The sequence below is a fragment of the Motacilla alba genome, chromosome 2, assembly GCF_015832195.1.
Source record: "Motacilla alba alba isolate MOTALB_02 chromosome 2, Motacilla_alba_V1.0_pri, whole genome shotgun sequence".
In the NCBI taxonomy this organism is placed as follows: Eukaryota; Metazoa; Chordata; class Aves; order Passeriformes; family Motacillidae; genus Motacilla; species Motacilla alba.
In genome coordinates, this window is record NC_052017.1 from 41101033 (window position 1) to 41350532 (window position 249500).

Consider the following 249500-nt stretch of genomic DNA (forward strand, 5'->3'; position numbering starts at 1 on the left):
GTCCACATCTCCTGAAAGGAGAGGATGTAACCTCGAGATCACCATAACAAGCTAAGCAGATCCTGTACAGTCAGCCCAGACCCACGAATCACTTCTGCGGCCATCCTTGCTGTCTTAGACAAGCACCTCAGTTATGTTACAATGTGTATCTTCCCAGCACACCAGAGATGTAACTGTTCTTCTTGTCATTGTATAATTCTAGACCTGAAACTAGAGGAGACTCGAGAGTCCTTGAAAAGTATAAACTGAGCCTTAGCTTTTGTGATTTAACCCTGTGAAAAGTTTTAACAATCCTTTGTACTAGAGATATTTCGAGCGTAGAGTATCACATGTGCCTTCTGTTCTGCACCTCAGAAGATACTCAAACTATCCAAATTCACACACAGTTAGATACGTACATTCCCCATGTAAATCAGCACAGAGAGGAGGGATCCTAACTTAAATTCTCCCAGTTTTCTCTCTGGAAAATCCTACCATATGTGTTGTGGTTGGGTAGCTGAAATGTTGGGCAACCTGATCCTGAATTTTGGGTGGTGAAACTTCTCATGTTGTAGTTAAATACTAAGGCACTGCAGTCTGGAAACTTGAATTTTAATATTTCATGGGTTGGACATATAACACTCAACTCTTGCGGAACAGACAAAGATTAAGAACTTAATTATTTTTACATAAAAGATAAAATATTTTAGAGTAACTATTTTTTCATGTCTGTTAGTTGAGATGTTCATGTAAAATTCCCAAATCCTTGTTCACTATGGAAAGAAACTCCATTACCACAACATGAAAATCCTCATTCTTAGGCTGAACTCTACTTTTGATGACCACAGTTTTCAGGAAACATTTAAATGAACAAGGAATGCTCCTTTGGGAAGTTCAGATCCTGCTTGGTGGAGATAAAAATGAGTCCCCTTCACTTGTCTTCATAATGTTACAATGACAGGCCAAAACTGTGGAACAATATGTTTTAATGGACTGTGTCACCACATCAGCCACTTCAACACATTTCATGTGTATGTTCTACATTATATGTAATGAATGTAATCTTTTCTGCCTTCCACGGAATTCATTGGAAGATAATTCTTCCGAAATTCGTCAGGAAAAGAAAGTGACCTTACACAAGAATAGAGAAGCCTCTCCGTACATTTCTGTACAATAAAACTCAAGTAGCTATGGTGCACTTATTAGGAAGTTTCTGAAATAAAAGGGGTAACAGGCTGTAAGTTTATTATGCCCCCAGAGGGTTCTGCCAAATCATAAAAGATGCTTCACTGCTGCTGGAAGGATTGCTGGGATATGGCAACATAAGAAGTCCCCTTGTAGGTTATAAACTAGTTAGTAGATGGGAAATGAAGCACAGGAATAAATGGGCAATTCTCAAATAGAGGGAAACCACTACGAGTTGGGTTCTGTGTTGTTCAGTATCTTCTTAAATCAGAATCTCTTCATTTGCTTATAGTTAAAACTAGAATCAAATGTGAAAAAATAGCAGAAGGATATCACAGTAGTGACTAAATCACTGATAAAATGGCACCTGAAATTTAATCTTGCTAAAAGCCAAAGCAAAGCACATGGGGAGAAAATAGCTTTTACTATGCAGGCATGATGACCTATAAATTAGCTTAGACTCTCAGGCAAGAGATGTTGGAGACATTTTAAATAGTCCTCTGAAAATTCCATCTCAGTCAGTGTTCAAGGGTAATCAAACAAACAGCTGTGATAAGCTCATTAGGAAAAACAGAAATAACAGCTTGCTGCTATATAAATCCATAGTACAGCCAGTATCTATACAACCTGCATTTATAATATTACTTCAAAAAGGACAGAGTAGACAGAAAAAAGTGTAAATCCCAGCTTTTATATGAAGAGAGCTCACTGAGCGGTGTTTTCAGTTGAAAAAGAAACAACTAATACACAAAATGATATTCAGGTTAATAGGAGTTATTCTTCACTGTTTCTTATGAAACAAGAACTATGGGGCAACTGGTTTAAAACAAGCACAAGAAAATACTTTCTCACATGATTTACACTCATAAAACTCATTCTTATGGAGATGGGTTTGGATGCTAAATATCTAGAAGGATTAAAAAAAGCAATTGTTCTTGAAGAACTTTTAAACAAGGTTGAGCAAAGTATTTTGGGTGTATTTGAAGTTCAGAAAGGCTCTAAACTTCTGACTCATCAAAGACTGTTTTTACTTTATTGATTAATTAATCCCTCCCCTGTTCTTAGTCTTTCTCTAAATACCTACTTGTGGAAGGAATTAAGTGCTGGACTAGAAAGACCTTTGTCTTAACCTATTGTATAGCTTTTCATACAGCAAGGATTCCTCCTTCTTGGTCAACCAGTGTGGTTGAGTCAAACATTGACACAGTTTGCTACTTTAATATTGTATTGAAGCAAAAGAATGTGTCATTCTTCTCAACCCCTTTCCCTTCCTAATTTGTACATATTGCAGCCTAGCAGAGCTGGACAACCTTTCCTAGCAATCTTGATATGAGTGAGCTCCTAACCTCATTTGCTTTGAGTTACTAATGGTATTTAAAATTACTGAACCTATATTTATTTTACTAGCGAATGGTTTGTCCCAGTAGAGCTAGAGTTCGGGGTAATACACACGGACTTCGTCTGATGCAATACCACATGATGTGTGCCTTGTTACAAGTATTCTTAATTACCTATTTATTAATGCAACCTGCAGAATGAAGGTTCACACTGTTTCCAAGGTAACACAGCTGCTATGTTACCGTCCTCCTTTAGAACATTACTTTCACTCTCTGACCAAACCAAAATTTTGCTTCTTCTATTAAGAATACAAAAGAATCAAAATAACTCATTATTTATCCCACCTTTAGAAAGCAAAACACCCAGTAAGATAACAAATTCAGTACTCTTCACTCTTATCAGGAAACAGAGAGCTTTCTCTGTCCTCTACTAAACTACACAGTTTTAGCTTCTAGAACAAGGTCAGCTCATAATCCATTTGCTAACTTATGTTTCCTGGACACATTGGTTTGGGTTTCTCTACCATTTTAACACTCTCCTAGAAAACAGTTTTCTCAAATTACTTTCCAATTTCTTTTTATCTCCTTCCACCACCAGATTTCCACACAACTTGCTACCATCACAATTGTATGGAGGAATTTAGCTATATGGTCCACAAAAACAATTCCTGCCCAGCCTACATTCAAGTATTGAACATATTCCATGGAAACGCCCCAAGGCTTTCTCAGCTTTAGCATCTCTTCTTTCTTGCCCTACAGAGTCCTTCTGAGACACTGCTTCATTTCGCTTGAGCTTTGGAGGCTAAGTCCATCTGTCACTAAACTGTAGACAATACTTATGGCAAAAAACATACCACTGTGCACTTCTTTCCCCACTGTCTAGAGGTGTCAGCACCAGAATGACTGGGACATTATCTCTCAAGTTCATCTCATGCCATGGTAACACCTGCACCAAGACTACTGCCACTAAGGCTTCCCAATTGTCCACAGCAATTAGAAGGGAGTGAATGTAGCAGGTGGAACAGTGTGCACCAGCATGTCTTTCAGTTCTTCCTTAGATTCAGTGTCACAGGTTCCTGGGTTTGAAGGTTTAAAAGAAGCAGTGACTCTCTAATCAGACCTCTTAAATAACACAGTAGAACAATTGTAATATTCTCACTTATATAATTGTTTTGCTTAGAATTAACCAGCACATCATCCACGAGTAGCAGGCATCTCAAGTGACGATTTCAAGAACACACAGAAACAGCCACTAACTCTGCAGTCTGCCAACTTAGGTTTAGCTTTGCTGAGCCAGTATCCATCTTATCCTCCCTCCGTGATGCATGTAAGCCTGCAATGTATGCCAAACTTTCTGCTTTGCTATACTTCATCCTGTTGTCAGCAGCTTCTCATCCACCACCATAACCACTCGTCTAAACCTCACTCAGCTCAAAGCTGGTGACGAGGGAAACAGCCAAGAGAGACACGGCATATGGCAAAGAGCACCCAAACTACCTTTACTGCCAGGGACATTGAGCCTAGGAGACAGGCGCTTGCCTGCAGGTTAATATACTCAACCACAAGGCATTGCATGTGGGCTGAGGCTTCTGCTGTCACAGCTAGCCTCTCACATCTTGTTTACACAGCTACAGTGCACTGCTCTGTAATTTGCAGGCTAGACCAGTTGAAACAAAACTTAGTCAAAATGGCTGATCCTCTGGAATACAAACTTTGGGATAGTTAGCTGGAGAAAATGCTAGTTTATATTACGTATGTTATGTATATATTCGCATTGGATGTCATTAAATGTGCATGAGGAAGTGATGCATATGACAACCATGACGAGAGGCATTTTCTGCATGGTTAGAATCAACCCTTTGAACTGCAATGGGAAACAAATAGGAAGCCAGTACATAAAGATACTAAGTGAGCATAAAAAACTAAGTGAGCACAAAGATCACTTACACTATATATTGTGTATTTTAGCTAGTGAGAACAGCTTTATTCTGTGCCAGCTCATCTTCGAACAGTTTTTATAGGCAGTCATAAATACAGTTCTTCAAAATAAATTAATTCATACACTGAGGCCAGAAGAAAACACTGCAATTATCCAGCATAACCAGCTGGATAACAGAAACCCTTTTTGGTTTGATGTTGGATTACAGATGAATGTTGATATGCCAAATCTTAACAGTCTGCAGGCATTTTTACTGCCTGTTTTTCTAGCTCTGTGGTTAAACATTTAGGGATTTGGAAAGTATACTAGCCCACTAAAGGTCACATTCAGATCCAAGTCCAAACTGAGGGTACTCAGTGTTGCCCTCATATCTCAAACCAGTTCTAAAGCTGTCTTTTATCTCACTTTTTTTGAGAGCTGAGTGGTTCCAATGGAATCTGTCATATTTCAAATTTATTATCCATAAGGCATGAGGCCATATATCAGTGTGCACCTGTAATCTCATGCCTAAACTGCAAAACCATTTGCACATCCAAAAAGTATTGCTATAGAGCATTTATGCTTCAGAGTGTGTATTTATTGATAAAATAATGCTATTTTATGACACTTGGGTTCTGGTCTCACACTCCACCAACAGCAATTTTTGTAGTTGTTTGATATCAGGAGGCAATATCTTACAGATTAAAAACAAGCCTCATTCAAATTGGACTGGTCTCTAAGCCCGTTACTTACCTACAGCAGAGCTCAATTTCACTCGCATCATCTTTAAAACCACTCTTTAGGTAATGTAAGAATCCAGCACATAATGGGATGACAGTTAAAAAAAAATAAAGGGAAAGAACTATGCACTAGAAATCAAAAGCAAAACACAAACATTTAAGGTTTTTTGGCACTGAGAAAAGGAGGAAAAGTTCAGTCAATAAAATTTTCCAACTACTTATGCAGAAACTACTTTTGATTACTAATTTCAGTCTCCATTCTGCAAGCAGATTAATCTACGGAAGCCTAATTAAAACAAATACAAGTTTTTAATGCAACATAACTTCCTCTTTTTTTACTCACAAATCTGCATTAAGAACACTCATTTATTTCAATATGTGGGATTAAAATATATAGACATGACAAATGACAGAGTCTGTTTGAAACACTTCCTGAAGCTGCAGAACCTCATATTAAAACATGCATAATGTTCACTCCATTTTTCAGGCAATATTTTGGAAGCTGTGCAGACTTATATAGATTTCCTTGTTCTTTATGAGTACTGTAAATACGCAAAAAAAATAAGACCTTTAGAGCAAGTCTTGACACCTATATTTTAACTGCTCTTTACTATCAAAATAAATCTCATGTAAATTCAATAAACTACTGAAATGTATTTTACCGCTCGGTTCTAAATTTTAGCTCCTACCAATAAAAATTAGTCAATAAGCACATAAAAGGAGTAAAAGGCAGTAAAGCTTGGGGTTTTGTTACAGTTTGGGGGTTCGTAGTTTTGGGGGTAATACTTTAATTAACTGTAGAATATGTGAGGTGTGTAATTATCCCAAGCTGTGGATGACATCTGTTTTTGCCAGGGTTCACCACAGAGTGATTTTCAGTTTGGCTGTTAACAGACAAATTATAATAGCTTGTGAAAGACATTTGAACCAAAATTTTCTTACATATTACAATAACTAAGATTAGCTTTAAAAAACCCAAACAAAACAAAACAAAAAAGGGATGTGCTACATATTGCCCACCTCATGCAAATGTGGTCTGAAGGTTTAAAGTTGATATAACAGATAGGCAACATAATGTTCAACAGGAATCCACAGCACACACTGTTATCTTCCCTGATTCTGATGAACAATATAAACTGGGGTTTATAAAAGCCTGACAAGATCATTTATCCAATCATCTTCTGGTTGCTGGACAGAAAAAGACAGGCATGTTTTTTTCTCCCTCTTCTCTGGTGAATTTGTTTGTAATGCTTACTCTCTCATATCATACTCAGCCTTGACAGAAGTATCCAGTGGAGATAACCTCAAATATGCAAAGAGCTGATTTATGATTCTGTCCCTCTGGTTTCTAAAACTCAGCTGTCAGCTTTGATCTTTGACTTTTGAAAGCCTGTTCTGCAAAACAGAATGTGCATTCATACATGGCTTGATATGAGTATTTGCCATTATTTCAAAGGCAGAAACAAATGCTAAATTTTTAGAATAAGCACAGTATAAGTTCAGGAAGCAGCCATTTTTCTGTTTAGCTTTTCCTGACCTTGGCCTGTTCCATAGAGGATGCCTGGAACAGGCACTCCTTAGCTGCAGTTCCACAAATCCAGACATTCTAAACTCTGAGCTCTGCCACTTTCAGTCATAAATTTCTCCCTACAATACTGTGTTACAGCCAAAAAATAGGGCTATACTTTCAGAAAATGAGGTAGCATTAAAGCTATGAAAGTTGATAAAAGAGATTACAGATGCTAGCAACCTGAAATGACAATGAGAGGAAAAATCTAAGTGTTTGCATATGCAGACAATTTTCTTCCTACTTTATAAGCTACACAGGAGGCTGGAGAAATTTGTTTTATTTTTCTGACATCCCATTTGTATGAAATGAAGGAGAAATATTCAATCTTACTATACTATTGGGGGAAAATAGAAAACAATTCTGGGGGACCTTGAAATCCTGATCAAGAGAGGTCAATCCCTGACTGCGAAGACAGGCATTGGATCTCTAAGTTCATCTCAAAAATATTTGAAACTGTCATCAGAAATGAAAATTTAAACAAACACTATAACAAAGCTTTGAATGGTCTCAATAAAAACTTTCCCTGTCCAAATATGTTCTCCATAGACTTTTAAATTTGAAATGCTTAATGAAAAACAAGTAGAAAGGATCTGAGGTTTTAGTATAAATATCAAAGGGAACAGGAAAGGTCTTCAAAAGATCATGCACTGATTTCTTTTTTTTCCACAAAACTCCTTGATCAAAATCATCATCTAAAAGCTATAAATAAGCTCATACACAGCATGTGCTTCATAAACTAGAATAGGATCTTATTATGGGAAAACACAGTCCATACTAATTTAATCTGTTCCCAGATTTCATGTCAGAAATAAAATTTGTACTGCTTTTTGTAGAGAATGGCTTAGAATTGTATTTCTGACTGGGAAAATGGGGTTTCTGGGCAGAAACAAAGGCAAGAGTCAATCAGTTGGAAAAAGGTTTAGACATTCATGTATTTTTGCTAACAACACTGAGGTCTGCCACACTACATTCAGAGCACCAGCAATATCTTTGGCAGTTGCTATGGCCTTATTTTTGCCAGCAAGTTCTGTTCTAACCAAGTTTAGACAACACTTCTGATAGCAACAAAAGCAGCCGGTCTGCTTTAGAAATCCCAGTGGAGATGGAGCTGCTCCAGTGTCAGCCTAAGAGTGTAATGGGGAGTTTGCCAAAAAAGGCTAGGTTAGATGAAGTCTTCAGAGGCTACACACAAACCAAACGTGTCAAAATCCTGGCAGTTAACTGCCAGAAAGTTTATAACCCAGGGAGAAAAAGAAGACAAGTGTCCTGACATAACCACAGCATTTTCTCACTTTCATAGAGTTTCAGAAGGAAAACTGATGTTGTTTGATGATGCAGTGCATCAGAAATAAGTCAGAGGCCATCACCCCAAGGCAAGTGTTTCAGGGTAATTTGAATCTTGGGAAAATATTACAAAGGGAAACATACGTAAGCAAGCCAACCCAAGACATCGCACAAGAAAGAGAAGGTTTTAAGAAAAAAAAGAGTATTCTCTGCATGAAAGTAAACTGATGAGCTGATGCCACAGGTTCTAAGATTATTTTTCTTTAGTTTAGTAGTTTTGAAGGAAAATACCACTCTGATTTTTTTGCACAAACACAAATTTTATGCATAACAGTTCTGACACATTCCTTGTACTCAAGTAAATTTTCTTCACAGAGGATAGAAAGAGTGTTTGTGCATTCACAGGTACTATGGCCTTATTAATTAATACATATAGGAAAAAAAATCTATGAAATAATTTCTTTCCACTTTGTTTTTTCCTAACATGTCCCTAACTTAAAACAAGCATAACTCTATGAAGTTGATTAAACACAGTACGTGTCCTTCAGGCTTAAGTCTTGATAAAAGAAAAAAATAAAAGTGAAGGAAAGGTAGAAAGATACTCTTGTATCAGCCTCTTTCTCAGGAAAATTCTCCACTTTAGTTCAAGTCAAAGGTTACCAACTTCTTATTTGGCCAAGAGCAGTTTGCTTCAACCAAGACTGGGATGATAGAAATAAAGAGTGTAAGTTCACAGAAAAGGGATGAATCTCCATTTGTAACACAGAACCAAGACAGTACATTTTTCATTTACAATCTGTAACATGATGCAGTTAATCTTTCTCCCTAGAAATAAATAGAATAATGTTCTATTTTTCTCTGCCCTTTGCTGTCCAGGAATACTCTCATGGAAGGACTGACCAGGAAGCACACAGCTTCCTGTTTCACTAGTTACTGAATTTCCTGTGCATTCCCTTTACTGTTAGTGGCACCCTTTGGGAAGAACTAAGCCTCTGAAAAAATTGTGCTACATAATGTAGAAGATAAAGAAATTCAAACCCAACTAGAATCAAAGTACTTAATGTAGTTGATCTCTGCTATGCATCCTGTTTGCCAGAGTCCACCTAATGTCACATAGCGTCAGAAATAAAATCAAAATACATATTTTAAAGGTTTAATCACAGCTCTTACTCTTCAGAAATCCAGCAGAGAATGGCAGGAAGTTCAAACACTTTTGTACAGTTTACACAAAAGCAATAGGTATCTTTGAAAGTAAAAATGACATTGAGAAGGTCACCTTTTTACAGCGGCTGGTGCTGAAATACGTGGTACATTTAGGCACCTCTTGTTAATACAGATCAAAGGAGGCAGTGAAACTGCAGCATAGCAGTATAAGAGGTAAAATTGTGGTTTTATCTATGGTACAAGGTGCATTATCTGTGGCTGAATGAAAATTGGAGAGTCAAATTTGCTTTCTCCTGAAGGAAAAGAATATTGAAATGCAGGGCACAACTAAAAAGCTTCAGAAAGGGCTTAAAAGACTGGCAGATTTAGAATTAAATCTGGACACATTATTTAGACCTAGCTCAAGATCTACTTAGTCCAGAGCAAGGCTTCTAGCAGATGGATGGCAATCTAACTCAGCAGACATGACTGAAAATTCAAAATGTCAGTAAAAAGGATGACTCGGGTATGATGCCCAACTCCGCAGGGTACTAAGGAATATGCTTACAAAGCTCAAAATCAAAGTCAAGCGAAATACCACATGAAGCCTTGCATTCTGTGATAGCCAGCACAATCTAGGAAAACATGTCATAAAATGCATGTAGGAAGAAGAAAAACATCTAATACATTTTGTCATCTTGCAAGGGTGTACCAGCAGAGCGCATAACATCAAAAAGGAGACAATGAGGGCCTCATTAAATCTAATTAATTCCTCACAGGAGTTCTACCAGGAGATGAATGGACTGCCAGCTAGAAAGCAAATGGGAAATGTATTGCTTTGCGCACCAGTGTCCAGCTTAAAACCAATGTATTGCCAGAACTGCAAAGATTATAATAAAAAGCCACTAATCATAGAAGTTAAGCAATAGGACCTAGACTTCACAATGGTTAACTCTCCCCACAGACATAATATATTAATTAGGTTATATTTTTATAAATTATAACAGCATCAAAGGAAAGAAAAGCCCAAATCAAAAAGCTCCTTTTGAATTTAAAGTAATTTATTTCCTTGGTCTTACAAAGGCGGCTGCGCTCAGATGCAAAAGAGAAAGCAAAATAATTCAGGTTATTATGAAAACATCTTCCTGGATAAGTATAAAAGTCTTCACAGAGTATTAAAAAGAGCTGAAAAAGGTCAAGAACTTCAGATTTCATGCCTCCAGAAAAGTTCCCCTTGACCTACCATAGCATGAGAAGAGAACCCGATTGCATTATTTTGGGAGCCACAGAGCAACCAGAAGAACCAAAAAAGCAAAAACATTTCAGCATAATTGAAAACAATATTCCACTTAGGCATGGATTCCAAAGAATTCAGCAAATATTTAAAAAAGAAACATGCTCCGTTTCCTCAAAAGGGAAGAACGTTCAGGGAATGTGGCTGATGCCAAGGATTTTTCTTCACTGAACGCATTCTCAAAATTGCCTGTATACATCTGCAACAGCCCATCCTACAAAGCTTATATATTTCACTCTTTCCTGTGAGTAAAGGCTAAATAATATTTTTCTTTAATCCAATATTCTAATTAAATTTCCAAGGTTTAAAGGTGCAAGAAAGTGCCCAGTTAATGTGGTAATTAATGACTAGAAAGCCAACTTTCCATTACATTATAATTTGGACAGCTCACACACTTCAGAAGACTTCTAATTGTGCTACTGATGATAAATGTAGAATGGTCAAAGCTTGTGTGTGTTGTGCACATTTTACTGCCCTCAAGGCCAACACACTAAACAGTTTAAAACATTCAGATACTCTTGCAAACTTGAAAGTTAAGCCATAAACTACTCGTTCACTGTTATTACAGCAGATTAATTAGTCATGCCATGGAGTTTATGGGTGCACAGACAAAAAACTGATGATGCATCATCTCTACTAGCAGCAAAGAGGAGGATCTAAATGTCCAAGAAAACTGATAACATTTCTTCTGAAAGATGCAGCAAGTTATATAGCAGTTAAGAAAATAAATACAAATAACAAGAGGTTTCATTATCTCCTGAGTTAATTTTTTTAATACAAATATTTTCTATACCATTTTGTTATCCGTTCTTATGTATTAGGTATATACTGGAATATCAAAGCAGAGGAGACAAGTTTGCAGAGATGAGGATAATCATAGAGGGGATAATCACTTTGTGCTAATAATTGAAAAGAAATTTCTTTTTTAAACTAATGGATACAAATCAGGCTGTCAAACAGTGGTAAAGCCTGTCCTCTACATAAAACCATAGCTATATTCTTTTGAGACATTACTTTGTGACACGCTATTGATACACATAGTGGATTTATGTAAATGAAAGTGGATTTATCCCATATCTTCTACTGAAGATATCCACTGGTATTTACAGTTATCTGGTGTTATCTATTGATACCTGTCTACTGATACTGGGTTTATTTCTTATCAGTGGTGCCAAAACTCAGCCCTTCCTCAGCCTATTTATTAATCAACATGATTGCATCTTATAAGCCCATCCTTTATGCCTGCACAACCCTATCTGCAACAAAGAAGTTGCAAGAGCCTTGGAGATGAGTAGTTTGAGTTCTAGAACATTAAGTCTGAAAATCCCATTAGTATACATAAACATTACTAAAAATGAAGTTTTTCTTCATAGCAAATATATAGATAGTAGATTTCTATCCAAAATTAAAGAACAAACTGCCCAGGTGAGTGGCTGAGTCACCTTCCCTGGAGTTACATAAAAGGCATATAGATGTGGTGCTTAGGGATATGGTTTACTGATGGTCTTAGCAGTACTGAGTTAATGGCTGCGCTCAGTGATTGCAGAGGCCTTTTCCAGCCTAAATGATTCTATGCTTCTATTAAAATCAAAACTAATGATGAAATTGTTAACATCAACCTAGTTCATTTTTCCAAGCACTTGTGGGTATTTTTTTTATGTTGCTTCTCCTGCACCCAAGTAGCCAACTAAGGCATCACTCAGGAATTTGGAGTTCAGAGCTCTTTTGGAAATACCTCTTTTGAACAGGGGCCTAAGTTGGCTGCTAAAACCTGTGAATCTATCCATGAACTACAGCTTTTTAGATTTTAGATTTTCCTAACAAAGGATGTCTCAGTCTTTCTTAAACATAAAAGCTGGAGCCTCAAATTAAGTCCAAAGTGGGATATTAATTCAACTCACTCATTAACTTTAAGAACCACAATAAAAGGTGACATATTCACTGGCTGTAAACTTCACTTTGTACCGCATCTTGTTTAGAAACATTTGGTCTAATGCTTCTTTTGTCTCTATCTTGTCTTTTGCTCTGTCAGTTTGCATACAAACTCTGTAATCCAATAAAGTCCCCATATGTTTGAACTTCAGCTGCATGGGACAAGTTTATCGCCAGAAAACAGCAACTCCCTCTAGTGCCAAAGGTGCTTCCTCCCTTACAGCACACTAAATTAATCTCCTGTGAAAGTCATTCATTGCTAATTAATGTTGTGATCTTGTTAAAAAAGTAGCATTCAAAAGTCTTTTTCCTGTTAGTGTGTTTTGTTGTATCTGCTGACACAAGTGTTAACAGGAAGTAAAATTTAATAGAAACAAAAATAACTTCTGTGTTTGCAAATTAGGACACACTTGGACGCTGATGATTTTTTTCTCGAAACACAGGACGTTAAGCACACTGCAAAGCTTTGGTTTACATACTCAAGCCCTATCAGACTGATGCGAAAAGCTGGCTCTCTGCCATCTTTGAAAACAGTTTCAGAACCCTGTGGCTTTTACAATTTATGGCAAGTGTGTGATCTCCAAGCGAACAACCACATTGAAATCAGTCACAGTTACTCTGGATGCTAAATTTGTCCTAGGTGTTGATACTCAGCAGGTTAATACGCATGGCATCTACCACAGAATAACAAAGCAGAAAGTTGCAAGCCTTATGGGAGTTTGCATCCTCTGAAGATAAGATAAATAAAACTCCTGTGCCCTTGAGTTACAAACTAGCTGCTGCAGATGAGTTCCACTCGGGGCATTCCATGCTGGCTTGGTGTGCTGATAAGCAGGTTTGCACACTGCTGGTACTGTTAGACCGCACATACTGGATACCAGGGTTACTAGAGTTGTCACACTCAATGCAGAGAAGCTTTGTGTACACTAGGATTGCACAGCTTGCTTTGTTTTCTGAGGCACAGCAATGGAACAGCACGAAACTAAGTGGTAAAGGCAGAAAACCAGCACAATGCTGGGAAGAAATAAGGTTACACCTCGTTAAAGGTGTCCTGCAGGGAAGCTGTCCTGCCTTCATCACAGAGGGGGACTAGCCTGCAATGCTAAATCTGCCCTCTATCCTTTGCTAAGTTGCATGGGTGGAAAAGAATAGGAGATGGGGCTTATAGGAAACATCTCACTAGAAACCCCCATTACAATAATCCAAAATTAGATCATGACCTGATGTCAAAAAATATGTGGTTTTAGACCTTTACAGGGGTACTTACCATGACCTACTATACAGAAAAAGATTAACACAGGAAACAAGCAGCTGCCCAGCTGTCTTTGGGTCAGAAGCTGAGGTACAAGCTGTCCCTCCTGTAGTATATGTGGTGGCCACTTACAAAGCAGACAAGCACAGGGCAATATCCTGTACAGATCAAGAGCAGCAACATCTGTATCTGTATGCTGCAGTGTGGCAGAGTTCTGTACGGTGAATCAGCTAAAATAGCACAAAGTCTGCATTCAGAGCATTAGGATCTCTACAGAGCAAATAGAAGGGATGCAGACAGTGGGGCCACAAAATGACATGTCTGTCCCAGTGCAAGTCCTAAGTGAAATTTGGCTTTCTTACTCCTGCAGCCTATATTTTTTTTTTTACCCTGGGATCACTGACACTCTGTGAGTCCCACATAGTAGAACTACTGCTGACTCTTTGGCTTTACACAAGTGATAGTCCACAACCTGCTGTTCATCAACCATCCTGGCTTGGTAGTCAGCTCAAAGGCTCACAAACTTCTTTCCTGCCTTAAAAAAAACCACCCACTATGAAAGGTTAACTGAGATTTAACCAAGTAACCAGCCTGACTGCCCAGGTGGAGCCATGGGATAAGGTGATCCTCTTAAGTCTCCCAAGAATCTCTTAAGGCTATTGAAAATAGATTTCAATATCTATTAGGTATTTTTGTGGCTAACAAAACACTGGCTGGTGTAGTTGCTGGAGTTTTTACATTTTATATGAATAGTTAGTAAGCTGCTTTTTACTAAATACTATAAACAACAGTGTAGATATAGATTTTGTTTATCCTACCTGATTTATTTTCAATTTAATCTCACATAATCATAATACAAGGGAATAAGGTATTTTCACTTCCAGCCTTAAAAAGTTTTGTGATCAGGAATAATTTGCACTTTTTACATACCTTCCTTGCATGAATGATTCAGTACTCATTGTAACTTCATATGGCCCTAATCCTAATCCTGCATAATTTTACTCAAATAAACTGTCTCTGTGGTTGCTTAAACAAATAGAGTCAGTTAGAAATACAAATAAACTGCCTTTCTGTGCAGCTGGTCATTGTCCTGCTGTTAGTCTCACTCCTCCTCTCAGAGATGCAGAATCAGCATAGGTGCATCCCCATAACGGCAAGGACTGAGCTGAAATGCAGCTCCTGAGACAACGGGTGGCGTGTGCATGGATGGAAATGTGCATCCTAATCCCATCTGAGGCTTCTCACAGCTGTCTCCTGACCTAGCTGTTTACAGAACAGCCTGATCCAACATACACAGCTGTGCCACACCGTAGTTACCTGCCAACAGAGACAGCCAAAGCCTGGGAGATGGGGAAGATGTTCCAGAGAAGGTTCATGGAAAATGATGGTTACAGATTGGTCAAGATAACTAAAATCTGTGTGCCCACTGAGGGCCCTGACAGCAGCTGAGTTAAAATGTTCTGTAAAGACTTTTCTAGCAACTCATTTCCATTTAAAAATGGAGTACCCTTTTAATATTTTTTTCTCCTTGCTATATCAAATATTCACCAGTCCATCCACACCAAGGCTGTCATTTTACTTAAATTAACCAAGTTACTTTCCGATTTTAGTACTTTACATTGACTGTTTCATCGCGAATTCCTATTTTTTATTGTTGTACTGTGTTTACATGATGAAAAACACATTCCATGGTTCTCAATTCAGTCTCTTTTAATAGATATGACAGTTCACTAATTTGCTCCAAAAAATTACAGTGGTGTGTAACCAAATTTGAATGCAACAAAAAAAAAAAAAAAAAAATCAATTTTGGAACTGCATACAATTTCACATAGTCTATGTCAATAAAAGCTATTAAGCAATAACAAACTAACTTTCAGAGAGGGCTATTGAGAGCATCAGCTAAGCATACTATTGACTAGCAGGGACTGCTGGGCACAATTACTTCTAAAAAAATCAGTCAATACATCTTCCCACAATAACTTTATCTTAATGCTCTCTTCAGGCTGCATAGGCTGAATATCTGATAAATGAAGACAAATAAGGTCATACATATATAACTCAACATTCCCTATGTTAATGGAAATGCCTTTACTGTCTCAATCCTTATTTTGGAAGTTCCAATGTTCACATCTTATGTTACAAAAAACTTGGGGAGAACTGGTACTGTCTTTTCAGAAACCTGGAGGTCTAGTTGCATGCCAGTTAAAATTCATTCTAAATGTACTAATAGTCACTGGAGCATGGTAGAGAGAGATTCTAAGTGATCTGTCCTGATTCCAGATCACTGGACAGCACATCAGATTCCATTACGGCTAAGAGAACCGTGCACTTAGCTGTGCCTCCCATCTTGTGTCACTGACATCCATGAACTTATGATTCCATGATTCAACAGACCAGTCAGACACTTTACATCTTGACCAGCTGGCAGCAGTTTTCACTTCGAGTCTAGATACTTATTTACTCTCAGATCCTTCACTGTAACAACGTGCTGGTGCCAAGTGCCCCTCCAGAGCTGCCCAGAGTCAGCATGATGATAGGGCACAGCACAGTACTTAGCAATCCAAGAAACCAGTAGTAGTTAATCCTGACTACTGCTTGTTAGGAGCTTGCAAGCCCACTTAGAACTCTCATTAAAAAGTGGAGGAAATGATGCCAGTGAATGTGCAGCAGATCTGCAGTCATCTGTGGCGTCACAGTCATAAACAAAGTAAAAAACTTCCACTCAAAGCAGAGCTTTCCTATGTGCAGCATTCTATGGTTAATGATACACAAAGACAGATGAGAACAATTATACTACATGGGCATTAGCCAGTGCAGTTTACCTAAAGAACCAGATTCTAATTAATTTGGCTTTTTTCCTCCCTCAATAATCCCTTTGCAGACAACAGGGAAAAAAATGCCTATGATTAAAACCTTTTTGACTAATAAAAGTGATAAACAGTAAATTAATATCAATTTACTTACCTTAAACCTCATTTATGCACTATACATGCCTGATAATAGCTCTGTGCAGCTACAGGAACACAGTTCCATGGATTGAGGCTGCACAGTAGTGGGAGGCTCATTTTAGAGTTTTGTAAGAGATCCTCTCACTGCACTATCTGGAAGACAGAGAAACTACTGAGCAAGAGTTATCCATGAAGCAGAACCCAATGAGGAGAGCAAGAGATAGCTGGAATAAGCACCAGAGTAGAGGCACTAGTTAATCTCTAGCAGCTGTAAGGGTCACATCAGAGATGCTGATCCATGCATTGCAAATTTAAGGCTTTATTAAAACTGACTGTTAAACAGCAGGGAACTAGACCTACATTCCTACATCATCATTTCTACACCATTTTCCTAGCTTCCAAAGACAAAGCTTGTTATTGTGTGCTTTGATGAGGAAAGGTTAGAAAGAAAGCATTCTCTGCATGCCATCGGGTGGTTCAGTTCGAAAGGTGAGATGGCTAGTTCAATTTCAAGAGGAATGGAAGGCAGAAAATAAGAGAAAGGAATGATTTGGGGTAATCTGCACTTCAAAGAACAAGGGAAAAATCCACATCTCTAGAGCAAAACTTGCCTTTATCTTTTGTTTTGTAAGGAATAGACTTTATTGCTGTTTATATATAGTACAGAGCAATGACAAGTAAATCCTCTAAAAATAGTTCTCCACTGCCTAATGATTGTCGGCAAGAAACACTTTCCTGGCAGACACCCGTATTTGCAAAGATCATTTTTGTGTATTGCCCTCAGCCCACATAATTCTGTCTCCGTTTTATATTTAGATTCTGTATTCCAGAATACAACTCTAATAGCACTAAGTTGCTTAGTAAGATATTTGACTTCTTCCTATGGGCTGAGACAGTCGTTCAACAGTTTAAGTTCGAAAAACAGATAAACACAGCTGATTCTCCTTTCTGATTTTCTGCATGGAAAGCAGAAATGACAACTTTTGTATCAGCACAAGGTGGGGGAAGAAAGCGCAGAAAGGGGAATGGACAATTGAGGGAGGCTGACAATTGTCAGCCTTTTTATTGACACAAAATGTTTATCATGCTATGACCCTAATTAATAGAGATGTTACACAGAAATTTAATGGAGTTACCAGCAACAAACTACCTGAAAGAAGTCGTGCAGGAAAAAACAATACCAGTATAACATGTAAGACACAGACAGGTCTTTATGAAGCTGAAACCAGATATTTCTTTTCCATATTTCTTCTTATTTTTTAAGCTTTATAATCTGTGCTTGACCTAGGTTCACAGCTAGATTAAAATTGTATTTAACTTGTAAGGTCTGCCAAAATGCAATATGATAGAGCTGGAAACATTCTTTCTGCTTTGAGCACAGAGGTGTAATCTGTTTAGAAGACTGACTTATTTGAAGGTGCTTGCATGAGGTGGGTAGTTCTCTAAACATAAAGCAATGTAAGGAAAAGCAAAATGGCTTTTTAACCCACAAATCACCTTTCTTTCGTCATTAACTTTTTATCCCCAAAAATGCAGATTTGGCAGTCAAAATAGAACAGGACTGGAAAGAGAAACCTTTTAATAAAGTTGAGGAGACCTGACAAAATAAGCACAGATAAGAAGTTGGAAAACAGGTTATGTGAAGAAAGGATGAATAGGGAGTGGATGTGAAGGGGAGGGAAGGTAAAATGTTTGAGCTTCTTAGCATTTCCTGGCCTTCATCTACACTTCTTTTTGCAGGACTTCAAAGTTAGCCAACAGTCACTGGGAATAAAATCCCAAAAGCTAAAAGTCAAGCCTAACTCCTTCTCATCCTGTACACCTTCAAGAGTCAAAGACTGGGGCTTTCCTAATTAAATTATTCAGTTACATCTATGTTTGTTTTATTTAGGCAGGCCCTCATCCTCAGGTCTGTATTTGAGATGCTTTAGAAACTGAGGTTCCTTAAGAAAGTATTAATTATTATATCTTAATCTGCTTCCCCTTGAGGTCACCTACTCAGAGGCTAAACTATGCTGCTTAATCCATATCCATAGACAGAGATTACACTACTAAAGGAGTCACAGAATTTTATAAGTCCCACACTCTCACAACAGCATGTACATAAAAGAAATTCCTAGGATATCACCAGAATTTAGAATGACCCAAAATGTGTTTCAAGATGTTAACATGTTCTGGTGAAATGATTATCTAATTACATATAACTCAGATTCTTATATTTTGTGCAGAATACTAAGAATAAACTACAAGAAAACTGCTATTTAATGCATTTAATTATATCCTAAGAAAACTTTTCTTTCTAATACATTCAACAACAAAATCAGCCTATTAAAGAGAAAATTTCCAAGTACGTAATCAACTCTTTTTCAGAAACTTGAAATTGAAGCTGAATATTTTATATTACTGTAGCTCTTCTGTATTTTGCACTTGCCAGATGTTTCTGCTTTGTACAGGACTCTGCAGTTGTAGATTAGCACTGACATATCTTATTATCTCTGGGTACTGAGTTTTGAAAGGAGCTTGTCTGGTTGTGATAAATGCTTGGATTGTGAAATAAATAGAGAACTCCCAAGAAAAAGAGGAACAGGTGTCGGGTCTCACCCCCGGATTGGGGCGACCCCCAAAGATGGAAAAGTCTCTCCTCCAACCCGTGCCTTCGAAGAAAGACTCAGTAGTCCTCTGTTGTCTGGTCTCAAGGTAGTTTATTGTTGGTTATCTAAAAGATTCTTCTCCTGAACTGCTGTGGCCCGTTCAGCAGCTCAGACAAAGGCACACTGCCCTCCCAGGGGGCTGGTGCCATCTTTTATAGCATATATTACATATTACATGTTTATACTTTTCCCCCAATGCCTATCATCTATATTGAATGGTGACTTTCTACACTAATCCAATCTGTGAGTGCCAACATCACCAAAGACATGGAGGTTAGGAAGGAGAAAGAAAGAGGACAGGGAACACCCAAATCCCTCCATCTTAGAACTCCTGACCCCCATGTAAAAAACTTGCACCCCTGCGTACAAGGCTTAAAACCCCCCTGTACAGCACTCAGAAATCCTACCCTTCACTTCGTGACTACTTCTACTACAATATCTAAACTTTTGTGACTTTTTGTTCTTCCTGCAATGTTGGTAAACTGTTCCATGGGTCAGATTCAAAGCCACAGGGGTTTCCGGCTGCATGCCAGGGTCTCAGATGCTTCTGACCCAGGTCTGGAACATCCAAGAATGTCTGAGGGACATTCTGAGTTCCGACAAACAGGCATCCCAGCAATATCTAGAATAGTTAAAATAGATCAATACATTAAGGTGTAAGCACAGTGACTTTGCCTATAAGTAGTCTAGAACATGCAACTGGACAGTATCAGAGCTTATGCTGCCCTTACATGAGTTGCTTTTTTTTCTTCTTAATGATTGCTCAATCCATGCTGTCTTTTTCATCACCATGTGTGAAGTCGAATGAAGCACTGAAGAAAAGTAATAGATTTATGTCTATTGGCACTGGAGCTACAACCACTCAGATGCAGAGGAAAACTGAAAAACAGGAACAGTGATTGTATATTACATTGTATATTACTTTCTCCCCCAAACAAAATGTATTTTTTATGTTAACAAACTTCCTCTTTTTTTTCCTTTTTTTTTTTTTCTGTAATGGAATTATGGGTACCACACTAGCTGCTTTCTGATATGCACTAAATAAAGTTAATATTGACTTAGTATTTTGGGATGTTGACAGATCCTGGTTTAGCAAACCCAGGTGCCTGCTTCACCTGTCAGAGGAGCTCCTACTGTTGCCATAGCAAGGCTGGCATAAGGGAACATGTGCTCCTGCTGCAGCTGCTTCCATACAAAGCCCAGAATCCGAAGGCCTTAAAACCCATAATTCAGGCAAGCAGTTGTTTGACTTATCTATTAGAACCCAGTTGTCTGTCACTTCCCTTTGGCTGGTTGCTCTATAAGGCTTAGCAGAATGGAATATGGATGTGAGTATCTGTGACTTCAATTAATTGATTATACCTGGACTGTCACAGCTACACCATCAGGATGCAGTTTTTTATGAAAGATGCTGCAAGTCTGATTTCCCTGAGATTACCTCTCAGATTGCCTTTGCTCCTGACTCTTCTCATTAGCAATTTACAGTGAGATGTCAGACTCTGAACTCAAGCCACTGACATGTAATTTCTTCTGCCAGCCTTGAGAAGAAGATTAAAATCTCCATCTGCGGTCAGTTTGGCCTACTAGGATAGGAGGACAGTACCTTCTGTTAGTATAACTAGATTGCCTGAACACAGCTGTCTGAGTCTGCAGACAAGGCACAAAAGAAAATCTTGTATTCTTGCTAACATTAATGATCTGGTAGCACTTAACATCAGAAAAATTCTTTCTTGTCCTTTCTTCTCCATTGTATGCAATGTTTTTATTTAAATTATTGGCCATTTCTTACTTCAGAAGTGGTTTGAATTAATCAGCCCTAAATTCATCAGGCAGTTGGACTAGATGGTTGTTTTAGTTCCCTTCCAACTGAAAACTATTTTACTTTATTCTATTCTGTAAAATTTAAAGTGGCACGGTAGACCTGCACAATGTACTTCCGCAATATGTTTGAGGATTCTTCAAGATGAATATGTGTTTATATTCTGGCTTTTTTTCAAGTTTGTGTAAACTTGATCTGTCTAAGTAGAGTTTAGTTCATGGTGTAAATGTATGTTAAATTTCAGGTTGCAGGCTGCCAGTGAGAGAGTTGAAATTCTATTTCTATTGATACAGAAGTACCATTTCTATTAATACAGAAGTACACACACAGCCTCACAATATGTTGCAGACTGATGGACCATAGCCTTCTAGACTGTTGAAGAACTGTCAGCTTTTTGAGAAATCTATAGAAATTACAATTTATCTGTATTTTTTTTATATTTTACATTAAGCCTAATAAAGACTTTAACCTTTCTGTCTAGACTCTCAAAATTATCCTGAAGTGCTCATATTCAGGATGTACATTTTGCATAATATTCAGGTCCCTATTTCATTAAGCATTTACATTCCAGTCACTCACTACTCAATTTTATAGAACTATCCCCTCCTCAATCCCTCAAAACTTAGGCCAGATATTATCAACCCTGGTCTCTGAATGCCTAAAGCAAGCATAAGAAAAACAATTTCTCACAGGGCTCAAACAATGAGATGAGGGCTTTCTCCACATTAGGAAGTGCTAGCAGTGGAAATGAAGATACTAATGTGAGCAGATTGGATTTTAGGCATGTTGGTTTTGGTGTTGTGGTTTTTTTCCCCCTTCTGTTATGATTTAATTTGATAGCAAACTGGCAGTGGAGTAAATGGAGTAAATGAAAACCGTGCTTTTAAACTAAAAGGAAAACAGCAGGTAGCAATTCACACTGCTTCAGCAATGATAGCTCAAAAGGCAACAGAGCTGATCCAACTTTTCGTCTTAGATAGCCTCTAATTGAAACAGCATTTCATTGACAGCCAACTCCTAGCAAGCGATTTGGAAGAGGTACAAATGAAGAAATGTGTTGTAATGAAAAGCTCAAAAGGTCTTGATACATGGTTGATTTTAATAAAGAGAGGGGGACACTGTTCTGGTACAGGGTCAAGAGCACTGCCATAGAATCATAGAATACTACGTGTTTATATAAATAGAATCATAGAGTTGGAAGAGACCCACTAAGCCCAACTCCTGGCCCTGCACAGGACAGCCCCAAAAATCACACCATGTGCTTTGTCCAAATGCTTCTTAAACTCTGGTAGGCTTGGTGCTGTGACCACTTCCCTAGGAAGCCTGTACCAATGCCCAAGAACTCTCTGGGTGAAGTACCTCTTCCTAATACCCAACCTCAACCTCCACCCCAGCTTCCCACTGTTTCCGTAGGTCCTATCACCGGTCATCAGAGAAAAGAGACCAATACCTGCCCCTCTACTTGCCCTCCTTAGAAGTTGCAGACCATGACAAGATCAGTCCTCAGTCTTTCCTTGATAATTTATTATTAAATAAAGCTAAAAGAGTCAGAAGAAACACACATATGATGGAAAAGTTTCCCACAGATGACCCGTACCCATCTATCAGACCAACAACTCATCCACTTTTTTTTTCCCCTGGAGAAGCATGTGAGACAGAGAACAATATGACTTTGGCTGAAGGTTGAGGGCAAAGGAGTATTTGGAAACACTCATATTTCTGTTTCTAAGATCCCTCCAGGCCTACCATGCTTTATTACCTGATACATCGGTTCCTCCTCAGCTGGGAACCTTCACAGACTTACTCCAGCACTATATAGCACTAGGAGAGAGCAGAAGTTTTGCTGTTACATATATGGCTGAAATGTATATTAGTTCAGCAGATAATGGTGACAATAACGATTCTTCTTCTGCACTTGGCAGTGGCTAGACCACAATTCAAGTGCTGTGTCCAGTTCTGGACCCCTCAATTCAGGAAGGACATTGAGGTCCTGGAACAAGTCCAAAGAAGGGCAACAGAGCTGGTGAAGGGTCTGGAGCATGAGTCCTGTGAGGAGCAGCTGAGGGAGCTGGGGTTGTTTAGCCTGGGAAAAGAAGGCTCAGAGGAGACTTTACTGATGTCTAGAATTACCTGAAAGGAGATTGTAGCCAGGTGGGAGCCAGCCTCTTCTCCCAAGTAACAAGTGACACTACCAGAGGACACAGTCTTAAGCTGTGCCAGGTAAAGTTCAGGTTGGACCTTAAGAGGAATTTCTTCATAGAAAGGGTGATTAGATATTGCAATGGACTGTCCAGAGAGGTGGTGGAGTCACTGTCGCTGGAGGTGTTTAAGGAAAGACTGGACGTGGCCACTCAGTGCTACAGTCGAGTTGTAGTGTTCGGCCATAGGTTGGATTCGATGCTCTCAGAAGTCTTTTCGAATCTAAATGATTCCGTGGTTCTGTGATATGCCACAGTGCCCGCGGGACTGACTGCTTTGTTCGAGGGCCCCACTTACCCTCAGCCGTCGCGGACCCGGCGGCCGGGGGACGGAACTACAGTTCCCGTCGCGCCGCAGGGGCGGAGGGAGAGCGGGCGGTGCTGACGGCGGAGGCGGGAGCGGGGGGGGCGGGCGCCTCTCGGAGCTCTCGGCCGCGGCCGCTGTGGCGGGGCGCGGGCGGCGCTGCCATGGCGCTCTCCGCCGGCCCCCTCAAGGTCTGCATCGTGGGCTCGGGCAACTGGTGAGTGCGGCAGCCCCTGGCAAGGCGGGCACCTCGGTGTCGCCGCGGCCCGGCTTTCCCGGAGGCGGTGACCTCCCGGGCCTTGCTGTCGGTTCCCGCCCGGCGCCGCGGGCGCGCTCCCCTCGGGGGGCGGCCGTGAGGCCACCGGGTGCCGGCGGTGGAACGCGGTGTCGCCGGACCGTGGCGGGCTCTGGGTCGCGCTTGTTCCATGCGGGAGGGCTCGTCCTGCCCTGCCCGGGGGCTCGTCGTGCCCCCGGCTCCCTCGGAGCGGAGGTGCTGCCGTGACGTACCCGGAGGAAGAAGCGGCAGAATCCAGCACGCAGTTTTAGTGCTTGTAAACAGCCGCGTGTCCTGCGAAGAAGTTGTTCTAGAATATTTTTAACCTGGTATTTGTTGTGCGCTTTGTCCGATATCAGATGACGTAGACATTAAAGATGCTGTACATTTAAATTTTTTTTTTCCAACTACGCCCTGCCTGTAGAGCTTCACTAACAACCTCACTTGTCTGCAGAAGTGTTCAGGATTTTCTGTGTTCCTGTGTGCCTATTGTCAAAGACAGTTCAAAAAAGAATTGTGAGACACTAGGTTATTCGAAATACCTTCTTTTTCTTTTTCCTCCTAATTGATTATGCTGAGGCACCCTGAGAGCTTGAGACAAGGTTTTATTGCTGTCTCTATCTCTAGTTTATAATTAGACTTAAATAAACTTGCTTCTTCATCTGCTGAAAGCAGTAGACTTACTTGACATCATTCTTCCAGAGGAGTATTGTGTTAATAACCTTTTGTCTTCTTTAGTAATTTCTTTTTCTCACACCAGATCCCTCTTTACAGTTAATAAATTAAGTACAATGTGTTATAGAAATAGGTCTTCACAGTTTGTCACTTCCAATTACTAATGCTAAGCACACGTTACTAGGGTAGCATTGGCTTTTAAGGCATTAAACTCAGAGGAATTCCATATGGAGCAATGCACTGTGTTTAATTAAACCAAATTTGCCAGTCTTTTGTCAGGATGATCTTAGACTTGTTGCTCACCCCCTGCCCACTCCATGCAGTTGTCTTTTGCTGCTGTTAAAAATACTGGCAGCTGCCAAGTTTTATTTTTCTTTGTGATCCCCTTGTTGAGGGAATGGCTGGCATTTAAGTGCAGCATCTCTTGCTTTCCTTGCACCAGCTTGTAAAGTGTGTGCATTGCACTATATATCACAAGGAAATTATGCAGTTAGACCTTGTCTTTTGTTCTATAGTTGAAGTCTAGAAAAAGTTTCACTGGAAGTTTGACTCCATTTGTATTTGATTCACTGTGAAACACTTGCAGGAGCAAAAGCATTTGTAGATATTGCCCACTAGCAATAACCAAATGTATTTTGTTTTCACCTCACTGGATCAGTTTAATAAGTAAGAAGAGTTCCTGCCTAATAGGATGAGTTGGTGGCAAAATGCCCATATCTCCTGTGCTGAGAGAAAGAGAAAAGCTGTTGCCTGGTAGTAGCATCTTTCTTTCTTTTGGGGATAAATGTATTTAAATAACTTACAGCTTCTTTCATATGTAATGGCAGGGTTTTTCGTGTGGGTAAAGCAGAAACCAAGGTTATCAAAAATTGAAAATAGTAATTTTTGGAGAGGTAGGTGGTTGTTTCTTCCTCAAAGTCCATGGGATGACAGACACCAAACCCTGACTGCAAAGAGCATTGTGATTCTATCTATGAGCACTGTGTATGTGCAACCATTGCACTAAATTGGACTACATTTGTATACCTTGTAAGTGCCTTTTGAACTGGGGCCTGTGATCCTAAAATATTTAATTAAAGTATTAGTATTTAATGCATTAAAGGATGTAACTAGAAAGAAATTGAAGCATTTGTAAACATCTGATCATTGATATTTGGGGTTTATATCCTTTTGAAGCCTGAGTTATGAGAGTGTGTGATTGGTGGTGCCTAAATTGCAGGCATGTAAGTAGTTGATCTGAGTGGGGTTTGGCATCTTGATCAGTTTGGAGACAGTGGGTTTTGGAGTTCTGTGTGAGGTGATTCCGTCAGACAACTCTTCTCGTAGCCCTTTAACCTATATCTGGGATGAAAAAGCCCTAAAGGAGCTTGGCAGGACAGTAGCTTTAGAAGGGTTAAGCCAGTCACCTTGGTCGATTGACTACTTCCAGTCAGACTTGTTTGGTTGGTTTGCTACAGAGAAGGTCACCTTAACAATGAAGTTGACTTGGCAGGGGTCACTTGACACCTGATGGAAGATCATGGGACAGGACAGATGGCTCAGCATGGGAGAGCAGGAGCTGTGCTGTCTGCTGGCCTTGCCCTTTTAGGGTTGCTCTGCTGGTGGATTAGTGATTGTGTTAGGATCTTTTAGTAAGGTGTCTGGAGTGTTGAGAGAGTACACCTTGGATATGCCTTGGAGCCCTGAGATTCCAGGACAGTGCCCAGAGTCATTTAAAGCACTGCAAGCGCTGCCTTGATCATGTACTGTAGCCTGTTCTGATAACACTTCCAGGGCAAGTTAATGAGGTGTGCACAGCCACAATTTATCCCTCTTCATTTTCTTGGAACCAGTCTTTAAGTAACCTGATTGCCAAAGTTGAACAGAAACTGTAAAAGTTGGGAAGAGATGGGAAGTTATTGGACAGAGGGGTTTATGCAGCTAGGAGTTTGTAGAAAACTGGGAGGAACTGTGGCTTAACTGAGGTGATTTTACAGGGACAGTGGTAGAGCTAGATAATTATATCATTTGCACTTGCATGTTGTGACCTCCGCTGCTGCTGTTATCAGGGCAAGTTAAGGAGCTTTTTGACTTTGTGCTTTAGTTAAAAAGTGGTGAGGGGAAAGCAGGCCAACTGTGAAATGGTCCTGAAAGAGTGTTGCAACATCATGGGAAATGATGAACCAGAGAAGCCAGTCAGGAGAATCTTCTTGAATTCAGAGACTAAGACTAGGGAAATCTCCACTTTTCCTAATACTGCATTCAAAGGGTGGGGAAAAAAAAAAAAAAAAAAAAAGGCAGCTCAGGCATTTAAGTGTTAAATAGTAATAGAATTAATGTCTCACATAAGTAGTACACACTGCCAGACTTTCTGCTGGCAGACTGAAAATCCCAGTCAGAGAGTTGCTGAATCAGTTATTTCTGTCTTACTCTGTCACCAGCAAGCACAGAGAATATTTAGTGAACTTGAAAACAGAAGGTAGTAGGTTTGCCAGGATCCCAACTTTGTATATAAATCTGTAGGAGTAAGTGTGCTTTCATTCAAGGAACTCAAAGCACTGTCTGAGGAGTACATACCTGTGCTGTGCTGAATGTGAGGTGTGCTGTCTGTATGGATCTGACATTTGGAGGCTGAGCAGAAACCATGCTGGTCAAGCTTGATAAGAGATGCCTTGCATTTGTCTTCTGTATCACCTCCTGAACCTAGGGGTATTTTTACTGTGTGAAGTGCTTAAATTAGAGAAGCGAATTCCAGTCTTTTAAGACACACAGTTTTATGGTTTCACTATAAAAGGTCTACTTAGGGTACTACATTTTTTTCTGTTGCTGCTTAGAAAGTGACTTTAGTCGTGTGCTGGCACACATCTTTAATACAGCCCAGTGAGTTGTGCCATATCATAAACTCTTGAAGCAGGATGAACCCACTTTGTTCAGTTGCCTGCTATGGGTTTATTACAAGCAATGTGCGATGTAAATTTAGGGGATTGTGTGAGTATAACTAGATTGGAAAAGTTAGTGTTCTTACCTCCTAATACAGTGTGCAGTTTACACATGCACACACACACACACACGCACATGCACACGTAAGCCTCAGATCATGACTCTGTATTTTTATCACATCTCTTAAAAATTTTTGTGTCTCCTAAGTAGGTTATCAGTAATTATGAAATTACCTCCTATCCCAGGAAAGGAACCTAGGTTAACAGGTTTAATAGAAGGATGAAAGGGAAGATTGTGTTTGTTCCTCCTCTTGTAATTGTGTTTAATTTTGTTATTGCTTAGAGATTTGAGAAGTAAAATTGTTCACTGTAATACAGATCTCCCTGTATGCTGTTCTTGGGGAGAATATGAGTGTAACAGTAATGGAGTTGTCTGCCTGCAGCTTCAGAGGATGCTCTTACAGTAGTTAAATTCTGTGAGGTTGGCTGGACAGCCATGAAGCTCATAACTTCTGCAACATATAAATGATTCTTGGCTTTCAATGCCTATCAGTATTGTACAACAACTTAGGAGTCAGTCATCTTAGCAAAGAAGCTTCTCATCTCTTAATGGTGAAAATTACACATTTAATAAAATGTAGTATGGCACTCTTACCTCAGCTTTGAAGATACAATTAATTTGATTTGGGGAAATACAGTAACCTAAACTCTCAGTGGATAGCCAATAAGAAAACAAAATAAGTAAGGATGTTTCAGTAAATGCTTCAGTCCAACCTACTCTAGATGTAGTTGAAAGAAAGCAGCAGGTGTGAATGACTAGTGTATTTTCCCACTTATTAATCTAGATCAAAATGTTTTATGGTAGCTGGTCAAATAATCTGTGAATTTGTGATTGTTTTAAAAAAAAACAAAGTATTTCTTTTTCCTACAGTGAAATCATAATTTTTAAGACTTTTTTTGTTTTCTTTTGCGCAGGGGTTCTGCAATTGCCAAAATAATAGGTAATAATGTACAAAAATTGCAGAAGTTTGCTTCCACAGTGAACATGTGGGTCTTCGAGGAGAATATTAATGGGAGAAAACTGACAGATATCATAAATAAGGACCATGAAAATGTAAAGTATCTCCCTGGATGCAAGCTGCCAGATAATGTGGTAAGGCTCAAAAGCTAAATTATAGTTATGGAGCAGAGGGAATATTGCTTGTGCTGTAAATGGAGTTAGAAATTTGTTTTGTTAACACCTCTAGGGTCTATAATATTTCAGACTATGCTATTTTACTGATGACATCAAAAATTTGAACAAGTAAAATTATGTAATTATGCAGTTAAGTAAATCCAATGCACCCTTTCTTCCTATCACTATTGCTCTTTATGTTACTTCAGTTTCTGTACAAGAAAGCAAATGTGAAAACAAGAGCAAGATTAACAGTTTTGACTATACCCATTAAAAAAAAAAGTGGCCTCAACCTTGGATTGGAGCTGTTGGTCTGGGAAGTCTATGCTACTGTTTATTTTCAGTGACAAAATGCAATAGTTTGTAGCATTCAGCATGAGACCAAACTGCTCGGGTTCAAGTTCAAGATCAAACTGGGGAGATTCAGTTTGGGCATTCAGAGGGATTTCTTCACAGAAAGAGTGATTAAACATTAGAATGGGGTTCCCAGGGAAGTGGTGGAGTCACCATCCCTGGAGGTGTTTGAGGAAGAACTAGATGTGGCACTCAGTGCTGCGGTCCAGTGGACTGGGTGGTGTTTGTTCCAAGGTTGGACTCAATAATCTCAGAGGTCTTTTCCAAACTAATTGATTCTGTGATTCTGCTTTTATCAGATACCACTTGTGTGTAGTGTTAATTTTGAAAAATTATGCAGCCTTTCTCTCCCATAACTACACAGGTTGCTATCCCAAACCTTTGTGAAGCGGTACAGGATGCAGACTTGCTGGTTTTTGTCATTCCTCATCAGTACATCCATAAAGTCTGCGATGAAATCACAGGACGGGTAGCCAGGAAAGCCCTCGGCATAACTCTCATAAAGGTACAATAAATACCCTGCATTAATAACTGAGAATGTGTCATGGAATCTTCTAAGACAAGGTGACTTGATATTTTGATACGCAAAGTCTCCGTGCATTATTCACTTGATTGGTCCATTAAACCTTGCTAGGTGTAAGATTAGAATTTGTCTTGGTCATTAGTGGATTGTTACACAATGCTTGCAGGGAGAGGAAAGTGAGGCTCTTCACAAGACTTTTAGAAAGAAAGAGGGAGTCGATATGCTTTGCAGCACTAAGCTTTCCAGTCTTTTATTTGTTGTTTCCAAAAGCATCATTAGATGAAGAGCAGAGCACAAGCATAAAGCTCTGATTGTTAATGCACATCCCACATGCTGAGTTGATCGTTTCAAGAACTGCTGAGATAATTTCATGTGATTGAGAGGATAGTGCTCTTGTTCATGTCAAATATTATGTTGCAACAAGAGAGTCTGTTCAGCATAGCCCAAAGACAGTTTGAGCATAGGAAATAGCAAAGGGCAGAGGTGTGGAGGCATTTCACTAGTATGTTTGTAGTTTTGCTGGCAGAAAAATTTAAACATGTGGATTAGCTTATCTTCAGGATTGTTTTTGAGTGGGTGGGCTTTTTTTCTCTGTATGATTAGCTGGAAATAATAAGCTATTCCCACGAGGTTTGGAAAATTGTGGTTTGTTGTTGCTTTGTAGGCCATTTTCTCGGCACACATTCCCTTGTTTCCTGTCATCTCTGGAAAATCATACATTTATGGATCTGTGCTCAAGAAAGAACAAAAAACCCCTATCACTGCATACTGCAAGCTTATCTCTAGTTTAGCTAACAAAGCCCACAAAATCTATTGTTTTGTCAGTGCTGACAGGTGTATTTCTGAGAGATATGAAAAAGTAATGCTTCCAAAGCGTTCTTGCTCCAAATTGTAGAAAAGCTCTTCATATCATAGAAGGGTAAAATAAGGCACTGTTAAAAGTGCTCAAAATAAACTTTTTTCTCCTTTAATTTCCTAAATGTGATTTATGTTTTTCTAGTGATAGGAGTAACTAATGAAATTGCTTGACTAAACGAGGATGTATGTCAGCATATGTGAAGTCAGGGTCCTGGGCCTGTATTCCCTTGGAATTCCTGTTGTGGGTAGTAATTACCAGTTCTCCAATGGATTATTGATTAATGGCTATATTTGACAAAACAAAAAATGGCTATTTTTGACAAAACAAACAAACAAAAAAAAAAAAGCAGGGGGGAGGTGGAAGGGGAAGAAATACTTATATTAAAAAAAAACCAAAACAAACTCCAAACAGACAGAAACCCCCAGCAAAACAAATCCATGCTTAGTGTAGTGGCAGAAGTGAAATTGTGGCATTTGCCATGCAGTGCAGGGTTGGTTATTGGACAGCTTCCCACTGTCACATTGCAGCACTACATAGGCAGCTTTTGCAAAGAAATGCTGTGAGGCCCCTTAATATTTTGCAGGAGAATGCAAAGTACATGTCAGTTTTTATGAAAAGGCATAACATAACATCATTAAAAGTATCATTTCAGAAGAAGGGGTAGAGATTTAACACAACATTCTTTCCTCTACTTTTGCATATTCTTTAGGCGTGCTGTTTTCATCAGTGTCATAGTTTTTGAGTCTCATGCTTAATGCTAATGCTGTTAAAGTGGCTTGTGTTAACTTTGATAGTTAAAGTGCAGTTCTGCTCTGAAAAATATTATTCGTGGAACATCTCATTTCTGTGCTTTCTAAATTGGCTGTCAAGTTAGCAGTGTGTCATCTTTTAGTCTTTTTCCTGTTTTTTTTTCTTTCTGACAGTCAAATCTTCATGCAGAGTCTAATGTCTGACAATAAAACTGAGTCTTTGGGAAATAAAGACATTTATCTGCTGGTTTATAGTCATTTCCATTGAAACATTTGCATCTGTGTTGTTTTACATTCGCTCTTTGTCTATGAAAATCTTACAAGTGACTGTGTGGCTGTGGGGAGAAGAACCATACAAAGCTTAGAGTGCAGTACAGAAGTGAGCATAGGATGCAGGCTAGCTGAAAGTCATTCAAAATACTCTTCAGGCAACCTCAACACCAGCCTCATTTTTATTTCCCTCCTACAGGCTCCAGGGATTGCTCTGACAGGCATGTTAGGATGCAAGCAGTAAGGTCACTTGCATTGCCTGCAGACCATTGCTGCCCAGTGAAAATGCCCATGGTGGAGCCTTGGTTTTGCAGGGAGGAAGGGGTGTTTGGTTTTTATTCTGTCGTTCAGTATTGGATTTAACTCTACAAGAAACTGCTCACCTTGACTTTGTCAGGAGTTGCGTCTGTTTCTCAATGGAGCAAAATCTGGCACCTAAGCCTTTCTGGTCTCCTTTCACTTGCATGAATAATTGTTGTGTAGGTATTTACATTTTTGGAGTTGTTCCCAAGGTGTGCATGCTTTTCTGTTTATTATTTGCCTTCTTAGGAAGAGGGGCCTTACAGTTATTTTGTGGGGGACATTTTTGGCACTGTGAGGCAAAAATGCAACATGTATTGTGTGCTTGCTTTCAGGTTGTTTCTGTATGGCTCATTAAAGATGAGAAAGCAGAGCTGTGCATTAAGCAATACAGATTGAAAAATAACGCAGAAATGCAAGCATTGCATTAATTGGCAGGTTTTATAGAGGCATTTCTGCATGTCTCTTCATTGCACCATGTTACTTAAGGAGCAGCACCTTTAACCTGTGGAAGTGCAAATTACTGCCTGCCTGAAATGTCACTACTGGCAGCATACAAATGTGTATGTATATGTATATATGGAAGTAATGCAGAATCACACTTTTTGCCTATAAATCATAATTCAAAATTACTAATTCCCAAAAGTATCAAATCCTTGGCATTAAAAAAAAGTATTGTATAAAAGGTGGTATATTGTGGGAAAGAATGGCTATTTCAATAGCTGGTCTGCATACCCCTGTAATAAAAGCTGAAAAGGATTCTGCATTTAGCAGGCTGGGAGGAAAGAGTTTTATGGGAAGAAGGTGGTCCCATTTGGAGTTCTAGTTCAGGCAGCTCAAGGTACCAGACTCTCTTCTTCCCTGCAGCATTAATATGTGGGGTCATCTTTTCTAAGGCCCTGTTTCTGCCCTTTTTTCACACTTTGTAATGAGTGCATTATGAGTTAAAATATCCTTATAAGTTAAATTATTCTCAGTTGTTCAGCTTTCTGCATATCTGTGAATGGCTGTTCCATTTGTATTTCTATTCCCAAACTGTTCTTGGTTATACACTGGGGAACCTGCCTCTGATATTTCATTTCAGGTATCTCTTCGCAAAAAAATTATTCAGATGCCATTTTGTGAGTTTCAGGACAAATTTCAAATCCAAGTTCAGGTCTGGTTCATAAGTCATGGATTGGTTATGCTTCACTTATTAAGGATATACTGATAATAAGCCCCTGATTTCTGAACTAACAAAATAGAATGTTCAGCACTTCTTAGAATCAGATCTTTGAGGATGGAATAAAAACTGGTGTCATCATTAGAGTTTAGTCCTAATTTTTAAGGTGCTACATCCTACAATTCTAAGACATCTTGGAGACGTCAAAATAGCAGAAGTGCCTGTGGTAGTACACCTGTCATCTTTAGTCTCTGTGTGAATAGTCCTTGTTTCACTTCTCACCTGTGGACAAGGCTAATTGTGTTCTGCTTGCATCTCTACTGTGCCTAATGAATGACTTTTTAGTAATTCCGTTTAATGTTGGCTGCAGGGAATAGATCAAGGCCCGGAGGGACTCAAACTGATCTCTGACATTATTCGAGAGAAGATGGGAATAGACATCAGTGTGCTGATGGGAGCTAACATTGCCAATGAGGTGGCAGCAGACAAATTCTGTGAAACCACAATAGGTACTGTTCCAAGCTGTAAGAATATTTAAAACATGCACCTGTCCTCACAGGCGGACACCAAATAGCTCAAATTTCACTGTTTTCGACATTAGCTGACTGTTGCCAGAAGCTGTTGGTTGAATTTCCTAGAATGTTTGTACTTCCAAAAGTACTAGGACAATACTGGGAATAGAGGGAGAGAGAGAGAAGACCACAATTTTACCTATTCTTACTAGGGTTATAACCTTAGCATGTGAAATACAAGCATGTTTTTTATCAGCCTTCATATAACAAACTGCTTCATTTTATTCCTATGTTTAAGATTTTTCTTGGGTCTGAATGGATTTACATGAATAAACAATTATAAATTCTGTACTCCCACTCAGATGCTATTGTCAAAGATAGTACCTTCATGCATGTTTGTTTTGGTTTGACTTTTTTGTTTTTTTTTTTTTTAGGGTATCTTGTTTTAATTTCTCAAAATACTTAGTTCCCACAAAAACTAGAAATTGTTTTAGTTCTGTGTTGGTGTCTGCACACCTTTGCAGCATGAGGATGTGCCTAGTCTTGGATTTTACAGTTTCTAGAAAGGCATGTGTGTGTGTATATGCATACAGGTACTCATACATACTCATACTTTATAGCACAGAGTTCATATTATGGTTTTTTCAGTGTTATTTTTTAGGGGTTTGTGCACTGCTAGCTTTGTAACATCTCATTCACAGCTTTTGCATTGAACTTAATTTTGAATGGTTGAACAGTATCTTAGTGATTAGAAACAATTGTCAGGGCAGCATGCTTGATTAATAAAGCAGCTTTGACATGCCTTTATCAGTACGTATTTTTCTGGAGTGCTGACTTTGAACTAATTGGTAGAATTGCTCCTACCATGTTCTTAATTCATCTCTGTTTTATTATTTGCTGTTCTTTTTAAAGACAGTGATCAGAAAATGGACAGTGAATTAATGAAATTGTTATTTAGAACCTGTTGCTGAGCAGACAATAAATTGTGAAAAAGTCCTGAATAACTCAGTGCAGAGCTTTTAAGTGCAATGTCGACGTGATTGGTCCCGTAGAACAGGGATTCTGTTTAGGAGTGAAATAGAACAACCTTATCTCTGTTTTTAGGCATTTTGGCTTGCACAGGAAAGGCTAAATAACATCCAAATAAATTATTCCTTTTTTTTTAGCTTTCCTTTCTCTCTCTCAATAGGCTGCAGAGTCTTGGAAAATGGCCTTCTATTCAAAGAACTCCTGCAGACTCCAAACTTCCGAATAACTGTAGTAGACGATGCAGATGCAGTTGAGCTGTGTGGTGCTCTGAAGGTAAGATTAACAGGCTGCAGGTGATACACAGATGAAATAGTGATCCTTGTAGAAAGAAAAAAAAAAAAAAGAGGTTATTTCCATTTAAAAAATAAAGTAATAAAGTTCATTGTATTTTATATAATATGTAAAACTGCGACATAACAATTCCAGAAGACCCAGAGGGGAAATGAGGGAGCAGCATTTTCTGAGAGCTGGCTTTTAGATCTGTGTCTCACCATCTGCCAGGTTCTCTTTCTACATCTTCCACTTAACTTACACACAGTCATGAAGCAAGTATTGACTTCATCTAACTGGCTGATATAATTCTAAATCTATTTTAGTTCCCTTTTTCCTTTTGCAACAGTGTGTTCACCAAAAGAAAGGGAGAAAGAAGTTGGCATTAATGCTTCGTATCTGTTGGCAAAACTATCCCCCTCTTCATTGACTGAAGCAATGTGAGCACTTGTGTGTCCATATTTTATGGACATATACTACATAAGGTTTGTATGGATAGCCACATGCAGAAATGACCTGAATAGGAAAAAAGTTATTTTGGAGAGTTACTCATCCAGACTTTTTTTCACAACAAAGTTGATGCTGACAGGAAGCAAAGGCTAGCTTAACCGTTGTTTAATTGCCTGTTTTTTCAGGTTAATTTACAGGCCATTTGTGAAGGGGAGGCATTAGTTGTTTGGCACCCTAGCAAACAGTACAGTAGCTCACATCATCTGTTACTGATCCTGAATAATTTCTGATGGGTGTAGTGGTAATAATTATAATAATAAATATTACTATATCAATAATAAGTAATTATATTATTCTATAGAATTATTATTATTATTATTATTATTATTATTATTATTATTATTATTATTATTATTATTATTATTATTATTAAATTAATTGGCTTGCAAAGCTACCACAGCAAGCAATGATGTCTTAAGATAAGGAACTCTGATTCCTGCTTAGTGAAAGTAGCTGGATAGATATAATAGCGTTCTTTCTGCATATTAATTTCCTTAATTTTGTCTTGACAGCTGTCATACTGGAAGGCCTGAGAAAGAGGAGGTTATGGGTCTGTGCACTGATGGGATTAGGTGTTTTGAGGCAACATGCTTTGGAGTTACTGTATAGATAGAAATTTCTTGAGATTATGTGGCTTGTAATTCAGCTCCACAGCCATTGCTTTAAAATGATGTGGGTGATGTGGGAGGTTACCAGAAAAGAAATCCCTGTGCATAGACCCTTGAAAAAGTTTTGCAGATTTATTTTTCTTTGAAATCTGCTCAGCAGGATGCTTTCTGACTAGCTTAAATTCTTGTCTGATAGAGGAGTTCTGTCTGAGGAAATTTTCATTCAGACAAATCTTGTGAAAGGGCATTAGAGATGAGCACACTCATCAATCTGGGCAGGTAGTCAGCAGACACTCAAAACTCCACTGTAAAGGTCTAAGTCAGGCAAGATACCAATATTCCTTTGGAACTGCAGTAGAATTTAAATAGATTGTTATTCTTGACCTGGAAAGATACTTAAGTGAGACTTTTGGGGATTTTTGTAACCTTGCTTTATTGCTCTCTTCTGCTTCATTATTCATCATTCATCCTGCAGACTGAACTGTCTAGTTCTTTTCTGAAAAGGTGTTTATATTCTGTGTGCTCTAGTCATTTCATATTGATTGCAGTATATTTTATTAATTGAGTTGAGATTTAAAAAAAATGAGTGGTATAAGGTCTGAACAAAAAGTGAATTAAGGATAGATTAACTGGTTTAAAAGTACTGTGGATTTCTTGCATAATTAAAAGGCAAAACTGGTATAAAGTGGCACTGACCCATCATTCTAGTATAGGTGATGTCCTTAAACATACAAGTCTGTCTTAATCAAAAAGAAAATATTAATAAAATTATATTATATATTATATATATATATTATAGTATTTTAAAGTAATTTTTCATTTAAAATCCTTTCTAGTTTATCCTAAATCTTGTGGTGGCAGTATGTAAATAATTTCCTGAGCTGTTTTACTCTCAAAGATTGAAAAATTTTATTAATGCATTGGGAGCATATCTGGCTCTGTAAGAAAATAAAGAAGCTAAAATTAAAGCTGTGGATAAGGTTTTATTGCCATAGTGCAAAGCAAAATGCAAAACTCAGATATGAATAGTGTGTTTTCTTAGAAGCTGTACATATTTTCTGTTAGGAGAATTGTTTGCTAAGGATATCAACCAGAGCTTTGCTTTTTTATCATTCATCTGATAGTCTTCGTAATAAAAATTTGAAAAGTAGACTTTTTTTTAAGAGTAAAATCTAATGTGTAGCTTCAGTCAGCTGACAATTTGTTGAACTTGAGAAGTTACTTCAGTAAAAAATAGTAAAAATTAGCTTTGCTTAACTTCCTGGAAGGAGGAAGTTCCAATTTCAGAAGGTGACAGGGTCACGTTGCATGGAGACATTGGCATGAAAAGAGAGGCTCTGCTCTCTTTCTATAGCAGTGCCAATTCCATATGTCAGTAGTGTCACTGCAAACTACAGCAAGGAGGACAGGGATAAACAGGCAAACACATCACTCCAAACTGTCTTTTTGGATGTGGAAATAGTAAAAACAATTCCTGTGTTGGTATTCAAAGGATGAGAAACAGTACACTATGGAAAACAGTATATTCTTCCAGCTTCTGCACTTTTCTGCAAATACCAGCTTAGGAAAAGGAGACCTTCCTGTTATTACTGGCATAATGGACTAGCTGTTAAAAGCCTGTACTCTACCTCACTTTTTATTTCTGCAAGCCTTTCTAAACAGGGAAGATTTTCAGCGTGGGAGGTTGCCTAAAGCTTGGGAAAAGATACAGCAGGGTAACAAAGAATGCTCTGAACACAGCTTTCCCTTACAATGATAATTACAGGTTTGAAATTTGGTTTTGGAAGCCTATTTGAGTTCCGACTGTAATATTAGGTAGTACAGCTGGGTGATTATAGGAGAACATGTGCTTGATTGCTATTTATATATGGATATGTATGTGGATATGTATAGAATATCCGCTTCATTCACTGTATTTAGATTTGTGACAATAGGCTGGTAGAGATAAAGTGAAGTGCAGAAATCAGTGCCATGAAAAAGCAGTCTTGTGCCAGCTTGGAGACTGTCTGAATAGACAGTGGCAGTGACTTTACAAAATCTGGTGGTACTGAGGAGGAACAGCTTTCTACTGTAACCTGGCTGTTGGAACAAAAGTGCTTGGCATGTTCTTTGTGAGGATATTTTTTTTCTTTTGAGGATTGATGAACATTTCACATTTGTCTGTTGACCTTTTCTAAGGGTTGAGGACAGAAATTGACAAAGTTGAAATTTGGATAGTTGTTTCAAGGTGCCCAGTTGGCTTTACAGGCAGCTTGACTCAAGGCCACCTACAAGTACACCTGCCATTTGCCAGACGATGTATGGGCCTTCCTGGGAAATGCTTAAAGGTTATGTCACCTAAAAATAGTATGTGCAGCTGTGCTTATATATGGAGGTGCTGTTGGATACTGATGGATGTGATACTGCAGAGCAGCATGGACCCAAGCTTGTCACCTCAGAGCCTCAGAGGTGTCCTTAGAGTCCTTACCCCCTGTGCCAGTGTGGTGTTAGAAGCAGCATAGATGTGAGGCCAGACTGAGCTGGCGTACGAACCTGGCCACATCCTTGAGAGGCCATGTAAACACTGGTAGCTGCAATCTTGGGGGTAAACCATACCCCAGTTTACCTCACTTACCCAGTGCAGCAATGCAAGGGGTGGCTGAGAGGAGGAGGATTGAGAATCTAACCTCTAGATATGGAAAAACAGCCATACTCCAGCTGCCTGATGATCAGGGATCCAGCGAGTTAAAAGTCCTCAAGTGGCAGCAGCCAAGGACCAAGACAAATATGAGTTACTGTAGGAAGGAGAAGCAGCAGCAGCTGGGGCTGCCTTTCAGATTGCTTCAGGCTCATCTAAACCTTCCAGCTTCAGCTAAGCCTTAAGTAAAGAAGTATAGTGAGGATTTATTGTTCACCAGGTTATGTAACTCAGCATTGTTACTTGCAAAGTGTGTTTAGGGCAGTCACTGTTGAATAGTCAGTGTAGGTACTCTAGAAGTTGATTGTGAGAGTTTTTTCCTTTTTCCTGAGACTAAGTGGAAATGAAATTCAAGTTCACCAGGACCAAGCAAACAGTTTATACTTAACCTCTCTGACAGTCCTGCTGATACTGTCTTTGTTTTTTTGAGTCTTTTCATTTGACCTCTTCTCAGCCACCAGGGGAAGCAATGAGCTTCTCCAAGTTCATGTGTAAACAGAGGGAAAGCAGGCTATGCTGAGCTGTGACACTGCCTCAAGGAAGGTGAAATAAAATTTCTGCTTAGTTCTCTTATTGATCCATTTAATTATGGAGAAGTAATGGTTGCCTCAGAAATGGCTGCTGAAGCTGTCTTCATGAGCACTCCACAAACATGCTGTACACTGGGTATTGGATACTTCTGAGGACTGACTCTGTGTAGGAGAACAGTCTGTCAGCAAAGTCTGCAGACTTGTCCTTGTTTTCCTGGTCATCTGTTGACCTTGCATTTGTGGCCTCTTGCATGTTTGCAGCAGGTCGTGTGCAAGTAAAGGACACATTCTCTCATTTGTTCTGATACATACTGTGAGCACTGCCTGGCATCAGCATTTCTTTTCTGGAGCATAGCTTCACTATCCCAGTGAAAAAATAACTAAATCCATTCCTTGTTCATATTCTAGAATAACCAGGACTAACACCAGCTTCAGGATACCAGAAGAGCTCGCCTGGTAGGGCAGAGTATTTTAGTAGCTTAAAACCAAATGCAATATAAAACCACACTGTAAATCATGGTTATAGGATGTGTGCTTTCATGCAAAAAGCTGTTAATGCCAAGATAGGGGAAGTGTGTTTGCTTAAGCATGTAGTGATTTTGAGAGCTCTGAATGCCTCAGGCCATGAGGAACATTGTGTTGCAGTCCTTTTGGAGTTATTGTGATAGTATCTTTGAACCTGTGGAACATGTTTGTCAGTAGGCACTTGCTTATAGGGCTCTCAGACTCCCATGTGTGCATGCAAATACGGTCAGTTCCTAGTCTCATGGAAATGTGGACTCTCTCCTCTTGCACAAATAGTTACCCACTTGCATTTGCAGGAATTCCTGTAATTTCATGCTGTGATTTAATCCCAGTTGGCAACTGCGTATTGTGCAGCTGTTGACTTACTAACCCCCTGCCCCGTGTCAAGGATGGGAAGGAGAATAAGTGGAAAAAAAGTACAACTCAAGGGTTGAAATACAAACAGTTTAATAATTGACATAAAGAAAAATATAATAACTAGATCAGCAGTAGTAATTGTAATTGTAATGAAGGACAGAGTGAAAACCCAAGAAGAACAAGTGATGCACACTTCAGTTGCTCAGCACCCATTGACCAGTGCCCGGCCTGTCTCCAGGCAGCAACTGATGGCTCCCACCCATCAGGGCCTGGCATTCTGTGGTATGGAGTATCCCTTTGGCCAGTTCATATCAGCTGTCCTGGCTATGTTGCCCCTTCCCCAGACTCTTGTTCACCTCCTCACTGGCAGAGCATGAGACACTAAAAAGTTCGTTTCTTAAAGTAAGCACTGCTTAGCAAACGACCAAAACACCAGTGTGTTATCAACATTATTCTCATACTGAACTCAAACCACAGCACTCTACCAGCTACTAAGAAGGAAGTTAACTGAAACCAGGACACTTCAGGTGTAGTCTTTGACAGTGGCAGCATTCAAAGTCAACCATATGAAATACAGAGAGATGTTTTTGCCAAGTCAGTCACCCTTCCTGCCTCATATACTTCTCAGGTCACAACAGTGATAGTGCCACTAGACTCTTGTGTGTCAATTTGTGTTCTTCTATGCATCTTCCTGAAACGAGCTCAGCTTAGTGCCTACAGCCAGAGATTTCAAGTAACAAACTATCTGGTTTGGGACAGCAAACAGTCCTCTTGTTTGGGACTGAAGGGTAACTGAGTTGTGAGTTTTAGGAGATTTTTTATCATTGTTGTTTTTAAAGGGGTGGCTCATCTTTGAGTAAGGTATAATTTTCAATGTGGTGTAATTAGTTCTCTACAGTGTATTAGGCACAAGACAGTTGTCAGATTCTTCAAGGATTTAAATAAAACCAGATGGTAGACCTTATAAATTAATAGTTGTGGCTTGAGGGATATGTATGCCAGGATATAACAGTCTCCTAGGTATGGGGGTGTGTTCTAGAGCATAATCCGTTGTCTTATTTCCTCATTATTTGCAAACTGTGTAAGAACGTACAATGGGAACATTGTACAAACAAGGAGCTCAGTGTTTTAGAGTTGGACTCACAACTCCCCTTGTTCCCTAGCCCATTTCCTCAGATGTAACTAGTCTTGGTACGACTTAACTTTAAAGAGTATTTCTGTTGCTCCAAAGACAAACACTGCAAAAGGTACAAAAAGACAACGAAATATCATAGGCCAAATAGTATTGTAAATTATGATCAAGTAGACTGCTTCAAAGTGGAAAGTCCAGCAGACAAAGCTGGAGGGAAGGGGAAGCTTTAGTATGGGAGTGTTCAGGAAGTATATGGAAAAAAGCCCGAAGGTTGTTTGGTCATGTTTGTGTTTTTAGCTGAGGGATAAATACTTACAGATTTCATATACATGTAAAATCCATTTGAACGGGTTATCCCATCTGAAAACTTCTTAAATATCTGTTTGACTTCCTCTTGCTTTGGCATCAAATAAAAAAATATTAGAGGTTGCTCTGCTAGAGGTGCCCAATGAAAATGTACCTTGACTGGATCACCACAGCTGAGATCTAAGCCAAGATGATTTAAACAACCAAATTGTAAAGTTGACTGTCTTGGGCTGCTTCAGGTCTAATGTTGGGATATATGTCTGCAATTTTTAGGATCACCTTCAGACCTCAGCTAGCTGCTCAAAAAGCAATGACTGATCCTCTAGCCTCATGTGATTCAGAGTCACCTGGCCATGACTGGCCACACAGTTCTGCAGCTGCCTGGCATTTATGGTTCTTACAGTCCAAAACCAAACCAGCTGTTAATCAGCTGGTTGTTTTCAGTAATATCTTCTGATTATTGTTCTTTCTTCATCAACAGTTAAAGTTGATTTTTTAATTTTATTTTTTCCCTGCATTGGGTGCTACATTAGGAGTCATAATGTTGGTTCTCCTGTGCATTCTGTTGAGATGACTGCTGCTGCTGTTGCATACAGGAAGATATTAACATTCATTACTTCCTTGTTTTCTTTATCTATATGTCAGAATGCCATCTTTTTTTGGAGGGTTTTGGTAGGGTTTGTTGTGTTATATGGATTTTTTTAGTGGAGATAGTGGAACCATGGCTAGTGTCTGCTCTAACTCCTAAGCCAGAAAATAGTTTTTATAGTCGCTTCACTCAAATGTATCTCATCAAATGTCTATGTTCTGTAACCAAAGCAGGGACCATGTAGCTGAATGTTAACAGCACATTCTTTGTAGAAGGCTGTCACCAAGTCTAAGGAAAAAGCAAACATTTTTTTGCTAAGGGAGGCCTTCCTGTGTCATGAACCTTTTGGGAATCCTTTACTAACTATTATGGTTATAGAAACTCTGCATGCTTAAAAGGGCTGGGTACTATTGGCTTGGCTGAATTTGGTCCCGTAGCATGTCATCAAAGAAGTCATTAAATGCTTTTTAGCTGTACTATTGCTTTGATCATTAAGAAAATGTGGATAAAGGGACTGTAGGATGTCAGTCTAACTTCACCCCTACCTCAGGGCAGGAGTAGCTTAATCTAGCTAAAACCTTTTTTTGGGTGTAGTGCAACCTGTTTGTTCTTAAAGATGGTCAATAATAATAGCTCCACAGCCTCAGGGGCAACTTGTGTCAGAGCTTTAACTATGATTTTATCTTTGGATATGTTTTTATCCTTAGAAATGTTTTGCCTTTTTTTTAATTTTTTTTTTTTAGGTTATCCCATAAGCAACAAAGTCCACAAACCAAAATAACCCAAACTAACAACCTAGTCTTTCAGTAGTAACGTGTTTGCTGTTCTTAAGGACATCTGTAAGCAGTAATTGAGTCATTTCCCATTTCTCTTCCTATTAGAATGTAGTAGCAGTAGGAGCTGGTTTCTGTGATGGCCTTTGCTACGGTGACAATACCAAAGCTGCTGTTATTCGCCTTGGCCTAATGGAGATGATCGCCTTTGCCAAACTTTTTTGCAAAGGACAGGTTTCTACTGCCACTTTCCTGGAGAGCTGTGGCATTGCTGATCTCATCACAACGTGTTACGGTGGCCGGAATCGACGTGTAGCAGAAGCATTCGTTAAAACTGGAAAGGTACCTTATTCACTGGGTGAAATCTGTTCCTATAGATACTGCCACTCCTCATTTGCTGGAGTAATAGTAGAGTTATCTAAGTCATGGTAGCTCACTGCGTGGGCACCCTTCTCTTTCCTCTTGTTTCCTGAGTCTGTTGGCTAGAATGAGTGTAAAGGTATTAAAAGGTGGGAGGGTGGTGATTTAAAAAAAAAGCTTGAGAGATAAGAGAATACTTACAAACAAGAACATAGCAGAATATTCTATATGCTCACTCAAGATTACTTTTAAAAAAGAAAAAAACTCTCAATAACTTTTATTTTTTTTCATCCAGATTATGTTGTCAGGCTTCTGAAAAGTTTAGCATACCTCTCCTTTGCTTTCTTTTTTTTCCCTCTGCTGCTTAGTCTCTTGAAGAATTGGAGAAAGAAATGTTGAATGGTCAGAAACTCCAAGGACCACAGACTTCTGCAGAAGTGCATGAGCTCCTGAAGCAGAAAGGACTGCTGGACAAGTGAGTAAGAACAGATAAAACAATTTCCACATACCCTTTCTAATCTCCATAATTCTTTCTGCATATTTGGTTTTGATATCTTCATAAAAGTAATAGCCAAAAAGAAAATCACTGTAATAACAGTAGATTCGAAGTTAAAATCAAAGAGAAGGGAATAGAACCTGAAAATAATATTGGTGTAGATATAGCTATTAGTGTGATGTTAAATTTGTGAATGCTGTCTGCAGAGTGTATTGTTGCCTTCTGCTACTACAGAAAAGCACAGCAAGTGTGTTTTAATATGTGAAAAGAAAAAAAATGCATGAAAGTAGAAGTAGAGCTTCCTAAAGAGACTGTCAAAAGTTGCTACATCTCATTTCATTGTAGGAAATTCATTACTTACCTCCAAGGAGTGGAGCTTGTTGATCATCTGTATAGATGTGCCTCCACCACATGGATTCCAGCTTAGATACTACAGTTCTCCTTCTTAATGTTGACTGCCTCCACCACATGGATTCTAGCTTAGATACTACAGTTCTCCTTCTTAATGTGGCTTCCAGTTTGCTGTAGGTTAAAACTTCCCGTCTGCCTCTGTAGGTCCGGGTGGGTTTTTTGTAGTATGATATTAAGCAGATTGTCCTAGCTTGGTTCAATTGTGTTTGAGTCAGAACATGAGTGATTCCTATAGCCTCGCGCACAATTGTCTCCTTATGAGATTAAGGGATACATTTATATGTTCCTGTTTGTAAAAGAGGAAAAATCAGAAATTTAAAAACTGCTAGTTGAAAGACCAACCCTTATTACTTTTTTCTTTTCAAAAGCATTTTTTAAAGTCTCGTTTTAATGGATCAGCTGCATTAAATGATTAATGTTTTAATATTATCTTTGCATGTAAGGTACCTAAGTCTATCTCCTCAGCGTACAGTAATTAAGCTAACTGCAGAAAAAATTAATTAAAATGTTGGCTTCATTCTTTACTGTTTATGATTCCCTAAATGAAACAGGATGCTGTGTTTTAGGGTTGTTTGTATCCTGTTCTATCTTACAACAAATTAAGTACATTACAGATGATTTTGGGTTGTGTTTTTAATAAAAGACATGAAAACATGTTGCTAATTTCCTCTTGGTTTGCCAACATATATATGTCAGTTCTTCATAAAAGGTCTCATTCAACAAGACTTTTGAAGGCAACTTTCAAAGTGTTTTTCAAAAACTACTGTTTTAAAATGCAGTGGAGCAGCCATGGTTTCAAAGTGAAGAGGAAAGAGTCTCATAAGGATAGAATTTCATACTCTGATCTTTAAATTATATTTCCAAGGCTACGTAGAAGTGTGCAAAAGTCGAAGTTCAGAAAAGCCTTGGTAGCAGGTTGATGCCTGTTGATACTCAGGGTGCAATTACTTTTTTTCAACAGCTGTAGTCCTTGCTCTCTTGATGTGCTCAGGCCTAAGATTCATTTGGAGTTTGCAGGCCTTGAGCCTGCAGTCAGCCTTGGTACAGGTTTCTCCATGTGAAGTGTGGCAGACCTGTGCACAGTAATGTTCTCTGGGATAAGCAGCAGGACTTAGGTATCAGGTTGTGGTTTGTAGTAGTGGTGCTTCTTCACTGAGAAGTAACTGCCAGTACTGTACCTAAACCTGTGGGAAACCTGTTTTTTATTTGGAACGTTCACCTGTTATGTGGCCACCTCTCACATAGTTATAACAAATTTTTTTAGTGCCTATACGTGAGCTTTTATGGCAACAGCAAATGTAACCCCCCTTCAGCCCCGTGCATCATACAAAGTGAGTGATAAGGGAGGCTTGTTAAGAAATGCAGAAGTCATTAAATTTTTTCTGCACATTTCCTAGTAAGGGTTTTGCAATCTGAGCAGTTTAGCATTGGATTTGAGAGAGCAGCTATGTGGCTGTGTGATAATTTTTTTCCACCAATGAAGTAGAAACAAAACTCAGGTTGGTCTAGTTCGGAGTGATGTGCTGATAGCAGCGTTACTGCAATGTAACAGTGACAACAGAATGTATGGGCCATCATACATGGTGCTCAGTACTGCTCAACACTGAAATGGGCATCACAGATAAAGCTTTAGAGTGACTGGTGGGACACATTTCCTAAGGAGAAAGTCCTAATTCAGATGTGTTCTGAATCACTCAGAAATTAACTACTTCACCATCTCCAGTGACCTTTATTTTTTATTTCCATTGGTTAAAATTCATCGGTATAAAAAGCGATGCTGAAATGGTATATGTACTTGATGAACAAATCAACCTCCAAAATTTATCAGGCTTTGTGTGAAAATTGAACTTGTCTGGCTATTACTGTCTGGGATGGACAGAAAGCAAGGACAAATGTCTGTAAAGTATCTTGGCTGTAACAAACCTTCAGATTATCAGAGAAGCCTGAAAAATTTGAAGGTTTTTGGAGATGTGGCCAATCTAAAAAAGAAAAAAAGTAGATGTGGAATTTTGTATTTCAAAATCCAGGTTTAATTTTCAATTCTTATTAAAAAACTTGACCTTCAATGTCTTCCTGGGTCTTTTTTTGTCATATTCTGTATTATCAAGTTATTGCTGAGAAGTACTGCATAACAGATGTGCCAGTCATCCTTTTTAACCACAGATGGGTACTGCTGTGAGAACAGCCAGGAAAAATGTTTCAAATTTATTTTTTAGATCACTTTATGGTTTTGCCATACATAATTAATGTCTCAGGCTCCATTATAGCTAGCTAGGCTTCTGAGAGTCACTCTATTTCAGAGATGCATGTAGGTTCTGTAGTTATGCCCTTCTTTTCAGCCCAGCATTTGCACCTGGCAAATAGAAAAAAGAAATAATTTTTTCCACCTCTCCCTTCTCCCCCTCCCTCTCCTCACCCCTTTATATTTCTTTCATTTAATAAAATGTTACAGAATAAATTTACACTGTGTTCACTTTCCCCACCCTCTTTCCTCAGGTTTCCACTCTTCACAGCTGTGTATCAAATCTGCTATGAAGGGAGACCTGTTAAAGAGATAATATCCTGCCTTCAAAATCATCCAGAGCACATGTAAAATCCATCAGGCGTTGTACTAATGCAGCTTTCTGCCTTTCGAATTTGTGTCTTGGTTCAAGTGGATGTAGCTGTCATTAAGCTTTGTTCAGAGCTGCTCTTAGGCAACAGGAACAACATGAATGTCTGTGAGCAGGGATTGGTGTTTGTTCCCCAGCCTGGTTTGACACGGCACGCGGTGTTGGCTTGGTGATTGTCCTTTTACTGGCTAACATGCAACTCTTCTAAGATACGCAATACAAAAGTTGCACTACATGCCTGGTATGTATTATACACAAGTGTACTTTGAGTTTGCTCCTACACCATAAAACACAATGCTTTTTTGTCTCCTATTAAAGCCTGGTCCAAAATCTGCTGGCACTCTGGGAAGAATCTCAGTGGTTTTGATCAGAGGCTGAATCAAGCGTGTAACCTTGAAATATTAGGAATCTGTTAGAACTTTGTTTTTTTTCTGTATGCACAATTAAATGTTAACATTTTGCATGCTTATGACTATATTAATTTAAGCAATATTAATGCAAAACAAGTTGTAGCAGTTATTCAGGGGGTTACAGGGATATTTCAATGAACTTTAGTGAAGAATATTTTGATTTTTGAAAGTTGTTGAAATTGTCAAGCTACTTTGAAACCAATTTCTAAGTGAATTTCAAGTTTTTAATTACACTGTTTTAAAGGGAATATTCTAGAGGGGGATCATGCCTCCCCTTCTGTTTTTTAATCCTTGCATTTTTGTATTTCTCCATTTCTCCCTTACTATTCCTCTGTGTTAGGCTCTTCTAGAATCCCATTCCCCAAAGCAAGCCAGAGGTGTTGACCTGGGGGTTCTGAACCCTAGAGCCTACAGTTCATTTTATTGTTTTACCTGTGGTTGTTCTTCACTGCTGGTGTTGGTTGGGTGATGAAGAATAGCCTTGGGTATCCACTGCTCCAAGTTGTTCTGCTGTGGTTTTAGCTTAGCTGCAAAGTGTTGGGCTCCGCACAACACTCCAAGGAATGTCAGGGGAATTCCCTGGTACAAGACGCGCTTGTGTCATCAGAAGGGTTATGTGCCAGTACGATGACTGCGTTCATTTCAGTGCCTGCCAGTCACTGGCTCGTCCACTGGGCTGTAGTCCTGATCCAGCGTTCCAAGCTCTGGAGTTACTCTCTCACTGGACAAAACTTTTATGGGTGCTGAACCAAATCCTTTACAACTAATCTCCCAGAAAGCTTCTCAAAGGCATCCATCTCTTTTATTCCCCAGAGATCTCAACTAGGTTTTTTTCAGGAACCATTGTTTTATCAGGGAGGTTAATTTTATTTTTTATTGGAAAATTTGTGGTTTTATGAAGTTTAGAGGGGGGGTTGGTTTGGTTGGTCTTTTTAGATTTTTTTTTTTAAAGATTGATGCAAGAGAAGATAGATAAGTAAAATCTATTTTGTTTTTCTTGTATACTTAAGTGTGGGGTTTTTTTTGTGAAATATATGCTAGGCACATTAAGAGTGGACTCCTTCTTCCAACTGGGAGACAAGGGTTGGCATTAGAATTTATAGAACAAGACTGCTCGTCTGCTCTGAATATCCACACCTAACATCTGAGCATTATCAGAACTGTTGTTCACTGCTCTCAGTGGTGGTTTTAGACAAGGAATCATGAGCACACACCCATCCTGAAACTTCATGTTGTCATTCAAAATTTGCTAAAGAGGATGCCTGGGAATAATTGTCATGCTTACATAACCTGGATTACTCTGAAATAGGGAAGCTTTGGGGCCACTGTGTAGACAGGAAGACCCTTCCACTTAGGGGTATAATTTTTTTGTGCTCCGGTATTGTTTTGAATTAATATTTGGAAGATCTCATGAATGTCCTCAGATATTCAGGGATGTTATTTTGCCTTACTTCTGATTTAGTGCTAAACACAAGAGATGGCCAGAAGTTAAGTGACATCAGACATTTGTGGCAGTTGGGAACATCATTGGTAGAGCTGACTTGGAGCGAGCACTCTGCTTAGGCGTTTGAGAGGATGTTTTGAGGTTGGAAGCACTGTCATGCTAACGCACACATGGAGCATACACTCCTCATTACTGCATAACTTTCAGTGTGTTTGCTTATGCTTTGTTTTGTTCTTTTTTTTTAATACCAAATTGGTGGCTTTTGCTTTGTATGTGTACATATACATTATATATATAAACTTTTTTTTTTACATGCAGTATGTAGGACAGTAGCATTTTGTAAGATACATAAAGGGCTATATGAGCTAAATGTGGTAAATTAATATATATTTTTAAATTATTTCTTTATTATTCCAATACTGCTTCTACCACTGAAAGTCTCAAATCTTAATTGTTCTTGTTTTGTAGAGAAGCTTCTATTCTAAGGCAAATCCAGAGAAAAGGTTTTTATGGAATTCTTTCCTCCGGTCTGTTACAATATTCTTTTTTTCAAAAAAAAATTGAGGTTTCAGTAACTAAAATAGTTTATTTAAATTTCTATCGATAGTTCACTATTTGCATTTGCTTTTCAGTGCCGGAGAGCACTCAGTTTGGCACTATACTGTATTTTTTTCCCCACTAATATTTACTGCTCATTAAAAGACTGTGACATGGTACTGGAACTGAATGAGCCTGCTCTGTAAACATTCTGTTTTGCCTAGTACTGGGATAGTCTTACTGATATCATTAACCCCTGTGTAAGGGGGTCATAAATGTGTAACTAATTCTTGGGTTATGAACTTTAATTGCTAAGGAAGGCATTACATTCTAATGATACTTACTCAACTTGCCCTCATCATATGTACTGATTTTATTTAGAGATGTTGAATGTATACCTGTTTGAAGAGTTAGTACAAATAAACATTTTTGTCTGGGGAATCACTTTGGTTTCTGTTGTCTCATTTTACAAGGCTTGCAATTAATATTTTATTCACTTGATGGAATGTAGGTTTTTCTGGTTGTGGTATGTAATGATAGCAGATATGAGGTTGCCATGCAAGAACATAAATTTTAAAAAAAGCTATTTGACTTCCAGATGTCAGCATTTTCTTTCTTTCTATTAGTGATAGAATTGTATTGTCTTTGACCTCTGAAAACAGGTTCTTGTCTTCAGTTCCTTCAGTTGCTCTGGGAGCCACTGGAGGGCACTGGTCGGTAAGTGGCTGATTCCATCCACTCTGGAGTTACTCTTCTGACCATTTCTGAATTTCCCGAGGTTCGTGTACGACTGCACCTGTCTTACAGTGTGTTCCTTGTATTTAGGAGATGGGTATAGTTCAGCACCAGATACATGTGTTTACCACTGGAATTGAAGGAAGAAGCTTGGTATAAAATGCCCAACATATTATAACTTTCATCCAAGGCACTGCCTTGCCTGTCATCGGAGACCCTCCCAAGTACAGGGCAACAGACACTACCTCAGCTGCTGGACAACGTGGTCAGTGAGATCTTTCAGTATCACTGGGGTTCCTGTACTGTGTACCCAACAATGTTTGTTTCTGTTGGGTGTTGAAGTTGAAAGACTTTGGGAAGTAACAAGAGCGCATTGTGCTCAGTTTTGTCAGTTTGTACGTCAGCCAAAGGGGTGGGAGGTGTCACAAGTGTTTATCCAGAGAAAGAAAGGTCTGCTATTTAGTGTGGGACATCATACTGTAAAACAAGTATGGTTTTCTTGGTGACCAGAATAATGCTTTTCTTCTGAAAACCTTAGAGCAGTTAATAAAATGAGAGCAATTTCTTAATCCATTGTTTACACATAGGGATACTGAGAGGACTAAAGATGGTTGCCCAGCAAATCTGTACCTAGTTGCATTATATTCCTAATTTTAAGACGGAATTTTAGCCATTAGGTCATTTCTTGGGGTACTTTTATCTCAAAATTATATTTATTTTAAGAGTGCATGAAATCAACCAATAGAATAAATATATAAGTATCTCAAACATACCATCCAAAAGGGCTTAAATTCTAATTAGCCTGAGTCTACAGCAAAGTAAAAAGCCATCACAAGAGAATTAGGATGGACACCCTTGTTTTATGTATCTTCTTAAGGGGGTGGTGCTTTCTCACTAAATCAGTGCGAACAGGCTGGGTGTCTCTCATTGTCTGACTGCAAATAACAGCCAGGCTGTACAAGAAACACGGCAGACAAGAAGTCAGTCTGTGCTGGTAGTTCTTCATAATGCGCCCAACCTGGACTTCCTTGTAAGCCTGGAGTCATATGAATGAATTGCATAGATTTCACAGCAGTGAAATTGCATAAAGCTGACATAAAATGTCCTGGAACACATGGCACGTCATACTATTAGAAAGCGTAAAACTGTTTCGTTTCTGCCTGTCTCCTGGCTGCATGGATTTTTCTCCTGTGATTTGCCATGAGCTGATAGAAATCTGAGCACTAAAAGGTAACACTTCCATTTTGAATAATGGATGAGAAGAGCATCTGCCTCCAATCCCAACATGTGCAAAGGAGAGGTGTTTGGCATTCAGCTTAAATGAAATATGGTTCTCTCTCAGTCTGTTCTAACTTGATTTTAGATCCCTGCTTTGGGTAAGGACTTTTAGATACTCATGCTCTGTCAGTCTAATTCTGCTCTTATTGAAAACAATTGCAGAACTTGATTTTAAGAGAAGAACAATAGGGTGGCACCCAGCATGATGGTATCTCTGTCAAGAGTTCCCCATGTCTAAATTGAATTTACCTATTTGTTATATTTACCTGTTACTTACAGTATCTGTTTTAGGTTTAGTGAAGGGTAGTTATAGGGACATTGGGAAGCATTTGTTGATTATTTCTGTAAGTTACTGTGTGAATTTCTGATTTTCTGTGTGAACTACTGATTTTAAAAGTATGCTCTTCCTGTAAGTTATGCTGAAGGCATCAGTGAATGATAAATAAAGTACCGCTCTGACCTGTGTGAGCAGTCCTCATTGTTTATATGGAGGTAGCTGCCAGAGTCTGCTCAGTCTAATCCACATTGCCCTCTGATGTTAGCGTTGCTGTTTGTTGCTACAGTGCACATTTCCTTTTCTCACCTGGATGAGAGTCATGTAGTGTCCTTCACCCTACAGCTTTTCTTCATGCCTGTTCCAGCTTCCTTCCTTCTCATCTTTGTGTAGCTGCACCTGTGTGTGCTGTTTTGTAGTGAGAACCCTTAAGAAGAGTTCTTCATATCAGAAGGTGGATGTGTGTACATGGTCACACATGCTCATCTACACAGGTAAACGCCTACTTACCTTGCTTTTGAATGTCTGTATGCACAAATAAGCCTTGTAAGGTGCTGGGAATTTTGCACAGGATTTTAGCAAGGCTACCAAGAGGATTAATGTTCAGCTGCCTTTGCACTAGCTAATGTCTATCCATTTAAAGCTGTCTGGCTGTGAAGCTAGCGCATAGATTTCTTCCAGCCTGTCCTCGGTGCCTGTGATGGCAATAAGTCAGGTTGGGGTAATTGAAAACATTGCTACTGTTTCAGGGGAGCAGTGTCACATCCATGCTTCCAGTCCCTGAAGCTCTGAAATGCCATGTTTGTAGAGAACAGTGTGTATTTCATGTTCAGGTGAAAGTAATAGTGACATTAATTGAACTAGTTTGCCCTTTCTTTCTCCAAGTCCGCGTTTATTATAAACCGAATTCTTGTCATAGGACCATACTTCAGCTCTCAGCGTGATAGATGTTTTCTGTATGATTTGTGTTTTTGAGGACTTGGTGAGTATCTTTCAGTTTGATGATTACTGAGCACAGGCATGTGGTAGGCTCAGAAAGTATGGCCTTGGGGATTTTCAGTTTGCTCTTTTGCTATTTAAAGGCTGGAGAGAGCTGGAAATCAAGCCAAATCTGTTAGCAAGCACTGGCTGGGTTCCTGATCTACATCATTTTAAATACTAGCATTTGAAATGCAAAGTCAAACACAAGCACTTGCATCACAGCTGCTCAGGATTGTGAGGCTTTCTTTTTTTCTTTTTTTTTTTTTTTTAACATGCTGTTCTTTTTTTATGTACCCACTTTCTGTATTGTTTCATCAAGAAATAAACCTACCTGTATTGTGATCCATGCTTTAGGAAGCTCTAAATACTTGAAAGCAAAGTGAGCACAAAGCAAGCTGCTCTGTACTGTGATTGCTGAGCAGAGCCAGCCTTGGCTGTGCTTGTGCATTGGATTAAAGCCCAGGTTTTATAGAAGTATTTTTAGTGGTATTTTTATACCAAATTTATATTTTTTTCTAATTCCCACTTACTGTGCAGATTTGCAATGGAATGTGACAGAGATGCTTTGGGTATTTTGTTGTTTCTGGGTTTTTGTAAAATTTAAAGTATGTGTCATCAACATAACATCATTTTCTTCAAGCTTCAAGCTAGGTAGTAATTGCAGCAGCGCTTGGTCGTGCCACTCTTCCCTCGCCTTTGTTTAGTCTTACCCTCCTGTTTTCTTTATCTGCATTTTTTCAGGCTGTAGGCTACTACAGATAAGGAATACCTTTCATTACTCACAGAGCTGTAGCCAGCATGAAAAAAAAGGATCAGCATGCTGCCATGTGCATTTAGCCTTGTCTTATGTTTGATGCCCAGCAGGGAGGTTAAATGGAATAAGGTCTTCCAAGCTTTCATACTCTTGGGTTTAATCCTTATGCCACTCCCATCTTTATTCATATATTGACTGTTTTAAAATAGCAGAAGCTGAAGTTGTTTCTTAGTGGTGTTTCCTGGTGCAGTTGCTCAGTCTGCTTTAAGTCTCTAGAGTAGGTGATCACACCAAGATCTTGGTAGCTAGCAATAATCTTTAATCCATCACTGCTTAAGCTTTGTAACAAAAGCTGCTTGTGTTGACTCTAATATATTCCTGCTCTGGAGCCAGAGAATCCTACACTTAGGTATAGTCTACCTAGTTCTATACTCTCATAATTTTTCCCCCTCAGAAATTTTATCTCCATTATGAATGACATTATATGAATGAATTATATGAATTCTCCATTATGAATACATTATTCACAGAAGCATTAAAAAACTGGTAATTCAGCTCCTTGAAACCATTTGACAGAGGAATGTGCAGTTTCCAGGTATGACAATTTCCAGGTGTGGCTTTTCTTCCAAAATACAACGTGGTTGCCTTGACAAGGCTGGGCAAGGCTAGAGCAGCAGAGGTGTTTGCTAGGAGGCACAATTAGCTTTCTAAAAGCAATCAGATTAGAATGGAATGGGGTTGCACTGCAAACCCTACAGGTAAATTATTTTAAGTGTTAACTTGTACATACTATGTATGGAGAAGAGAGGGAACAGAATGCAAAATACTGCATTTGTTGGAACATAAGGAATGAGCCTAAGTCAGTTTTAACCACTGCAAGAGATGGTAATACAAGAACATGCCCTGCAATACGGAAAGAGTGAAGACAAAGCTGTTGAGAGTTGATTGAAGCCCCTTTTGGCCTGTCAGTCTGTACCAGGCATAGCTTTGTGGTAATAGCTTAGTGCAGGAGCATTCCTTTCAAAACTAAAACCTGGAAAATGTCTCAGAGGACTTAGCATTTGCTGAAGTAGAAGATAGATTTCACAAGCACACTTGGTGTTATCAAAATGCATAGAGATAAAACCATTGCTGTTGAAGTTTGCTTCCCATTCCATGTATTGCTTCTACAAGCAAGAAATGGAAAACTAAGATGAGAAAAATATGCTGTTCATGCGTTATAGACAACTTATGCAGAGGAAATATGCACTTCACTCACTTGGCTGTGGGATCATGAGAGTTCATGAAAATGTGATGATGGTCATGAGAAGGGCTGGCAAGAGAAATAGCTGCAACTTCCTCAGGGTTGCACATACTGTATTTAACAAGTGAGAAGTAATCAGAAGTGTTGGTTACCTCCTCATCAGTTTGTGATATTTCTCAGAGCTAAGCTAAGCAGGATTAGGTCTGACTAAGTAGTTAGAGATAAGCCCTCAAAGCAAAGCTCCTCAAAATGCTCTTCCTGAACTTCTGAGGGAATTATCTTCCTTCTCTTCTGCAATTGCAGATTCAGAGCTAGAAGCGGGAGCCCTAGGTAACAGGCAAGGTAGCCATAACCTTGTCTATTAACATTTTGATGTAATCCTCAGACTAAATAAGTATAATGCTGCCAGCAGCTCTGCCCTGTTGTCATCAGAGGCTGAGGTTAAATGAAAATAACTGATGGTTAAATGAAAATAATTTACTCCAGGGACACTCCTGATTTCAGATGTGATTTTATTCATCTAATATGGCTGGGCTAGAAATCTTCCTGGTTGCTTCCATCTGAGAAATTGCGTATTGTACCCAAGCTCACTTCCCTAGCACAAAGCCGGCATCACTGTTTTGGGCTTTTTTTTTTTTTTTTTTTTTAATTGCTACTGTAACCAATCCTAAAGTGAAGTGTAGTGGATGTGGTTACATGACTTTTGAAGAGGCATTAGTACCATGTTTAGCTAGAACCTGTCATGTCACCATGTGGGCTGGATCAGGAGAGCATCCAAGGAGCAGTGGGCAAATATTGGGAGGCTTGAACATCTCTGTTCTTGTAATGTTGCGACAGTAATTAGGCTCAGAGTGCCTGGACAGGCAGATTTTAGGAAACAGAATGGGAACACTTGAGAAGCTCAGCTCAAGGTACCTTGTGTTAATTACTGAGTTAGACTAGACTGATTTAAAAGTCATTATGTTATAATGACTGGGAACTCTGCACCAGGCAACCAGGCTTCACACGAGTCCTCCTTGAAGCATCACTAGAAATGAGAATGTGGTTTATTACTACAGAAGTTATATGGTGAATATAACTGGTTAGGGAACCTAAGCTATTCTAGGCTGCCTGCTTGAGTCAGGATAAAAGCATTTCAACTGGACTGTTAGAAGGCAGTGCCTTGGATTGCTGACCTTGCTGGACATACCTTAAGGAACCAGTGACATCATTCCCTGGGACTGCCTGCTGTCTCCCTGCTTCTGTGTGTTAAATTCACATTTTAAAAAAGGAAGTGTATGCACAGACAACACTTGAACAGGAAAAATGTTTAATTTTCAAGTCTGCTTTCAGCTCTGAAGTATTAGTCTTATCATATGATTTATCTCTATTCAATGCAGTTTTCTTGGGCATACCTATTTCCAAGTATTTGTGTAGCTAGACAGAGCTTTGGAAAGATTATTTTGCTTTCAAAGGAATTATCTGTTTTGAGATGATTAGTAAAATATCTTGAAATCCAGTAGGCAAATCTCAAGAAATAGCTGATCTTCAGTTTAATACGGATTCAGAGTGTTTGGGGTTGAGGGTGATTTGGCTTGGCAATTTTTTTTTCTGTGCTGCCTTTGAATGAACACAATTTACTGCATCTGCTTTTGTCCAGTATTCTTGACTGATTATAATGAATTGGTGGCTTTTTTTGGAACAACTTAAGTCAGGGGATTCACTTCGACACACAGGGTAAGGGTAGTTTCTCTGTGTAGTGATAATGGAGAGTCTATGCCTATCTTTGTCACTCATCTTTAAAAAAATATTTTTAATCACCTTAATGAAGAACTGGAAATTAATGGTTTCTTTTTAAGGCAGGGGTTCACAGAGAGCAAGTAAGGAGAGTATCCTTCAAGTCCTGCCTCTTCTTCACTTCCCCAAATTCAGAGGTGGACTTGAGCTGTATCACTCACACTCAGATGAGGGAGACTGAGGATCTGCAAACTCTCCTTTCCCCTCTCCTAGAGAGGCTCCCCTTTCATGGCTCCCCTTCTGTGCTCTTATAAAAACACTGTGGAATACTTGTCCTTGTAGTACGGGTGTCTTCATCAGCATTTTTTTTTCCTTTTCCATGTGTATTTTTTTCTTATCACTGGTTGCCTTACCCTGGGTTGCTTTATATATTGGAATATTTTTGCAGGCTGGAGGATGTCACCTATAAATCAGCTGCTGATTAGATAGATACCTTGAAATACCCATTGAGGTATCCCAGTGTTGTTCTTTGCTGTTGATGAAGATAATTTGTTACATCCTGCATTTCAGCACTGATGAACTGATGTAATCCACTTAACTCATATTTCCCTTACTTGTGAATTACATGAAGAAAGCCTTCACCAGTAATTTCAGACAGCTCATAAAAGAAGTATTCTGGCACAAGAAGGATGCTTGCATGCAAGAAATCATAGAATCATTTAATTTGGACAAGACCTCTAAGATCATTGAGTCCACCTGTTAACCCAGCACTGCCATTTTCACGATGAAATTGTGCCCCCAAGTGCCATAGCCACATGTTTTTTGGAACACTTCCAAGGATGATGATTCCACCATTTCCCTGGGCAGCTTGTTCCAATGCTTGACCACCCTTTCAGTGAAGAAATTTTTTCTAATATCAAATCTAGACTTCCCTTGGAGCAAATGAGATTTCATCAAAGTAATACCTGGTTTAAATATATCACTGCTAACTTCAATATTTTTCATTGCATTGCCTGCTGGAACAATGAATCATGAAATGATGACCTCTCTGATGCTGAAATAGCAATCACAGCATCACTTAAAAAGAAAGCCCAGCAGTTTTGATGCATGACCTTCATTTGCACACATTGATACAGCTTGTTTCCTGGGCCTCTGATTAAATCCTTGTGAGGATGGCAAGTGAGTATTTATTTGATTGGTATATTCAGAGAATCACACTGCTTTTGTAACATCATAGATTTGATATATTTAGTGACCACTGTTGGTTTTTTCTAATAATTGTCTGGATCCATGAGACATGCTTATGTATGCCTCCGTGTGTATATATATATATATATATTTATAAAAAATCAGGTTTCTGATGTGCTGAGGAGATGAAGCTGTCACATCCTCATCTTCATAGTCTCAACTGATCAGTCAATTCCAGGTGAACATGACAAAGAGGAAGGTCACCAGAAGATATCAAATTCTTGTAAATGCCAAGAACGTGCTAAGTGAGGGTATGCTCTGTAGAAAAATCTGCATAGAATGGATTGCTCTTACAAATACCCTCACTGCAGCCAGCACAACCAATGGAGTCTGTACTTTTCTTGAGGTGAGCCAACCTCAAAGTTTATAGGAAAATAAGCTTTTTCATTGTAGAGATGTATGGGGGCATCTGTATAATTAAAAATCTCACATCATAATTGTCTCATAGTTAGCATTAAGCCAGACATTTGCAAATATATGATGGACTTCATTCACCTCAATATCAGTAATTAGAGCCATATCCATTGCAGAGCATCCTCTACTTACTCCAAATCTAGTACTGCAAACCACAGGGCTGTGCCAGTTCACATAGTTTAAATACCAGGGATGCCCTCTGCAGAAAGACAATTTTAGCTGCGCTATGAGCTGTTAGAAAAATCATTCTTGGTATGTTTTTCTCATTGTTCAAAGAGCTTAGATATCCTAACTCCTATCGGCTCTTCTCCCAATCTCCTAAAATCCCCAAATGAAAACCTTCCTTTCTTCTAAAATTCTCTTTTCCCTCACTGATCTAGGGAAGAAGCATTATCCATGCTCAGTAGCTAGTTAGCAGGGTGATAAATTACTTGACAGGATAAGCCTTCTCAAGACATGGCATAAATGGAATAAGCCTTTGTTCTGAGGAAATCCCAATCCCTCCAAAAGACAGCCTATCATCCACCCCCTGAGTCCTATAGTCTCACACCATGCACTGTTCTCACATAGCCCAAAGGCTGCAATTTTCTTAGAAAACAAAGTGAATTGAGAAATTTAAGTAAATTTGTCTTTCTGATTCATTTAAAAATCCCTGCGGGTTTTACTAGGCCAGCAGCAGAAAACACACTCTCTTCCCTATAAATACATGCAGTCATAACAGAAACATTTTTCTCTCTCCCCTGTTTCTTCAAACTCCCACTTCTCCTGCAAAAGATGTTTTTGGGAAGCTAGAACTGGAGGATTCATTAAGTGCCTTGCATCACTGCAGGTGTTTTTTCATGCACTGACACATGACCTACCAGGTATCAGGAGCTTTGCATGCTGGTTCTTTGCATATCTGTAACACTAATGCTCTGAAAGCGTCCAATGATTTACAGTCATGAGCAGTATCCTGTATATCCTAAAACACTGGTTCCTGCACCTCTGTGTCCTGCTTTGAATTGAACTTGACTGTGTTTTGTACTAGGGAGAATTGTTTATTTGCTTTTGTTTTGTTCAGGGCTAAGACTGCTCTGTGAATACAAACATCAGGGTCATTTTGTTCTTTGCTGCACAGAAGTCTTTCGGCACTTGTCTAAATGCAGAGATAAAGTGCTGATTTGAAAATACCAATGCTATATTGCTCATCTTTCAGATTGCTATATTGCTTGCAGATTTCAGGCCACTATGTGGTGTACTGTGTCCTCTGTTAACATTTTCCTCTCCTGTTAATGGATAGATGTCAAATGTCTGTACTCCATACTAACAGAAAGGCTGTGTCAACCAGTCCCTTGGTTGAAGAGCAGTAAAACATCTGCCTGCACTTCTCTGCCTTTGCCTTGTGTTCCCCAAGATTTAGGTCAGTGCCCTGCCAGGCTCAGTTCTCTTCTCCTGCACTTCAGCCCCCTATGACAGAGCGCTCTGGCGACTCGCCCCAGTCAGCTGGCCCCTTTCTCTGCAGGTCCTGCAGTCAGCCCTCTGGCTTTTTAACTTTCTCTGCATGAGAATTTTTCCACCCTTAAACCTTGCAGTCCACCTGCATAAAATTGATTCTCCCTGTACAGCAGTTTCATCACCAGTTTTCATAGTCCAAACACAGCAAGATTCATGAGATCCTTTATTCTGCTGCCACTCCAGGAGATGTGTCAGGCATTGGTACTGCATGTGTACTGTACAGCTGGGTGACTAGAGTGTTAAAAAGACTGACATTTTATGGAAATAATTGGAATTAATTTCTGTGCTTTCTCAAATCATTTGGGTCATCTCTTGTTGTCTTCTGTATAATAAAGACCACCAAATTTGTCAATGTAAGTCTGGTAAAGAGTACATTTCAAATAAACCTATAGCTTGGAATTATAGATTTAAAATTATGGAGAGTTTCATGTTTTATTTAATAAATCCTTCAAATAGCTAATCATGCTATGTGAAAAAAAATTCATTCAAAAAGCCCTAACAACAAAACCAATTTCTTTTCAGTCTGAATTTTTCTAGTTTCAGCTTTTAGCCATAGTAGTTAGGTTTAGTTTAGTTAGGTTTTTTACCTGCCATCCATGTCTTCTCTCAGTGTATATACAGCAAGCTCAAGTGGCCTCCTCATTATTTGGAATAAGGGACACTTTAAGTCTCAGGCCTGTGTCATGGTGTTGTACCAACCACAGCAGAGCAGCATAGCTCACTGTTTATTATTTTATTTAAGCCTGCAAGCAAACTGAGTTGGCTGTGAACTCTCTCCTTAAACTTGGATGGTGCTGTGATGAAACCATAGTAGAATTATACAGTCTTTCATTAATTATCTAAACACAAATACGGCATTGACAATTGTTGGAGGTGGTATTTTCCTCCAGCTGTTTTGCACTGGGCTTGGGTGCTGTATAAACATTACCTGCTGTGATTTACATAAACACTTAGGCAAGCACCACCTTTAGCAAGTAGAAAATGCACATGTCTTCAGTGGAAGTGTTTATATTCTCAGTGATGTAATCACTAGTATGCGTTTGCTCCATAATAATATTTAAAGGTCTGTGGTGGACTGCTGACCCTAATGAAAGTATTTATGAGTGTGCCTCGGGGACAGCCTGCCTGGACATGCTCACGGGCAGAATCAGCTCCTTCCTCACATAACATGACACCAGACACTCTTGAGTATTGGGGTGGCCTCTGATTTGCAGGTGTGAGAAGGCACAGCCAGCAGCTGTGCTTGGAGCTGTGCTTGGAGGCTCACTGGAGAGCAAGACGGCCGAGAGCAGCTGGGAAGCAGCCTGGGAAATAAAATGCAGACATCTCTTGCAGGTGCACTACAGAGCTGAGGCTCCTAAATATGAAAACCACAACTCTTGTTCTGAGAAGATTTGTACTTCTCGCTACAAACTCTTTTTAATTTGAGTAGATGTGCTCTCTGCCCTGAAGTTAAGCACTTAAAAAAACTAAGTGTTTAGGGACAGTTTTTTCTAAGTACAATTCAGCTCTGAAAGAAGTAGGTAATTTTTCCTCAGCACAGTATCTGTGACATAGTTGTGTTGCAGGGCTGGGAAGGATCTTTAGATTCCCAGAGCAGATAAAACAGCTGGTGAAAGCCTAATGCAAAGAAAATACACAGCTTATGTACTCAGTGCTTTCTTTCCTTAGCACAGTCTCTATCACCACACAGTTTACTTAGTGTCGTGGGTTTCAAAACTGAAAAATAAAATCTAAAAGTCAGTATGTTACTGTTCCCAGCACAGAGTTAATTATCTGGACAGGAAAAATATGTTGTAAGACGGCGTTCTGGCAGGTAAAATGACTGTGTGTCTACAGTCAGGACTTTGTGCATATAATTCAAGTAAACTTCATGTAAAGAAAGAAATATTTGTGATAAGAGGCGTACAGAACATATACAGGTCCATCCTGCCTTTTCCAGTATTAGGGTAGTAACAAATACCTGCTGATAAAATCCCATGCACTGTCATTACTTTGATTGTTGTTTCAATTGGTATTGATTTTATATTCATTAATTTTAGGTGCCCAAGCTGCGAAACAAAACAAGCCTCGTGTTCAGTAACCCCATGTACAAACAAGGATTCTCTATGGATTTACCAAATAATGGCCATTTTGAAAATATGGGCATCTCATCCGTTCTCTCTCTGTTGCAGCAACATTGGAAGATCCAGGTATCTCAGTCATGAGAATCATCTTTTCTTTGTGAAATATGGATTCCTACACAGAGACATTTGCCTTGATTGATCATGTGCCTACGGCACATGTTACTACCAAAGTACAAATCAAGTATTTCTGGTTTGGGTTAGTATAAATCAGCTTTTCCATACGGTTGTAAGCTGCCGAAGGGTAAAATATGTTATAAATTATTTACTTGAATACTTTTGTAGCTCAAAGCCTACACTTTGCTAATTCTGAAAAGCCACTAGGAAATTTCCAATCATTTCTTGATTTAATGCTAGCTAGAAATACCTCATCCTCAGATTATTAGCACAGTAGAATGTCAAGGGTGAAAATATTTGTCCTGGACATCCGACATAAATCCCCATTCCTTGTGTGAGACCTGGGTTTCACGGAAAGTACAGCTCCTTTCTTGCTCTCTTCAGATTAAGTTTCCTTAGCTTTCTTAGTTCACTTAGGTGGTTTAAATACTGTAATTTTTTTGTTTGGACTGAAACCTGCTGATAACCACTGAAAAATCTCACTTGTCTTTTATATGTTAATGCATTTTACTTACCTAAAAAATAGCCTGAATGAGTTGGACGTTTGAAAATTCTAGGATTTGGGAAGGGGGAAGGGAAGCTCTATTTCAAAACCAGAAAAACAGTTCAGGAAATTCCAGTCAGCTCCACTCCTTGGGCCTGTGAGTCTACTTTAATTAGCACTTCCAGCTGGCCAGATTGTTGCTAAGAAAGTAGTTCTAGAGAGCTCGATCAGTAATGTTAAAAATGTTGATACCTCAGGATTTGAGAACAAAACCAGCTTAAATGGAAGACTCTGTTAATTAGATAATGAGACATTCAGGAGTAATCCCTTTACTGAGAAACCTGATAATACCTTTATCCACTATTCTGCTTTTACTAAAACATTTGCATTCACCAAATTGCATATTTTTTCCGAATCAGAGTTTACTTCCTTCTAGCAGTTGACAAATAAGAGGTTACAATCTTGACTGGTGTTTAAAAGCCTTGCTGATCCTTCCCTTGAAAGGTTAATTTAAAATAAAGAAAATGGGCCACCTTTTTCTCTCTTGGTAGTTCTGTAATAAAAGGTTGATTGTTCCAGCAGCAGCATTCAATTATTCTGTTTCTGATGCTATCTACATGTAAAAAAATCTAGCTAGGCTTAGCTGGTCCCTGAAGGCTTTCCAGTTCTAGCCCTCAGTGCAAGGATGCAAAACAAAAAAATTAGAGCTTCGCAATTAACATTCAAAATGTCAAGTATTATGTTGTCAAGTTAAAGAATGAAATTTGCTTCCAGGAATATCAGATACAGAAAAGCTTCTGGAGTGTTTACCCATTTTTTAGTGAAACTCATTCTTTGAATATGTTTGCTGGAGAAAAATAAGCTAACCAGGGAAGTCAGAGTGGCAGCCAGTGTTCGGAGAAATTGCCCACAAGTGTAGCCCTCCAGTTGCTCTTGAATTAATCATGATACTAGACCTCTACAACAGACATTGAAAGTGTAGAGTATATTAATATAGCTGAAGCAGAAAACAATTGATTCCCTATCTGTGTTTTTATTTTACTTTTTTTTCTTCCCTACAGGAGCTGGGATGCTCAGACAATAGATGTGCAGACCAAAAGCAATGAAATTTATTGCTCTGATTCTGATGGCTGAAAGAAAACCAACTCTGACCCTCAAGAGTTTAGGGTATAAATAAAGAGTTTTAGAATTATGCATGAACACTGAGACCAGTGAATAACATCCTGGAAACATGGTGAGAATATACATCCAATGTAAAATAAACCAGCTCTCTAAGGGAAAGTGATGTGAATGGCTCAAACAACTTTGAAATTAGTGTTAATTTTGATAGCAGCATGAATTTTAGCCCCACATTTCCTCACTTTTACTTACTGATCTTCTAGGTGGAAAACTTGAAAAGACGGGAGATTTTCTCTCAGAGAGGAAAATCGATGCTGTTACAATGGGTCCTCACAAACAGCAACAGGGGCATGGCAAAGCAGCTCTGGCATTGGAAGGAACCTTGGCAGTGCTGAACAATGAGATAAAGCATTTTTTACCTGCAAGCCAGTTGAAGCAGGCCTCCAGACAGACCAGTGCACAGGTGTGTTCTGTTCCTTTAAAATATCAACTCTTATATGAAAGAAAGAGATAAAATAGGAACACAAAACCCGGATAATCCTGTTAATGTCACAAAAAAAAAAAAAAAAAAAGGTTTTGCCAAAAAGTAAAAAATTCCTTGTTTCATGATTAAGGAGTTGTCTTCAGTGGTTTGAGTGTGTATTAATCGGTATTAATGGTCCCTTTTTTCCTAAAAAAAAAAAAAGAAAAAAAAAGAAAAATAAAAGATGCTATCTGTATATCTTATCGTGTCAAGTGACAGGCATCATGTTCTGATGACATGCAGTTAATGTTTGCAAAACTCTGCCACATTTCTTCTGCCATCTTAAATAAAAAAGTCACCAGTGTCTAAAACATTTGCATTGAAAGGCTTTACCAAATTGCATATTTTGACCTAATCAGAGTTTACTTATTTTCCTAGTTCAGAGTGTAGAGAGCGTGAAGGCTCCACAGAGCCTGAGCCAAGACACGTGTTCCAAGAAGCCCATGGAGCCTGTACTGTGACACACACACACACTGGGAGCAGAGGCACAATAATGTACAAGAACAGTTCCTTTGGGTAATTCATGTTTCCTGTATTTCTGGGAGAAACTCTCCCATACTCCTCCTCTTCCCTCCCCAGCTGCTTCAATCCCTTGCTGAAAGGTAATACCACAAAATCCAGCCTTTGTTATCCAGTAGGAGAGCAGCAGTAAACAATTCAAGGACAATAGCCACCAGACATGTGGGAAACACTTCATTTTTACTGAATAGCCACCAAATCCTTTGCTAATTAGAGTTCCTGAACGTTGAAAATAACTATAACCTGCTTGCTTATTGTTGAAACCCCATGTTTTTTGGGGAATGGAAGATCTCTTTAGAAGCTTTTAAAAGATCCAGAAGTGTTTGGATTTGGTTTTTTTTAAGACGACACCTCAGACTGGAAGACTGAAAAGTACAGGTTAAGGAACAGCTCAGCACTGCCATGTAGTATAGGTCAATAATGACTTCATACTTTACATTTCCAGTGACTTTTATGGCAGATTTTACTTTTCCTAGTAAGAGCGCAGAGGGCACGAAGGCTCCACAGAGCCTGAGCCAAGATACACGTTCCAAGAAGCCCACGGAGCCTGCACTCTGACACACACTGTGAGCAGAGGCACAATAATGCACAAGTCTTTTGCGTTGTTCAGTCTCTTGGTTATTTGGCAGACCCCTGCAAAACCCTCATTTCCAGCTCTGGGAGGGCTGTGTTAGCTCCTAGACTCTTGTTCCCCGCCCGCGGCACTTCACGGCGGTTCCTCCCCCAGGGATGGCAGCCAGTGGGGACAGCCACCTGCAGCACCAGCACGGCTCCAGCCTTCGCTGCCCGTGGAGCCAGGGGTGAGAGCCTGGAGCGACGATGGCGGCCGGCGCATGAGGCTGGACCCTCCAAGCCGTGCTCGCCCATGGGGCTCTGGCACAGACAGCAGCGCCTCAGCTTGGCTCCTCGGCCGCACTGGAAGCAGACGGGATCCCAAGTGTATAAAAGTCCGCGAGGTCAGGAGATGGTTTTAAGAGGGGACGCGCTTTGACCCTCATTCGCTACCGCTGGGGATGCCTCGCAGCGGCAGCGCCGGGTCCCGCCCCGGGGGCAGCGGCGGGAGGGCTGGGCGGTCTCCGGGGCGGGCGGCCCCGCTCCGGACCCGCCTCTCTGCCCGGGGCTGGGCGCCGAGCACCCTCCTCCTCCCCCGCGCCCGGGCGGGGGCTGCCCGCGGCGCCGGGGCCACACAAAGCGGCGAGCGGCGGTGCCTCCGCGCCGCCCGTCCGGCGACAGCCGCGCCGCGCCGGCCATGGAGCCGCCCGTGCCGCCCCAGGAGCAGCCGCCGCGCCCGCGCTCGCACACGGTCACCACCACCAGCAGCTCCTTCACCGCCAACCTGTCGGCCAGCTCCAGCACCCTCGCCTACGACAGGGAGTTCCTGCGCACCGTGCCCGGGCTCCTCATGGTGACCGAGATTGTGAGTGCCCCGGGGGCGCGGAGGGGCGGGGGAGCCTCGGGCAGCGCTGGGGTGAGGGATTGGGGTGTCCCTCAGCGCACCACCCCGTGCGGCTGCCCAGGGTCCGTGCCCGCGGGTGAAGCGCGGGGCAAGGACGAGCCCACGGGAGCAAGAGAGGCTCTACGGCGGGGCACAAATGTCCCGCCTGGAAACTGGAAAAGTAGCGCAGGGCACACGCGGTCTGTTCAGCCTCCCGTGGTATCTGCGGTGTCATCTCGTCCCGTAGCGGAAAGACGAGTTTTGGCAGACTGGGAGTTTTGGAGACTTTTCTGTAACCACATTGGTTGTGTATGCTTTGCACTTGATAGCACACGAATAGTCATGAAGTGAGAGTTAAACAATTTATCTTTGTTTCCTAGTCAATAAAAACCATTTCCATACGTTCTTACTGCTTAGGTACACTTGTGCAGAGTGGGAAATGAGCTGATGCCTTTTGGGGTTGGTAGTGGATTTGTTTTTTGCAGGTAGTCGATAAGGTGTAAGTGAACATACAGAGGGCCAGGCAGTGCTAAATTTGGTCACTTGCCTTAGTGGTAGGCACTGAATAGCACGACGCCAGGAATCCCTCTGCAGGCCCGTGTGCCCTCGGTGTGTTGAGCAAGATACTCAGCATCTCCTCTTAAAAATGATCTGTTTAATTCCACTCATCTACACTATTCATAATTAAGGGTGTTAAACAGCTGGCTGCCCCAACTAACTTTTTGAGTTTCCTGTGTGAAGTTTTTGTTGTGCTCAAGCTTCAAGGATTAACTTATCAGACCACATTCGTTTTCAAGGCTTGAAAACATTGTGCTTCACCAGAGCAGTGGAATTGCTGTTGGTTTTGCTGACTTCAAAGTTAAAATAACCAGGCGAAGCTTCAGGCTGATGTGTGATATGGGACCTCTGGCAGGAACAGTGCCGCTGGAGAGAGGTGCACACTGAGATGCCAGATTGCTGTGCAGGCCAATAGTGATGAGGCTGTGAAGTCAGAGTCCGCTCCCAGCTGGTACCCTGTGTGCCAGTGTCCTTGGGAATTCTGTTGATCTCTAGTAGATAGATGATTGTAGGCTTCTTTTGGCTGTTAAATACAGGAGATGCTTCACTGTCAAAGCTGTGGTAGACCTGTGAATAAACAAGTTTTTTAAATAATAGCTGCTTTCTTTTCCACCCTTTTTCAGTTAGTGGTTACAACAGAGTTATGTACCTTTCTGGTACTTTATCTGAAGAGTGATCCCATTGTAGATTGTAACAGAGGTGCCCAAGGCTTTTCCCGAACCCTGCTGGAATGTCATATATTCATCCTGGCTGTGAATACTGGATCAGCTGCACTCACATTGAGCTACATGGCCACAGGGCATGGACAGGCTCTAGCTTACTCTTTGTTGGAAGTGTGCCTTCTACTTCGTGTTGAAGGTTGGTGTTGTGCAGCTTACCTTTCTAAACAGTGATGATGCTTTTTAGAGGGATTTTGTTTCCTCTCAGCCATTCCTAACTCTTGGGGATCATTGTAAAATGTGAAATGAGCAGTTCCTGGCTAACTCAAAGGAGCTAATAGAAGTCTCTAATGTAGATTAACTTTTATTGGTTTCCAATGATATATCTGAGAGAACAGAGTACAGTTCTGGTATTAAGTTGAAAGGTATAAGGTAGGTCCTATGGAAGTAGAGTACTGATGGATAATGCCTTTAAGGAAATACTTCTAATTCTTAACTCCACTTAATTTAAAGCAGCTAGAGTAGCTGTTCTTCCCTGAAATTAAAGAAAAATATATTAGTCAAGACCTTTATATGGAATTAGCTGAAAAACTCCAGTTACTAAAATCAAATAGTGAGTTTATATATGTGTGTGTGTATACATATATATATATTTGGCATTGGGTTTTGGTTAAGCATTTTCCACCAGTTTGGTATGTTCTTTTTTTCTTTTCTTAGAGAAAATATGCTTTAACAGAGCATGACTAGAGATCCCAAGATCTCTACTTCAAAACTTGCTGTGCATATTCAGCAGTATTGGAGGCTAAATCAGCCTGTTCTGATTGTTGTGCCTTGCGTGTACTGATTTACCCTTCAGGATATTTCTGACCCTCAGTACTGATGCCCCAGCTTATACCAAGATCCTTTTGCTAAGGATTTTCAAACCTGTAAATAAGACCAGCATGTAATTCAGTCTCAGGAGTTTGCAGCCTGGTAGATATTTTCCAGTCTAAGCTCTGAGCTCTAAAGGACATCTGCTGTGGTAGGAGCATCCCTTTGCTTCTGGAGCCCCTTCTCTGGGACACCTGTGACATGGACAGGGAACAGGACTGTTTTTAGTAATATCTGCTATCAGTGCAGCTACTCATCTGCCAGATCCCATGTCCATGTTAAAGCTGAGCTAGGGGCATTAAACAATGGTGCTAAGTGCTCTGAGAGTTTGCACTGTGGGGCTGCATAAATATTTGATCATTGCTGCTGTCAGTCAGCAATGTGCATGCAGCAAAAGGGGTGCAGTCTGTGTCTCCTGGCTCTAAAACTGGAGCTCTCTTCTCTGTGTAGGCAAAGGGTAAATCTGTGTTATTCTTTGACCAAAGAGAATGGAAAAGCAGAAAGTTACCACATAAATGAAATATTCCAGCCCCTTAAATGAAGGATCTTGATCAGGTTTTGCTCCCACATCCCTAATTTGCGTACTGTGAAGATGAATTAACTGCTGTGTGGAGTTCCATGTGTGCTGGTAACCAGCCTACATCTGCACTGAGACTGTGGTTTAATGGCACAGTAAATTCAGCTTAACAGTTCCTACTAAGAGATTCTTTGTAGTCGTGCAAAGCACTGGTCTGCTATTAACTCAGTCTGCTGTTTCAAATTTGTTCAAAATGAGTTAGCTTTATAAAGACAGGTTTTATGATGGATCAGGTATTATCCATCCTTCATGTAGCTGCTTTAGAGCCTGTGTAAATGTGGGATGAGGCTGACTGTGCCTATTCAGCAGTAATAGAATTATGTACCCAAACCTGGTTCATCTTAATTCTGTAATGCCTTTTGGTCTAGCACTGCATACATCTAGCATGAATGAGCTCAGAAATGCAGCCTGAAGTGTAGGCTAAATTACCTGGTGCTGACAGATTTCCATTGCCTTTGATGTCTGCCTCCATGACCAGAGCAGGTGCAAGGTTTCCTGCCACGCACTTGGAAAGAACTGGGGTCAGTTCATTTCAGTGGAAAAAAGCAAAATGGAAAATACCACTGGGTTTCTGAGAGCCCTTTGGAAACTGGCATAAAACATTACTTTGGTGCATGGAAGGCTGTGCAAAGCACTTACATAAAGAAGTGCTTGCAGGACAGGGCAGGGGCATCTGACTCTGGAAACTTGCATTTACTGGCCTTAGTTGGCTATTGACTCTGCAAGTTAATTTATCTGCACGTCTCTAACTTCTCAGAATGTCTCACCCATTCTTGGAATATGTGAACTAATCTTTGTAAGGAGCACTGAGATCCATTGGTGAAAAGTAGTATAGAAGATGTAAGTGGTGTTACAACAAAGTCTTTAAATGAGAAAATGAGATGTCAATTGCCTGGGTTGACACTGAAGTAAAAATACATCATATAAAGTAATTGATACTGATTCCTACAGTGTAGCACCACCAGCCCCCCTGGAGGATTTACAGTTTCAAAATGAGCAAGTATAGCGATTTCTAGAGATATCTTTTGAGTGTTTCTTTTCTGTAAAATGATGCCCCAGAAAAGCTACGTTTATCTTCCTGGGACTTTTATGGCCAAGAAAAATGATGGCAAGTGGTACCTTCTCAGAGCTTTAAATCAGCTTCTCAACTTAAGCATTATGGATCACTTTGGGGAGGTGGAGGGTTTTGTGGTTGCTATGGATGTAGTTATAAAAATATTTACTTTCTAGCAGGATGGCATTGATCTCTTCAGATTGTTGCTTCATACCAGTGTGTTGCTAGATGGAGTCTCTTGTAAAACTTGCACTACTGATTTTAAGGCTTGTGATGGCTATTTGACCTTGACAAAAACAAATACTTATATAGCTTGGAAAGGTTTAGAAGGTTGTTACTCTGCTGCTGCCGCATATGAGATGGCAAAAGTTTTAGTTAATTGTACTTACAGTTGCATTTCTTTATGCTGTTCTATGCACATTATTCTTTGAAATGCCCAGAATAAAATAGGTACTTGAAATAGAAGCCTGATAGGAATTAATTTACTTTATTAGCACCACATCAAATTGCAGTTCAAATTTATGTTTCTTGACAATAAAAATAATTTTGATCACTGGTTCACTATTCTTCAAATGTTAGACCTTTGAAGGTTTAATTCATAGAGAAGTTGACTTTGTTTATTCTAGTAGGCTGGTGACCCTCAGAATATTAAATAGATATTGAAAGTTAGGTCAGATCTAAGATATTGAGGTTGCCAAAACCAGAACAACTGGAAATGTGCAAGTGTTTGTTCAACAGACTTTTCACCTTTGTCTTTTTCCTGAGAGATGCATCAAACTCATCTGCAGATATTCAAGTGTTAAATTAACTCAGCAATAAAGTCATATAAATGTTAAGAAAAACAGAATAATAGAGAGGGGATGATCTACTGTGAGAAAGCTAAAATACAAAAATTGTACTTCAAGCTCTCCTTGCATTTAGCTTTTTCTTTTAGTCTTAGGGCCTCTCTGACTGCTGTTCAAAGTTTTAGGTACATATACCATTCTCCTCCTGCCCTCCCATTTCTTGGAAAAGCTCAGAAGCCTGGAGGGAGTTCCAAAGAGCCTCTTTCCTCACCTGAGTGGCAGCAAGACTTTCTCTTCTCTCAGGAATAGTAGTGATTTGTTTCTTTTTTCTTATAATGCGATTTTTACTCCAATCATAGCATGTCTGCTTGCAAGTAGTTGACAACACTGAGCCACCTCCTGACATGTTGAACAAGTGCTTTGCCTAGAGGAGATGTACACAAGCACCATCTTAATATTATTCACTTTGAATTACTGAATGGAAAAAAACCAAATCCTGTAGTGACTAGTCAGTCACTTCATCCAGCAGCTTCATGCTCCTATACATGAATAAGAAAACACACAATATAAAGTCTCAGCTCTCTCCTTTGGTCTTGATCAGACAAAACTCTTGCTGAAGTCAGGTTTCAGTTCTGCCTTTCTCAGGTGCTGTTGTTCCACTGCTAACCCTTAGCAGTCTTTAGTGTACTGAATAGACACATCTATATGATTTCCATCTTCCTTTAGGATCATATAGTTATTTCAAGTTTTGTTTCCTGTAAGGTCTTTGGTTTCCTGGACAAGATCAGGGTGTTTCCTTGGGAAGAGAGAACTGTTTGGGGGACACAAGAAAACGGAACCTTTTGAACCTGCTCCAAGTGATGATAGAAACAGTGTTAGGGCTAAAATGGTAGGAGGGTGAAAATGCCTCTTAAACTGACTGAAGATATTTTACCAAAGGTTAAAAATGCAAAATATTCTCAATACGTCAGAGTTAAGGTACAATATGTATGAAATGTCTTTATCTCTTCATGAGAAGAATGCTTTAAAGTCATACTTAAACATCTACGTTGCTGGGTGGATAGTGATTATAATATAAATCCTCCCCCCACCCCCCAAACTCTAGAAATTATTTTTCTTTTCTGCCTGCAAAAATTCTTATGTGCACAAACCTAATTTTAAATAAATAAATAAATAGATCTTTTGGGGCTTCAGTGGCCTGTGTCTGTGTGATAGTGAAAAGTGCAGTCCTCCCATTATTCCTAATGGAATAGGCAGAGCTTCCCAGGTGCTTAGCTTTAGCATGATGCTGTGGCTGGGTGTGAGTCTGATATAGTCAGTCATCATGATGATATAGTTGCAAAGAGACTGTGACTGCATTCCTGATAATTGCCTTTTTCCAGATATGCACAGGAGTCCCAAATCCCTGGGTAATCGTGCTATGGGAAGACAGTGGTAATGCCAGATGGAGATAACTGATAAAGATGGAGACACCTGATAGTGCATTTTATCCTAAAATGAAATGAGATCCTGGACTTCTCTGTATCTTTTTTTCTTTGTGGTCGATCATTTGTTGTTCAGCTGGGATTGTTGGGAATTTTTTTTCTCCCATTGTGTTATATTCTCTTTTTTCTCTTTCTGTACTGTCATTCCTGCCTTCTGTTTGTGATTATTTATTATACACTGTTAAGACCGCAGATTAGGGGATCTTGAAGTAGTGTATGCCTATCTAAAAAACCCTGTTTTCCATGCAGTGTATGATGAAGAGGTGTATTTTTTGGCAGCATAGAAAGAATGTGAGCAGGAAAAGGACACAGAAAGAAGTTGTCTATAGGTCACACTGGATTCTTGCAAAATTGTTAATGGCCCCCAGGTTTCTGAGTCCATTAACAAAGTGCTGCTTCTAGAGCAAAAGCAGATGCCTTTCACTCCCTGCCCTTTGGATGGGAGTACTCCTGTGTACCTGGGGAGCCCACTGATGTGTCTGCTCTGTTCTGTGCTCTGAACCTCCTGTGTAGCATCAACAGGCAGAGTTGGAGCAGTGGTGCCTGAAAGATTCTTCTTAAAAAGAAGAATCTTAAAACCACAGAAAAATTCTCTTGGGGACTCTGAACCCTTCAGAATGGGAAGTGTGGAGGGAATGATGATGTTTTGTTCTTGTTAGTTGATTGCCTTCTCATTCAGCCTACTGTTCTCTTCTGGGAATAACAGTGCCATATATTTAGTTTATAATGGTCATGTAGACAAATATGCATATATATATATATATATATATATATATATATACACATACATGCATATACACACATACATTTATATATGTATAAATAGGTTTTAGCTTCATTTTATTTTGGACAAAGTACATATTGTATTGTGTGATATTTCTGTGCTTTTCCCCCTTTGAATTCCAGAAAAACAGCAGAATGTGTGTCCTTGCAGAGAGGACCTAGCTCTTTTTTTTTTTTTTAATGTCAAACAGCAAATAGCTTTTAGTGTCCATCAGGCCTTTGGCAAGGTAGTTCTGTTCCTGTGGCCTGAGCCAGTTCCCCATGGAAGCTGCTGGCACTAACTCACCTGCCTCTGAAAGGAGCAGATCGGGTATAAGGCTCTTAAAACTCCAGTGGAGGAGGGACTGAGTAAGGAAAGAGTCTAGTCACTGCTTTCAGTGGCACCTGGGACCGGTCCAAGGAAAGTTTGGTGTTATGCTTATGTTAATGAACTTGAAGAGGCTGAGCTCTTGGTTCTACACGCATTAATACAGTATCCAGGCTCTGCCAGACCTTTTCACTGGCTTGGATCAGTCCCGGGCGTGACTGCATTTTTGCCAAGCTAGAGCACAATATTGAGTGTTTACACTGACCATTTTTGCAAGCTGTGGGTGTGCAGATGACACTGATGCAAGCACAGGTTTGCTGAGAGAAAAATCTTCAGAGCAAAGCAAAACCAGTTTCAACAAATTGGTATTGTTAGAGGTATGCAGTCTGTGCAGTTTGTTCTGGGCAGCCACAATGTTTCTGGTCTGATTTAAGATGTGCTAAAATCAGATTTTGTAGAACTGAGGCAAAGTAGGTGTGGTAATAATCAGTAAGGTGTCAGTCTCTGGATAGATCATAATCTAGTTATGAAGAATAAATAAATTAAAAACATCCCAAGCAGGACCCTGGAAAGAGGCCATGTGGGAAAAGCAACCTCTCTGATCATACTCTGGTAATCACTTCTTGTCTTTAACTGGTAGCCTAATATGCACAACTTGAAAGGAAATCTGTCAAGAACCTCTGCTTTATACCGGAAAATAAGAACAGTCTGTATAATCAGCTTCAAATGTGGCTGCTGTGTCCAGGCCTGAATTTAAATAAATTCAAGGTGACACTGTCTTTGCATAGATCATTTGTTTAGCCTCAAAGTTGTGCAGCTGCTAACAGGCTCCCTTTGTTTTTTATCTTTCTTGGCTTTTTTTTCTTTTTGTTTCCTTTTTTTTCCCTGTCTGTTCCTTTAATATATATTTTAGCATATGTTCTCTGCATTCAACAATAATGGTATTCCAAAGGCTTCAGCTCCTATGGCAGGTAATCGCTGAATGGGGCAGCATGGTTTTGACACAACTGTAGGTGAAATTTAAAAACTGAGACAGAACGTTGCAGGCAGGAATTCAGCTCTGAGGGACAGGAGAAGAGGTTAAAAAAATAAAATCCTCTATCAAAAGGAAAACATCTGCAATGTGTCTTTAAAATGACACTTCAGCTGATAACATCAGCTTTGGTTGTACCCAGCCAGAGACAGCCACTGTAGGGCAGACTGACAAGGATCAAGTGAGGAAAAGGTGAGTCTGTGGTGATTGCCTGTTACTACTGCTGTAGGTTGGAAAGCATAAACAAATGCACAATTGTCCTTTACAGGCTCATGACACAACTGTGATTCATGCTGGGGAGAGTGGTGCTATAATTCAGTCCTTAGTGGGGAAAAAAAAGACCAAAAAATGACAGCATTTGTGCTGATTTGGTTGTAGTTTAATTTGTAAATGGTGGTGTACCTTGCTATCAGGAACCCCATGTGCTGTTTCAAAGAGCTTGCATGTGTATAGGCACTTAATAATTAACAATTTTAAAACATTATTATGTTATTAAGGTCTTGGAAATTAAGAAGCACCAAAATTAGTTTCACCCTGGCAGTGTTGGTTTTGTATTGAATTGTGTGTAGGTACTGGAATCCAGTCAAAACCTGCTTGATTGTGTTTTTTTTATCAAGAAACTTCTGTCATGGTCATTGCACAGAAGAGCTTTTCTAGGCGTGACTGGGATATTATGCACACAGCATTGGAGGAAGTCATGTTGTGAGTAAGGAAAGGGATTATTCAAAGGGAGAGGATGGTCTCCTGGCTAATTGCTTCCTTGGAAAATTTGATTTTTATCTTCTTGAACCATAATGTTCCTATGGGATGCTAAACAAGGCTAGTAAGCCCTACGTTTCACTGTGTTCACTCAACTCCTTGTTTTCTGAATCCCCATCTTTGGGTCTGAGTTGCAGAAAGAACAGTTATTCTCAGATGTGTCTGAAAGTCAGTAGGAGCTCTGTGTTCTAAAGATGCAAAATGCAGTGCCATAATAAACGCTGTGGGAAAAGAGTTCCAGAAATTCGGCAAGAATTGGCTTTTGACCCTAATTTTAGTGCACTGTCTAAAATTGGGATAGCATAGTACTCTATCTCACATAGATGTGTTTAATAGTTTATTAATCAACTTGTGGGGCAATACAGATAACACAGTGTTTTTCAAGAGCCCAAGCAGATGCAAAGCTCTGAGTTGCAGTTCTGCAGGCCACGCAAGTAAACAGGCAGAAAGCAAAATAGGGGAAGGCATAGGGGAAGCCTGAAGGAGGCTTTCCCTTCTGTTGCTGCATGCCGGTGGTGGTGTGGAGAAGGGGAAAGCATGTGGTCATAAAATTATAGGCTATACCATAATGTGTACTTAACCAAGGATAGAATTAAGATGTGTGAAGAACTTGTTTCTGGAAGTGTTGCATACTTAGCTGCAAGTATTTCAACATGTTTCTCCCTCTCTCTCGTCCACCCCTCTGCCTCTGTCCCAAGTCCTAATTTTCCATCTCTCTTCTGTGGTGGGTTTGGCTTTTGTTGTCTCCCTGCCTCATTTCTTCAAGTCCTCTTGTCCAGCAGTTCAGGGCAACTTGCCAAAGGCCTGCTTTGCATGATTTTCATCTGCTTTTCTTCAGGCTTAACAGAGAAAATCAATGTAGAAAATGCAGCTCCTACACCAAAAGTTTGGGAAAGTGTCGTTTTAAGAGAGGAGGTGTTGGGCAACTGAAAGAACAGGCTCTGCTCGGTATGAGACATCCATCTTTAATGGTTTCATAAAGCTGTGGGTGGACAAAGCTATGAAAAATACCGTAGTATTTTAGAACAGTATTAGAAATACTGATAGTGATACAGTGATTTAGGAGGTTGTTGGTGAATATTGTGATATGTTTAGTTCTTGCATTCATCCAGAATGCAATTTTTCTAAAACAAAAGGCATAAAACAGGCTGGACAGAGCTGGATTTTTTGAGACAACAATCTTGAGATCTCAGTGAAAGATGAAAAAGGCTGAAAAGCTCTTCAATGTAAGAGATTCAGGCTGCATGGAAAAACAAAATCCCTGCTGGAATTTCTGATGGATGCTTCAAGGCCTCTCTATGTGCATAAGCCATGTTCATTGGACTGTGCAATACAGCCATAACAGTTACTGTCAACAGTCATTGCCAGTTGACCTCCAAGCTGAAAATATTTTCCCATCCCCATGCTGTTACTAAGATATAGCACAGTATAAATCAATACATTAATTAGTGTTCTTTTTATTTGTCCTAAAGCATGGGAAGGAGTTTGGATGCCAAATAAAATTCATACTTGACAGGAAGACAGTTGTCATTGGGAAACTACTGTTTTTAGTTTTGGAAAACCACAATCCTTATTTTACTCTTTTGAGTACATTCTTACATTGCTGGGAGTTAACTTTAAAAGGCAGTGTGCAAGAGGAAAGTAATGACCTACTTGAAGAGATGGCTCCTCTTGTAGTGTGTTTTATGTTTGAAGCATGAGCATACATGTAAAGATGTATAAAACTAATCTTGAACATACAACACAGGCCTGTGGAACTGTAATTTAATGATGAAACTTGCCAAGAGTGAAACAGTGATGAACAGCTTATATGTTACTAGGTACAATTTCATCGTTCCATTTGGTATATCAAAAGGATTTTCTGTTTAACTTCCCAGCAAAAATGGTAGGAATCTTACCCAAGAGAATAACGTTCCCAAGCAGTTTTTTCAAACTGGGGATTTCTTCCTAGGCTTTGGCAATCATGAAACGTGACCAGACGCTTGTACAAAGAACTTGACATTCTCTTTACGCAGTAACAGACAACTATCTAGCAAATGTTTGCCTGAAGTAAGCAAGTCAAGATAATGTGTTAAAGGTGAGATGGGGTCTCTTGTAAAGTGTTTCACCAGCTCAAGTTAAAATTAAACTGAGTACACAGTGATAAATGAAAAGGAATTCTCTAAGCTTGGTTACATCTAATTTTCACTTTCTTATTAAGCTGTACAGTGTAATGCTAGTCTTTGGGGGGAAAAAAGAAAAAACACAAACCAAAAGAAAAATCCCTCTCCCCCCAAAAAACCTCCAAAAAAAAAAACCAAAACCAACCCACCCTATACTATGCCTGAAGTAATTTTCACTCTAAAAACTGAGCTTAATTTCAAAATGCCTCTTCAATTTATGTCTTGGTTTAAAAAAAATGGCAGAGAAGTGAACTTTAAAAAGGACGCTTCATTTTGACTTGTGTTGGTTGGTGTTTCTGTAGATTACATATTACATGGACAATGCACACACGCAAGAAGATGACCCTGAGAACCAGTGCAAATACAGTCCAGATGAGTTGATGGGAACAAAATCAGATTAAGATCTAATGTACACAAACAATATTGTTACAAAGAGAAGGTTATGATGAATCAGTTCATGATGCTTTTAAAACCTGTTAGGAATTTCCCATTGACTTCAGTCATCCCGACATATCTGCACACGAAATGAAGAGAACATGAAAGCCAACCCACCGTGAAGTCTGTGTGCTCTAATCAGCGCTGGCATTGTTTGTCAGACTCCGCAGGACAGCAGCTCCTTTCCGAGAGTCGTTTCCTATCCTCTTGTTAGCGTTTGGTGAAGGGCGGCTCTGCTGTTGCTTCCGTTCAGTGCTGAAGAAAACGGTATGCCCAGAAACTTTCCCCACTGGTTTCTTCTCCCGAGGCCATGGATTAGTCTGATAAAAGAGATCACATCCCTTAAGACCTTTCCTCTCCAATCCCCCTGCGTGGAGCATTTGCTGTCAAATTAGACTCAGATTAGGAGGAGCCTAATTAACAGCTTTTACCATTTTCGTGTTGACCTGTTGAGCTAAAATTGACTCTGGGAGAGTAACAGGCATGGTTAACCCACCTGGTACTAAGATTACCCCAAAAATTCCCTGCCGTACTACCTGTTTCTCGTGCACAGTTTCTTTGGCTTGAATGTCTAGCTGATAGATGATGACAGGGGAAGCTGTTCAGATCCATTGCTTGGACATGCTCTTTTATAACCCAGCTGCCTAATTTATGTATTTCTTCAAAGCTCCCTAGAGTCATGTATCCCACAGTCCCAGGACGTACCTTATTTTGTAATGAAACGCTGATCATTTTTTTTTACATCCACATCATGATTCTATGAAATCCTATGTATCAAAACAGCTCAGCATCACAACCATCAATCTAAATTTGTTTATTCAATACAACAGATGGGTTTGTCCCACAGCTGTCCTGCCTTATCACTGGATTATCAAACGATATATGCCTTTTCCTGTATCAAAGACAAATTGTTGTGCATGCTGTGCTCTTCCTTTTCTCTTTGTGTGAGCTAGCAAAGCTCCCAGCTTGTGATGTCTTTCAGTGCCCTAATTCCTTCTTGGTTTTATGTGCTAAGACCTGTAATATTGTTGGCAGTAGGAGATTACACTACATGCCTCTTTGTTTGTGCACATTTCATCATAGTGGGCTGAGTTTTCAGTGTATGTGGATGTGGGCATTTTGATACAGCAATAATTCATAGCTTGAAGAAAGGGATATCTGAAAAGTACTACTTTTTTAGTACTACTTATATATATATATGTATGTATAATTTTAAAAGATATTTTAAGATTTTTTCCCTTTTTGATTTGCAACTAGTAATATCAGGCTTTGCAGGGGAAATGTGCTAAGTATCTCTGACTGCACACAGATTTTTTTGAACAAAAAGCTGCCATGTCATTGTACAGGTTTTCCCTTCCCCCACTCAGTGGGAAAACAGGAACTTCTGAGGGGGCAGTAAATAGCTAAAATACTCAACAAAGCACTTGAACAAAAGGCTGGTAACACCTCTTTATTGTATCCGCGCCGTTGTCATTCTAGAGAAGAAAATATTGAGCAGAAGAAAGCCGTGATCCAAATCTGAGGAAATAGAAAGGGGAAAAGGTGTGGAAGTTAGCTAAGTAAATATGATTTAGTTGATTGTGTATCTTGGGATGCTATAATATAAACAGCACTACAGGAAAAGGCTTGGGTTTTTCAGAAAGAGCTGTTTGGGTGGGAAGGGCAAGCTGTAAGCTTGCACAGTGATGTAGAGGCTTTTTATTCAAAAACCTTGTGTGCAGTCAAAGATATTTTCAAAGTGTTTTTCCCCCAAAACAAGTGCAGAGCACACCCTCACTGTGCCTGTAATGCCTCAGCAACTTGGCTGTTGCTACCTTACCTAGAGCTCTCCTCCCCATAACCTTGGCATATGTGCTGCATCACTTGCTGCTCACGAATCTCAGCTCCGATGCAGACAGCCTTTGACAAAGCCAGTGGCTGCATTTTTGGATATTGGTACTTTCAGCTGCCTGCACCGCCCCAGCAGCTGACCCAGTCACAGTTCCACTCAGGCTGAGCCGTGACAAGCTGTGTGTGACCTGAGCGCAGCAGTGGTGGTTCACTTGTAAACTGTTTGGTGGTGGAGTCTGACAAGGTGACTGCCCTCCGTTTATCCGCCTTTCTCATCACCAAGCGGTCGATGCTGTGGGAGCCTTGTCCTCCCTTCTCACAGCTCAGTCTGTGCGTGAAACTGTGTCCTGGTCTGCTCACTGGGCTTCAGTAGTGCAGGGGATGGGTGGAGGTTGGATGGGATGGAGAGCAAGCAGTGCTCTCTCAGTCCAACAGTTTGATGTTGTGCTGAGGAGATTTCCCTGAAATTTAGGACAAAGTTCTAGCCTGGGCTAGGACTGTGGGCACACTTTGCTAGATCAGTTTGGGGGTTGTTCCAGCTTTCGGTCTATCAACATGCTTGTCTCCCAGAGCACACTGCCCTGCTGACAGAGGAGCTGGAAGGAGAATGTGTGGGAAATACCTTACCACTAAGAGGTGTAATTGCTCTAAACACTTTCAGGCATGTGGGATCATTAATCCATAGTAATCCCTGTAGTTTGTAGGCATTCTGACATCTGAGAGCTGCATTGGGAAATCAGATTTGGAGGAGAAGTGGAATCAAAAATTTTTGAAAACCCCAAATATATTAGCTGTATTGTGGGGACAGTGAAGCATGAGGGAATGCAGTGAGAGCAGCAGCTCTTGGCATTTCTGTGTTCTGCATTATGGTAGGCAAATACAGAATTTCTGGTTTCAGACTGATGGCTCAAAAATGCAGACAGCTGACAAGGTCTCCATGCCTTGCTGTTCATTGCAGTTCACATTCTAGCCTCTGGTGATACCACAAACCAGTGATTTGTTTACCTCAAATACACTGAGCATTAGAGTGCAGTAGCTGAGGAGCAGCTTTGTCTGCAGTCACCCTTGCAAGGCATTAACCTCTGTCAGAAAAGCAGAGCAAATATCTGAGGGACATTAAATCATTTCTGCTCACATATTTAAAACTGGATAAGCCGATGGGTTGAGGGGTTTTTTTTTCCCCTTGATTGGAGACTTTTTTTGTTGCACTAGAGAGCTGGCATTTGTCACCAGTTGTTCTGTTCTTTGTTTACATAAGGCCCATTGAAGCAGTTGGAGAACATTATACCCTGCCCCACAAAGAGGCATGTATACTTAATTTATGACTTTGGTAGTTTGAATTTCGAGTGTCAGGTATCCCGCAGACCTTTTTACTTTGTTCTTTTATGCTGCGTGCACTGCTTGAGTATTTATTATGGAGAGAAGACAAGCTGTGGGAAGTCCTTCAGGCTTGTGGACTTTTTTCTACAGAATCTTGAAAATAATTTATGGAGCTCGAGAAAAAGTTCTCTAAAAGCATGGCTGATGTGTAGAGTTGTTTTACTTGTTTGGCCAATTAATTTTTTTTTTCATTTGGCATTAATATTTTCACTTGCATATAATACTTCATCCTGAAGTTTCTTTAGTACCCTAAACATCTCTGCAAAGCATTAAATGTGGAACAGTGGTAACAAGCCTTATATAAGTCTTATATAGGCCTCCGTTGAAAACTTAATTCTGGATTTGTTATTGATTCCTTCAAAGTCAACTCTTTCTACTACTACCACAAAAATAATAAAGAGAAAGATAAAGCAGAATTAAAAAACCCAGTGTAGCTTGTTGCCAGAAGGAATGCTAGTGTTTGTGGTTATCTCTTGTTCCACTGTGTCTTGTCAACAATTTTGAATATGGCCCTTAGTTCAAAGTTACCTTTGATGCACTGGTGACAGATGGACATTTTGGAAAAGGACATGACTTGAAACTGACTTCAGAAAAATTCAGATGAGACATGGGGCTGGGGTTTTTCACCAATGGAAGCAGTAGACATTACAGCAGCTTTTTTTAGAGACAAGATGTATTTTATCGTTGCAACGTCTGTGCCAAGGTGTCATCTCTTTCCAAAAAGCATGTTGTAAGTTGAAATCTTCATGCCATTGTCAACATGGCCAAAATGGTCCTTTCTGACAGGGAAGTCTTTGAACATAAATGCCTCAAGAACAGCATATGCAAGTGTTAAATATTTATAGGCATGCAGTTCTTCTGTGTTATTGCAAAGAGTGCTCAGGAAAGAAAGCAATTTTGCTGGAGAAGGAAAAGGATTTTTCATTGAGGTGCTTCTACAGCATGTGGATCAGTCATTGTAAAATCCTTAATCTTTACCCAAAAGTGTGAATCATAGTCCTAGGGTTGGATACTTGGGACTCAATATAGTAGTCAAGAGATACAACAAGCTTCTAAATAGGCAGACAACAACAGATCTGAATGCAGATTTCTTATCTCTTTATCATCTTATTTTCTCCTCTGTTTGTTAGGGAAGGGGAATTGTTTCAACTTTTGATGACTAGAAGATTCTGTCTCACAGCAAGAAAAAATTCGGTATTCTACAAAATCAATTTTTGTGGTTTTCAGCCGTGGAAATTAAAAGATACTTTCAGTCTAAAGGTTTTTTGAATGAGCAGTTAAGGATTTCCTCCTGTTTAAATGGATGAAGAATGCAGCAATAGATTTTCTTAGCAGGTACTCCCTTTGAATTTTCCATTGCATCATATCTGGCTTTATGACTTTGTATCTTAGCTATAGGGCAAAATAAAAGTTATTCCCAAAGAAGTAATAAGCTTCCTATTTTAATGTAGCAGCTAAGACTTGTGAAACAATGCTGCATGCCCGCTAATTTTAGGTATCTCTATTTACATGGCCTAACAGGAAGATGGAGATGTAAAAATAGCAACAAAGAGCCAGTGACATTATTAATAAAGCAGCTGTATACAGCATTGTTCTCTTGTAGACAGCATTTAAACAAAGTGAACTACATAAATAATCATTTATAATTCATAAGGTAGCCATTGTTAGGAGTTCTCCTTTAAAAATAATTCATCTTATTAATGTAAAAACGATGGCAAAATGAATTTTTTTTTGTGGATGTCTACTTCACATGCCCACATGCACCAAATGTTAAAAGTAGCTTACAAAATCATTGCCATTTATTGAGAAGCTGGTATTTTTCTACCCTCAGGAACTATATCTCTTCAGGGGAGATGGGAAGAAGGATGATAGAGTCCTGCAAAACTTCTTTCAAAGGAGGAGTTTGTATGTCTGTGGAAGAGGCAATATCAAGGTTAAGGAAGACTTTTCATGTATGTGATTTTATTAGATCAGAAGAACAAATCCTTCCTGCCATCGTGCTCCATTAAGAAATAGTAGCAGTTGTAGTAATAAAAAAAATAGTAAATAGCTACATTGAGGAAGACACGTTCTGACAGACACAAATGTCCCTGTATCTTTTGAACTCAGAATCTGCTTCTGCCCTTTTCCAGTTTAAATAATAAAAGAAAAAGTAAATGAGATTACAGACAGTTACTGCATTTTTTCCCAGGTTTTCTGTACAAGGACAATCATTTCCTCACAATGCACTTCCCAAAAGCAAGAAACAGCCATTGTATTCAGTGAACACAGCAGGTTAAGCCTGCACATTTAATTTGTATAAGTGCTTTATAAAGGAGAAATAGTATTCAGAACTCAAGGGCTATACTGTGGTCTTCACCTCCATAAATATGCCTCTACTGCTTGGCTTGAAGTAGTCCTTCTCAGGAAGGACTTCTCAGGAAAACTCTCATATGTTTGTGAACCAGTCACTGTGTTTGTGTAAAGGAAAAGGAATATGTTAAGCTTTTTGTCTGCTCCACCCAAGCTCCTGAGGTGGAAGGGGGCAACCCTATCCCAGAGTTGAACTGCAGCTGCACTCTGGAAGTCCTTTCTGTCTTGAGAAGAGATGTGAAATTCATCATCAGCTGACATTCTTGGTGAATGTGAGGAAGCTTCTTCCTTTGTCCAAATCTTAGCTTCATGTCTCAAAACAAGAATTCAAAAAGCTTGCCAATGTGGTTTTCCTTTCTTTTTTTTTTTATTTATTTAGCCTCAAAGAAGCACTGCAAGCTCTTTTAAGTCCTTCCACCAAGTAGCTGATGTTCCTGACTGATGTGAGCTCTCAAATTGACACACATACTTTTTATAGTATGAAGATCTAAAATTTGAATCAATTAAATCATATGGCATGGTATGAGTGTGATGATAGGTCTCCTCACAAATCAACTCAGTAAATTGCCCCTGGATCTCCTGTGGGTCACATAGGATTTATTTTTACTTCTCTACTGCCTGTATGGGGACAGGACTGTTTAGAGGACTAAACTGAGTGTTAGTTCTCAAAGAAATCAGTTACAGCTTCTACCCAGAACTCCAAAATATATTAATATTTAAATGTTAAATAAAAAATCATTCAGCCTTGTAGTTACACCAATCTTGATTTATAAGCAGGCTTTTGAAAAGGAAAAATTATTGGAATATGGAATTTAATCACTACTTTTATATCTGAAGGTGTTTGTACTTAATCTTCAAGTTTTTCCTTAAAAAAGCCATCACTTCTAGAGGCTGCACAAAAGCAGCCTCTAGGAAACAAAAAAATACATATCCTGTGCCTTCTGTGTCTCTATGTGACTTCTGCTTTGTAATTGATTGCTTTAAAATTCGTACTTGAAGGTGTGGTTGAATGAAAATTTGCTCAGAAAGTAACTGAAAAGGCAGATTATTTTTTATTTGATTCTAATGTGCTATTACTTTACATTCTCCTTTCTCTGCTGCTCAAGGGCAAAATGTAGCAGCAATTCCAGTGAGTAATTCCCTGCTCCATGATACTGCAGTGTTTGCTGTAGCAGTACCACTTCACGGTTTCCTGACAGGGTAGGGAGGAGGCAGTGAATTTGGAATCAACAAGCATTTCTGCACAATATCACAGTGTTTCTCTCTAGGAAATTCTAGGTGGTGGGAGAAACCCCTGCCACGGCCAGGCCTTGCTGAAGTGGAAGGAAAAGGGAGTGGCAGCAGCATTCCTTTCAGTAGCATCCCTCGGGATTGTACGATAAGAGGCCAGGCAGTCTCCTCTCCTTGGTGTTTAGATGCTCTTGTCGACCTCTAGAGATTGAGCACTGTGCAGGTCATTGCCTTGCACTGTCACCCTTGCAGAGAGGTGAGTAAGTGCTGCTGAGGTCAGGCTGCTTGTCTCCAGTAGCGTTTTGTACAGACCCTTCTTTATTTTTACATGACACTGTGGCCCTGATGGAGCCTCTGATAGCAGTAACCAGTGTGGTCCCAGCCAGCTGCAGCAGCTCTGAGCTTGCAGGTCTTTCTCCTGGCTGCCTATCTCACTGTAGTCTGAATCAAGACACTTCTTTCAGACTGGAGGACATGATGATGGGCACAGACAAGGCTGTCTTCTGCTGCTTCCTTGTAGATGAAATGATGGGTAGCACTGTGATACCAAGTTAATGTATGCAAAGTGTACAGTAACCTATATAAATTACTCCATGTGTGCAGATCCCCAGGCAAAACACAAGGTTGAGTTAGAATTTACAGGCATGGATAAGCAGTACTGTGCTCCTGAATGCACACCTCAAACTCCAGAGCATTTAATGTGGAAAGTGCCCTGGGACAAGGACCAATCTTTATGCTTTGTACACATTTTAATGGCCTGTTAATGATCAACCTTCACTCTACTGAGAAGATAAATTTCATGATGATAAAATTCAAGCCAGATTCTTCACAGTTGCTTGAGATTATTTGTTGTAATTCTTCTTTAGAAACAAATGATATATTGATGTGGCATGTAATCATCTCATCCTATTCTATTAACACTTCTACATCTTCCAGTCCTTGGTTGCCAGGGTTGCAGGAAAGGAAGGCAAGTTAAAACCAGAAGTAATGGATCTGGTCAGTGGTTTGTTTAGCTCAGTCTCTAATAGTCACTGATACTGAAAACTTAGGGAGAAATGTAAGAAGGAGCACGTACTGCAAGCTTTTCTTCTCTGTTATGGTTTTCTAACTTCTAGCAAACTGCACATTTAGGAATTTCCAGTGCTGAAGATTGCTGACTATCCTGACTGTCATGTATGTATATAATATATACAGACAGGGCTGACCCAGATTGTGTATGATGTTTCCTATGGCATTCTGTGATTTGGTTATGTACTGTGGGGTTTTTTTCCTTCTTTTTGATTTTGTTTTGTTTTTAGAGACTATTTCATTCTGTTTGCTTTCATCTTTTTGTGTGATAATTTTAGCAGGATGCTTCTTGTGTTGCAAGTCCTAATCTACTCCTCGCTCCGCTCTTTGTGCCACCTGACATTCTACAGACTTCTGTCATATCCTCCTTCAGTCTTCAACAGAAAATTGGATCTTTTTTTCCAGCTTTAACTTTCTTTTCTTGTAGGAGCTGTTCTCTGTGCCTTGAATAATCCAACTGAATCATTTTGTAAGTGCAAGGGAGGAATGAGCAGAACATACTCAATGTGTGGGTACACCATTGATTTATAAAGCACTCTGGAATTTTCTCTTTGGTAGAGGTTTTTATTACTTTTATTTTTTTTTTTCCTAAGAGTTTCTAATCTTCCATTGTAACATTTTGATGACATGAACAAAATTTACAACCTGAACAAGCTCTTGTTTCTTATTTACCTTCTGAATATCCACTACTCTGCCTCTAGTTATTAACAGAGCTTCTTGAGAAACTGTAAGAAATCTGTTGTAGTGATTTCATAATATTGATGTGGTATGTCTGTGTTTTCCAGAAAACGTCTCTTGCTTTTTTAATATAAACTACCTCCTTAAATTTACTGTGTTACTGGTGTTAGCTCTGGTCTCACACATTCCATGCATATTTCTCAGGTGAAGCAGCCTGTAATGTGCTGCTGGCATGGACAGCATGATTTCCTTACTGACCCCCACCCCGGGTTATTTTTCTGGGGTGCCAGATGCAGTGAGCTGGAGCATCGTATCACAGCAGACTCCTCATGCATGGACTGCAGTAGAGAAGGAGTACCTTTGTGATTTACACCTTTTTAGTAGGTGGTAGATTAATAAGGTGACATGAAATTGAGTGTGCTGCTGCATTTTGCCCATGTGCTGTTGTCTTTATCCCTGGGCTGTGCCCATTCTGATAAGAAAAAAACGTTTCTCACTTGCACGGTTCCCTCTCTCCTCTCTTCCCAATGAGACTTTATGGTTTCTTGGGCACTCCTGAGTGCTGGCTGAACACCAGGACTGGACTTTCTTTACTGGCTCACACCTGAGGAGGTCTGGTTCCCAGTTTTTTAGGCAGAGGTGCTCCTACACTCTTTCTGGGGGCTTTGGGGTGGGTGTGGGAGGACTTCCCTGCTTTGTGGAGCTGTGGGAAAGGCAGCAGAGGTCTGTCAGCCCTTGAAGGGCTTTGTCTGAAGTCTCATTCCGGAATAGGTGTGTTCCCTATTGAATGAAGTGTCTGCCAGAAGGCTTTGACCCATTTCAATCTTGGGTCAGGAGGTTTTCTGACATGTCATAGGATTTGGACTAAACTCTAGGGTAAGAGAGTTCAGTCTTTGATGAAGACATACTTCCGCGACATACTTTGGCACGTGCTGCTTCCAGCAGTTTTCTTCCTTAGGAAATCTATCCTAAACAACAACTCTGGAGGGGGGGTGATTCTCTGAAGCAATGGTCAGTATTGCCACTATTTCAAGCCCATTTAGCCCATTAGCAGTGAGGGGTGTGTGCTGGTGCTGCCACAGAGCCAAGAGCATGACAGACACCTTGAAGACTAGCGGGAAGAGTCAACACTGAAACTGGTCACTTGAAAGTAATTAAACAGGTATTCAGAAAATGTTTAGAAATTCTGGGTAAGTAGAAGAGACTGAATTTTGCGCTTTTATTAGGCGGAAGTGTTTTCAAAGCTGGGAGAGACTTGAGACCCATAGCTGCTGCTTAAGTTTGATGCTAAGAGTTGTACTGTGCAAATTATAAAATTGGTAAGTCCACTATGACCACTGGCATGCTTCTGCGAGCACTGTGGATTTAAAAAAATTTTTTCTAGCAAGGCTGTGGAAATTTTTTCTTGCTAGAAAATTTTTTTCTAGCACAGCCATGAAAATTCTAGTGAGGAGGGGACACTAATGAGTAGCTGATATCAGTTGTAATGTTTGGTGTTTGAAAAAAAATGTTTGAGACAAAAAGAGAAGAAGTAGGGTAAGGCAGTGATTTGATTAGATTGTTCCAGAGTACAGTCACCTGGCCCTTGAACTTTCAAAGACACTTATCTCTAAAAACCATCGCTGAAAAACATTTTTTAATTTCTTCATCTTTGCACCTTTACTCATTGTTAATAGAAATATTAGAAGTTTGAATCTTTCCATTTAAAAACATTCTCATCACATTTTCTCTGGCTGCAGCAGAAATAAGGTTTTTATATTTGGTATTTTAGTCTGGATTGATGTTTGATTTATCCAGCAATTACAGGCTTTCACCTTATTTTTTCTTATACTTTTTTTTTTTTGTTAAGTTGAACATATCAAGTGGTCTTCTTTTGACTAGTTCATGAATAAACCTACAGTTGATGTTGCTGATTGTACCTGGTATGGAAGTGAACCTGTTAAAGTTGCTTTGGAAAGACACTCAAATTTGGATTGCTTATTTTGAGTGGTCCTTTTCGATTTGCAGGGGTTGCATTGAATGGAAATTGCCCTGATGTTACTGCTGGGCAAAGTGCCCCTTTCCTAAAGAAAAAAGCAATGATTGTGCTCGCTCTAGTGGCAGAAGGCAGAATTGTTGTGTCACTCCAGGGATGATGTATGAGAGCACAAAAATTCTGATTTAAAGACACTTTTAAAGTGCAGTGCAAACACTTACTCCATTTAGCCTGGAAAAAAACATTTTTTTAAAAAAGAGTAATTCTGTATCTGTAAATAATCTGCAAATAAATCAATAAATCTGTAAAATAAAACCAGCTGGAAATGATACCATTAAATCTGTTCCTATGACTGACTGTCCTGGACATGTTTTGCAGGAACAGTAGAGGTAGAATTCTCCTTTTCTCACTCTTTTTTTTCTCCTTAAAAACCACACCAGTACCACCATCCTGGTATGTAGCCAAGGGAGAAAAGGATGGAGGTTGAGGCATTGACAGGCTGCTTGTGATTTAGTAATGAAATAATGATGTGCAATAATTTAAAATGGTCTCTCTGTCTTCTAGTCATAAATCTCCTTTGCTAGGAAGAGGAGGCAAGATGTCTTGCTTTCTCCTTGCTGGATGCTGTCCATGTTTAGGTGGCTTTGCATACAGGAGGCAATTCGTGCTGCAAATGCACAACTCTTCTAGTAGCCATCTGCCATCCTTTTCATCTGTGCCAGTAGCAACTCCGTATAAATCCTGCAGTGCTTATGGTCGCAGGAAGCATCTCTTGAATAAAGGATAGAAAAAGCTGCTGGCAAAGGTGCCTTTTTTTTTTATTTTTATTTAATACGTGAGCCTCGGGTTTTTCTTCCCGTCAGTTCTGCTACAATGAGACTTTTTTTATTGTGGAAAGGATGTATACACATTTTTAACTGTGTTGCTGAGTTAACCACTCAAAAGAAATGCTGGGCAATTCCAAACCCTGGTATCATTGGAGAGGAGTTATTACATCATAGCCTTTTGAAATGCAGGTTGCAAGTACAAATTTTCTTTTGCAGTTTTTAAGCTGCTTTGAAAATCAAAACTGGATACACAAATTCAAACTCGCACCTGCTTTTTATACCTGCTGAATTGTGACATGAGACAAGAAGTGTCTCATGTACTAACAACAAAGCCCTCTTTTTTTTAAGTGACTAAATAATCCAATACTTTTGAAGTTCTCAACACTGCAGAAGAATTACGGCATTTATTTAAGGGTTTGAATATGCAATTAAGCATCTAATTTTAAACCTGCACACTCAATAATGTTGGATTTTGCTACCAAGTTACTTCCTTTTTATGGTGTCTGCCAACTGCTGAAGTAGGCATTAGTGCATTGACATATTAATGCATTTTAGTAATGGAGGTACCTGATCAAGCAGCAGCCAAATGACCACAAAATAAATGTCTGAGTTGAAATCAGAACCTGCCATAAACAACAGAAAACTGCTTGCCTTTATCTTGCACTGACATCCCTACTCCCATCTGATTCGAAAAACTGGACCCATTGGTGGAGCTCTTATAGTCTTAGGACCCAGCCTCCCCTCTCATCCATTGCCACATTAATGGTAAAATGCATTCTTTTCTTGGGCCTTCTTCATGCCTTTTCCTCCACCTTTCTTGGGCTCATTTTTTCCCTGAATATGTTCCTGTAATTCTAATTAAGCATATTCTGACTTGCTCATAAATTAAAATGAAATACTTAGCTATTACTGATACACTCTAGCCTACGTGGCCATAATGAGATTAGAGGCTTTCCCCAGTTCCTGGGTGGAGCTTTCTGCCTTGTCTTAGAGCTGACCTGGAGCAGTGAAGGTGGCTGTGCACCATCTGTGCTCGCTGAATTACTGCAGGCACTCCCCAGCTGTTGCTGATGTTGGCTTTCCAGTATTGCTTGCCTTTCCCTCACTTGCCAGATTCTGTACGCTGGATGCTCATTGAGATGACATTTGAATACAGTCCACTTTTTCCCAGTGGGGAGGTGTGATACCAAACTAGTAGGAGAAGTGGCATTCTGAGCTCCAGCAGATACAGCGGTGTCACCCAGTTTGTACTGATCCTGCTGAACAGCAAACCTGTCATGTAAGGGACAGTCAGAAAATTACGAGGCAGGCGTTTAACACTGCAGAAACAATCTTGGTATTTAGCATGCTGAGAATACCAGCTAATCACGGAAGGCTTGTCTAGATGTCTGGATTCCTTTGGCTCCTGAGGTATTTTGTAGATGCTGACGGCCAATGTGAACTTTAAATCAATTTATTGCATATGTTTACATATGCAGTGAAACCATTTGCCATATCATTTAACTACACAGAGTGAATTGTTGACCATGAGCTGATCTGACCTTTTCAGGTCCAATCAAGAAGTCTGAAATATTATTTTAGCCTGTCAGCTCCAGTAATATGCTGTAAGAGTATCTGGATCTAACTGAAAATGTCAAATGTGCTCTAATATGCAACCCATCAAAGTTACGATGCAGGAACCAGTTAAGAATATAAATCTGTAACATCTGTGGTGCATCTCAATTGCCTGGGTGAGTTGTTCTGCCACTGATACAAGCCAGCTAAAAACGTGGATTAAAAGCAATTTTTCAGAATACACGTGAACTGTACAGCCATCTAAATAGTAAAATGATCTTGGAAGAGGGGTGATAACTCCAGGTTAGAATACTACTGGAAAAAACAGGGCCCAGCATGAATACTCGTGCTCTAGGGAATGTCTTGCTAGCTTTAGTGTGTGTTTACGTAAGATTAGTGGTCTCGTGTAACCTCAGATTTTTCTTTTTTAATTTTAATAATTTACAACATTTACAGGATTTTGCTCTTTCAAATAATAATCCATTATATAAGCTGAGGTATCCTTATCAATCCTATTGCTTTTAGTAGTAAAAATTTTTCATAGTCCTGTGCATTTCATGAAAAATCTACTTCTATATTTAAAAGTGTTATAAAAATCAACACTTATAAGCAGAGTATTTAATGATTACATTTTAAATTTTTTTCCCTCACCTTCAAATTTTCTGTTCTTGGTATTTTATAAGATATTCAGATCTAGGATAAATCTGCCTTCAATAATTATTTATCAAGCACAAGGTCAATTGTTTATCAGTATAATTTCTGGATGATGAATTCAAATTTAGATTAAAGTGTATGGGTGTAATGAAAAACAACTTTGTATCCTATGAAAGTGGTATATTTTTTTAGCTAAACAGTCTATCAAAATTGTTTAGCCTTAAAACACTTGTTACACTAAAATTGAGTTGCTTTTTATCTGATTGTGGGTAGTTCTTGCAATTTGAGGTGCTATTAACTGAATTGCTACTGTTAGTAAAACGTTGTTGGAAGTAGAATTAAAATGAACTATGGGAAGCATTGCTGAACCGGTAACTTTGCATTGAAAATAGTGTGTTTTAAAGGGCTCCACTTAACGCTGTTAGAACTGTTCTTACTAGGCAATGCTGCCCTCCCCTGGTATGCTGCGAAAAGCAGGACTTTTTATTCCGGTTCTAGAGCTTCCTGTTGAAGAGAGATTCGTGTATTGGTGAAAACGGTGGGGGGAAAATGCTCTTAAACAGACCATTATATGCTCTCTCTCTTAAGAGAGAAAGCAGACTCCAAACAAACCATAAAACAGACACTTGTGCAGTGCTTTTATGTATGCATGATGCATATGTAGACAAATGCACAAATAATATACATCTAATCTACTGTCAATACATGGTAGAGGGCTGAATTAAGTTTGTGTGGCAATTTGGAGGATGAATTGAAGACAAAATAAACAGATACAAGGTGGTAGGAGGACCAATTACAAGAAACTTTTCTCTAACAGTACAGTTTTGTCTTGTAAGCATGAATGATAAATCTCTAAACATTATATATATGTTCAGTTCTGCCATAGAGGAGTCAATGTGACCATGGCCAGCAGCTTGCATGGGAACAGGATTGGCTCTTGTGCAAATGAAGCTGTAGCAAAACCATCATCTGCTGTCAGGGTCTGTTGATTACAAAGATCACCACCAGCTCAGGAAGTCCCTTCACTGCACAGTCCTGAGAGCTGAGGAAGATAGTCCAAGGAAACATTACTGTTGGATGATCTGTTCTTTAATGTATTTCCTCAGGTGTCTGGTACTAACTGCTGCTGGTGATAGCATATCGGGGTAGAAGGTTCTTTAGGCTGTCCAACTGTGGCTCTTATGTGTTTAATGTGTTGCTATTTGCTTTAATTTTGTAATCCTTCCATTTCTCACTGCTAGGCAATTTCACCATACCCCAGACAGCAGAAAGAGCTAAGCCTTGTCGCAAATACAGGAATTTTAGTCCCTACATCTGAGTCTAATAAAGTGTGTGGAGTGAGCTTTTCTTTTTATACCTTAAAACAAACAAACAAACAAAATGTCACCTTTTTTTTATGGTTAAGATTTTTCTAATTGCTGGGCAACTTGAAAAACACACAACTTTTTTTTTTTTTTTTTTTTTTTTTCCTGTGGCATATGACTTAATTTTGCTTGCTCCTCATTCCTTTTAATGCATTGGAGAAAACTGGACAGAGTATGTCAAAACCTCTGGTTCACGTATCTCTTCATGTCTTAGATCTGAACAGATTGCCATGTCAGGAGGGAGGTTTTTCTCCCAGAGTGGTTTGCATGAGGACTTTGCTTGAGTGTGAGTCCTTGTCTACTACTTAGGGTCAAGTCTCTTGGGAGATGTTTTAAGAGCTGTGGAAAATAATGACACTCCCAATCTGACTTGCTCTTTGCCAGTTGCACTTTTATGTTGCAGTGGTGTTGGTATTTTACTACAACCTTTTACAGTAGGGTCTAGGAGTTGTTCTGTGACTGTGGTGCCTGCCAATCCACAGAGCAAGTGTGGGCCACTCTGAGCTCAACTCCAATGAGTAAGTGACCCGTGACTGTGGCAGACGGAACCTGAAGATCCCAGTGGTCTTTCACAGGCTGTTGTTTCTAAAGTGACATTGCTGGCAGGAAAACAGCAGCATTTGCCTTCATGCACATCAGCAAGTAAGCTACAATAATCAATCCTTTTGGGAGCTAGCCGTAAAACCACTGCAAGTGTGGTTCCAAAGTAGTTAAAGGTTGGGCTAAATCAACAGATAAGATGCCTTTCCCTTTGTGACATCCTGCCACAGTAATACAAGTTTTATATGTTCTTTTTTGTTAGATCAGTGTTTTGTCAGTGCAGCATCCCCATTCAGCTCATCGAATGGTTCATGGGAATGGCAGTGGTGTTGCCCCTCGACCTCGAAGGAATGTGTGAGGTCTAGAACTGTGTAACAGTTTTCTTTCTTCTCCATAACTTTTTCAGGTGTTGGGGCTGCTGGTGTGGACCCTGATCGCTGGAACAGAATACTTTCTCTATCCAGCCTTCGGCTGGGTGATGTTTGTAGCTGTGTTTTACTGGGTTCTCACCGTCTTCTTTCTGATCATCTACATGACAATGACCTACACCAGGATCCCTCAGGTGCCATGGACCATGGTGGTAAATATACCCATTCTTTGTTATTCCAGGTTTGCTGGGTTTTGAAGAGAATAAAATATTGGTGCATTCTTCATGTATATTTAATCAACTCTACTTGTACTCTAAATATTGGTGCATTCTATATGTATGTTTTACCAGCTCTACTTGTATTCTTTGCAGATTTTTCCCTGATTACTGTGTGGCTGCATACCTGCATTGTTTAACTTTCATACTATCCAGACACTTTCAAAGCACTTTTTCTATGATGTTTCACCATTTCATTCAGCCATTGATATAGTGACTTGATTTTTAATGTGCGTGAGACTGATACTTATGCACGGTGACCTCTTTTTCTCTCTGTAGTGGTTATATCCCATGAAGAATGAGTCTGTTGCTACCTCTGAGGTAACAGACTTGGCCATATGGCTTAAACAGCAGAAATCCCTACTGGAATCAACACCATGCATTAGAAGCAGGACTTCGGCTCTTAAAACATGAGTCTTCCTCTGCTAAAGTTAAAGCAAGGATAGTTCAGAGATAGCAACACTCTGACAATCCATATGCAGTCTACTGTGAAAATGGTGCTGAAATTTATTTATATGTAAAATATGTAAAGGATGTACCATGTAATCCTTTGCTTTGAGCTCAAGAGTTAAAGTAAATCAGATAAACAGCTACTGTAATTACAGAAAAATTTTACAGGCACTTAAAATGCAGATCCAGTTTTTATGGTTTGAGCAAACCTGGCCAGCTCCAACTCTCAACAGTATATTTTTACCCCATTTGCATAACAGCCTGGTCTTCAGGGTAGTAGATCCTAAAAGTCATTGTCATTTCAGCCAACTGGCTATTTGTGACACATCTAAGAATCACTACAAATTTTATCTTTGCATTTGTTGGATACAGTGGGATACTGGTTTGGTTGTTTGGGGTTTTTTTTAACAGCTAAATATTATTGACTAGAATTCTGTTATTTCTATGATGAAATGTATTTGACTTCTGTGTTGCTAACAGCTTGTTATCAGCTATATTTTGTATGTGACTAAAATTGAATACTAGAATACTCTTCTCTTTTAGTGTTCCCATTTGCTGCTGCAATAAATAGCCAGCTATAGCAATTACTAATAAGAACAACCAGGATTATGTTCAGATAGCTTCTCTATTTTTGAGTTTCATAACCAGCAATTACCATTAAGGCTTTAACACTGCTATAGAAATGTTGGATTATTTCAATTACAGCAGTAATGTGTCTGGGTATGTTTAAAGGTGTGGGTTTTTTTTTTTTTTTTTCCCTATTGCATTACATGTAAGTAAAGGACATTCAAAGGGAAAGCATCTTGATATCCATTTGAATAAAGCTTTGATCATTACCCTTCTTTCATCAGTTGAATGCTATTATGAGGCAACTGCACATAAATGAGTTGCCCCTGATCTATGTGGTAGACAAACTGGAATATTTGATTTGTTTCTATTTCATATCGAGTATATTTCTTGCTCTGAGTTCCAAATAAATGTAAGTCCAAAAGGTAGTCTCCTTTTGTATAAAAGGGTCATTTAAAGAGAAAATAAATAAAAAATAAATAAAAGATGCTTGTGTTCCAGCTTGTTTTGCCCTAAGGCATTAAAAGAGCTTTTGGGAACAGCCCTTGAAGTGGTCCTCTGCTGCTCCTGTATGGCCAAGAGGAACATTGAGTCTCTTTTCAGAGAGGTGCTTTTAAAGACTTTGTTGGAAAGAGCATGACACACACCTTTTTGAGTGAGTTCACACCCACCTTTACCCTGTTCTCTGAAGAATCCTGAATTTCACTATCTGCCAGTTATTGCTCTGCTTCCTTAGGTAACAGTTAGCTCAAACCATTCCTATTGTACTCAGTATCCAAAATTACATCTGGCCATCTCTGTCATAAATTTATTTTTTGCAGGTTAAGCACATTACCAAATTGCTTAAGATGCAGTTACTTTTACTGCAAATTAACCCAAAAGATGTGCTTCAAAACTGACTCTCCTTCATAGTGCAAGTTTTTTGCTAAAACAATCAATGGAAGCTTTTAAAATCTGGTGAATTTGAATTTAAGAAGCAGATGGTAATTTAGCATGAACCATTTGGTTTGAGTAATATATTGGCAGCAAAGGCCCAATCAGCTTGTGCTGCATTCCATCTTCCCCAACAGTGTTATTTCCCAGAGCAGCACTTTGCAGAAATTATGTGCTTTTCTCTTTTTTCTACATGACAAGATATTGCAGGGATTTGTAGCTTTCCAGGGTAATTGAGTCTTTTTGTAATGGGAAATCTGAAAATAACAACAAATACTCTAGGTAATCAAATTTGGGGTTTCTAAATCAGTGCTTTACAGAAATTCACCAGAACCAGCCAGTTGTTGGTATCTCATCCTAAAAAATTGACAGTTTGATATTTTATTGCTGTGGTGCCCAGATAAAACGAGGAGAGAGATCTGTGGATAGACATAGTACCTTTTATTAGACAAGCTGATATAGGTGAGATGAACCCCCACTTATTTGTAAGTGTGTGAATCAAATCTCAAGTGCCAGTCCTTGGACTCCATCTGAGTGCTGCAGCACTGCCCAGCCCAGTTCCCTGTGGAAGGATAAGTGGCTATTTTCCACTCTTCCTTCTTAACTTCTCTTCTTGAGCTGCAGGTTTTTTTAGATTTTGCCAAAGCTGGTGAAAAGTGAATTAAATTGTGGGTAATTGGCATAAATTCCTAGCATCCACTGGGTCACACAGTGGGAATTAATAAGTTGGAGCTGCACCAGCTTGGCAACATTTAGGCAACTAGAACAACAGAATTAGAGGTTATATTTGTGTGACACTCTGGAGTGCAAAACTGGGGTCAGAAGCTGAAGGGAGCTGATTATGTACATGAGGAGACCAGGTCTATATTGAGTTACTCATTCCTGCAATTGTAACTAGATGCAAAGCATATCAGAGGCATTCCACTTAAATATGGCACCAAATTTGTATGCCTTAGACAAGTAGCAGAGGGGAGTTTAAAAGGATTTACCTTTTCTTTTTTAAGAAGAAACTTCCATGACAAAGTAGTAAAAAAGTAAAGGACAAAGTTTCATACATACATTTTTCTCTTTCATCTTCTTAGACATCTGTTCTCTCTTCCTTTCCTGTTCTCTCTCACATGCAAAAACCAAACAAACTTTATGTTTTCTCTGTGTAGGGTTATGTGAGGTCATTGTTATCTGCTTTGCTTCTTTCTTAGTAATGAATATAAGTACCCTGAGACATTAACTTTGCCTCTTGAAAGAGAAAATGCAGCATCTGCCATGGGTCTTGATGACCCGTGTAGTCCAGTCAGACTGTTCTCCTCCTTGGATTTACCTGTTTCTTTCTCCACTTAAAAACAGACAGAAGGGAAAGGTACTGAGAGATGGAAGAATACAACTGAGAAAAAAAGTCACTCTCTTTATGTCTTTCAGTAGTGTAGAAAACAAAGTTTTGGAAATTTTATAAATACTCTCCATATGCCAGGAGTTATTGGTTCCTATCTTTGTGTAGATTAGAAATGTAATCAAAGTGCAGTTTGGCCTTGTTCCTTTGTTTTGTTTTTTTTTCATGTAGAGTCATATTCTTACTTCCTAACCCTTAGATTGTGGTAACCAAACTCAGTCCTTATTTTCACTTTGGGAAAATCACAGCACACCAACTTCAAGACTTTTCTGGATTTAGTGTGATGGAGAGAACAGTTTGTCCAAAATATGGTTCAATGTTTATGGATCTTCAAAGCAGTTGAATTTTAATATTACAGATAGAAATATGGAAGAAGGCAAAACCAGTAAAGAATGACGTTTCTGATGTACACTGCATGTGTTCAGTCTATTTCAGAAGAGAGTTTTGTAATGTTGGAAAACAAATGCCTGTGTGTATTAATGACGTGTGTTTGTCTTTTCAACAGGGTCTGTGTTTTAATGGAAGTGCCTTTGTTTTGTATCTCATTGCTGCCATTGTAGATGCATCTTCAGTTACCAAAGATCTGGACAATCACAATTACAACAGCTGGGCAGCTTCTTCAGTGAGTTCATTTTTTGTTTAAATCAGTTCTGCATCCAGTGAAGTTATAGCAAATGAAGGCTCATTGGAAGTGTGGGTTGAAGTTGGAGGTGTTCTGCATTTTGAAAAGCTGCAGAGTGATAGAGGTCACAGGCAAAACCTATAAGTAGCTGCAATTTAGTTCATAGTTTTTAGAGGTGACTAGAAATTCCACCAGGAGATGACAATCACATCAGAAAAGGCAGTAATGTTTTTAAGATGACACTGATTTCCTCCTCCCTTGCCCCCATTTATTACCAGCTCTCTGGCTGAGGTCAGGGCTTGCACATCGGAACAGACAAAAAAGATTGTGTGAGCATCGAGTCACCCCGATGCACCTGGACAATTTCAAAAGCAGTTTAAACTACCTCAGCTAACTTTGCATACTTATGTATAAGATGCATTCAGCTTTCTGTGGGCTGAGCTATTGTCCACACTCTCCACGCAGCACCTGGGGGAAAGCCCTGGAATGGTATTGCTGTTGCCACAGTGATCTTCCTGTTACAGCTTCAACTTTTGATAATCTTTCCTTTGAGTTGCCAGGGCAACGTGTGAAAAATCATGTAATGTGATGAAATCACAAATTAGTCTGACATTACTACCTTAGTGCTTAGATTTAAAAATCCAAAACAGTCAAAGTGGATAAAAATAACTTAAAAACAAAATAAAAAAGGAACAGAAAAGAGCCTTGTCACTTTTTGAGTTAGGTGAACACATTCCCTAGCAAAGTTAAGGGAGTTGTAAAAGAACTTACTTGTTGTGGCAGCAGGAGCCAAATTCAATTGTATACAGGAATTCCAAATTCCTGAGTGTTCATGCTTCTGCAGTTGTCCTCCTGACTATTCACAATTCCTGTTAGAGGCTTATTTTGTATGGCCATGAACACAGGAACTTGAATACCTGCTCTGTTTTTGTCCTGGGAATTGGATCATTAAATTCCTGTCATTTCAGTGGTGTTCAGGGTCTTCTCCTCTTGGCAGTTTGCAGCTGCAGATCTGATACTCAGCCACTGCAGCTGACAGGAACTTGCTTGCTGCTGGATAAGCTTCCATGCTGATTCAGGTTTTATGCAAAATGCATGACTGTTCAGTGTCTCATGGGAGGTTTGGATTCTCTTCTAATACTTCCTAATAATGTTTATCTAACACACTGTCTAAACAAACTATTAAATGTGGATTCTTGCTTTCAAAATCCATTAAGGGTTTCATGGGTAGAGGATTTAGCAAATCATCTATCCCCAATAGTCATTCTGTTAGAAAGATTTTAGATGGAGCTTTTATTTAATAAGAAACAAAATCATTGGAAAAAGAAGAATGCTACAGTATTTTATTGTAACAAGATTTTACATCAGCATCTACAGCTTTCTGGCGTTAGAGATTAAATTTGCATTAAACAATGCTCACCCAGAGCCCTCTGTTGAAAGGCTCAGATTGCCTGGATGAAAGCTCAGCAGTGCCTACCCATGCCAGTGATGGCATATAAGCCAGGAACAACTGTGGAATCATAAAATATTTTTAGGCTGGGAGGGACTTCTTGGAAGTCTTCTGGCCCAACTCTCTCAACTCCTGCAGCAGGGCTAACTCATATCAGGCTACCAGGGCCTTGTTCACTTGAATTTGAGTATTTCCAAATATGGCCATTCCACAATGCCTGTGTTTGATTGCTCACACTGTGAGTTGGGATTTTTTTCCCTAATATCTAATTGAAATTTCCTGTCCTGTAACTTGTGTTGGTTCCTTCTTGTCCTGTCGTTGCCCAACTCTTAGAAAAGTGGTGTTAATCTTATTTGCAGTGACAGCTTTACTTGATTCAGTTACTAGCACAAAATGTTCTGGTATTTTTGTTAAGACCATGTTGAATATTGTCTGTTTTGAACAACATGCAGTGATTAACAGGAACTTAAGCACTAGTGCTGAACTGGACTTTATCAGTACAACTGAAATAAATCTAGCCTGTTATTGAAGGCTTATAATGTTATCAATTTCTGACAATGTAGTAATATGACAGCGTGGTTGCTGTCACTGAGGAATATCCTAATTCATCAATAGAGGACCTCTGGAATTGGTAACCTAATCAGCAGTGCTGTTTGAGAACACGTCTGGGCCTGCCTTTGAATCCAAGCTTTCTCTGTAAGCAAACAGATGCACTGTGAGCCACGCTGAGGTACAGGTGGGCTGTAGGCAATATCTGGAACACAGCAGCAGGGCAGGAGTCTTACTTGAGCTCACATTGTCCCACAGACAATTCCTCAGCCTCTAAAAGTGGCAGGGATTTAGATTGGTGGCAGTCCAATCTGTAAGATCTGTACTGAGGCCGTTTAATGAGGAATTTATTTAAAAAGTTGAAATATGTCGTGTTTGGTCTGCTCCAAGCCCATATTTCTGTGCATAGTGTAAGCTTACTTTTACACAGCGTTGGCTGTGATGGCCACAAAAGCACGAGGTGAGAGTGTGCCATTTTTGTCAGCTTGCTATTTTCTTTTTTCCCAAGTTCCATAACTAATTTTTTTCCTTAGAAATTACAGTGCTCTCAAAAATATTTATTTCCTAATCAATTTTCTCTCTCTCTCTCAACAGTTCTTTGCCTTCGTGGTTACCTCCTGCTATGCTGGAAATACATATTTTAGCTTTATATCCTGGCAGTCACGAACTTTGCAGTAAATACTTTGTTAAAGTGAATTCTGTTGTCTAAAGTACCTTGAGGATTATTGACTTTTGATAAAAGCTTGGAAGAAGGGTGAGGTATTTTTGAACATTTATCCTAGAATTGGCAGAATATAAACCGAGATCAATTGATTATGTATAATAATGCCATCTTTAGAGACATTTTTAACCTGACTTTGTACTATATAATAAAATTTCATACTGCCTCTTTAAAAATTAACATGGTATTTTTCTAGACATTGTATAGTTGTTACTATTAGACCTTTAAAAAAATCTTTCTCAATGTGCCACATATGTAAATGTAACTTTTTAACTGTTACAGTTATACTTTTGATACTGAATGCTATCAAAACTAAGATTGATACTGTATCATTATTGTGTATGAAAAGTGACATTGTGCAGAAAAAAAAAAACCCTGAAAGTTTGAAAAATAAATAAATAAATGATCCAACTGTACATGTTTTGTAAACTGAGAGTAGAAGCTTGCTTTTTAAATTTCTTTTTCAGAGTACAATATATACTACCAAGAATTCTGATGATCCTGTCAGTATGCATAATCTAACAGTTTCTCACATCACGAGGTTGCTTTTGGTTACTATAGGTCTGAAGCTGAAGAAATGTTGTGTGTTGCCTGGAACACATTATCTTAACAGGTTTCTCAGATCCAACAGGCTCCAAAGCAGGAGCCCAGACAACACCCCCTTAGTGCTCAGTGCTTAACCTACTGAGGACATCACAAATCTCTGGCTAAAGGTAACAAACACTTCTTGTTTCTCAGCAGACTGTGGTTGTTTGGGTTTTCTTCTCCTCAGTTTAGGCCATTACTCTCTTTCTTATTAAAATCTGGGCTTCTGAATCCTATTAAATGATACGGAGATTAAATCCACAGAAGAATTGTCAAGACACCAGTGCTACAAGCAAGGAATTTCCTACCTCCTTTCCCGTCTACTGGCATCATCTGCAACTTGTTAGTTTAACAAATGAAGTTGGTACACCTATTTAAATAACTTTGAATCAAGCAGAAGAATGACAGAATATGACTTTCAAAACAGATACCTTTGAAAATTACTTTCAAATACAAATTACCTAAGGATTTTTTTTCCCAGAAATTACACGGTGAGTGGAAGGTTGTGATTATTTTATGATGTTATTTAAAGCTTTCCTCATTTAAAACTACTGGTGAACCTTTTATTCTTGGATTAAGAAGATTTGGATTCCCTTCTAGTCTTCAAAAGCTTATTTGGTTGATAATATATGGTAGCACAGAAACCTTACTGCTTAAAAAAACCTTCTTTATTTCTCCTTGTAAATAAATGGTGTGTGGTTACTTACATATCTGCCTTGCAGAAGATTTATCAGCAGACAGCTAATTCCCTTCTCGATCACATGGTTTTCTTCTTGATTATCTGTCAGTCATAAGATTTCAGTGTAAGGGAAGCCAAGATATTATTTAAAAACCTATACTTGTCTGCAAATTGCACTTGGCCTACACAACATAGGTCAGGCTGTCTGCTGCTTGCTAAATTTATCCAGTTGTGAGAAGGAAGGATGGCTACCAACTCTGCATTTTATCTACACAGATAAAATGTGTCATTAAAATCCTGTATGCTCTTTTCCATTGCTGGGAATAAAAAGAATCAAAGGCATTGAAATGATCCAAGTGCCAGCTGATAAAGTGTGACTAGAAATATAGCCAGAATTAAAATTTCATCAGTGATTTCTCATGAGTTAAAAAGTTTCAGTAGTAATAGAAATTCTTTCTTACTTGATATTTGATGTATCTATTTCAGCTCTGAAGGATGTGACTATGTTTGCACAAACATTTCAAGATTTTGTAAGAACTGCAATGGTTTGGTCTGAATTCATAACCCAGACCTCATCTGTGGACAGAGGCAGTAAGAGGGAGTAGAGCTAAGAGGAAGTTCTGTTTTGTCCAGTTTACCTAAAACTGTCATGGCAACTGTGTGTTACATGTCAGAGTAAGCCCTTTAATGTAAGATAAAACCAGATAAGCAGTGATTCTGGCAGAATACCTACGTGCTCTTTGAGACTTCAAGTGCTGATCCTCAAGGGAAGATCTGCAGAATGACTTCCAAAGACAAATCTATGAGTTGAATCCTTAATTCTAAATTTTAAAAAATACGTACTGGGCAAAAGTTTGCTTTGTACTTGGCCTTGCTTTTTTCCCATTTTTCTTCACAAACCATAACTTACCGGCCTTGCTCTGTCCTTTCACAAAGAAAATTATCTTACTTCCCATGCTCTTTCTCATCTGTTGCCCAGGTACCAACTGTCTTGTTTTTCAAATGCTCTGAATATCTAGTTAAAATTGGAGGAGTCAGCACAAGATGAGCATTCCTTTTGGAATTTGCTCCTCCAATTTCAGGCCTGAAGAAAGGCATAAGCACCCGAAAGATTATCTTCCAATTCACTGGTCTTAAATATTGATTTGGAAAGTATGAGTTAATGCATTTGTATATTCTAATATTGATGAAGAAGATAAGCTAGATGTGGTTTATCATATAACAATTAAAACATGGTTTGTATCTGCTGTAGGTTAGAACTTGTAGGATTGAAAGAAGCCTTAAAAGAACAATTAGCAAGTGAAGTCATTAGAGAAATTCTTAATGCAGATATTTAGAAGAATAAACAAACTGCTAATAAACTTGCAAAATGAAGGTGTTTGACTTATAACTAACTTGTTTCAGAGAAACAGTCTCTGAAAAATCTAAGTCACATACATAAGGGTACTTGATGTCAACTTATTGCCATCAATTTTCATTTATTAAGGAGTTGTCGGTACCTTTTTTTCATCATCATACACAATGCCCCTAACGAGACAAAGTAAATAGCATGAGAACTGTAATAAAAACTTCAAATGCAGAAGAGTTAGGCTGACTTGTCCCAGTGCTTCACAGAAGATGCCTGTATTGCTGGATAAAAAATATGTCTGTTATTCTACTTATAATAATTTAAAGTTATTTCTGTTTCACTGTCCTGAACTCAGACCAGCAGGGCCCCAGTCACACACACACTTTCAAAAGAAATAAAGAGCTAAAGAAGCTGAACCAGCAGGTAAAACTTCATATTTCTAAATAGGAAGAGGAGAAGTTACTGGAACCTTCCTCCACAGGGCTTATAGAAACCTGTAGCCATGCAAAAAAAAGAAAAAAAAAAAAAACCAAAAAAGAACCAAAAAAAAAAAAAAAACCAAACAGTTGTTTAAAAGTGCAACAAATTTTTCTTTTTCTTCTCAGCAGCTAGCATTTTACTCTGGTGGCAGTAGCCAGTGTTGTAGCTTTGATATCTAATGACATGAGATAAAATGATAAAATGTGGTGGGACAGGTAATACCTTTTACTGCAGCCACACGATGGCTCAACAGAAGTCTGGAACTATGTACTGCTTCGTCTAGTGAGGACCATTGCCCACATTGGCAAACCCATTTTGCTCCAAGTAAATTGCTTATGCTGGGGCCTTATGTGTGTTTGGGGTCATCTGGGCTTACACGTCTTCCTTCTAAGGACAATTTTAGTTGCTGAAGGAACTTATTAAATATTAAATCTGAACAGAATCTGCGTCGTAACTGCAGAATGAAGCAGCAGCAGAGGGGGTCACTACTGCAGTGAGTACAAAAGCGGCGTACGGCCCAGCTCAGGGGCCTGCTGCTACCTCACATGTCAGAAAGCAGAACAAGTTATTTTTAAATGTGAAGAAATACATAGCTTCCTTTGCTGCCTTTCGTTAGTATTGCTGTATGACTTAATTCAAACACTGGGCCTGAGACGTCTGGACAGTCCTTACAGTTTGACCTGTTGCTGCCCATTTAATGCAAATGGTTTTTTATCTTTTATGAGATCGAGAATCAGAGGATTGGCAAGAGCGGGTGCTGTGTGAGAAGACGCTGTTTGCAGCTGTGCCTCCACAGCAAAGCACCGGAGTGGGTCCGCTCCCAGCGCCCCGCCAACAAACTCCGACGCTCGGCGGGGTTTGTCACCGTCCCCGCCGAGCTGCTCCGTGCGGAGCTCCCTGCCGGCAGGCGTCCCGCTCCGTGCCTGGGCAGCCTCCCTTGGCCTGTTTCCATGTCGCCCAGCCGCGCAGGGCGGGCGGCACGGCGCGGGGGGAGCCTCCCTGCGCGGCTCCCGCTCCCGGCTGTCCCGGCCCCCGCTGTCCCGGCTGGGTGCGGCGGCGTCTCCCCCGCGGCAGGGAAACCCCCGCGGCTCCCCCTCGGCCTCCCCGCCCCAAGGCCGCCGGGGCCGGGCGGGGAAGCGCCGCGCTCCGCCCGGCCCCGCCAGCCCCGCGGCGCCGCTCCCGCCCCGCCCCGTCCCATCCCATCCCATCCCGCCCCGTCCCATCCCGTCCCGTTCCCCGTGCCGGGCAGCGGCGAGGGCAGCGCGGACGCAGCCATGTCGCACGGGGCGCGAGTGATCCGCACCGGGGTCAGCAGCGGGGGGCCCGCGGCCCCGCCGCCCGTCACCGTCGCCTCCTCCTCGGCGGGCTCGGACGCGGAGCTCATGGACGGCGGCTATTTCCGCTCCTGCGCCGGCATGCTGAAGGTGGCCCAGATGGTAAGGGGCGAGCGGGGCGGGGGCCGCTGCCGGGGCTCCTCTGGGGCCCTCGCAGCCCGCGGGAATCGCGCTCATCCCTGCCGGGCGGCTCCTGTGGCGGAGCGGCCGGAGAGCGCCGTCGGGCAGCGCCGGGGCCGCGGCTCCGGGCGGGTTTGGCCCCTCAGCCCTCGCGGCTTCCAGCAGGACGAAAAACCCGCGTTCCTCTGGCAGAGCGAAGCTTTGCCGTCTGTCGGAAGCTGCCTTTGCCCCTTCCTAATGCAACAATGAGCACTTCTGAGCAGACGGACGCGTGCGAGCCCAAAGGAGCAGTGTGAACTTTTTGTCATGAACAGCGGTAGCACGCCGCGATGGCACATCGTGCAGTGCCGCCCCTCATTCCGTAGCGTGGGGAAGCTTTTAGGAGACAGCGGGGCCAAGTGGCAGTGCCCACAGGGATCTGCTAGAGGTGGGCATCACAGCTGAGGCTGCAGCTCCAGCTGGCTCCGTGCCCTGTCTGTCAGAGACCTCCAGCAGTGACCCAAAGACACGGGGAGGGATGTGGGAGATGTATGGCTGAAATTCAAAAGCAGTCGATGGTGGAACGCTGCCAGGATTTGAGCTGATGCCTTAAGTCAGTGCATGAAGTTCAGCTCCATGCAGATGTGGAGAAGATTAACAGATGGGTAAGCTCTTTCTCATTTTTATGGCCCGTAATTATCTGTGGGGTGATTTGTCAGCTTAATTACAGAAGTGATAGTGATAATGCCCAGGAAAGAGCATGAAAGACATCATGTACAGATACCTCCACACGTACGTTTTCAGCCTGCAAGAAGTTGTGCCTTGACAGAGTTTTATCCTGGAGTTATTGCCTTTATCTTTTGTAAGCTCCCAATGCCTTCTTTTCCCATGCCTGTATTTGTCCAGTAATTTTTTTAAAGTTGTGTAGATTATTAGCACCCAAATTTCTAAACTGACATTTGAAGTTAAGATTCATTATGTTCTAAGTTACGGAGTACTAATACCCAATCCTCAGGTTTCCCTTTAAAAGCTGCCCAGTTTCTTCCAGTTTGTTATTAGCTGTCAGCTGCCCTTACAAATGACCCCCAGTAGCAGAAGATGAAGTTGACCATGACTGATCATGGCTGCCTCTACCTGCTGAGCATCTGCCCTGCACTCGTGAGACCTCGGAGCTGTTCCTCGCTATGAATTCTGTGCAGTAGGAACACAAAGAGTTGTCTGCTGTCTTCTTCTGTCCTGGGTTCTTCCCAAACCACTGGGTGGATCTGGGGAATCTTTGCAGGAGACAAGTGAGCACGTGTCTACATTGCAACTGAGCCTGTAGCCCTAAAACAGTGGACTTGTGCTCTGCTGATAAGCTGAAAGTCTCTTTGCTTTTACCACTGTGGAAAGAACAGTTCCTTTTATGGACTAGAAATAAGTCATCCTCTCTGCCCTCCATGCTGCTCTGGTGTCTCTACAGCTCTGAGGTGTGACTCCTGAAGCTGCCACAGCATGGTTATTGGTGCTGTAATGTCAGTTTCTGGTGTATTAAGTGCATGCATTCTTTACATGCTTTACATATTTTCATGTGCTGGATGTAAATCTATCTAATTTTATGTAATGCTTCACATACTTTGCATAAAGTCATATTTTATCAATGCCGTTCAATCTAAAATTCATCCAAATTTAAGCAAGTGGCTTTCTGCAGTGACTTTAACAGAAGTTAAAATAATCTAAATTATTTTTCCTTTGCACTCTTTCAGTTTCACCTTCTTATATTTTTATGCTTTTTATCTTGCCTGTAAACATCAGTAGGAGTTACCTCAGGTATTCAAGGAACTTTGGGCAAATGAACTTCTTGCAATATCACATATCACAATAGCACCTTCTCAAATAATTCCATAAGAAAACCAAATGCTTGTGCTGTAGAAAGCCTGTAGAAATACCATGTAGAAATAACCTGTAGAAATAACCATGACACATTAGTTCTAGATATACTCCTGCACCCAATAAAATAGGGAGAGATAAATGTTTTTGCAATTCTCTTTTATCTCTTCTCAGACAGTATTTATACCCACAGCTCCATTTGTATGAGCATTCAGTTCTCCTAGTACAAAATGCTGGCAGTAACTTTTTCTGGTAAAGATTTCTTCATGCTAAATCTGTAAACATTCCTGTGCTAGTGTAGGTGTGGCTGGTGGCTGTAGTCTTACTGAGAAGCAGAACTCTTATGCTGGTAAAGGGAAAAGGTAAGGTCATTTGGGTTAGATATATATCACATTAAATTGTGTGCTGGGCCTCTGAGTGGTTGTGGTTATGAAGAGGAAATGTTACAAGTTTTGTTTTCTCTTTCTTCCTCAGTCCCCTTTACCAAGAAGTAGAGGATGTGATAGAGAGCAGGAAAGAAACATTTCATAATTGACTGTAATGTTAAGGGCTGTTTGCTGTGCTTGCAAGCCAAAAAAACCCCAATGATTGTATGTGTATGTGAGTGACATGAATCTAATATATGACAACTACATGCTATGGAAATCATAGGAAGAAAATAGAAGATAATGTTACAGCTGTTCTCCCGTAAGACAGAAGGACTAAAACTCAGGATTATTGAAGAGATTGTGCAGCCTGAATTGTTGCTAATTTTGAGTGTTACCAGTGCTTTCTCTTGAAATTCTGGGTGCTGTGGTGTCCAGCATAGAATGAAATTAAGAAGAAAAAAGTGTTTCTTGCCTGTAAGCCTACACAAGTTCCTTTGCTTTTTTTGCTAGAGAATTTCTTTAACCTTGCAGAATGATTATAGCTTTGGAAAGACAGTGTATTTTATGCGTTGACTTCATGGCCTGGGAAATAGTCTATAAATATGTTGAAAATAAAATGGAGGAGAAAACATAGTTATGCAGACTTGTGTATTTTGTGTGGCAGTAAGACAATTTGAAAGCTGCTTTTCAATATGTGACTCTTACTAACCTTAGTTGGGGTCTTTTAAAAATCCAGTCTGAACTGACATTCTGATTTTAACAGGAAATTGCTAAGTATTTCAACATCTAACTTGCTCCAGCTCATTTAACTTGATGTTGTTAATACAGATTATGCTTTTCCTTTCCTTTCCTTCTTTTTTTTTTTTTTTTGTATTTGCTGTTGTGCCAAGGCCTTTTAAGGATACGTGCAGGATCCCGCTGTGGCCACCTTGGTTCTGTAGCAGCCGTGTACTAAGCAAGCGTGTGAGTGGGTGTGTATCAGTGTGCACAATACACTTAGACAAGAGAAACTGACTTGAGTGATCTGAATTTTTGCCAGCTTGCCAAAATTGACACAGGTGGCACTCTCCAGCATTCTGCATGAGCTGTGCTGGTTTGGTTGAGGTGCATTTGCTTTGTGTTTGTGCTACTGCTGGCTTGTTTTATTATAAGCCTTTGTAGGAACCTCTGTTGCTCAGCTTGGCAGGTTCTCAGTAGGTGGGTTCTTGGGAGTTCTTTGAGGTATCCTGTGCCATTAGGGTCAGTGGTATCAATGTGCATTTGTGTTGTCACCAGGGTGGCTCAGTGCCAGCGTTGATAGATTCAAACAAGTCTGGTCCCACCAAATTTGTCCTGGAGCCTCATGTGCTTTTTATATTTTTACAGCCGCAGTCTGGAGGATGCCACTGACGCTGTAGTGGACAAGGTCCTGCTTCCAGCACAGCCCATGTTAGACAGGGGAGCCTGTGGTGGTGTCCCCCTCTCTTAGGCACTTGGTAGGAGTGACTGTATCACCTGTGCAAAGTGTCTGGTGCAGAGATTTGCAGGAGTGTGATCATACAGAGCTGAGAGCTCACATGTAGGAGAGCCATCATGGCACAGCACATGCTTGTGTCGGTTTTTCAGGCTTTTCAAACTGTTGTTGGACTACTCCTTTTTCCTGAGAGTTGCAGAGTGACCCATGGCTGCCTTTGGTTCTCTTTCACTTCCCCCAGGTTGGGCCAAGCTAACTCTGCTCACAGTTCAGACTGAAGGCCATTGTTCCCATAATAACACCACTGTTACAGCTCTGTCAGAGTAAGCACAGCCTCAGAACACAGGGTGTTTTAAGCTAAAACCAGTGCTGATTCTGTCAGCTCAATGTGAGCAATCAGTTTCACAAGACAGAAAACAAGAAAATCAAAATTACCTTCTCAAGGCTGAAGAAGAGATTTACAAGCAATTGAAATGTGAAAAAAGGATAAACTCAATAAAAGTTGACTTAACAATGTCGTTTAAACTTGTTAAAAATGCTAAAGCAATAGCTACAGCTTTTCTGCAGAGTATCTATTCAATTTCCAAAGTATGCCTTGACAAAAGCAATGACATACTTGACAAGTGAATGGCCAACAAGACAGTCTGTAATTCTGAGCAACTTTGAAGTGTGCTGAAACCTCTCTGGGTTATTTGTATACTAACATATAGTTGCATAATAGCATTCAAGAGAATATTCATTCATCTAACACTGAAGGCTGGAGAATGCTGGTAGTTAGGTTGCTGTAGCCAAGTTCCATTTCTGAATGTGTTTCCAAATTTACTGGGGAGCTATATTCAGAAGAATTTAAAATATGAAAAGAAAGCAAAATCTGTTCATGCAAGAAAACGATTCCTGATCAAAATCATTGATGCAACAAAAAGAAATTCACAAAAGCAAGCGCTGCTTGGAATTACTTGAGAGCTATTCAGTCTTTTAACTTGATCTTGAGACTGCAACATCTTTCTGTGCAAGGAGGTGATTGAAGTAAAACATCTAATTCTGTGCAGCAGTGTGTCAGTGACATGATTTTGCCTTTATTCTAATAAAGCTGTTCAGTCAGAAGAGAGGCATTCTGGTAATATGCAGAGGTGCTGAAATTGTAAGCCTGTCTGTGAGTTCTGTATAGACTGTGCTTTCTGGGGGAATGTGGAAAATCGCCCCAAAAATGTGCAAGATAAACTACTGGCTAAGCAATGAGACACATTTTCTGAGGCCAAGGTCAGAGCTGTTGTTCTGCTTGTTATTTTTGTTGTTCTGCTGGAAACTGCAGTAAAAGGACCTTGCTGGGCATGCTGAACAAAGAGAAAGAAAAAAATTATCTGAGTCTTAGATGGCTCCAAAGTAAGCTGGAGCACTCGAGTAAGGAATGTCCAAGCTTAGTAATTAAGCCCAGTAGGACTGGGAGGTCCTGTTATTTCCCCTCTGAGGACACCAAAGACAGCTGCCTCAGCCACTGGTGTTTTTTCCATGCTGCTGCTCTGGGTGGCCATCTTTTCTCTCCAGGTGTTTGCGTAAGAGCTGGAAGCAAACACTGTGTTCTCTGCATGTTAACCAAGGAGCGCTTGCTGGTAGGCTGACACACTTTTGTTTGATGATGTGAAATTCCACAAGCAACACCATTTTAAGGAATTTTCCCCTTCTGTCTTGTCTCCATGCAGCTGTTCTCAGCTGCAGTGATGCAGGTGTCCACCAGGTTACACAGTACCAGGGAACTAATGGAGCTCTACTTCAGCTCTCTGGTTTTCTTTTTCCGTGTTTTTAGGGAACAGTGCAGCCATAGAGGTTGCTGTGGGCAAGAACAAGTGTCTGGCATGGAAGGGCAGGAAATACATAAGCTTGAAGTGGTTCCATGTGTTTCAAACCACAAGCTGAGAATGTAGTCCTTTGCTTTTCCTCTTGGGCAGGGGAAGGTTTTGTACCATCTGTTTTAATTTCTGTCTGCCTCTTTCAGGAAAAAAAAAAGAAACTTGTAATTCTTCTGATGTCAAAACTGCTCTAGAAGGCTAAAAAATCAACTCCAAGGCAATTATAGTCATTATTAAACACTAGGATATCTCTGCTCTGAATGTGTCAGTAAATGCTTGATTTTTTACTTATGAAATGAGGCTTTCTAAAAGCTCAAAGTTGGAGCCATCTTTCATTGCTTATTTGGTGCATCCATTAGGATTTGTTGCAATACATCCATTAGAAATCTCTGTGCACGTAGAGGTGATTCTTTCTGTAGAGGTGATCGAACAGGTGTCAACAAATAACATTTTCTGAAATAACAAAAAAAAAGGAAATGAAGCATAGAAATTTGCTACATCACCTGAGACACGTTTAGTATGCCTGAAAGAGCAGAGTGAAGTGTTGGCAGTGGTTTCTTAGCACATTTGTTTTATGGGAAGTTAAATTTTAAGGTGGTGTTTAAAAATCTTAGGTCACATGGTGTCTGTGGATAATAAGATGCGGTGAAAAACGTGGATTCTTACTGCTCTGCAACTGCCTTTTAAGATGTGCAAGAGCAGTGTGTTTGTTCCCTGTCCTCACTTTGCTTGGAGATGGTGTCCCTTTGAACATCCTCCTCTCCTGTCACAGAGTGACAGACACCAGTGGATCCCTTGTTTACAAGTTCAGTCTCCATCTACTCAGAGCCTGTACATGACAAAGAGCGCCTTGCCAAGCATCCTTCACCAGGACTGCAGGGGCTGGGACAATTTGTTATGTCTCACTGAGATCCAGTAGAAGCCATCAGTGAGAGAAGCACACCTGACCCCGAGGCTCTGGTACCTGCTCTGCATTACTGGGGTATTGTTCCCCAAAGCCAGACAGTGTTTCCTTCTATGAGTAAGTGTTTCCTCCACTGCCCTCCCTGGGGAGTCCCTGTGAGGTGCTCACTCAGTCCTGTGGCTGAGCTGTCTCCTTTGTGCCATTGTCTAATCGCATATGCTGTGGCTTTGTCCTCCTATTTTGTGGTCATATGTAAAGTATACAGCAGCCAGAAATTGCTATTTTCTGTACACAGACTTCAGCCTCTGAAGTTGCTGTGATTTCCCCTCACCCACCCGTAAGCTTCCTCTCCTTTGTGTAACTGAGATTCTTAAAGGGGTCATTGTGGCTGAAACAACTCCCTGGCCTGTGATGATGATCATTTGACAAATGTGATGGCAAGGACAGATGTGCCTGACTGGTCAAGGCTAGGTGTCTGCAGCTTTCATGGCCAAAACAAACCTGGCTGCTGTTCCTGCAACAATAGCAGCAGCTGCAATGCTTAGGGCTTCCTCTTGTGCTCACAGCTTCCCTTAAGGAAAATGGAAGTGTGATGATGACAAAATTGAGGAGCTGCTTCAGGGGGAATTTTCTTATAATATTTTTGGCAGTTTGTTGTTTTGTTTCTGTTTTTTAGGAGTTCCGCTAATGAGTTCAAGACGCAAGTGCTGACAGCTGGGCAAAAAGTATGCTGTTAACGTGAGATGACCACCAGCAGCTGCAGAACTGCAGACTGACTTGGCCTATTTTCCTCGAGTCTGTAATCATGCTCTGCAAGAGCTCTTTTCTTTGTTTGGGAAAAGCACAGTCCCCACTTGCTGCTTCTCACCTGCTGGCTTGTTGAGCCTTTTGGCAATTGCTAGAGTATCCGACTTCCTAGCAGACACAGGAGTGCTGTCCCAGCCTGTTGGAGAGGCCCGTCAGTCTCCAGGTGCTCACTGAAAGCTGTCAGCTGCAGCAGTGCCACGGGGGAATCTCATCTAGTCTCATTTTTCCCCCTCTTTCATCGCCCTTCACTTCTCTGGCACCTTGCTAAGCATCCAGTATTCACACTAAGAAAAGATTGTTCCCTGGTGTGCAAAGACCCACCCTAATCCAGGCTGTGATGATGCCAGTTCATCTAGGCATCATCTTGGTGTTTTCTGGAACTCTCACCTGTGCTTTCCTGATGAAAATCATGATATGCCAGCACTGCTAACAACGTGGACTTGGTGATGTAAATGAGTCCTCCTCTTATTCAAGGAGACCTCGCTCAAGGCTCCGTTCCCATGGCATAGCAAAGCCCTTGCTGGAGATGATAGATAAGAACTTTTTAACTGCTGTCTGTGCTGTCTGTGACTGCCAGTTGTCAGTGTGGTGATCTCTGAGGCAGGGAGAGATATGGCAGGTGTCAACTGAAGATCTGAATCAGTCAAGCACTAAATGCCTCAGACAGTGAGAAGGGGCTGTGTTGTGAGCAGCATCTGTGAGGGGGAGTGATGAGCAGATTGCTCATCGAAGGTTGGCAGGCGGAGGCATGAGACATCACTGAGCCGTTCACAAGGTATCCCTTGATCTCAGCAACAACTTCCAGGAAGATGAGATTGCTGTTTGTTTTTTCATGCATCTAATTTGATAGCTTAACTAGAATGATTGGTGCCCTGGGGTACTGGTTTTTGTGTTGCATGTTCCTATCTTAGTTTTGACTGGCTCTGTGCTGCTAGGTAAGTATTGGCTATCCGGAACATGGTGGAAACTTTGCTGCCTGTAAATATACACAATGTTCCCTGGGCTTCTAGCAGCCAGCCAGTCTGATCCAGGCTTGGTTGGCCAGCCATCGCGGGCTCCTTCTCTGTACGTGGCATTGCCATGCACAATTGGTGGATCCATTTTTAGACAGCCATGAAATTTATCTACAAGAGCTTTATAGCTCACAAGTGTGGAATAAGCTCTTTCTATATTGTACATCACTGGCAACATGGGACTTCACTTTGGGGCTTTTTAATGGGCAAGCAATACAAACAGGCCAAACAATGTATCTGAGAATGGTTCAGAGTGGGGGTCTCAGAGGTGCCTGGTTCCTGCAAGCAGTTTATCTTCCCGTGCAGAAGAAGGAAGTAATGGCAGGTGAGGTGGGCAGTCTTGTGCAGTCCTTCTCCACTTACACAAACCTACTCACACTGTGGACTGTCTTCTCCTGTCCTTCTGTCTGACTTTCACGTTTACCAGATGGAGAGAACAGCTGACGTGGCTCTCCAGGGGGATCTAGATGTTAGAAGTGCTCGACTTGCAGATGACTGAAGTATCAATCACAGCTTGCTGTGCAATTTTTGAATCTGGAGAGATTTGGTTATACTAATTCCCCTCATTTTTGGCTGCTATCACCAGATATTCCAGTTTCTCCTAGGGGAGTCTGGAGATTCAAGTCTCTTACAATGTTTTTTACTTCCTGTAGTCTTTTGAGATGATTTAGGGATTCTCCCTACTATGCAAGATAGATGATCTACAGTGGAGTGAACTACAGCAGCAGCCACATGCATATATGGTTTTTTGCAGCAATAAGGTAGTATTCTGTTGCCTGCACAGAGAATTAATTCCTTATTAACAAATAAACAAGTTACAAAGTACAGGGTTCTCCTGGCTTTGTCCGCTAGTACTTTTTCAGTTGTTGCAGGTGGCACTTCTTTGAAAGTTAGAGGGAAAGCAGCTGTTTTTCCCAGAGCTGGAACCTTGCTAGGGCATTTGCTGCATTAAAATTTCTGTTCCTATCCTTTGCAGACATGCTAGCAGTCAGCTGTGCCATTAATAGTGTTTTGCAGTGAATTTTATGTGTTTGGGGACTTGTTTGTAACTTGCATTGTGCCACTTGTGCAGTGTTACTCCGTTGCTGCAATACTTCGAGGGTCACGTGTGCAGCTTTTACCTAGGCTGGAAAAATTTACTGATAGTGCTTTCACAGTTGGAATGTTTTAAATTTAAGTTGATTTTTAAACGAGTTGCAGAGAAGAAGAAATAAAATTATGAGGTTGTTGTGGGTAACAAGCTTTTCTTTTTTTCACCAATTCACTGCCTGATGGGAATGCAGCATATTGTTTGCCATGTAACTATGAAGTCCTCAGCTTTCAGTAAATAACATGCAGGACTGTGTGGTGCCTTTCAGTGTGTGCAGGCAGCTGTGGGATTGAGGCACGGAGCTAGTTCAGCTGGCAGGGGTGGGACTGAAGTCCTGCATGCCCTGTGATCAGCGGCAGGCAGGACTTAATTGCAGCTAGTCATTACAAAGAATTGCCTTTTTAATGATCATGGCTAACGCCCTGCATCGAGGGCTCTTTAATAATGTCCTTCACATGCTGGTTCTGGGATTACCCCACATCCTTTTCTACCACTGAGGCCTGGGCCTGAGCAGATAGATAACTTCTTATTAATAGATATGGAACACCACTTGCTCGTACTTAGGAGTGTCCTCTTATCTCTATTGTAGAGGGTCTGAATAAGATTATTTTGCCTTTTCTCACCTTCCCACCATTTTTATCTTCAATAAATAGCCTGTGGATGGTGGTGCACAAGAGAAGTGACTTATCAGAGGCCAGGCAGCCTCCTTATTTTAGCAAAGCAGCCAGACAAGAAGGAAATCTGCCCAGACGCAGGGGCTGAGAGATGATTGTGCAACCAAAGACTGACTGCTTCACAGAACCATGCACTTGCAGGCAGCTGATTTCATCTGCCATTAATGAAGTTTCAAATGGACTGTGCCTTTTATCTACTTTTTCTAGTAGGGGTTTACAGCTCACATTTCCAACACTGCCCTGGAAGACAGAAATCTAGATTACAGCAGCAGTCAACATTGCTGCTTAAATTAGCTGAACCAGTCTTGCCTGAGCTGCAGTTGTAACCTTGGTCTGTGCTTTGTCCATCTTTCTGATTTGGGAAGCTGTTAAAAAATTATTTTACTCCATCCAGAAGTATGTACTTAATAATATGTGGGTGTTGCTTCACTGTGTTGAGGTGTAACATTTGAAAATGTACAGCTGTAATCAGTGACATTTCTCCAGGGCACAGTTATCCTGATTGGCTCTCATAGGGATGGAAAATTCCATTTACTATCTTGGCTGGTGTCACAAGCTGGAAACTTTGACTTTTTTTCGTTCAAATACAAAAAGCATTTAGCTCTTATATTAAAAAAAAGACTGTGATGAAACTGCATGAGTCAGTGCTGTCCCTTGCTCCAAATTTGCAAACACGGTTTCTGTACAACTGCTTGCATTAAAACTTGGGTAAGTTTTAAGACAGTGGAAATCAAACAGGTTTTATCAATTTTATGAATAGTTCTCAGGGTCCTCCTCATTTCAGATTCAGGAGGAAGGACATTGAAGCAGGACAAAGGTTCATCAGTCCTTCATCAAGGACAATGGATGAAAAAGAAAAGTACTTTCAGGTATTACCAGCAGGAAACTGGTGAGCCAGAGCTGCTGCCTGCAGTGTTTGTGCAGGTGTAGCACTATGCTGAATCCTGTCCCCTGACTTTTTTCCCCTGAATGGTGCTAATTTTTGGTTAGGTAATTTCAGTACATGCCCTGATGCAAGAGAGTGGGCAAGATAGTTATGAAACATTAAAAGAGGAAATTGGGGTGCATTGTCATGTATAGAGGGAAATTTGGATGGGAAAGAATGAGAGATAGAAAAGGAGAAGTAATATGGAGTGTAATGGTGGGAAAGAAGAGGAAAGGGGAATATGGAGCAGAAAAAAAAAAGGAAAGAAAACACCAGAGACAAAAAGTTGTCTCTTCTTATGGGAGGATATAGTAGAAGGGAAAAGTCAAGAAAAAAAATACTCTGAGAAACACGAAAATGTGGTTATACATTGCATGGCAAAGTAATTAAATGAAAAGATAACTCAAAGCTGGGTGGATTATACATGAGGAAGTGTATGTCCTGGTAGTATGGTAGAACTTTGAGATAAGAGTTATAGGGTTCCTCTGTAACTGGGCACCTTGAGGAAATTTTGCTTCTTATTAATGTTATCTTTCCTCCTGCAGTTAGGTTGGCATTTCACATTTTATTTCTATATAGAGAAGGTTATTATCCAGAGCTTAAAGTTACATGGTCAGATAGCAGTTTCAACCTGGCAATTCAGTACATCATCTTGGGGTTTGTAAAAACCATTGTCTGTGTCTTTCTGCAATGAAGTTTTTTAATATTGTTCTTTGTACTACCACAGCAACTAGAAATCCAGATAAGGGGAAGGCCACATGCAGTAAGTTAACATCAGCCAGCAGCCAAATACCCAGCCAGCCTCTCACTCACTGCCCTCCCCTGCAGGATGGGGAGAAAATAGAAGGAAAGGCCCATGGATCCAGATAATGGCAGTTTTATAAGGAAAGTAAAAGCTGCACACACAAGCAAAGCTGTAAATTCTTCCATTACTCTGTTAAAGGCCAGGCTGGATAGGTGGTCTAGTTGAAGGTGCCTCTGCCCATGGCAGGAGGCTGGGAATAGATGGTCTTTAAGGTCCCTTCCAGCCCAAAACATCCTGTGAGTCTATGATTCTATACATAATGGTTGCTTGGGAAGAGAAATGCCATAACCTAAAATATTCCCCCTGAAACCTCCTTGTCTTGAGCTTTTATCACTGAACACAACATCAAATGGGCTGGAAAATCCCATTGCTCAGCTGGAGCCAGCTGGCATTGCCAATGTCTTGCCCACTTGTGAGCGTGCTTTGGATGAGGGAAGGGAGAAGAGAGCTTGTTGCTGTGTGAGCCCAGTTCAGCAGGAAGCACTGATAGGTTATCAGCACGTTTTAACCACAGAAAGCCCAGCCCCTGTGAGCTGCTGTGAAGGCAGCTTGTGACACACCCACACCAGGACATCACCACTGTGATGCAGGGGCTTGCACAGCCACAGTGGGGAAGGGTAACCTGTGCTCCACTGGTAGAGCAGTGAAACAACTGCTGCACAGGGGTGACTGAGAATGTGCAGCACTGAACAGTGGGGATGGTCAAGAGGATGAGCAGTAAAGTAGTCCTGGCATTAAAGATTAGAAAAGAGGTTATTTGCAATGTCTTGTGCATGGTGTGCTTCCTGAAACACTGCTCACAGTTGGTTTTAAGTTAGTAAGTGACAGAGAGGAAATAAATACTGATTTCCATTTTATAGTGAGCTAGAACTCTCATTTTTGTTTATCTTGTGTGCTGAGCTAGCAACTCAAAGCGACTCTCAGAAAGTGAACCTTTTCCTCCTTTTGCTTGTTGTGTGGCTTCCTCCTTGGATGATTTTCACACCTGCTTGTCTGTTACAGCTGGGATCTGTTGATTGTCCATTTGGGCTTTTTGGAGAGGAGAGCAGGGAGGAAAAGGATATCGGTATTTTGGTGTGGTTTTTGGGGATTTTGTCTTGTCTTTTTTTTTGTTTCTTTGCTTGCTGGGGTATTTTTAGTGAACATCTATTTTCATTCACTCTCTAAAGGAAAATAGCCGTCTTGCCCTAGACATTTTTAGCAGTTCTCAAAATTTTCGCCTTTATTTTATATGTCTGAAGTGTTTTGAAGGTACAAAACTTTAGCACAATGCATGTGAAGTCTTTGAGTCCTCATTTGGTGACTGGAGGAGTTGAAGTGGGGAAATACATGATTTACTGAAGTTCAGACGGAAACAGGGTTACAAAACTGAAACAGGGTTACAAAACTGGGGTCAGGATTCAAGAGTCAGTAACTTACAATTTCTCCCTTGTTGTGTCAGTGCTTGCCTGTGGAAATGGGCCTCTCGTCCTCAGAACATGAGGCTTTCCTTTAAGAGTAGGTTCTTGTCAGTTTTGGAGATCATGTGCAATTTATGTTTGTGCAGGTAGCTGTGTCTGTGGAAAATTTAGTTCTCTCCAAATGTTACAGAAGAATTAGTTATTGGCAATAAAGCCAGAGCTTTATTTATGACATCCATTATAGCAGGACAGTAGAAAAAGCTCATACAAAGCACTTGTCCAGATTGATTCCTGGGTTATAAAATTGTTCTGTGGTCAGATAAACTACAATCTTCTACCACACAAGCAGAAAATGCTTCGTGGTGCCAGCTGGCTTGTAGCTACATGTAGAGCAAAACAAATCCTTTCCTTTGTTACCCTCAGGGCACTAGTGAAGAAAATTGTAGGTGTAATCTCTGGACTGGTGGGCATGCACTCCTGCCTGCCCCTTCCCTGGAGCAGGTGGTTGGTTCTCTGTTAAGCTTCTTTGAACTTGCTGGCTTGCCCCGGGCTTTTCCCTCTGTGCTGGTGCACTCCAACGCCGAGTGCTGGTGCGGGAGAGCCCAGCCCATTCGGTCCTGAGGGGCAAGCAGCTCTTGGGCAGTGTTACTGGTGGCCTCTGTGACCACTGACAGGACTGGGAGCCACAGGAGGTTCCAGCCAGCAGAGAGGCTGAGGGCTGTGTGGCTGGCTTGCTCTGGGTCTCAGCATCATGCCCAGCCCACTCCCATGTGGACAGGGTGTTTGGAGCCAAGCTTTCTCTGTAACCTAATTGCATTTGCAGGACTGCAACCACCCAAGAGTGAGCATGGGGAGTTAGAGGTGGAATTCAAATCATCTAAAATCAGGAGTACAACAGCATCTGGGCCTAATGCCATGGGGCTTTTCTCCAGTATGCATTTGCCTTAGGAGTAATTGGAAGTTGGATCTTCCTTCTATATATAATTTCTTCTTAATGTGAAGGCATGTCATTAAGGTGTTGAATTTTCCTGCAGTGGAAGATTCCTTTCCTTCAAGTCTTGATACACATTTTCTTTGTTTTTTACTGAGTGTAATAAAGACCAGTGGACTCCAGATGCTCATTCTTTGTCAGGGACAAGAAGAAACAAGGAGGAAACCAGCTGATTTTTAAAAAGAAACAGCATTTCCAGGGAACACTTCCAGAAGCGTTTTTATAGCACAGGGGAGGAGAATGTATGCTTCTTGTCCAGTCTTTCCCTATCTTCTCTAGCCTGAGAGATACAAAAGGAAAGTGTGCCATTCTGAACAGATTGATGTAATATCTGTGGGCAGGAAGGAAGATCCAGGGAATTACAGGTTTTTCAGCTTCACCTCAGTCCCTTGGGAGATGATGAAGAAAATCCTCTTAGAAAACATTTCCAAACACATGAAAGACAAGAAGGTGATCAGGATAGGTCAACATGGATTTACAAAGGGGAAATGATGCTTTACCAGCCTTATTGCTTTTTGTAATGAGGTGACTAGCTTGGTGGACAGGGGAACAGTGATGGATGTGGTTTACCTTGATCTTGGTAAGGTTCTGCTCTCCCATAACATCCTCACAGACAAGCCGACAAACTGGGTATGGATTAAATAAGTGGGCAGTGAGAAGGATTTAAAACTGAACAACCCAGCCCAGAGGGTTGTAATCAGTGGTACAAGGTCCATTTGGAGGCCAGTCACTAGTGGTGTACCTCAGGGGTCGATACTAGGACCGGCGCTGTTCCACATCTTCATTAATGACCTGGATGATGATGCAGAGTGCACTCCTGGAAAGTTTGTAGGTGGAGAAAAACCTGGGAGGAGTGGCTGCTGAGCCAGGGGGTTGTGTCCTGACATAGAGAGGGATCTTGGCAGTCTGGAGAGAGAGGAGTCTCATCAAGTTCCACAGAGAAATGCCAAGTTTTGTATCTGGAGATATTTGAGGGTAAGCCCCTGCACCAGTACGGGCTGGAGGTTGGAAAGCAATTCTCCAGAGAAGACCTTGGGATCTTGGGGGACAACATGATGACCATGAGCCAACCATGTGCTTTTGTAGTGATGGTGGTGCCAACAGCTTCCTGGGCTGCTTTAGGAAGAAGACCACATCAGAAAAGAAAGAATTATGTTTCATTTTTTTGGTAGATCTGAGTGAATTTCCAATCAGAGTGCGGTTTAGGCTTGTAAGGTATGTCAGTGCCATTCAAGAGGCAGATTGTGAGGATGTGGTTACCTCATCTTCAGCTCCAAGCAGGGAAGAGAATGCAGGTTCTTCTGTAAAAGTCTTGCAGGCTCTGCTATGTCTTTTCTGTCTGCTAAGTGCTGACTGCCTTTAGCTCACATTGCCTTGACTGCAAGATAGTTCCTGATCTATACCAGTGTGCCCAAATGTGCTTCATTACTCATTTCAAATATCTGGTCCAAAGGAGAGTCAAGAAGTGGGTTCCTTTAAGCTGATCGACTTCTATGAAACAGAGTAAATGTGGAACTTTGTTTAAATCCACAAATCCCTCCTCATGGTTGATTAATGCGTATGGTCTTTATTTTGTTCTCAGAAACCAGAAAGCACTTAAATAATAGTACCCTGCAATCTGTCCCTCACCCCTTTTGCAATGCAGGTCTGGAGCCCGGGTGTATATTGTGGAGCACACAGAAGTCTCATGAGACTGACCATCACTTGACCTCTACTTGTGGTTACACTGGCTTGCTGGCTATGGGTTACATCTGTGTTGCTGTCGTGACCTGTTAAGTGTTATATTGAAATGGAAATAGCAGTGCCCTGGATTTTTTGTTTTGTTTGGTTTGGTTTGGTTTTTGTTTGTTTGGGGTTTTTTGTGCCTCCAGTTTTTATTTTCAGGGTGTATAAACCTGCTCCCCTGAGCACAGATGCATAAAGTACACTCATAACATTTGATCACTTCAGTGCTTTGCCATTCATTTCTCTCTCTCTGTGCCACCGACTGGCTTCTGCGATAGATGTTCAACTGTATCCCAGATAGTTACATATTTATCACTTTATCACTCAGTTCTCTGGAAACCAGAATCCCAGGGGGGAAAAGGTACAGTCATCACCTGGTATATCATGATAAACCAGTATCTGGTGAAGGAACTTCAATATTTGTCAGTTTCAAAGAACAAGTGATATTGTGTAGCTCTATTACTTGTATTTGTTAGCATTCTTTTTTCAACAGGTGAGTTTTAAACTCTGACTGTATCTGCAGGCAATGTAGTGGGTCAGATAGGGTGCAGCTTTATATAAAGTTGTTGAGAGGGTCCCCTTTGCACCTGTCCTGTGAAATAGAATCATGTGCCTGAGAAGGGAGGACACTCTTTAGAAATGTCATGTTGCAAGATTTATGCTAAGAAAGTAAATCTTTGAAAGAAATATCTCTTGCCATGCAGTGGTTTCTTCCTGTCTGTGTGCTGAGGCACATCTAAATTCAAAGAAAGAAGAATCTTTACTAATTGGATTTGGAGTTATTTTAGTCATGAAGAACTGTTGAAATGGAAAGCATGTTTGTTCAAATCTGTGGTTCTACCCTGTCAGGAGTTGAGCAGATTCTTCATTGGTACCATGTATCTTCTTATTTCTGAGGATTGTGACACCGCAGGTGTACTTTCTGTCCTTGGATGACTCACATTCTTCTTTATGCTTCTCAATTTTTATACTTTCTAACTGAAAAGAAAAATACTGCTATGCTTCCATGAAATTGAAAGAACTGGGTCTAACTTTAACTAAGGTTTTTTTCCAGTGCTTTTTATTATTTGGATGGTGGTTGCACTTCAAGAGTCCAGTCCTCCTCCTGATTCTTTGTACACTGTAAAAAACCTGCTAAAGTTAATTGCTCATGCATGAAATGAGCCAGTGGGCAGATTTAATATTTCTGTGAATTAATGTTTCCTTCTTGATTTTTGCAGTGTAATTGAAACTGGGAACGGATTATTGTGAAGACACGTAAATAAGGAAAACTTATTATAGCCTTTGGTAGTTAGAGAATGTTTTCCTCATCCCCCTATTTATCCAAGCGCAAGGCTCAGTGCTTGCTGTGACTTGTTGAGTCTTCCTATAGAATAAAATTTCATTAAATTTAGTTTTAGATTATGGAAATAATAGCTGCATCTTGCATCACTTAGAGTGTGCTCCTAGCTCATAGGGTAAATTATCTCCTTCTGATTGTTCAGGTCAAGTAATTTTTGTTATTATTTAAGTTATTATTATTCAGTGACTAAGTCAGATGACTCTGCTTAACTGACATTAAGATTCAGAGAGCAGGGCTCACTTACAGGGCTAATACCAGCTCCTTGGACTGCCACAGTACAAATAATGGAGCTGGACCAGGTCTGACAACAGCTTAGCCATTTGTGTGGGAAAGAATCTGGAGCACTGACTTTTTTCTCTGAAGCTACCATTTTGAGGTGGCTCACTGTCAAGACATTGATGTGCCTGTTTGGATGGAGTTTGGTGAAGGTGGCAGGTCCTTGTGAAGTTTGTACATACAGACCTTTTGGTTTCCCTTGTACACGCATATATTTAGCCTGTCCACTCTGAACTGAGCAGGTGAAACTCAGCTAACAATTAGGGACAATCTAAGCTATGTTGTTTGGGCGTTGGGGTTGGGTTTTTTCCTCTTTTAATCTTTAGGAAATTATTCTGATAATGAATGCAGTTGCTTAGGAGTTTGGAAGATGAGTGTGCAGGAAAGGATGGTGCAGTCTTGAAGTGCTGGCTTCCTCAGATAGTTTTTTAATGTCTAGGAGAAACACTTAAAATGTGAATCATTACAGCTTCTAGCTGACTTTGGATGAACTAAAAATGACAGTGGCTGAAAGCATGCATTGACTGAGTCTGTAATAAAAAATATTTTAGTAAATTGTTGGTAGATTTATTTTGATCACCCAGGTTAGCCAGGCTGGTGGAAGCAGCCAGATTAGTAAAATAAACAAGTAGCTTTAGATTAAAAAAAAAACGAAATAGCTTTTGTCCTTAGCAAGCCTACAGCTGAAAGAAGTTATACAGCAATGCTTTATAATTTTATGTGGCCATGTTAACTTATAAAAGTTTTGGGGGTGAGGTGAATTAAATCAGTTCCTCCAGATGTTTATATTATTTACTCTGATACTGCCTTACAGTCCACTAATACTTCTGCTCTGTAGGTGGCAGAAAAGGAAGAGTAAAACTGTTAGCTCAGGTCCTCTGATTGTGCAAGTGAGAAATGTCACTAAATGAAAGTGAAGGACATGTGTTCATGGACACCTCTATTTTCACAGCTTTGAGTGGACTCCTTCTGAACGTCTCTGGGGTTCAGGTGCTTCAGTCACTGGTGCAACTCCAGGCATCCAGTTCCATTTCTCTATTTGAGACCTCTTCTGTTGTACATAGAGACATCTTCAAGTTGAGTTCTTCAGGCTGAAACTGCTGCTTTCCTTCTGGCCATTGCCCCTTTCACCAGGGGGTTGCTTCAGCTCATTTATCAGCTAATTATAAACTTACTATCATGCTTGTTACTTTGTCCTCCATTTTGCTGGGACCATCCCATTTACATTAGATATTTGTCTTTTGTTTCTAAGTGTCATTTTGTTATGCTTAAAATCATCTCCACGACCCTCCGGAGCACCATAGTGAACACCTTGAATGTGCCTTTTGTCTTCCAGATCTCACTGCTGATTGGATTCATCAGTGTAAATAATTCTCCATGGACAGATTACAGTGCATACAGCTTCTTTCAGATTGTCACCATGTGCGACTTGGTTATGATTTTGTTCTTCTACATCATGCACATTTTCAGAGTCTACAGGAAGCTGACTTGTGTTAGCTGGCCGCTCGCGGTAAGCCTGGGTTCCTCTCCTCTCTTGGGGGTTCATGGGACTTTCTCAGTCCATTCCCTTGTGCTGTCTCACAAAGATAGGCTGTCTTTCACTCAATTCTTTTTTGCCTCATATGCAAATCCTTTTTTTGCTTGCGTTCAGTTCAGCAGATTGTGTAACTATAAGATTTTCAGCTGATTTGGATTTGATTCTGCCCTCCTTTACACAGACATAAATCTAGATTTACTATATGAAAGGCAATAATTTTATTAAGAGACAATTGAAAGGAAGCTACTGATCGTCAAGCCTTCAGCAGGTGGGTCCTAGCTCAGGCCATTTATAGCAGCTCAGGGATTGCTAAAGTACCAAATCATAGCTTTAGAATTCAGGTACTACATCCTGTCCCAAAATAAAGCCTGTGAGTGCTATTTAAATCAAATGTGCCTCTTTTTGGTGTGGTTTTAGATAACTTAAACAACAGCAAAAAATAGTAGCCTCAGCCTGATTGCCGCAGCCTGGGCATTCCTGGGATATCCTGCAGGACTTTCCTGCCTCATTCCCGCATTTCCCATACACATCCATCTCTCATATCCTAGCAGAGAGCCCACAGGCAGCACCAAAAATGTGAGACCTGAACTTCCTCACTAACTCTGCTCAGGTCAGCTAACAGAAGAGTTCCGCATCCTAGTGTGGGATGATAATTTTAACAACCTCTTAGAACATGCCTCACTTACAGATGTTAGTTCCACTGAAGAAGGGCCAAAGGAGTGGGGAAAGCCAACTGGAGAGGAATTTTTAAACCCAGGAAGTGGTTGGGTGGTGGTTAATGGAAGCTATGTAAGTAATTTACAGATCTAAGCTAACAGTTTGTCCATCCATCCACTTATAACCAGAGAGAAAATATTATTTTTTTTTCCTTTTTGGCTGAAGAATATTGTTAGATTTTTTTTTTCAAATGTGTGCCACCACTGTTTCTAAAGGTACTTCTTTATCTAGAGATAGTACAGATGCAGGGATTCAAATAAAGGAGTGAAGTAAGCTAATAAATGACAGTTTTGCAGAGCAGCATTTAATGTGTGCATTGCTGTAACAGGACTATGCTATATGCTACTTTTGCCTCTGCATGGGCTGCTTCTGGGTTTGTTTTTTTTTTTTTGTTCTGTGTTTAATTATTCCTAAATGTTCCAGAGTTTAAGGCGTGAAGTTTGTGGCTGCTCAGCTTCAGAAAGCTTTATAGGATGTGATGCATGAACATTGCTGCTCTGTTGCAAAACAAACAACCTCATTTTCAGTCACATTTAAGTATCTTTAGAACAGAAGAGGAAGACGTGAGAGAGTCTGGGAAACTACAGCTAGCATTTGGATGAGTTTCCTGGCAGGATCTTTACATTGCAATCAGGGGTGTGATTTGCAGCCAGTAAAGCTGAAGTGGTTCAAGAGTTGTTCATTGCTGACACCTTTTAAAGCTTGGAAGTATTTCTCCAGAGGGGCACTCTTCCGGCCCTGCCGGGGGTTGGTTCTCCACCTAATATGGCCTTTGATGACTCTGTTGCAGCTTTGCCCATCCCTTGGATTCCTCTAAAGTAATAGCCTGTGTACACTGCTTTATTTGATGTCTCTAAGGAGGCAGTGGCATGTCCCATTTGCCTGCTGCGTCATGGGCTAGTCAGAGAAGCCTCCTTATGTATATAATTTATTCTGGCAAATGCACGGGTTGAGATTTTGATTACCCGAAACAGGTTTACAAATTAGGAAAGTAACTTGTGGTCTCAGAGCCTGCTTTACAGGAAAAATCCTCCTCAGCTCTTTTTAACACCTGAGAAGAGTGAAACTGGTATGGTAGACTGTTCATCTTCTGGGCTTTCCTTGGAAAATTTCCTTTTGGGACTATATTCTATCTTCTGGTTTGAGACAGAATCCCTCTCCTCTCCTCTCCTCTCCTCTCCTCTCCTCTCCTCTCCTCTCCTCTCCTCTCCTCTCCTCTCCTCTCCTCTCCTCTCCTCTCCTCTCCTCTCCTCTCCTCTCCTCTCCTCTCCTCTCCTCTCCTCTCCTCTCCTCTCCTCTCCTCTCCTCTCCTCTCCTCTCCTCTCCTCTCCTCTCCTTTGCTTGGCTCATGCTGGTAGTGCAATGCAGATAAAGGAAGCAGATATCCACCTGCCTCATCCCACTATGCACAAGAAACAACCCATGTTCAGTGTCCAAACACCTGTACTGATTGTCATAAGCTTTGTGGGGATTCAAAATCTAAATCCACAGATAGCCCGTGCTTGTAACAAGGTAAAATTGACTCCTGGACTGATACTTATCATATCAGAAAAGAATTTAAATGTGGTGCTTTGGTCCTCTCTCAGAAAACCCCATGGCATCATGTTTTACTGCAGCTGTGCATTTCATGCCTTCCCTTACCCCCCTTCCCTGTGGTTCCCAGTCTCAGCTGATGTAAGTTTTTAGTAAATGCAGCAGTAGATCCAGTGCTTGCTTCCTAAGATTATCAAAAGTAGGAGCTTTTGGTTTTTCACTTATGCCATTTCATATAGGCTAGAGAAATATGTCCTTAAGGCTCCTTCCTTCCTCCAGAACCAACTCTTAGGGTAAGGTGCGTACTTGAAGTAATGTACTGTGCTGAATTAAAAGGATTGCATCCATACCCAGTAAGTGAATCCTATTCCAGTAACATTAGTAGACCTAAACTGTTCTTTTTTGAACAGACACTGAGGTTTGGTATAAAATCCACTCACAAGGTGAGTTGCTGGGTTTTGGGTTTTTTTGCCTTGTTTTGCTGCCTTTTTTTTTTTTTTTTCCCTTTTTTCATTTTTGACTATGTTTTGTCCTCTGGGTTTGAGGGTTTGAGTCATCTCTGCCAACTTTCTTTCTGAGACATATCAAAATGCTTTGCAGATATGTTTCCCTTCTGATGCATGCTGTTCTTGTCTTTTCAGGAGTTTCTTCATTACTTAATTGGTACAATTCTGCTTCTCATTGGATCGATTGTAGCAGCATCCAAGAGTTACAATATAACTGGACTTGTGGCTGGAGCGGTAAGACTGTGTTTATTAGGCTTGACACTTTTAAAATTGCAATATATATTAAGTAGGCCATTGGAAATCTATCACTTGCACCTCTGTTCTCTTACAGACTTGCCTTACTTGTGTCTTGGTTGGGTGAACAACCTTCTAGCTCATTTCAGTGTTCTGAATGTTCTGTAACACAGTGCCAACAAAAATATTTTGTTGTCAGATGCTGGACTCATCACTAATGTCGGTATTTGTCCTGCCAGAGTGTTGAAAACAAAGGCTTCTGCTTTAACTCACAGAAGCTAATGTGTTTAGGTGAAGAATTAAGACAATTAACTTTTGACAAAAGACTGTTGTAGCAGCTGGAAATTACCTTAAGGATTTCACCCCCTTTTTCGGCTTTCAACGCTTCGTGCTCCTGAACAGAGCCCTCTTTAAGATAATTTCTCCTGAGCTAAAACCCACTGAGGCTCTGAGCTGACTTCTGGCAGGTGCTCTCTGCTTCTCTTGGCTGCAAGGCTTTACAGAGAGAGGCATGACTTCCAAGTGTGGGTGACAGTATTTTCACAGCAGCAGGACCTGAAATGCAACTCCTCCAGAATAAAGAATTACTTTCAGAAACTTAGTCCTGACGGTGCAAACAGACTAGGAGACCTACCTGACTTGTTTATTTGGCAGACAACAGGGAAAGACTTGTTTGAATGGGGCAGTAAAAGAGCAGTAATCAGAGGTGCTAGAAACAGTCTTTTCTTTGTTGCAGAATGCTAGTGAGAAGTTTAGAACTTGACATTCCATGCTGCTGTCCAGCTTTTTCTCCCTCCTTGTGCATGGCTCTCAGCCTGTCTTTCAGTTTTGACAAGACATAAGCTGCTATTATACTACAGAAACTTCTGGGTTTTTTAGTCTTTTGTCAGAATGGAGTAAAAAAAAAACCCTATTTTTTGGGTCTGTTAATCCCGTAAAATGTGTAGCTGAATATACAAAAGTGTCCATACATGCATGGAATATGTGTCATCTAATGCTCCATAAGTATTTGTGGTTTGTTTGTTTTCTCATCCAGACTTTCGGGTTCCTGGCTACAATACTTTGTGTTATAAGCATGTGGTCATCCTACAAGGTTTCGTGCATCACACAGTCAACAAGTAAGTATCGTGCTTAGTAACTGCCAGAATGCTTCCCAAAATGAATATTTATATTTTCTGGCACAGGGCTGTGTCTACCTGAAAGAATCTATTAATGCCCTGGTTGTTGTGACTCAGAATTACTCAAAAAGCAGTAATTCCAAATTTTCTGTCATCACAAACGTTGTCACAGCTACTGACAGCTGCTAACAAATAACTACAAGAGCAAAATAACTTGCTTCTAGCAAATAGTGAACATAGCAATGCTTTCTTTTCTCCCTTCCCCACCCCTTACCAAAAAGTTTCCAGTCTGTTGCTTAATAAATTGGATGAATTTGTTTGTGGCAACACAAGTGACACTTGTCTTCCTTTTCAAAGATGCATCTGTGTGACTCTATCACCTGTGCAAGACGTCTGCCTTACAAAACAGGATACCAAAGAGGAGTGTCCACTACTGAGGAGAGAGACATGGGTATTTTGTTACTAGCCTGGACAAGCTGGTAGCTTTGGAAGATCTACTTGAATTCCTATGCAAAACAATGTTGTGAACCAAAGTTTTTTTGCTCCCCGCACTCAAAGAAGTTTATAATGGAGAATCTGCTTGTTTCAGAGAAAGACAACTTCTAACTCTCAAGCTGGGCTGTGGCCGTTTCCAGCTATTTGCAATAAGTGTTATTTAAAACTCATTTGGACAGTCATTTGGTTCTCCTTTCAGAGAGGTGGAAAAATTCCTTCTGATTTCTTTCATCTGTTTACACAAGGGAAATCCTGCAAATTCCTACCTGATTCTTAACTTCCAAGGATTATATGTTTAACAAATGAACAGTTACAAACTAATTTGTGCCTGGATAAGCTGACCCAAGCCTTTGTTACCTCTTTCTATCAGAACTGTGGACTTTTTCTAACATCAGCTCAGCCAGCATCAAAAATTATGAACTGCAACTTGAAAACTTGCAAGCACTTCCTCCTAACCTAAACAGTACACAATGAAATCAGGGATTTTCTCCATGAATTTTTAGCAAAGATTATTCTTTTAAAATTCCCTTGCCAAATACAGGAAAATATGCACCCAAGAACATACATTCAATATTTTATGGGGTCTTTTTTTCTCTCCTTTTCATAGTAAGACCACATCTTTAGAAAATTTCTATGCATTTGCTATAAATTATTTGCTTTGTAATCTAACAGTGTTTATGGAAAGCCCATTGTGAATGGAGCAATGTGCTTCTTTCTCTCTCTTACATGTGGTATTGTCACTTCCTCTGCCTCAGCTGGAATCTGTGCTCCTGGGAACTCTGCCCAGAGCCTGGACAGACAGAACACTTCGGCTTTGTCCAACCTGGTATCATAATGAAATTCTATGTAACTTCAGTGCTGAGACAATGCCTTCTTGGCACCTTTGTCTTTCCTTTTGCAATCCATCTCTGGTGAGCTGGGAATTCTTTGCAGGAAAAAAGGACGCATGGGCCTCTCTTCCTCTTTGGTGCTTCTCTTATCATGTCTAGCTGTGAAGTAGAATGGGGTTTATTCTGTCAGCATAACTGCATGATGGTGCAGCAGAAGTTGGGTTTATACAGTTTACCAGGGACAGTCTGAAGAAAAAAGCATTTTCTGGTCTCCTATATATTTTTCTATTTGTCTGAAATTCTGCATCAATAATGCTAAGTAATTTAATGGTTGTGTCAGAAAATTCTTTTTGTGCCTCATGGCAGGTAAACATATGTTGCCACCTTTTTTTTTCCATCCTAGTATATGTATCTTTACTGAAAATTTATTTTTAATTCTGACAACAGAAAATTGGCTAGCTGCTAAAATGTCAAAAATTTTGAGTGAGTAAATTAAAATAGATAACTTGAAGAGGTAAGAATTCCCCTCCTCATGGTGCACAGTTTTTGTGATTCTTTTTGCTATTCCTTTTCAGAACTGTCCGGTTTAAAGCAACACAGAGCAGGAAATAATTTGAAAGCACAAAATTCTGTTTTTAGTGGATGAAGGTACATACATTCACTCCAAGATAAAGTGCTTCAATATTAATACAGAGGATTATTCAAATAAACCATGTAACAGGCAGGTATATTGTTACTAATTTCATATTGGCTATTATTTTTCTACAATGTTCAACTTCTGCCCCCTACCTTCAGATGATGTGTTTTATGTTTAGTCAGGAGTGAGCCATTTTTTTCTTTTTGACAACCAGAATTGAGCACAGCTCAAAGGCTCTCTGGCTTAAGAGAACAAACATCCTTCTCAGCTGGGAATCCATTGTCAGCAGTGGCAATGATAGCTCAGCCTTCCATGTGCTGCCAGCACAGGACCAGTCGGATGGCCTTATGTGACAAGAGACTTCATTCTGGGCACTTTGAGTGAAAATACCTGCAAAAGGAGGTACTCTTACACACACACACATGCATATGTGTGTGTCTAATTTTTTGAAACAGGGGTGCTTGATCACCAATTCTCCTGCCAAGACTGATTTAAGAGTTTTTGGAAAGCAGCACTCTGACTTTAATGTGGACTGATACAACAGATGTTTAAGGATACAACCTCTCCTGTTCCCCTAGAAGAAAAAGACTGTGTTATTTCTCCCTCACCTCCTGAGGTATCACCTCAGATTGACAGTAGGAACCTTCCCACAAGCATTAAACCCACGTGGCAATCCTGTGGCAAGTAGCGTTCTGCTGCAGACAGCGTGGAATGCAGCTGAGACCTCAGCGCTGCTGTGGCAGTGGGGAGAAGCACCTGCTAAGGATTGGGGCTGGAGCCTGAGCTTGCTCTGCAGAAAAGGCTGTTTCCACTTTCTCCTGGAACCATGCCCCCTCTCCTGGCACTATACTGCCTTTTTTTTTCCTGCCTCTCACATCACTCTTGTCAGTTGTCACCATATGGAGAAAAAAAAAAAAAAAAAAGTCAAGGGGAGTTTCATGCAGTCTAACAACCAAAGAATTTCTCAACTATGTTCTGTGATCATCCAAAGAATATGTTTTGCTGTAAGTGCACTTGCTTATACTGGATCAAGAGATGTAAGTTACCAGTTCCCTTTTGGTTTTTGTGCCTACTGACAGGGCTAAAATATTCCTGCAGCTTTGGCTGTTGTGACAGTGCTGGGTCCATAGACCCACCAGATGCTCCTAATCAGGATGCTTTCAGGCTGGAAGACTGACATCTCTGCTGCCAAAGTTTCCTTGCTTTCCCCAAATCCTCCTTGTGAAGCACGTCTACCAAGAAAAGCACAGATTTTCTGTTATCACCAGCTCCACCGGGGGTTGTTGAATGACAGCTCCGTCTGGCAGGGAATTCAACACCTCTCTGCTGTACCTCTGCCAGCAAAAGTGTTTTAAGTCTCCTTCAGTGTCAACCTGGTTCTGAAAGCTCCATCTGTCTGCAACTTTGTCAAATATGGGATTCCAGCTGTTTTAGAAATAAACTCTGTTAGCTATTTGGGTGATGTGGAGAATCAGACTGTTGTCCTGGTCATTTCTTTCCTTCCTCTACCACAGCAGTGGCTTTCTCTCAGGGGAGTATCAGAATGCATCCTGTAACTGGAGGAAAATAGGTAAGAACCACAGAAAAACCTGCTGTTGTGTTTGGATGTGCTCCAATGATCCTACCCAAAAGTTGTTCATCCTCTTCAGCTCCAAGATGAGTTTATTTTATCCTTTGAGCTAACACAGACGTTGAGATTCAGTTTTTACTGAAAAATTAAAATGTAAATACTGGGAGAAGAAAATTGGTAGTACAAACTGTTTCATACTGTGAAAAAACTGAAACCTCATGTTTGAGCTCTGGGGACTTGAAATAAGCCAGATAGTGAATGGTGCTTTTCTCAGGTAGAAACCGGGAAAATGAGAAGGGGAAATGAAACTTTTAAAAAAGAGGAAGAGTGGCTTTGAAAAGCTTGAGGACCACAGTGCTGGATGAAGACACTATAGGTTATGTGACCTGCATAACTTGCACACTTTTTCTGTTGCTGAGAGTTGGTTGCACTATTTGGAAACAGTTCACTGTGTGGGGTTTGAAGGGGGTAGCAGGACACCAGGATAATGATAACTTGTAAGGAAGTGTGTGTGTGCTGGTGGGGTGTCAAATGATGCTCCATGGAAGAGGACTAGGAACTTTCTAGGACAAAAAGGAGCAGGAGAGAAGGAAGATCAGGTGCAAACATCCATAGAAAGCTTATGAGGGGAAACTAATGTGAGTGCCTTGTGCACTAACAGAGGTGGGGGCAGATATTAACAGTTTCTGTGCTGTTTATTAAAGGGCAGATCTGCCTGTAGTGACAGAGAAGTCTCTTTGCTGCTTGCCTGCACTTTATAGCCTGTCTGTTCTGCTAAAGCTGTGGGGGGATGCACGAGACCTGACCACAGGCTGTGGAACATGGCATCAAGTTGCCATATGCTCTGCCCTGTTTAACTTAAAATTGCTGTGGGCTCCACTGTGCTTAGAGACAGCATGGAGCCACATGGTGCTGCTGAGGCTGTGTGCTGGCCAGGGGCCTTGGCCATCCCTGCAGCTTGGGCAAAGTATGGACCTACTTTTAGACTGAGTGCCATCAGAAAGCCAAGGAAAGCTGGATTTACGAATCTCTGGGCCCTGCTGGGCATCCTGGAGGTGCTGCTAGTTGTGTGAGCCCGGGAGAAGTGGGAACCAGAGAAAGGGAGGCCCACATCCTGTTCTTTCTGCCTGCAGAGATTTACACCCCAGTGGCAGGAGAGAGCCCTCACCACAAAGCTCTAGGGTGCTCTTAAGCAACCCACCTGTTTGGGCTTGTTTCAGGTTTCACTCTGGAGCAAGTGCAAGTGCCATACCCTTGGCTTACCTTTCACTCCTCTGCAGACACACGGGGCTGCAGACTTGGGAGGCCATCCTGTTGGGAACAGGTGGCTCTTGATTCCAGTCCCTGGTCCCAGAGCTTTTTTAACCCTGCTAAACCCTGCTAACCCTAGCAGGTCAGAAAGTGGCACTAGTGCTTGTTATCTCCCTCTCCTGGAGAAGAACAATTACTTTTTTCCAGCACAGCAGCAGCTGGAAAACAGGAAAAGAATGATGTCCTTTCTAGAGGTCACTAATTACCCACAGCAGGCTACTCCAGAGTTTATTTCTGTTCTGCCTGTCCCTGAGCCCAGTCCATCAGCCTCAGTTGGTCCCCTGGGTCAGCACACTGGTTTCTCACAGCCAATATGGCAAGTATGCATCAGTGTTTGTTACTAGGGACTAATCAACATCAACAGCGGGTTCCCACCATCCCAGGGCTTGCACAAAAAAAAACCCACCCCTACTATATTTCTAATTAACTGATGATTCATCCTCTTGTTATCTCATATCTGCACTGTTCTACTGTCTAAATGACTTGCCAATTTATTAAGGATCAAACAAACCCTCATCACATGCCTGAACCAATCCCTCTGCCTTGGGGCAGTTGGCAAAAAAAAAAAAAAATCTGTCTGCTTTTTGCCCTTTACCAAACCTCTGCCTGAGCCATACTAATAGTGAAAGTGGAGCTGTCTGGCCATGCCCAGAAGCAGCACTTCACAGGCAGGAAGATTGAAAGTTAGGGGAAAAAAAAAAAAAAACAACAAAACAACAAGAAAAAAAACAAGGGAAGAAGAAAACAATAATTAGAAGAGTTGCAGCATCACAGAAGTCACCTGCCTCAGGGATGAGGTGGCTGCCAAGACGAGCTTTCAGTTTTACAGGGAAGCAGAATTTAGATACCAAAGTCCTTGGCATTGTTCTGGCTTAGTGCTGTGAAAGCTTGGCTTTAAGATTCCAGCATTGAATAGTCAAAGGCCTGATTTGACTGTGACTGCTTGTAATGTGCTGCAGGGGACAGCAGTATGATAGAGAGGGCTCATGAAAGAAGGCTGCGAGGGACCTTGGCTTTTTGTGTGGTGATGGTGAGGAATGAGGGCACAGCTAAAAAAGAAAGTGCAGATGAAGGAGCTAAAATCCAGGGGTCACTGAAGAGTACCAGCACTACCCAACCTTTCCTTAGGGAACAGCTCAGAACAGTGCTGTTCCTTGGATTAATATTTTTATATCACTTCCTGAGCATAACACCGCCTCCAGCAGCACCTGGTTTTTCCATATTGCTGAACTACAGCCTTACAGAAAGGCACAACAGTATTTTCAGAAGCAGCTTTGTCACTGGGTAAACACTGGCTCTCAGGTGAGACGTGTGTTTGGGTGAAGTATGTCCTTCAGAGCACTAGCCAGCCACAAAGACCTGAACTTATGAAGCAGAAAAAAGGATTAGGTTATAGATAAATTTGCTTCATTTAAAATTAATTTTTGATAATCCTGGCTTGGACTGATTTGAATTCAGAGTGCCCAAGATTGTGTAAATTTAATTTACTGCTCTTTAGCTGTCTGCAGACTTAGAATAGTAGCAAGACACAAAACAACCACTTGAAAGGAATAAACTGCAACTCTAAAGCCCAAGCCAAGGAACTCAAGTCCTGCCCTCCTCACGGTGACAAGTCCTGCCTGCAGTGCGATGTAACCCAGGATGCCCAGGTGTCCTGGTGCCAACACTTGGTGCTGCAAAGCCCCCAGGTTACTCTGCCTGGCCCTGCAATGGTTTCAGCCCTGCCTGGTGCACAGAGGCACTGTCACATCTGTCACTTCAGAGCAGTTCTCCCAGGGGACTCCAGACAGCTAGGGCCATGCAAAGCCGGGCAGGCAACTGTGCAGCAAGCCAAGCACCTGGGAAGGAGGGAAAAGCACAGAAGAAAAGGAGCAGGCTGAGTGTTCTGTGCTTGCATGTGTGGGTATGTGTAGAAAAACAGTGCTGTGGGGGGGTGAAGGAAGCACCTGTGTGTTTCTGTGGGCGCTGAAGGGGCTCCCAGAAAGACAAGGAGAACACACCAGCTCTTGAGGCAGAGCTGGCGTGTGTGTGAATGACGTGGCAGCTACGCAGGGTGGTGGGGCATTCCTCCCTGCAGAGGGGAATATCCCCAGGCCACTAATGGAGAGTCATTGCTAAATTAAGTATGTCTGAGCCTCTTGCTCTTTTCTTACATGTTTGCACTTGTGTAGGAAGAACAACACAAACAGACAGCCCTCTTAGCACAGGAGGAATTGTCATAAGAAGGAACTGGAATGTGGGAAGAAGACTCCCTAAGTGTAGACTTCAGGCATACAACTCTTTGGCATATGAGGTTAGACTAGGAAATTAGAGACAGCACTCCTTCTGCACTACTTTTACAGCTCCAAGAGAGTAAGTATCATTGTCCCAGGAAAAAGCACACTGTATCTTGGAGACCATTTGCATGGGACTAGCCTTTATGCCATTCTCCCCTGCACATCTGATGAAGGAAGAGAAGGGTAAGAGTGAATCATAGCAGCGAGTCAGAGTGCAGGAGTTACTCTTCCCCTCTGATTCACCCTCCAGATGCGCCTCTTCCTCCATCAGCTACCAGGGCAGCTTGGCCTCTCAGCTGGAACATCTCAGGGTGGAGCTGAGGAGACACTGCTTTTACCTTCCCATATGCAGCTGAGGCAACACTCCTCTTTTACTTCTAGCACATGTATCTCAGCATGTAACAGAGCTGGTGCTGTAGCTGAGTGGATGGAAAGGGACCAGGCTAGGGGCTTGATACCACCTCAAAGACTGTAGCTAGCCAAAAGCACCCATTTGCAGCTTCCTTCTATTACATCTGCAAGCCAGCTGTGATGGTAGAGTATGACTCCCCTCCTCCCCCTGCCAGCACGCACACACAATTACACTAACACAACTTTCCTTTATTGTGATTATTGGGGGTTATACGAGGTGGACCAGTGCTGGGGGCTTTGTACTACCCCTAGTATGAATTACAGCTCTGCTGGTGTAACAGCTCCTTTTACAGCAGAAGTGCTTTGTCTGTCTAGCACAGTCTACTGTTATTGCTACATCTGTAAATCACTCTTAACATAAAGCTTAATGATCTGCATCCCCCTTTTCCATGAACCCCTGCCAAACAAGAGCACAATGCTGCAGCTGTAGCTATTAAACTATGGTGGCAGCAAAGCACTCCATTAATACCTCATGCTCAGCAGTTTGTGATGCATGAGAGCTGAATAATTATGCCCTTGTTACCCTCAAATGAGATGCACAATTGCCAGAAACAAGCGTTTACAATTAAAAAAACCCAAAAACTGTATCAAGTCAAGGACAACATTGGTTCATTCATAAAACAAGCCTTTCTGAGCAAAAGGACGATGAGGCAGAAAACAGGCTTACATTAATGAGCCAGTTGTTTCTAGAGCTGTATTGTACCCTCTCATAAAGGCCTCCACAGCCTCTTTATCCCAGCTGTTTTGAGAAACTAGCAGGCAGAGATTTAGCCAAAGCTCATGTTGCTATGAGTTGCACTGATAGGGAGGTTTAGTTTAGGTTTGAGGTACAGGAATGGGAAGTATGGCTTTAGCAATGTGAATGTCAAAACCCAGTGCTCTGAAAGCATTTGAAACTGAGCAGGCAGGCAAAGGAGACTGAAAATGGGTGTTAATGGAAATAGGAGTGATGAGTCTGTACTCCTTGCTGAGGATGCCTTGCTGCTCTCATCAGGATTGCAGCTCCACACCTTTGGTTAGTGGAGCGCAGAGACCACATAACAATTAAGTAACTGTCCTTTCCTCACCTAGACCTCAACATGAGCAGGGATTTCAGAATCTTGTCTGCACTGATATTTCTGGGAGAGGAACAGCTGGTGCAAAGGAAGTAGTTAAAAGGAAGGCTGCAGTGCAGACAGACTTGCATTATTTTGAGCAACATTGCACCGTTCTCTAAGCAAGGGTAGAGCATATGGTAACAGAAAAGTTGTCATCCATTTCATCTTACCATATTATGCTTCCTGTAAGTCCAAATGAGACTAAAAAGAGAGCTCTGACATACAGCCCAAGCTTAGCACTGCAGAATAGTGCCTGCCTCTGTGCAGCACATCTAGCAGTGCATACCTGACTGGGGATTTGCTGTCCCCATCTGGCTGTGCATGCATCATGCTGCAGAAGAATGTGTTTGTGCTGTCACCTCCTCATGAAGCCTGACTCTCACCTCAGGACTTGCTAACTTCAAAACAGCCAAGTCTGGTTTATTTTCCCACCAATAATTCAGCCAAGAGATAACAAGTCATAAGAAACAAACTGAGTAAGTGATCAGGGCACGTGGGCTGGTCAAAGCAAGTTTCACTGGGATGCCTGGAGAGGACTGGAACTGCAAGAAGTCCCGTCTGGCACGCTTAACAGCTATGGTTGCCAATGATTCTGTTTGTGGGCCCTGATTTTTTTCCAGCATGCATAATTTGCATTTTTGGATAATAAGCTTCCCTCATTTAACTTTTTAAGAGTCCAGGAAATGCACAGGTATGCCCCACTCCATTCCTCTCCCACCTGTGATCCACAGACCTTTCAGTGAAAACCACAGCACAGTACAGACCACAAAGTTCTCCAAGACTGCAGTGCAGTGTTTTAAGTGCAGGTGCTGTCATGCAGCTGAAGCTCGACTTGAATTTTTAAAAACATTTATGGGCAGGTTACAAAACACAATTAATGCAAGTAAAACCCTTTCAAACTGCTCAGGCAAAGTATCTCCCTGAGACAATACTGACGAGATTATATTGCTAAAAATACTTCAAGCTACATATTGAGAAATAAGAAAATTAATGGAAAGAGTATCCCTAAAATACACAGTTCAATTTATAGCCACATTGACTGTAGAGGGGCATGGGGGCTTCAATCCCACTGGAAATACAGGTGGGAAGAGGACGGAGTCCTTCAGACCAAGTAATTTCAATCCTAGGATCATCTTTGCCCTCTTGTGGACAATCTTCCCTCCTGCAGCTTCTCGGCAGGTTCCTGTGCAGACGGCAGGAACAAGGCAAAATACATTTCTGCCCTTCCCTGTGCTTCCTTCCGCGGGCTAAGAATAGCCATTCCCAATCCAGGGGGCAGCCACACCCAAAGCCCAGCCAAGCAGTGAACCTCGCTTGGCTCCTGCATGACCGGAGCTATGTGGGAGAGCAGATGGCTGGTCCTGCTCCTCCCTGTAAGGAGAAAAGCCATCCCAAAGCAAGGAAACACAACTGTGCCTTGACGAGGGATGCACAGAGTGGCCAGGTGCGCCTGTGCACTCACAAAGGAAAGCTGCCCATTTTCTGCCCTGCTGCACTACATTCTGGTCATTTACAGCGAACCAACTTGGATTAGGCACTTGAGAAGGGGGTTGTCGTGACTCTTAGCAATAACACGACTTAAACTGTGTGGTCAAGCTTCAGATTATTAAATGTAGTATTTCTGAGTCATTTTCTCATGGTGTAAAATCCACCACTGACATACCTTTCTAATACAACATTTTGCCTTGATTGTTTTCTTGCATCTAGGTAATTAAAAGCCTTTGAGACCTTTTCCCTTTTGAGTCCTTACAATTACACTCATCTCTGGCAACTTCATCAGACAATTTCATCTTTAAAATTATTTCATTTTTCATGTTACAAGATAAAGAAAAGCATACTGTGGCATTCCAGTTTCTGTGCCAACAATGAAGGAAGTGTCATTCTCCTCCTGTGTACAAGATGACCACCAGGTAATAAGTAATCTGTAAGATTATGAAACAAAAAAGTGCTCCCCTGAAAAAGCAAAACATGCAGGTTTGCTTCCTCTTCCTCACCCCCTACCACTGACAATCAGCCAAACAATTTTTTAAAGATCAAGCGGCTCTCCCTCAACCAAGGAAGTCAGTGACCTGTGTTTTTCTATACCAGAATAAATTATTTGCTCTCAACCCCTTTTGCTAGGTTGTGCTCCTTCCTTTAGCAAGTCTGCCCCTTTATTTTTTCAATTCCATGTAATCAAGACAACAGAAAGCAGCACCTGATTATGCTTCTCACAGTAACTTATAGACCACATGTAACAGCTACTGCAAACTACTTAGTCTGGACCCTGTGGTCAGGGGCAATACTGACCTTATCAGATCTTTTTTCCTGGGAACTTCTAGTGGGAATATCCAGCCAGTTGGACCCTCTTCCCCAGGAACAGGCAAACACAATGCAAGCTCTTTCCTCCAAACCAGGAACAAAAGAATGACGTTATTTCCTATGGCTGGTTTTGGGAGAAGTACATAGCAACACCAAATCATAGCAGCAAAAACAAGAAACACTTATTTACTAAACCTTTATTTTAAAAAATGATTACAAAATATTTTATAAAGTTCCTTAGATCAAGAAAACATAACGTATTAAAAAGGGTCACAGGTTTAGAATGATAAAAAAATATTTAAGCATTTAAAAATTATTTAGATGGAAATTCAAGGCAACACTGGAAGCTATAAAATTCTTGCTTTATATATATAAAATTAAAGTATTATCATCCTGCTTTAATAATAATTAAAAATCACTTAAATTCTTAATGGATTAAAAGTGACATATAGTTCTGTTCAGCATAAAATTTAATATCCAGAGAGCTGCTTATGTTTACAGCAATAGACTAAGAAAAAAAGATGAATTTCCATCCTACAGGCACTATCAGCATCTTTATTTGCTACAATTTTATAGAACCTTTGAAAATTTTCACTAAGAATTTCCCTTCCGTGTAGAAAGCTTGGTATTTTATTGCACAAATCTGAACAAGGATCACCACAACAGCCATTATGCAAAAACATCTTGTGCTGAGCTCTGAGAATTGCGTGAGATCGTCCACTGCTCTTTCAGGTTGGAAGGTGCAAAGGTAGAACTCACCTGTAACAGACCACTACCTTTCCCTGCTCTTTTCAAGCACAGGGTACAGGCAGTAAGGCACAATTCCTTCCTATACTCAGAACCAAAGCAGCACTGTGATTTTAATGTGAGCTAAACATCAAATACAAAAATTAACATTCACAATCTATGCAATGCCCAGTACAGATCTTCAGAGCAGAAGTTCACAGTCCAGCCACTGGACAAGTTCTCATATATCCTGAAAAATCCTCTCCACTGATTCTCAAGGTGCTGCAAAAAAGCCTTGAAAGTGGCTGCAGAGCCTTAACCCTGACAGGTTCAGCTGGAAAACAGCAAAGCTGAGTGTCCAAGCAGGCTCCAACACCACTGCCAAGCACTGTGGTGAAGAATGGAGAAGACAATCCCCAGATAGATGTACTGGGCCTGCAGCTTCTTTCCAACAGGCTTTACTACCAGTTATGATGAACAGAGATTCACTTTGCCAACGGAAGAAATTTGAAGGCAATTGTATCTAACAGCACTTCTGCCAGAGCTCCTATCACTCTCCGGAACAATCCCTAATCTGCTTAAGTCAAAATCAACCGCCTTAATGGAAGCAATTTAAATAGGTGGTTTAAATAAGGTTGGCTGATTTCATCAGAAGCAGGTTGGGAAACAAGCAAAGGGCTTTGCTGACAGAGCACGAGGGGTAAAAGGCATCCAGCCATACACACAGAGCTCCTGCAGAACCAGACATTTAATCCAGCTCCAACAGCATTCTCTAGGATCAGTCTAATTAAGAGACAGACGTTTAAAGCCAGCACCTGACACCATCAAAGAGGCATCAAAGGGGCATGTCAAGACTGCAGGCAAGTCTGCTCAGTCACTGCAGCAAGGAAGCCTCTCCCCCACCTAGACTGGGAAGGAAGAGGACCTAGGAATGATAAGGAAAGCTAGCATATAAGAAGCTGATAAAGCAGTTAAAAAAATAACCTCACAGAACCAGAAAACAGAACACACACACCCAATCTGCTTCTCAACTATTTTAAAACAGAGGAAAAACACCTCACGAGGTGCAAGAATTAACAGGACAATCATGCATATTAACCAACAACTGGGTTGGAAGCAACATTTTAGGCAACTGCCTTAAACCTATAACAGTTCTGTGACTCGCTCCTAGTATTTAACTTCTACATGACAGACTATGGCCAGGTAAACTGCCAAGGCCAGGAGATGACTGCACAGATCCCTTTCTGTGTCTCCAGGAATGGACATCAGTAACACATCACTTAGCTGGGGAAAAGCCTATAGAAAAAAACCAAGCAAAATCCAGACTTCCATTAACATATCTTCAGGGTGAGAAAAAATAACAGGAAAAATTACCTCAAGATAAAAGTCCATTCACGGTGCTGCATTGCTTAATAAATACTTAGCAGCACAGTGTTGCTCTTACACTATATTTACAGCTACCAATTACAGGTGAAGATAGAAAGACTATAGACATCTTGGTGTGGAAAAAAATCAGCAGGACTCTAGGCAATAAACCAAAACAAGACTGTTGCAATGTTACTTATTTGGGCATGGTCCCTAGAGTAAGACATTGCAGATCATAGAGGAGATATTTTTCATTATGGATATTTTGTATCACCAGTAACACTGCTTGTAAACCAAACATCTTGAATATACCCAGTTATCAGAGACAGCTACAGCAAGCACTGACTGAAGTCAGATTTTAGTGCAAACAGACACTAATAAATAGAACAAAAATTTTTTTAAAAAGCCAGTCCAAAGAGCATTTCTTCTCTACAACACAAAAAATTCTATGAAGGAAAGTATCTCTTCTATGCATAGTTCTAAAACCAAGCTGTGGCTTTAACTTGGTGCTTCACACCACCCGGCAAAATTTTGCATCCGCCAAGCCAAGTGTAGTGTTAGGCTTAAGTCTCAGGCCATAGAGAGAGAGAGAACATCACAAAAATCACAATCAGAAAGTGGCAGCAATACGAAAAAAAACCAACTTTGACTTGCTATTACAATCCTTTGTCTTAAAACAGCTTCCTCTTCCTTTCCTAAATACAGCTCAGCCAGTTTCTGGGGGGCTTGGTCTCAATGCTGCCACAATAGGTTACAGGACTGGGAACACGCCGGGTTGGGATATCAGTGAAATACAGTTAACGCCTGGGAGACACAGCAAATGTCTCAAGCACTCAATCAGGTTTTTCTCATTAGCTTTGATATTTTGGAACATCTCCTGGCTTACAGTAATTTGCTCTGCTTTTGAAACTTTCCTCTTAAGAGAGGCATAGCAGTCTTGCTTTTACCTCAGACATCAGAAAAATGCTCTTTCAGCACTTCATTTCTTTTACAGCCTTCAACATCTGGTCTGACACATCCATCACTTGTCCGATACATGTCCCATCAGAAGTGTTCCTTGCAGTCCTACAGACTGTTGCTTGCAAAACAAATCAAGGGGACAAGTGCTTATTTACCTGTTTACCAACTGAGCTAGTCAGCAGCAAGGAGTCTCAAGCTACTGCCATATCTATAAACACAGAAAATGGTGAGGTTTAAAACCATTCTGGCAAAATTTAGCATTATCTGTACATAAATAAGCTGCATATGGCACTAACCTTGCAAGTAATATTCACCAGGGTAGAACCAACATGCTCTAAGGTTTTTTTCCATTGATATTCAGATTGCTGCATCTGGGGTTCCTTCATGCAAAATACTTATTCTTTATCTTATTCCTCTCACTGCTGGCTTTTCAAGTTTCTTCCTGCAAATGTTACAGTTTTTTAAACCATCTGAAAGAAGATTCTGGCATACAAGTCCAAACTTTGATAATTATGGGCTGCAAAACTGTCTCTTCAATATACCATTTACATTACTTTCCCCATAAACCCCCTACAGTCACTATACCGTTAAACTGATCTCCACAGACAGAACTGAGACACAGGAGTAATGAAAAACAACCCCGAACCCCTTACTTAAGGATAAACATTCCTGTAAATTCCAGTTAGGTATCCCTTTTGCATCCAGTTTCACCAGGAAGTACAAAAATGAATTCTGCGGTGCTAATTTTTAACTCGCAACAGAAACATCTGGTCCATTTAACCAGGAAATATCTTTAGGTTATAGCTCATAATGTATGCCTCAGACATTAACCTTTATTAGTCATCTCTGTCAAAATCAAATCAGCACACTACTGTCCTGAAGTTATTCTGTTTAGACCCAAGGTTTTTTAGTGCCTGTCATCCCAGCAGGTGGCAGGACCAGGTACCTTAGAACATGATGCTAATGCCATTACCTGACCAAGAATCCATAAAAATTTGTGATGAGCAATGCGTACAAAATTGACTAGAACAAAGAAACAGAAGTTGTTACCTACGGTGCACTGAAAGTTCATTTTAGTTTGCACCAATAAAAAAAAAAAAAAAAAAAAAAAAAAAAAAAAAAAAAAAAAAAAAAAAAAAAAAAAAAAAAAGAAACAATTTCAGGAAGTTATCTTTGTTTATTCAATGGCTGATTTTCTGTGGAACTTGGAGTGTTACGAGGATTTTCAGGGCGTCCATCGGTGTTTTTTGGTTTTCGCCTATGAGAGAGCTCTACACCAAATTCAGCTGCAAATGCCAAAGTTGCAAGAAATCCAAATACCTATGAAAAGGACAGAAATATGTGATTTCAAAATGCATAAACAGTAATAGTATTTATTCTAACACTGTTTGGAAAGATTCACTGTACCATTTTATATACATTAATAACATTTATAATAGTTCCATTTAAATTAGACACAGATCAGAAATCATAATTCTAGCACATTCATTGTGAAAGTTTTTACAGTTCTCATTCTTTTAATAAAGTGTGAACCTTATACTGCATTCTAATCAACCTTTAATAGCAAAAGTATATTAGCTGCATTGCCAAAATCAGTTATTAAAGTAATATATAGCATATAGCAGACTATTTATCCAAGAGAAAGCTGCTGATTGATGAGAGTAAATGAAGAAGAATAACACATGGAAGGTGAAGGAAGAGAAGATCTGCAGAGGCTGGGTCAGCAAGGGAGAACGAAATGACATTTTATGAATGACATTTTGTTACCAGTCATGGCAAGATGAGAAGTAGTAAAGAGAAGGCAGCTTTTTTCAAACAAGGAAAGAAACATATGCATTATTCTAACTCTACCTAAATTTTACACAACTGGTTTGGACCAAAGTAATTTGACATTAATAAGTATTAAATCACAGTAGTTTTTATTTTTTCTGCACCAGAAAAAAAAAAAAAAAGCAAAGCTGACACCTGATTTATGCTCAAACTATTAGGTCTAAATAGATCTACATCACATAAGATGACTTTATAAAAGTGTGTATCTCTAATAGCTGATGCTGCCATGGAACAGAATTATCTTGCTTTCTTTTCCAAATCATTTTTTCTCATTCAAGAATTTGATCTTTTTAAAGTCACATGTTCACAATTCCAAGGTTACTCAAAAGAAGTCTCAAATGACTAGGGAATTACGACATCTACAGCATCCCAAAAGCCCCTTTAGTGCCCTGCCCTGAGCCTCCTGAGTGTCCCCTAGGAGATGAATGCCCTGTTGCTCTACTATTTCTGTCACTGAGGAATCTGCTGCTCTTATTGCAATTGTGCAAGTCAGTGTTGCCCACATGTGCTCTGTAAAAGGAAAAGACAGGACTTCTTGATGACTTTGTGAGGGGGTGACATTATGAAAGGACAGTTGAGGAAAACCAGAAATTTCAGAAGTAGTGTATCAGAGAACTGGGTAAGCTTCAAGAGATGACAACGTTGAACAGCAAGAGATGACAGGAAATAATACAAATCCAAGGCAGCAGGCAAAAGGTGGGGAGCTGCAAGTGCACACAGAACTTTCCAGCAGCCCTGAGGAATGCCAGCTCTTTGGATTTCCTATGGCAAGTTTCTGGAAGGTCTGAAATAGCTAATTCTTCCTGAAACAGCACAATGCACTGAGCTCTATTCCCTGCCCAGTTTCTTCCTCTGCAAATTGAGTGTTTAGAGGGCAGAGAAAATAATATACCAGATAAATACAAAGTAAATTTTGCCATTTTAAGACTTACACATGCAGCATTTTCAGGAGCAGAGTCAGAGGTTGTAGAAAACACTATTGATGCTACTAGAAACCAGGCACCTATGACCAGCACGGCCCAAAAATTCTGCAAATGTATTAAAAAAATATATATATATATATATAATTTAACTGTAGATAGGTTACCTAAAAAGAACAAACATCATAACAACAGCTGAGTTAACCTGCCTGTGAATTTATGTTTTGATAATTTGATGCTAGTGGAAGCTTCAGAAAATACATTTTACAACTAAATTCCAAATGACATTCAACATTATCAGCTATTTAAACAGCATTACCAGCTATTTAAAGGAGTGTGCCCTTTCTTTGTATTTTTCAAGTGTTTAATTAATTTCATCTGACCTTTTTTCACCATCAAATTCAAGCTCAGGACAACCATGGTAGCTTTTTTCCTTATGTAAAACATTTAAGAAATCAGAAAACTGTAAGTAAATGTGCTCATTCAAACCTTTTACTACACTCCCTTATCTGTACCCTCACATAAAGACACTACTGTTTGCTCTGAAGGCACTTACGAAGGGACACTTGTGAGATGGAATAATGTTCCTACTGACTTTACAGAGCAACTTTCTCCCACTGCTGGATCTTCTGAAGTATGAAGCCATAAACTCTAACAAGCTATGATTATCCCCAAAAAGGAGGTAGTCTACACCCAGTAGAAAAATAGATAGAGTAAACTTTTTAATTTTTTTTTTAATTGCAAGCATCATGTTGGTGGTAAACTGTATTCCATATGCGTACAGATCTGCAATGGCTATGCTGTAGTATTAGTAGCATTAACATGGAAAGACTTTTCCACACAAGTCCTAAAATCCTGCAGGTAGCCAGCTTTGACAAATACGTCACTATAAACTCTCAAAGTTGGCTCATTTTTAAACTATAAGATACTTTAATCTACCCTTTACATGGAAAAGAAAAGGAGATTCATTTTGCATAGGCTTTTTACTCCACAGCAGACTTTATGCACTTAGAAGAAATGGTTTGTTTTTCAAAAAAAAAAAAAAAAAAAGTTTTCTTACCAGTTTCTGCACTTTGTCTTCCCCCAGTGATTCATACAAATCAGTGCAATACACATACAGAATCAGGAGGCTCAAAAGAAAGGCACTGCAGCTTACGAATTCAAAGAAGTAAAGTCCACTACAAGTGATGCAATCGTATACAACTTCTTCACAAACAACAGCCACAAAAGAGAAAATCTGCAAACGAATAACATGCTTGAGTTGGATCAAGTCTCTAACATCTTCAACAAACAGACATCTCTGATACAAAGATTAATAAAGCTAGCTGTGACAAAAATTCTCCATCTACAAAGAGTTTGGTGAAGTTCTGCACTATTTTCTTACAGAAATAATTATACAATGGCATGGTTTACACTTGGTTGTTAAAGGTGGTCCATAAAGTACACTCAGGTAAGCTGAGCACACAGCCAAACAGAGGCTTCTTGATTAGACAGACAACATTCCTGTTTTCTGTTTTTTGTGCAACTGCCAGTTTGAAGCAGACGAGGCAGCACGGCGAACACACATCCTGCAAAACGCTGCTGCTTGCTGCATACAGCTGCACTCAGTTCTGAATGTATTTGGGGTCAGGGCAGGTGGGGAAACTGGACAGCCCTGACACACTCAGCTACCTCCCTAAAAGTTCACAGCTGATGTTACCTCACTTGATAAAACTTCAGAGAAAGTCCATGAACGCAACACTCACATGCTTGTGACCCAGTAATGACGGAAGCTCAACTGCTCTTGTAGGAACTGAAACCTTACACTATGATGTTCGAGCTATGTTGGACAATGTTAATCTATGCAGAAGTTTATCTTCACCTTCCTGCCAGTGTGTTTTGAGAAAAGAACAGGACTGACTTCCTGTGCAGTCACCAAAACCCTGCTGCTGGATTTTCTACTATTTTATTGTACAAGAAAGAATATTGCTTTATTTAACCGTTCGCTTATTTTGGCCACTTCTTGCTAGTTCCTTCATCCCATAAATAGCATCATTTCCTTCATCCCATAAACTTGGCATAGCTTTACAGATCTTCATAGTAAGGAGTTGACCAAATTAAAATGAAACCATGAGAAGGAATCAGACTGGGTCATAAAACTGAGACTGATATGAGAATGACAATCATATTTTTAATAAGAGTATGTGGGCAATAAAGAGGTTGACAGTTCTATGTTAAAAAAAAAAAAATCTACATTTAAGATTCAGAATTGTTCTTGGAAAATAACCACCAGTCTTTGGTTTCAGTTTTCTCACAGTAAAAACAAGAACAACGATTTAGCAGCAGGAAGTGTAAATTCCCCTTACTAAGCCAGGTCTCAAAAGAGCAGTTCAGAGAACCATGTTTTGGAAATGCAACAATATAAAGTAAACAGGAGCTCAGAGAGGGAAAGAATGGGAGCTGGGAAACATCAATATTACTATCAGGCCTCCTCATGCTTCCTTTCTCTCCCACAGTGGTTGGCAACATAAACTTCTCAGCAGCCCTAGCACCTAAAACAGTGAACTACAATGTCAGTCCAGGAATGTTTTAAACTCTGACTTTCCAGTTTTTATGGTTTGGGTTTGTTTTGGGTTTTGTTTTTTTTTTTTGTGTTTCTAAACATGGGCTTATAGCTGCATCCAATGACTCTCAATTTTCACAAGGTCAGCTGTGAGATAGCACTGTACATGAAAACTTATCTCTTTTTATAAGCACTGGAAATGGAAAGTCATCACTTTCACTTGGGCTGAAACAGAACAGAAAGAAAATAAACCTGTCTTTAAAAGAAAGTATATGTCCAGATAGCCATAATATGATCTAAATAGCTGAAAAAAGCTTCTCCAGTGGGTGTACAAGTTGAAAAAAATCCCACTCAAAGAGCAGTTATAAAGGGTTCAGTGTCAAATAACTGAGATTTACCAAGTACAATCCTGTGTGGGACTTGTCCAAGTCGATATTCAATTTTTTTATTAATAAGCTGAGTAATAGAATAGAGTACATAAATTTAAAAAAAAGTTGGCTTGAAGAACTTTAAATAAATGCTTTGATTAAGTTAATGTATCAGCAGCACATTTATAAGATGCCAGAGAGCTCTGCTTGGATTTCTTAACTTGCTCTTTGATATCACTTTCAGGAAAAAAAGGTATTCCTCTGTTGTCCTACTACCACCAAAAAATAAAAGTTTTCAACACCAAAAGCATTGTTGGAGACGCAGTTGTTTTGGATTTTTAAAATGCTGTTATTAGTCCTGTCTGTATATACACCAGAAATTAAACATCTTCGTCTGTCTCTTGACAGCAAAAAATTATTCATTAATACTGACATTACTGTTGGAAGTTTCTAAACAAATGTCAATTTTATAAAGAAGATATAACAAGTGAATTGCTACAAAAGAATTTAACAAATTAATTGCTACAAAAATAGAGCAGATCAATGAACTTGCCAACAATTCTGTGAAGATGCTTGGCATCTGGGAGGTACTGGGATTCCCCATACAAAATCTTCTAGTTCAGGTGGGTGCACATATCAATTCTCTATTAAGTTTGCACAATTCAGGCTACTACAGGACATTAACAGCTCAAAAAGGAGCTAATTTTTAAGCCTGAATTACAATTTTGCTTTCCAGCTAGGGCATTTTGACTCAAGTTAAACAATAGTTGATGACAATTTGTCCTGCTTTAGATAAGAATTAGTTTCTACCTCAATCTTGGCACAATACACATTGTGCCATTTACCTCTGTGCTGAATTTGAACCAGTCATGGACTAACAAAAACATTCCACCTATTAAAAAAACAAACAAACCACCAATAAAACAACAACATCTTAAAAACCTGTGCAATGACATGCCTCCCAGCATCCTTTTGGCACTCACATTTATGACTTTTAGCAGTGACATTTTCCTTGTTTCATTTGCTCAAAAGAACTGGCTACGGTTACAGTGTATGCTATTACTCATCTGAAGAAAAGTATTTCTTAGGTCTAGAAGCCAGTTTTCTGCAATTTCAGAGTGTTTTATAAAACCCTTGATCACCTCTACAATGAACAGAGCCCACTTTCTGATTGCAACACCCTGTATAGCAGCCCACACAAGCAATGATCAGGGCATACTCCCAGTAACAACCACTGCTGTAACACAAAACCAAAAGTTAATGACTGACATTTCCAAAAATCAACCCTTTCCCAGAAGAGAAACCTTTTACTCTAAAGATGGAGGCTTCCACCTTCAGGACTTTCCGGGGCTTGTTTAAAGTGTTTTCACCCAGTCCTCAAGATCTCTGCATTTTGATAATGGTACAAAAAAAGGAGGGGAAAATGTTGGAAATTAGGAGGGTGAACAACTGTAACTCCATTTTCTTTTTCCTCTCACTGACTAATGAGTTCAGGCCATAAACTGTTACTTATTTAGGAACATGTCAAGCCGCTGTTTATCCTGTTTATGATAATGATTTTTTTGCTTTTTTTTTTTGTATTTAGAAAGCATTTTAAATAATTAAAGAGTTTAAGGCTTTGGTACATCAGTAAATTTGCCTACATAATCCCTTATTTTATTTTACTCCATGAACCTATTTATATAGACATTCTGCTTATGAGGGAGCAGAACCCAGCAGATCTTGCTTTAATAATCTCCCGCAGATGAATTAAGTTTATGTTCCATTATATTTATTTAAAGCATTCTTGGGTGTGATTTTTTTTTAAACACTCTTAGAAAACTTTCTTTTTGGCAGTGTTACCACTTTACAAACACTAAAGAATATTACATTTCGGGTTGAGGGGTTTGACTGTGTGTGAGATGAAGCTTAAAACCCAAACGTCCTCTTTTCTGCAATGGTGAAGTAACGAGAAAGGGTTGGAAATCACCTACAATTCCTGTGAGCATGACACATCTGACTAAAAAGCCACTGTGTTGGCTGCAAAATGCAGGCTGACACACATTTGCAGTCAGCTGCCCTTTACCATCACGGGTTTCACTCATTCCCTGCTAGTACATAAGAGTGATGCTCCTCACATCCTTATCAGCAGTCACACCGATACATTTTGGAAGAGCCCGTCACCAAACACTGAACAAGACTTTGCACCAGGAGCCCAACCGCTTGATTCAGGAACAATCTGTATAGAAGGCAGAAAATAAGCCTTTTATTTCCTGGTGAGCCCAGGGCTGCCTGACATGAAGTGATGTCTCATGCAATGGGCCACCATTACGGGTTTCTGGTGCAATTTTCTACCACAAATCATGGGGGAAATAGGCTCCTTAATTTTTAGCATGGACAGCACAGACTGACAGCCTTAGAATGGGCTACAGGAGCAGCAAGAAAGGTCTGGAGCTCATGACCCAGCAATGCCCTTCCCAGTTCCACTGCCCTATGGTGAGGTTCAACCAAAGGCTTCTTCTTCCTGTTTTCATCCAATCCGGCCCTCAAAAAAAGCACTACATTTCCTGCGAGGCTTCCCTCTGATTTTGAGCCAGGGCGGGCGGTGTTTAAGGCCGGCAGGCAGCGGGAGCACGGCGGCTGCAGCACCGAGCCTCGGGCGCACGACGCCGGCACCATCCGGCGTCTGCACCTACTCCTGAAGCTGGGACATGAGGAAAGAGCACTTCCACCACTTCTGCACCATAAACCACTCGGAGCCAGCATTGTAAGGCACCACGCCAGCTTTCCACCTGAGTTACAGGTCTGCACAACTTTAGTGACTCCATGCCACTTCCCAAGTCAGGACACCTTCCCGGCGGAGCCAGCCCTTTCCGACCGGCAGAATCCATTCCCTCGAAGCCTGTGTACGGCCATCTCCTCGGCCAGCCCTGGTTCACCGAGGAGTTTAATTTTTAAGCGGCTGGGGACCGTCCTAAAGCCGAAGGTCACCACAACACGCTCGTTTCCATGCCAGACTGGGGCACCCCCGCCCCGCCGGACTCAGCCCCGGGAGGCTGTAAGTCTCTTCCCGGCCCGGGGCAGCCATCCTTCCAGGGGTGCTCCCTCCGCGCCAGGCCCGGCACGTCCCGCACGGTGAGGAGAGGAGGCACTCACCGTCTGGACCACCTTGACTGGCAGCCGCCATCCCCTCAGGTGCTGCAGGGTGCAGCCCAAGGGGCGGCGGCGGGGCGCCTTCGCCTCCGGTTCCGTGGTCTCGTTGTAGACGGCGCCGTTCTCCATGGCCGGGCCGGGGCGCCGGCTCCCAGCTGGAAAAAAACGAAAGCAAAAGGGAAGCGGGCGGGGCGTCTTCGCCTCCGGTTCCGCGGTCTGCTTGTAGGCGGAGCCGTGCTCCCTAGCCGGGCTGGGCTGCCGGCTCCCAGCTGAAAAACACCGCAACAAAAAGGACGGAAGGTATCGGGACGCCTGAGGTTCCCTGGTCTGGTTCTTGGGGCCGGGTCGCCGGCTCCCAACTGGAAAACACCGCAGCAAAAAGGACGGCAGGTAGCGGGACGCCTGCGGTTCCGCGGTCTGATTGTAGGTGGAGCCGTGCTCCCTGGCCGGGCCGGGTCGCCGGCTCCCAGCTGGAAAAAACCGCAACAAAAAGGACGGCAGGCGGCGGGACGCCTGAGGTTCTGTGGTCTGATTGTAGGTGGAGCCGTGCTCCCTGGCCGGGCCGGGTCGCCGGCTCCCAGCTGGAAAAAACCGCAACAAAGAGGACGGCAGGCGGCGGGACGCCTCCGGTTCTGTGTTCTGGTTGTAGACAGTGCGGTTCTCCATGGCCGGGCAGCCGGCTGTCAGCTGGGAAAAACCGAAAACAACAGGGCGGCGGGCGGGACGGGAGCGGGAAGGGCGAGAGGCCCCGGGGAGCCCCGGGGGCCCCGGGGGGCGGCGGTTGCCCCGGCCGTTGCTCCCGGTGGGACAAAGGCGCTGCCGGCGGCGCGCGCCAGCGCTCCCCCTGGCGGCCGCGGGCGGGAGCGTGAGGGACGGCCCGGACCGCGGGGCCGCCTCAGGCCCGGTCTGGGTTCAGTTCGCCAACCGGGGCTTGCTAAGTAAAGTTTACGCGAGTATTCACTTGTCACACGAGATTACGGTATCAAAAGAGGGGTTTAAGCCAAAGCTTTGCCTGGTTACATTCACGTAATCAATTAGGTTGGAAAAACCTTCTGAGATCGTCCAGCCTATGACCGAACACCAGCACTGTGTCAACCAGACCATGGCACTGGGTGCCACAGGCAACTCCAGTCTTACCTTAAACACTTCCACCGACAGTGACTCCGCCACCTCCTTGGGCAGCCCATTCCAGTGTCTAATCACTCCTTCTGTGAAGAAATTCCTCCTAATGTCCAATCTAAACCTCCCCTGGGTGCTGCTTGAGGCTATGTCCTCTTGTCCTGTCATGAGTTGTCTGAGAGAAGATCCCGACACCCATCTTGCTACAACCTCCTTTCAGGCAGTTCCAGATATCAGTAAGGTCACCCCTGAACCTCCTTTTCTCCAGGCTAAACAACCCCAGCTCCCTCAGCTGCTCCTCACAGGACTTGTGCTCCAGAACTTTCACCAGCTCAGCTGCCCTTCTTTGGACTTGTTCCAGGACCTCAATGTCCTTCCTGAATTGAGAGGCCCAGAACTGGACAGAGCACTCGAGGTGTGGCCTCACCAGTGCTGAGTACAGGAGAAGAATCATTGTCTTTGAAGACATTCCTTGTTGTCAATGATAGAAAACACTCATATCACCAAGCCTCTTCTACAAAACTCCCATACCTTTGCCCAGGTCAGCTTTTAAAAGTAATTATAGTTTTTGTTGCCTATTAAGAGTAGATTGAACCTTTTATGTGTAAGCAAAGGTGTGTTATGTTTGCTTCTATATTACTGATGTATTACCCACAGAGCTATTATGGTCCTTTGTAGTCAAGTTCAATTATACTAGTTTAAATTCAAAGAAATGGAAGATTGCTATAGGTTGAAAAAGAGGAGATTTGCTTGCTTAACATTAGCTGTATAGGAACAGATTCCCTGCTTAGGGAACAGGTCAGGCTGTTCAGATACTGCTTCTCTTTGGGAACCACACAGTGTAGTGGGAACATGCTACAGAGCCCTGTGAGCCTGGGGCTACTTTTAACTCTTCCAGGACACCCCCTTAACTGGGCAGATGCAGAAGTATGGGCCAGACCAAAGCAGCTGGGCCACGCTCCCTGCTGAGTGTGTACCAGCAGGCTGTGCGCTTCTCCCAGTAAGAAAACACAATCCAGGCGAATACACAATGTCCCTAGGCAGGATCATACAGCCCTGTCACTGTCAAAACCAACGTTTGGCTGCAGGAATTGGCTTGGGAGGCAAGTGAGTAGGGCAAGTCCTGTGATTCCCAAGGCGTGGGCGTTTCCGCTAAAGCAAATGAGGTATCACCATGGGTGTGGCCCAGCTTCTGCCTGGGATTGGGGTGAGTCTAACGCGGCTCTGTTGGCAGCATCCCAGACTGCAGGACTGAGCAGGTAGGTGTAGTCAGGAACATTTGCTGTTACTGCTTATAAGTTCCAGTGCCTTCACTACTTTTTTTCACACTAGTACATTATAAATTAGATTACATTACAGAAGCTGGCATCTCTCTTCTGAAGGAAATTTCCTTCTTGTTTTCTTTTCTTCCTTGATAATATTTCACAACTGGCTGACTAACTCCAAAGCCACAAAGCATGTGTCTAGGCTATACTGTGGTCTGACAGAACAGGACTTAACCAAGACTGAAGCAGCTGTCTGGTCTTTTAAGATGTTCAGTAGCATCTAAGGCTATTTTGTAGCCCTTCTCTTGTGAGTTTTTAGAATGCCTTCATGCAGCATTGCTAGATTATGAATACAGATGTTAGTACGGAAGACAACTGTCCTGAGGACAGACTAGTTTCAAGGAGCCACAGGAACATAAAACAAGACTACAAAAGATAAAATAGATGGCGACCTCTCTCTAGTTTCTACTGTCTTGAAGCTGGTTTTCCCGTTCAGGCTCTCTCCAGGAAATACATATCAATGATGCGTGAATGATAAAGGTTAGCTTGCCATTTAAAGCCTAACTTATTGAGGGCAATTTATTTATTTTTTCATAAGAGGTTAAGGAAATCAAAACTACAGCAAAGCTAAGCTAGGGAACTGTAAGGTCATGTGACAGAGAAGGAATGAAAACTGGACAACAGCATAGCAGTTGATATCTTGAAAATATTTAAAGCATCGCATTACGCTGCTCTTCACAGAGGTACAGCAGGTGTTCTTCACTCTTTTTATCACACTAACCTTCCAATACAGTATTTTTCCTTTAAAGAGGGAATTAAAACAACAGTTCCTGTAAGTAACAACAGGGTTTAATGCAAATAACAGTAACTGGCTGACTGTGATGTGATGGAAATCCCATTCCAGGTATACAGCTATTAATTTTCTTTTGGTTATGTAATACACCTGACAGTTTTCCAGAAAAAGATGTTTCTCTTACGTTGCATCTGCTGGACTGGCAGGAGCAGAGCTAAAGGCAGGACATGGTGGCAGAGAAGCAACCCCACGGTTAGATGCTGAGCTGTGGTAACATCTCCAGTGAGCCAGGCACAGAGAGGGACATCAGTGGAAGCAGATTAGTGATGAGTGACCTAGTTTTCTCCCTCATTACATCTCCTCCAAGACACCCTCCATAGTGACCAAAAGGCAATACCAATGAAGAAAGCCCCCTCACTAGAGGAGATGGCATTGTACACAGTACAGCTGTATGACAGTTGCCACTTCTTGCCCCCATGTTGAAATAATTTCCAAAACTGTGACTGGAGTTCCTTGAAGCAGTTGAGTAAATGCCAGCTCCTGCAATAAGGGGGCTTCAGGCCACAGCTGCATTGCTGTTTTCATCAAGTGAGCCCCAGTGGCTCTGTGGCACGCTCCATGTGCTGTGCTACAATGCAACACTAAAGCCCGAGTCTCTCACATTCAGAATTGGCAGCACTGGCCTCACGAATTCATGTTCTTTTCTCACTTTCATAAATGCAGTTACGGGGTTTTTTGCTTTTCTTGCCAGAAGGCAAGGAAGAAGGAAGTAGAAAAATGGGAAAGCAGCTTGGAAGCCCAAACCACTGAAAGAGATAGACTTAGTTGCATTGGAAGAGTGATGAGGAAGAAGTGTGTGTTACTGCACAATTTAGGGAGCTCCACTGAAGACAGCCTGTCTGAGGCACATCTCCCTCCTTCATTTTGATGTTTTCACATGGGCATCTCGACATATTCCGTTCAAGACTATCCCCATGTATTACATGAAGTAAATACAGGATGATTAGCTAGCAAATGGAATATTCCAAGTACTGCAACAATGAGCTCAGAGAAGACTTTAATGTGTTGCATCTGCTGGACTTTCTTTAGCTCTTGAGGCTCTATTTTTGTGCTCAGCATTGCAACTGAACTTCACAAGCTGTGACACCATACTAAACAGGCTCGAATGTGTGATTTTTAAACAGCTGAAGAAGAATTAGCATTTTTAACAGCTATTACTAAGTATCCCTTATGGCACCAGAGATGAAATTCCCACACTTTCCAAATGCAAGCTTAGGCTAACTCTTCTCAGTGGTTTTCTGCATGGCACAGAGAAGCATTAGGCCATGAGGTGTTCGACAGGCAACAGTTCTGCCGCTGCAGCTGTCCCACTGCAAACTGTTTGCTCCCCAAGAAGAGACTGCAGACCAACAGGCAGCAATTCTTGCATTTCAGAAGTATGACTAGAAATTTAAGGTTAATATAGTAGCTAGTCCATAAAACCTAAAAGCCACATGCACGTTCCAGAGATTGGAATTTTCAGCTGAAAAATATGACCTGCCTGGAAATAAAGTGGACATTTACTCAAAAATTTCAAGCTTAAAATTTGCAGAGCAGCTTTATTAGAACCAGTATACTCAAAAGAACTGACGTGGGAACAGGGTGGAGAAGGAGGAAGAGAAGATTTACAAAATTCCCCTGAAACAGTTTAGTTTCAGTCTAATCAGCAACTTGTCTACATTGAACTAGCCCTGAAAGTCTAAAGAAATTTAGTTGATTTATATCGTAGCATTTTTTCAGTGTTCGTACTGAAAGGAATTTTATAAATATTGTTATTAAAAATTGTGCCCTGTAGTTCCTGTATCACCTCTTTGCTTTCTGCATCTTATGTGCTAGACTGAAACTTTGTACCCAACAGCACTAAAGGCACAGAAGAATGATTCAGAGCAAAATTAATTTAATTTGTGATGTTACTCTTTCAAAAATTGGGGTAATCCCAAACCTAACCCCTCCCCAGCCTAGAGCAAGAAAGTATTCTTGCCAAATTAGCTGCAGTGTTTTACCAAATTTGTTTACTTTGGTGCTTGACTTCATGGTGAAAGGAGAACAGGGAGCAGGATTTACTGGCACTACCTTTTGTGAAAAGGGTCGAAGAGCCTGTTTTGCGTGATAGTTGTGGTAAATTCTATCTTAATTGTCTACTCTCACCAAAACTGTAGCTGGGGGAACTGCAGCTCAAGAGGACACAGCAACCAGCCCAGGAGCCTTGGTCTCATCAGAGTGAAACAAGAAGCCAAAACATCAGGTTACACAGAAATATCCTCAGGTATTTTCATTTTGTGGTAAATTTTCCCCCCCCAGCCAGCATGAGCAGGCTGCAGATAGGAAGTGACTGTAGCATTAAGAGAATTTGAAGGAGGAGAGCAGGCTACTTTAGTCTTTTAGAATGAAAAGGCACGGTAGAGGACAGTATTTGTGTAAATAAGCATTTGTAAGTAATAATTTAAAAATCAAAACAATCTCAAAACTCCAAACCCATGAGGGCTTAGGGAAAAATACATTTAGAAGCTTCAAATACAGAGAAGTGACATCTGCTTTAAGAAGTGAAATTAAAATGAGTCATTTGTAAGGTTTTCCCCTGTCCCAGCCTCCCCAAATAAGGGCATTATATTAATTAATTATATTAATTAATGCATTATATGGCAAATTTCCCAGCTTCATAAAGGGTTTTGTGCTTTGACAGATGCTCAAATGAACTAACCTGGAGACTGCAGGAATTGTCTTTCAAAAATACGGACAGTATCCACTAGTTTAAAATGTTGCCCTTAAAATCCAGTTCCACCCTAATGACACATACCACGGCAGCTGTGTTAGAATGGGTCTTGCTTTCATCAGCAGAGGATCCTTTCTCTCAAGCACGCTCCAAATTCAGTTTCAAGTTTACATACTGAACCTAGACAACTGTGCCAATGCATCCATAATTAGAAGCCTAATTTTTTTCTTCCAGACAACTTCTTCTATACAGCTGTTCATCAGCAGGTCATGCATTTCCCCATGTGTTCCTCCCCAACTTTGACTGAACTGTTGACATAAGCAAAATTTTCAGGACTGCAGTTAAAGACATAGTTAAGAATATCCACTGAAACTTCTCAGTCCATAATTCAATCTTCTATTTTAACAAGTGTGATTAACTTGAGGGAGTTACAAATATACACACAAATATATATTCTTAAATAAATTTAGGTATGTTGAAAATACGGCGATAACTCAGGTCAAGGGAGGTGATCCTGCCCCTCTCCTCAGCCCTAGTGAGGCCACACCTGGAGTGCCGTCTAGTTTTGGGCTCCTCAGGACAAGAGAGGTGGAGCTCCTGGATCAGGTCCCATGAAGGAGAACAAAGATGATTAAAGGGAGCATCTCTCTCACAAGGAAAAGCTGAGGGAGCTGGACCTGTTCAGCCTCCAGAAGACATGGCTGAGAGGGGACCTCATCAATGTCTGCCAGCATCTAAAAGGGTGGGTGCCAAGAGGATGGAGCCAAGCTCTTCTTGGTGGTGCCCAGCAATAAGACAAGAGGCAACAGCCAGAATTTGATGCACAGGAAGCTCTGCTGGAATGTGAGGAAGAACATCTTTACTTTTCAGGTGACTATGCACTGGAACAGGTTGCCCTGAGAGATTGTGGAGTCTCCCTCACTAGAGATATTCAAGAACTGCCTGGACATGATCCTGTGCTATGTGCTCTGGGATGGCCCTGCTTTTGCAGGGAGGTTGGACCAGGTGAACCCCACTGTGGACCCTTCCAACCTGACCCATTCTGAGAATTTGCCAGAACCACTACAGAATGCAGGAACTAGGGAAGAAGAGTACCACCATGTTCAAAATAGAGAGATTTCTAACTAATCAGAGAAATAAAGACTGATTAAAAAAAAAAAAAAAAAAAACAAAAAAAAAAACCCAACCAAACTAGAAAACCTGAACTCACTAAAGTGTCTTCAAAATCATTTGATCAGGGTATACCTTTTACATTTCCTAGTCTGAGGCTGTAAATGGAAAGTAACCACAAATTTCGCAGAGGAAAAAGTGATGTTCAACATTTGTGTACTGAAAGCTTAAATCAAGTCCTACCCTTGGTCAACTACTACTTTGACAACACACTGCAGCCAGCAGCAGGATCCTTAGTCTAATGAGTGTGCTCTGAAAACACTGCAGCACAAACCACCCAAGTCAGATAAGCTGGTTTCACTCCCAGGAACAAACACTGCAGATTTATCCCCTTCCTTCCAGAAACAATGTTTTAAGGAAGTTTAAATATCGGCCACTGATGTTATTCACTAAGAGGTAAAAATATAAAAGCATGTTTTAAGATGTTTTACACCACATCCTTAGATGTAACTGTAAACAAACAAGAACACCATGGCTTCAATGAAAGTTATTTAAATTTGAATGCAGAGAATACTTTATTAACTGATTACAGTTTTTATGACCAATTTTAAACCATAAGTAGTGTGGGAAACATAGTGGGGGACATTAAGGCTGAGCCATATATATATAGACAAATCTGGATACTGATATTCTGTACATTTAACCTCTGCTTTTTCTTTATACATCTTTTATTCAGTGTCTGCAATTAATCAAAGAGGAAAAAACAAAAACAAAAAAAAAAAACCCCGGCCATTAATTTAGTCTTATACCCGAAATGAATTTTTGCATGGGTTTTTGAATGCAGTGTAAATTTCAGTGGAGATGAAACAGATTTTTTTAACCATATTCCCCAACGACATGTTTAAGTATAACTGGAGTTTGTTGCTATTACAGATTTGTGCAATTGTTTTTCTCTTTCAAAAACTAGCAGTAGTTCTCTTGTGTAGAGGTTAAATCTATTTAAGATAGTATTAAACTTACCTAACAGACTGGGAAATCAATATAAATTAAGTGCCTGTGGTGTGTATCAGTTTTCCTGCTCTAAGCAACCCCTATCACTTAAGTGGACATACTTGCAATTTTACAGAATTACACTGACTTTTCAACAAAACCCAGGAAAAAAAAAAAGTAATTTACTGGTTTTGCACTGTGAGCAGTGCTTCTACACAATGTGATAACCATTTTCCATCTGTACAGCTCCCTTTTGTAAAGCTGGGCAACACATATAAAAGAAAGACAGACATCAATGGTTTGTGTTCTGAAAGATATTTCAGTTCTTTAGTTCCAGTCACTGAAGGAAGAGGCAGAGGCAAGTTTGAATTATCCCAGAAAACTGAACAATTGGTTTTATTTGGTGTCTTCAAGATGCTTCACCTTCTGTGGGAGATGTAGATGATGTAGGAGAGACCATTTCAGGTTTTCGTGAAATTCTGTCCAATTCTGCCTGAACATCTGTTAAAACTGGCTTCTGACCTACAAAATAAATGTGTATCATTCAGTCATGTTTATGAAAAGCCTATGGTATCTTCGATTCTTAAATCAGACAAATCCTAGTAATTGTTACTGCATGCTTTAGGTGCACAATTAAGGCATAAGGCCAAAACCCAAAATAAACAGAAAGGAAACAGTAGAGAGAAAGTCATATCCTTTCATATTTCTGAAGGGTTAAAGTATAAAATAAAGAAGACTGTTAAGACTAGCAGTTTATGACTGCTTCTACACAATTTTCTGTATAATTTGTATTTGAAATAATGCTTAATGTAAAAATCAGGAGTTTCACCAAGCCCAGCAAAGCCAGTTTTGTGTACTTGATCAGCATAAACCTTACACCATTGCTCACAGGTGCACACAGACCTGCAGATGGCAAATCCCTTTCTCTCCTCACCCACTTATCTCCTCCCTAACTTGAACTGGCACAAACATTTGTGCAGCCACACTCTTACCTAATTTAAGCTCAAAACACACAATTTCCCCCCACCCGTTTTAATTCCTACTCTTCAGTATAGGTTTCTATCCCACTATGTTCTATAGCAAGAATGGAGGAGACAACATGGGAAAAAGCAGTGCAGGATTAGGACTCCAATGCTATGGCAAGTGTGCACAGCATCTGTAAAAGAATGTTCTGACACATGTACAGTTGTAGCAGTGTCCCAGCATCCTTTCTGAAGATGCAAATTAACAGGAACTATCCATAAAGGTAATTTTGGCCAGATGTACTTTGCTGCTCTTCAAATCATTTAACAAAAGATAATAATGTATTAGAATCCCAAACTATTGTCTTAACAGACAGTTTTCAGATTTGAAGAGTGAGTGATGCAGTTATATCACTAAATACAGACAGCAAACACTGAGGAAGGTGAAGAGGCCACATCTAAGCCAAATTTGTTCGTATTGATGGTAATTCCTTGAAAACATAGTCCTTTCTAATGTTAAACTGGCTATAACCCTAACCCTTCATTTGTTGCATAGTAGAAAATATCTGAGAACTGTTTTGCTCCTTAATAATTAAATTCTGTCCTTGAAGTTTCTGCCACAGCCCCAGACAGAACACTTTTCTGGAGTGCTGCCTCTGTTTGCTTGGCATCATCCAAACCTGCTGCCGACACTCCCCACAGGATTTTTCAGTGGGTGCTCTCTGTGCCTCACATTGCGTCAGCTGCATTTGTTTGAACAATCTCCATATGTTTTTCAAACTGGCACTGCTGACTTTGCCGACAGCACAGTAGGAAGCACTCAAACTTTGCTTAGCCCACTGAGTTTTGCACTTAGAGAAGGAAGTGGGCACAGGCGAAAAAAAATTCAGGGTTAATCTACACAAAGTATTAGTGAGAAGTGTGAACTATCGAAGAAAGACCAGCATTCTCCCCTAAGTGCAGCATTATTAACCTTTGGGGAAGCAGGGAAGGAAGGTGTATGTGTACACATGAACTTAAGTAATACAGAAACATTTTAAATTGGAATAGCAAGAAATGCCAATATAGTCCTGCATCTAGCTTTAGCAAAGTCACTATTAAACTTTCTAGATTAATAGTAATTATTAATTGCCTCATATATAAACAGCTGTCAAAAGAAAACACGTAAGTATTTTTACAGGCTGCCACCAAACTCAAAGTGCTCATCACATCAGAGCTAGAACTCTGGTGAAAGAAAATTTAAAGCTATTTTAGTACTGACAGTATTGTCAAAAAGAATCAGCTTGAAATACAGTCATCACCTATTTAATTAAGACTAGAAGAGGCTTATGGCATAAGCCATTTCATTGGAATGGTGGAAACAAAGGGATAAAACAAGGAACTCATGTAGACACAATTCATGCTTAAACAACTACATGAAGATTTTTTCTTTGCTCCTCTGAAAGCCACAAAAAGGCAATACTAAAGTGCTGTGAAAACACAAGCAAAAGGCCCTGTAGAATAGAAAAGCATATATATATATATGTATATATAAAACATTCCGTTAAATATAGTAGTACTCATACTTTTGATAAACTATACTAACAGGAACAATCCATCACTCAATTTAGATTGAGTTGATCTTTAATGTCATTAATCATACCTGACTTTTTTGCTGATGGTGGTAAGTTGCTGCCAGCACCTCCAGTGCCACCTCCCCCTGGACTGCCACCAACACCACCAGGGCCACCAGGAGAACCAGTTTTCTTGCTCAGGAGACTATTGAAGAAGTTAGCCAGGACTCCTTCAGATGTAGCTCCAGCTACAAGGAGAAGAAGGAAAGAAAAACCACAACACAAAACCAACACAGATTTTCTAAGTAAATACTGATTTAGTGTGTTAATAAATCTAAATAAGCACATTAAAGCAAGCAGACTAAGCAATTATTTTGCTTCTCCAGCTGCATTTGTGCCCTCACAAGAAAAAGTACCTTTCATATTGGGATCAATCTTTTTTGACCCAGTGGGGATAGGTGTAACACTGGCAACATTTGATGTTACAGATCTATTTGGTGTCCTAGGAGATCCACCAGGAACTCTTGGTGAGGCATCCTATTAAAAAAAAAAAACAACAAAAAAAACCAAAAAAATAACAGAACAACAAACCTGAAGTGTAAGAATAGATTAAATGAAGCATTTTGTTATTTCTCACACCTCTTAAGCTTTTGTATTTTAAATGTAGTATCTCATGCAACTGAAATGACACAGGATTAGTTTTTGCTGATTGTGTACAAGTTTTTTTCACACTCGTAGAATATTGTTAAAATTATTATCTTTGGTGTAACTAAAGCACAAGAGAAGATTTTTATTTCAACCCCATGAGAAACCTGAAAATCCACGTGCCTCTGGCCATAAATGCATTCTAACATACAAAAAGAAAAGCCAGGACCTTCAGCCCTTGTTGTCAATACAAGTTGTCACAACTCACTGTGGAGTGTCATAATTTTAGAGCACTATGAGTCTTTAAATGCTATGTAGTTAAAACCAAATATATCAAACAATATTTGACAGTAAAAATAAAAGCCACCCTCTAAATATACAAAAGTTAATGATTTTCATGTGATGATATTTAAAATTTTTGTTACTAACCACTGGCCTTCCTGCAGCAGTAGGTGGTTGTTTAGCCAACTGTGACTGCAAAAAACCAAACATACACATGAAGTGTTAGATATTGCAGTGACTAAGAATACAACCCCAAATTTGACTAAGAATACAACCCCAAATTTGTACTGGGGATGTTGTTAAATGAAACTCTTGTTGCTTCTTTTATAGACAGAAAATTACCTGCTGCTTCATAAGAAACACTTGGTCATCCTCTGCTACAATTTCTTTTTCATGAACAAACTGCAATACAGAAACATGACCATAAATTTGACTGAAAGAAAGAAAGGCTTTTTTTTATCTGCTGGTGAATATGACCAAAACATTCAGTAATTAAGTACATGTCTAAAATACTATCATTGCTGCATATCACATTTTTCATATTTAAGACCGCTGCTTCATGATTCCATTTAGGCCAAGTTAATTAGAAGCGAAATAGAATTATCATTAACTCCTTTGACCTGTTAGGCATAAAGCTGTAGATACATTTATAGAAAGACCCACTAAAAAGTTCATTTAATTGCTCAGTAAAGAGGAATTAAGTAAATGGTTACAAGGCTCATTCAGGGGTCTCAGGATCAGTAAGAAACATTCATGGATGCACACACTCTTCATCATGCCCATTGTCTCTGGTAATTTATTGAGGCCTCACCTCAGTATTACTTTATAGGTAACTATGGCACACATGACTCTTCACCTGTGTTGCATCACACTGGTGTAGGAACTGGACACAGACATCTCAGTTCCTAGTTCTATGCATCAAACTGCAAGCACTCCCCTTCCAAATAAGCTCCTCAAAAATTTTGCCCAAGCAAGCATGGCAAATATCAGTATCAAAGTTTATAATCCAGGCCTGAAGTTTATAACGGTGCAAAAGGAAATATTGTCAGTTATACTTTCCTTGGATACCTATTTAAAATGTCATTATTATTTTCCCTAATGATTTCAGAAAGGACTTAGTACTAGTTTTCTCCATTAAACAATTCCCACTCGAAAATAAGATCAGTCACAAAATCTTGGCTTTGTTAGAAAAAAGCTACAGAAATATTTGCCTTCAATAACCTCTGAGTGCATGGGAGTGCACTGCTGCAGGCCTTTTGTTCAACAACCTCACATATGTTTATAGGTCGTTCTGTCAAGTCCTTTGGTTAGACAGTACAATGGAAGATACACTGAATATATGTAGAAGCTGTTTGCACATGTTTATTTTTGATTTTACACTGTCTCAAGCTTTCTTATTTTAAATACTCCAAAAGAAACAGAAAGTATTATGAAGTTATAAACAACTCAGAGCAAAATCAAATGTTCTTAAAAAAAAAAAAAAAACAAACAAAAAGCAACTCAACCTGAGAAACCGGTAAGTTATGTTTATACCAAATACCAAATATGCCTTGAAAGTAAAACAAGTGTATTTATAATCTTGAATAATGTAACAGTGGAAGAACAAAAGGTGTATGCTGAAGAGGAGCTATACAGAACATGACCACATAATGATCTTTTTTGTTAACTAGAGAGCAACTTTAAGAAGAAAATAAGAACACCACCCCCCACCACCCCCCCCAATGGTACATCACACTTTTGATAAACTGGAAGCATAGTCTCAATGAAACAAAAAAACTGCAGGCAAATAAATAGCAAGGCAGTTAAATGCAAAGACATCTCAGTGTACCTTTCTGACTGGTGGTTTTGTTATGATATCTTCAAAATTGTCATCTGCTTTTAGTGTCTGGAAGTTCTCATGCAATATTCCTATCTTCTTGTCATTATCCCAACCTGCAGGACTAGAGAAAGGATTATTTGGCTTAAAATTCTGTTGCTGCTTCAGGCTATTCTTGCAGGCACTCCTGAACTGCACCCAACTGAGAGCCAGGAAAGCTGTCACAGTGGCCATTCTCCTACACAAGCTGGTTATTGATCAGTACAAACAATCTCTGGGCTTAACATTTCCCTTTGGAGCAGTGAGTGTTTCTAATCTTCATCCACTGGCCCTCACCAAATTCCAACTCATGAGAATGTGACATGGAACTTTAAAAAGCATAAAGCCATAAAAAAGGCTCTAAATGCTGCTTTCAAGAATTGCACAGATACATTTTGTAGTCACACACAAATAATAGTGGAGGTAACTTACATAAATACCGCATCTTTTTCCACAACAACAGCTGGAACATTGAAAGGAAATCCATACAACTTCTGGACTATATATTTATACACTAAATCAATGTTTTTGTTTTCTTTTACTGAAGTGTAAATAAGTGCTGCTCCATCTGAATAAACACGTTAAAGAAAACTCAGTTTAGTGGCTAGTAAAAGAAAATGAAGCAGCCTTTAAACTATCAATAAAGAGTCAGCTACTTTGTAGAATTTTGAAAGGGAATACAAAACCAAAGCAAAACAGGTCAAGTAACTTCCAACACTTCATTCAGAAATAAGCTAATAAGTAATTTAAATCAATCTTTCTTTTTTCCTGCATTTGTTTTAGACCAGCTCAGCCATTGATTTTCATGTAAAATAAAGGCTCTTCTCACTTTCAAAGTGAGAAAGAAGTACCAATGGTTTCACTACAATGCCTTTAAAACAGTCTTCTGCTTTTAGTGAACAAAAATTCTCATGCCATATCCTTATATGTTCTCATTATCCTACCCTGCAATCACTGCAGCACTAACACTAGCAGCTTCAAAAATGCCAAAGATCTTCCACTTTCCCATCTGGGTTTTTTTAATTAGGAGAACAAACTCTTACATTATACAGTGATCTGCTTTTAAAGGAAATGAAGGCAAATGAGTTTACTATGTATGAGTTACTAAGAGATCAAGAGAGTGCTTAATATTCTAGCACAGTTCAGAATCAAATTAACACATTATATGCACAGGATTAATAAAAGAGAAATTTTTACTTTAGGATTATAAAAATACCAAATTGCCTAATTTATTTCTACATTTCTGCAATTCAAATCCTAGAAGAAACTTACGTAATGGGGTCTGATTCCTATTCTGTGAAATTTAGAATGGAATTTCAAGTTGTACATGGCATATGCAATCATGGAAGCTAATCCCTACTACTTTATATTCTTCTGTCACACACAATGTAGAGTTACTACATAATTCCATCTTAAAAAAATCAGGTCTTGGAAGCCCTCTGAAGGAAGTGCCATTTCAACTGAAGTCTCTGGCTTTTGAACCAATTTTTCCATTCGTCATCTGCTGTCCCTCCAACAGCATTTAAACTTCCTTTCACCACAGCACAAATGATGACACAAGGTAGGCATGTTACTGGCATCTAAAATTTAGATCTCAGCATGTCTATCTGACTAAACAACACTAGACAGTATTTTATACACTTCTTCTAAAAAAATGAAGTTAAAAAATAATAATAGCACTGCAACAGCTCCTGTGCAGTGTCTCTGTACCAGTATCAGGAAAGTCAATGGACCTTGCCTACAGCAATTCACACTTCTTTCCTTCCATCCTAACCTCATCCTGTAGAATTACTGAACATGGAGGAGACTGCATATGTGGGACAAAATTAATAACATGCCTTATGTGCATCTGGAGCAAGATCATACTTAAATGAATTATCTTGTTAATGTTTTAGGGAGCTTGTCAGCTAAGATATGCTGTTCTGAGAACTGATTTCCTAAATATGGAAGTAGAGGCAATAAGGAAATTCATGGTAAGGGGACATACTAGAAACTCTAGTAGCTCTGTAAAAAAAAAGATACAACAGAAAAATTTAATTCAGTGCTGCCCACAGGGGTAGCTGAAGCAGAGTGCAAGCTACAGTAAAACAGTTGCATTCTACTTTGGTACAGACACAAATATTCTTTTAAGCTTGTCATAATTAATATAAACATTGACTTGAGTAATTATATCATCTTTGTGATGTGTTAAAGGATACATTGTAAGCAAAACCGTCTGATATGTGACTGAATGAAGTCAAAGTGTTCATCTCTGTAGTCATGCTCTTTTTCCAGAACACTGATGGCATCACACTGTCAAAATAAACACAAAATTAATATACTGCTTTCAGTCATCTGCTAAAATAGCAGTGCTGCTACACATCCAGTTCACAAGGGGAAAGGGAGATGGAGTGGGGTGGGGTAGTGCAGAGGAAAACAAAAACCTGCTAATATAGTTTAGAAGCACAATTGAACCGTTTTGGTTTTAATAATATATAACTGGATGTATATGGAATCAGCATAACTTGAGAGTTCAAGTGGCTGGAACTTTTCATTCACTCTCCCTCCCCACTCCAATGCACTCCCCACTCAAAATCTCTGTTGAAAACTTACCACTAAATTATATCACAATTTTTTACCCAATTATATCACGATATCACAATTTTTTACCCAATGTTTTTTATACACTGTGGCATTAAAAGACAGTGTTCTTAATCTAGTTACTAACTAGCTCTTTGCAAAGGGAGGCAAAAGCAAGGAACATGGAAGCAGAAAAAGAAAAAAAGTGTAGAGGTGGAGAAAAAAATAAAAGGAAACTAGCAGGTGGGAAAAAAATGCTGCTCAAATGAGAGGGTTAGCCTTCCAGAGAAGGAACAGCATATGCATCAAAAGGTTTATGCCTTCCCTGGGGGCCAGGAGAGGCTGCAGAAGCAGTATGCTTAAAGCCAATGAGAACTGAGGAGCTGGGGGGAAAAAAACCAACAAAACCAGATAAAAAATAGCCACAGGAGAACCACACCATTGTTTTCTTTAATATGGTTACATATCTAACAGAAACCAAAACAGATCACATAAACACCCTAAGAACTGAGAAAAGTTAAAAGTCCAGTGCTTCACTAACTACAACTCTCAAAGAAATTTATCTTCAGAAAATTTTCAGATATATTAAGAAAACCCACTATTTTCAGAATATGGAGGACTGTGGAAATCAAGGGGAATTCTAGTTGCTTATTGACTAGCTCATTTCTGTGAGCAAAACCAGGTCTGAGGTATTTCTCAATTCCTTAAAAACTGGTAGTACTAAAGGAAAAGCTAATTCCAAAGTAACATTTAATAATGGGTTCCAGAAGATAACCAACCTTCAGTATTAAACACTTTTAAGGAGTTCTTAAGTGAGATATTCAGAATAACTTTAAACCATGTGCTGCCCACCCCAATCCACAATCGACAGAATTACTTCAATAAAATATGCAAAAACCTAAAACGTGAAACAAACCTTTGTACAAACTACTACTACTGGAATGCCTAAGTTACATGTTAGTGTATCTGCACCCAGGGGTAAAATCACACTGTCATCTTTGTCTTCCTGTAATGAAGTATTTCTTCTCTGTGGAGAAGCTGGAAAATCCTCGCCTGGTTCTATATACTCCTGGAAGTCTCTTACCACTGAAAGTAAAAAAAGTTACATTAAAACATCAGCTGCTTTATTATTTCAACAATGATTTCCACTGCCATTGATCTCTAGCACTGTTGATTGTATAGTACTTCTGCATCTTGGTGTTGAAAAAACAGAGCATGCACCTAGTCCTGGCTAGCTGTTGGCTCTGTGCAGCACAAGGGAGAACTAGCAAGTCTGAGATCTGCTGGATCAGCAGCCAGAAGAACATGAGCAGACAAAACTGCCCATAAGGACAACATCAAATCATGGGGTTTTTTTGTCACTGTGAAACCACTAGGCAGTTGCTACTAAGGATTACTGTTTCATCTGCTTCCTAAAGGACATAAGTTTCCTTCCATTCTTCCTGGCAAAGTTAATGGAACAGTTTGTCAGAATAAACAGAATTAAGCCTCACAACAACTGCTCAGCTGCTACTAGGTTTTACCTACAGACCCTTTATCCACACTTCACTCTCTGTACAGTGACTCAAAAGTAGTATAAACAAAAAATAACAGAATATATAAACACTAGTTTTAACTAGCTTTATAATTACTTAATAGCATATTAAACATTTGGTACGCTTTAAAATTACCAGACATTACTTTAAAATGTAGCAAGCAGGGTAAATTACACTCTAACTTTCCTTTGTCCTAATTCTTGTTGCAAGTCCTTGTCATGTTCTGCTGCACACGCCCAAGCCTCTAATTACACAGTCACTTACTATTCCTACAGTCAGGGATGCCATGTGAGGCATAAAATGTCTGTATTTTTCACATCACATGTCCTGTTCCACACAGCAGAAACAAGGCTCTACCAAACCAAACCAAAGCACTGCCTACTATCCCACAAGTAGCACATCCTGATTCAGCACAAGAAGTCAGGCTGCAAGGCAGCTCAGCTGCATCGTGCGCAGGGGCAGTGAACTACAGCAGAACATCCTCATTTCTGTGCTAATCCACTTCTACTGTCACTAAAACCGTGACTGTGACTGAAACCCTCTGAGTTCATACCTAGAAAAGCATCTGTGCAATTATCAGAGTAAAACTTACTTCAGCACCCCAGAGGAAAAATTATATTAGGTGAAGATTATTCAATTTTTCTGCATATCTTGGAGCTCACAATAACAAAAAGCACATGCACAGGTTATCATCTCAAACTGTCAACCCAGGCTCTAATTTAGGGAATGCTGCTAGTTCAAGTCTGCTCCAAAGAGCTTCTTAGACTAACTGAATGTATCTGAAACTCAGAGTTCTCACCACAATATGCCAGTCACTCTACAGTGTCTTTCCTGTATAATATCCTGTCCTGGGATAATTGCATAAATCCTCCAGTGGATCCTAAAATTCCCAATGTGTGATCACACTAATCTTTATGTAAGTAGGGAAAGCAGTAAAAAGGAGATTAATTTAGTATATCACAGCTCCAAAACTGTGGAATACTATCTCAGGTCTTCCTTAGAAACATAATTTCATTTAAACACATATTACTTTAGTGAAGAGGAACAGCTATTTCAACCCTTCACACACCGCTGCTACGTATCCCCAAATGTCTTTCTGTACCAGTTCTAGTCCTCGCAGGGTCTGTCTTTGAGTGATGTTAAGCTGCTAGAAATGAAGACAAACACAGGAGCATACCTCCGGAAAACTACACACACAAACCCTCAGTAGATTTCAGTCCTGGTAGCAAGTTAAATCAGCTCTCAGGAGCACTGAGCCTGACACAAGAATCTAGTGGGTTCACCATAGCCAAAAGCCAGGCAAGCAATGTTTCCTCCCTCCTTTTTGGCAGTGTCATGCTCCTGCCCACCTAGCAATACATGAAGTCACTTCACAACAGGATCAAAACAAAAACCAACTTCCAGTCACATCTGGATTGTGTCCAGGGCCTCTGTTATACCCAATGTTCAGATTACTTATATCTGTAAGAATTAGACCAGATGATAGAAAACCAAAACAGACAAAACTAAATGGAGTAGCATTTTTTCTTGACTCATTTCATTGCTTATATTTTCTGGACTTTGTAGAGTTTCTCTATTCTGTTCACTCAGTCTGTAAAGAAGCAAAACTATCAGCTATATACCTTTGATAATATAGATACTGTATCCATACTTTCATCCAGCAAAATCCTATCCTGAAAGTGTCTGAGGGGATGTTTAATACATATGCACTAACATCCAAAACCAAAACAAAAAATACATCCAAGAGAGCTCAGCTCCTCTAAACAACTTCTTGTGGAAGATACAATTCTCAGGGATGATACTTCCCGCAGAAGAATCTCTCTCTTAAAGGGACAAACAGAACAACTAATATTCCCCATACCTGAATCCAGAGTATCTACAACTGTCACCTTACATTCCACTTCATCACAGAACGGTTACAACCTGCATTTCTAAATTAGCATAAGCACTCACTGCTTAAGAATGTACCAGTTGGAGTGCAACTTCAGACTTAAAAAGAAAGTTTAATCATGCTATTTGATCTCAACACACAGCTTTCTCAAATCTCTTCCTTGTAGTAATTCACCAAGAGATGAATGGGAAATACTCAAATTCTACTACCCAAAGAGAAATGCAAAGGGCTGCTCAAAAGTAATATGGAGCTATAATGTGAGTTCAGTCAGCCAGTGTAAGAAACACTGCAAGATCTTTGTGCTCTGCGTGTTTAAATCTAAGAAGACAAGACACTGACAGAGCAACAAACACATAGCTCTGTTAACATCAATAAAAATTCTCTAACTGGCTAACTACAGGAACAGTTGAGAAGCTGATGTAGTGATCTGCCTTTAAACAAATAAATGAAAAATTGAATGCTTAGAATTTTTTTTTGCTTGGTGAATCTTACCTAGAAAAACACATAAAAAGCAAGACTGTAATTTCAGCTGTGTTCATTCTGAATTTTTTTCCCCCTACATTGTTATTTTGTTAGAAAGAAGTACTAGTATTGTTCACATAGCTACTTGAGACTTATCTGAAGCTAGACTTGCTTGGTAAATTCTAATTTTAAATAACACTTCCAAAGAATGAAAAGGACTGCAATGGAGAGATTAAATGGTGCAGAAAGCATTAAGCATATTTAAATGGATTCCCATGTATTTGCAGAATACTCACATTTTTGCTCCATTTCTTTCATTTCTTCGGGAGGAATTTTTAACTTGTCAATATGTTCTCTTACAACACTTGCCCATTTTTGTAAAGAATCCAGTGCAGTCCAAGGTCTAGACATGTCTACTACCAGCATAACTAGAGTGTCCTTTAGAGAGCTTGCCTCCATTGCAAATTTAAGAAGACCTTTGTGATACAGGTCACCATCCAAAATCCATACATTACATCTTGTTTGGTCTACAAAAAAAAGGGAAAAACATTTATTGAGATTTACTTGAAACACACTACTACATAATGGCCATTGAATATTCTTTGCACAAGTAAAATACAAGGAAGAAGGCAGATGATGTTTTATCAGTCCACTGAACACACATAATGACACAGCAATCTGCAGCTTGTGGGGAGACAAGCTCGTTGCCTTGCAAACCCTGATGTTTAATGGCTGATAACTGAAGATCTTAAATACATTATCTGAAAGGGAGGATCCAGAGAAAGCAGTCAACATTTTCAAAACAGTTGTTCAACATTTTTGAGAAGAAAAATGTTTTCTTCAATATACAACTTCGAAGAGAAAAAGTGGGTGAACTGTCATCTTTTTGCAGCCGTTGGCCTGCTCAGCTCTCAAGGATTGCTATCTCCCCTTCAAAACTCCATCTGACATGCTTGGCTAACTCTTAGAGTATGTACCTCAACCCCTCAAAAAACCTGAAAAACTGTAAGTTTTTAATGATTGAGTTTGACTTAATAGACAGTTTACTCTTCCAATTTGCAAAAGGATAATCACCATACAAATAGATCATCCCACTGTTTTTTTCCCCAAAAAATACCACAATACTACAAATTCACAAACACTTGTGCAGGAAAAGAAGAGATGTTGATTCAAAATTAGTTGGCTTCATGTAATTACATTTCCTTTCAGGTAAATTTTTATTACCTGTTCCAGAATTCTGAGGAAGACATTTAAAGCAAACTCCCAACCTTCTTAAATCTGGTTCCAAGCCATCTCTGAGACCGATACCCAGACATGAATGTCAGTAAAGCAGGTGATTTCAGAAAAAAAAAAAAAAGGGCCAGCTTCTTCTAGCTCTCCTTCAACATGTTTGGGATTTTTTTATAGTATACACAAGAGTTCCCATTTTTCTCCAAAGCTTCCAGTATATCCTTATTCACATCCTATAACTCCAGGTACTGGGATATTAAACAGGATCATGAACATATGTTTTCCTTTCTAACCATACCTTCACCCAAGTTTTTGGGTTTTCTTGTTTGTTTTTTAAATCTCCTTTAGCATTGTGCACAATTTCCTACCCATCAGTTGATGACAGTAGTCTTGCAGATTGTGTGCCAGCAAGACAAAGGTTTCTCTGTAGGTTCAGGATACCTACTTGCCACAGCAATTGAAATGGAAGATAGAAGCCTGGGCACCTCCTCCTCTAGGCCTGAGAAACACACATCTATTCAGAATGCTGCAGCTAAGTCTGCTTCCCTGGTCTTTTCTTTTTATCTTTTTCTTTTGACAGGTTCCTCTCCTCCTCTACCACTTAAGTGGTCATTCCTGGTATCTACCGAAGAAATTACACAGACAAAATTCCTTATGATACAAATCACTTCTGGCACAGGCTGGATTCCTGTATACTATAAGGACATAAAAACATCCCACTGTCATTTGAAATATCACACTGCTGAACCATTGCTTTCAAACTGGTTTAAGATACTGTTACAAATACAGACTCACCATCTCGGTCTTCATCATGCACATTTAAATACAAATACTCCATTCCTCTTCCTTTTTTGTACTCCTCTATTCCTTGAATTTTTCCTATTAAGCTAGTTTTACCTGCTCCATCTTCACCTGGAGAGACAGAAGTAAGATACCACTCAGTCTTTAATCACAGTTACATATTAAAAACCACCTGGGGCAAGAAGAAAACCATATCCTAACAGGGTGACTGAGATCATTGGAGTTTTGAAACACAGCAGGTTTTTCCCAAATCAACCACCTGTTCTAAGTGCATGTTTCAGCTTCAAATATTATTTCTAATTATTGATAAATGCAATTATGCCACAACTATGCTACCTGAAACAGGCTCTTACACCCATCCTTTAAAAGGATATGCTAAGGAGTAGTTAAACACCTCAACAATTTCAGTCTTTCAACTACAACCAAATTAGTAATAAAGTTTTTTTAAATTAGAGTTTAATTCACAGTAAGCTCCTCCTACAGTTCAGAACTCTCTCACTACAAACAGCACACTGAATAAGGCAAGTCTCTTACCTCAGCTTTTATGAAATCGTTTATTTGAATATTTTCTCTGTTACAGGTCTCAAGACACCTTAAAAAGAACTGACAAATAGTAAGCCCACTGCCTTACAATACATGTGTGTTTGTTGGGATAGCACAGAGACAAGCCTGCAATCCAGATCCATTCACTCCAGTTCTCTCCTCTCCAAAGGGAGCTTGGATAACTACTGAACCTTACAGCATATGCACAATGTAAACACCACAACTAATGCCAGAGACCCTTTCTTGAAAAACTTCATTTGTAGTCACAGGTCTCCGAGTTAGAAAACTTCATGTGCATTTTTTCCAGTTCAAAAGAGTAATCAAGGTGAATTAGGACACAAAGTAGGGGTTTGCCAGTTTGTTTTTTTCTCTAATTTGCAGAATGATGAGTATGTAACAGACATTACAAAATTCTTGAAACTCACATGCAGCTTATAAAACTAAAGTTAATCCCAGGTCCCTAAGAAGCACGTTATTAATTCTGCATCTAACAACTTTTTTCCCAAGTCTCTCCTATAGAGGGAGAGTCTAAACACATGCTTTTAATCACGTAACAAAGACAAAAGTTCAAGGGCAGTAAGTTTCACTGTTAAACATAATGACATTTTCCCTTTAAAGAGAACTGACCATGCTCTTATAGATGTCACTACGGCTACATTAAAAACACTATAGCTACAACCACTGTAAAGAACAGAGATATCATACTTCAATGGACTGATTTTGAATTTGCTTAATATAACAGCCCCAAGATTGCCACACTAAGTCTTCAATTTAGAGGATAGCTTTATTTTCATATTTCACTAATACTGGAAAACATAAGACTTAGTCTGAAGTGCTGTAGGGGTTTTACTCAATGGAATGGACATATTTTAAATGAAATATATTTTTAGAGAGAGAGAGAGAGAGAAATAAGATCAGAACTGAAGTTTGAAGTCTAGTCAAGTATAGACAAGTTAAATGAAACATTAAGTTGTATCCCTTTAACTTTTCCACAATTTAAGGGTTCATTTGTGAGCTCCTGTATTAAATCAAGCTGTACCTGAGCAAACAATTACAGCTAGTTTTAAAAAACCATTAAAAAGCAGTGCTACTTTGTAGTCCTACAACAAGCTTTTCCTCTTGTAAAAATATCCTTTAAATAATTCTGATGAAAAAGTGAAGAGTTCAAGCTTCATCACTATAGATGAATTACAATTCCTCCTCTGCCCTCACCTCTGTACTTATCCAAGCTTCTTAAAATTGTCATCTACAAATTACTGAGAAGACTTTATTCGCTGCTGCTCTGACAAGTTATGAAGCTGCTTTAACTCTGCCAACAATGTCTGTATGATTCATTGAGCTATTTTACCTGTGTGAATTGATAGCTTCAATTAATGCGTGCCAGCAGAAGGCTCAACAGGTAAGACAAATCAAAATTTGTCATTCCTTTTAATGAGGGGTTGCACTTAAGAGCATTCTGAGTTTCTCAGAACAGATCACTTCCAGCTAAGTTCTTTTCCATTCTTTTGCGGTTTGATTCACACAAGTGACAATAAAGATTTTAACTTGCTTGAATTTGGGAAACTTTACTATCTCCTGTGTGTATCTACCTGTTCTTAAAGTAGCTGCAACATGTCTAAGAAACTGTTGTGGTTGAAAAAAATTCTGCACATGATAAAATATACACTTAAACAGTCTGAACTAAACCATACTTACACAGATGCTATTATCTAGACAACTATTGTTACAAAGTGCTCAAGCTAAGCAATACAGGCAAACTTGAAATATACTTCCCACAAGCCCCTTACTTGTCATGGCTCTGTGTTATGTAATTTCCTCTCCAACCCCATATTTCCCAATGCCTAAAATAAATTGGAGTTCAATACTGTTAAATTAATACCTTATGGCAAAGTAAGAAATGGAATTTTATTTTCCCCTCTACACTGAAAGAAATTTTACCAGTACAGCACAAGACAAATTGATTTGATGTAAAATTAGTACCTCTGGACACATATGCACACACAGCAGTTATTTCAGCCTTCCATCAGTTCCTTCCAAGAACAACTTGAATTTAATCTGTTCCATGAGGAAGCCTGTCTATTCCTTTGTCCTTGGCAAATACTCACACATCTCAAAACATCAAGACCAGGCAGGTGGATCACTGACATACATAACAGTGCTGTACAAGTTACTGCATGAAGAGAGCAGCACTCATCTTTCACGAGGGAAAGCTGGAATGATGCATCAGTGAAGTCTGAAGTTAGTAATACACAAACCAACTAGTTTACAAACAGGATGACCCACTTGCAAAGGTACAAAATAGCTGCCTAGTCAAATGTGCCATACCCCATAGGAGATCCAGAGTTCTTGACACATTTAAGCTAAATTAGACACAATTAGACACATTTAACACAAATTAGAGTCACTATTATTTAAAAAGCTGTGAGGAAGTAAAAACAGGACCATCATTTACGACACAAGGACTTCATCCTTTTTGTCCAAACAATTGATCATAAAGGTGAGGTAAAGATAGATAACTGTCTGGGCCAAGAGAACACAGAATCATAACAGAATAGTTTGGGTTGGAAGGGACCTCCAAAGGCCAGCTAGTCCAACCCCACATTAGTAAAACCAACATGCTAAGATCTGAGGTTTCATCTGCTTCTACTTTCTATGTGTAGTATGTTGCATACAGCTTTTGAAATCATAACAACTGCAAATGTATTTGTATCCTTGTTATTATTTTTTCCCAACCTAGTCTTCAATAAAAAAACACACTTAATATACTGAGTTATGGTAGGAAAGAGCAGCAGCAGATTTTTGCTTTCTAGCTACTTTTCAGCAACAGTATCAAAACAGAAAATCTTAAATCAGTGTTTATCTAAAACTCCTAGGTAGTTTTTAGAAATCTTGAGATCAAATTAATTCTAAGTGCTAACTTTTAAGACTTCTCAAAACTCAAACATTTTATTGTAATGCCTTTACTATGTACAGAATCTTCTCTTCCTCTCAAAGGAGAGGGTAATATATGTGAGGAAATTAAAGTCTATTAGCTGTTGGAGGTTTGATTGAGAATGTACAACATTTAGCATTAACTGCTACCTGGGACATATACAACAGTATATACGTTTAGAAAAAATATCAATCACATATGGCTTTTCAAATTACTAACCTCAACACATTTAACATATTTACCTTTTTTTTGTTTGTCTCTGGATACCTCTAAAGTATATGAAAAAGTAATGCTGCTTGTATCAAACAAAAGGAAAATTTCGTATTCCCTAGGCGCAAACATCACTGCCTATCAATATTATGAAACAATTGTTTTTCCAAGTGCTACTGGAGCAATAGAGAAAACAGAGCCTTATGCACCTTCAAGAATAATTACTGTCATCTTCCATTTCAGAATTTTGGGAAATCTTGTAGCTTCTTTATTTTAAACTGTAGGATGATTAAATTAACAACTGACTTCCATGCATAAACTCATAGAGCAAAAGATTTCTGACATAGCATTTCAAGGCAGGAAAAAAATCAGGTAGACTTTGCATCCTTCTTTTGCAAATAACATAAAAAGGCTTCCTTTTGCAGAGTGCATAGTAAAGAACAAGAATTCTCCATTATACCAAACTGCACTCACAAATTAATACAACAGCGAGGAAACAGAAGTGATGTTTCTAGCAAGCGGTGCTATGCAAAGCTGAATACAAGTAAAAGAAAAACAACAGATTTAATTTTGCACAGAAGTCAGGCTAGGAAGCAGTTGAAACAAAGCCAAACCAATCTGCTTACACACAGTATTTCACTGTCTCGTTAACAAAATGGAAAGTCTTATACTCAACTAAACAAACGCTGTCGCATTTTTATCTGCACACTGCTACTACTTCATTCCTCTGATGAGCTCCAGTTTGGGGTTGTGAAAACTCCTCTGTCCAAGGTGCTACTCTGTTCACAAAAGAGGTTTTGAAAACATCCTTCTTGCTGCTACCCCCAAACTATAGGAAACTGTAATAATAGAAGCCCATCCCAGCCTCCTCCCTTCTCACTACTCCAGGCAAAAAATCATGTTTGCTGAGCAGAAAATCAAGTATCACTAAATGTTCTGCCACAATATAGAATTTAGAGAATGGTCCCCCCAGACAGGAAGGGTGGGCAATGAGGTGAATTAATCTCCTTCTGTAAGTGCAGGCAAACAGGCATTTATCTATGTCCTGCCACACCAACTGTTCAGCCACAAGCTATTACATTAGAGAGGACTTAGGCTCTCCATTAGAGAACTTCTTCAAACTTTCAATTAAAATTTTCAAATTCAAAAATATTTACTACTCATGCTATTTCCACACTTCTTTCAGTTTAGCAAATGAAAACAGAAGTAGAATTTCACTGGTCCTACAACAAGACATTTCTTACAGAAAGAGCAATCAATGTGTTATCTCCAAGACAGACATGAGCTTTGACTGTCTGTTTAAATTTTTTCTCCATTGTAAAGTGTCCAGTGTGTTTAAAATATGTCAAGGCAAAGAAGCAAGAAGTGAATACTTCTTTTGTGTCATCAGTATTGGTAGCATGTCCCTCTTCAATCCAGGACTGTGATTTTTTTTCAACAGCTCTTTGAAAAACCCTGGATACCTTACTTGTTTGTAGTCTATAATCCTAGTGGCTCCTTGAAGGAAGTTTTTTGTTTGCATTTTAAATCCATCAATTAAAATTCAGCTTGATATGGGAATTCTACAACTCATCTCTAAAAACATCACGTTCAAACAACGCCAATAAAAATAGAAGTAAGGGTCCCAGTTAACATCTTCTGCACACCCCATACCCCCAAGCATACTTTTGTGAATCAGCTTTATACTTTTTACAATGCAAAAGACAACTTCTGGGTAAAAAAATTCAGAACATCCAATATCTGTAGCATAAAATATTGAGTATTTTTATTAATAGGAAAAAAAATCTATCTTGCTTAAGTATGATAGAACAAAGCCATCAAGTCTAAACATGAGTTATTGAACGGGGCTAAGATGCCTTCCCAGAATCCCACTGCAATCTCTGTTCCGTACCATGTGGAACGCCTGCATCCCGACACAGTGGCGTAGAGACAAAGTTATCTTCTTCCTACTAGAACCAAGCACATGTGCACTGTAGCTATTTTCAAGATAAAATACTTGTCACAAGCTAATAACTGCCCTTTCTACAGCTGCATATTAGTGAAAGAGGCTTGTTTACACATTCTATACTAATTGTAGAAAGTGTTTTACAGAACAAGACCAAAATAATCAGAGTAAGCCAAATTTAGTTTGCTTTCAGAGAATTAAAGAACAAAATTCATTAAGCTGATGAGAGCATACAATCTCTCAAACCAACATGGAAGTTCACAATAAGTAGGCCACAACAAGTTTACAAATAGCTTGTCACTAAATTTTCATTTGCTCATTGAATAAAAATTGTCTCCTCCTCCAAGTTTATTTTACTATGCCAGATGAGTCTTTCCCCTCACACACGATTCACTCGGTATATTTAATTTTTCAGTGTCACAAATAACTTTTCTGAGGAGCACCTTAATTGCACTTCAGCCTTTCAACATGACAGAAAGCAGACTGCAGACAACTTTTCCAGCAAGTCTTTTGCTATGTCCTGCACCACAAGAATACATGGCCTGACTGTGGAAACAGGTACAGCAGTAATGGTGTTATCTGTGCTCAGAGAGACACACAGTCAGAGAAAAGCAAATATTGCAGAGAATTCTACAGTGACTATGAACAGCATCCATTTCTAACTCAGTCGTTCTCCTTTAACATAGCAGGAAGTTGTCTAGTGTATTTTATCCAGGTTCACTACCAAAATAGAATAATCCCATGTTACTATCCACGGGACACCTTTATTGGTACTCTTGCCATTAACCTGCCTGGAGAACAGAGAAGCACAATTCCTTTCACTGTTCTTCACCTTTGGAGCTATTTCTGAGACAGATCCAGTAACCAGCAGCACCTCTGACACTAAGGAGGCAAACTAAAATAAATGCAATTCAAGAATTTCAGAACTTTCCATGCTGTTCTAAGTGACGTCTACCACACAACACTCTTGTAATTCTGAATATTTGAAAGGGTATTATAGCAGAAGGACACAACAAAGAAGTACTACTTAATTGTAAAAAAATGTAGCTACAAAACAAGCAATTAGAATTTTATCTAGGTCAATGCCCCATCAAAACAATTGACACTTTAGAAGCATAACTCTGCTGACCTAAACACAATTTGACTACATTTGCAAGGCTTTCATTGCCTGCAGAAGGTGAATTAGTTGCAAGAAGAGGACAAAAAGAAACCCTGAGTTCACTTCTGCAGCACTAGGGAATTTAAAATACTTGAGATTAATAATATGGACAGTATGAACAAGTAGTATTTTATCAGTTTCAATGATTAAATGAAAACAATGAAGCTGCCAGCTTTTTGAAAAGGAAAAAATAAAATAAAAACTAATTTTTAAAGTGTTGACTACAAATTTAACAATCAGATTTTATAACCTCACAAAAATTTGCAGTATTAAACTTAATTTTCAAGTTCTTTGTATTCCATAGGTCCATTAGAAGAAAGCAGCAAGCTAAACCTGCTTTTGAAGATATATTGGGAATGGCTGTTACTGCAGAAAATGGTACATGTACACACAGGAAAGTGTACCTGTAAATTAGCCGTGGATTGTGCTTCTTTCCAAGCATCCTTACAGCCACTGGACAGGAGCAGAGCTCCAAGAGTCACACAAACAGGCCTAGCCCTGGGAAGTGAGATGTCTGGGGTAGAGAAAATGTGGACATGAGGCAGCTGAACTCTCTCTGCCCATTAACTCAAAGCTTTTATCACCCAGTCGAGTAAAATGCATAAAAAACCCAAGCTCACTCGTGATTCAGTAGAAGCATTGTGCAATACAGACACACAGAGTCAGGCATACGAGTGTCACTGGAAGGCTTGACATTGTGAAAACTTCAGGCAGAGAATATACTGTGCTTCAGAGACAGAGGAATGTATGAAACACAAAGCCAGATAGAAAACAGCTATCCAATTCACTTGCCAGCTGGAAACCTGTGTTCTGATGCACCCTGGAATGACTTTGAACATTACTGCTTGAATGCATGCAGCAGTTTATTGGATAAATTATTAGTTCAGGTCTCTGAATCCAAGCCTTCACACATTCTACAGCACTATGGATTCCATTCAATCTGCAATGGTGAGTTGTCAGCTGCTCTCCTCTACTCCACTCGCTGATATATCAGAGAGGGAATGAACATGAGAGCTCACAGCTATAAGCGTCTGTTTTCTCATCACAAAAACCATCTCCTGCGATCAACCTCTATTACACAAGTGAGCAAAAGACAGTCCAGGAGAGGAAGAAAAAAGAGAAAATAAATGAAGCGAGAGCAAAAAAACCACTGCTTCAGCCATCTCCAAAAAGTAGCTAGAAATGACAATGAGAGCACTCAATTTCCTTAAGAAAGCATGGACATTTTACATTTTCTGCTGGTATAGTTTGCTAAACAAGGTAGCTATGGCCACTATGACAAAACTACCTAGGAATCAGAGCATAAGGGACTTACAATTAAGTTTAGAAAAGCTTGCACTTTTATTATTTGTTCACACAAGAACAGAAAGATGAGAAGCTTTCTCTTATGCCACATGTGGTGCCAATCAGAGTTTAAGATTTAAAGAAAGATAGTTATTGAAAAAAATGTCTGCAAGTGAAACAACTTTGGAGAAGTAAAACTGTAAGTCAACTAATTCTGAGCTGATTTTGAGCACATGATTACCAACATTATTTGTTAACCTTCACTTCACAAAACTATGTGCCACATCTAGAGATTAACATTTGGCATTCCAGTCTCTTTTAGTTAGATAACTCCAACTGTTTTCCAGGTTCTTAAAAATGAGACGTTAACATAACTAAAAATAAATACTGAAATAGCAGAATTAGCATGCCAGACACAGACAGGTTCCCAGAACAACCAGGCATACAACTATATGCACTGTTTGAAAAATAAAAACGCTGTAGGCAAATTAGAAAACCTGTCCTAGCAAACAAAAGAACACTACATGGTGAGTTTTTCCAGTTGGTTTTTGAGGGTGGGGCCATGAGATGATGGAGGTTTAAGGAATTTTTTAATGCAGTTTGTATTTAAAATAAGCACTCATTTGTTACTATAAATAATATTTCATCTGAAAGGTTTTTGACCAATATGACTGTTTATACAGTAAGTATTCGCCTGCCACAAACTGACTGAAAACCATCAAGATGCTGCTCAGCTTTACACCTTTTCCTCAAAAGTACTGAAAGTATAAAGAAACTGAAAATAAACATGCCAGGAAGTGCTCTGTATTAACAACAAAAGTTAGTACAAAACTATCTAAAGGAACAAAGCTTGAACATAGAGGAAATGTTTGATAACACAGAAACTGTAAACACAGTTTAAGAATCCAAACAGACAGAACTTCACATACTGAATCTGTCCAATACAGAATACATAAGACCTCTCCTTTTCCTGCGATGGTGTGCTTCAGGAGAAGCACCATGACTTGCAAGTGAACAACAAAGATCAGGCATTCTCGTGAAAAACATGGCCATGGTCTTCTCTGGCCAGCCCTCAGATCTGATACTCTTTTTCCTAAATACATGCCAAATTTGGGGTTTTTTAACCCCTTCTTGGATCATGGCCTTCCCAGAAAACACAATTTCTAAGCAAGAATTAGAATTTCTTCTATAAATCTGTACATCTTCCAAAAAAACACATCAGTCAAATAAAGGAAAAAATGTATTAATTACATTAAGCCATTCTATAAGTTCTACATAAATGGTAAGAAAGAAAATTTATATACAACAGGTTGTATAGCACAAACTAGATGAGCATTTGGAAACAATCTATGATATCCTTTCTAGGTCTGAAGGAAGAAGTCTCCAGTTACTGAGCACTAAGGATTACCTGACTACGAAGAGAGAGGAAAAACAAACAGCGTAATCTTCTTGACAAGGATCACAGCTTGAAGAAGAATCTTCCAACTTCAGCAAGGACAATCATCCAATTTAGGTTCAAAGTGTCACATAAAAAGCTGTCAATCGTTATGAAGTATTTCCTTTGTTTAATATCCCTGCAACTTCCAATCTCAATATCCTACTTAATTACATAACATACCAAGCAACAAATTAAAGGGTAGTTAGTCTTGTAAGAGCTTCAGAAGACCATGCTATCATCCTTGCACGGTCTTCTCCTTCTGTCTCCTTCTCAGTTTTAAGTAACCACTCAGCTTATCAAAACAGGAAGAAAAGGATCAAAGTGATTGCTTTAGGATTACAGAGGGAAAAAAAAAAAAGAAAAGCCTAACTCAAAGAACCCCAAGAGAGTATAAGCCACAAGGCTACGCAGAATCATAGTGTGCACAGAGTTTGCAAGAATATCTTTACTGAGTTTTAACCCTGTTTCCAAATATTAACACGGTTCTCTCTGGGGACAGGGAGGTTGGCAAAATGAGTGGAAGAAGCAGCTAGTTATAAATCCATACACCTGGACTCATTATGTTGTTTACCAGTAATAGTATTTAATAGTCTTTCAGAAAAAAAAACCAAAACAAAATAACAAAAAACACACCACACTAATAATAGTACTAATAATTATTCATACACATACACTCTCTCCTCCTTTTAATTTTGACGTATCATTTTCCTTCATGAATTGCAGCTGGGTGTCTCATTACCGCCCTATCAAAGTCCCCTTCCGTACCTCTCACCTTGCCGAGGGCCAGGCTGGACTAAGGCCCTGGGTGGAGATCCCGGGGCGGCAGCGCTGCCGCCGGTTCCTCCACGCTGGGTGCGAGTGGGCAGGGCAGAGCCCGCACGGCCCTCCCCGCCCTCCGGCCCGCAGGCAGCACCGTCATTGATGCCGCTAGGGCCACGGAAGCGGTTTTTGTGTCCGCATGACACACCGCAAGCGCCGGCAAGCGGCACCGCCGGCTCCGGCCAGGGCGGGTTCGGGAGCCGCACGCCCCCCGAAGCCAGCGCTGACGGGGGAGAGACAATAACAGCTCCCCATGCGAGCCATCCCCGCCTGTGGAGCCGGGGTGGGGGAAGGACAGCGAGGGTATTATGGCGAGGTAACCACGATGAGGGGCGTATCTAAAGCATCTGTGGACAATTTCCAAAATGAAGCAGAGCCATGCAAGGGAGGAAGCAGGAGGGTTAAGACAGCGCCTTGCTACCCATCACTCCCCCCCTTCCCTTGGGGCGCTGAACAAGGGAAGCTCCAGGCACCCAAGAGAAGGCTCAGGAGCCAGCCTGTGTGCGGCGGGGATGGGAGAAGGATCGGGATGCTTTCCTCAGTCACTGTGAGGAGGGGAAGGCAGAGGGATCAGGATGCTTTCCTCACCCAGCAGGAGGACGTTCTTCCCCGAAGGCAGCTTAGAGCGGGAGCGCGTGGACACCTCGCTGAGGATGCAGGACCTGGCACGGAAAGACGACAGCGCTCAGGAAGGGTCTCCCGCTTCCCCCCGGTCCCCACCCTCGCCATCTCCTGGGGATGGGGGGAGCTACGGCATGAGGGGCGGGGGGCAGGGCAGGAGCTGCCACTGCCAAGGGGAGGTGCCCCCCCAAGCTCAGTGACTGAGAGGCACTGAGCCTCAGCGGGGCGGGGGGATTATCCAGCCCCCTTCCCCTCGCCCCCCGCGGGGCACCGAGGCGCCCCGAGGGCGGCGGCCAGCGTGCCCGGGTCCGCGGGGCGGGGCGGGCACTCACCAGAGGTTCTGCCCATCGTCCTCATCGCCCGCCCGCAGCTCGGCGTTGTTGTTGTTGGCCGTGGCCGTAGAAGCGGCGGAGGAAGCGGAGGAAAAGCTGGCAGCCGAGCCGAGCCCGGAAGAAGAAGAGGAGCCGAATGAGCCAGCCCTCCCCACCGCCGCCGCCATCTTCGCTGCTGCCTCCTCCTCCCTCCCCTGCCCCGCCACCTCCCCGGGACGCGGAGCGGGCGGCGGCGCCGCGGCGCCGGCGGGGACCCGGATGTTGGGGAGGGCGGGGCCGGGGCGGGGGCAGCGGCGCTCGGGCCGCTCCCCGGGGCCGCCCCCCTCAGCCGCTCCCCGCCGCCGCGTCCCGCCGCCGCCCGGCGCAGCAGCGAGCGGCTCTCGGCCCGGCTGCCTGCAGCCCTGCTCCCCCGTGCGAGGTGTTGCCGTGGGCAGGGGCCCGCGCCGTGCCGCTGGCTCCCCGGGCAGCCCCGGCCCCGCAGGAAGCACCTCGCATCCAAGAGAAGTAAGTGCGGCTCAGGGGCAAGATGTGCCTTTTGGGGAGGACAGGGTGGTCATCCTCTCCAAGAGGCCTCCTTAATTGGTCTTCACTCACGCTTGAGAATTCGGAAAAGATGGGTCACATCACCATCGTTTTAACAGCTCGGCTTTGGATAGAAGTTCCAGAAGAAGCAAGCAAATGTGCCAACTCTCAATATGTTTCCTAGGGTAACGCAAGAATGGTGGTAAATTCTGTAAAAACTAAATGGGTGAGTTTTGTCCCTTAAGGGGAATTCAGGGAAAACCTAAGGCAGGGGATGTTTCCTCGTGTCTCCCCTTTTAAACGAAGGATGCACGTTCCCAGAGACTCTGGGTATACGGAAAGTTATTGGCTGTATTAGCCACTTATGTGTGCAAGCAGTTTGTACTTCTGTTTTTCTTGCTGCTGTGTAGATTTTTTTTCTTCCTGGAAAACACTGATTTTAAGTAGTATTTTGAAACAGGGGTGGAAAATCTCTTTTTCTTAGCCATGTGTTTCTCTCAATGGCTCTCTGTTGCTTTGCAACCCAAAATACAGACGTTTCTTTCACGTGATTGTTGTTTTGGTAGGGATCAGCTGTTGTAACGTATAGGTCGCCATTCATGAAAGTGTATTTCTTTCAGGTACTTAATGTACAAAATGAGTGAAACGATGGTAGCCATGTGCTGAATTGGAGGTATCTCTCACAGTAGACAGAGTTATTTTGAAGAGTAGATCAGAAGTATTTTGTAATGGACAGAATGTAGGTGCAGAAGGCTCACAAAGTTTTGATGTTGATACATCATCCTGTAAACACTGACTAGAGGAATGCTGCTGAAAAGCTGCCAAGGAAAAAACCTGTCTGCGTGACCCTGCAAGGCCTCCTTATGGCCTGCTGTAAACTGCCTTCACCTGTTATCTCTGGTTTTCATCACGGTTGGGTCAACTGACTTAAATCACAGGAATACAGAAAAATAGATGACTGAAATGGCTGAATAATGCTGCTAATTTAATGAGCTGATTCAGCTTGTGGGAAGCATTTGACAAGCAGCAGAGCCAATACAAAGGGTGGGGAACAGAAAAGACCAGAAACTAAGGGGAAAAAAATGGTAAAGTTTGAATTTGGAAAGAGTGCAATGGGAATGCTTTTTCAGTGACAGTAAACAGATCAGCTCAGCTCAATAGGTTGAGTTCCTATTCTAAGAGAAAGGGGGAAACACACAAAGAGCTCCAACAGATTCTGGAATACATTTCCTAACAGAAACAACTTCATAGAGTACGAACTTCAGCCACCTACTTCAAACCGAAGGGATCACTTTGCTTTTAATATAATATGAGAAACGGGTTGCTGTTTATCTGGGTGTGTGGATTTTAGATTTTTTTGTGAAACTTAATTAAAAAGGGGAAAATCAGTGAAATTTGATGAATTGGCTTTGAATACCTCACTTAGAGGAACTGAAAGTAAGAGTTTTAAACTACTTCATGTTGCTTGTTATTTTAAATTATGTTCCTTATCATATTGTTCATATGTGAACTATATTCAATTGAGGTATGTAAATAATACAACCCTAGGACTTTTTTGAAATTAGAATGTAGATGACAGAAGTAATATCTAAGTATGTGAAAGTAGTAGAAAATAAAAGGCTACAAGGAAGAATGATAATAAAATCTTGCTGCTTTGTGCTGAGTTAGGAACATACTGATGTTGAGAAAGGTGGTGCAATTTTCATGATTTTTTTACTGTTATAGAGGCTAATATTGCCATCTGAGGGGGAAAAAACAAACAAACAAAACAAATTCCAAAACCAAACCACCCTGGTAATTATAAAGCTACCAAGGATTAGTCACCTTGAAAGAGAGACCGCCTCTTTTCTTTCTCCCTTCCTCCTTCCCCTGACATTCATTCATTCTGGAGTCTTTTTAAGGTGGCTTTCACTGCCTCATGCTCTTGTCATGGAGGATTTTGCTGTGTACCTGTGAAGGGATGTGTATAGTTAAAATTCCCTGAGGATTCACTTACCAGATTGTCACACATGAAGTTTTGATGATGGTTGTGTGATGTGTTTTCTGCCTTTAGCAGAAGGCATCCCACCCCCTCCCATTCTGCCCCCTCTCCATTTTATTTCTGTCTCGGGAACTGCAGAGGAGAAAGTGAAAATGGAAATGCTTGGTCATCATGCTCTCAGGTTAGGTTACAAAAAAATCAGGATGGAAGCAAAAATGTTGAGAGAATCAAGCCTTCATCAACTGCAGTGTGCTGATAGAGTATCCCAATTAAATTATTCATAGTGTTAGCTGTACAGCATGATAGGAAGAGGAAATTTAGGAAAGCTATAATGAAGCAACCGTAGAAACGCAGGGGGAGCATCAGTAATTTTTCCTTTCCTACCCTGTGAAATAACTTTCTGTCTGGCAAATTGATTTTTGTGAATGTATAGTAAAAACCACTCCACATAGCGTTTTCCAAAATGTAGCTGTGAACAGGAATGGATGTTAATGTGGCCTAGCAAACATTAAAGCCTCATTTTCCCCCTACCTCACCCATCCTGTGGCTATTTAGCCAGGGATGCTAAATATAAAGTCTTCCCTACTATCAAATTGTAAGTTTTGAAGTTAACTTGAATTTTATTTGATACTATGTTATACTCAGTGGCTGTTACACTTGCAAAGATAAGTATGCCTATACAGTACAAAGGTAACATCGAGACAGGTCCCTCAACTATGATGAGAAATAATATTTTTTCAGCTGATGATTGTTACAACCATTCTAACTGGAAACAACACTGCCAACGGCCTAACTACTCACATGAACAAGAGTAAACTGCAGCAACACCTCACTGGAGAAATAATGTCATTTCCTTATACAGGCAAGCTCTCCATCCCTCTGTGAGCTGCCCTGGGGTGATGCTGAAGAGCAGACTCTGGGAGGGAGCAGCTGTGTCAGCTGTGCTGTGCTGACCAAGGAGGCACCAACAGGGACACACCTCCTGTGCACAGCTGGCTGGTGATCCCAGGAGTGAAGTCTCAGTTTCTCTCACTTTCTGTGCCTTTTCACTTTCTCATATCTTTTGACTATGCTGTGCTTGTTCTCAACAGGGGACTCCTTGTTGCCTGTCTCTCTTCACTTAAAAACTTCAGAGTTAGCAGTGTATGAAATTCAAGAAGTGATGGTCCAGCTTCCCTGTCTGCATCTATTGTCAGTGGCCAAATACTATAAAATTGGTTGCAAATTTAGAAGGCTTTTTTTTCATAAGCCTGTGGAAATGAATTGTTATAGTTCAATTACATTTAAAAGATCCAGTTTGGGTTCTCAGAGAGACTTTTGCCTTTAAGGCAAAACTGGCTTCTTAGTGATGTTGACCTTGCTGTTGAAATCAAAATTATAGAGGTCACTGTGCTCAATACATGCTTGTAGTTTGCTCTGCAAAAAGCTTCCCTTTGAAAAGGCAGCAACGAAGAAGCAGTATACATAAAATTTCCAAAAAAATGTTTTGTTGCCTTTGGCTGCAATGTATTCAAAAATATAAAACTAAGTCTTTAAAAGAGAAAGACAGGGTGATTTGTCATTATTTGCTGATCGGAATTTGTGTGCAGTTAGTATTCAGAAAGCATTCATGGAGTTGGTAATGATTTTTGGAAGTGGCTTTTGTGTAGTATTAACAGCCAGTCATCTGAAACTTAATCTTGAAAGTGAATTACTGATCTTGTTTACAACATTCAAGTTATTCTGTCAAGAAATGAAAAAAAATACTGTATGACTTACCTGAATAGTTGCAATAGCACTATTTGCAAATGGATTACTTCAGCACAGAATTAATATTTCAATCTGTATGCTGAAAATTAGTAATATAAATTGTATAGGCAATACTTACGAATAACAAACATGTCTCAGAAGCCTTACTGGGATTAATCCTAAGGAATACTAGACTCTGACCAGTTTTGTGTATCACATTTCTATTTTTCATTTGACCAAGTATAAATCTTGTTATTCATTCGGTTATGGTTTGTGCTAGTTGGTAACATAAGCTCTGCAGACCGTGCAGCTATAGACCACTTAGTTCTAAATTTATTTTCTACATACCGCACTGTAAATTTTTAAGAATGGTCAGGACTAGCTAACTGTGAAGCCGTATATTATGGTCTGCTGAAAAGGAGACAAAAACTGTTTTATTCCACATAGATTCAAGAAATGTTTGATTTCTTGAATCTAAATTTGTTACCAGAGCATCTTAAACATATGTTTAAGTGCACTCTTAAATTTACTTGCAATCAATTGGATTTAAAATGTGCTTTGCATGTCTCATTGATGATTAAAAATATGTGTTTACTATGAATATATAGAAGATAAATAACTGTGAAGGGTCTGATCAGCCGAGATCTGAGAGTCCTTATTTTCCATTGGGAGACCAGGTACATTCCCTCGCAAGGCACATTCAGCTCTTTCAGGGCCACGTGGTGCAAGTACAATTGTTCCATTGGTTTGAGCGGATTAATTTCTTCCAAGAGAGAAATGGCTCAGGTTGTTTGGTTTGTTTGGTTGGTTGGTTTTTACTGTTTATTCAGAAAAAATATATATGGATGAATAATTTTTTTCAGATTAATGGAGAGGCAGTCAGCAGCAGGCACTTCTTTGTGTTTTATTTACAATTCTGCTTTTTCAGTGAGTTCTTTACCTCAGAGAGCTGAATGTTTCTCAAGTAGCTGGTTTTCTTTATAGTGGCTTTTTGGTTGCCAGATGGCGTGGCTACTTGGATAGGCTAACATAAAATAAGGAAGGATCTGTGTTTGTGGCGTGGCAGCTACTTTGTGCATGTTGTGTCAAGGTATCTGTGAAGATTTTTGGGTTTGCTCTGTCTTCAGTAGGAATAAGGTATGATATCTTCCATTTACTGCAAAATGAGAATGGTACATGTGATTTCCTCATTTTTTCCTTTCCTTTCACAGTCTAGTCTTTGAAGCCCTACAGGGCTCAAATATCTATATATCTATATCTATCTATCTATATATCTATGTATCTATATATCTGTACTTCCTTAAGCTACTGGATTAGAAATCACAATTTTGATTAAGTGGTATGTTGTTTCATATGCTGGAGGAGGATATTCTTTTCCATATTACTCTTGCTGCGAAAATCTTCAGTGAGGATGATGTCTTTTTCAATAAAATTGCCTGGTAAAATCATCCTCCTCCTCAGAACTGTATAAGTGGATGACTTTGGTTAGTATAATCAAGTTACGAATGTATTACTAACCTGTACTGTGCTCACTGTGAATTGATAGAAAAACATAGCCCAAACAGAAAATAAAAAATTGAGGAATATGAGGAACTTCCTTAGAATAGCCTTAAAATGTCTTAGGATGTCCAACAGAAAACAAAAAAAGAGTTATGAATATGATAAGAAGCGGAATACTGGCAATGAGAGTTGAGAGTTCTCACTTGAAAGCAAACCTAAAAGAAATAATACATCCAGTAAACAGAATTATGAAAGTTCTTTTGCATGGAAGGGAGGCCTGATTGTTTTGGGGTTTTTTTTGGCTTGTGTTTAAGTCCTGGCAAGATCTGTCCTTATGTTGTATTAAGAGATGTGATGCACAAAAACAACAAGCAGAACTGCCTGCAGAGTGCCAAGAATATGTGTTGTTGAGACACATTTTAACACATAAGGCAACATTTGAAGAATAGGCAGGGAGATACCATGGCATGAGGGGAGAGCCTCAGATCTCAGCACAAGGCATTTGTAGCTGTCCTTGAGATAGACAGAGCAATGGGACAGAGCCATCATGGCCCTTTGCCTGACTGGTTAAAAATAAGCATTGTACACACTTCATATGCATCTTTCCCTTGAATGTGTGGGAGGAGAGAAGAAGCCACACAGGAACAGATGCTCTGTTCTTGTCCTGTTCATGGCACCCTCCCAGGTTCTTATCCCTGCCCTTCACTCAGTGATGCCACACTCAAGGGAAAGGCCTGCTTGATTCTTAATCCCTGTGGGATGAGAGCACATCTATGGATGGAGTTGAGGATTGACTGAATTTTTATAAATTTATTGACTTATAATAAAGGAATAAATATTTTATCTCGTGAACCATAAAGACAATTTCTCATTACTTTCGTAAGAATCTTGACAGGATAAAGAAAAAGGATCAAATCCTAATTTGGGGAAGTACTGTTCTATGAAACTGTTTCACAGCAAGTATACCAGAGTGAGTAAAAGTACCAAAGAAAAGTAAGGAAAGAAAAGCTCTTGATTTATTCAACATTACATGTTTTCTAAGAAAATCAGAGTGTTGTTTGTTTGTTTTTTTTTCCCAATAAAACTTTATGGTTGTCCAGCATTCTGTTTGTCACTGGGGCTTCCTGTGTTTGGTTAAATTTTTTTCTCTAAATTCTTTGCAAACCGTCAATGCAGTATCTATCTTTAAGATGAAAATTTGCTAACACTTTGACTGCAATTAAAGTATTTCAGCTAAGTACTCTGAAGGTTTTGAAATGAATATTGATATTTATTAATGCAGTGTTCCATGTTTTGGAAAGAGATCAAGGTCAGTTGAAGCATTTGTCTGGCTCACATCATATTTAGATTGCATGTGAAATCTCCAGTTGCTTTGTTTTGCCTTTGAACAAGCTTTCAGAAGGTTTGTCAGGAATGTTAGGGCCACGTTGGACAGGTGTATGGGCACATTGTGGGGCTGATTCTTCCCTTGACTTGAACTAAATCAAGTGAAAGCCCTATTAAGCCAGAGGTATTGCCACAAAGCAAAATGGGCATGAAAGCATAGTTGAACACAGACTGTTTCCTGCAGGCTTTTTCCTCATATTCATTCATTTCTTCACTGTGTGAGGGGCACAGCAGCCAGGTACAGTGGCAATAGGACATTAGGATAGCAGAAAGGTAGTGAGGAAGTACTGTCCTGCTTCTTCTGCTAAGCAAACAGATCTTTCTAATTACATAGTTTGATTTGAGATATGTATTACAGATTTTCAAAATATATGTTAAAGTATAAATTACTGTAAGGTAAGCATTGTATGGTTTCATATTGGGGTAAATACATATGGGCTGTATATTCAACTTCAGTAGTATTTTGCTTGCTTTCATGAGACTAAATATGCATACGCAGCTATTATATTCAATAACTAAATCTAAATTTCTGCAGAAGGCCACACTTAAAAAAAAAATCTTCATTTTAAATGTTTTTCTGTGTGTCCTTTCTCTTAAGCTACTTTGTTTTTCACAGCCCCTTTCTTACTCATCCATAAAACTTGAATGCCCCTCATCCTCCCACCCACCAAGTCACTCTGGATCATTAAGGTCCTGGAGCTTCTGATATTGTGGCACTTGGGGACATGATTTACATGATTTAGTGTTTTCCGTGTTAGGTAAATGGTTGTACTCAATGATCTTGGAGGTCTTTTCCCACCCAAGTGATTCCATGATACTGTGTTTCATTCCCTCTGTGATAAAGCTCTTCTTATGGTATCTCCGTGTTTTGGAGCCTTTTTATGTCCTCAAATCCTTTTTTTGAGGTTTATGTTGATCTTTGTGCTGGCCTTTTCTTCATGCTTGTGTCAGGATAGGATCCACTGCCTAAGCAATTTCTCATTCCCATTCCTAGACCCCTCCCTTCCTGAATTCAGGAAAAGTGCTGATGTGACACTGAAGCACTCAGTGAGATAAGTGGTAGACTTCCTGAAACCGTGTTCTCTGTGCAGTGTCTGTCAGTAGGAATGACTTGCAGCAACAAATCTGCAGGATGGAAAAGAGCCAGAGAAACCATGAGGAGAGAAAGGTGTCCAGTTTACCTAAGCAAATTGGATTGTAAAGGGGAAAGATTGGAATGCGTGAGAAATTAAGATAGACTGCTCCTAAAAAGTGCAGAACCATTGTCAAGTGTTCTGTCAATCCTGATTTCCTACTGTTTTAACTGCATTTCTTCCCTTCTCAGGCATCTCTTAGGAATTTGGTGATGTCAGTTATCTGCCACTGCTATATTAAGATGCTTCTTCCAAAACAATAAGTGATGCTATTCTCATAATAGAATTGTCACTGAGCTTCAGAGTCATTGTAGTGACTTGCAGGGCTCAGCATTCCAGCAAAGCCCTTAGTGCAAATGTTGAAAATCTTTTCAGTTTGCGTGTCAAAGGTTATCATAGACTTCGAGATGTATGGAAAAACTGGAGTCTGTTCTATGGAAATTCAGCATTCCAGAAAGGCAAATCAGTACAGAGTCGGTGAGGAGAAGGAGCTTGGTGATCCATGGGATTGGAAGTGTACAGTGGGAAACTAGGAGTGTAATTACACTGCACAGTGAAGTATAAGTATATAAATAATTGATATAACCACTACTAAACTGTTTCCAGAAGTGAACTAGTGCAGCCACCTTAGTTTGGTTCTGAATACGTGCTGAGGAAGACTGGCTGTCTCAGTGGCAGGGCACATTGGCCTGAAAGGAATGTGCTAACCTATCTGCACAGCTCTTGGGACCAGGGCCATGTGGGTGTGGAATGTCTGCTGTGTCTCTGCTCTGACAGGCCTGGTGTCACAGCCAGCTGGGACCTCTTCACATTGCATACCATGATAGGAGAGATGTGCTGTGAAAGGGCTTGCCTCAATGAGCCGAGCTAAACGAGTGTTAACAGATGATATAATTTCCTTCTCTTGAATGTACCATCACAGAGGTAAAGCTCTCTTGAAGCCAAGGAACTGTGTTAGTAGAAGAGCATAAGTCATCAACTGACTAGGAATACACTCACTCTAAAAATCAAAACAGAATTTTCACATTGAGACTGGCATCTGATAGAGTAGTTACTAAAGGGACTTTGGTCAGTTTCTGAAATAAATTAAGTGATACAACTGCAAGTGTAAGAGTTGAGTACTTGCAGTGATTTAGGAGTTCCCTTCTAGTCCTATGTTTGTATGTCTCACAATTCTGTTCAAGCATCAGAGTCAACAATACATCCCATTATTGACTCATGTGGGAAGAGCAGGGTCCTAATTATAACCTTGTGGAGTAATATCCTGCTCTTATCTTTCATGTATCTCTTATCTACATATATTTCAACTATATTTCAGTTAACACAGTTGAGGTGTGAAAGCAGTGGTTTGTCTGGTAGCCAGAATATGTAACCTTAAATATGTGTAGGGAATTAGTTGCTAATCCAAATACATGCATTAGTTGCAAATGCTTCAGTTGGACAGTTAATAAAGCAATTTTGTTTTATCATGATTCTTTTTAAGTAGCAGTTATAGAAACAGAGAGCTCTTGGCCAAATTTCTTGTAACAAATATGCCAAACAATATACATAATGATTTCAGTCATTCTAGTCATGAGGAGGACCTGAGAACTGCTGAATTCAGCCAGATGAAAAGTCTACCTAACCTAGTAAGTAGATACTTATGGAAAAAATGTCCCGAGGCAGTCATGCTTGCAGTGATTTTTCCATCATGCTCTTCAGGCCTTCAGTGGCTAGGAGACTCTTTTGTTTAATAGTTACTGCTGACCTACTGAATAGAACTGCTGAATCAATGAAGTCATGATTTTTCTGGTCCATGTACAGTTTATGCCTCACAATATGTAATGAAAGTAAGATGAGTTTATTATTGGAAAAAAAAAAAAGCATGCCTTCCAATATTTATGTTGGGAAAACTAGTGAATTACTATTACCAGGTCACTTTTGAATAAAGTTCATTACTTGATACATTGCTCTTGTATTCTTCTCTAGATGTTTTTCTAATTCTATCATAAGGTTTTTGATAATGGAATGACTAAAGCTCCAAAGTATTCATAAAGTGTTTGTGGCTCGAGTGTTTACAGGGCAGATTTTTAATGTTTTTCTGTTAACTTTTAAATAAATCCCAGGTATATTTGTTCCTTTAAGCACCAGATATTTTCAAATTTCTTTCCTGGTGATACTAACACCCCTATATGTATACATATGTGTGTATTTTCTCTTCCCTTCTTGATGTGCATTGCACTTAATGACACTGAATAGCCTCTGGCATTTTATCACTCATTCAGTATTGAACCACCTCCAAAGCTTTTCATAGCTAGTCCTAGATTTCCTCAGCCTAATAGTTTCGTGTCATCTGATTTTTTTTCCTTTGTCTAATTATGTGCCTTCTTTTTCACAGTGTTTATGAATATATTGAAGGCCCACATCTGTCAGCTGAGTCTAAGTCAGTGAATCCTGAAAAAGAATACAAGCAATACAAAATATAACCTATAGAAATAATTCAGCCTTTCTTCTTACTAAAATGAATTGTACCATTTTAGTTTTATTTATTTATTTATTACACAAGTAGATGTATTTTTAATTTGTTTTTACAATACAGTTCTGCTTTTCAAAGCACTTATAGGATAATGGAAATAGAAGACAAGAGAAATTCACTGCTTTCTGATTAATATCAGGCATGTTGACATTAATGACTAACATTTTTGTTTCATATTTCACTGTATGGGATTTTGGCACATACTGACAATTTAGGGTGATTGTCAGGAAAGAACTATACAAAAGAAACTGTTCTTTTTATTTCTTTAATGTTAGCATGTAAAGATTGTCTTTGACTGTCTACAATCTCCTATTGGCTTAATCCACTATACTTACTTATTAAGCTATGAATACCTGCAAATCCTTTAAAGGATTAACTGTATCTGCCTGCTAAGCTTTCTGAGGCAGTTAAAAATAACTGCAGGCTGATTCTACTGACACACTAAAAATTGGACCTGCTCTACATTTTGTGTTGTATTTGCTGCTGCTTTGACAGATGTGATACAGTCTGGAGGTACTTAAACCTTCTGTGAAGTTGGGCTGACCAAGTGCTCTCAAAACCCCAGTTCTGACTAGCAGCTGTTTTCCCTTACAGCTCAAAGAGGATCAGCATTTGCTTTGTCTCATGAAAAATGCCAGTGACCAAGAACATACAAGGTGGACAAAGAAATTCAGCTTAATATAAATTCATGAAATAAAGGTATCCTTCTCTGAAGAAAAGGCTTTGCTTTATAAGAGTGGTTTGCAGTGCAGTCCTTCCTGTTTGGTATGGGTTTTTTTTCTAGCTGTACTCATTGACTTCAGAAAATGTGTCTCTTTTCCACATTTACAAAATTGTTATATTCTAATACAGTATAAGCATGTGTGCTGGATGCTGCTAGGTATTGTTAGGAAGGCAGCCAAATATATTATATTCATCATTATATCCATAAGTGGAAGCCTTACAGAGAATGCACAGTTTCTCTCAATGGTCTGGAGAGTGCAGGAGACAGCAGCATATTAAAACGTGTGCTGACTACTTCTATTCCTGCTGGCTGTCAAGGAAGAAGAGTTGGACTTCACCACCTTCCTTGATAAAGGAAGTTAAATACTGCAATATATAAAATGGAAACTTTGAGACAAGACTTAGCACTTTCTGTTGTCTTTTGCCAGGTATTTTCTCTTGTACTTCTCTCAAGACTGGAAGTCTTGTACTGGTACAACAGAAATTTGTGGCTGCAAAAGGATACCATAAATGCTGCTGTTTTCTTGCTGTAAAAGGACAGAATGGGACAGTGATTCTCTGCTGCAGTGATTTCTATCTTCATTAACAGATTGTTTAGGTTCCTGCACCAAAAAAAGCAGAAGTTCAAGTGCATATAACAGCTGAAACTGATTCTCACAATTTTATAAGAGCTGAAGGAGTGTAACATGGCAGAAAGATATTTTCCCCACAAGTGATAGGCATCAGGCTAATTAATACTTAGCTGAGTGCATGAAACCTGCATTTGTTTAAAACTGAAGGGGGAACATTGAAAACCAAATTCGGTCAGATGTAGGTATTTACAAGGGACAACTCTGTCAGCATTCCTTATAGTGAACTCCTGACTGTAAAACAATATATGAATATAGAATAATATGAACTGGGGTTGGGGCTTGCCAGCCACCCTGTCAGAGTGTAAAGCACTGACACCAGCGCAGAAGGAATATTGGATGCATCAGTATGGATTCAGCCTTCAATACCCAAAAATATAGCTGCTAGAATCTTTAGCTTAGCTAGTTGAAGAGCTAAGTAGTTGCTGATTAATTATTTAATTATTATGCTATTTGGCAGTAGGAAGACTGCAGATTTTCCTGCTCTTCTAAATACGTAAGCAAACTGCACAACCCAAGCTGAAGGTTCTAGCTCAGACACAATAAGCACTGTAACTCCATTAACATTAATATGTGCTGATTTATGGCTAAAATACGTATTAAAAATTGTGCTGATGCGACTTCATACTGAGCTGTATCACACAATCACGTAATGCTTTTACTATTTCCAGCTAAGGGAAGTCAACAAAACCTTGGGAGAGTTACATTTTAACCCTTTGTTCCAGTCAGTGTCTGCCTGCCTGTGGCCCTGGTCTGCCTCAGGAAGCGGCATGGGTAAGCAGATACATAGCTTGTGATACTTCAGTGTTTCTTAGAACTAATTGCAGAATTTCTACGGAGCCCTATATTGTACTACTCAAGCAACAGATGACACACACATACCAGATAGATTGTGTGGTTCTGTTTATTTCAATACTAGTTTTTCTCATTAGGCATATATTCCTTCATGTTTGGTTTTATCTGAACTTCACTACAAATTGTCAAGTTAAATTTTACTCAACGTGTATTTCTGGAGGGAGAAAATGGACTTGTACAAAATGCACTTCCTAACAAACTATTTAGTATTTTATTGTGAAGAGAAGGTAGCATTCTTATGTTTTAAAAGAGAAATCTTGTGGAACCCAAGCTTGTCAAATTTTTGGCAGAAACTTGCTGGTTGCCTGCCAGCTCTCTAGCCATCCACTTGGCAGGTGGCCCAGCCTTCCAAGAGCTGCAGCTGCCTCTGCGGCAGGGCTGGCAGCACTTGCAGGGCTGCAGGTCCCTGAGCAGGTGTCCAGATGGACTCCCTCCCAAAGGGTCCCTGTCACCCTGGGGTGAGGGGCTGTGCCTCCTGCCTCCTGCCAGGGCTGGAAGCTAAGGAACTTCCAGGCCTGGAAATGTTTTTATCTTGTGCCAGCTTTTAGTAACCCACATTCATTACTTTAAGAAATTGTTTTATAAGTGGACATCCTGTCACTAAGGAAGTCCTTGTACTTGAAAGCAGGGATGGGTGCCTTTAACACATCACTTTGTAGCAGTCCTGCTTCTGAGGAAGGTTCATGAAGAAATGACACAAAATGCAGCACCATGTCTAGAGGAATGTTGCTTTTTAAGTTGAAATTTGGCTTCTGACATTAACATTAGGTTTTGTTGAAGTTTTGTGCTTTCCTTTTATCTTAACAGACATTCTTCCCCCCACTGCCCGCCAATAATATCTAATCTTAATTTAGATTCAATCAGACATCAGCAATATCTTGTGGACTAATGTGCAATTTTTAAATCAGTTAAATATTCATGGTAGTTGATACAACATTGGTATTAATAATCTATTGTGAAAGAACTGAGGGAATAAATAGAAGCTCATAAGCTTTTTGCTGATGTGTACATGGTTGTTGACCTTAGTATTTTTTATCCCATCTTTTTAGGGCTGAGAAAAGTACAATTGAAGAGCATGGAGAATTCTGACACGTGTAACTCTTTGTATCAAAGTAAGTGCCAACTCAGGTTAATGAATAATAAAAGTACACAAAACAATTTTTCTTCCTTTTCCTGATTATTCTTTAATATTTTGCTGCATTTTGAATAGCTTGCTAGAAAACTTATCTTTCCTAATGGAGCTCTATTCCAAAAATAAATCAATTCCACAATAATAGGCAGGGTTGGAGAAGAACTATTTTTTCTGTTCCAGCTATTGTTTGTAGATTGCTGCTAGATGTCATGTAAATAAATCAGTCAATCTCAACTTTATTGAAGCTAAATAATGATATTGAAAGACACATGTGAATGTAATGAAGGAACTGTGGTACACCAAATATTTTATAGACTGTTGTCTGGAGATTATACCTTTTGTATGACTGCCCCCAAGGAAATGTAATGAAGAATTTTTAATTAACATAATACAGTAGAGCATAAGAAAGTCTTGTAATTAATTTGGCAAATAGAAACAGTGATACAATAGACGATATTCTGATAAAATTTCTCCAGCTTTGTAACTTTTCCAGCAAAATTGCTTAGTGATTTTACTTCAAACCTTGCCCCACTAAAGGCAGTAAGTCTATTCCTGAAGTTCCTAATGGAGTAGAGTAACAGTTTCAGAGTCTAGGTGGACATTATTTTGGCTTATACAATGTTACCTCACAGTGCAAGAGATTAAGGACTAAACACTGCCTTATTTAAGGAACCAATGGTCTGTCAAAATCAGCACAAAACGTGGCAGCACTATAATTAAAAAAAAAATAAATTTCTCTCCTGTTTCTCAGCTAGTACAATATGTTGGAGTGGAGGTTATCCTTGTTGTGCATTTTTCAGATGCTTCCAAATAGCTGCCCAAAATGACACCAAGCTCAATTGATTTGCCCCTGTGCTGCTGCAGCTTTTTATTGAAAGCACTGGGGGTCTGTTAATAATAAAATTAGAATGAAATAGAAATAAATCATACACTCTGTTTCTTGCTGACATGATGACATGTAGTTTCTCTTTGATTTTATTACTCTCTTGCACTAGCCAATATAAAAATTTTGCCAACATGTTTTTCACAACGCTTACAGATTACCAATAACTGCCTAACTCAATTTCTGCTTACAAACTTAGCAACAACATGCCTACATAAAGTAGACTCTGATGGTCACATCTTCAGCTGCATGCTGGCATAGCTCCAACTGCATAGCTGTTGACTTCATGAGGATTTGGATACAAACTTAAAGTTAAGCCCGTGCTTAACTGCTTTGTCAATCTGTCTCTCTCTCCCCCTCTCCTCCTGCTCTTACTATCATATAACATCTATGAAATTTAGCTCATGCTGACATTTAAATGAATGTTCAGGTATTTCTATACACTCCTTGTACACAAAGCTGTGGTTGATTTATTCTTGTTTCAAGCCTGAAGAAAAGACTGCATCCACTGTGACTTCCAGAGTGCTGTAAGTGTGTGTGTGTGTGTGTGTGTGTGTTTATCTGTTCTCTAAGGTCACGTGTGGGCCTCTCATCCAACCAAAACTTCTGTAAGAAGGGAGACTGCATTTCAGAATAAAACCTTCTTGGGATTCTGTGCCAAAATTCATGCTTTTTGTAGCAGTTATAAATTAAGTCATTTTTTGGTTTTTTTATTTGAGTCATTTAAGGGGATCAAGAACTTCATAAACATTTTTTCATTGTATTTAAAAACATTTACAGCAAAATACTACATCAGTAATAGTAGCAAAGATTTTGAAAGCATGTTGTATAACTACTATTATATATAATCTCACATACAAAACTAAAGTTATTACATAAAGGAAAGTATAATAAAATTATGACTGTAGGCAGTGGCTTTCATTAAGAGCATAAGTTTTTCAAATACTTAATAAACTAAGAGATTTCACCAGAAGTGTACCCTATGTGATTTATGTGTATTCTTCTCCAAAACAGCATTCAGCTACAATAAGGTTTAGTTGGGCATTTATACATGACCACATTAATGAATGTGATATTTGACTGTCTAGAGAGATGTGGATATATTGAAACAGAAGGTTTTATAACTGCTTTAGTTATTGTAATAAATCAGAGCTAAGTGACAGTATTGTCATGAATTAGAGGGAAAAAATATTTTAAGCACACATTTCCTTAAATTTTACCTCCTAAAAAGTTGGACAGCATTTCTGTGTATCTCTTAATAGTTGGAATTTGCTAGATGTACTGTTATTTCCCCTGGCATATGTGTTCTGTAAGGCAAAGGACAACAGAATCAAGAAATAAACATCTGACCATGTCACAAATCCAATTAACTATGACAAGGGCTAGTAAAGTCAAGTGAATAACAAAGCACTGCTGTCTGGAAGCAGCTTTGCAGGCAGGAGGACACCAGCTGGACGAAGCAAAAGTACTTCAGGCAGCTGAATTTTCTGCCTCCACTAAGACCATCTTATACTCCAGTGAGGTCACAGCGCTGTAGCATTTTCAAGTGTCACATCTCATCTCTTCACTGTTTCTAAGCGGCAGGGAGGAGGAGGAGGGAAGCATTCCCCTCACAGAATGTAAAATATGTGCTAGTGTCATTACCAGGTAATGCAGAGAAGCAGAAACTGCAGATACCATTGCACAGCCTCTCCTCAGCCACCACCACAGCACTGGGTTATGATAGAAACCTCCAAGAGATTTCAGTGCAGCAATCCTTGGGCAGAAATCGTGGTGGTTTTCTAATCCCAAGGCCTGTGCATGTTCAAAGTAGCTCTCCTTTTTCTAGCTTTACACATGTAGCTAACCAATGTCCCATTTAATGGAACTGAATGATGAAATGAGTGCTTCACCGGTCTGCTGTGTTCATCCATGCTTGAGACTCAGAAATGTGGGGGGATTTCTTATCTGGAGTATAGCAGTGTCAATCTAGAGACATTCCTTTGGCAAAGTTATTTTGGTTTTATCTTGAGAGGAGAATCCGCTCCCTGCCCGTCTGACTGGAAATTGAAATTCTTCGCTGTTTGTTTCCAGATAGAAAGGAAATACGTGCTCCGTTTACTTTATCTGTGTAACCCAAACAATGCAATGTTACCCTTGGAATCTTTTCTTGCTCTAACCTATTTCCCTGTCATGCAGTATCCTTAAGTGAAATGCTTTCCATTTACACTGTAGTAATGGAAGGAATCTTAGACCCCCTATACAATACTTCATTTTTTTACTGTTAATTGTCAACATTATTTGCAGCTCCTAATAACCTATCTTCTAGAAGGCAGAAGAGTCAAATATATAGTTTGTCAGCTTTAACATGGGTCATAAAACTAAAACAAACAAATATCCTCAGCTTTGAGATGGAGGAAGGAATATTTCTTAGGAAACAACATGAGAATTTGGGTTAGCTCATAACTCACGCATAGTTTGCATCTGAAATTTTCCAGCACTTTTCTAATAGTCCTATTTAACTGAAATTAAAATTATATTAACTTCAGCAAAATTTTCCAGAGGGAGATTTGATTAGTTCAAAATGGGATTTCTGGGTTCTAGAAACCAGAAACAAATACACACAATGACTCAGTGATTAAGTTATGAAATTACAAGATTTAGAGCAGGAAACAAACTGCTTCCCCTCTTCTAATTCTACATGTCTCTATGCACTGCATCTTTTGAATCTTCCCCCTGCCCCCCACCAACTTTAAAGAAATACTTATTAATCTTGGAGTTGGTCCCAATTTTCCTGAAACTAAGAAATTAACATGAGGTGAGATGGGTAAATTGAAGTGTCAATATGGTCTCTGAAATCAGAAAAAGGAGCAAGGAAACAAGGAAAGAATAAAAATATGCAGGATTGCTTCTACAGAAAACTGAAAATTAAACATACCATCATGCTTGTACATTTTTAAAACTGCATTGAAACTTGATCTTCTTGCTACAACTTTGGACACAAATAGAATTTAGCAAATGGAGATATGCTGTAGAAGCAGCACAGGCATATGCTGACATACGATTACCATATGTCAGTCCACAGTGATTCTTGAGCTCCTGAGACATGTTTTGTTCTTTAAATAGCTTTCCATCTTTTTAACATTTTGAAGCACATAGACTATTTTCATTATGCTTTTTTCCTCCTTCCTTTGAAGCCACGTGCATTTACAACTGACTTAGATTAGGCAGAAAGGACAGCTAGAAAGAGGCTAAAATAGTTTTCAAAAATTACTACTGCAGTCAAATATATTTGGAAATTCAAGAGTCAACATGAACTATTGAAATAAAATAAAGTCTACATTAATCTTTATAAATAAAGAAAATATATGGGTTAGGATTTTTGTCCTGCATTCATCCAGGATCACATGCAGTATTTTGTTCCTGGGATGTAACACAGCAAGTTAAAATTTAATTAAAAAACCAACAAAACCCCCATTGTATTTAATCATGTATCATTAAAACCTGAGGTTTTGACTTGAACGGGAGACCGTCTGAGTCAGAACCTCACAGACTCACACAGAGAACTGCCAACAGGGTATTTCCTGTTGCTTCTCACAACACACAAAGAAGGGATATATCAGTATGATCTGCAGATGTGCAGTATGATGGCATTTAGATGCAAGTTTTACAGAGGCCTACAATTTTAGGCAAATAATATATAAAACCCCCTCCTATTTCTTAAAAAACCAACTCCATCACTATAGACTTAACATCTTTCAACAAAGTGTGTGGCAGTCTTATGTTTCTAAGCTCCTAAAAGTTTTGGAGGAAAAAATACTTCAAATTTACTCAAATGCCTGTGAGATTTTACAAAAAAAGGAAAAATAATGAGAACATACATAAAGATTCTACTGCACAGTGTTAAGGTAGAAAAACTTTACTGAACACATTTTTAGGCTTTTGCAACATCTCCTATAGGCTTTATCAACAAAATAATTTGTTTCTTTAGTGAAAAAAAAATTGCTTTATACTTCTCAAGAGAGAAATAATCTATTTCTGAATGTCTGGAGAAATGCTGAGAATAATAACTACAACAAACAAGTCATTAGTAAGAATTTATTTTTTCAGTGCCTGGAGACATAATATAATTTCTAAATAAGCTCCAGCCTCCTAGTTGTTGCAAACCAAAGACATCCAGTATTAGAGTTTCTTACTAAGTGGGCATATCAGCTTGGGCCAGCACAGGAAGAATTCTTAATTCTTGGGCTGAAAGAACCAATGTTTCCTCAAAGCCTCTGATTCATCACAGGTACATTTGCTTTCTAGTTCTGTGTCTTAAAAAGGGTCAAAGCTCTGCAATGTGTAAGGGCATATAATAGTGCTTGACACATTGGACATAAACACATATATCATGCAGACATCCTCCTCTTAGGAATAAATCAATTCCTGCTTGCACTAAAAGGCACATGTAATCACAAAGTGTTTTAGAGACCTTTTACTCCTAACTGGGTAACACTGGAAATATTGCCCCTCTGCAAGTTATGGATTGGGTCTTGGCATACTTTTGTTGAAATAAAGGTACTCCAGTCAATTTGAGAGTTGAACTGGAAACCAAAGTTCTGTAAAATTTGTGCTAGCCTTCTCTACAGGAAGGTAAATAACCCCAAATGTATGATGATATATGAATAGTTCTTCCTCCCACAACCTCTTTGTTTGCCAGAGTAATTGTAATTGGATGGGCAGATTTCTTCTGGATGACACCAGAAGAGAAAAATTAAGAAGATTATATAAAACCGTATTTTGTCTCTTATCCTAGGAAAGCCTTACCTGGCACAATTTGGATGATATCTGGACTTAAAACCAATACCAGAAAAAGATAATAATGCTGTTGTGAGAGCCAAATGAAGGGACAACAAGGGACAAAAGGGGACAACACATAATACCATATACGAGGAAAATCAGAGGAGATCTTGAATGAGCAAAGAAGATGTACATGATGGAGTTATTTACCAGGTACTGTAACATGAAGGAAAGCAGAGCACCTCATCTCAAAAGGGGATTATGTGAGAAATTAATTGAGCATATTGTGGAATCATTCCTTTAAATCCCTTATGCTCCACAGTTCCCTGTTTCTCAGTGGCATCCCCTTGCTCTCAGAGGTTTTGCACCCACTTGTTCTCTTTCCACATCCCAACATCCTGTCTGTCTAAATTTATCTCCTAGGCTCAGCATCTCTATCTAACCGTGGACAAGCTGTCATAGTGGTAAACACTGTCAGAAAGGTATCCTGTCTCTTGTTTTTGTATGTGAAAGCAAGGGGTAAGAAGGGTGTATTCAAGGTGTTTTTCTGGCACTGCTGCAGTGCCTGGAGGGCAAAGGCTATTCCTCCTCCCCTGCGCCACCAAGCAATCCATGTTCCAACACCAGAGGGAAGAGCAGGATATGAAACAAGTAAAACAGTGTCACTCAGAACTTGGAGGAGTGAGAAAAGAGGGCTTCCTTCTGCCTGTGAAGTTTTTATGTACATAGTGGAGACTGGTGTGAAACATATTTAGGGGAGACAAGTGAAGGGGGAACTTGGTGCTTCTGAGAGGTCCCGTGGTCAAGGAAGTTCTGTGAGCAAGTTTTTTTCAGGGAATTTCAAAATAGATTATGATGATGTGCAGTACTGGGCCAATTCCCACCAGATGCAAAATAACTTTTGTGTGAGAATATACTGGAACTGTGACAAACCTCAGCCCCTGCAGTTTACAGCTGGCAATCTGCTCCTGCTGCTCTGAATGACTTGCTAAAAGTAAGCACAGCCTCTGCTGGTTTATTCTCTGAGCACAGACAGAACAAATATGTGCAATACGCAATAATTTTCCAGGAAAATATATTCCATAGCACTCTGAAAGTAAAAATACTGTATTTAAATGAGATTCACAGCAGCATGTTTTAGTGACTTTGAGAGAGATTCAGAAAAAGAGGATTACCAAGCTGAGACTAATAGCTACATTCAACATACTTACGTTAGTTTACATTGTAAACAAGAACTCCACAGGCCCAGCAGTAAAGTACCTGGGGGTATTGGTTGACATCCAGATGAACACGAGCCAGCAGTGTTCCCAGGTGGCCAAGAAGGCCAATGGCATCCTGACCTGTAAAAGAAATAGTGTGACCAGCAGGACCAGAGGACCAGGGCAGTGATTGTCCCCCTGTGCTCGGCACCTCAAGTTTTGTGTTTAGTCTTTGTGATTAGTCCTCACTGCAAGAAAGACATTGAAGTGCTGGAGCATGTCCAGAGAAAGGCAACAAAACTTATGAAGGATCTGAAGCAGAAGTCCTATGAGGAGCAGATGAAGCTGGGAGTGTTTAACCTGGAGAAGAGGAGGCTCAGGCAGGACCTTATTGGTCTCTACAATCCCTTGAAAGGAGGCTGTAGCCAGGTGGAGATCAGCGTCTTCTCCCAGGCAGCCAGTGACAGGGCAAGAGAAAATGGCCTCAAGCTGCACCAGTGGAGGTTCAGGTTGGACATCAGGAAGAATTTTGTCACTGAAAGGGTTGTGAAGCATTGGTACAACCTGTCGCTCCTCATGCTGGAGTCACCATCCCTGGCGGTGTTCAAGAAATGACTGGATGTGGCACTAAGTGCTATGGTTTACTTACATGGTGGTGTTTGGCCACAGGTTGATCTTGAAGGTCTTTTCCAACCTTAATGACTCTTTCTTAATGATCATTCCATATTTAAACATGTCTTGTTTTATTGGACAGTGCCACCTAGGGGGTAATGGCTTTTAAACTAGAGTGGCAAAGGAGAGGGAGCTTTATTAATAACATAGAAAGCATTTCTTCTATTAAATTCTCTTTTGGAATATCCTAGTCAAACGAACTGCTGCTGAGATTTTCATACTTTGGAATCTGGCAAAAACCTGTTATTTTCACAGGTCCCTTTGGAGCTGGCCATACTCTTTTTTCTCTTCCATAGCCTAGCAGTGACTGGGGATGGCACAAATCCCGATTTTCTCCTCTTCTAGCCAGGTGTTGCTGGTATGATCAGTGGAGAGGTTATCTACATCTCATTACAGCTGTAAGGCTGGGTAGGAGATTGCTGTATTGCTGTGTTTGGGTCTCCAAGGACTTGAAATAGAGCCTTGAAAAGTTTGCTTTTTGAGGCCAAAAGCAGAGAGAAAACCCTGGTCTACTTCTACTTAATCTAGTCTGCTAAAGGAAGGGAGTGTATAAGGCAGGAATGGGATGATGAGACTACTCTGTCTGAGAGCAGATAGGTGCTCTTCCTCCTGAAACTTCCCCCACTGTCCTTGAAATTACAAATTACAGTTGGCTACTTTGGGCTTCTAACAATTTAACCTAGAAATGGGCAAAAGAAACTTAGAAAAACTGCCCATCTCTGTACCATGTTTATTTTCTTCTGAATGAGTTTGTTTTAAAAGCCTGAATTGTGGTAATTTCTTTCCTGAAAAATCAAAATTCTAGGAGAGGTACTATTTCAGGAGTGGTTTTTTTTTTGTCCCCACACTTTTGTTATTCTCACAAATTGTATTTGATTTTATTTTGTATCTTCCACAGCAGATGGCGTGCCTGCCTCCCTGAGAGCAGAGATCCCAAGCAGCATGCAAATGATACAAGAAACTCATATAACATAGAAACAATAGTATAGTATAAGAAACAATTATGCAAGAAACCTGCTCCTCTTTCCTTAGAGGAAAGTAGTGATGCTACCACAATATTTGTGAAGGAAAAATGTCAACATTTTTGATTGCATGACTGTATATTTGAATTGTAATAAAGGGCAGGTCTCTTCCTTCAGTAAGCTCCACACACATAAACAATTGAGTATTAATAAAAATAGATGTTATTTAAGTTCCTTTTAAAAATAATCCATACTGGAAAAAAAAAGTCCAGCTGATAAAAATTGCTTTGTCTGCCCCCTAGAAATGGAAAAAGAGAAATTATTTTGGAACTACAAGCCACAGACATGGCAAAATGATGCTTGCTGTAAGTACCCCTCAGGTAAACAAGTCCTGTGATAAAATTATGGCATGATGGATTGTCTTAGGTTGCAAGATGTGGCTAGGGGTGTGTATTCTATTGCTGTCTGTTAGAGGTGGGGCAGTTGTCTACTGTTAATTGGGCCACCTGTCAAAACCAGCTGGGGCAGTTTTCTTTATCTCTTCCGACCAACCCTCCCTCCGGGAGATATCTGTTGTTAATGGGCCATTGAGTCTCACTGCATGGCTGATAAAATTACATCATCCCACTGGGAGATGCTCTACCCAGGGGGAGGAGCCAAGCATTCCTACCTGGATATAATCTGAGATTTGGAACACCACAAGCAGCCTTTTCCCACTAGATTCCCAGAGGAAGACCAAGTCCATCTACACCACCACTGGACTGTCAGAGGAAAACTACACCCTTCTACAGGATCACTGCTTCCACAGAACCACAGCTGTCACTGCAGGAGGATTGGAGCCACCATTTAATGGGACTGCTATCAACACCCTGACCCACAGGGTGTCAGGTCGCATTCCGACTCGGTCAGTGTTTTTTTTTTTGTAGTGTTGCATTTGTATTTTTAATTTTCCTAGTAAAGAACTGTTACTCCTGCTCCCATATCTTTGCCTGAGAGCCCCTTAATTTAAAATTATAATAATTCAGAGGGAGGGGGTTTACATTTTCCATTTCAAAGGAGGCTCCTGCCTTCCTTAGCAGACACCTGTCTTTTCAAACCAAGACATGGATAAAGCAAACTCTTACTTTCCTCTAGATGTCAAGATGTGGAAGAAGAGCAGCTGGATACCAGGGCTGCCACACTTGAAGCTAAATAGGTTTTGACATGATTGTTAAAGAAAAGCTACAGTATGGCACGGCAAATTCTCCGCGGTGCCCATCCTGATGTGACATGCTCTGGAGCAGGCAGCTCCTGCTCAGGCACCGGGAATAAACACTGGACCAAGCCTGGGAGACAGGGACATGGACATCCACATCAGGTCCACATTGGCCATTCTGGCTTGGTGATTCAGCATAGATTTTTGGTGACTTCCTTGTTTTGATAAAACCAGAGAGAATATGCAGTTACACTTGTAGCACAGTGCTCTTCCCTTTATAGGTTTTATTTCTTACCAAAGCAACATGGTTTTTACATATATTTGCATATATAAATAAATAGAATGGCAACATTAATAAATAATTACAATGTTAAATGTATACACATTAGGAGGACTTGCTATGGCAACTTTACTTGTAGATATTCGCAAATACATACGGGTCTTGTCCAACAGCTTTTTCTTACAGAAGAAGATACAACTAATTCAGAGACTTGGAATAAGATGTTTAAGAATAAGGATTGTGTGATTCTTTCATATGTATGTGTCTAAAAGAAAGCCTGAAGATCAGAGTTGAGTGAAGATGAATTGAAGAAGCAGTGATAAATAGTAAGTTATTAGACATAATTTGGAATATTCAGAACTTCAAATACAAAATAGGAAGAATCATCCTGCTCTTCAAATTCCTGAAATAATTCTGTTCCTTTTCAGAATCCTTCATGTTACAGGGCCTGACTCATTAAAAGCTGTGATTTAAAGGTGTTCAGAGCTGGTGTGTTAGAGTGCATTTCTTCCCAGCTGTTTCCCTGTGTTAAATTTTTCCTTACCTACAAACCTGACCTCTCTGAGGGGTGTGATAGCAGAGTTAGGGAGAACACTGGAGGCCACTGCAAGAAGACTGCTAAGAAATCCTGCTTCCACTGAATCCCTTTAGCTGTTGACTTCCCCAAGGACAACTTTCCCCTAACGTGCAAGAGGCACGCCATAAGTGCAGTGTGCGTGAGACACTCTGGGCTGTCTTGACAAGTGTTGTCTGCTGGCAATGAGACACAAACTGTACAAGCTAAAGTCTCTTAATCAGAACTGAGTGTATCTACACTTGCTGTCACAAGTAGAAAAGCAAGGTGATGTTTAACAGGAATAAATGAGGAAGCAGTGGGGGAGGCGGAAGTCTTGGAGAATCACGTCTGTACAAATAATAGAAGAAATGTTCCCATATCAACAGATAACTGTTGACTATCACTGTGGAAGCAGTGTCTGACAGGAACCCCACAGTGACACAGAAGAAGCACACAGTTCACATCGATGGCGGCCTTTGAGGGTAACTGTCCCTGAGTCTATGGAGCTTGACTCCAAGGGACAGAGACACAGGGAACCTTTTGGTGCTTGAAGGGGACACCTCTGGGGTGCCTTCCAACCTCATCCTACTTCCTGTTGTAAGTATAAGAATGAGGGTTCAAAAGAGAACCCCTATTTGGCTACTCTGCACTCATCCACAGAGTCTATGTCCAAGAGTCAAAACAAGAAGTGGCTGCTGAGCCTACTAAGATACATCGTAGCAAAGGTGAATGCTTAAATACTATGTATACCAGATCCTAGTAATCAGAGAATCACAGAATCCATTAGCTTGAAAAAGCCCTCTGAGATCAGGAAGTCCAACCTATGACTGAACACCAGCATGTCAACCAGACCATGGTATTAAGTGCTATGTCCTGTCTTTCCTTAAACACTTCCAGGGGCAGCAAGTCTACTGCCCCCCTGAGCAATCCATTCTAATGTTTAATTGCTCTTTCCATGAAGAATGATGCCCAACCTCCCCTGGCACAGCTTGAGGCTAGTCCTGCCACAGGTTACGCAGGAGAAGAGCCTGACCTTCCTTTCACTACACTCTCAGGCAGTTGTAGAGAGTGATGAGATCACTCTGGAGACTCCTTTTCTCCAGGCTAAACAACTCTGGCTCCCTTGGCTGCTCCTCGTTATCCTCTATACCCTTAGAAAGCTTCACTGACCTTTGCTGGACCCTCTCCAGCACCTTCTCATCGTTCCAAAATTGAGGAGCCTGGAACTGGACACAAACACTTAAGAATCTTTAATATTCATGATTATGCCAGTGACATTTATCCCATGCCTGTTACTTTAATAAGAAATATAATAACAACCATTACAAAGGCTAATTGGGGTCTTCCATGTGATGAGGGTTTTGTTTCCCCGCCCAGGCTTTGGGTGTCCAGCGCCCAAACAGCCACTTAGGAAGGAATGTGGGATGCAGGCACCGAACCTAATTATTGCCATTAATTAGTATGGTGAGAAGCACCCTAACAACACTTTAGATCGTCCGCCTGATAATCCACATAAACGAGAGAATACATTGAAGGGAAGCCTCTAGGTCACCACTATGTCACCGCTATTGCTCCGGAGGGGATCACAGAATGGGTCAGGCTGGAAGGGACCACAGTGGGTCAGCTGGTCCAACATCCCTGCTCAAGCAAGACTATCCTAGAGACACCGCACAGGATTGTGTCCAGGGGGTTTTTGACTATCCCCGGTGACAGAGACTCCTCAGCCCCTCTGGACAATCTGTTAAGGTGCTTGGTCACCCACACAGTAAAGAAGTTCATTTTCATGTTCAGGTGGAACTTCCCACGGATGAGTTTCTGCCCGTTGCCTCTTGTCCCGTTGCTTGGCGCAACCGAGCAGAGCCTGACTCCATCCCCTTAGCACCCCACCTTTAGCTATTTACATCCACTGATGAGAGCCGGCACGTCTCAACGGGGTAGAAAGGACAAACCCCGTTCGAGACCGCGGCCGGCTCCGTGCCGCGGGAGGGCCGCGCACCGCCGCACCCCCGGCCTCACACGCCAACATGGCGTCCCCGCCTCGCTCACCTCTCCCTCCCCCCCGCCGCGTCCTGGCGTCACATCCGCGGTGCCCCAGCAACCACCGGACGTCGCGGGCGCGCCGGGAACCCGGAAGCGGCGGGCGAATCGGGGCGGGCGGCGCAACCGGCGGGGCGGGCCCGGCGCGCGCAGGGCAGCGGCGGCGGCAAAGTAGTGCCGGGGGGCAGCGGCCGGCTGGTGGCGGCGGCGGTCGGGCAGCGCCTGTGGCGCAGCGCGCGGGGGACTCTCGACAACTACCGGCGCGCTCGGGCTGCGCGGTCCCGCACGGAGCTGCGGCCGAGGCGGAGATGGCGGCGGACAAGGCTGCGGGTGAGTGCGGGGGGAGCGGCCGCGGCCCCGCCGTGCCCGCTCCCGGCCTGCGCCGCTCGGCGCGGAGGGACGCGCGTCGCCGGGGGAAAGCCGTTCGTTCGGCTGTGCGCCGTGTCCTTCCGCAGAAGAGGTAGTGCCCCGCGGGCGCGGGGCCGCCGTGAGGGGCCCCTGTGACACCTGCGGGTCACCGGCGGGGCCGTGTGCGCACCGGGCCCTCCGTGCCCTCGGCAAGCGGCGCTGAGCTGTTGCCCCCTCCTGGCCGGGAAGGGCTCGGTGGGAAGGGCCCTATGCTGGTATTGGCGGGGGTGGGGGGAGTTGTGTGTTTGTGTCACTCAGAGCTTAATAACCCCTACAGAAGTCGAGCTTCTGGGTTAATTTGTTAAACTGGGGCGTGCAGAAGGTACGAGGGAGGTTATAACTCTTGGTGGTGCTGCTTAATCGCTGGAGTTCAGTCTGATTCCTCCAGGGATGCTGCTTTGGTTTTAGGGGATGAGTGCGTCCTCACTGAACTCGGGCCTGAAAAGACACTGCAGAGAGAAATCACCGAGACTAAAACATAAGCCGTGTTCTGGTAAACAGACAGAATAAATCTCAAACACAGTTGCTGTGTAGCAATGATAAACTACTGCTCGTCCATCTCCTGTAGAACTCCCCATCATGCAAGAAGTCTTCGTTGCAGGAAAGGTCATCCTGTCAGGTGTCAGCTCGTGGGGGGATGGAGAAGAGGGCGATGTGGAGGAAAGCTTTACTTATAGAATTGTATAGGTCTGCTTAATAGAAGTGTAGGATATCCTGAGTTGGAAGACTGATAAAGATTGAGAAATTCCAGTTCCTGGCCCTGCACAGGACATCTCTAAGAATCATACCGTGTGCCTGTGAGTGTTTTCCACACACTTCTTGAACTTTGTCGGGCTTGTGCCAAGTGGGGAACCCATTCCAGTGCCCAAACACTCTCTGAATGAAGAACCTTTTCCTAATATCCAACCTAAACCTCCCTGACACAGCTTCATGCCATTCCTTCTGGTCTCGTTTCTGGTCACCTTTTTTTCCTAGTTGTTTTTATGTAGGGGGAGCATTATTTAAAACCACTTTAAGCATTTTTTTTCCTCTGGATGCTAACTATGAAATGCCTCAGTATTTGGAAAAAAAAATTACAGGGAAAATAAGTATACTGCACTGAGTGATGTTTACTAAACTGTCATGTGTTTATTTGTAAGAACTGTAAGTGACTACTAAACTACAGGGAAAAAAAATTGGCATCAAGTTTTTAATACTTTTTTGTTGATGTTCTTTGAAGTGTTGAAGAAACTTTTCAGTTTTACGTTCTTAAAAGTATGTGTGAAATGAATCAAAGATGGGGACTGTGGCAAGATATTCTACGTGCTGCATTTCTTCATAGAAGTGAGCTATAGGTAGCTTTCCACTGAGAAATGTTTGCTTTTTATTGCACAGCACCTAAGAAGTCTATTGTGCCTATACTGGTAGTGAAGGGCTTCATACAAAAATTAAAATGTAAGTCTTGGTGCCACAAACTGTTATCCTGTAATGGCTGGACACTGGCTGGGCTTCATACCCTTCCAAATTCTTTTGGAGCAAGAGTCATGTGATAGATCCCTCCCCTTTCAAGAAAGAGATTATCCCTCTGCCTGTAGAGTTTGGAAATTAAAAATATTTCCAGAGATGCTGTGGTGTTCAACAGCACAGTTCATGCCAGATGTAATTTGCAGGGCGTAGGAACAAGAGAGCTCAGGAACAGCAGTCCTTGGAGAAACGGAGGGCAGGTATGAGAAGGATAATGATTGCAGTCACTCTCAGGTGTCTTCAGGTATGTGTATGTGGGAGATGTGACCTCTGTTGCTTTTATGAAATTCTGGCAATAAGCCTGTGAGGAGAGCAGTCTTCCTTTTTAGGTGGCAGTCTCATACTTTTCCTTGTTCCTCTTTCATAGAGACAGTTTTCCTGAAGTTCTGCTGTCCACCATGATGCACATTCTCCAGCAGGAGCAGCTTCCTGCTTGTACAAAGCAAACCAGCCTCTGTGACGTAGTGTTGCTGCTGCTCAGCCCCAGGATTGATAGTTAGGAAGATAATTCCTGGCTTGATTCTTTAACTTCCAACTCAGTGCAGCAGCTTCCTCCAGATCAAAATCTGAGCAGTTGATTTTTACATTCTTTTCCAGGTTGCCCTGTTTGCCCTTCATCATGAACCTACACAAGTTTTAGTTTTAGAGTTGGTCTGTACTCATGAAGGACAAATGAAAAGTTAAGCAAACAGATCCATATTTAAATACAAATTACAGAAAATCAAGTTCTCTCACTTGTGAAGTAGAGAATCTTCACTGCTCTCGATATTTCGTCTGATAGTTGTGGCTGCTGTACAGATGGGAGCACATTGGAGATGACTGGTGCGCCGTGTGTTACCTACACCACGTGCTTCTGCAAGAGTGCCAAAGGTCAAGGGGACCAAGTGAGCAAGGCATGCTGTTTCTTCTGCTAGGGAACAAGTTTCCTACCTGTTTCAAGTGCTTCAAGGAACATGGAAGTAGCAGTTTTATTTGCCAGCACTGGGATAACCATTTGCAGCCAAGAGAACAGGAGCACTCTCTCCCCAGCACCCCTGCCACTTCAGTGGAATTGGTGGGTTCTGTTCAGTACCTTGTGCCAGCCACCTTTAAGGTGACTCCTCTTGGAGGGATCTCTGATAGCGAAGATCAGCTGAAGCAGTGGATCCCAGTCTAAACAAGAAGGGCAGTAACACATTAGACTGGAGTGGCTTTTCAGTCTTTAACAAGTTTCAGGTGTGTTTGGACAGAAAGGCTACAGAGTAGCCAAAGCAGTTTGTCACGCTTTTTTCAAAGGAAGTAGCTATGCTGTGAACTACATCAGCTGGATTTTAGTTTTTTCTTGATAAGCTTCCAGGTCAGGTTTCACAAACCTGCTTTGTTTACTGAGTGCTAGTAGGTGCAGTTGATTGGATTACAGAGACAGCTCTGGTTTTGCTTAAAGTATCCCCAGCTTCATTTTATGTTTTGGGTTTGTGCTTATTTAATGTACCAACAAGCTTAGAGACAGTGAAATTTGAATACTTGTCCTGATTTTTTCCTCCAAAATTCCATTAACCAAGCTATGTAAGTGTAGTTTTTATGGCAGACCTTAGACAAGTATCTCTTGATTTATCTGTCACTTCACTGAAGACATTTTACTTCAGAATTCAGACTTCCTTTGAGATGCTGGTCTTACAAACCTGCATACAAAGGCAGTAATCAGTAATGTACCTGGTAGTTGATGGCTCTCTGCTAGGTAAACCTGTATGTGAGGAATCTGATCAGATTAAGTGTTATCAGCTTCAAAAGCTTTAGAGCCTCAAGGCTCTGCACTGTGGTTACCTTTGCCAGCACAATCTGACAGGCATGCTGAGCAAGTAAAGCAGATAATGCCACTGTTAGCATGGAAGTTTGAGGGAAGATGCATTTGCATATTTGCTGCTGTTCTAAAGATCCTTGAAGAGTGAGAGCTTTTAGTTCATCTGTATAATCACGAGGTTTAGAGCTGGAATCAGATCTGTGCTATATTTAGGTTGAAGCAGAGGTACTTCCTGTTCCTTTCCCCTTTCACTGTGGAAAGCTTTTGGCACATCAAAAATCTTCTGAGCTTTTTTGTGGTTTAAATTTCTTTTTTGCCTTTCTTTTTGAAGGACAAGGAAGTGCAAATGGTGTTGATGAATGCATTATACAGTCAGATTTCATAGCAGGTGTAGGCCCTTGAGGATCCATCCCTCCAGAGTACTGAAATTGCTGAACCCTGAATTTTGTCCAAATGACAGTGGGTTACTCTTGCCGGTGTAAGATTTGTTGAGATTTTAAAATCTCTACTTTGTTGACATCTTAATGCAGGATGAAAGTCCCAACCAAATATTTGCAATTCTTGCTCAATTGCAGGTGGAAGGAATCTCGCTATTTTCCAGCAACAGGCACAAACTTGATTGATTACTAAGTCTGTTTCGTTCTTACTGAGGATATTATATGATTAATCTTCTGAAGTTTGATTGCCCCTTATGATTGTTGTTTGTCCTATATTTGTAAATTTTCATGGTCAATAGGAGAAGATCCAGATATATTGGTAGTGATGGGGAATGGATTTTGCAGAGGAGCTCACAGCTAAGTGTTTTCATTTGTTCAAAGTGAAAATGAAGTTAGTGGAGTTTGCATTAAATCTCTGAATTATAGGGAAGAGAAAGCAGACATTGAGTTTACATAGCCTACATAGTCTATTAAGATAGCAAAATGTGTTTTGGAGCAGATCTTCCACTGTGAAATTCAAGAAATACTTTTCTGCAGAAGCAGAAACCATTGCTGATTTATAAAGACTTTATTTCAAAAACATGAAATGATTTTAGTATGTTGTAGCACATTAGTTAATGCTTCTAGAAATACTTTCTCCAGTGTGCTGGTTGTGTGGTTGTTTTATTTTTTCTCACTAGTTTGTGTTCAGCGCAAGGAAGGGCTTAATGGAGGTTTTTTCTTCAGCTTCTTTGACATGGAATGTGTGTACTCTGCTTTTTAATGCAACTTCACTGAATTCTTAATTACATGATGACAAAAAGATTTAGTAGACTTCTTTCTGAAAAATATGTTCAATAGTGACTGCAACATAAATCATTAGGAATTCTGTGTAAAAAAATGAAGGCAATTAAAACCTTGTTACATTGCTATATAAATGCATGAAGGGGCCACCATCATAGTTGCTACATGTTGTTCTTGTCTTAATCTGGAAAATGGTATAGTAGAACTGGAGAAGATTCTGGGGAAAAAAAAAAGTGAGGAAGATGGAGAGTAAACTGCTCCTGCTCACATTGGAAGAGATGTTATTCAAAGGAATATCTGTAAGATTTGGAGTGACGCTGAAAAAGTCAGCAGGCAGCATGTGGTTGTGCCTTGCAATATAATCACCAGACAGCATTTGATGGAGTATATTGAAGAATTAAACAGTATAGAGAGGTTTTTAAAAAAATATATTAGATCTGTCAGTGATTATTAACAATGGTAGTTCAAGTGCAGCCTCTTATTTGGGGAGATATTCTTCCAAAGTAGGGAGCTGTGGGGAAGTTTCAGTGTTTATTCTGGCTTTTGTTGCACCCTAGAGTATCCCTTGCTTGCTATTTAGGAAGCACTATACAGGATTTTGTGTGGGTTTTCATCTAACCCACTGTGGTACATATTTCACGATGTATGGCCTTCACTGCTGACTTTTGAGCAAAGTAAGACTATCCTAGTGTATGGTTGCAGCTTTAAAGAGAAATCTAAAATGTATGGGTTGTCAGTTAACTTGCAGGACTTTGGTTGTTCATTGAGTGCCATAAATTACATTTCATGGAGAGGAATTCACTAGGAGTATAGAATAACTTGATGTATTGTGGTAGGAGATGTAACTTGGCATACAGATAGTGTAGTAGGGACACTGCTACAGTTATCTGGAAAATTACTTGTATTGGCAGGAGGACCTTGAGGACTGGAAGAAACAAAGTTTTTAAGCTGCACAGCTATTATCACACTTGCAAGCTTTGTTGTAATCTTCTGTTCACTTTTACAGATCAAGGTACTGAAAAACATGAAGGAGCAGGTACTTCTGGGATTACTGATCAGGAAAAGGAATTGTCGAGCAGTGCATTACAAGCTTTTCAGGTAAGACCAAGTCAGACTTTGATACTTTTAAGTTACCACATTACTGCTAAGTGGGCTTGTGTGATTGTTTTTCCTGTTTTCTTAGTATAACTGCAAATGAATTAAGAGGATGTTCAAAAGTAGCACTAGTTGTGTAAGACAGCACATGCATTTTCTGTCTGCTGTGATGTGAGAAGACTGAACAGGATACTTGAACAAGAGCACTTTTAATCTTGATTCCCAAAACTTAGTAACCTTAAAATCTATATGAGGCTTCTCTTCTGCATCAGCATTGGAAGTGCGTGATCTCTTGGAAGAATTAATTACATCAAGCTAAAAATGGTGTGTTAGTGTTTAAAGGAACCTCATGTATTTGAAAAACAGCAGTGAAACAAACACGTGTGTTTTAGCATTACGCTGTGTTCTTTCACAAAAAGTGTTGTTTAATGTCCTGTCACTTTGCATTAAAGCATATTTCTGAATGCATTAACGCCTACAGGCAGTATCTACTACTTGTTTTGTGTTTCTTGGAAGATTTTTTTTCTTCTGTGTTAAAGATCAGGTACCAGGTCTTTCAGTTTGTTTCTTTCTTTGTATTGTCTCCTAATTTTATGTAGTGTGACAGGAAGTATAATTGCTTTTCCTTTCAATTATATCTCTGTCTCCAAAATGCCTCACTTTAAATTCAGTTTTAAATTTCTGAAGTAAGTCAGTGTAGAATTTAAGTGTTATCTTTTGAGATTCTTGCTTCAATGTTTCACTCAGTACTTCTATGTTTCACTCATTTTGCTACATTAAGTGCATATGGTTGCTTCTTAACCCTGTGTTGTTCACTGATGTCTTCTTGAATGCTGTCCAGCTCAATTACTCTTTCTCAGTAACATTTTAATCAGTGGCGTTTGATCCTGAGAACTGAAGACACATGAGAGTCATTTGTTTTCCACCTTGCCCACACATCTAAATGCCTAAAATACTTTTGATCTGCTAATGATTTCATCTTTACTTTTATCCTGGTCCAGTGCATGTGGGTTATCTCGTCAAGTTTTTTCTTGCTTTAAGAATTCCCATGAAATCATGGAGTGAGGTGGCAACAGATGTGCGCAGAATTAATTTGATGCCTTGTTTGCCAATTTCTTGCTATTGAGTAGCTCCAGATAGCATTGTGGGCTGCCTCACATCCTGCTTTATCATGTTACATGTCCAGTTTCAGTCTTGACAGAATTCCTATAGAATTGGGTATTATATTCTAGATCCTATCTAGTGTAGTGGCATAAAGGACTGTTAGCTGATGAAAAACATCACAAAATAACTTGAGCATTTAAAGGTTCAAGGTTTGTAGTCCTGCCATGATTAGAAGCCTTGTTGCAGTGATCTGAAAGCTCCTACTGAAGAGGAGCTCCAAGTGTGAGCACAGGAAGAGAACTACTGGGACATGAACTGTCTCAACTAAAGAGCATGCCAGCAGTTGAGTGGCAAGTTCCTGTGTTTGTGCACATGATCAGAAGGCAATCCATGCTGCTGGTGCTTAGAGTTGTGAAAATGTGTGAGTGTCCTGCTACATCTCTCTAAGTTGTATAACTGTGCCTGCCTGGGAGGCTGAAGGAACTGGAGTGGTTCCGTGGAAAGGAGCTGCAGAACGGCAACTTTCCTGGGGAGGGCAGAAGGACCCCAGAGCTCTTCTCTGTTGTATTCTGCCCTTAATATGAAGTTACTCAGCAGTCGAGGAGAAGCTCTGTGGAACAGCACCTGAAAAGGAGGAGTAAGTGGAGGGTAGTACTCCAGAGCTTAGCTTTTGGGTATGAACCATTGACAGAGATGGAAATGCATCTTCTTATCTGTCTGACCACATTGGAAGTAACTCTGATATGGAAGAGGTGAATGTGATTATTCCTGTGTAGGAATTTAGCAGTTGAAAGTGAAGCATCATCTAGGCTTAATGAGTCAGGAGAAAGAGTGAGGAGTTTCTCTTTAATTTCTTGATGCCACTAAAGTCCTCTTGTGGTCAAAGAAAGGGATTTTTCCATTAGATCATGTATCAGTGGAGCATCATGCTCGGCTCCTAGTTTCTGTACAGGCATTCCTAGGTGATTGAATACTTAATCCAACAGCTAAGGCTTGTAAAATTGTTTCTTAAACCTATGCTGGGAAAGTGACACTTTCTTTTTCCAATCTCTCTTGAGCTAACTTCCGTAGACTAAATTGTAAATCATGATATATTCAGATGAACTGAAGACTGAACATAAAATATTGGGCTGGAACTTGTGTAAGGAACTGCAGCTGCTCAGTGTTCATGAAATGGAGAAAGATTACAAAAACTGAGGAAACAGAGTCTTGAAACTTAATATGATAAGAGAAATAAGAATAACACTTTTCATGAAAACATCTGTTAATCATAATCATGCTACTTAATTTGTCCTTACACCACCAAATTATTTTTGAAGTTTGGATATGGCTTCAGCATTTAGACTTGCTTCTCATCCATGTTAATCTGCATAAATAATGAAATATGTGTATACACATTTAGTTCACTTGTTTTGATAAAGGAAAGACTGTGTCTTCTAATGCATGTTTCTATTATGTGTGCAATTTACAGGCTGGAAACTATGATGCTTGTTTGCAACACCTAAATACCCTTCAAGACATAAACAAAGATGACTACAAAATAACTTTGAATACTGCTGTTGCAGAGTTCTGTAAAAGTAATCAGACTACTACAGACAATTTGAGACAAACCCTTAACCAGCTGAAAAACCAGGTAATGACAGTATTGACATGGTACTTGATTTTTAGTACTATTAATGGTGGTGGGATCTTTCGGTGAAGTAGGAGCAAATCTTCTGCCCCTTGTCCCATAGATTTAACAAAATAAGAAAGTAGCATTACTTTTAAACATCTGAGTCAGTTTAATCTTGTAGGACAGTTTTTGTAGTTGTGTTTTTAACTGTTGTTGAAATTGGTCTGAGATTATAGCAATAGAAGGACCTGCTATGTTCTTTCAGTAGAAGGTTCCTTAACATGGAATAGTTTGTGAAATGATAAAAAGGTGAAAATATTACTTTACTACTCAATTGACAATTTTCTATTTCATTGTATTTTTTTTTTTGCTTTGTTAATTTATAACAACAATGAAATTTATTAGGTCAGTAAGTTACAATTTACAGAAATTCATAGCTTTGGAGGTTTTTTTTTAAATACCTGGTACTTTAAAATCGTAGGTACTGAAAGTTTAATGAAAGGAATGGGGATTTTTCAGGTTCACTCTGTTGTTGAGGAAATGGATGGTTTGGATGATGTTGAGAACAGTATGCTGTACTACAATCAAGCTGTTATCCTGTACCATCTCCGTCAGTATACTGAAGCTATATCCATCGGGGAGAAGCTCTACCAGTTCATAGAGCCTTTTGGTATGTAGGCAGAAAGAGGAATCTTGTCCATTCAAGAACTACAGAAAGACAATTCAGTCCTTTTTGTTATCAGACAAGTAATTTGTAATTTGTCTAATATGGTTTTAAGAAATTAGGTAGGGCTGGGAATGAAGAATATGTTTTACTCATATCAAGGACAACAGACGAATTTGGGGGAAGGTGCTTCAGAGAGCTTTAGCAGACAAGTGCTATGAAACTGAAATGGATTTTTTCAACTTGAGATGGTATTAATGTAAATAATAATGTACAAGCTAATGAACTTATTTTAAATCCAGTGTTTTGAGTCATCATGCAACTTCACGGTTGGGTGTCTGTTTTTCAGGGCACTCATTTTTAAATACCTTTATTGGGTAATACATAATTGTATGTGCTTATATCTGAATACAAAGTCTGCAACTTTTGTGAGCTATGATACCTTCTCTGAAATAATTTAATAATCCTTGTTAAATTTTATAAGTGAGAAGGCTGAAGGATGTATGTGTATGGGTCTCAGTAAATTAAGTAAATGCTGCTGTGTTTCTGCTTCAATTCCTCCCTGTTTTCTGTATGCATAATTGGGACTTACTCTGAAGTCAGTTAAACAGAGATGTATTTGTACAGAATCTTTTTGAGTTCTGTGGGATTCTACATCTGCATATGGCTCTGTCTGTTTGGATGCTGCATCTTTGGTGCTGATCTACTTAGATCAGTTCTCAGAATCTATGAACATGAAATACTTGTTAAGCTGTCTTTAGTCTGTGCTTTTATGCCAATACCATTTGAATGAATGAGCTTTCTTTTCAGTGTATGTACTTAGCTGTGGGTTGGACATGGCTGCATTATTTTTTCTTATGTAGAATATTGATTTTTCTCATAATGTTGCATAGTTGGCACTTTGTAGTAGCTTTTTTTCCATCCATGTTTGGAAGAGTTGGTATTAGAGCTGTAAAATAAATTTTTCTTCTTTGCTTTTTGCAGAAGAGAAGTTTGCCCAGGCTGTGTGCTTCTTGCTTGTAGACTTATACCTGTTAACTTACCAAGCTGAGAAAGCCTTGCATCTGCTCGCTGTTCTGGAAAAAATGATTTCACAGGGCAACAATAACAGCAAGAATGGAAAAAATGAGGTAAGCTTAAAATCATACAAATGCCTTTAAATCTTTATCAGAAGTATGCTTTAGCTCAATCCAAAATTAGTATCTTAAAAGACTTTAGAATTACAAGACTATGTTAGATCACCTGTAACTTTAGACAGCAGCTTAAATATGTTAGTGGCTGAGTTAATTGCATACAACAGCTGTTTATTCCCTCTCTTTCACGCTTTCCTCTTGCTCTAGGGAATTAAGATGTCTTTCTTCAGTCAGACACTTGCATTGGAAAGACAGTTGTCTCCAGGGTCAAATATTGTTTGTCTTTGATTATGACCATATGAGACCCTATGTTTGAAAGGGAAGTCAGTGTCAGAGGAACTGAGTTGCACAGCATAGGATGGGAAATTAAGTATCTTTTTTACATAGTATCTGAAAGTATGAGGCACACTTTAAAATGAAATCTTTCATGTGCCTTTTGGAAAAATCAAGAAAATCAGTGGTGGCTTGGAAGTGAAGAGAGGGCATTTCAGTGTTTTCCTGTTGTTGGAATGTCACACTTAAGATAAAATATTCTCTCTTTAAGTATATAGTAATTCTACTGAATGAAGTATTAAAGAGGTACTCTAGAATGTGAAGAGGTACTCTAGAACTCATCCTGCTAGGCAAAAGAATTCTTCTTAACTGCAGAGCTACTTAGTGTAACACTAATGTTAGTACAGAATTCAGCTCTTCAAGGGCTGGTGTGGTTTGTGGATTTTGATTGTTAAACTCAAGTTAGGTTCTGGTGGGATGTGTATATTTTGATGTAAAATACTCAAACAATATTATTATTTATTGACTATTATTGACTATTAAATACTTATTTTTCTTCATGTGAGTTGAATCTGTCAACTGAATTTAAAAGGTGACTAACAGTAATGCTTCCTTTTTTTTTTTTGACAGTCAGGTAATAATACCAATAAAGATTCCTCGAATCAAAAAGCTGAAAGTGGAGCTTTAATAGAAGTTGCTAAATCTAAGATACATCAGGTAAGGGTCTGCATGTTATTTATACAAGAACATTTCTTTGAGGGTTTTCTAAATCTGAGTGTTGTCTCCTTCAAAACCAGTCCAGCCCAAATTATGATGCTTTCTCTCTCCTTGTTGTAAAACAAGAAATGAATTTATCTAAGTCTTCCTTTTTGTAAGATCCATGTACAGGAAACAGTGACCTGACATCCTGCCCACCACCACCATTTCAGTCCCTGTGTGTTATAATTATTTCTTTACATGGCAGTTCACTGCATTGAATTTGTCTGTTCAACCTCCAGCAGTCTAAATCAGCTGAGGTTTTATTTCACTGTACTGTTCTGTTGAAAAATAGGGAAGAATTGGAGTACTTCTCTATTAGCATTCACTTACTCATGTTTCAGTTTAGTAGGTAGATGTCTGGGTTTAAGATGTTAGATTATTTTAATTAGTTTGTCATTTTAAGCACTCATATCTGTGTTTGAATATGGAGCAGCTGTTGGCCATTGAACAAAGTGTTCATCTGCTTTTTGTAAATACAAACCCTATGAATGTGGTGTTTAAAGTCTAAATATAATATCTTTCTCGTGAAGACTTTTTGAATAGCTTTTTGCTACCTATTTTAAAGATGTTTATAAAATATTCTGCAGTAAATAGATAGGTACAGTTTGTCTTGCAAACCTGCAGAAATTATTGTATACTATTTAACAAATTTAATTTTTTAACAGTATAAGGTGAGAGCCTATATCCAGATGAAGTCATTAAAAGCATGCAAAAGGGAGATCAAGTCTGTTATGAATACAGCTGGGAATGTAAGTATTCTAAGACTGTTGTTTTTCATATCTAGATGTGTTCTCTATCTTAAAACTGAATTTGCTAATGTTCTTTACGAAGAAAGTTCTTCTTGAGGGTGGATGTTTGAAGTAATTATTTATGTAGGCAGTTGGGTTTATAATCTCTTTGCAAATGTAATTAATGTAGGATTTTCTTATTTGTCCTATTTTCAGTTGCTAAAAAAATACACTTTGTGCCAAAATAATGGTGAAATACTATATAATAAACAGGTTCAGCATTCTTTATAATTGAAATGAAATAAATTTTAGTTTACTATAGATGTTATGCATATTACAAACTTTGATGTAATTGGTAGTTTATATCAGTTTATAAAAGATTAATTCAGGGATATGTGGGAATTTTTTGGGGTTGGTTTTTCTTCTTTTTGTTGACATTTTTTGGAGACTTATGTCTTGCTGGAAAGCAAGTTTAAAGAAAAACCTTCTGGATCATGAGGTCTGTGTTGGTAGACTAGGAAGATTAGAGCCTGTGAGGAACTCTGCAGGGAGGGGAGGTGTCTGGAGGAAGGTATTCGAAGACAGGTTAGAGATCCTTTGCCCTTAGCCACTTCCATGACAGGGTTCTCTAAAGTTCATGACAGAGTTCTTGAAAGTAACATGACCTAAACCCATTTATTTTTAAATGGCAGCAGAAGCAAGTTTATGAAGTGATATAACACCAGCAGTAGAAATCATCAACCAAGACATAACTAACTATTGTTTCCTCCTTCACAGTCAGCTCCTTCTCTCTTTCTTAAGAGCAATTTTGAGTATTTGAGAGGCAATTACCGTAAAGCTGTCAAACTTTTAAACAGTGCCAACATTGCCGAGCATCCAGGCTTCATGAAAACAGGTAAAATAAAAACCTTCATCCTGAAGGTACTTCAGTGTCTAGTACAATAGGACTACTTGTTGATATAAATTTTAATGATGTTAATGATTACTTAACAGTGTCAGCCCTGAAAGCCATGGATTTACATGGATTTACATGTTTCATCTTTCTTCTTGTACTTTCACTCAACACTGTAGTGATTTTCATTGAACATTCTTCTACAGAAGGCTGTGATTGTCCATAAAAATGCATTTATAAAGTTGTGTTATATGTGCAAGGCTCATGATTGAATCTCTTAATCAATAAATGAAACAAAAGGCAGCTTATTGGATCTAGAATTGAGGCCTCTCTGGTAGTTTTTATGCTTTAAGTTCTCTATGATTTAAATTTTTTTTGAAAAAAAAAAATTACTGTCACATAGCTTTTTTGCACAGTATATTTTTCACTTAATAGCCTTCCTAGGCTATGACTAAAATCATGTCTGTTTAATTTGCTAATAGTTTGGTTATTTGTATTTTTAGGGTGTTTTTTTTTCTTTTGTCTTTATTATCCATGTTAATCCTATAAAACTTTAATCACAAGCAGATAAGTGAAAAGTTAAAATTTTTGTCCTTTATTATTTAGAAAAAACCTCTCACAGTGTTACCTGAACATATCTTTAGGAAGAAGAGTGCATTTCCTGCTTGTATGATTAGGTTGGCATAAATATATGTGTATGTCATATTGGCTATAACACCATCACCCATGAACATCTCACTGAAAATAATCTTTAATAGACTGCCATAATATGCTGACCCATGAGAAAGTGGTTGGAACATTTCATGGGCTTAGCAACAACTTTGAGTTTCTGAAAATGGTCTTTTGTTGTTCTCTCAGGTGAATGCTTAAGGTGTATGTTCTGGAACAATCTTGGCTGCATCCACTTTGCAATGGGAAAGCACAATTTAGGAATTTTTTACTTTAAAAAAGCCTTGCAAGAAAATGATAATGCATGTGCACAGCTGGGAATGGGCAGCTCAGATCCAGGTAAGCAAGAGATTAAAACAGATGGTGGAAGAGGGGTTGGCAAGTCTAAGAAATAGAGAACAGAATATTTGAGTAATTATCAGCAAATTTCCCTTTCCATGTCTTTGTGGAGGGCAGGGTAAGAGGGGTGAGAATTTTGATGATAACCTGATGTAAGAATGTAGTTGCTGTTGCTAGAAATACATGATAATGATTAAATATGTTCTTTTTTTGTTGTTCTTGATGTACCATGGTGCTGGGACAATTACTTTTCCCTTTTTTATAGACTTTGTCCATCAGTTAGGGAGATATGACAAAAACCAAGTTTTTGTGACCTATTTTGCATAGGTTATTTATAGTCCTGCTGACAATGTGTAGAATCATCAGGGCGTGAAGGATACCTTCTCCATCTTCTGGGTGACCAGGTCTCCTGTTTCCTTGTGGAGGGGACCTGACACTTTCCCTAGTTTTCCTTTTATCACCAGCATATCTATAGAAGATTTTGTTGTTGCCCTTGATGTCCCTAGTCAGATTTAATCCTGTCAGGGCTTTAGCTTTCCATCCTGGTCCCTGGTTGCTCAGTTTCTCTGTATTCCTCCCAGGTTACTGGTCCTTGCTTCCACCCTTTGTAGGCTTCCTTTTTGTATTTGAATTTGTCCAGGAGCTCCTTGTTCAGGAGGCCTCCTGGCATTTTTGCCTAACTTCTTTGTTGGGATGCATCACTCCTGAGCTTGGGAGAGGTGATCCTTGAATATTAATCAGCTTTCTTGGGCTCCTCTTCTATTTGGGGTTTTATCCCATGGTATTGTACCAATCAGACCCTCAAAGATGCCAAAATCTACTTGCCTGAAGTCCAGTGTAGTGAGCTTGCTGTGCATACTTTTAGTGTCCTAAGGATTTTTAACTCCACTATTTCACAGTCCCAACCAGCCCCTCCTTGTTGATGAGAACAAGGTCCAGTATAGGGCTTGTCCTCATTGGCTCCTTCAACATTTGGAAGAGGAAATCATAAACACAATCCAGGAATTTCCTGGATTGTTAATGCTCTTCTGTGTTGTCCCAGAGAACAGGACCAGGGCTTGTGAATGTGAGACCTCTCCTATCTGACTATAGAGGGCCTCATCACTCAGTCTTCATCATTTCATTATGAAGTTATAATTGTTTTAATTTCTTGTTTTCTTTAAAATATACTGACTATGAAGGATTTTATTGTTTTTTCCTATTTCTCCCCTGGACCTAAGTGCAGCCTTAGGTAATAATGTGAAGACAGAAAGCGTTTTATGCTTGTTAACAGCAAAGTGGTTTTCTTCTGGAATCTGTATTCTCTGGAATGTCTGTAGATGTGTATTCTCACAAATCTGGAATTCAGTACTATTGTATAACACTTAGCTTGAGTGATAAGGAACGTATGAGGTTAGCATTTAATGTACTTCAGTCTTCATTAAGAATACAATTAATTTGTTTTTGAAATTAGTTTTGGTATGAAAGAAATTTACAGAGGGAGGCTAGTGGATTTCAGTAATGAGAGGGGTTTTTGGTAGCTTTGGGGTGTTTCTCACAGCTTCCCTCTTCCCCTTAGAGTTTTGTGCTGTCTTGAGCTGCACATCCAATGTGATGTAATCCTTTTCTGCAGGTAAAAAATTTTCAGGGAGACCCATGTGTACATTACTGACTAACAAACGATACGAGTTGCTCTATAACTGTGGAATTCAGCTCTTGCATATTGGGAGGCCCTTAGCTGCCTTTGAATGCCTGATTGAGGCAGTCCAGGTTTATCACTCAAACCCTCGTCTGTGGCTGAGAATAGCAGAATGCTGCATTGCTGCCAATAAAGGGGTAAGTAGCTTTGGAAAATTCTTCTAAAGAATGGCATGTGATTACAGAAAGGTAGAACTAATACCTAGAGTTAAGCTGTGTATTTTGAAGGCCTGATGTTGTAACACCTCTGTAAATCCAGATTAATTATTTCTTGTGTATATGTATTTTTACGTGTTTAATCTGGAACTGCAACAGGTGAAGAGAACTCTTTGCATGTGGTTCTTTTCTCTTCATGCAGCCAAAGCTCATCTGAAGTTTCATTGTTTCCTCACTCATTGTTCGCTAGAGATTAAGCGGGGTGCGACTTTGTAGTGTGGGTAGCCTGAAAGTGACAGAGGCTGAGGAAGCAGAGATCAGCCTTCTCCATCCTGAAGTTGTTGGGATCACACCTGATGGGAAACAGAATCTCTAATTGCTAAGCCTTCACCTTCTTCTGGCAAAATTGGTTGAAACCTGCTGATGGCAAGCATATTGCATGTTCTCTGGGACATCTTGTTTTCAACCTGCTGATCCATGTATGCTTAGGATAAACCCATATGATAAAATTCAGAGGGCTGAGGACAGGAAGAAAAAAACTGCACCTAAATAGTATGTCTGTGAAATTAAGATACACTGTACTTGATTCCCTGTAAAATTGTAATTCAGCCCTTAAGTGTGGGGGAGTGATGATATAATCTGTAATTGCATGATCCTATGCAGTTATTCCCACAGTATGCCCATTTCACTCCTTACACAGGATGTGTGGGATGAATTGAGCAAGCAGCTATATTCACTTTATTTTCCCTCCACCCCTGAATTATCTGTTTTTCCTCTCTGAGTGGCCTCTGTGCATTTCTTTACTGCACATTGTCCAATTACAAAATTAATAACTTTTCCTTTGGGAATTTGAATAGTACTCAATATTTTGGTATCTCTATTTCAGAGAACTTAAAGATACAACTTTATAGCAGAGGTTTGCTTGTATACCAATTTCAGAGGCAGAGCACTGAAGATTCAAGAGTGTTGGGTCAAAACTGGACTGACTGACTGTGATTCTGCATGTGCTACTTGTTGTCAGATTGTCTGAGTTTTATAAAGCACAGCAAATGCAGGAAGAACGGCTTTCTTCATACTAATTTTGCAATTTTCTGTATCAATCCTACTGGGTGCAAGTCAAAAATAGATAAAGAAGACACATCTGATCATCTCTAGTGAAAAGCTGAGTATGAGACTGGATTAGTGGTTTTGTGGCAAAAATCCAAAGCTAGGATTCCATTTACAAAGATAGTGTTTAGCAGTCTGGAAAAGGGAAATACAGATCCTATTTACTGCAGACTAGCTAAAGTAGTAGATTATGCCTGGTTCCTGAGGCTTTCTTCCTGTTATGATGATGTGTGTTGTACCAGAGAGCTTGAATTCATGTCAAAAAACCAGCTTGTTCCCTAAATTTGTAATCTTAAAAGAAAAAAAAAAAACTTTGGATGCTATAAATATTAAAGGCAAAGAGAAAGTATCTTTAAATTGTTAGATTTGCAACATGACAAGTGAGGTCCCAAAGTCAATAATACGTTCAATTTGACCCTGTAACTCAATTTGCAGTAATATTCCTTTATATCTAGCATGGATTCATACTTATGCTCTGAACACCATACAGAAAAGCAATTTCACTCAAGCTAATTTTCACCCACTTTAGCATTTTATAAATATAAAATATAAATGGAAGAAGATTCCCTTTTAAACACCTGCATTTCAAACACCTTTTTTGAAATATGTGCTTCATATCCAAACTTGGTGTATGTATTTTTTATTTGGCAGTAAATGGTACCGTGTCAAAATTTTTACTACTATGCTACTATATCAATCTTTTTTTAGATTCTGATAAATTTTTGAAAAATGACAGCTATGAAAGTCCAGATTTAGGATAAGTTTTTTCTTAAAACTGCAACTCTTAATCACTCACTAAACTTAGCAAGGAAGTTAAGATGGCTCATGGTAAAACTGCCAAACAAACCCCAGTAAACATGGTGTAGAGATAATTCTTGGGACTGACAATTAGGGTACTTTAAATTCATTTGACCCCCAGAATGTGTCTGCATACTCAACAATCCATTAAACAAGTTAATTTAATATATCTTTGCATATGTTGTTGTTCAGCTTTGTGCTCCCCATGGAACAGTTTGGGAGCAGCTTTTCCAAAGGGCGTTTTGAGTGCTGTGTAAGCAGGGAGAGAAGATGGCAAGCGTTACAGTGCCAAGTCTGAATGTTATGTGGCAGATCAAATTATTTCTTTTTAGATATCCTGTCAGTTCTTTTAATATGACTTGGTTCATTGTTCTTTTGCTTTCAAAACAGAGGCGAAACTAGGTCAGTAGGCTATCAGACAAGCTGTCAGAACTAATCTGTGCTTACACTGTGTGCAGTAAAACCCCTCTGCAACACAAAGACAATAGAAGGTGCCTGATTTTTCATTGTACTTTAGATTTAAAACTGTATCCATTATTCTTATATTTTAGCAGGGTTCAAGGTCTTCTTTCAGCCTTCACTTACTTTGTCAAGCTCTCATTCAATAGCCTTGATATTTAAGCTCTTTTTTTTTTTTTTCCTTTTTCCTTTTAGACATCAGAACAAGAGACTAAAGGTCTTCCCAGCAAAAAGGGAATTGTGCAATCAATAGTAGGTCAAGGCTACCATCGTAAGATAGTCCTAGCATCCCAGTCCATACAGAATGTTGTTTATAAGTGAGTATGTTTTCCATGGGTTGTTTATTTTGTTTTTATAGCTTTGTTAAGAATATATATCTGTTTATAAGAGATTTTAAAACGATTGTGGAAAAACTGTTCATTCATGTAGTGAAGAGAGAAGCATGCTAAAGTGCTTGGTGAGTCTTAAACATAATTCTGTGCTTCCTCTGTGATAGCCAGCAGAGGGCTTAACTGTGTGTTTCTTTTAAGTAAATGAGCATTAAAGCTTAAAATTTACTTATCTGAAATTTTATTTTCAGATAGCTGAATCTGCTCTCTTTTTCTTACTTAAGAACATATATTTTCAGTAATCCACTTTAGAAAAATGCAGGAATAATCTAGTTGCTCTGCCATAGAACTTCAGTAAGTGAAATCAAAAATCTAGTGAATCTATTTGGGCATGTGATGTATTTTCAATATGTAAAGATAACAGGATACTACATCTCAATAAATTAAATTTGGTATATTAAAATGTTATTTAACATTTTAGGGTGAAGTTTTCTCTGCATTCAGGTATTTCTGGAGCTCTGCTTTTATTTTTAATTTAGTAGGATTGCTACTTATTGGTCAACTTCTGTATCTCTTTAAGTGATGGGCAGTCCTCAGCAATACCTGTAGCCAGCATGGAGTTTGCAGCGATTTGTCTAAGAAATGCCTTGCTGCTTCTGCCAGAAGATCAACAGGAGCCCAAGCAGGAAAATGGATCTAAAACTAATAATCAGCTGGGGGGAAATACAGAAAACACTGAAAGCAGTGAAGCATGCAGGTAAACAGAATTGAATATAAACCCTTCTTTTTGTCCAGAAGAACTCTGGACCAACATCTGTGTCTGCAAGTTACCTTGTTTAGCCAGCAGAAAAACAGAACATATTTGTAAATTCTCTTAATAATGCTGGTATCAAGGAAATTGTTTAGCTGTTTGTTGTTTAAATTTAGGAATAAAACACTGAGTTGATTCCTCCTGTCCCTAACAACTTTTATTAAATTAGACAGTGAAATTATTTTTTCCCTTGGCCATCTTTTTTTTCTGTGCTGCAAATGTTATGTTTTCCCACACCCTCCTGCTGTGCATATTGGTATTTCTCTAATTGTAAGTGAAGTTTCATGTTACAGTGATTTTTTGTGCGAGCGCACGTGCGCCATGTACTTGATTCAATATATATCTGAATGTCTGGAAACTCAGCTGTAAACATTTCCCCATGATCAGATTTGACATTCATCAGCCTTAGTATGCTTTGTTGTGTTTGCATTAAAATGAGAAACTAGATTTAGTAAGTAAGTAGGAAAGCAGCTTGGAGCTATTGCTTAATAAATCATATTTTGCAGAAAAGAATTTAAGAAAAATCTTTCCTGTCAACAAAATTTCAGAAAAAGTATTTTGTAGACATGTATGTTAAAGGAAGGTGGTTTAATTTATTGCATCAACTCATACATTCTGGACTTCTTTTTGAAGAATAACTTTTGATCATAGTCTGCACTTTCATTAAAGACCATTTTGAAGGTAAATGTTACAATAACTCATCTGGAAAAAGTTTCTGTGGTAGAACTTGAACTACTTAAGAGAGTAATGAAAAAACACACTGGTTTTGTCAGACCTGAGTACAGATAAATGTTAAGAAGATAAGATCCATTTGTCATAAGGCAGGATTTACTGTACACATAGTGTGTTGTGTAGGCACAAGGTGCATCCTCATATATTCTGAGGTTGTGTGCAGATAGACTGTGGCTGGGGGTCAGTGGCTGTTACAGTCTGCAACAATATTTGAAAGCTGCTCTCTATAATCCTAGATTTCCAATTACAATCTATCTTGTCGAGTGACCAAATGATTTATCAAAGTCTGAGGGGGTGGTTGTGGGCTTTTATTTCTGTTTGGTTGTTTGTTGTAGATTCTTTTTTCTTTTTCTCTTTACTAAGGTTGGAGGTTCTCTGGCAAGTGTATATGCAGCCCACTGAGATGAAGCTTCTCTGGTTTAAATGAGACTTCAATTTTAAGCTTTTGGGGCTCACTAAGGGGCAGTAATGAAAACAAAATGGTGGCCCTTACTCAGACAAGACCTTTTTTTGTTTTCTATTGGGGTGGTTTTTGTTTATTTTTGTAGGACTGAGGAAAGGAAAACATGCCCTGTATGGGAAGATCCTTTGCTACCTTCTACTTTCAAAACCAGATGCTTCTTCAGCTGAAAAAAAGCTAAAGAAAGAACTCCCTCATATCTTCCAGCAGTCATTGCCAATTTCAAAATATCCAACAAAGGAGGCTGTTCTTGAATTTCTGTGTCACACTCTGAAAGGTTCTCTAAGGATTTGTTCCTTCTGACAAGGGAACCTCTGTGAGAGAACAGTAAAACATACAGGGCATTTGAAGAAAATCACACTAATTGAACAGGATGGTTTTAAAGCAAATCCCACTAATTGAGCAAGCTGACTCTTAAGGCAGAATCTTCTCTTATTCGCAAGAAAAAAGCAAATACTTTTAGTGGTTAAAGGGTATTTAATTTTTGGTAAAGGCATGAAGTACGTACTCTACAGTAGTACTGACTATGAATTTCCTTGGAGATTTCTGCTGTATATTTTGAATGTTGTGGTTATCTTACCTGTTTGTTATAGACAGACATCAAACTCATAAATTAAGTTCTTGTGAAGTGGACAACAGATTCAGTTTCGATTCTGAATTTTCTTTTAAATCTTTTCTAGACCTTGGTGTCTCTCACTGCCAAGATACAGCCACAAGCTGTCTCTTCAATTCTCATTCCAGGAGGTTCTTTCAGCTTATTGGAGGGTGAAGTTCCATACTTCTTAAATAGAATGAATAATCTCCAAATACTCCCCCCAAAAAACAAGGTGTAATTTTAAGAAAGTGGAATTTTATTTGGACAAAGGAAAAAAAAAAGAAGAGATATTTTGTAATAAAGGGAAGCTAGAAGTCTAAAGGAAGCTGTAGCACTTTTGGGTTATCTTTCTAGAGTATTTATGTAACTAGTTTTTTAGAGGTCTTGAGAGAAAACTAGTTTACTGCTTTTCCTACAGGCTAAAAGTATAGAAGCTACAAATGCATTCTGTGTCACTCCAATTAAAAATGCTTATCCTACACTGAACTTCAAAAATAGTTCAAGGCTGTGAAGAATGGTGTGGGTTGTTTGGTCTGTCAGTCAAATCCTTTCCAGCAAGTGTCCCACTTCTTCCTTCTCAAATAGAATGGTTAGGATAAGAGCGTGTGCTTCAATCTGTGAATAACTTCAACTCCCTCTATTTTAAGCTGCAGAATTTATGTTCTTTTAAATGGAGTGAATAAATACACTGAGAATTTTTTTATTATCTATTATAGTAATACACTGTTTTTATTCTAGCAATAAAAGTCACGAAGGGGATAAATTCATTGCAGCTCCTCCTTCTTCACCTTTGAAGAAACAGGAATTGGAGAATTTAAGGCAAGTAAATAATATAAAATATCCACCATTAAAAAAGCCTCTTACTGCGATGTTGAATTGTAGCTGGTAATCTTTTTTTCAAATGTGTGTGCTTCCTTTCTTCCGGGCTTTGAATCTGAACAAATGGAAACCATCCAGAATTTCAGCTTAGGTAGATCAGTCTGTTTGATTCCAATGTTGTAAGTTTGGTGTTATATATTGGGCAAAGCTGAAAATATCAAGTCTCATAAGGACAAATCTAAAAAGCCTGAGAATGGCTGTTGACATTGGTGGAAGGGGATGGAAATTACTGTATGTACCTTTTCCCTTTAAAGGCACAATAAGGCTAGTTTAGAATTCAGTCCCCACATTATATGCTTGTTGGATGGGAAAAAAAATGAAAGTGGAAAGCAGCATAGCTGCTTTTACCAATGAGAATGGTGTTCCTTTCAGCAGGAATAAATCCATAGTTTGCATAAAATAGAAAGCAAAAATGCCTCTGTCCAGGCATTTGACTTTCTCACAATGGAAAAACATAGGTAAAATTTCACTGTAGATTTCTTATGTGTTCTCAAAGATCCTTAAATTGCCTGTTCAGGAGTCTGAGTGTTCTCCAGATGGAATAACTCACATGTGTGTAAATAAGTATCATGTTATCTGGAGCCTCTTTACTTTTCCTCAACAAGATTATCATTTACTGGCAATGTTAATTATTTCAGGTGGCTTCCAGTCTGTTGAAAATCTCTTACTATAAAGCTTGCACCTGTTTAGAAAAAAAGAAATCTGGTTTAAGTTTCTATTATGGACAAAGCATACAGTAATTTCCCACTTGAACTCTTAGGTAAACATTCTGTTTCAGCCTAACCTCAGGTAACCTATGTTTTATAATGACCAGCTTAACCTTTCCCTTGCTCCACTAGATGTAGCAAATCTTCTTGTACTCATTTAAAAGCACTTCAGGAGGAATCTGTGTGGCGACGTCGATTATTTATTCTGGAGTCGTACAAGAGCGCGCTACTTGAAATAGAACATGCTGGATTAAAAACAGTGATGTGGGTTGCTTGCGGGTTTTGTGGGCTTTTTCTCCTCCTGACTGCTGAAAATGTGGCTGCCACATGTCAAAATTACATGGTGTCACTTTGTGATTTTTTTTAATACATAGTCTTATCTTTCACAATCAGCCGTTGTTATCTGCTGATGAAATCTGACAACATGTCAGGTAAAACTTAGCAGTTCAGCAAGAAGTGAGCTGCTTCTGGTAAAGAGCTTCATATGAGGAAAGGAAAAGCATTGTTTGTTTTTTTTTCACTACATGCTTTGGTTTAATCTAGAGGACTACACATTCCTAGAAAGTGACGCTGCTGAAACGGTTTCTAAGCTTCTGGAGATGTGAATAGCAAAATATGTTGCACTCAAATAGTAGTCCTGTAGCCTTGCTCACTAAGGAGCTAAGTGAGAAAATTGAAATTCTTGTTGAGTCCAGGAAAATTAAGAAAAAAGAATTCTGGATGTTGTTAAGGATTATCCTAAGGAATAGGTATCTGTTCAGTTCTTTCCTGGTAAGTCGCTGGATTGAAAAACCTCTATTGCTTCTAGAGCTGAAAAGGGACTGTGAATGCTTTTTTTGGATGATTTTATACAGTTGCACATCCTTGTAAGAGTTCAAAATGCCTGACTGATCTTTGCCCCTGAACAGTTTTTAAAAGCTAAGAATATCATCTAGAAAAGGTTTACATGTCCTATATATTGCTTGATACTTCTGCACAAATTGTGGACTGGTTGAGTGGACTTTTCTCATAATAAGCAGTAATTAATTTGCAAGATTTTAAAAGCAACAAGCAGAAGTCTGAGGACACCAGTCATTGCTAAGAATTTATGCATTGGAAATAGAAACTCCAGGTTTTTCTTCTGAGTTTCTTCTAAACAATTTTCCTCGCTGCTTCTCATCCTTGGACAAGCCAATTCCCCTGCTCTGCTCTCAGGCTGTGGTATGTTCCACACACCACATCCACCTAACACTGTTTGGATACATCAAGAGAAAAGATGTTCTGGTAGACCACAGTTCGACATTTGGAAAATTTTGTGGATTTTATCGTAAAAGTTGAGGTGGACAGCAACAGACCTTGTTGTAGTCTTTCTCCCTATATTGAAAGTGTTTGTGTGAGAACCTTAATTTTGCCCCTCAAAGCAGATAAAGATAAAGGAATCATTTGATCATTTGTTTTCTCCACGCTTACCCAGTCTTGCCTCAGTTATTCATTTAAAGGTTGCAGTGTTATATTTGGCCCTGTCACAATACTAGAAGCTTACAGTGATTATCACCCATAGCTGTTTCACTCTCTTCTTCCTCACCATTAGCCACTGTGTACTTCTTCCCCCATCTCCTCTTTGCTGGTGCTGATTTTCCCCTTGGAGTAAGCACAGTCTGCATTCTGTATTTCTTAATATTTTGTATTGTTTGCCTGCGTTGAAATATAAAAAGTAGGTATTTTGTATCCATTGTTGGGCTTAGCTATTCAAAATTATTTCACATTAGTGACATTCTCTTAATGGTTTAGAAGTGTCATTTTTGGTGCCTTCATACTAAGTTTTGAAGGACTGGATTTGCTCTGGCTTGCCATTTCCCCGAGAAATAAGGCAAGTCACATGTGCAGTTTGGGTTCCATAAACTTACAGTCTGTGTGGGCTGACAAATCCTGTTGCCTAGACCTACACAAGAGGCTGTTTGACATAATCTGGCAGTTTAAAAAAACATTTTTCTTTTTCCTAGTGCAAAGGCAGTTTTATTTAGGGCATGCGGAGGCTCAGTGATGCTGGAAGTCTGCCGTGCTCAAAGGCGACCTGTGGAGTTTTGTCAGAATCCTGACCGGGGTGAAAAACTAGTTTGTCTTTTCCCTTGTGGTGCAATTCTTCTGCTCCGGTTGGCTGTCAGCTCTCCTGAGCGTTTGGTTCAGCCAACTCAACAATGGATCCAAGTGCAAGAACACAACTGCATGGGAGGAAACCCAGGGAATGTCTTCCTCCTTAGATGGCTGTTGCTGAAGGCTTTTGCCAGCTCTTATGTAGCAGCAAACAGTGACTAGTGCTTAGAGCAGAGGAGTAGGTTTCATCCTGTTGTGTGATTGGAGCATGTGTTGTTTTTGAATTTACACTTGCTGAAACGAAAATAAGCTTTAAAAAAGTTGTGGGAAATGTAACGCACATTGATGGGAAGGGCAGTAATAACCAACTCTGCAGGCCCTGACTTGTGTCTTAGGGTATTTTGCTGGTGACACGCAGCATCTCTGCTGATTTAAAAGCTGTACTTTCTTGAGGTAGGGACAAAAAGAGGTTAGTTAGAAGCAGGCTGTTTTTGCAGAGATTTTGTTTCCCCATTCCATCCCCCTCCCCAGTCACAACCTTTCAGAAATATTTTAGGTTTGGGACTTGAGCTGGGGAAGCTTTCCTCTCCCTCTCTCAAGCTTTTGTATGTGCTCAGATTTGATGTGACATCTGGACACGGTGGAGAGGAAGTGGGGGGTAGGGGAAAACACTGGAGAAGTTTCTTATCCTACTTGTGCATAATTAAGGAGCATGCCTCCTGGGAAAGGGGAATAAAGGCACCCCAGGTCCTGCCATGAATTACATGACTTACTGCTGGACTGAAAGTGGGCTTGACAGTTGCCAGAAGGTTGGCGCAATAATAGCCCGCCTACCAGCGGGAGAGCCGGCGGCTCTCCTCCCATCGCTCCCAACGTGAGACCCCACTCAGAGCATCCACTTGTCCTCCCTGGAGAAGAACAGAGTCCTGCTCACAGCAGGGTGTCGTGGGCAGAGGCTTGTGCCCTGAGGACAAGGCAGCCTGCACTGAAAGATGTTTTACCAAGTGGAAAATATCCCCAAGAACAGTGTTTGGAGAGGGGGGCAGTTATTACAAAGTGTGAAGCTTGGCCTAATGATGGCGTCCTGATGTGGGGTTATTGTTTGAAGATGGAAAATGTGAGTAGTTCAGATTTCATTAAATGAACTGCCAGAGATTTTCTGGTTTTGGAAAGATAAGCAAGTCTGTGATGGCAACAAAATGCCATGGATCACTTAGAGTCATGGCACTGGGTTACAGCCCTCAGTTGAACACAAAACTGGGAATGCCAAATTCTCCAGCGTCTCCCTGTGTACAGACATTGTTCAATAGAAGAGTGAAATATGTTACAGTTTTATTGATAGCTACATAGTGTGTCTGTAGATTGTGTCTTCTAGCAATCGAGAAATCTGCTACTCTTCCCTATCACAGAAGGTGAGGGCAGAGGAGTACAAAATGAGAGTCCAAGGCAAGACCAGTAACAAGAGTGTGAGAAAGGGAAACTGTCCATGAGAAAAATGCCATATGGTGAAGTCCATCTTTTTTTAGTCTGTTATTTGTGATGAAAACTGCAAAATCTTACTGAGCACACCATGGTGATCCTTGGTTTATATTGATAAGACAGTTGAACCCATAAATAATGAAAACTGACTATTTTACTTCATAGTTAGATGGGAAGTCATTATTGAAAGTTTCATTTATTTCTTTAGCACTAAACAAGAAATGAGATTTAACAGGTGTATTTGGAATCACAGAATTCTCCATTTAATATATTGACTCTCTCCCCCTCCCCCCTTTTTTTTTGTCTGTTTCCTTCCAGGTGCTCGATCCTTGCGTGTAGTGCTTATGTGGCTCTGGCTTTGGGGGATAACCTTATGGCATTGAATCATGCAGATAAACTTCTGCAGCAACCAAAGCTCTCAGGGTCTCTTAAGTAAGTCCGATGGGGTCATTTCTTCTTTCTCAGCCCTGTTTTTTGCTGGACAGTTCTGAGTTGAAGCTTCCAATGTCTGTAGTTGCTTGCCAAATCTGTGTCTGATGCAAAGAATTGCTTGGCCTACTTCTGTTCTTGTTGAAGCCCTGACTAAATGTCCATTGACACACAGGAACATGAATTCCCTCCTTTGTGTATGAATTCCACATAATTTGGAATCAGTTGCTGCTTTTGTTACTGTTTCTCCAGCTCTGGGTCCCATGAGGCAGCAGGACCATCAGGTCTCTGTCATGATTCACTGCATGGTTGCACATGCTTGGCACAGCACAAGGGGCAGGGATGTGCAGCTGTGGGTAGCCAACAGCAGCCCAAACCCACACAGCTGAAAGGTTACTTATGAAACTACAGCCTCTATGAAACTACAGCCTCAGAGGGGAAGGTTTGCTCAGTCTCTCATGGTAACATATCCTGTGTGTGCAGGGCTGTCACTTCACCTGCTACTGCTGCTTATGTAGGTTCCATTCTTCAGTTTCTCTTGTTCACCTCTCATTTGGCACTGTATTTTTTGGAAGGATATTCAAAGTGCATTCTTTTTCTACCCACCAGTTCTCATACAACTCTACAAATTCAAAGAAGGCAACTTTAGTCCTATCCTTCTGACACTGTGCATTTAATGCACAGAATAAAGTATAGCAGAGGTTTTTACAGTAGTAATACTTTTTAAAACTGGTAATGTACTTGTGGAAGGCAAGGAAACTCATGCTTATTTTTATATGCTGGCACCATGCTTTTAACTGGTCCATGCCACTTGAATTCTTTGGCTTCTGTTCTTCACACTACTGCAGCTCATCCTTTTGCACAGTCATTGTATTAGCAAGATCTTCGAGGAGTTTGCAAGTTAACACATAATTTTGCATTACTGTTATGTAATGAAAGAAATGCTAAATAACAGGTCTTTTGCAAAGACAAAGAAATGTGTATCTTGGTCCCAGGAAAATAGCTTTATTTTTATTGAATGTAAAATAATGTAACACTTTAAATTGTAGATTTATCCATATTCTGGGGTGGCTTTTCTTAATTCTCTGAATAAGGCCCCACCAAGGTACTTTCTCTGTGGAATGGAAACTCCTGTGCATGGATGAATTGTCATTATTCAGGTGTGGAATTTTTTTATAACTTTAGTGCCTAAAAGCAGTCAGTGGTAGAACTGGGTATTCTGACGATACTTTGTGAGCAAGTTAACTTCCATGCTATTGTTCCCAGTAATAGTTCCCATGTGCTCACATTAAAAACTGCATTGTTTGTCTCTCATAACAAACTGTGGGGATTGCTGTGCTGACATTTGTACCCTGACCCTTTACTGTTGTAGGTTTCTCGGGCATTTGTATGCAGCAGAAGCTCTCATCTCTCTAGACAGAATATCTGATGCCATCACTCACTTGAACCCTGAGAATGTCACTGATGTTTCCCTTGGGATCTCTTCAAATGAGCAGGATCAAGGTTAATGCATCCACACTTCATTATAACTGGTTCTGCTTTCAGCTGCCTTCCTCCTGTAACTTTGTAGACACAAATGTAATGATGATTAAGACATTTTGTTTTAAGACCTGTAGGTTATTGCAGGGTGCAGGAGGGTGTTGTTTGTGTTTTTGTTGTTGTGTTTTTACTTTCCTGGCTTCAGTTCCCACTTTGTGTTTGGCGTGTCTTTTCCTTGTTTGTCATTCCTATGAGGTGGATAATTCTGTAGCATTAATAGGGCTGTATATTGTAGTATTCTGACTTGTTTGAAGGAAACTTTTGAAAGCTGCTTTTGATAAATGTGCTATTATGGTTAAGTTTGGGTTGAATGTCATTCATCTCTTCCAGCTTTTTGGTCTTTAAACCAGGCTTTGTCATACCACTGCAGTCTACTGTTGTGAGATAAAGGAGTGAGGAGAACTTAGTTAATCTGTATCTTAGTCCTCTTGTTGGGAGCGTATATTCTGTTAGAGAAAAGTACTTCAGGACCATCTGTATAGTGGAGTCTACAGCAGCTCTGATTCCAGTGACATGCCTGCAGTTTAAACTCACTGTACTCATCTGCAAATCTAAAAGCACCACAGTAAAGATAGGAAGTCTTGAATGATGTAAACTCTTGAGCAAACTGATCTGTTTGCCTTCTTTAATGTCAGACTGTGAAGAAAGCAGAAAATTTGTATCTTTGTATTATTTTTGTAATAACCTTTTAAAAAGGTCACAGAACATGATGTGTTTGTGTTTGTTTTTTCTTTGCAGGGTCTGACAAAGGAGAGAATGAGGCAATGGAATCTTGTAAGTACCAGCCACTGTATTCAGCAGAGTACAAGAACTTACTTGGCCAGTTGAAATAAAAGTGTAAGGAAAAAAAGAATTTTATTTTCTTTTAATTGCAGCTGGCAAGCAGACACCACAGTGCTACCCCAGTTCGGTCACGTCTGCTCGAACAATGATGTTATTTAACCTTGGAAGTGCTTACTGCTTGAGGAGTGAATATGACAAAGCTCGAAAGTGTCTTCATCAGGTATGAAAAACAAATCTCAAGGCAGCTTTAGGAACAAATGTACTTCCTTCAAAGTGCCATTCAGATCACAGTGAATTCTGGTGATTTCACAGCCCAGGCTGTGAAATTTGCAGACCCTGCTGAGATGGTGGCTTTTGCCTGGTTTTATGAACCAGTCTCTATTAAAAACAAAATTAATTCCAAATTTCTTACTTGTGTAAAAAGTTCAGTACCACTATAGGCAGCATTTTATTTTCCGTAGGTCATATCAGAGCAGTGGAAGATGGCTGGGAAGCCTTTCCACGTTTTTTAAGTTAACTTGTTTGTTTGAGTTTTTTGTGGTCTTTTTAATGGTCTAGTAGTAATTGTTATAATTCAGGGAAGATTTTCTGCCTAGTCATTTAATAACTTACCATCAGAACTATTATCATTAGGGCTGTGAGAACAAACTGCAATTCTGCTGGAAGCATGCTCCTTGTCTGCCTCTTGTCCCAAGAATTCTCAAGTACTGCTTTTGAAATGCTGTCTCCACCTAGTCTGTGTCACGTCACTTCTTGATCTTTTTCATGGCTGGGACCCATCTCTTTCAGTCATGATGTTTCTCTTTTTGCAGCCACTCCTGTCTGTCAGGAAGACTGCTTGGATGCATTGTTGAGCTACAAACTGAAACAGCAGCATCCAAATTACTTCACAGTAGTTTGTATGTGAACAGGTTAAAATTCTATGAGGCTCTCAGCTACTTAAGGCCACCCATGGATGTAAAATACAGTGGGGCTCTGCATCGGCAATAAATTCATTGACTTCATAGCTGAAACATGGTTGTATATGGAAAGTTAATGAACAATCCTTGTTAACTTTGTATTCTGTACTTTGGAGCAGTGGAGGTTACCTTCTTCACCTATCACCTCACCAGGAAACCATGCTAGGCTGGCCCAAGAAATACAGATCCATATGAACATAAGCACACAGCAGATGGTCCTGCTAATTAGTGTGAAACAATCTTGCTATGTAGATAATTTTGCAGTCTCTCCTTGCATGCTTAAAACTGATGGAGTGTATGAGTTTGAAAAAAAATCTGGTCTTAGTTGATGAATTGATCTTGTCAAGGGGCACTTTCTTTGTTCTGCATCTTTCTCTTAAGCACTTTTTCTCTCCACCCTCTTCTTTTTCAATAAGGCTGCTTCGCTGATCCACCCCAAAGAGATCCCTCCAGAGGCCATCCTGCTGGCTGTGTATCTTGAATTGCAGAACGGTAAGTGGGGGATGTTCCAGCAACCTAAGTCTGGGATACAAAGGCAGGAGAGCAGCACTCATCATTCCCCTCTATAGAGAGAGCTGTGCCAGTATTTTGAACAATACCCTTTAGGCCCTGCCCCCATCCTACCCTGCTGTGGATCCATGTATGTGCACCCTCACTTCCATAGTTCATTGCCATCCTGTTCTTACACACTCCAGGCCTCCTAAACATTCATTTCCTGAGCTGAAGGTTTCTATCTTAGTGCAAAAGGCAGCAGTCTTGGATAGGCTCAGTAAAACTCTTGATGAAGTTTCTGCTATAAATAGGGTTTGAAAAGCTTTCTCCATTAAAAGGCAACCACTAAGCTCTACATAATGGGCAACTGGAAAGGTTTCACTTGAATTCTGCAGTGTGAGCAGACTGGTGCAGCTGCTGCTTGAACCTGTCATGGTTGCAGACCTGTGCCCCTTGGGGGGCACTTCATAGCCAAGTGTGAAATGTTCTGTGTGCCTGTTCCCCTTCAGTGATGTTGCACTGCAGGCAGGCAGAGGATTTGAACATTTGCATTTAGAATTGAGACTTCCACAATGCTTTTCTTACGTAGATGTTTCTAAATTGGAGTTTTGGAAACCTTTATTTCTGCAACAAAGATGTACAGAGCAGAAGAGAGTAGAAAGTGGGATTTACATCCCTCACCCTCTTCTAAGTACACAACTAAAAGAGGCTAAGGACAGTTTTTGTTCTATAAAGACAACAAAATGGTGCATCTCTTCTGAAATGAAAACTTCAGGGAAAGAAAATTATAAGGGAAAAATACTCTCCTCATAACTCAGTGCCTTTTCTCCTGTAATTTTACAAGTTTAATTTTTAACAAAGAGTAAGTTTTCCATGTCTAGTGGTAGTTGTTTGATGGACCATACATACAGTTGAAAATCAGATTTCTTCTTTTGAAAACATCTTTTATCCCCTCAGCATTTGCATTACTGGCTGCAGTGTCACTGTGTGAGGGCATTTTGTGTGAGATCTAGAGCCTCACAGTGCAGCTGGGAGCGGTGACCTTTGGGAAATTAGAAGGTGCTTTGGCATCTTCCAGCTCTGAGGTAAAAGCTTGATGTCTTCAGCTAAGAATAGGTGGACTCAATCAAAATTAATTTTTTTCAAATTTCCTGTTGTCTACTGCTTTTCCTATCTGTGCCAGCATTGCATTGGAGGGGAAGGACCACTGGTGTACCTGGCCTGGGCCCAGGGCTGGCTCATCAGCTCTGTCCCTGAACAGTAATTCATATGCCATTAAATGGTATTTTGGGTTTTTTTAATTGAAACTTGTCTTGTAGGTAACACGCAGCTGGCACTGCAGATCATCAAGAGGAACCAGCTGCTCCCTTCTGTGAAAACACTCTCTGACATGCGGAAAAAGCCTGTTTTCCAGCCAGTCCACTCCATCCAGCCCATTCAGATGCCAGCTTTCACCACTGTTCAAAGGAAGTGAGGGTGTGCTTGAACCTGCTGCTGCCCTGGTCAGGGGGGCTTGGGATTTTGTATATTTTTTTAACCTAGGACACCTGAATACCCCAATTGCTGGAGTGTGTTTGTTTATGTAAATTTTTAATAAAAGATGTAAACCAAAAGACTTGTTTGTAAAGGTTATTTAATGAAGGATGGGAGGTTTGAATGGGAGTGGCAGTTTCTTTACAAAAAAAAAAAAAAAAATCCAAATGTGTAATTCAGCTCATTTTGAAGAGAATAGAGGGGAGAGCAGTGGGTGGAGAAAACCATTTACCTGAAGTAAAGTCCTGCTGAAGGAGCAGTTGAACTGTTTGTTGGCTGCTGTTTTGACATATGTCGTGCTCTTCCTCAGCAAAGAGGGAACCTGTTTCTGGGTTGGTATTTTTGTTGTTGTTTTTTGGGGGTTTTTTTTTGTCTTTTTGATTTTTTTTCCTCTCCCTGGTTTTCCTTTGCCCAACAGAATGGTCTAATGGTGCAGCTATGAAGGAAGCATGGATCTGGCTATAAGAAAAAGGTTGGGGTTGGAGGGGTTTTTTATAGTTTTTTTTTTTTTTTTGTGGGAAGCAGGGGATGAGGTGAGTGGGAGGTTTTCTTGGGTGTTTTTGATGGGGTTTTGGGGTTTTTTGGTGGGTTTTTTTTTTTTTGGCAGGGGCAAGGGGATTGTGGCAGTTTTTAAATCTAGCTTCCAATGTAGAGGAATATGTCTCTGTAACAAAAAAACAAAAAAAAAAAACCAAAAAAAAAAATTGCCTTTTACTCAAAGGAAGAGGGACCATAATCAAGGATCTTCTGATTACTTACTGTGAGCACAGGAGAGGAGAAGAGGTATAAGATAATTGGAGCCCAGCACTCCTCTCACAGTCCCTCCAGGGCTGTTTTGTGCCATTTCAGCTATCCTGATAATCTCCAGGGTAGAGCTGAGCTACCACCTTATCTCCCTGTGCTGCTGGCATTGTACTTTGCCTCCAGCCAGCACCAAAAGGTCACTTCTCCCAGCAGCACCTTGGATGCAGGGCCTGCCCCTTCTGCTCTCAGTACCGTGTGTGTGGGGGAATGCAGATGTGTCCAGGAGAGGAAGGCAGCAAGATTTGTATCCATCACCTTGGAGAAGCCAGCTGACAGAAACAGTACAGCAAATGTATTCAACAATGTGCAAGTTGTGGAGTGAGCACAGGTGTGTCTCCAGCAGGAAGCAGGACAGCAGCAGCTTGAGACCCGCTACTCTGTCTCATGTCAGATCAGTCCTTTCAGAATACAACCCAGTAGCTGCCTCTTTCAGTGATTTTCTATCACTGCAACGCACCCTTGGCCTCAGGTAGGGGCAAGCAGTTTAGAAACACAAGTAATAAAAATGTATCGGGAGTAAGTTGGTAGCGATCACCTTTCTGAAAGAGAGAAGAAAGGGAGCTGACAGATCTTTCACCTCAGAGTACACTGACCGATTAAATACAAAAAGGTTCAAGATGCTCCCTGTGTGGTCCCGGGCCCTGAATAGAGAAGATTCTTCCCCGCCCCCCCAGGAATGCGGGGCATTCACATGCAAAAGATGCTCTGGCCGTGCCCGGGCTCGGTGAAGGATGCAGTTGTTTCCCAGATAAGGCACATCTTATCGCAGCCGCGATTGCACGCGAGCCGAGCCGCAGCCTCCGGGCCCGGCCCCGCTGCCCTGAGCGGCTCAGCCCCCGCAGCAGCTGCGCCGCTCGCCGCGCACTGCCTCGCACGGAGGGACGGGCGAGTGGCGAGGAGGGCTCTCAGCTTTCAGCGTTTGCTGTTAACAGAAAGGAAAAATTAAATATCATAACCCATCAAGGGAGGCAGCGGCCAAGGACCTGGCTTCTCCCTTCAATCCTTTTAATCTCTGGTAGGATAGAAGTGAAAGTCAAGTAAAACGGTGAGCTGTCCTTCGGTAGAAAAACGGGCAGCATGAGCAGCCCAGGCTCAGCAGTGGGCTAAGTTAAACCCAATAATGCTCAGCAGTTGGTTCGGGCCCCTTCCTGAAGGAAAGGGTACCTGTCCCTCTCCCCCACTCTCCCCTTACCTCCAGGATCGCCCGTGCAGCAGCACACTGGCCCATAGTCCCACAGCAGGAGAAAGGGGTGCGTTCCCTTTTCCCCCACCACACAGCACAGGCCTTGCTGCTGCCTCGGAACTGTTCCTGCACCGTGCCCGTGGCCACTGCTGTTAACTTTACCTCTGCCCCTGGCCCGGTGCAAAGGCTGGACAGCACTCATCCAGCAGTGTCCTGAGCTACCTGCTGGTGTTCCGGCAGCTTTTGGGTAGCAGCTGTCTTCAGGGAGAGGGCACAGAGGAGCCAAGGGAATAGAGGAACACAGGAAGCTGGACAAACTCGCACCTGGGCAGCCTTTGTCTCCACCTCCACAGGGCCTTCTCCCTCCCTTCCCACTTGAAGTGATCTCTGTACCCCTGACATGTTGCTAGCTGCTCCAGCAGGAAGAAAGCAATGGCCTGGTGAAGGATTTTGATGAATGGTGCTGAGAGCCTCACAGTTGTACAGGCCCAGAAGGCATCTTGGCTTTGAAAAGCTAAAGCAGCCAGCATTTCCAGAGCCTGGAATCCACCTCCACTGCTGCCCATGCTGGGAATTCGGTCAGTGGCTTTAATTCTCAAACCTCACTTGAAGAGCATCTTCCTATGCTCTCCATTTATTTTCAAACCCTTTCCAAGGTAGTGAGGAAAAATGGCAGCTTTCCACTAACCCAACTTTTGTTGACAGCCTGCCCTGTAAGACGCCAGAGAGACTTATTAAAATGCTCTGGTGGCTTTGCTTTACACTGCCATGCAGAAGCATTCTTTCTGTGGCCAAGGTGAAGGAAAGGAAACCTAGAAATGGACCTAAAAAAGTTAAACCAGAAACTTCCTGGCAAAATATTGAGAAAAAAAGATGGGAGTTTAAAACAGTGAGTTCAGTGTCACAACTCTTTTCTCCAGTCATGACAATGAGGACTTTTCTAATAACACAGACAACTAGGAGGGGCCTTTTCTTTTTGCATCCTGATAGAAGAGAAGGCTTTTCCTGGGTGGTACAGAAACACACACACACAGAGTTGCCGTGAAAAAAACCTCACATTTATTTGATTAAACAAAAATAAAATAAACTGCATAGGAACATTTTAAAGTCCAGAGAGACACTGACTTTGTTTTAAGGCTGCCAGTAGCTGATACATCGTCTCCTTGCTACATCCTTCAGCCTTCCCTATGGACCACAAAGATACATTCAGAAGCCTCCATTAACACAAGGGTTCTAACATTTTGTTCACTTATTCTATGTAAAAGTTTGCACATAACCTGTCATGCTTTCTTGTCTGCAGTACTCAACATCTGACGACAAGTAAAAATTGTATCAGTTTTTGTCCAAGTAGAAATGTGATGCCCTTTTTGGAGCACGGCAATTTTTGTCACAGCCTGACATGTTTTCAATTACACACAAAAGCTCTCAGCAGCTCATTAACACTGTCTGACCGCCTTTTATTATTATTAGGAGAGCAGCACGATTAGTTACTAAAGCAGAAAAGAAGTAACAGAAGAGGAAACTAAGAAACCAAATCAACTCAAGCTGCCCAACATCCAAAGAATGACAAGATCAGCCTGGATCCCGATGCAAACCTGCGCTGAGGCAATGCTACTCATAAATCAGTAGTGAAAATTTTGTAAGATGGGGCATACATACATCTACAGCCAATTTTTTGGAAAAAAGAGAGAAAAAAAATGTTTGACATCGGTTTCACGGGGCTGAGCTTCATTTTGTTCAAGGCTTGCAACTTCTATTTTAGTTAAACTGCAGGCATGTGTTTCACACTCTCAACTCCTCCAAGGACCTGTGCACAAAGCGAGCAGGGCATGACAGGTAATGCACAGTACAAACAAGAGTCACAGAAACCCCCACCAACTCAGGTGACTAAGCAAACCTTACAAACTAGTTAAAAACCTCTTAGTCATTTTAGAGAAAAAAAAAAATCGAAACAGAACAAAAAACCCCCACTAAAAACTCCTCAGAAACAGGCATCTCTCTCTCTCTGAAGGAAAAACTACTACATAGTCTGAAAAGTACTCTATAAACCTATAAAAGGACTTTTTTTTTTAACTAGTCTGGTAGTTCCAAAGGAAGTTACTTAACTACATCAGTACACAGACACGTAACATTCAGTCAGTAAGGCTCTATGAAAAGAGCTTAAAAAATTATCTACCTGAGTTTGTAAGTTGATACAATCATTAATAGAAGGTCTAAGACCATGCAGGTACACAAAGCATTTTTAGAACCATTATTGGTTGAACAATGATGGAAAAGATGCCAGTCTGGCTTGTTAACCCGTAAGATCACTTAGAGACATCAATGTACATTTCCCACCATAACATTTACCAAACCCAACACAGCCTATTGTTATTAGGGGTCTCCTGTACCCACTTCTGCCACCCCTTAATATGAGCTGGGGAGGAAAAAGGACTTCTTTTCCCTCCAATAGAGTAGTCTGAAAATATGCTTCAGCAACTCAACTCCACAGGTAAAATGGAGCATGTTGCACGTCACTATTTAACCTGCCTAAAACCCCAAGACACTGGTTTTAAACTGCCTTTCCTGAGTATGTCTGAACCTAAGCTGCCCTCCGGGAATAGGAACTTGATTGCTTTGTCATGGTGGAAAAAATTCCATTGAGTCAAGCAAGCTACTAATACAATCACCAAGTCAATAAAATAAAAAACCAGGACCTTATTCCCTTAAAGCATTTGGTATAGCATTGTGTTTACAGCAATCATAACACCAGTCGTCCCAAACAGGACACATTGGTAGGCATGCATAAAAGTTTTTCTCTTGTAGAGAGAAGACCTAAAGGTCTTAAGGACATAAGAACACTGCAAATGAACATGAAGTATGTCACGTCAGCCAGTAGTGTCATAATACTGAACAAAAGTTTACACTTCCATACCTCGTAGTGAAACCAGAACAAACTCGGAAGCATTTCAGGTCTCAGTCCAGTTTGCCTGAACATTTGGTTTTATTTACAGATTCTCTAGCAAGGGCAGCTTAATATCTCCATAGGCAGGCAGCAAAAACGAAAGCAAACAAAAGCAAGCAGTCACCACGTAGCACACACTTAGTATCTCTGTTTCACTTAAAATGCTTTTCCAACAGGCAGGATGAATCCTTCCTCCAGGCAGATTCTCAACTATTTCCCAAACCTGTATGATGCTAAATTGAGGTAGATGATTTACTTCTGCAAAGTGAGGTAGAACTTCAAGCAAAAGATAGTGGCATCTCTAGTTGTGCATTTTGTACCACAGCAAACTGGGTTTCAAACTCCCAAGGACTCAAAGACCAAAGGTACAATATTTGTCTAACTCAAGTACCAGTGTTCCTTTTTTATACAGTTCCAAACTGTTTGTCTAAATATCTCTACTTTTAAATACCCTATTACCTTTTGGCACCATTTGGCTTACACTCCTTTAAAAAATAAACAAAACTTTGGCACAATATTTTTTCAAACTAGAACTGAACAAAGAAATCTTATGATCAAAGTTATGGCAAGATGAGTCTATAAACCTGCTCTCTTCAGAAATCAATTTTGGTTTAACTGTAACGTAATGGATTGGGCCCACTCTCCTTCAATTCCAAGGGAATCCCACATCCAAGTAAGTGGACTTGTTCTTTCTCCCATGTTGGTTATGTCTGGCCCTAACACACATTAGTTTTCAGGAGTTATCTTCCTTTCCTTGCTTTCCTTAAAAGTTTCAGGTTTATGGGCCTCCTTATATAAGTTATATTTAATATGTACTAAATCAAAAGGAGCAAGTTATGTGAAAGACCTGCATTATCAAATACTGAATCTGCTTCAGTTTGCTACTAAAGTTCCTGCTTAAATAATTCTGAGAAAGAAAGGACAAGATTGCTTTATATGCTGAGCACCCAAACCAGCCACACTGATTGCTGATAACATTTTGTCAAGCAAAAGGTTTACAGAGAGCCACTGGTTTAACCTGGCATAGAGAAAATCCTTTGGGAGTTCAAGTAGACAGCTCTGTCCCCCACATTTGCTGTTCCCCAATGAAGAGGCACACACTCACTTTACCCTTCTCCAGGCCATCTCCCCTAGTTCAGAAGGTTACTCCGAATGCTTGTTTGGTTTGCAATCCAGCTTCCAAGCCTTGCTTTTCCTCTCTGCATGCATGTACGTTATGATACTGGGGCATTAACCTGAGAACATGCATGGAAAAGCAGAGCAAGGTTGGAATCTCATTTACTACTTTTTAATAAGCCTCTATGGGGCATCTGATGTTGGCATTGTATATTAGCACTACTTTTTTTCATTGCATATAAAACACTCCATTATATAAGCTACACTACCACTTTTCAATGAGACCAAGTGTGCTTAGCACTATCTATCACAAAGATAAGGAATTCTTTTGGGTAGCTAAATAGTAGTGTTTTTAAAACGAAAAAGCTCCCCAACAACATGAGGTCAAAACACTCAAGGTTCGGTTTGCAAGCAAATCCCACTGAGTTAAATAGACAGCAACATAGAAAGAGTTTAAGTCATTCCTCTTCCTGACTGAGCTGGGCTGGGGGGTTGTGCAATGGCTCCATTCAAAAAGCAAAGGGCAACTTCAGTGTCTGTCACCTTCCACACAGTGCAGGCTGGGGGGGCAAAACGTTCCCCCAGTTCAACACAATCCTGACTGCACACTTAACCTTTTTTTTTTTTTTTTTTTTTTAATGCCTGGAAAAATAACTCCCTTCTAGCCACAGAGAAGGGCAAACCCCACAAGCATTTAAGCACAAGAGCATTTCTAGGACACTTCAACACTGTCAGCCACTCTGGTCAAAGTATTTAGAGACCTGGCATTTTCATTAAGACATGATAGGATAAATGCAAGGACACTGCAGACTGAACATTAAAGCTTTTTAAACCACTATTCTTTGGTATCTAGATCTTGCAGGCTATTAGTTTTCACAGCCCAAGTTGCAAATAATCGTTGGGCTGAATAATACAAGACAACCACGGATATCTGTCACAACTGTAGGCCACCCCCAAGAAGGGAGGCGTGCACACAGGCAGAACTTGTGAAACTCGAAGGTAAACTAGCTCTCTCTGATACATGTTTTGTGTGGCCACAGAAATTTAATGACAGACATCTCTAGAAAAGATTATCCTTTCAAGACTGTTTTTAAACCATGCCATCCTAAGATTAAGCCTAACTGAAACACACTGCTTTGAAGAGTTTGCTTCCTTGAGGCTTTGGCTGAAAGGCAGCACAGTTGTTTTATCCCATTTAATTTAGGTGGTTTTCCTCACCCTTCTTTTGAAAGAGGTTTTGCCATCTCATGAATCTTTCTTGTCTCTTTCTGGTCCTTTAGTTTAAGCCTCCTCTAAAGTGGCAGCTCTCTCCGTCTGCACACATCATTGGTATTTCTACAAAACTCAGAAAGTTAACACTCCTTGGAGGGGAAAAGCAGCAAGAAGGAAAGTGCACCTTGTGATTTCTCACAAACTTCTAAAGAACCTTTCAACCTCAGGTCACTTTTGTGCATGGTGGCTGGCAGAGAGATGAACCCTTTCCTTGCAGGATGGTTAAGGCTCTTCAGACTTTT

General features: G+C 40.2%; 6 protein-coding genes across 7 annotated transcripts; 4 read left to right on the forward strand and 2 right to left on the reverse strand.

Annotated features, from left to right (window-relative positions):
• Positions 1–23616: 23616 nt before the first annotated feature.
• On the forward strand, positions 23617–49344 carry GPD1L (glycerol-3-phosphate dehydrogenase 1 like). The gene is made up of 8 exons (XM_038128385.1): positions 23617–23771; positions 28397–28574; positions 29314–29454; positions 33183–33321; positions 34514–34626; positions 42739–42972; positions 43359–43465; positions 46394–49344. Exons 1-8 carry the CDS (start codon positions 23719–23721, stop codon positions 46488–46490), a joined length of 1062 nt encoding a protein of 353 aa, XP_037984313.1. The 5' UTR covers positions 23617–23718; the 3' UTR covers positions 46491–49344.
• Positions 49345–65142: 15798 nt separating this feature from the next.
• Positions 65143–100026, forward strand: CMTM8 (CKLF like MARVEL transmembrane domain containing 8). Its single transcript, XM_038129146.1, has 4 exons — positions 65143–65339; positions 92682–92855; positions 96761–96877; positions 99471–100026. Exons 1-4 carry the CDS (start codon positions 65172–65174, stop codon positions 99552–99554), a joined length of 543 nt encoding a protein of 180 aa, XP_037985074.1. The 5' UTR covers positions 65143–65171; the 3' UTR covers positions 99555–100026.
• A 3598-nt stretch (positions 100027–103624) lies between these two features.
• On the forward strand, positions 103625–130962 carry CMTM7 (CKLF like MARVEL transmembrane domain containing 7). The gene is made up of 5 exons (XM_038161257.1): positions 103625–104125; positions 122948–123121; positions 126040–126138; positions 127175–127256; positions 127614–130962. Exons 1-5 carry the CDS (start codon positions 103640–103642, stop codon positions 127625–127627), a joined length of 855 nt encoding a protein of 284 aa, XP_038017185.1. The 5' UTR covers positions 103625–103639; the 3' UTR covers positions 127628–130962.
• Positions 130963–136195: 5233 nt separating this feature from the next.
• Positions 136196–151418, reverse strand: CMTM6 (CKLF like MARVEL transmembrane domain containing 6). 2 transcript variants are annotated; one of them, XR_005259694.1, is made up of 5 exons: positions 150031–151418; positions 145046–145222; positions 143998–144093; positions 141532–142555; positions 136196–141353 (listed from the first exon to the last, which is right to left on the reverse strand). XR_005259694.1 is itself a non-coding variant. In XM_038161239.1 (4 exons), exons 1-4 carry the CDS (start codon positions 150691–150693, stop codon positions 142403–142405), a joined length of 1089 nt encoding a protein of 362 aa, XP_038017167.1. In that variant the 5' UTR covers positions 150694–151418; the 3' UTR covers positions 136196–142402. The 2 variants fall into 2 exon arrangements, 1 of the variants encoding a protein (XP_038017167.1); XM_038161239.1 differs by having other exon boundaries at positions 136196–142555.
• Positions 151419–157607: 6189 nt separating this feature from the next.
• DYNC1LI1 (dynein cytoplasmic 1 light intermediate chain 1) lies at positions 157608–183367 on the reverse strand. Its single transcript, XM_038161228.1, has 13 exons — positions 183115–183367; positions 182750–182823; positions 171826–171942; positions 170097–170327; positions 166829–166998; positions 165552–165645; positions 163786–163921; positions 163327–163438; positions 161841–161900; positions 161646–161690; positions 160988–161108; positions 160661–160819; positions 157608–158578 (listed from the first exon to the last, which is right to left on the reverse strand). Exons 1-13 carry the CDS (start codon positions 183279–183281, stop codon positions 158466–158468), a joined length of 1599 nt encoding a protein of 532 aa, XP_038017156.1. The 5' UTR covers positions 183282–183367; the 3' UTR covers positions 157608–158465.
• A 26490-nt stretch (positions 183368–209857) lies between these two features.
• CNOT10 (CCR4-NOT transcription complex subunit 10) lies at positions 209858–242019 on the forward strand. The gene is made up of 19 exons (XM_038128533.1): positions 209858–210093; positions 215681–215772; positions 218345–218506; positions 219005–219155; positions 220134–220279; positions 221186–221272; positions 221980–222063; positions 222820–222937; positions 223793–223942; positions 225555–225757; positions 228335–228456; positions 229049–229225; positions 231805–231885; positions 236523–236636; positions 238006–238136; positions 238911–238946; positions 239048–239175; positions 240331–240406; positions 241726–242019. The coding sequence occupies exons 1-19, from the start codon at positions 210072–210074 to the stop codon at positions 241878–241880; spliced, it is 2235 nt and encodes a 744-aa protein (XP_037984461.1). The 5' UTR covers positions 209858–210071; the 3' UTR covers positions 241881–242019.
• Positions 242020–249500: the final 7481 nt, after the last annotated feature.

Excerpts from the sequence above, each read along its gene's own strand:
- GPD1L (XM_038128385.1), top strand. The coding sequence starts at position 23,719 with ATGGCGCTCTCCGCCGGCCCCCTCAAGGTCTGCATCGTGGGCTCGGGC. Across the intron at positions 29,455-33,182 it reads TCGGCATAACTCTCATAAAG|GGAATAGATCAAGGCCCGGA; the intron begins GTACAATAAATA and ends TGTTGGCTGCAG. Across the intron at positions 43,466-46,393 it reads CAGAAAGGACTGCTGGACAA|GTTTCCACTCTTCACAGCTG; the intron begins GTGAGTAAGAAC and ends CTCTTTCCTCAG.
- CMTM8 (XM_038129146.1), top strand. The coding sequence starts at position 65,172 with ATGGAGCCGCCCGTGCCGCCCCAGGAGCAGCCGCCGCGCCCGCGCTCG. Across the intron at positions 92,856-96,760 it reads AGGTGCCATGGACCATGGTG|GGTCTGTGTTTTAATGGAAG; the intron begins GTAAATATACCC and ends TCTTTTCAACAG. Across the intron at positions 96,878-99,470 it reads ACAGCTGGGCAGCTTCTTCA|TTCTTTGCCTTCGTGGTTAC; the intron begins GTGAGTTCATTT and ends CTCTCTCAACAG.
- CMTM7 (XM_038161257.1), top strand. The coding sequence starts at position 103,640 with ATGTCGCCCAGCCGCGCAGGGCGGGCGGCACGGCGCGGGGGGAGCCTC. Across the intron at positions 123,122-126,039 it reads GTGTTAGCTGGCCGCTCGCG|GAGTTTCTTCATTACTTAAT; the intron begins GTAAGCCTGGGT and ends TTGTCTTTTCAG. Across the intron at positions 126,139-127,174 it reads CTGGACTTGTGGCTGGAGCG|ACTTTCGGGTTCCTGGCTAC; the intron begins GTAAGACTGTGT and ends TTTCTCATCCAG.
- CMTM6 (XM_038161239.1), bottom strand. The coding sequence starts at position 150,693 with ATGGAGAACCGCACTGTCTACAACCAGAACACAGAACCGGAGGCGTCC. Across the intron at positions 144,094-145,045 it reads AAGACAAAGTGCAGAAACTG|AATTTTTGGGCCGTGCTGGT; the intron begins GTAAGAAAACTT and ends ATACATTTGCAG. Across the intron at positions 142,556-143,997 it reads CTCCTGAAAATGCTGCATGT|GTATTTGGATTTCTTGCAAC; the intron begins GTAAGTCTTAAA and ends TCCTTTTCATAG.
- DYNC1LI1 (XM_038161228.1), bottom strand. The coding sequence starts at position 183,281 with ATGGCGGCGGCGGTGGGGAGGGCTGGCTCATTCGGCTCCTCTTCTTCT. Across the intron at positions 166,999-170,096 it reads GAAAGAAATGGAGCAAAAAT|TGGTAAGAGACTTCCAGGAG; the intron begins GTGAGTATTCTG and ends TTTTACTTTCAG. Across the intron at positions 165,646-166,828 it reads TAGTAGTAGTTTGTACAAAG|TGTGATGCCATCAGTGTTCT; the intron begins GTTTGTTTCACG and ends TTATTTTGACAG.
- CNOT10 (XM_038128533.1), top strand. The coding sequence starts at position 210,072 with ATGGCGGCGGACAAGGCTGCGG. Across the intron at positions 215,773-218,344 it reads GTGCATTACAAGCTTTTCAG|GCTGGAAACTATGATGCTTG; the intron begins GTAAGACCAAGT and ends TGCAATTTACAG. Across the intron at positions 238,137-238,910 it reads TTCAAATGAGCAGGATCAAG|GGTCTGACAAAGGAGAGAAT; the intron begins GTTAATGCATCC and ends TTTTCTTTGCAG.